Raw genomic sequence first — 285245 nt, forward strand, 5'->3', positions numbered from 1 at the left:
GCCTATCCAGACAGCTAGTATTATTTTCTTTCTAAATTTAAAGGTCAGATATTTATGTTGTAATAAACATGGCAACATAGCTTCACTTTAAGTTAGTGGAAATGCATGGAGGTTGCTGTCTTGCAGAGATGTGAATCATGAATTAACTAGCCCACAGATAATTCAATCTGCCAAATGCTCGTGATGGGCAAACCACAAAAAGTTCAAACGTTTGCTTCACACAAGCATTCAGAAGATTTGATATTTCTCCAAAGTTTATCCAAACATTTCTAAACCTCTATTCTGGAACTCGAGCTGACATACTTGTGAAACTTTCTAAATGGACAATAGTATTTCATTTCCTCTGAGGAGACGATGCAATATAGTATCTTTCACTGTATTATGGTACTTCCACATGAAACCAGAGCATGTACAAAATCTAAACCAGACCAAAAAACTTCTTCAACCTTTCCTTAAAACATCACAAATTGTTCTCATTGACTTCCAGACACAGATTGCTTAGATTGTAAGCTTTTTTGTTCTATATTTGTGCCTAGCACAGTCCTGCTCATGACACTGGGGTCCACAATAAAATAATTAATAGGTCAATTTATTTTAAACTCACCCCTAACTAGTGCCTCTATAATGCTGGGGAAGGGGAAAAGACATGGACAGAGAAGATAAAGACATGCTAACTGTAATGGTTTGGGGGAAATCTGTCCTTATACAACTAGTGAATATGGTTTGATATTATGTTTATGTCCTGTAGGTTGTCTTCACAGTAGTTTTGCGTCACATTTATTGTGCTGAGGAAAGGGGGACTGGCACCTGGGTGCCTGCTTCTGACGAGGATGGTTGTTAAGGACCATCAACAACTGATTAAACTTTGCCCTAGCAAAACAACAGGGTAGCTGAAACCTAGATTAAACCAGGTTTCAGAGTAGCAGCTGTGTTAGTCTGTATCCACAAAAAGAACAGGAGTACTTGTGGCACCTTAGAGACTAACAAATTTATTAGAGCATAAGCTTTCGTGGGCTACAGCCCACTTCTTCGGATGCATCCGAGGGCTGTAGCCCACGAAAGCTTATGCTCTAATAAATTTGTTAGTCTCTAAGGTGCCACAAGTACTCCTGTTCTTTTTGTGGATACAGACTAACACAGCTGCTACTCTGAAACCTGGTTTAATCTAGGTTTCAGCTACCCTGTTGTTTTGCTAGGGCAAAGTTTAATCAGTTGTTGATGGTCCTTAACAACCATCCTCGTCNAAACAGAAGCTAGGACACCATCCCTGCCCATCCTGGCTAATAGCTATTGATGGACCTATCCTCCATGAATGTATCTAGTTCTTTTTTGAACTTCCCTCTCCTCTAGAGAGCTGGTTTTACCTAGAAAGAACAGGAGTACTTGTGGCACCTTAGAGACTAACAAATTTATTAGAGCATAAGCTTTCGTGGGCTACAGCCCTCGGATGCATCCGAAGAAGTGGGCTGTAGCCCACGAAAGCTTATGCTCTAATAAATTTGTTAGTCTCTAAGGTGCCACAAGTACTCCTGTTCTTTCTAGGTAAAACCAGCTCTCTAGAGGAGAGGGAAGTTCAAAAAAGAACTAGATACATTCATGGAGGATAGGTCCATCAATAGCTATTAGCCAGGATGGGCAGGGATGGTGTCCTAGCTTCTGTTTGCCGGAAGCTGGGAATGAGCGACAGGGGATGGATCACTTGATGATTACCTGTTCTGTTCATTCCCTCTGGGGCGCTTGGCATTGGCCACTGTCGGAAGACAGGATACTGGGCTAGATGGACCTTTGCTATGATCCAATATGGCCGTTCTTATGTTTGTAAGTGGAAAAAATCCCCAAAAGGGGAAGGGAGCAGCAGAGTTGTTAGTGTAGGCCTTTAAAACCACAGATGCTGAGAAGTTCAGGGAGAGGAACAAAGGGGCATGCTTCCTGAGCAAGAGGGAACTGCTTGACTGCAGCAGCAGCAGCCAAAGCTAAAGGAGGGTGGCAGTAAGCATCAAAGAGAAGACTCCATGAGCCAGAAGAGTGAGGGCCAGGGAGAGGGTACCTGGAACCCTGAAAAGACACTGAAAAATCCTACCGAATGCTCAGGATTGGTGAGGAAACTGAGGCAGGAATTGTATACAGATGTTTCTGATTTTGCATGGGTCTGTGTATCTCTTGTGTTGTCTAAAGTAAATAGTGAATGGTTTAGAAATCCCTCTGCAATGTCTGTCTGATTTGCTTCATCTATGTCCCTGAAGGGACAAACTGTAAAATACAGAATACCCAATGCGGGTGGAGCTCTGGGAAGGATGTCCTTAAAGCACTTAAAAGACTTGTGGGGTTCAGCATAATCTTGGGGCCTTGGGTAGCTAGACTGTGTGATGCCCTTCCCTCAAAATGGCACCAGACAGAGTCCGTGCTTGGTAAGCGTGCCCAAGGTCCGGCCACAGACAATGACTGGAGCCTACTCAGTCCTTCGAGAGCCTAAAAGCACACGGATCCAAGCACAACAGCCTGGTGAGGCTTCGGCAGCAGAAATTGAACCAGAGCTGTGACATTAACCTCTTAAAAGTTCTTAATCCATTTTATACATTTTACTCTTGTAAGATGGCAAACACCTCACACACAAGCCTTCAAATAGCACATTTCTAATCTCTCTCAACCTCCAGATTGCTGCTGTTTCCAATAGCAGTTACATTTTTCTCCTGCATGGCAGGATGCTGTTTATATACTCTTCCCATTTTCCTCAGTGAGGCTTGAGATCCGCTATAGAGATATTGACATGAAGCACGTGTAGAATTGAATCAAAAGTTATATCATCTAAAAGTGGCCTGTCATGCAAGCTGCTGCTGAACGATTCAGACAAGTGGGTGAGGTGTTCTATTTATTCCTTACATTTAGGTGACATATTTGAAAATTGAATGATAGCCCGGCACTGACATCTCCTCACTTTCAAACAAAGGCAGTGACATGGGCCCAATCTGCCTATAACTCTGAAGAGGGAGGTACCTTTCTATAAATGTGATGTTACATCATGCTGGTGTGCTGTGACCACAGCCTGTCCTGGGAATCAGTATTGTCTCATTGTTTCTTTGTACTGTGTCTGTATCCATCTGTCCCTTGTCTCATGGTTAGCATGTAAGCTTTTTGGGGCAGGGACCATCTTTTTGTTCTGTATTTGTACAGCACCTAACACAATGGGGTCTTGGTCCACGACTGGGACTGGTAGGCATTACAATAATACAAATTAATAATACAATGTACACTTATGGGAGGTATTGGGTTTTTTTTACTTGTTCAACTTAGGCTAAAAATTTTTACTGTATGTGTTGCCTCTAATTTTTATATTAATTTAAAATAAATTCTGAATGTAACTCTGATGTATTAAATGCATTTTCATTTGCATGCCAATTTGAAAGTCGCATTTGCCCTAAAACTTATACTGTATGATAATGCACAAAGACTATTGTGAGAACAAGCTCAACTGTTAGTATGGTGATGTTTAAAGAATGAAAAACTCCTAAGGTCCCTTCTATAGGTGTCATTCAGTTTTAAAATCAAACAAGTTGCTCGCATTGATGTACATAGTGCAGGGTTCTGTATTCACAAGTTCTATACCATTCATATATGGTTATCTATCTTGTTAATAAGCACATTTTTTAAAAAGTGAGTAATTGTCAGGAAAGGAAATCTTCAGAGGTTATGAACTGTTTGACTTCCAGCTAACTAATCTGGCAGAGAAGTATATGGAATAATTTCTCTCCCTCAATGATCCCTCCAGAAGTTTAAAAATGAAAATTGTTTCAGAACTGCTTTTTCCCTTCCATTGCATGCACACACTGGTTTGTTATTCTGGGGTTGCTCATGACTGCTGAGCTGCTGGCACTGATGTTTCCGTAAAGAAATAGGAGAATTGAAACTATTCTTGAACAGAAAAATTAAAAAGAAATGCATTCAAAAATGTAATGGCTTTTGCCACAGAAGTAAGTAAAAGTATGTCAAATTTGGGGCCAATCCTTTTTGAAAATGTGCCTTTACTATATGATGCAACATTTATAGGATTTCCATAATATTTTCTAAAAATGTACTCGATTTGTTTAAAAAATCATTTGGTTATTTAGTTCATGATTATCAAACATAGGCATGTATAATTCCATATGCAAAGATTCTGAGTTTGCATGTGAGACTCCCACAAGTACACAAATGGCACGGCTAATTTGACATGTGAACCAAATATCCAATTTGCATGGAAGTTAGGCATGCTGTTGAAGCTAAATTAGGTCCCTCTTTCACAGCCCCCTCCTCACTCTTCTCCCTCTGCTAGTTACCCACTTCTCTTAACCAATCACTGGACAACAATCAGCAGAAGCTAAAAAAACCCGCATAACATGCATGGCAAGCAATTAATTCAATGGCATCAACTGGCTCTTATTTTCTTTTGCTACTTGCCTGAACACCCTACCCCCGCCCCAGATTTCCCTGACATCCATCTGGTATCTTTCAAGCACATGCCCCATCTCAGTGCTGACTGTACAGGAAGCAAACTATTTCCATATCCAGGAAGATCTCAAGTTCTCCGAGTCTGGGAAAGAGCCTGCCTCCTACACTGCTCTGCCCTAAGGACTCAGGAGGACAGTGGCGGGAATATTCCACGTGTAGAATCTCGTGCAGATTTTTACCTCCCCATCCCAAATATGTCTTTCCACAGGTTTTCTGCCAGAGCAGATGATGTAGCCACTAAACATTAGGTTACAATATGAAGATTGGGAAGATTTTTTTCCATTGCACAGCTGTTATTAAATATGTTTATTTCACGTTTAAAGAGAATTAAGTCAGATAGTCAAATAATATAATTAACTGTACTACTCACACAAGGCTTACGATGCTCTCTAGTTTATTTTGGGACTACACACCTCAGGATTCAGAACTAATATAAATGAGCTCTAGTTTCATTAGTGTCAATGTTTGACACTAACGGATGATATTGTGTCACACACATGTTTTGAGGTTCTCAACAACTAAATGACAAACAGATTAAGCACAGTAAACTAAGGTGTTCTGAACAGGTGACCTGAACAGAACAAATTCTTCTATCTAGAAGGCACCACCAGTAAAGGCCCAACAGAAATTCCCATTTGATTTTTGTTTTTCCTTTAGGAAACAATATCTATGTGTCATCGTGTTATTTATAGCATAGTATGTCTGGGGTCCATATAATGATACAGCTATATTACTGGCCCGTTTTACATTACAATAATTTCCCACTATAGATTTGTGAGATTTTGTTTCAGGAAACATACTGAGGGATTTCATATTTCTATAGTTCCTTGAGAAAAGAAAGCTGCAACAGAACAGCTGGGGTGAAAATTTCAAACACATCTAAGCCACACAGAAGCTTATATTGAAAATTTTTCAAGAGAACAGTTTTCCACTGGAAAACGCAGTTTCATCAGAGTCAAAACATTTCTCAGGAAATGTCAGTTACGATGAAATTTTTGATGGGAAAGTGTCAGAACAAAATGTTCCTGCTTTCTTGTTTCATTTTGATAGTGTCAAAACATTTTGTTTCAATAAGGTAAGAACAGTTTGTTTTGACTATCATTTCAGTTCATTTAGACTCTTAGATATAAATATTAAAATAGTAGGTATTATAAATCTCATTGACTTTTGAATTTAAATTTGTCACCTTCCATATGTGGAAAATTCTTATGTTGACTGTTTTCTAGCATTTCCCCCCTCCTCTCAGAAGGAAAAGTACATTTTGCTAAGGTGAATGTATGGGTCAGTGGCTCAGTTTGTTCTAAAAGCAGAGCTGGGTGAATGGTGCAGGTTGGTGGCTGTTAGGTGCACAGACAAGTTGTTATGCTGGACTAGTTGGACCACTGGCCTGATATTTGGTAGGAGAAATTCTGTGTTCTTGGACATGCTGAGATACCCACAGGAGGCAGTATCTTGGGGCTTTTTTGTGTTGCTGTTGGTTGATGTTGCTCTCTGTAGGCATTATGAAAGCATTTTGTGTATTTTAGAGACTGAAATGAGGATTTTGTATTATGCTACACTCTTTTTTTGATCCACATAGCTTGTGAGAACACAGAAGTCCAGCTGATGCCTGTGTCTGACGTGATAAATGCCCCTTCTATTCTGCTTGTGCTAGGAGGGACACTTCCATTTGTTTACTGCAGCTTTCTTTCCTCACTTTGGCTTGGTAAGTCTGCAGAAATGTGGTGATGGACACAGAGTTTCATCTGTGGTGAAAGCTTCCTGTTGGAAGCACACTGTTGATTGATTAGTGTGCCGGAAAGACTCCTGATTACACACCAACTGGCAAATCAAGGATCATGCTGCATTTAACCTTTAGGCTGCTGGCATTTTTTTATTTTACCGATAATTCAATCTGTGATGTAGGGAGGGAATACCCTTAGACATGAGTCTAAGTGTTTTAAGATTTCTTGCTCTCAGAGATATTATTTAAGAAGTCACTTCTGGTGTCTGACTCTTTTGACAGGATAAAGTTTCTGACTAATGTAACTCTCTTTATTTTCCTCATGTTCTTTGTTCTTTTAATTCTCTTTTCACTCATGCTTAAGGCCATTCTCAATGCCAACTAAATAGAAACGCACAGAAGGAAAAGGATATACTAAAACAATCCGCCTGATTCACCGCTGCCTTACCCTTGTGTAGTCAAACACTTGGGCTGGGCAAAATGGATGTAGAAAGCTGCTACTCTGATCTAAGTACATTTGACACCCATTTTGCCTGGCAGAAATTTAAGTGACTACACAAGGCACAAGGCAATGGCCAATCAGGCCCAGAGGCTTTTACAGAACAACCCTTAAAGTGCATTTTCCCCTCTATCCTGAATTTTTTTAGGTTGGTGAGAAAGGCAGGAGATGGGACCAGGGAAGGCAAAACAGGGATTCTATGGGAATCCATACCCCCCAAGTTTGGAATCACTGAAGAACAACTCTGAAGTGCTGACATTGGCCACAGGGTCACCCTCGGTGCTACACCTTAAAGAAGAATCACAGAGCACATCAGATTGACCAATTAGCGCTGCTCATGCATTCTGTATTCTGGCTTTCATTTTCCTCTGTGGATTTTACACCATGGTGTAGGGGGAACATGCCACTTAGTGAGGCTCTCACTTCAGCCCCACACCCTTTCCCCACCCAACCCAGGGGATATTTTGTGGATGTGATTTGAAGCAGCCCCATACAGGCAAGTGGGGGCAGAGAGGGGGAATCTGCAGAGCTGTTGTTCCCTCTATACAGGATCCCAGGACTTTACCTGCACCTTTGGGTCCCCTTTATACTGCAGCTGGGCGAACACATTATCTAATCTGATTTAAAAATTGGATGCCATCTGTTTTTTCAGACTTAGGAGGTAAGGGAGGCAATGGCAAGACCTACAGTTCTTTCACTAAGAGACACCTATATTGATCTAATTGATCACTCTACCCTGCTTACTACATCTGTTCCAGAAGCTTTTCATCTACCATCCTCAAATCTCCAAAAGCACCAAACGAAAACAACAACCCAAAGAAAAACTCAACAAAAACACCAACTTTGCATTAGTAAGTCGGCTTGGATCAGATCCAACTCTCCAAAGAGAGAGGCAATCTTGCTCTGCCTGTATGACAGCTCTACAGTTTTGTTGCCTCATTGCATTCCAGCTGGAAAAAGCATAATAAAAGGCACAACAGAACACTAGCCACACCTAGCACACCATTAAACATATTGTTATGATATGGTAGGTATCACCAGGCGGCACCGTTACTTATAGCCTTTCAAGTTCTATTTCTTGGGAAGAGATGTTGTGCGGTGTTCTTGGTTTATACATTGTTCTGTGAGGAGACAGTGGTCCTTTAGAGAAAGATGTGGGGGCAGGACAGTTTGATCTCTGCCTTAGTCTCTTCTTGGAGTCAATTAGTGCTGTCTAGGAACTAGACATTAGTGTTGAGCTCAGATTACTGAAAGAAGGGATTGCTCTGAATGCAGTTTGCCCATCTCTGTTCTAGGACTGGCAGTAGGGATGTTTGTGTAAATAAAACAAGTTACACTTAGACTTTGCCTAGGGTGTGTGCAGGAATAAAAACTGACTGCTTTCGGAGCGGCATGTTCTGGGTCTCTGCCAAGGCCCTGGGGCCAGAGGCGCTCAGGCTTCCTGCCATGGCCCGGAGGCCCCAGGAGCTCTATACCCCTGCCACAGCCCAGGGGGAGTTCTGTGCCCCCGTTGATTATTGGGAGGGCCCGTGCCCCTGCTTGCCCCCCTCCTTGTGCGTGCCCCTCACTAAAGCAGATTTGTCTAATTTATTTTTCCTCCATTGGAAAGCTGGCCTGAAAGGTCCCAAACAACGGCTAACACGCAGAGGTGAAATGCAAGTGTCATAATAGGACATGACTGTCAGAAGAAGGGGCAACAATATGATACAATCTAACAAACTAAACACTTTATTTGCTTGCCTAAGACAAGTACAAGAACCTCAGATAACCAGAGATAAACTGGTCCTAACACTTCCCTTACAGAACTGGTGTAAAAAACAACAAAATCCATCTCTTCTTAGGAATAGGGCACCAGTGTCAGCTTGTTTTTTCTATATTTAAATACACCAGAGGTAATAAGATAGTATGGCAATGAGGCTACATATACTAAGGAACAGAGATCCTTTGTTTGAGGCAACAACATTTCGGAATTTGCCATGGCAGGTATGTGATTATATGGGAAAATAATTGTATTCGAAAACCTCTGAGTATCTTTCTACAGGTTTTCCTAAGCATTAAGGACCCTTTACTCTAATACCAATGTGGTAGATTATAATTACTGCCACACAATGAGGAAGCTACTCATCAATTTGTATGAGTATCAGGTATTTTCCAGGCAGATGGAGCAGGAGATGAACTAGACTACCTTTCCTGTTTTAAGTTGTTCTCCTAGTTCAAATACCAGGTGTTGTGAATAGTGTTGCAAAAAAGTATATGTACATTCCCTTTTCATTTCTGTTTGTCTTGCATTTGTTTATTTTATACACCCCTCATGATTTTACTGTTATTGTTTCTGGTGTACTTAAATAGAGCTACAATAGGAACTATTCTATCAACAATTTGCTGATTCCATTTTAACATTTACTGTGGCAATAACATGCACCCTAAGGAATTACTGCAAAATAACGGAACTAACTTTCATGAGTCCTTAAGGTTGCAGTTCAATGATTTCCACAGTGTGCTTTATGTTGGCTGCAGCACTGGTAGTGATTTTCCATTGCGTTAACCTTATGATTCAGTGTGGCACATGTTACACAACCGATCCTTACGCTGCTAAATGAGGTGGCTTTGTATTTTCAAATGTTCTGCATAATGCTGCTGGATTAACTAGAGTAGCAGGTGTGGGTAGAGTGTGAATATCTGAGGGGAAGAAAAACAGTTAGGTCTTCATTAGCACAAAACTATTATTGCTTTCTGCTACCTGCTTCTCCATTACCACCTCACTTCCTTGTCTACAGCTAAAATAAAGGTACAGTTAAAAAGGGTCTTGGAATGAAATGATTTTTAAGAGGTTTCAGTTACAAAACATGGATTACAATACAGATAACAAAATATGCTTCACACCTTGTATAGTCATTTATACCTAAGCCAGGGATCCGCAACCTTTGGCCTGCGGCTCACCAGGGTAAGCCCCCTGGCGGGCCAGGCTGGTTTGTTTACCTGCTGCATCCGCAGGTTCGGCCGATCGTGGCTCCCACTGGGGGCAGTTCGCCACTCCAGGCCAATGGGGGCTGTGGGAAGCGGCGTGGGCTGAGGGCTTTTATCATTCAGGAAACTATTTTGCCTTACAATTTTTTTTAGGAGACAAATCCGAGGAACTGTTCCAGATTGGGGTGTCATTAGAGGAGATTTTGGAACAAATTGATAAAATAAACAGTAATAAGTGACCAGGACCAGATGTTATTCACTCAAAAGTTCTGAAGGAACTCAAATGTGAAATTGCAGGACTACTAACTGTTCTCTGTAACCTATCATTTAAATCAACTTCTGTACCAAATGATTGGAGAATAGCTAATGTGACGCCAATTTTTAAAAAGGGCTCCAGAGGTGATCCCAGCAATTACATGCTGGTAAGCCTGACTTCAGTACCGGACAAACTGGTTGAAACTATAGTAAAGAACAAAATTGTCAGACATATAGATGAACATGATTTGTTGGGGAAGAGTCAACATGCTTTTTGTAAAGGGAAATCATGCCTTGCAAGCTACAATAATTCTTTGAGGGGGTCAAAAAGCATGTGGACAAGGGGGATCCAGTGGATATAGTGTACTTAGATTTTCAGAAAGCCTTGGACAAGATCCCTCACGAAAGGCTCTTAAGCAAAACAAGCTGTCATGGGATAAGAGGGAAGGTCCTCTCATGGACTGATAACCGGTTAAAAGATAGGAAACAAAGGATAGGAATAAATGGTCAGTTTTCAGAATGGAGAGAGGTAAATAGTGGTGTCCCCCAGGGGTCTGTACTGGGACCAGTCCTATTCAACATATTCATACATGATCTGGAAAAAGGGGTAAATAATGAGGTGGCAAAATTTGCAGATGATACAAAACTATTCAAGATAGTTAAGTCCCAAGCAGACTGCGAAGAACTACAAAAGCATCTCTCAAAACTGGGTGACTGGGCAACAAAATGGAACAAAAGATTAACTTCAGTGTTGATAAATGCAAAGTAACGCACATTAGAAAACATAATCCCAACTATACATATAATATGATGGAGTCTAAATTAGCAGTTACCACTCAAGAAAAAGATCTTGGAGTCATTGTGGATAGTTCTCTGAAAACATCCACTCAATGTGCAGCGGCAGTAAAAAAAGTGAACAGAATGTTGGGAATCATTAAGAAAGGGATAGATAAGACAGAAAATATCATATTGCGGCTATATAAATCCATGGTACACCCACATCTTGAGTACTGCATGCAGATGTCGTCGCCACATCTCAAAAAAGATATATTGGAATTGGAAAAGGTTCAGAAAAGGGCAACAAAAATTATTAGGGGTATGGAATGGCTGCCATATAGGGAGAGATTAATAAAACTGGGAATTTTCAGCTTGGAAAAGAGACGACTAAGAGGGGATATGATAGAGGTCTATAAAATCATGATTGGTGTGGAGAAAGTAAATAAGGAAGTGTTATTTACTCTCTCATAACATAAGAACTAGAGGTCACCAAATGAAATTAATAGGCAGCAGGTTTAAAACAAACAAAAGGAAGTATTTTTTCACACAACACACAGTCAGTCTGTGGAAGTCCTTGCCAGAGGATGTTGTGAAGACCAAGACTATAACAGGGTTCAAAAAAGAGCTAGATAAGTTCATGGAAGATAGCCATTGATGAACCTATTAGCCAGTATGGTGTCTCTAGCTTCTGTTTGCCAGAAGCTGGGAATGGGCAAGAGAGGATGGATCACTTGGTGATTACTGTGACATTGTGCAGTCTATATGGTTTTATAAAATATGATAATAAGTGAATATAATGTAACTGGGATAGTTTTATAAAGATTTGATGATAAGTGAATATAATGAAACTGGGATATGCTTCGTGCAAAAAGGTCTCTTGTAAGGTATCATTACAAAGCTCATAATCTAGTGAGTGTGATCATTCTATTTGTAGAAATGTACCACTCTTGTATCTAAAACTAGAAATATAAAACATAACTCTTGAGGGCCTATTGTAATTATGTCAAGTGTGGGCCATTAATGATGGTTTGGAATCTTGATTACTCCCATTAACAAGGACCATTGTCTGCAGATGGCTGTATTTACTTGTTAGTCTTCCTGTATATATGTGTGCTGGCAAGTGGGCAATGAAGTCTTGCAGTGACATGTGATCATGTCACCTGAACTGGAATCCATCTTTAACCTGGTGCTTTTCCAGTGAGGGGGGGGTGGAAACCCAGAGGGACAAAGGGTTCCTGCCTTATGCAAAAAATATATAAAGGGGTGGAAGAGAACAAAGGGAGAGAGGAGCCATCATGAAGAATCCCCTAGCTATCACCTGAGCTGCAACAAGAGCTGTACCAGGGGAAAGAATTGTGCCCAGGCCTGGAAGGTGTCCAGTCTGAGAAAAAACTTACTGAAGCATCTCTGAGGGTGAGATTATCTGTATTCAGTTTGATTAGACATAGATTTGCACATTTTATTTTATTTTGCTTGGTGACTTACTTTGTTCTGTCTGTTACTACTTGGAACCACTTAAATCCTATTTTCTGTATTTAATAAAATCACTTTTTATTCATTAACTCAGAGTATGTATTAATACCTGGGGGAGCAAACAACTGTGCATATCTCTCTATCAGTGTTATAGAGGGCGAACAATTTATGAGTTTACCCTGTATAAGCTTTATACAGGGTAAAACGGATTTATTTGGGTTTAGACCCCATTGGGAGTTGGGCATTTGAGTGCTAAAAACAAGCACACTTTTGTGAGCTTTTTTCAGGTAAACTTGCAGCTTTGGCGCAAGTGATTCAGACCCTGGGTCTGTGTTGGAGCAGACGGGAGTGTCTGGCTCAGCAAGACAGGGTGCTGGAGTCCTGAGCTGGCAGGGAAAACAGAAGCAGGGGTAGTCTTGGTACTTCAGGTGGCAGCTCCCAAGGGGGTTTCTGTGATCTAACCCATCACAATTACTTGTTCTGTTCATTCCCTCTGGAGCACCTGGCATTGGCCACTGTCAGAAGACAGGATACTGGGCTAGATGGACCTTTGGTCTGACCCAGTATGGCCGTTCTATGTTCTCATGGCCATTATTGTTCAGTTTGCTTTAAAAGTGAGCTTTGAACTCCTCATCACCTCTCTTTTAGCTGAAGATGCTTTGCCTCCAGGCTCCAGGGGCATTTGGTGATGGCTTCTCATTTTTTACCTTCTCCTGCAAATGATGGGTAATGTTAGTCCCATAGCAAATTCATTGTCAAATTACAATTTGGAAGGTTTGCGTTGGCATTTTTGTTATGGCTAGGAAGTTATAAAATGCTCTATTGGAAAACACTCCTTATGTATAACTGGTATTCTAGGAACTGGCACATGAGGAGCAACAGTGTGGCCAAAGGCAGGTCCCAAAATGTTTTACGTTTCTTGCAAAAGAAATACAAAGTGAGACAACCGGGGGTAGGGGAGAGAATTGCCAAAGGGGGTGACAATGAAACCGTCAAGAAAAATTCAAATAGGACTCAAAGCTTATATTTTATGTTTGTTTTTTGTCATTTCAATTAGAGTTTTACAAAATAAAAGCAAAATCATTTTCAGTACTGTACATTTCATCTGTGTGAAGTTACTATGACTGCATACAAAAGCATAGCGAAATGGCCAGCTGTCTACATTATTGCCTATTTCCATGTAATCACGTGATTTGCATGTGAAATACCTGCAATTATTCACCCAAATTAGGCATGGAGTTGCATGCACAGACACGCACGTGCACACACCTTTAAATATTAGCTCCTTAATGGCAATTCAGAACAGACAGGACGTCAGTTTTTAGAGTCTCATCTGAAAGAACTCCATCTCTCACCCCCTACACACAGAATAAACAACAAGGAACTCCATTTATCTTCATGGAAAGATGAATGACTGAGTCAGCCTTGGATCTGAGTTGTAAGTTTAAGGTAGTCTAGTAACACCAAACCTGAAAAATAAAATTGAACGAGTTGTTTTAAAACACTTTGTACAGAAGAAGCGTACATACCCCCTGGTGGATAGTTTAACTAAGGGTGAGAAAATGTGAACATAAAAGAAATTGAAAGGAGGGAGACAAGTGTAGGGGACATAGTGAATATCTAAGAGTAATATGCACAAAAAACTGTTTACATTTTTCCCACCAGTTTAAAATCGCAGCAATTATTCCTTCAGTGGCAAGCGGTCTGTATTTCTGACTAGCTATAATCAAACAATATAATGTGTAGATGGAGACTAATTCCAACTCCTACTTTAAAAAAAAAAGTACAAAGAAGAGTCAAGAATTCTAATTCACGTAAAATTCCTATGATCTAGACTTTATAATACGACAGAACCTAAAGCAATGGTCTCAAAACATTGCACCTTACAATTATGTCCTCCCTTATGAAATCCAAATATTGTAGAATGCTGATTCACTGGAGATGTTATTATTGGTTCACTGGAGATGTTAAGATTGCATTCTGTTTTTTCTGAAAGTGCCAGCAATTCTGCATAAGTTTATGTGTTATTATACAGTATAGTCTTCTGAAAACAATTCTGGATATTCAACTTAATATCTATCCATATGTAATAATAACAATTAGATCTGGTAAAATAGGAAGTCAGTTATAACCTCTGAGACAAGTCTTTGACCACATACTGTATCATTTTCTTTACTTTTTTTAAACAGCTGTACTGAGTTAAAGTTTGAAAAACCCCAATCAAAGGCAAAGCTTATTCATTTTGGTATAACACCACTGTGATAAAGATTAAAGAAGAGACAAAGCGAAATCACTTTTCATGCACAGCAGAGGACCAGCAGGTGTTACCATGGAAACAAAATCAGTCCATATCTGCTTCATCACTGCGTGGGCTTCTAAAAGACAGCCTCTCGCCTCACACTTGACAACTTTTTGGGCAAATTGCTCTCATGGGTAAAGGAGCAACTCCTGCTAGGTTACATTGATCCATATCTGGGATGGCCTGGCCATTCCTGGCAGCTCTCAAGCCTCAGGCAACAGTGATACTGCAATTTTACCAGCTGAAAGGGAAAAAGTGAACAAAAGTGACAGGAGGGAGCGACTTCCCCATCAGACTTCTGAAAGGAATGACCTGGGGGTGAGTACTGCCTTTTGTTCAAGGCACACCTGCAGGATAGGTCAGAAAACACACATCAGTTTCTCTTACAACCATGGAACTGATTTAAACTTAATGGCAGTAGAAAGTATTTATGTGCCCTGCATACAGAGATTTGAAAGTCCCATTGCTGTGTTCATTGTTAAAGCTACTCAACTGTTTTTTTGTTGAGCCATCTGCTTCTGGTATCAAAAATAGATCAGAGGAAAAAAATCAAGTATTCTCATCCTCAGAACACAGTCTGATCCTGAGCTGCTCTCCCGCCCCCTCAAGCCACCACACGCACCCTCCTGTTTCAGAGTAGCTTTCAGCCGTGTATCTGACAGGAGCTAGGAGAGTACAATTGGTTTTAATGACATTTTAACACCATGAGATAGATGTACACTCTGGTGTTTGTCCAGGTACAGTAAGCCTGATCCATGCTGGTTCTGAGTTTGTTTGATGTGAATTTTACCCAGCAGTGTCTTAGTAAAGTCTCCGGGGCTGTCATGACCAATAAACAAATGGGAATGATACCACGTGAAATACAAAATGAAAGGGTTAGCTAAGAGGATGCAGCCTGAATACAAAACCATCCAAACACTTCTCTATGAGCTCTTTGGACATTGTTTTAAGTTCACCATCTTTCATTAGAGACCCTTTTCGGAATGTGTGAAGTGGGCACTCACCTCTTGAGTGCCTCCCAGTGTTTGGGTGTGCTGCAGTTCTTTTATCATCCTGGCGCCCCCTGCAGCCTGCTGCCTGACCTTTGTGGGTCTTCAGTGGTTTGGTCTTCTGGCCAAGTCACAAAGTCCAAATATACCCCTTCCAAGGTATTAAGGAGTCCAATAATTAACAGCCTCAGCTCTGGGCCCTTTAAGTTCGACTCTTTGTTCTGGCTCCCAGATAAAGCCTATCCCCTTCTTGGTGTTTATGCCATTTTACCTGTGGCTGTTAGGGGAACCCAGGCCTGCCCACCAGTCCAGGTTCCAACCCAGGAACCCTGCATTCAGCAAACATGCCTTCTGCCTGCAATCCATCACTGTGAGTTCCCTGGGCCTCTTAATACTGAGCCCGTTTTTCTCCACCCCTATCTCAGGTTCAAAGTCCTCAGGGTCTCCTCTCTCTGCAATCCCAGTTTAAATTCAGCCAGCCACAAACTCTGGCCACTTGTTGAGGTCCTTTGGCATAAAGGGAGCATACAGAAAATGTGTGGATTTCTTTAGAACATGTCTGACAGGAGGCTTTGCAATCCTACTGCATCCCGCCCCTGCCAGGAAGCACAGATATGACAGGGTAGGGGCAGCACAGGTGGGTCCTCCAGGCCTGCCTAAAGAGGTCTCACAGAAGCATCCAATGAGAGACCAGCAGCCTCAGATAAAAGGAGCTGCCTAGCACTAGCAAGGCAGTTCCTGGCTGGGAACAGAGGAGTGATGAAGGAGGTGTCAGCATCTATTTCTGTTGACGGTGAGCATTCCGCACCAACCACGCCCAAATAGGACTTATCAGCTTGCTGACTGGGGAGGCCCTGGCCCAGGCTTCCTTTCTCTTGGAGAAATCTAGCCTGCTCCTGGGCCAGTTTGAAAACTTTGTGCAAGCCATGGCGGTAACCTTTGACGAATTGAACTGTGCACTCACAGCAGAAGCTGTGCTCCAAGCATTGAGGTGGGGTGGCGATCGGTTGCCAAATTTGCCATGAGATTTCTACACCTGGTAGTGGCCACCGAGTGCAAGGAGCCTGCATGGCATTACCGCCTATGGCTCTGCCTCAATGAAATCAGAGATGAGCTGGCTCAAGTCGAGTCCTTGCCCGGACAATCTAATTGAATTCTGCATTAAGATCGATAACTGTGATGGAGCACTGCCAAGAGCGAAGCTCAGCCTCCTATGCCCCACAAAGGTCTGACCTGCGTCATGGATGGGAAACGTCAAGTCCCAACCCAATAGAGGGGTACAGGCTGGGTTGGTATTTGTCCTTGTGACTCTACACCCCATATTCTTCATTAAAATATTGTTATAATATGATTGTAGCATAACTAAGATGTATTTTATGCAAGATGGATCATGTGAGGTATCATGGGAAAGGTTATGATTTACTGAATATGATTATCCTATTTGTATGCATGTATCATTTCTGTATCTGAAGTTAGGAATACTGATTTTACATCTGTACTACAGAAGTGTTTGCACCTGGGGAATGCCCACCAGACAAAATGCAATCAGTCTGGCTCTTCAGCTGGGGACAAGTCAACAAACCATTAGGGAGAACAATAGGTCTTTGAAGATGCTACAAATGGCTTTTGACTCCTGGCTGCTTTGACGCTGCAGGGTCATGTGATCACGTCACGTGGTACTAGACTCCATGATAGAATACCAGTATTTTTCCACTGAGGGATGGGGGGAGACCACGCTGAAAAACAAAAGGTTCCCACCATATGTAAAACCTATTTAAGGCCGGGGAGTGACTTAATCAACGTTCGTTCTTCACTGAATCCCTGCCCAGGATGACTGCTGAAAACATCTAAGAAACAAAGACCAAGGGAGAGGTGTGGTGGGAAGAAGAGCTGAGCCCAGGCTAGGAAGGTCTCTGGCCTGTGAAACTCTGCAAGCTGCTTAAAACAACATTTAGGGTGAGATACTGACTTGTAACCAGTTTCTTTACTGGTTTCTTTAGTGTATTAAGCTTAGTTTGCATGTTTGTTTTATTTGCTCAGTAATCTGCATCTGATGAAGTGGGTTTTAGCCTATGAAAGCTTATGTCCAAATAAATGTGTTAGTCTCTAAGGTGCCACAAGTACTCCTCGTTCCTTTTGCTTTTATCTGTTTGCTATCCCTTGTAATCACTTAAAATCTATCATTTGTAGTTAATAAACCTTTTTTTTGTTTTCTCTAAAACCAGTTTGTGGAATTCAGAACTGGGGGCAAGAAGCTGTGCATATCTTCCCCCACATTGAGGGAGGGGGTGAATTTTATGAGCTTATACTGTACAGCGCTCTGTGCAGCACAAGACAATACAAATTTTGGGTTTACACTCCAGAGGGGGTGTTCACTTGTGAAGAGAAGTGTGAGGGGGGATTGGATAGCAGTCTTCAACTACCTGAAGGGGGGGTTCCAAAGAGGATAGAGCTAGGCTGTTCTCAGTGGTGGCAGATGACAGAACAAGAAGCAATGGTCTCAAGTTACAGTGCGGGAGGTCTAGGCTGGATATTAGGAAAAACGATTTTACTAGGAGGGTGGTGAAGCACTGGAATGGGTTACCTAGGGAGGTGGTGGAATCTCTATCCTTGGAGGTTTTTAAGGCCCAGCTTGACAAAGCCCTGGCTGGATGATTTAGTTGGGGTTGATCCTGCTTTGAGCAGGGGGTTGGACTAGATGACCTCCTGAGGTCTCTTCCAACCCTAATTCTTCTATGATTCTATACACTTGAGTGATGGGCAATTATTTAGCTAAAGCCTTCCCATGAAGAGCTGATTTCCATGTCTGTGTCTTTCTGCAGCTGGGTGTGTCCCTACCTGTGTGTGTGCTGGAGGAGGCTTGATGGCCTGGCTCAGCAGGACAGTGTAAGGGAGCCCAGGCTGGTGGAACAGGTGGGCTCAGTGGTACCCCAGTACATCAGGTGAATCCCCAAAGGGGGGGGGCAACCCACCACAGTCCCCTTCCTCCAGTACCCAATATCCATATTTGTCCGTATATCCCTCCTGAAACCTTACACAGAGAACCCAGGATGAGTATTTGGTTTAGCGAATTCTTGACTCCTGATGCATTAGGGGGAAACTCCAATATTTAGTACACTGGGAACCAGTGGAAAACATTCATGCCCTGAACCTGCTGCAGGAGTTTCATGAAATCTATCCCAGTCTAGAAGCCCCTCATAGGCACCTTTGGAGGAGGGAGTACTTGCAGGAGTAAGGATCTGCAGCTAGCCTGATTACCTGCCAAGTTAACCCCCAGGTAATCTAACAAGTGCAGCTGGGCCCTAACTGAGCTGCCCGATTGGCCAAAGGGGATCAGCAGACCAGCAGCAGGGTTCAGGCTGCTCAAAGCGTTTGCCAATGGCTTTGATCGCTCCTGTGCCTGCTTGTTCCCAGTCCAGCTCCCATCCTGTTCCAGCCCCACTCCTGCCTTGCATTACTCCTGGTAACCTGGTTCTGACTCTGGGCTCTCATTCCTGGCCTCCAACTCCAGCTCTGGGTGCTGTTTCCTGCTTCAACCACTAGGCATGATTGCCCATCACTGTCACTGACAGTGACTGACAGAAGGGGTGTCTGAATCAGACTTTCCCCTCATTAGTCCTCAGTCTTACTCAGTATTATAAAAATCATTTCCTCAGCCTCAGGATATAAACCCTGGAAAGAAAAAGTATGACTCAATCTAATGAGAAATTTGAAATGTAATATTTTCATTCACCTGTAATCCTAATTTGGAGTAACCCTGCCTTTAAAACTCAAAGTATGAAAGAATTGGCCTCAACAATTGTTTCTTATATTTGTCACCCTCCAAAAAATCTGACTTAGATTGCAGCAGAGGAAGTACTGTAGTGGCAATGGGTATGCTTCAGATTCAATTGGATAAGGAGTGAACTAAATGTATCAGAAGTCTGCCTTAATGACATTAGAAACCTAGACTCTTTCAAGGAGGAAGATACATTCTGGAGTCTATGGGCTTCATTCTCACTGCCTTGTATCTTCCATCTTTATTTACAGCTGTGCAAAGAGAGAGCAAAGTTGGTGTAAGCTATTAGTAAGTCAGGACAGTAGCATTGTACACCTACTTCGAACAGCTATGCATATCTTCTAAACTATAATCCCCACTTTATTCCTGCAAATCAGAAAAGTCAGAAGAACTTGCTGCATACAAAAATAAGTTCAATCACTGTATTAGTAAATCAAATACATTTCTCTTCACAAGTTCTTCTTGACACTCATTTCTAAAGCTTCTCATTCTGGTTTTTAAGCGCTGTACATGGATCATAGAAGTGAGTGAGTGCCGTCATGAATGGCAGTCCATTCTCTATCCTATTCATATTTTAAACCTGTTTTGCTTAATTTAAACCAGTTCCTGTATGCACACTAGTGACTATGCCCTGGTTCTTTGAGGAACAGTATGGGGAAGAGATGAATTACAGCACAATTTGGTGAGTGAAATGGTAAGTGCCTGAATGAAGTAGGAGCCTAATAGGATTCAGTCTCCTAAATCACATAGGTATTTTTGAAAGTTATACCAGTGACTCCTCTTGGTCTCGTTTGGGAGTTATTATGGAACCCTGCGCCTGCTGCTGGAAAGGTTCTTCCTCTAATTGAGTCAAAACCTGGGCTCTATTAAATGGATGCCACACACTCACAGCGCCTGGGATGGGTCCCAGAAGAGATTGCTTGGAGGCAATCTCTGAGACTCTGTGCAGCCTGTTCCATTAAGGGCCTAGTGAACCAGCACCTTGAAGCAATTCAGCTAATAAAAGGAGACCTGGTGCAGGTTATTGAACACTGTCATAATGTGGTTTCTATAGTTGCTTGCCCCACTTATGAGATGGGCTATCAAGGTGTGAACGTACTGTAGCTTCTTCACAAATTTCTTATTTTGGCCCAGCGTACCATACAATAAGCAACAGAACAGCAATTTTAGTGTCACTCATTATGGCAGTAGGTGTTTTGACAAGATTAGTCAAGTGTTAGATTTGGGGAGAGTGGTTTAGGTAAGTCATTTATTCATACTTAATGTTACTATCTCCTTTTTGTGAAGGCTTTGTGACTCTCAATATGTAGCTTGCTCTCTTCTGTTGCAGAACATAGCTCATCAGCTGTCAGCTTCTCTGTGTTAGAGACTGTCTCTGACTACCTAATTGGGAATTCCATGTTAAAATGCAGGGTTTTTCCTCCACAGGTAGGGGCCAAATCCTGCTCTCCAATATTCAGTGTGCTTCATCCATATCCAGGATAGAATTTCACCTTGGGGATATTACTTCAACATGTGCTTGTTTCATAATTCCATTAGGGAAGACAGTCTGGAAGTACTGACATGCTTTCTATCTTTCATGGGCTGATATTTCCTTTTGTCCTGCTTCTCTGGTTTATATGCTCATCATCAGTAGATTTGCAGTAACTATGCAGTTCAAAGGCAACTTTCTCTAATGTTCTAAAATGTTCACTATTTCTCATTAAACATGGAATTGGCAGTTCTTAGACCTAGGTACAACCACAATATAGATAGCTCTCCACTAAGAAGGTAGCTAGGAGCCCCTATCATTGATCAGGACATCATTGTACTAGGTCCCTGTCTCAGAGAACTTAGTTTTATAATCCCTCCCCATTTGTATCTGTCTCCTAACACTCAGACTCTGAAGGCTTTTAGTCTTTAATCTGTACACTTCTTTCAGGCTGTAACTCACAATTTTTACTGTACTTTTTTCTCTCTTTGGAAGCATATACATTACTTTAACCCAGAGTTTGTTACTTAAGACTTATTTGTAATTAGACAATTATTGCTGTTAGTTTTAATGGAAGGCCAGGAACATTGTCCCAAAGAAGAAAACTGATAATCATCCTTCCAGGGTAGCTTATTTTGTTTGTGAAACTCTCACAAGTGTCCTGATCTGACCCATGTGAGTAATGTTTTTCACACATAAAGCAATTTGCTTTCCATTTCACTCAGAAAGAGCTGATTCTTTATTAATAAATAAATTGAAGTCACATTAACCCATGTCTTTCACTATTTACTGCTGAAAAACTGATGACAAATGACTGGACTTCGCTGGAATAGAATCTCCTGAGGACTCACCATTTATACACACTTTGGGATCTGAGAAATATAAACTGCCAGGTTGCATGAATGTACACTTTTATTTATATGAGAGGACTAACTACGCTACAGAAAACAAAAATCATTGTGGAAAAGGGAATTAAACATCAACTTGAATAGGAAACCAGGGCAAAAATCTGTGCTAATATTTGTTAGTTGTCTGTCGACTTGAAATTAAGGCTAATTCAACAGAAAGTCATCTTTAAGTGAAATTTGAGGCCTGAGCAAAATGTGGGAAAAGAATAAACAAAAGGCATAGGCAGATGCCTTGCTGGAGGGGCAACTCTGAAGAATGCACTTTATCTCATATGTTTTAGGCATGCTGAAACTATTTTTAGATGAAGAATGAGTGCACTGAGGCCTATTTGTGTTTATTGTAAGGAATGTGGATACACTTGATTGTACAGAATATCCTACCAAGCACAGCCCTTTCTTATAGCTTTTTAAAATAATTAACTTGAAAACAAAAAAGGAATTTTCCTTCCTGGTTATGGGAACCCATATAGGAACCCAAGTGCACATACACCTAGTATGAGACATAGACTACCCCAAAGAACTTACTGTCAAACAAGACATACAGAGTGGGAGAAATGTACTACTATCCCCATTTTACAGATGGGAACTGAAGCGCATGGTGATTAAGTGACATGCCCGAAGTCACACAGGGAGTCTTTGGCAGAGTAAGGACTTTGACTCAAGTCTCTTGAGGCCTAGTCCAGTGTCTTAAGCCTCCAAATCATCCTCTCTCTCTAATTACTGTATAAATAACATAGGCCCAAGTCCATCAAATGACAGAAGCATATTGATAACTTTAAACCTGTGAATAGTCCTATTGAAATCAATAAGACTATTTAGGTGCTTGAAGTTATGCATGGGCTTAAATATCTTACAAGTTGGGGCTGCAATCTGTTGCACTCCCACAGCAATGTTACTTGTGCCCTTCCTCTTGGCTCTTGTCCATGGTCTTTAGGATTTTCCCATGTATAAGGAAACCCACAGCCTTGACATTAACCACATCTTGAAGGGATGGACTAATAGTTTCTGGCCAACCAGGATAGGCTCTGGGGTAGGAGCTATTTCAGTAGCCTTAGGCAACCAGAGGATCTCAGAACAGGAGAAGTCTTCCACTGGCTGGTTAGACTGCGTTTATGTCACTTTGCATCACTTGAGTAATGCGAAGTGGTCTTAACAGAGCCAGCGACTCTGATCCAGAGTCAGTGGCAAAGCTGCTAACAGAATAATTGCTAAACCCAATAGACTAAATAGCTTAAGGTGTTTGTGTTGTTGTAACTGAAATAAAATAATGTACAAGAAACAAGAAATAAAATAATGCAAGTCTAAAAATCAATGCCAACATACTGAGAAAAATGGAAACCAGTGTATTGAAACAACCGCAGGATTAAAGCTATTTCCTCATTGAAGATTCAATAGAATCAGTGGATTTTTTTCTGCACAATAATTCAGGCATGAGTACAGGAGGAAATATAAGTAGGAATTAAAGGGACCAAATTCTGCCTTTAGATATGCACAGGCAGTTCCCATTGAAGTCAGTGGGCCAAATTCTTCTTTCTGCTACACCACTGCAAACATTCAGTAGGGTTGGTATCATATAGTTGAAAAGAGAATTTGGCCCGATGAAAACTATTCATGCATATTGAGGGTAGAATTTGGTCTAAGATATCTACTGCAAGAATGGTACGGCAGGATTGGAAAGGAAATGCAGTAGATCTAATCTACCTGGATTTCAGTAAGGCATTTGATACCGTTCCACATGGGAAATTATTAGTTAAAATGGAGAAGATGGGGATTAATATGGGGATTGAAAGGTGGGTAAGGAACTGGTTAAAGGGGAGAATACAATGGGTCATTCTGAAAGGTGAACTGTCAGGCTGGAGGGAGGTTACTAATGGAGTTCCTCAGGTATCAGTCTTGGGACAAATCTTATTGAATATTTTTATTAATGACCTTAGCACAAATAGTGGGAGTGTGCTAATAAAATTTGCAGATGACACAAAGTTGGGAGGTATTGCCAATATGGAGTAGGACTGGAATAGCATACAAGATCTGGATGACCTAGAAAACTGGAGTAATAGAAATGGGATGAAATTTAATAGTGCGAAGTGCAAGGTCATGCATCTAGGGACTAACAACAAGAATCTTTGCTATAAACTGAGGACATATCAGTTGTAAGTGACAATGGATGAGAAAGACCTGGGTATATTGGTTGATCACAGGATGATTATGGGCTGCCAATGTGATGCGGCCGTGAAAAAAAGGCTAATGTAGTCCTAGGATGCATTAGGCAAGGTATTTCCAGTAGAGACAGGGAAGTGTTAGTACCATTATACAAGGCACTGGTAAGATCTCATCTGGAATACTGTGTGAAATTCTGGTCTCCTGTGTTTAAGAAAGATGAATTCAAACTGGAACAAGTGCAGAGAAGGGCTACTAGGATGATCTGAGGAATGGAAAACCTACCTTATGAGAAGAGACTCAAAGCTTGACTTATTCAGCCTAACCAAAAGAAGGCTGAGAGGAGATATGGTTGCTTCCTATAAATACATCAGAGGGATAAATACCAGGGAAGGAGAGAAGTTATTTAAGTTAAGCACCAACATGAACACAAGAACAAATGGCTATAAACTGGCGATCAACAAGCTTAGGCTCAAAATTAGATGAAGATTTCTAACCATTAGAGGAACAAAGTTCTGGAACAGCCTCCCAAAGGGAGCAGTAATGGAGAAAAACCTAACTAGCTTCAAGACTGAGATTGATAATGTTATGGAGGGGATGCTATGGTGAGACTGCTTACACAGGCATGTAGCCAATCTGCGATTGCAAGCAGCAAATATCTCCAGTGGCTGATGATGGGATACTAGATGGGGAATGTTCTGAGTTACTACAGAGAATTCTTTCCTGGGTGTCTGGCTCGTGGATCTTGCCCACCCACATGCTCAGGGTGTAGCTGATTGCCATATTTGGGGTCGGGAAGGAATTTTCTCCTGGTTCAGATTCACAGAGACCTTGGGGGGTTTTCACCTTCCTCTGCAGCAAGGGTCACTTGCACGTTTAAACTAGTGTAAAGGGTGGATTCTCTGTAACTTGAAGTCTTTAAATCATGATTTGAAGATGTCAGTAACTCAGCCAGAGGTTAGGGGTCTATTACAGGGGTGGATGGGTGAGGTTCTGTGGCCTGCAATGTGCAGGAGGTCAGACTGGATGATCATGATGGTCCCTTCTGACCTTAAAGTCTATGAGTCAATAATTGAGATACCACACTTTAAATCACACATTGTCTCTGGCTATGTGGGTTCATGTGGTAATCTCCTGCAAAAAAAGGGAGAAATTTAATTAATTAACTAAGTATCGTCTCAGGATAGCTGCTGGGAAGATGAAAGTGGACAGGAGACTTACTCTTAGTCAGCGAGGAGGACAGTGCCTAGTGTTTATATCTACCCTCATGCACTGATTCTGTAAATATATACACTGAAGTACAGCAACTATGCACTCTTTCCTACATTGCTCAAAAAATTGCAGGACCAAGGCCTGTTATCATTTAATTATGATTCAGCTAAAGTGCTTATGGAATATCCTCAAGACAACCTGTGCTGTAAAGATGCATCTCTTGCCTCCCATCCTCATTAGTTGGATAAACAAGGGAGTGTTTACAACCAAGAGCCATACAGTGTATTAAAAAGTCTTGTCCTCCAAGCCAAGCAATTAAAAACAGATGTGACCTGACTATCTACAGGAAAACTTTGCTATAATCAGTCTGATCAGACACTATGTTCAGGTATCTGTGATAGGGACTGCTAACAAAATAATCTAGCAAGTACTAATTTATTAGCACTATATCACATCACATTTTTCCACTTTGAATAAAAAGTTTTCATGGTGTAGAATTTGAGATATCCAAGATTAGCATTCAAGATAAAGATATTTTACCAATAGGTGATGCCAATAAGAAACAGTTAGACCATTACGCCCAGATTTTCTAAAATGTACATGCTCACTGGGCAACTGCATGCCTTTATCATTATTTCACATGACATCTCAGTAACTGAGCCCATAAATAAGCACTCCGATGCACACACTTCTAAAAATCTGACTTTTGACATATGACCAATCTAACAGCTGATGAATTGCTTTTTCATCTCCCAGAGATCCGCAAAAGTATTTTGAACACAGCATGTATAGTAGTCAGGCACTTAATACATCAATCAAAGCTTCTAAAGAAAGGTTGAAATACTATTTGTTGAGGACTTTGGGATGTTTAGAATTTGAAGTCTGCCACCATTTCTGAGGATTTCAACTCCAGTGAACGAAACCAGCAGTACCCAACCTTATTACACAGGAGGGCCACATAAACCAAAGCACAACCTTGGGTGGACCAAACAGATTCTATGTATTCTAATAAGATTTGAAGTTACCTATATTTTAAGTTCAGCTTGTTTCGTAGGTATTTAGATAGAAACAACCTATGTGCAGTATTGTCTATTTATAAACAAAGAAATCATAAAACATGCATCAGAATTATAGAAAACAGAGAGAAAAAACAGTAAAGAACACATAACCCCCTCCCTAATCACAAATAAAGAATGCACTTTCTGAGTTAGTGAGAAGTCTGAGGTTGTTTCTCAGCAACCAGTTTGTTGAAGTTTGGCTCAAAGTGAGAGATGCTCATCCGAAGTACAGCATGCAGCTGGTTGTCTGTTAGGGTGTCAGCTTAGACTTATTCAGCTTCATAAACGAGAAAATTTGTTTGCAGATGTATGTGCTGCCAAAAATTGTGGACATTCGACAAGCAAATTTGCACAGATTTTGAAACTGATCGTTGGGCAGCAGTGAGTAAAACTCCACCAGTTTCTTTTTATGAAACATGTCTGTTACATAAGAGTTAAATCAGTTCCATTTGCAGAGAGGCAGGGACATTTTCCACATCAGCAACAAAAGGGTTTTCAAACAGACAGACATCACTTGTTTGTTACTTGAAGTCAGAAAATCTGGCCTCAAAATTCTCATCGAAGAGGTCCAGTAATTTTACCATTCAGGCACACAGGACCTGAACACTGACCTTCTCATCCTGACTGAGTTCTTCAAAGGAAGGAAAGTGAGATGGTGTTCCCCTCTCTGAGTGTTGTCGCAAGAGTTTCAGTTTTGCTTGAAAAGTATTCACATCTGAGTATAACTGAGAAACAAGCCTTTCTTTATCTTGCAACTTCAAATTGAGATCATTCAAATAGCTTGTTAAATCTGTTAGAATTGCTAAATCCCACAATCACATAGGCTCTGAGAGTTCCAGTCCATTTTTAGAGTTTTCATTCATGAAAATATTGAATTCATTCCACCAGGCAAAGAAACGGTTGAGCACATTTCCATGACTAAGCTAACATCGCTCACTATAGTATATCGCACCCTCAAATTCTGAATCAATTTCCTCCAGGAATGCTTGAAATGAGCAATAATTCAACCCACATGCCCTGATCGAGTGTACAGTGGCCACCATGGTTTTCATTACATTTTCCAGGTTTAGAACTTTGCCACTCAGAGCATATTGGTGAATAATACAATGTAATGCCATTGGCCTTTCAGCATTGCACAAATCAAGCCCTTTATGCATCAGTCCAGTTTCGTGGCCTACCATGTTCTTAATACTGTCCAGCAAGCTGATTCTAAGACAGACAGAGTTCCCTAATAGTGTCGGCAAATCTCCAAAACAAGTCTTCACCTGTAGTTTTCCCATGAAGTGTCTGGAGCACCGCAAGTGATTTGAAATGTCTCATCTATTCCACGAATGAAAATTAGCAGCTGAGCACTGCCAGTAATGTCAGTGCTTTCAACCAAAGCCATTGAAAAAATCCAAAATTTTGAGATTTTTTCAATGGCTTTGGTTGAAAGCACTGACATTACTGGCAGTGCTCAGCTGCTAATTTTCATTCGTGGAATAGATGAGACATTTCAAATCACTTGCGATGCTCCAGACACTTCATGGGAAAACTACAGGTGAAGACTTGTTTTGGAGATTTGCCGACACTATTAGGGAACTCTGTCTGTCTTGGAATCAGCTTGCTGAACAGTGTTAAGAACATGGTAGGCCACGAAACTGGACTGATGCATAAAGGGCTTGATTTGTGCAATGCTGAAAGGCCAATGGCATTACATTGTATTATTCACCAATATGCTCTGAGTGGCAAAGTTCTAAACCTGGAAAATGTAATGANGACTACAGCCCGATTCTTAAGTGGGCTGTAGTCCACGAAAGCTTATGCTCTAATAAATTTGTTAGTCTCTAAGGTGCCACAAGTACTCCTGTTCTTTTTCCTTTATAACATGCTTCCATCTTGAAATGAAACTACTGCCCAAAACAGAGGGCCACACAGCAGACAAACTCCTTGAAAATGAAGAGTCAAGTATGTACTTGCTGCATTTTATCTTACACTACATTGTAAATTCTCCAGGGCATGGACTACTTTGTTAATTTGAACAATGGCTCGTACAAGGCATCCCCACTGAGGCAGTGGTGTGCTATGTGATCACAAAATAAGGATAATACCCACTGTAGAGGTAAATGAACTATAAACACACTTGTTGTCATACTGAAAGGCATTCCTCACTCTAGCTGTCTGACTGAAGGCTTGTCTCTACTTTACCGGGAGATCGACACGTGGCAATCGATCCACTGGGGGTCGATTTAGTGGGTCTTCACTAGACCCGCTAAATCAACCGCAGAGTGCTCTCCCATCGACTCTGGTACTCCACCAGAACGAGAAGCATAAGGTAAGTCGATAAAAGAGTTTCTCCTGTCAACCCAGCGTGGTGCAGACACAGCAATAAATTGATTTAAGGTACATCGACTCCAGGTACGTTATTCATGTAGCTGGAGCTGCGTAACTTAGGTAGACTTAGCCCCATAGTGTAGACCTGCCCTAAGAGTGTTCCAGAAGGTTCACCAGACCTTGTACTGTTTTAGACAGCTTCACATTCACACTGTACAGCAGCATGTACATGCTTATATCTATAAGGAGCCCTATGCCATTGACACTGAGCCTAGGATAAAAAAGGAAACATCTGTGGTAACTGAATGGCTTAAATACACTGTACAATATACCTCTTCTGCAGTTCCCCCTTGCTTACTAGATGGAGAACTACAAAATATTAAAATATGTTTTAGTGAAACAGTGTTCACTTGTAAGATGAACAATCCCAAGGGACTCTTTTGATAGTTAATTACAGAGGAACATACGCTTTTTGTCAGCTTTCATACAATATGAGGTAACCACAGTAACTCAACAAGAAGTTACCATAGTGACCCAGTATCTCTTCGGGAAATAAAGCTGCCTGCTATCATCCTTACAAGAAGATACTAGCAACAAAACACCCACAGTCTAACAAAGTCTTACAGTTTGTATATAATGCCTATCTCTTAGTTATGCTATGGAAAGTGACTAATACAATGTGTTTTTAACATATCCCATGATAAGGAATCTCTTTACAAAGTATGTATTTTGATGTTTCATTGTGGACATTATCGCCAAACAAGCATTGTTTCATAGACATATCAGTCACATATAGATCTTTGTGTACCTGAATGCTGTAGCAGCCCTGCCACTGCCTCAGTTTACCATCCATCCCACAAAACAATCTACCACATCAGCTGGTTTTGAATGACTGCTCCCTTTCTGGGTGTGGTCTGTTACCTCTTCTCCAGGCTCAGTTAGCCCCTTTCAGACAGTTTATAAGGAGTTTCAGTGTCCATGTAATGCTCTCTCAGTTAAGAAGCCTTCACAATCCTTTAGCAGGGCTTCATTGTAATCCTCCCTCCTGGCTCACAATCCTTTGCAGGCTTCCTAGCTGGAGCCTCCCTCCCACAGCAGGCTCCTGCTCCGTACAGGTCCCTCAGCTGGGGCTTAACTCTCAACTGTCTCCTGCTCTCTGCAGATACTATGTGTATCTTTCCATGTCTTTCTTCCTCATTTCTGTCTAGGCACCCTGGAGAGTTGTCACCTACCCTCTTCCTAAACATAGACTGCCTTTATGTCCCCAGAAGGCTTTGTTTCTAGTCACATGCTCCAATCACATGACCCAGCGGCGTATAAGCAAACAATGTCACTCAAGTTACTTTGAGACTGAGTTGACTAAAACATTTCACAAGGTAAAACTGTGAGGACAGTTATGGTTAAGGCCCCACTTAACTTGCAATATTGCGGAAATTGCAGGTTCCGCAATATTAGATTCCACCGCAATTTTGACAGCAGGAGCCCTGCCATGTGCAGGGCTAACAGTGGGAGCCCTGGCTGCCCCGGCCTAAGAGCGGGAGTTCCCGCTCTCAGCCTCGGGGAGCCGCTGTCAGCCCCGTGTTCCCGCTCTCATCCCTGAACGGCCGACAGCGGAAAATTGCAGATCAGTAATAATGGAGCTTATTACCGCAAATAATATGGTCAATTATTACTTTTCTGCAGTTTTCCATGGGTTGTCCGCAATTCAGCCGCAATTTTTTAACAATCATCCCTTAATTTAAGCAGGGCCTTAGTTCTGGCACATTTCACACACATACAAAGACATGGACATTAAAGTAACCTGAAGGCAGTTGTTACATTCTTTGGAGCATATCTAACTGATCAGCTTAAATCCTTACATGGAGGGAAGGACTGATGCCAACCTAGATGCCTTGGCATTACAATGATAAGTAATTGCAGTACTATGCTAATAAAGGGCAATTAGCTCAGGGACACCAGCCAAGTAGCTGCTATAAGACTCATTATGTTGTGACTACTGAAGTCTATGAACAGCTTATATTAACTGTAGCAATTTGGAAACTGTCTTGAGTCAAAGTTATTTGAACACAGATATGGTTAATGGCCCTTTTATTTCTTTCTGGTTTTGTCTAATGGCCTGGTTCTGCCCTTAGATATTTCAAACACTACAAACATTCAATTGGATTTGAAGACGACATGCAAGGCCTTAAAAAGAAATGTTGGATTTAATACATGGGTGAAATGCCATTTCTTCCAATGGGGTTACCTCTGATTTACATCAGTTTCAATGAGATCAGAATCCAGCCATTGTACTTAAAATTAGAGCCAGTAAGTAAACGAGTGAATACAGTGCAAGAATATTTTTCATTTGAGAATAAGGCTCCATATTAAATTGGACCATTGTAGTAACTATAGATACATCCGTGTGTAACCAGGCAACATCTCCCTGCTAAATTAATGTAACAGACTAAAACGAATAATCAGCAATAGACATAATTGGTCTTATCTGTCATTTTGCAGGGCTTCTTCTTGACTTTAATTAAAGTCTCCCCAGACTCATGAACTTGAAACTTTTTAATTCTTAAAAAAGTATGCTCTACAGATGACTTTTCCAAACATAGCTAAATCAAGATGCCACACAGCTGTAAATAAGGTAGCAGTTTAACAGTGTGTGTCAGGTACAGTGTCTACACTGTATATACATAGTAGAACCTCAAGTTACGGACATCTCGGGAACGGAGGTTGTTCGTAACTCTGAAATGTTCGAAACTCTGAACAAGCCATTATGGGATGCTCCTCAGGGCAGACTGCTTGGAACGGGGGCTCACAGCTCTGCAGTGGCTGCCTGGCAAGTGGGGGTAGGGTCGGGCAGCTGGTTCTAGCCCTCTGGCTACAAGGGTGCTGACGGAGGCACCCTGGGGCACTGCGGTGTCAGTGGGTGCGCAGTGCAGGCTGTGGCCCTTTAAAACTGAGCTGCTCCTCCAGAGCTCAGCATGCAGGCAGGAGCTCGGGCTCCAGCCCCAGCAGCTTACACTCCAGGCCTGGTTTCAGTAGCAGCACAGGAAGTTTCTTTCCCTGGCTCTGAGCTTCCAAGCTTGTCCCCATCTCAGCCCAAGGCAGGGAGAGGGGGAAATACCGTTCACCACCACCTACCTGTAAGTGGCTGCCCTGCACTGTGGTGAGTAGGGGTTGGGGGTGGGAACAGGCAGCCCAGATGTGCCTAACTTTAAGGTGCAATACGGGGACAGTACAGTACAGTATTTGCTGGCTTGTACAGTAGTGCAATCTCTTTATCATGAAAGTGCAACTTACAAATGTAGAATTATTTTTTTACATAACTGCACTCAAAAACAAAACAATGTAAAACTTTAGCGCTTACAACTCCACTCAGTCTTACTTCTCGTTCAGCCAATTGCTAAGACAAACAAGTTTGTTTACGGGAGATAATGTTGCCCAATTCTTGTTTACAATGTCACCTCAAAGTGAGAATAGGCATTTAGATAGCACAGTGGTAGCTGGCATTGCAAGATATTTACATGCCAGATATGCTAAATGTTTGTATGCCCCTTCATGCTTTGACTTGTAGGCCCCAAATCTTTTTCAGAGTCATTGCTTTCTAGGATAGAGTCCCCCCATTACATATGTATGGCCTATATTCTTTGTTCCTAGATTAATACATTTACATTTAGCCGTATTAAAACACATACACTTCTACCTCGATATAATGCTGTCCTCGGGAGCCCAAAAATCTTACCGCGTTATAAGTGAAACTGCGTTATACTGAACTTGCTTTGATCCACCAGAGTGCGCAGCCCCACCCCCCCCGGAGCACTGCTTTACCGCGTTATATTCGAATTCGTGTTATATAGGGTCATGTTATATCGAGGTAGCGGTGTATTGTTTGCTCACACCCCACTTAGCAAGTGATTTTGATCACTCTGAATCAATGACTTGTCATCTTCATTGTATAACTTTCAATGACTATTTTATATTTTCTTCAGGCCACTAATAAAAATGTTAAATATCATATCAAAAACTGATCTTTGTGGAACCCCAGTAGAAATGCAGCCAGTCAAATGACGATTCCGCATTTACATTTTGAGACCTATCATTTAGCCAGTTTTTAATTCATTTAATGTATGTGTGATGGGTTGGACCCTCCCATCCGGGATGCCACATGATGTGCTGGGGTCTCACTGAGCCTGCCTGTTCCACCAGCCTGGGCTTCCTCACCCTGTTTTATGCTGTGCCAGGCCCTCAAGCCTTAGCTAGCACACACATACACACACAGGTAAGGCCACACCCAGCTGCAGACACAGACTGAAGTCAGCTCTGTGATAGAGGGTTCAGCTCAGAGATTCACCCAGCACTCACATGCACACCCCCTTTGGGGAGTAAACCCAAAGTAATATTGTCTTGCCTTGTATTGAAAGATCTGCACAACGCAAGCTCATAAAATTCACCCTCTCCCTCAATGTGGAGAGAGAGATGCACAGATTCTCACCCCCCCCAGATATGAATTGCACAAACTGGGTTATGTTATAAACAAGAAATATGTTTATTAACCACAAAAGGTAAATTTTAAGTGATAAGGGATAGCAAACAGATCAAAGCAGTTTACCTTAGTAAATACACAAAAACTGCAAATCTGATCTTAACATACTAGATAGGTAAGATATAAATTAGCAAATTCTCATCCTGAGTGATAAACAGGCTGGCAGATTCTTAAGGCACAAGTTGCCTTGGCTTTCCCAGGTTTTCATACACAGGCTAAAAATCTGTCTAGCCTGGACCATCACTTCCCACAGTTTAATCTTTGTTCCTGAGGTGTTTCCAGGTGTGTTGTTGTAGGGAGCGTGAGGTCCCCCTATAATGTCATTTTTCCCCTTTTATATCTTCTCCCGACTTGCTGGAAAGCTCTTTTGCTGTGACCGGGGTCAAACAATTCCCATTGTGTAGTGCTATCTCTGAGAGGTTTCCATTGTACACAGTTCCAGGGGTAATCCTTGTGCTTGTGTGCATTTCCTCAGTAAGCCATTAACATTGTTTGGCCTTTTTACTGTCGTACCTGAAAGGCTGCTTGTGGATGTTTTCAACCTCAGGACATGTTTCATCAACACATACATAGTCAAACTTCATAACTTCACACACGATGATAGCACATACAATCCAATGAGATATTACTGTCTAGCAGTGCAAGATTTTTAGAATGACACCTCACAAGGCATACTTTGTATAAGACATATCCTAACTACATGACAGTGGTGAATAGTGGGGTGTCTGGGTGTAACAGTATGCCATCTTAATTTAGTTTCAGAGTAGCAGCTGTGTTAGTCTGTGTTCTTCATGTTAATTTAGTTTTTAAGCAAAATTTTTTAATGCAAATACCAAAGTAACAATAGACTCTAAGGGCCAGTACCCTTAAAGCACTTAAACAGATGTTTAACTTTAAGTGTGTGAGTAGTCTCATCGTATTGCTTAAACACTTTGCTGGACTGGGGCCAAATGGGCTGTTGTGAAGTCCACTGAAGTCAACAGCAATCTTTCCACTGACCATAGTGGGCTATGGATCAGACCCTGTGTGAAAATGAAAACCTACCCTAGTCTTGAGAGACCCTTCTGTTGGTTTGCAGTCCAAGGAAATAACTTGTCTAACCTCAGTGGAGAAACCTTGCATGAGGCATTTGTTGTAGTATTTTAGAAGAAAAATGTACTAATAATTCATGGTTCACAACACTGTGGTTTCAGCTACATCTAAAATATATATGTAAATAGGTATAGGTATTTAATATATTGTTGAGTAGTGCAGCTGCGTTGGCACAAAGCTATTAAAGAGAGATTTACAAAATATGCCAAATAGATGTGAAAATAAATCTAAATCAAATTCATCTGCTGTTAACAAAATTAGTTGTGGGAATCATTATATTAAGAGTAAGGTTGAGAGTCTAATATAATCTGCTTATTTGCTTTGAAAACTCAAGTTAAATAAAAGGTAAGATTATACCTTGCATGCAGAAATATCATATAGCATGTAAATCACAAGTCCACACAAGCAGGAGTGGTTTGGATACAATCTAGGAGTTTAGTACGTGGGTGTATGAAGAGATGTGTATATAATGAAGGGTTAGGAAGGCCATCGCTTTCTGGAAATGTCAGTCTGTTTGAAATTGCTACTTCTTGCTAAAATATACTGTACAGTATGTACCAAGAGTGACTTTATTCTTAGCACATAAGATATTTCTTATGTACAAATATGACATTTCAGTAAAATCTTTATTTTTTATTGTTTGTATTACCATAGTGCCTAGGAGTCTCAATCTTGGACCAGGACCCAATTGTGCTAGGTGCTGTACAAACACAGAGAGTCCCTATCCCCAAAGAGCCTATCTATCCAATGTCAACAGCATGCTTGGCACTTTGCAAGCCAGTAAAACATAGTCCTTAGCCCAAGGAGTTGACAGTCTAGTACAGATACAGACAAAACAGGTCAGACTCTAGTGGTACATGTTCTGTGAGCATGTTTTAGAAGGGTGTCAGAGTTAAGCATGTCAAGCTTTGAAGATGATGTGTGCATTTCAATGTAATTTGAAGGAGAAGGAGAAGTTTTTTTTGACACATGAAGAGAGGGAGGGCAAGGGGTGCATGAAAGAGTGAGAGGAGGATTCAAAGGGGCAGATGGAAGGAATGCTTAGAAGGAGGTGAGAAGGGAAGTGATAGCTGACAGGTATGCAAAGGGAGCAGCAGATCAGAGGCTTGATGGAGAGGGGAGGCACCTTGAATTTAAGCCAAAATTTTCACATGGGGTTGCCTTAAAATTCGGCACCTACGTTAGAAATCTTAAATAAGGAGCCTGATTTTCAGGGGGGCTGAGCACCTGCAGATACCATTGACTTAAAAAGGAGTTGTGGGTGCTAAGCACCTCTGAAACCTCAGACCACTTTTACTTTCGGTACCTAAACCCTTGTTTTTCTTTAGGCACCTAAGATGGAACATTTTGAACATAATGTGGAACAGAAGGGGAACAGAGTGAAAGTGATTACAAGGGAGGCAATGGTACCATGAAAAATGTCAGGACCGCATTGTCATGCTGTTTGGAGTGGCTCATGACCATGATTGCCTTCCTCAGGGCAGACTGTCAAAAGCAGAGCAAGCACCCCAAACTGGTGGTATGTTCTATAATTAGATTTCAGCAACCCAGTAACATGTGAACTCCCAAAGTACTATAATCATCTTATAATGAAGTCACAGAGATTCCCCTTAGACACTCCAGTCTATCTTGCCATTCAGGCAAGCTGGACTATGTGATAAATGGTCACTTACACCAAAAATCACAAATGTTCCAGGTCCCTCCCAGTCCCAAGAGACCACTCACTCACCCATATTGATTTGCAGCCAAGCTCTGACACCAAAGACAACTCTGGGAGCCAGTGTTATGGTAAGCTAACTAAAGGTTTATTAGCTAAGAAAAAGGAATGAGAGTTATTGAGACGTTAAAGCAGGTAAAATATATATGTACAGGTGAGTCACAGTCTCTAATTTCAAATGGTAGCAGAGATGTAGTAATCTGCCAGTTTCCCAAAAGTCTCTCAGGGCTACCCAAGAATAACTCAGGGGAACTCCATGTTCTCGTTCAGTTATTCTGCCCTCTTAGAATCTAAACAGTCCGGAGATGAAGGATCTTTCCCCTGGTGTCCATACTTATAGCTTCTTCTCACAAAAAACAAGCTAACAGTGTCATACCCACGTGGGCTCTTGCTTTGATTGGTGGAGAGAAAGGGGTGCATTTAGAGTCTTTGATCTCTGATCATCACACACAATGACCACTTGCCTTCAAATGGTTAAGAACTAGAACTTTCTTATTACAGTTTTTCATTTGCTTTACACAAGACTTCTGTCCCATTTGATGGGTTATTTAGTTACAGGGGTATATACAATGTAAATGTTTGCAGCTACATTATGACATGATATGGAGAAGTGAAAACAATGCATATAGCATCCCATTACTTTTCATGAAGTTTAAACACCAAATAAACACTTAGACATTTAACAATCACTTTGATCTATACTAATACACAAGTGAATTGGCCTGGCTTCCAGCTATGTATTTGTCAGTGTTCAGGGAGGCCTGGAGCTTTGGCATGAGCTGGCACCTGGCCTGCCAGCATCACACACGTAACACCACTATTTCACGTAGATGGAAGGGAAAGAAAGTGAGAGGCAGGGGAAACCAGAGAGAAGTAGACTGTAGCCCTTGAAACAGATAAGAATTTTACAGGTAAGGCAAGGACAGATTTTGTGGGAGGCAAAGCAGAGAGGGGAATGAAAAAAAGATACCGATGTTTAAGCCTGGACAGATGGGGATATTTTTTTAAGTGAGGGAGAAGAGACATGGCTAATTGGGACATGCACAGTACAAGTCCATAAGGGTTATATTCTGGAGTAACAAGCTGTGTGTTAGCTACATGGGTTAAATACCCTTAAAGCTTCCCTCTGCCTTGTGGTGTTTTAGCACACTCATCAGAGCAAAACCCCTTCACTCAGGCTATGATCTGATTTTTCCAGGATTTGGTTTCACTTTGAGAGGGTTTTAGACATCAGTCACTTATAGGTGCCTGGGTTTTTTAAAACATATCCTATAATGTTTAGCAGCAGAACGACTGGATATTTATGTCTCACTCCTGCAATGAGACTCCAGCACCAGTGTGGAAGCCCATTGAATTCAGTGGCACCACACAGGCACTGGGATACACCTGTATGTAGCTCACGGAAGGATCAGATCCTTTCAATGTACAGCAAACTAATCAAGTTCCAGGTATTTCTCTAGGTGGACATGAAAAGATACACAATAAATAACACACATAACATTGAACTTTGTCTCCAAGCATCTTTCAATAACTCCTTTAAAGAGTCAAGGCAGAACAAGTTCTAATTAAAAACAAGATTGAGTTAAAAAAAATAATCCCAACTAAGGGATAAGTCTTTAATGCCGTTGTGAATTTGGCAATGAAAACCTTACTCGTGGAGTACAAACAGAAGACAGTTCCAACACAGAGATACTAAAGGCCAGCCTAATTTTTAGACTAAAAGAACACCTAGGTCAGATCTGACCAACATTTGGGGTGTGTTTTTCTTTTTTGAGGAAGGGGTGCTATTTTTTGTGTTTTTTAAAAGGCTGTGCCAAAACCTAACACCTATAGACATGTCTCCACTTGAAACAGTTGTAACAAATAAACACACACACACACACACACACACACACACACACACACACGTTGTACTTGCAACATTGTGCTAGGACACAAGAAAGTGAAAATGAAGGCACTCATAGTTCCATATAGCCATGCTGCTGAGTAAACTCACCAGCCAGAGCATCCTGTCCTGGCCAGGCATGGCACAGTAGTGAATCCACCTCAGTTTCCCCCACCTGATAGCTCTTTGGCACTGTGATAGTCAGTCTTGCCTCATTACTCTAGCCCTCCATAATTATTACCCCAGAAGGGGTAAGAAAAGTCTCACAGGTCAAAGGTCCCATGGTCCTGTATCAGGAGGGTTCCCCACCCCCATTTCCTGGGGATGGTAGGGAAATCCAGGCCTGTCCTCTCCTTTGGGTTCCAGCCAGGGCACCCTGTGTTTAAGCAGCTAAGACCTGCTTCTTATAAGCCTTTCCTGCTTCCCTGAGCTGGTTCCTACCTCCACCTTTCCACAGATAACTTTCCTAGGACTACACCTTCCAGTCATCTCTCTCAGGAACTCTGACTCCTGGTGCAGGTGTTTGCCAGCCTCTCCTCGGTAGTTCCCAGACTCTCTGGCAGCTCCCTGGAACCTCTTCAACCCACTGCCCTCTACCTTCAGTCCCAGGGTATGAATTCCCTACTGTAACTCCCCTATTACCCTGCAGTCCTTCCTCTGTAGGACCTAGCCAGTCTGATTCTCCCCACTTGGGTCTAATCCTTAATTACCTAGCTCCCTGTGTCAGAACAAGCTAGTTGCACTCACCAGCTCCCCTTAGTCCTGTCACTGCCGGGGTAGGGTTTATACATCCCAACACATTATAGCTGAAGGAAAGTTGCAAAGAGAACTAGGAGGGCTGAGATAAAACATGGAGTCCTGGGTTTCTGCAGGTGTGGTTCAAACCATGATAGCTCAATTAGCTAAACCCTCTGCCTATTTCATAGAGCAGCAGACCTAACACTTACCCTTTCCTCCAAATATCAAAAAGATAGAAACAACTAATTAGGAATATATTAGAATCCAGAGTTTGCTTCACAGCAGTCTATGGTGTCATGGTACTCATGACTTGTGAGTGATCAGGAATTTGAGCAGAAACACCCGAAGTTGAATGAAAGATTATTCATCTGACAATTTAGACCAGAAAACTATCACTCATTATTCTCCTGCTTAGAAAGGCTTCAGCCATCCAGTTAGGGAGCAGAAACAATGTCGTGCAGCATAAAAGTAGAGAATAGCCAAAGCAAACAGTTCACAAATGCCCCTAAGTATGACAACTGTTCATCCAAATATTTGGGGAAAACATACAAGCAAGGACTCCATTAACAGAAATGAGGATTGCATCAGTAATGACTCAGGCCCAGATCCACAAAGGTACTTCAGTACCTAAGTCCATGTTTTAGGCACCACTGCATTCCCCCCAAATCCCCACTTGGCTACTGCCTAACCCTATAGGCACCTAAACTCAGTGCCTAAATTATCCCTGTGAAAGTTCCCTAGGCACCTACCTTTCTGCCTCCGGGCACATACACTGCTGTCTCACTACAGGCATCTGGATGCCTATCTCCCATCTAAGCTCAGTGCGGTCCATGAACCAGGGGAAGATAGGAGGAGGAACCCCTATCTCATCCATGGGGCTGGATCTGGTGGGCAGACACAGAAACCGAAATTAGGTCCCTTTCATGATCTGGCTAGAGGTTGAACTCACTCTATATGTTTTAGCCCAGGAGTTAGCACACTCCTTTGAGGAGGAGAAAGGATTTCAGCAGAGGCCTCCCACCCTCAGGAGAGCATGTTAACCCCTCAGCAATAGGATATTTTGACGAAGGGCTCCCTCAGTCTCTCCTGTTGAAGCAGCTCCACTTTGTATAAATACAACTATTCAGTGAGCCAGAAAAACTGACTCTATAGCCGCATGACTATGTCAAATCACACAGGAGACACGGACTTCACTCTCATGTGACATTGCCACCTGTCTGCCAGCTCTCCTAAAATAATTCCCAAAGACCATCTTCTACAGCTGCCTTTTTAGCAGCTTCTAACTATAGTGGTAGCTCCAGTTTCCACAGTGATTAGAGTGACCAAAATGCCCAGACAGACAAAGAGCTACTCACTCCCTGCTGTTTAGGAAGTGTAATTCAGATTCCAATGTTTAGTTAAGCATGAGTAAATATTATACATTGGGCATCTGTGTGATAAGGCAGAAATAAGTATTCACAAGCTTTCTTGGTGTCAGGGTTATTTTTAATTGGAGAAACAATGTCAATGATTTAATCTATAATGTCAAAAGTCTTCAGTGTCAATATGAAAAGTCTAGTAACAAACCTGTCACTGACAACCAACTGGCCATTTTCAGCTCTAGCCTACAGTGCAACTCAGAAAGGAAGAGAAATGGAAGTCACATTGGCACAAAAGGAGATATCATTTGTGAATTCACTGCATCAACCTGCCTGGCACTGGTGACTGGTATTTTGAGTTCAGACATAGAGCAGGTCTACACTTAAAACACTGCATCGGTGCAGCTATACCGATGCAGCTGTGTTGCTATAGCGCTTTAATGAAGACACTCTCCGCTGCTGAGAGAGAGCTCTCCTGTCGGCGTAGTTACTCCACCTCCGTGAGAGGTGGTAGCTATGTTGGCGGGAGAAGCTCTCCCATCAGCACAGCGCTGTCTACACCACCGCTTAGGTGGGTGTAACTATGTCACTCAGGGGTGTGGATTTTTCACACCGCAAGCAACATAATTCTGTAGTATAGGCCTGCCCATAGATGCCTACCTCCTGAATGAAGAACACAGACTTAATTTCATTAGTTCCCTTAATAGTAAGTGGCTGCTTTATATGCTTTAAAGTGATAACACTGATGAGTTTATTTCATAATAGGAAGGACAAAAAAGACTAATTCAAGAGCGCTTCTGGATCTAATTAGCTTGAATTTGCTGACAGAAATGTTGGCAGCTAATTGTCCCTTTCATTAGCTAAGCTCTAAACTACACTGTCTAATCTACCTCTGGCTGAGGCTGGCTGTTAGTTTAACAATTACTGTAGGCTTAATAGCAGTACTCCTCTAAAGCACTTAAACAGCAGTCGTAAATGTTTGGTAAAACATGACGAACCCTTGGCACAAAAAGGCATGAACAGCATTACAGCAGAAGCCACCAGTAAATTAGAGGATCCTTGTGATGTAAAGTTAGGCCTAGAAACCAGAAGACCATGGGTTCTATTCCTGGCTTTGCCACAGAGATTTCTCTGACATCTGAGTTTCCACCTCTGAGCAGGGAAAATGAAATTTACTGTTCGCATATGAAATTTGTGAGATTTAATTCTTTGAAAGCAATGGGAGTTCAATGCTTAAATAGCTTTGAGGATCTGGACCTTAGAGACTCTTTGTTGGAAGGCACTATAGAAATGCATGTTTTGTTATTATGAACAAGAAATGAATGAAACAAGGTCCCTACCATGAAAAAAAAGTGTAACAGTTTACAGAACATATCACATTTTTATTTTCTATTCTAAGTGTAAAGGAGGAAGTGTGGTAACTCTTAGCAAACCCTTATTTAATAAGAACCACTCTACTATTTAGAACGGTTACAGTCTGGCACATATGTAAAGTATACAGCGCTATGTGAATCAGACAGAACGTTTTCAAAGACATGTAAACCTCTTTTAGATAGAATTGTCTCATTATAGAAAATCAACCATTTAATGAATGTTGAGCATAAGCTCACATGAATAAAATGTAAATTAAATACATTTTTCTCAAAGTAACATCATTCAGAATAGTACTAGCTCAGAAGGGAACCATAGACAAATACAATACATGGCTTATTCTAATATCTCTTTAACTGCTGAGGCCGAACCTCATAGAATAAGGGCTTTTCTACACTATCACATAAGTCGATGTTACTTACATTGCTCTGGGATGTGAAAAAACCACCTCCCTGAGTGACGTAAGTTACATCAACTTAAGGCACTGTCTACACCGCGCTATGTTGGAGGGAGATGCTCTCCTGACAACATAGCTTCCACCTGTCATTGAGGTGGAGTAATTACGTCAATGGGAGTGCGCTCTCCCATCGACATAGTGTGTCCTCACTAGACGTGCTACATTGGCGCAGCTGCATCAGTGCAGCTGCGCCGATGTAGCGCAGTAGTGTAAACAAGCCCTTAAGTATGTTTTGTGTAAGCAATTCCTCTTTCCATTGAAAGAGGAAGTGCAAGGGCAGCTAGGCATTGCAACACTCAGTGTTATGATGTCTAACTTTTTAGACATCTAGAAAGTCACAGAAACAACACTGCAATCTGCAATGCCTAAGTTAGGTGCCTAGGCTGCCTGTGCAATGAATGGGTAGAGACAGGTTCCTTAGAATGCAATCTACAAAGCCAGAACATAGCCAATAGGAGATGCTGATGAGAGAGCTGTGTGCTAAGCCCCACCCCATCACAGAAATATGCACATAGGAACCAGGCTGCAGGGAAGCACCTATCGCTGCGTATGATCCATTAACTGGAAGACGATAGGTCTTCAGCTGCCTTAGTCATGTGAGAGGCATGATCTGATAGGTGTGCTCAGCGGCTGCTTAACTCCACAAAACGGCAGAGGGAGGGGTGGGTGGAGACAGCCCACCTCCCTTGGAACCTTTAGCCTAGTGGATAGGGAACTCACCCAGGATTTATGAGACCCCCCAGCCCCATTCAAGTCTCCCCTCCTCCTGATGGTAAGAAAGGATCTGCCACATTTGTGCTCTAACCCTGAGGCTATGGAATAGTCTGAAATGGGGCTTCCACATTCACGCTTACTGAAGTTGCTGCACTTTAATTGAATATTAATTAGGCCAGTGAAGGAGTTAGAATGACTCTATAGCCAAGTGGTTAGGGCACCCACATGAGAGGTGATAGATCTTCTTCTCCTCAGGAGGAGAGATATGAACCAGGGGTCTCCCACATTTTGGGTGAGTACCCTATGCACTAGGGTAAAGATTATGCAGGAGGAAGGCTTCCCTTGTGTGAACTCACCTGAGGGGCCCAATCTGTTAGGTGGTCTCTGGGCACACCTATTGGATTGCCCCCCCATGCAACTTAGGCAGACAGACATCTGTCTCCCCCAATTTATGAATTGCTATGGGGTTTAGGTAGAGATGGGGGCCTGGGCACCTAGAGTGAAGCTGAAGTGTGCATGCCCAGAGACAAAAAATTAGGTGCCAAGTGAGAATAGGTACCTGGAGTGTTAGGTGGCAGCCAAGCAGGAGTTTTGGGGATCATAGTGGTGCTTACAAATGGGACTTAGGTATCTAAGTACATTTGTGGATCCCACCCTTAGTGTCTGCATTAAGGAAAGAAGGGATAACAGCCTCTCTCTTCTGGTACCTTCCTCTTTGCAGGAATATAAGCAAATATTTTCTTCTGTTTCAACCCATGAGAGTTCTCACCCCAAATTTTCCTTTAACTTGGTAGTTGCTAAGTCAATCCCTTCAAGACTCATGTTTTCAGGTGGCTTCATGCCCAAAACATGAATTTCATATAGTATCAAGAGATAGATCCAACCCACAAAACCTGGCTCTCTAGCCAACTTTCAGCGATGTTCAACTGCAGAGTTCCAGTGTGGACCATTACCAAGAGAGAGAGAAGCCATCATCACAAAATTTGGATACAGATCTGAGTCTGGATTTTGAAACATCCCCCATAATTCAGGGGTGTTCAGTTTTAGGATCCTACTGCAAGCTGTAAATTGTCATAGCTTTACTCAGAAGCAGGCATGCAAAGGTGAGCAAACATTTGATGGATATGGTCTTAATGTTGGTTGGTAACAAAATCTCAATTCAGATTAATTTGTATTATCACTGCAAACATTTCACACAACTCCCGGGAGCTGATAATTCTACCTCTGAGCAAAGCTGTTCTGATCCCTGAAGCCCAGCTTTAATTCAGCCCTGATACATGCAGAAATTACTGTCAGCATCAAGAATTATTTTTAGTTCCCCTGGAATATAAAATTGCAATATGTTTCATTTCCCAATATGTAAGAGCTATAACATGCAACTGGAATGAAATATTTCTAAAAACCAACATTATTGGATTATAGTAGTTAATATTTGGAGCTCACCGTGACGATATTTACACACTAGATGGTGTTGGTGAGCTAGAACAATGCTTCTCCAGCTCTTTCATTATATGAGCCATTTTGTAAGAGAGAAATTCTCCCAAGGACTACCTCCTCTTTCAATTTCCCAATTCCTGAATGTTTAGTTCTCTGGACCACCTATAGTTCAGGGAGCCTGTGGAGGTGGTCCATAGACCACAGGGCAGAACCAATCAGCTAGAATGATTAAAGACAGGTGCTTTTGAAAATTCTAAGTGAAAGCCAATAGGATTTAGGCTCCTAACTTCCTAAGTCACTTTTGAAAATGGGATTTAGGATAAAATTTTCAAAAGCGCCTATGTCGTTAATTTAAGTATGCAATCAGAAAAGAGGCATTCAGCTCAGTGGAGAAATGAGTAGAATTAAAGCCTATGGTTTAACTAAAAGTTACCATAATAAAAACATCACTAAAACACAAATATAATGGTAAGATCAAAGGACAGTAAATTTGCTTGATACAAAGATATTAAAAAGAAATATAAATTAAGGAAAAGTAAAGTTTGATAAATGGATATACAAGCTGGCCCCAGATACTCTTAGGCACTCCCTGAAGATCTGTTCTCTTATCAGACAATTATTCTGACATTAGAGTGTTCCACTGGTTGCCCTATCCATCAGAGACCATCTTAACAAGATGGGCCTAGGTATTTTATTGTTCTTTGAAGAGGAGGCAGACACTATTTATGGACAGATTAGTGTAATTTGACAAAGAGCAAAAGGCATCTCTTCACAGAAGCTCAGACTGTCTGTCTGCGATCACCTTGGTGCTGCACACTTGAAACCAGTCAGGAGGGTTCTCTTCATTAATTGATACCTCATGTTTTATAGGACACTTACCATGATGGCAAACAAACCATTCTCCTATTTCAAAAAGTAGATTTCTACACCAGTGGCCACTTTGTAATCTCAATCACACTGGTGTAAATCTAGAGCAATGCCCATAAAAATCAGCATTATGATGATTTATTTTTGCCATCAGTGACATTACTCCAGATTTACACTGGCATCAGCAAGATCAAAATAGGGCTCAGTGTAACTATCTTGTATTTTGTTGGGATAGGTTTTTATTTCAAACTGTATTTCCCTCCCTCAATCTCTCTCTTGTGACAATTCCTCTGACACATTTTTACTAGCACGATAACTTTCATTACTCCGCTGTGTTTGGTCGGATCCTACAAGCACTCCACACATACACACACTCCCATGCAAAGACAAATATATATAAAAAATAAATAAGTGTGTGTGGAGCCTGGTGATGCAAGATTGTATGTATAATAAAAAGATAAAAAATACCTGCTGCTATTTAAAAAAAAAAACAGTTAGTCACTCTATTGCATTTGTAGACCACATTTGTTTTCTATTGAGACGTCTTACCGCTGGACACCTTTTTTCTAATAGTATCTACCCTGCTGTTTAGGTTGGCTCAGCAATTTGTGTGTGTTTTTCTGTAGTGTGCTGGTTGAGTGTTCAATTGTCTATTGTCCAATTTGGAAATATTGGGAATCTTCCTTTTACTCTTGAAACAAGGTTTTTTTTGTTCTATTTATTCCCCACCCCCTAGTTATTATTCCTCTATTAATGGGAGATGGCGCTTCTCTCCAATCTCCACTGTGGATCTCCGTTGCTATTCTGAACACATTCCATACGTGGAACTTTCACAGATACCACAGAGAGTTCTGTGCAGAAGTAGGCAGGTTGGGGTCAAGGAGGAGAATTTTGCCCATTGTGTTTTTGATTTATTTTTACTCTCCACACAATAAAATGTTTTGACTAGTTTCTAACTGAGAAACACAGGGAATCTCAACTCTCCTTCTCTGAAGTGCTCAGAGAAGATCAAAGGAAAGTTCAGAGTGCATCTTCGAGGAAGCGGTCCAAAACCTCACACACATCCATTGTAGAAAAATTCAGGATTTTTGGTTTCAGGTGGTTTATCAAAAGAATAAATCTTCCCATGGGCAAGATGCTTTATAATTTGAAGAATTATTGTGAAATTGGTGAAAGAGAAACCTGCAAGCCACAACCCATGTGAAAACTAGAGTTCTGTGGGAAATTCTAACTGGCATATCTTGTTTAATTGGATGGTGGTGTTTTGAAGACATAATTGTAACCCACACTAACGCAGTATGGCTCTGTCTCCCTGTGTTAGCTAGACCACTTGTAGAGGTTTGTGACTCTACTACCACTTTTTAGACAAGGAAGCTGGTCCTTTAGTTCACACAATAGAAGTTCACGCTTTAAACTCCAAATTCAATCCCAGCAGATGACCTATCCAAGGGTATCATTACGGTTGGACTTTATAGAGATTTGAACTATCATCAGTCTCTGAAGTTTAGGATGAGCTTTTCTGGCCAGTGACAGTATGTAGCCCAAACTGGCACAATGTAGATCTTTGTCCCCCTCTAGAAATTAGATCATGTATAGAGATCTATGAGTCTCTTACTGTTTCCAAGCTACTGGATTTGGTTCTTTAGCTTGGGCTCCCACTTAATTCCAGAGGTCCTCCTGGGTTCAGTCTCTGCAGAGGATCCAAGCAAGGTGTCACTGAAAGTCAGTAGGATGTAGTTGAGCTCCTCAAAGGTGTTGAGGCCTCTGACTCTCGTTGAAATCAATGGGAGTTAGGTGCCTAATTACCTTTGAGGTTCTGGGCTTAGCTGCCTAAGTCACTTTTGAAAATGGTACTTGTGCTCCTAAGGATACGTCTGCACAGCAAAGAAAAACCTGTGGCTAGCCCGTGCTAGCCTACTCAGGCTACAGGGCTGTTTCATTACTGCGTAGGCTTCCAGGCTTGAGCAGAGCTCCTGGAAGCCTACACAGCAATGAAACAGCCCTGCCGCATGAGCCCCGCAAGCCCAAGTCAGCTGGAGGGTAGTGAGGGCATGATACGTGTGACAGCAATGTGCTAGGGAAAGTAGTATCTACTTAATTTATTAGAAATGGTACATGACTCTAACTGCACTTTTATCTGGAAAAATCTGGTTATTCTCAGATGCTTAAACGTTATTAGTTTCATCTTTAAATGCAATTACTATTACTTTTTTCTAAATCACTTTTCAGAAGCAGAAGTAGCTTGTAAGAATTAAATGAAATAGAATCATAGAATCATAGAATATCAGGGTTGGAAGGGACCTCAAGAGGTCATCTAGTCCAACCCCCTGCTCAAAGCAGGACCAATTCCCAACTAAATCATCCCAGCCAGGGCTTTGTCAAGCCGGGCCTTAAAAATCTCCAAGGAAGGAGACTCCACCACCTCCCTAGGTAACACGTTCCAGTGCTTCACCACCCTCCTAGTGAAATAGTGTTTCCTAATATCCAACCTGGACCTCCCCCACTGCAACTTGAGACCATTGCTCCTTGTTCTGTCATCTGCCACCACTGAGAACAGCCGAGCTCCATCCTCTTTGGAACCCCCCTTCAACTACCTGAAGGGGGCTATCAAATCCCCCCTCATTCTTCTCTTCTGGAGACTAAACAATCCCAGTTCCCTCAGCCTCTCCTCATAAGTCATGTGCTCCAGACCCCTAATCATTTTTGTTGCCCTCCGCTGGACTCTTTCCAATTTTTCCACATCCTTCTTGTAGTGTGGGGACCAAAACTGGACACAGTATTCCAGATGAGGCCTCACCAATGTCGAATAAAGGGGAACGATCACGTTCCTCGATCTGCTGGCAATGCCCCTACTTATACAGCCCAAAATGCCGTTAGCCTTCTTGGCAACAAGAGCACACTGTTGACTCATATCCAGCTTCTCGTCCACTGTGACCCCTAGGTCCTTTTCAGCAGAACTGCTACCTAGCCATTCGGTCCCTAGTCTGTAGCAGTGCATGGGATTCTTCCGTCCTAAGTGCAGGACTCTGCACTTGTCCTTGTTGAACCTCATCAGGTTTTTTTTGGCACTCACTGAGTGAGTAAGTTCTCTGAACTCTTTGTTACATGCATTTTATCACTCAGAGCATGTGGAATCACTGGAAAAATTGGACATTTTCCCTAATGCCCATGAATGGCAGCTAGATCAGATTTAATTCAGGTCTAATACACCTTTACATATTGTGATACTTTGGCAATGATCTACTTAAAATCACCATAGGTATTCCTCACTAGCCAGATTATTCGACAAACAGGTAGGAAAATAGGAGAAAATGGCTCTCAAATGTCTCCTTAAATCACTTATAAAGCTGATTTGCAACATAGTAAATTTGAATTGTTTCCATGGGCAACATATTGTCCAAAACAACATCAGTCAATGCCATCCACTGTTGCAGCTCTGAAATCTAACGTACAAAGGGTGACTGTTAAGAGAAGTTAGCAGACATTGCACTCTGACTTTCTCAAGTGAGAATCCATATGAAAATTACTTTTTTATTACAGTACACATCATGGGACCTGTACTTTGCAGGGACATAGTGAGATGTTAGGTTTTCTTTAAAACCGGTGCTTTTAGTCTCCTACAAGATGTACACATGTGACTTCACACTTTGCTGCTTTTTCTCCTGTTGTACTAATAGTTAAATTTAGTCAATTTTCCTTTCTTGATAATACATGGAATCTATCACATAAGCCTGGTTTTAATGTACCAGCTGACCTTGTATGTTGGCCAGAAGACTGCAAATATAGTAGGATTGGCTATGATCAGATCATTTCATAGCTACAATCTTAAAAATATAGAATCATAGAATCATAGGACTGGAAGGGACCTCGAGAGGTCATCTAGTCCAGTCCCCTGCACTCATGGCAGGACTACGTATTATCTAGATCATCCCTGACAGGTGTCTGTCTAACCTGAAATGAAATGTTTAGAGTCTCTGTTTGTGTTTATGAGCAGAGTCCGTGACCCTGCAGTGTTGTAACATACCAGTACATCCTCAGCTAGAGTATCATTATACTAGAACAGCCGAGATCATGAACAGTTATCTTAATTCAGCACATTGCTGTTAATGCAAGTTTATGTTTAGATATCACTAAATATCACATCTCTCCCAGACACCTTGATACTATGTCTATGAACTGCTTGCCTGCAGCCTGCAGCCTGCTGCTCTAAGAGTCATCCACATTTTCAATATGCAACTGCGTTACTATCTCACTGGCTCACCTTGAAATAAGACAATAGTTTCACTATGGCTAGGTCTCTGTTTCAAACCTTGTCCTATCTGCCCAGCTCCTGGGGTAAGAACTACTCTATCTGAACACTACAGATTCTTTCTTAGGCAATGAGATACCCTAATAAAAGTCCTTCAGTATAATGTAGTCAATTAAAATGATAGTTTTGCTATTTATTAACATACACAGTATGGAATTGGTTTGGCATAAGAACCTATATAGAACAGAATAGGATATGTGTATCATGTAGCATCTAGAGGACCCAACCACAATTGGGGCCCCATTGTGCTGGTTATTGTAAAAAATGCAAACTTGGCCAAACTTGGGGAAAGCAAAAGGCACATCCCTGACCCAAAGGCCATGCCCCTGATGAATATCAAGTTCCTGCTCCAGAGCATGGGGGCACTAGAGCTTCTCAGTGAAATTTTTTTACGTGGGCAAACGTATTTTTCTCTAACCTCATTCTTAGGAACAGCAAAACAATTTTTGTGGAAACTTTCCAAAATATTCAGCCTGAAGCAGACACAAAGCATGGAAAATTTCAGGCTAAATGGTTAAAGTTTGACAAAGTTGTAAGCAACTGAAAGCAGGGTCCAATAAACCCTTCCTATAATGCCATCCTAATATTTTATTTGTGGGTTTTTTTCAGTCAGCAGTGCATATTTGTCAGATATTTTCACCAAGATGCTCACAATAATGCCTTGGGTTTTTTCCTGAATAGATACAATAGGTCAAATCCTCAGCTTGTGTAAATCTGTATAGTTCCACTGAACTGCATGAAGTTATACCAATTTATCCCAGCTAAGAACCTGACTCAGTGAATTTAGGATCCAGCATGATAGTGAAAATAATCCTTTGAATTTGTATTATCTTGCAATTGCCTATAGTGAATTTCATCTGTCATCATTCTGTCCGATCACTTTGTTAGGTATATCTGAAGTTGCTCAGGGCTTGACACCATCATCCTCTTTCTCAGATCATTAACAAATTAAGCTATGGCCTGGTACATAATCTGGAAGCATTCCACAGTTAACCTCTTTCCATGTTAAAAATTGGCCGCTTGTCCTTAATCTTTGTTTTCTGTCTCTTTACCACTGATCCATGACAGAAATTCACCTCTCTCCTCATGACTGATTGGAAGAGACTTGTCAAAGATTTTTGGAAAGTCTAAGTAAATTATGTAACCAGTTCCCCTTAGCCACAATTTTGTTGATGGTTTTATTTTGTTTGCTATTAGAATTCTTTGAGCTGAAAGCATTCTAATGGACCAGGGAAGCTTGTTTTTCCTTTATGGAAGCTGTACTGGTTTGTCCTTGTAGCCTGATCATGTAAGTATTTTATAGTTCTACTTTTCATTATAATTCCAACTTTTCAATTATTTCTGGTACTGAAATAAGGCTTACTGGTCTGTAATAGCCAAGATCCATCCTAGAGACTTTTAAAAATATCAACACATTTGCTGTCTTCCAGTTTGCTGTCTTATTTGTTTTTCTGTCTTCTGTTATTTTAATGGAGAATCCTATCACTTTAAATGCTACCAGTAGTCAGAAAAATCATAGAACATGAGAAACTATGGATTACACATACTAACTCCAAATCGAGAGGGCTACTGAATATGTATAAAACACAAATGTGGTAAACTGAAATACACTACTAATTCTCTACTGAAGGTGAATGAGAGTTCAAGTAATCTAAATCTCTGCAATGACTGTGCATTACCATAAATTATCTCCATTTCGGTTTCTGTAATAAGGGAATTAATGAAGATACTTGTGTCCCCAGTGAAGGTGAATATATTGGAATGACCTCCAGAACATAAGCCTTTGATTTTCAAAGAACTAGAGGTAATTCCTTGAGTTCCTCCTTTGTGTTCACATGTTCCTCCTTGTTCTTTATCACAGTCAGTGTGTAATCAGGATAAATTAAATGTGTGACCCTTGGTAAGAACATTCTTTCCTGCTATTCTGTTTTTCCATGCACAAAAAGCAACCAGATAAGCCTGAATGACTTATTTTAAATTAAAGGAAACCAGAAAAAAAAAGGGGCAAGTCTCTGTGAGAGCACAGTGTCAGACTTCTCCGTTGAGTCAGCACAGCTTCACAGAATGAGAACTGCCTGTGCAGACAACAGACCCCTATAAATGTAAAGGTGCAGTGCACAGAAAACAAGAGGCTAACAGTCACAGAACGACATAGGTCACACTTGCCAGCCAGGAGATTTTACTCCAAGAATGTATGGTACAAGTAGTAACTATATATTTTCTTTATAGAGTCATCTCCATCATTCTTATATATCTTTCCTCGAACAGCTTCTCTCCTCCAACAGGAGGTTTGCTGGTGGGATGTACTGTACGATGAAATTGACAATCTGCTCCCCACTACCGATGCAGCACAGTAGCCGCATTTATGATGCAATTTCATTTGTCAGTTAATGCTTCACTCAAAAGCAGTAACTCCAGAGCTGCACCATTGAAACGTCACAGGGCTGTGCTGCCATGGCTGTTGGGACATGGAGTAGAGAAAGGATCTTCCTCAAAGGCCTGAGATCAGTAGAGTCTCCACCCAGCGTTCCTGTGGCCATCAGCCCAGAACAAGTTTTGGAGGTCATGCCCCTTCCGGCCATAGGAGCACTCCATAGGAGCAGTAGGGTAGATGCAGTTAGTGGCCGGGGAAGATTGAAATGGGAGGGGAGCACTAGCACAGGGAGAGAAGGAACGGCAGAGGGATGCTGCTCACACCCAGGCCAGGGAGAGCGGGAGGTGCTTTCTCTCTGCGGGAGACAGGCTGACCTATAGCATTGGCCAGAGAGAGACGCAAACAGCCTCACTGGCAAGGAGCAAGTTAAAGGTTTACAATTCTCATTTAAAAAAGAATATTTTAAGGTGTTTGTAACCTCCTTCCCAGGGTGGCCCTCCAGGGCCAACCCACCCCCACTGTAGGTCTCTGCTGATAAGTCTCTGTCTCTATGAGTCCCAGCCTTGTGGTGCTCTAGCCCTCCAGCCAAAGTCCCCTTTGTACCACCCCTTTTGAGGCAGTGAGGTTCATAGGCAATCAGAACAAAACAAACAACTTAGAACAGAGTCATCCAATGAACTTTCTGTGGGGTCCAGCACTTCTGCTCAGGGCTGGTCTGCCAAACACTCTCTGCTTCCACTGACTCCCTGCCAGGTCTGGGTGGCCTTTCTGGAAGGGCAGGTCCAGCTGGCATGTGAGCTCCATCTCAGGGCTGCAACCTGGCTCTCACCCATCAAGAGAGGCAGAGCTCTGTCCTCCTTCCTAGGCCAATTCTCCTCCTTTTAGCTCCCCTCATCATGCTGGACATTGGCTGTAGGTGTAGCAGGGCAGGGCCCGCTGGGCCCATATGCTCTCCATAACCCTTTCATTGCCAGTCAAGAGCCTGTCAGCCTCCTTAACCCCCTCACTGCCAGTGTGAGGGTTCTCTGCTCCATCACAATGGCCAGACCCTCAAATAGTTTCATGGGGACTTAACAAAACCTTAAAGCAGCATCTGGGCATTCCCTGAACGTAGTGTAATCCTGAACTGCCCTCCTCTTTCCCACTCCTCTCCCCCTCAGTATATGGGGCAGGAGGGGGTGGGGTCAAATTACACTGAATTCTAATTCTGGCCATTGGAATAGCTCTTTGAGGGCCGTATCAACTAATAAAATTTAGAATAGTCTCAGGGCTGCCCTAATTTGCCCCAGGAGCCCATTTAACCACTGATAATGCCTACCAAAGGTGAGATAAGCCACCTATGCACTTTCTTTAGCAGATGAGCTGAGCACTGCTCTGTCACTTGGGCTTTTGCTGTGTGTTCAAAAACAAAGCCAGGTAGCTTAAGTCAAAGATAGCAGAAAAAGCCTATAAAATCTCAAGACCTGAATGAGCGATGACTGAACCATGCTGACTAGAGTACACACGTGGAAGACTTAAGACCTGCCTTGTATAAAGACTTAGGCACTACCAGTTTATGTCGGTATAACTCCATCACTCAGGGGTGTAGAAAATCAACATAGTTATACCGACATAAGTTGGTAGTGTAGACCAAGCCTAAGTCTTTAGATAAGGCAGGTCTTAAGTCTTCCACATTTGTATTCTAGTTAGCATGTACCTATGCTAAAGGACGAAGTTCTCCCATTGGCATATGTGGTGTCTTCACTAACGCTACGGCACCAGTGCAGCTGTGCCACTGCCGCGCTGTAAGTGGAGACAAGCTGTTAAGTCCTGTTCCTGCTCTCATGGAAGTCCATGACAAAACTCACATTGCATTAAATGAGGCTGTGATTAGACCCTTGGGGCCTTGATTCTCAGAAACTGTGACCAGAGTGAAGAACCACAGCTAGAGGAGTTTATGCAGGCCAGTTCTTCAGCCTTCCAAAAGTGTGTTCTATTCAGCATGGTTCAACCCTCGTTCATGCAACCTTTGAGATTTGGTCAGCTTTTTTTATTATCTTTTGATTAAACTTCCTACCTTTATTTCAGAACACATAGCAAACGTCCAGACTATTAAACTTGGGATTCCTCATTACAATAATGGCAGAGACAATTATGTATTTTACAAACCATTTTCTGCCAGCACAGTGCTCACTCCACATCCTCGTATCTCTGTACCACTGACTTCCAGAGTCCTTATTTTTAATAATGCAATTGCCAGCATAGGTCCTTTAGAGCAAGGTTGACAGGATTTTTTGAACTGTTAGCCAAAATACAATTTCCTGGTCCTTTTCATTTGACTTTTAAGACTGAAGTGCTAGAAAAATAAATTCTTTAATTATTTCCCCAAATTTCTTAAAGCCAAGTTCTTCTGTCAAATGATCATATACTCTTTTTAAAAAATCACTATTGTTTAATAGTGAATAGATAAGTAAATGCATCACCATGTTGCTTTCTCCTTTAACATCATCAGCAATAAACCTCATCTCACGCTAATAAACATAGATCTGAGAGAGTCTTCTCTGAAATAGGCACTTTTGGTATTTTATATTTCATGACACACATCTAAGCTTGATTTCTGGACTTGAGCAAGGAGCCTGTGGGTTGTGTTGTATAAAGCACTTAGTTGGCCGGCTCATTCAATTGGCTGAACAGTTCTGACAGTTAAAAAAAAAAGAAAAGAAAAAAAAGGAGAGATGGAGGGCCACATTCAGCAAGGGTGTAAGTGGCTGCAATTCTTGGGCACCTGGCACATGTCCTTAATTGCTTCAGTTGCAGTTTACGTTGAGAAAGTTACAGACATAATGGTATTTATGGGTTCTTCATTGTGAATGAAAAAGTATAGGAGGGTGCGATGAGCTTTCTAGCTGGAGACCTACAGATATAATGTTGGGTATGTGTTTACCTTGAGAATTAGTAGAAGATGCAAGCACATACTTCTCTATTGCTATTTTAATTGCCTTCAGCTGTGGATCCGCAGTATCTATAGCTATCTCCAGCTGAGCACCCCAACACTGAGTGGCCTAGAATGAGAGACCCCTTGAGATTGTCGCAGCTTAGCATGGCTCCTCCTACATCGAGGAGTTATACCCTTCTCTTTCCTATGCTCCACCACCATCCCTCATGGACCCAAGTCCAGGGGCTGCCATTGGTTACCAAAGTCCATAAAGTATAATGAAGGATAGTCCTGAGGACAGTAGGCCACTGTTGGGAAGCCCACACAGTAGGGGACTGTTCAGGTAACAGCAGTGCCTCAAAAGAGGCCTGAAAGATGGGTAGTTTGATACCCTGTTGCTTTTAACTGTTGAGTTTGAAGTTGTGCCTGAAGATAGCATTCTGGGAAGACAAGACTTCCCAAGTGATGTGATGGAGCTGTAAAGCCTGATTGGCCGGTGCTGCGAGAAGCATGAATTTCACCTCCCTTCCTCCGCACATGTCCCTTTGCCTTGTTCATCTGTAACCCAGACAACCACAAAGTCCAGCAGCCAAGAACATTTTAGATGAGATTCTTGGGCTATCTTCATTTTCTATGGCATTTGTCAGTAATGAGCCCGGCTTACAGAACAAACGCTGCGCTCTCCTTAGTGAGATTACCTGTGCACTGCTGAGCTTATTCAGCCTGAAGAATTGGAAACGTCAGCCATAGTCAACCTGTGCCAGCTGAACTCATTGTAACAATTAAACATTTTCTTAGTTAGAGCTTTTCCTAATTAAACCCTAAATATTTGGAGGTCTTAGACATTGATGTAAATATTAATCAGGCATATCTCATGAATGAACAGAATACAGAGAGGCAACTATGACTTTCCAAAGACTGTATGCAATATGTTCCATACAATACTGACAATGTGCTCATTTGCACATAACTCTTTGGTTCTGCAAAGTTATTTCTGCCAATAGTAACCCTTTAGAAGCTTAAATGACCTCCTGAGCTTGGTGGCTTACGTTATATAAATCTTTCACAATCAGGTTTAAATAATACCCTCCTTATTCTGCCTCACCTTAAGCCATTCCTTCAGTACCAGATTACTTTGCTATCTAAAGATTACTTTTCAAGACCTGCACAGTACAAAATGCAAAATCCTAGCATTCTCAAGAAAGGCCTTATGCAGAAAGGTGTGCTAATGCCAAAGATTTGCTAACTATGTGTACGGGACTAGAAGCATTTGATTTTAAAAATCATGAACGCTACTAAATTCATTCACATGTCAAGTTCGTAAGGCACATTAGGTCAGAATCTAGCCTAAGTAAATAAAAGCTCCTGTTTTTCGACTAGTTTAAGTAGCAGATGGATGAAAGTAAAATCTGTCACATGAGAAGCATAAAAGATTTATTGTGGATGAGAAAACCCATCTTCTCCTTGGACTAGCTCCTTTTGTTTTTCTAAGAATCAGGAAGAGGGTGCCAGGCAGATCGCAGTGAGATGCTGTTACCTTTTCTTGTTTGCATTCCCTGTTCCTCAGGGGATTTAAATGACTGAACAGCATAGGTGCCTTTTGCTGGTGATCCCATTTTCAGAGGTGCTGAATCCAGAGATAATGCTTTTTAGATCTTTTGTTGCTCACTCTGGCATTCTGTGCCATGGTATTAATCCCACAGATGCCATGCCAGAAGGGTAGTTCTCTCCATATCGATGGATGGGACCACATTTTCAGATGTGCAAGTGTAAGAGTGTGTGCTGGTGCATGTGGCCAACTTAGGTGAGCAAATATCCCATTACATGTATGATCATAGCTGCATATGGTCACCATTGGCCATTCTGGCAGATTTATGTGACTCTTTTGCAAGTATAGAATCACATCAGTCCCAACTTAGACTGGTTATGGTTATCCATTTCATATATGTTATTTTGTGAAAGTTTTTGTTCCACATTGGAATGAAAACAAATGTTGAAACCTCAACTTTTTCATGAAACAGAATAGTTGGTTTCCAGCCAGCCTTAGTAAAACAAGAGTTTTAAAACAACTTAATCTGTTGACACCCAACCTTTATCAACATGACAATGCTATAGTAGTAGGCATCCTTCAGTCTTGAGAGAACATGGGTATGCGCCCCTGAGAGGTAAAGAATTTACTCAGTTGGTTTTATGGCAGCTGCGAAAGTGACTGAAGAGACCCACTGGAGAGAGAGAATCCCTGCCTCACCTGTCACATTTAAAGGTGATGTTTTGACCCTTTGAGCTCTGCCTTCTGCGAGCTCTTTTCTCCTTTGCTAAGCTGGACAGCTCCCTCTTGGAACTCCAGAGACCTTTGTTAAGCTCTTGTTTCCAAAGGCTGCAGTCCTGAGTGTGATCTTCCCAGTTGTCCACATCCATGTCCATTTCTTTGAGGTCTCGCTTGCACATATCCCTGAAATGCAATTTTGGGCATTCTTTAGGTATTTTTCCAGATGTCAATTCTCCGTAGAAGATGTCCTTTGGGATGTGCCCATCATTCATTTGACACACATGCCCAAGCCAGTGGAGGCATCTCTGTTTGAGGAGAGTTTGCATGCTGGGTGTGCTGGCCCACTTAAGCACCTCAGTGTTGGTAACTCTGTCCCTCCAGGAGATTCCAAAGATTTGATGAAGGCAACGCATATGAAAGATGTCGAGCCTCTTTTCCTGATGAGAGTATAAGGTCCATGTCTCACTCCCGTACAAAAGTGTGCTGATAACACTTGCACAATACACACAGATCTTTGCTATAGCAGTCTAAACAAACACACACACACACACAAAATATGACAATGCTATTGAAGTCTATACACACACAGAAAAGCTGTCAAACTATACTAAAATGGAAAAGGGAACTAATCTAAAAATAACAGTGGCAGGGCGTATTCCCCATATTCTCAGCAAGCTGTAGGTAGAACAAACATAGTCAACTGGGCAGTACACAGCCTTTTTATAACCTCAGCTCTGAATGTTCAATACCAGAAGAGGAGTTCTTACATTCCCAACAGGTTTAGGTTTTGTAGAAGGTTCTTGAAACTTGAAGCTGCACTTCCCGTCCCACAAGCGTCAGGATGCTAAAGCCACCTTGCAGAACATGTTCCCCTCACCCCCCAGGTTTAAAATCCATCAGTCAATGTAAAAATCCTTTCAGTGTTCCCCAGAAGTCTTACACAAAATGAATTTGTTCCGGCACAGTTTTAGTTTAGTTTTGTTCCAGTTTAGTTTTAGGGGGAGGCTCTTTTTTGCTATACTTCATGCCTCAAAAAGAAGATTCATGGCCTCATCATTGCTGGATAAGTTAATGCAATGAGAAAATATTCCTTAAGGTTCCCACTAGCTTCAAATCAGCATCTTCTGTGGAAGTAGCTTGTTGGCTGTATTCGGCAGCTGTGTATAGTAACCTACCATTCCTTTCAGCAGCTGTGTATTCTGCTCTGCTATGCCCTCATTTAAACTAGATGTCATTGCAGTCAATGGATATGACTCCCAAGGATGTAAAAGGAAGCAGAAATGATTCAGCATAGCCAAAACCAACCAACCAACCAACAACCACAGGAAGCAGGTATACATTAAAAAGAACTATCCAGCTGTCATTGAACACAAGCCATTTTTAGTCAGGTTCTAAATCAAGGCAACATCTTCAGGCCAAAATCTGTCCAAGTGGCTATAACTTAGACCTACATGTTTTTGCAGTGAATGTAAAATAAATAAATAAATAAATAAATAGCTGGACTTTGTCTGAATAAACGAAGTTCTACTATATCAATGTGCATTCACATCGATAGTTGTAAATATGTACAAATATATTCAGTGCTGCTTTGGGAAATGGTGCTATATTAGAGCTCCCGCAAATACAGGGCTACCTTCCACATGTTTATTAAAATACACTGGCCAGATAATGAACACACATTACCACACTGGCTAGATTTTCTGCTGGGCACAATGTGCTGAGAGGGAGACATCAGGGAGCAGATTACAGCTTCCTGATTCTCATGCTCGTTTGACGTCGGCCGATTGTGGAGGTTAGAGCACTCACATGGCCATGTTACAGCCCTGCCCTCATGGTGAGGGCTGCAGATGGGAAAACACAAGGATCTGGCATAGAAGCCAGCTATGGCAGTTCTTCATCCACCTGGGACTCTCCCATGCTGGGGGAATCCCAAGCAGGGAAGATGTGGCTAGTTCCTCTCCTATTGCACCCTGGGAGCCCATTGTATTTAACATAGATAAAGCCTGACTAATAAGCCGTCCCTTTTATGGGAATTTATAAGTGGTGGCCGGGAGGACAGGATTTACAACGCTGCATTTGACTGGAGAGCATCTTTTTAACAGCAACAACTTAATTCAGAAATCAAGATGCTCAGAGATCAGGTGATGCCCCAAAGAAGCATGAGCAGGGCCCTTCCCCCTTCCAGGCCCCTGGCAACAGTTGCTTTGCAGGGCTGTGGAGAGGACACACTTCTCCTTTCAGTCTCAGGTGTACGGAGCACTATGCAGTATGCTCCTGCAGCAGTACCGTCTGCATCTGCCATGGTAGGCCGATTGCCTTAGAGCACCTCTATTCAGCCAGTAATTGGGCCACTGTAGCTCCTCAGCCCTCTATGCACAGCAGCCCCTTAGCACTCACATAGCACTTTGCAAACAGTCACTAGTTAATATTTTGAGATGAAATGGGTGGGGGGCACTAAATCATGTTTCATTGCATTTTTAGACTTGAAGTGCCTTTTGGCCAGCTGCTTTCACTAGGAGACTTGAGGACCTTAATCTAAGCCGAGAGAGATTGATTTCAGGATGTTTGCATCTTTATGGCCAGCCAATGTTCATTACTGAATTCCCATCAAGTAAATTAACAACCAAGTGAGGCTGTGTGTTGTGCTGACATTTTCATGAGTGAATTCCGGATAGCCAGCAGTACAGTATTTAAAGACCTCAAAGGTTAATGCGTCCTCAGATCTTAGAGTCTGATTTTCCCCTAAAACCTGAATACATAATCACCTCCTTAATCAATCACTTTAACCTTTCAGCATTTGACTGTAGACCTAATGCTATAATGAATGTGAGATTTAAAGGGTGAAATGTGTTTGAAGCCTTGCTGCAATCTCTCTCTTACAGAAGAGAACATGAAGTCACTTTAAAAAAATCACAGCTTTCATCATTGCACTGCTCTGCCACAATTTGGGTCTGGCTATTGTTCTACCTGGGATAGCAGAGGAGAACTGGCTGAGGCATTGGACAGGATCCAACACAGTTAACAAAGACAACAATGGACATGCCTCCTCTCCAGTGCAGGAAGCCAACTACCTTCCATCACCCCAGTGTGCAGAACTTAGCTGCCTATGATTGGGCCCTGGATTAGAGCCCTGTGGAGCGAGTGCGCCTTCAGCCCCCCTGAAGGGACAATAGGAGTTGATGCCTCTATGGAGAATCCAGCTGGGGAAGATCCTGAATACACAAGGGTCCAGATCCCAAGTCCCAGAGCTGAGAGAATCCCCAAAACCTTATGGGCACCAAAAGACATCTGTTATTGGACTTTTCTTTCTGTATAGCCCGAAAGGGATGGAGTAGAATGTTTGGAGACAGACCAGTGGCTACACCCATGCCTGACCATTAGGTGGTGCTGTTGCTGAGGGTAACCTTTCATGTGCTAGTTTAAAAAAAATCTTTGGGTGAAATCCTGGTTCCATTGAACAAAATGGGAGCTTTGTTATTAATTTCAGTGCGGGAAATGATTTCACCCTCTATTTATTTGACAATTGGCTTGATCTCAGTAGAGTTCCCCTAACATCATCAATTCATTTAGTTAACCTTACATGATCATCCAGTTTGAAGAGAAATAGGAGTAAAGGATACATAAAGATCAGACATGATGCTGGAAGCTAGAGTCATTGTAAAGAATCAGATGTTTAGAAACCATTTCTGAGAGAAAGGGGACTTTGAAATTTGAAAGCTGACAGGCAGAGTATGCATGTTTAATATGGTTTTCATACAAAAGTCATTTTGTTGATTTTTGCAACAAAGTAAAATAGAAGGACTACCAAATCAAAGTGTTTTTTTCTATGAAGAGTTCATGGGAAATTATTTGGTAGCTTTCCCCAACACCAACTGAAGATAAACAATATAGTACTTGAAGGAAGAGTGCAATCTGTGAAAAAAGTAATGAGAGTAATGTTATTTACTGGAACATCAATCATTCTGTTGTACCCTGGAGGTAAGTCCTCTTCTTGGAATTAATTTCAGTGTAAACTCTTCTTTCTTTCCAAGGACAGAAATAAATATATTTAATCAGTTTTTGTGCCATGAAAATACATAACCTAAATTAACATGAGGTTCAGTTAAACCACATCCACTTTTCCCCTTTCAGTGCAATCTGTACTCAAGAATCCTGCTGCTTGTCATTTTCTATCACAACGGTTCCTCACATGTTCCTCATTTTTCTTATTTCCTGCCAACCAGTGGCCATTTAGAGCAGATCAAATATCCTGTGTTTGATCAGTAGAGTATTGCTTGCTAAAAGGAAGTCAGATTTCCCCTTGTCCATCACAGTTTGCTTCTCAGTGAAGAGTGTATTTTCTTCTCCCTAAATTAAGATTATGGTTCATTGACTTTACCTTGAACTAGTAGAGTTGCTGTGGAAGAAAACATTGGAGATCAGACTTCCCCTTTTTTCACCCAATTTATAATGAGGAAGGGCATCATTATTATTTTTCTCCTTTTTCCAAGAAATTTAATAAGCTTCAGCAAAATGACTTGCATTTTATTATTTTACAAATACATGCCTTTAGAAAAATCTCCCGGTGCCTTTTAAAAAACATTGTGCTTCAAGTCCTCTAGTCCATGAATAGAGAGATCTGAGCATGCTCCTAATGTTCATTCTATGTTCTTCACTCTAGTCCCCACAGCTACCTCTCAAATGTTGCCACTGGCATTTCTTTGAAACTCTTCTTTGTTATTTAATTGATTATTGGATCAGAGCCCAGATACTTAATTCTTAATGTTCAAACACCCGACCATCCTTCTGAGGCCCCATCTACTTACACAGCAAGAGTGAAATTCAACCCCTCCTGCTCTCTGCACCCTACACAAAACCCAAATAAAATACATTTTGTATAGGAAACTACTAGGAGACTGGGAGATGCCAGAAACTACCACAAGTAACTGTTTCAGCCTCTGGGCTGGAATTGGGCAATGACCCCTCCTACTCACCAAGGGGATTGTGATCTGCATAACTGTGGACGCAGTGGTCATTACCATGATTCCAATGCCATTCCATGTCACTTGCTGGAGGCCTGGAACAGAGCCCAGCTCAGCCACTCATGTGCAGAGATGAAGGCATGCCCACTCCACAGTCACCACTCAAACAGCAGATCCTGTACATTTCCACTGTGTGGGGCGGCTTCCATGTCCCCATAACTGAAGGGTGTTAGCCCAAATACAGCTCTTACATGACATAAAATGTAATAGTTCTGACAGTGGAAAATCTCATCTGTGACAGATGCAACTGAAGATTGACCATAATTATAGTCTATGGCAATCTAGTCTTCTACATCTGTGAAACATTAGACAACAGTGCTTTAAAGAGGGACCCCTTTGCCTAGAATATTTATGTCAAATGCAAATCATAGAATCATAGAGTTAGAAGGGACTGCCAGGGTCATCTAGCCTAAATATCTAAATACAGACATCAATATATTACTCCATGTCACCTCTGATATAATGAAGGCAAGTCAAAGGCAGAGTACAAGCTCTACTCCTGGAGATGATGGAGAGCTGGCAATTGAATTAGGTACTGCTGCCACTTCAGTTAGAGGGCCTATGGCAGTCTCATGTTCTGCTCCTGACTTCTTCAGAGGAATAAACAATTCAGAGATCTCCTTCAGGTAAAACACCCAGTTATTTATTGACAAAGTTCATTCCCACCGCCTTTTCAGATTGTGCAGCAGCTTTAACAGTATCCTGGGGCGCCAAGGCTTCTGAGCCTAGTAGGGTAGAGACCTCCTTGGTCTTGGCTCTACCCGCCTAGAGCATTTTCAGTTTCTCTCTTCTCGCCTCTGCACTTCCTTCCTGTGCCTTTGTGCCTTCTAAGTTAATGACATAATTAGCTTTTAAAATTTTTCAAGCCTGTTCTTCAGTCTATCAACTTGGCACACTTCCCACATTCAGGTGCGCACGGGGCAGCTAATGCAAGTTGCGGTGATCAGAGTGCTGGATCAGCTGATGTTGCCCAGCACTCTGTCACAGGGCCTTTAGCAGCCACGTGCAGCCACTTGTATGCTTTGCACCATGGAAGCTGGTAGAACTAGGATTTGGCCCATGGTATTTTGCATGCTATGTTTAAAAAACATTGATTAGACAACCTGCTACTAAAAACAGTACCATCTGCAAAGATCTCTGTAGTGTGGCGTTTAAGTTCTTGTACAGTGCCTTGTGGAATTTGGAACAGTTTCTATAGAAGCCAAGATGGATCTCTTTCTAAAAGCTATGCTACAACTCAAGCAGAAGTTATAGGGTTGATGCAGGAATTAATGGGTGAGATTCTATGGCCTGTGTTATGCAGCAGGTCAACCTGGATCATCATATTGGTCCCTTCTGGCCTTGAAGTCTATTAGTCTATGAAGTATGAACATGTTTTTCTTAGCTTGGGATTCAAGTCCTAACACATTTTTCCTTTAATACATGTATGGACTTCAGAGGGTAAATTTTTCCAAAAGTCATACCTAGATTGTGCACACAAAATGTGCACTTCCACATTCAATGTGTATAATTGTAAGTGTAACTGTATATTGTGTGTATGTCTAACATAGGCAGAACATTTGAAAATGTATCCCCACAGCCTTTGCTGCATGTAGGATCTATAATTCACAGTACCATGCATGATACTCCTACTGAATCCCACCAAATACTGGTTCTGAGCTGATGATTTAGGAGATTAAAGTCTAGCAGCTGTAGTACTGGCAGCAGCAATGCATCCTTCTGCACGTTATCTCACCTGTGTTGCCTTATCTGTGACCTAGACAGAGCCTCCTCCTACCTCCCTCCCCGGCTTAGGCGTGGAGCAGGCAGTTCAGTTTCCAAACCCTTTTGGTTCTTAGCCTTTCTGCCAATACTGCCCACAAGAATGCCCGATTGGGCTAATTATGATCATCTGTGATGTTGACACCTGTCCACTTTAGACTGAAACCATCAATTTGTTCCAACCAAGCCACCAAATAGCTTTCAGATGGTGATGGTGTGGATTTTTTTTAAAAAGATGCCAGACTGACAACCTTAGAGGCTGAAGTATCCATAGACCAGAATTCTTCAGAATTTGGGGATCCTACGAAGTGGTCCACACCCCCACATGCCATGCAGCATATCTGTGCTGATCAACCACAAACAGCCATTCCCCCTGATCAGAAAGCTTCTTGCAATAGCAGCCATGAAGTTGCTCAAATGATGCTTCAGTCTGGGGGAACAGTTGCTCCCCCAAACCCTCACTCATTTCTTCAGTGCACAGCCTGGTTACTTAGAGTGTGTGCTGGGAACAGGATCCAGGCCACTGCAAATTTCATGGACATCTCTTGAATTTACTAAACACAGTGGGTTGTTGACTTGAGAAAGCCTAAAGTGTATTTGATAAGATATAGTATTCTATTTTACCAAAAGCCAAATCAGTTTCAGTTAATGCTAAAGAGATTAATTGAGTTTAATTATATTCTGAATTTCTTTCCTCCTTCAGGGAACATCAAATGAATTCAATTATGCTCCTGTTATATGCCAAATGTATGATACAGGGTAAATCTTGGCCCTGGAATTTTATTTAGGATTCATAAATTTTGGACAGAGATGGAAGGAGCAGGACACAACTAGTTGCTGTTGGAAGAACATTACAAGAGTGTGAAAGTATGACTGAAGTTCAGATCCTTATAAGAACATAAGAATGGCCATACTGGTTCAGACCAATGGTCCATGTAACCCGATATGCTATCTTCTGATAGTGCCCAGTGCCGGATGCTTCAGAGGGATTGAAAAGAACAGGGAAATCATTGAGTAATCCATCCCCTGTTATCCACTCCCAGCTTCTGTCAGTCAGAGACTTAGGGGCACCCAAAGCATGGGGTTGCATCCCTGACCATCATGGCTAATAGCCATTGATGGACCTACCCTCCATGAACTTATCTAATTCTTTTTTGAACCCTATTATACTTTTGGCCTTCACAACTTCCCATGGCAAGGAGTTCCAAAAGTTGAATGTATGTTGTGTGAAATAATACTTCTTTATGTTTGTTTTAAACCTCCTGCCTATTAATTTCATTGGGTAACCCCTGCTTCTTTTGTTACATGAAGGGGTGAATAAAACTTCCTTATTAACTTTCTCTAAACCAGTCATGATTTTATAGATCTCTATCATATCCCCACTTAGTTGTTTCTTTTTTCAGCTAAACAGTCCCAATCTTTTAAATCTCTCCTCATATGGAAGCTATTTCAGACTCCTAATCATTTTTGTTGCCCCTCTTGTATCTTTTCCAATTTTAATAAATCTTTTTTGAGATGGGGTAACCGAAACTGTGCACTATATTCAAGGTGTAGGCATACCAGAACTTTGTAGAGTGGCATTATGATATTTCCTGTCTGACCTCTCCCTCTCTTAATAGTTTCTAATGTTGTTAGCTTTTTTGATTGCACTGCACATTGAGCAGATGTTTTCAAAGAACTATCCACAATGACTTCAAGATCTCTTTCTGGAGCGGGAACAGCTAATTTAGACCCCATAATTTTATATGTGTACTTGGGATTATGTTTTCCAATGTGCATTACTTTGCATTTATCAATATTGAATTTAATCTTACATTTTCTTGCCCAGTCACTCAGTTTTGTGTGATCCCTTTGTAACTCTTCGCAGTCAGCCTTGGACTTAACTATCTTGAGTAATTTTGTATTGGCAAATTTTGCCACCTCACTGCTTATCTCTTTTTCCTGATCATTTATGAATTTATTGAACAACACTGGTCCCAGTACAGATCCTTGGCGAACCCCACTTATTAACTCTCTCCACTGTGAAAACTGACCTTTTATTCCTATCCTTTGTTTCCTGTCTTTTAACCAGTTACTGAACCATGAGAGGACTTTCCCTCTTATCCCATGACTATCTACTTTGCTTAAGAGCCTTTGGTGAGGGACCTTGCCTATGGGCTTTTTGGAAGAATGCTATATCAACTGGATCACTCTTGTCCACATGTTTGTTGATGCCCTCAAAGAATTCTAACAGATTGGTGAGGCACGATTTCCCTTTACAAAAGCCATGTTGACTCTTTCCCAATGTATTGTGTTCATCCATGTGTCTGACAATTCTGTTTTTTACTATAGTTTCAACCAATTTGCCTGTTACTGAAGGTAGGCTTACTAACCTGTAATTGCCAGGATCGGTTCTGGAGCCTTTTTTAAAAATCGGCGTTACATTAGCTATTTGCCAGTCATATGGCACAGAGGCTGATTTAAAGAATAGACTACATACCACAGTTAGTAGTTCTACTATTTCATATATGAGTTCCTTCAGAATTCTTGGCTGAATACCAGCTGGTCTTGGTGACTTATTACTGTTTAATTTATCAGTTTATTCCAAAACCTCCTCTACTGACAGTTCCTCAGATTTGCCTCAGATAAAAAGAATGGTTCAGGTATAGGAATCCACCTCACATCCTCAGCTGTGAAGACCAATGCAAGGAATTCATTTAGCCTCTCCACAATGGCTTTATCTTACTCGAGTGCTCCTTTAGCTCCTCAATTGTCCCGTGACCCCACTGATTGTTTGGCGCAGGCTTCCTGCTTCTGATGTACTTATTATTTTAATTTTTGTTGTTGTTGCTATACAAACCTTTAAGGGAATATATGTTCCTCCATTCTCCGAAACCTCGAGCAACAACAAGGTTTTAAAACAGGCTGCTGCCAATATTCACCCAATTGTCTGGCCCATGCTCACAATTCTTTTTCCCAAAATCAAACTCCCATCTCACCAGTCTGTGGGATTAATCCAGAGTGATTTGCAGTCAGATTATAATCTGGCCCTCAGTGTGTCATGGGTTAAGGAGGAAATTTAAGCCTTCCTCTATTTTTTCTTCTCTTGCTTCTTTTCAGGCTGTCTGTACTACTGAGCAAACTCCAGGCAAATGGTCAGTGCTGTATGCTGAGAACTGGCTGGGTGATAACTATCATTCAGATAGAGAAATGCTGCTAATTCCCTGTGCTGAAAATTTGCCCCCTGCCTAGTGTCCCTGTTAGGATTTGCCATTCCAAAGGCACATGGGGCCTGATGGCACATGGTGCTGAACACCCACAACTCCCATTCAGGAGCACACTTCCAGGAAGCCTGCAGCTCCTCACAGGACCAGGTCCTGAAAAAGTGAGCTTCCCAGAAGTCTGACTTCTCTTTCAGTGCAAATTTATCAGAGAAACCAAGAAAACTCAGCCATGTATAGCAGGAATCAATGCTGAAAGCCAGAGAGAAGAAGAAAAACAGCCGTGTCACTGCTGTGGATTTTCTCTCGGTTCCTGATCCAATAGATGTCTTTGGAGCCTGACGCTGCCTGAACGTTGCTGTTGAATTGCCGATATTGCTTTGACAGTTCTTGACCTTTTTTAATCCTTTACGTTTAACTTTATTTACACTTCATTTAAATGTAATACCTTTAGGCAACTGTGGGCACTCCTGCCTTATTCTCTTTAGACTATTTTGTTATGTGTGAGAACTCTGTCTCTGGTTGTCACCAGTCTCCCTGTTTCAAAGAGACTTCAAGAGTATCACTAGTTCTGACTTCAGTCAGAGCCGTTCAGATTAGCCATAGTCTGGAAAAACACAAAGTAGCTACAGCCAATGTAGCCTGCATAGACCTACGTGTATTTTTGCAACTTTTCTTTTTTAATACACTGCAAAGCTTGGCTAATCATCCTTCTCATTGACTAGATATGAATAAAACATCGTGACTGAACTCAGCTAGGTGAAGTACTCCCAGATGCATTCTGTGATCATTGACCTGTTTCATGTCTCTGGAAGATCAGATTTGTGGAGTCATCTTTAACTACTCAGGAGCAAGAATGATAAATAAGTGAATGTAGAGAGACTCCTGATGTGTGGGTTTTTTTGTGGGGGAGTTGCCCATAGGCACTGGAACTAGGGGTGCTGAAGTGGTTTCCATTATATACAGGGTTTACAGTTTGATTCAATGGCTCTCAGCACCCCCACTACACAAATTGTTCCAGGCACCCCTGCAGTTGCCTGAAAATAAAGAATATGTGTGTGTTTCGGGGGGTGGGGGAGGGGGAAACAATATTTAAAGCACCTGGTGGTGATAGCTTACGTGAAGTTGCCAATTCCCTCGTGGCAGTGCAACACATTGACACATGTTAGCAGAGTTAGAGTTTGAGTATGAACCGTTCTGGACTGGTAGGCCCAGGCAACCCTGAAGTATATGCAGCTTCTAGCTGGAGGAATGGAATGCCTCATGCTACTCATCAGTGATCTTCTCTGGCTCATGGAAGGAGAAGCAATACAGGGCTTTTGAGGATAGGATGGCATGTGGGGGAAATTTGGGCTTCTTCTTACCCTCCCACTGCCCAAAAGAGCCTCTATATAAATAGGAATTTCTACATTTCTCTTTCTTTATTATTTATCAACAAGAACATTTGCAGAACAAGAGAATTTTAGTTTTTAAAAATTAATTTGTTGCTACTTCCCACGACCCATCTGAAGTCCATAATCCTCAGACCCACTCCAGCCCCTTTATGCTGAGTAAAAGGGCTGGAGGGGCATAAAAACTCTAGAAAGCCCCAGATCTGGCCAGGGGAGGATTGCTGTGGTGCAGAAACTGCAGAAGACACCCAGAAAGCTGCCCTCTGAGGACTCCCTTGCAAGCCCTGGCATAGGGATCATGCAGGGGACAGAGCTGGAGGCAGGAGAGGCATACCAGGGACAGGGCCACGGCAGACTGAGGAATATGCTGTAATTTTGAGAGATCTCCTTGGGCTATCTAAATTGGGACAAGGGCTAGGGGGCATCCTGGGATCAGAGGATACAAAGGGGATTTAAAGCCCTCTTTCCCCTGTCCCCTGGGTTGCAAGTGCTGTGCTACATCTCTTAGCAGATAATTATGTCATAAATAAGGCATTATGACTACAGGTGAGGAATAAGCAAGGTGCGAGGGAGAGATGAATCCTTGAGAGACACAGAGACTATTTTAATGTAAAAGATTTTTCTAATTAGAATCCATTCAAGGATCATTTGCAAGAGCAGCTCTTTAGTATCCAGTGCACTGAGTTCTATGGACCAAATTAGTGGTTGTATAATAATTACAAATCTGAATATGAACCATGAATCCAAATAGTTTACACTACTGCATTCGCAGCAGCAGTTTGAACTTTGGCTATAATTAATGCTAATAAACATATATTTTATAAGCAATTTAATCACATTAATATTTAATCCCCTTGTAAGCAGAAAAGGTTCATTTCCACTTGTGTCAGTCTTTGACATAGAAATAGTAGGTGCCTGCCTTAGAGAAACTGCATAGGCTTGTGTATATCAACAAAAAATACTGTCTGATATTCAGTACTGCTATCCTCAGAACTACCACCAAACTTTGCCCTGGATCACACACTGAGGTCATCTGAGTTGCCTGGGGTGTAAATCAACACTGAATTTGGCCCTCCTATACATTCATAAATTCCTGGATTACAATTTCCACTTCTCTTTCCCATGCAGCAACACAAATTCATGTGACTCCAGTTAGAAAGCCCCATGCAGCAAAATGGTCTGTGGTGTTGCCTGCTTAACAGGTGTGGCTGACAGCACCGTTTTAAGTTGACCCTGTATGACATTCCAGGGTGCAATGCAGACCAGTGAGAGGTTGTGTCACCACCTGCCCTGCAACCTTGGGTGCCTCACAATGCTTTCCAGCTGTAGCTCCCACCTGGGCCACTCACAAGCAGCCTGCCAGCATGCAGGTCACACCCTGAGTGTCTGTGTATAGCCACAGCTCGCTCAGACCCAGCAGCCTGTCAGAAAACAACAGCTGCACGCTGGCTTCCAGCGGCCTTGGTTATACCTGCAGGGTGACCCCAACACACTCCCAGTCCCAAATTTCTCCCCCCAGAATATGTGTTCTGCCCTCTCCTGGACAGTACAGATATATTAGGTCCATTGCACCTCTACAGGGATCAACATACAACAGTTTGCAACTGTGACCAGGGTCCAGGGCGGGGACCACACTGAGATTGCTCAATCAGGGCAAACTGTAAAGAATGGGTCAGGTGATCCCCCAAACTGGTGGTTATTCTGATAATTAGATTCACCAAGCTGACAACAAAACAGCTTCTACAATACTTTACTGGTTACCCAGAAGCCAAAAACACACTTTCCTTAAAGTAATCCAGCACTGGGCTCCCATCCAGGCCACCAAGTCAAATATGATGAGGATTACTGAAAATCTTGTTAATCATATATAAAGTTCTGCCAATCCAAAAGGATCGGGCACATTACCCCCAGGTCACTGAATATTTCAGAACTTACCCACATACATGCTCACAGCCAATTCTTATTAACTAAACTAAAATATATTTTTTAAAAGAGAGAGAGACCTGTGGTTAAAAGATAATTATACATACAGACATGAATAAAGTTATTAGGTCAATTTCATAGCAGAGATGGTGAGCTTCAGAGTTGCAAAAAGTTCTTTCCAGAATCAGTTCATCTGGTTATTGTCCAAAATAGGCAGACCATGTCCAATATCAGTGTGATCCAGACTGGAACTGGAGACCTCAGTCTTGTGACTCAAACTCAAGCAGTTCTGAAATGAGAGGATCAGGGCCCCAGAGTTCTTTTATAGCTCTCTGGCAGGCTATTGACAGCCTCTTGCCAACAAGTATTCCTTGGGTGAACAATAGGTGACCATTGTGGCTCTGAAGTAAGACCTTCTATTTCCTAAGCACCATTGGTAATTAGCTGCATGGATTAGCATAAGGCAACTATCCCTCTCCCGCTATTTACAGGTAGTTTACTACATACTACAAAGAGAAATAAAGACAATGATATAACTGTTAACATATCCTTTTGATCTATGAATTAACAGAATACAGCGGCAGACAGAAACCATTTTGTTACATTGTCAACCTCTAACAATATATATGTAAACACACAAAAAATGCAATCATTATCTACTACTATGTCTCTAAAGGTTGAATCTGGGTTAGTTAGCCTGCTAGTGCCTAACCCCTTCTGCCTCCAGTTCACAGCAACCCTAAATGAGTTACCCACACAGTTAACAACACTGGATTAGTTTTCATTAAAGAATAAAACAAGTTTATTTAACTACAAGGAGATAGGGTTTAAGTAGGTACAAGTATAAGTCATTAAAGTCTGAAATGGTTAAAAGAAATATAAAGATAAATCATTCCCTAGTACTAAACTTAACAAAACTAGACTTGGTTCAAGGTGAATTCCCTTACCACATGTTCCCAGTAACATTGTTGACCAAATTCTGAGGCCAAGGTCTGCTCCCAAAGTCCATAAGCTGTTTCTTTTTCCTCCTTAGGTGAAAAAAAAGAGAGAGATGGATAGGGAGAGATACCTTGGGATGTTTTCCCCCACCACATTATAGTCCACTCCCCCTTTGAAATACATTTTCCTGAGGGTTAACCCTAGATAAAGTTCATTCCTGCCGTGAGGATGGAGACAAAGAAGCTGGTGGAGAAAGATTCCATGCTGTTGTTTGCTAAGGCTTGGTCCATACTGGGGTGGGGGATCGATCTAGGAAACGCAACTTCAGCTACGAGAATAACGTAGCTGAAGTCGACGTTTCCTAGATTGAATTAAGTTTACTTACTGCGGGTCCACGCGGCGCAGGCAAGCTCCCCCGTCGACAGCGCTTCCTTCTCTCGGCGAGCAGGAGTTCCACAGTCGACAGGGGAGCGCTTCTGGGATCGATTTATCGCGTCCAGATGAGACACGATAAATCGATCCCAGAAGATCCATCTCTACCCGCCGAATCAGGTGGGTAGTGTAGACCAAGCCTAAGATGCAGAACTGTTTGTTCCTGCCCCTCGTCCTCACTAAAGAATGGCCACTTGATAGGTGATTGCCCATCAGCTTTGATGACAACTGCGTAGAGCTCACAGCTTGTCCTTTGTCTTTGAGACATGCCTGGTAAACACATTTCAGGCCTAATTTCAGCTTGTGTTTATAACTTTACATGTAATGTTGCAACACACATTTCATCATGACATTACTGACCAGTGAGTTATTAGTTTTCAAATGATACGTCACAAGGCATATTTTGTACAAAGATTATTACAATGGTGTGCAGGGTGCAAATACAGAGTTCATTCGGTCACACCCTGTCAATATTAATCCACCACAGTTCCCTATGTCTCAGCAAACATCTGAACAGTAAAGGGGCTTGGGGCTGTAGCAGTTGGGGTGCACTGTGAGATGGCATTGAGGGAGGAGAGAGTAACCAGGTAGAAGCATAGAGTAACCGCTGCTTCACAGATGGCTGAGCCTCCAACAGATCTAGAGGTTTGAGGGTTTAACTACCTTAACATTTCTGCAGAAGGGCGAACCCTTCCAGTCCATCCACAATGAGCAGTCAGAAACGTCACATATCCAAACATATGAAGTTTCCTAGTCTCCTTCGTGGTATCCACATGAATTTTCTGTCTCCTAACTTACCTGGGAATATTTGACCATTAATATACTGCACATGTCTGACGAGTGTTTGACAATATAAATTATCCATACAAAACCCACTGTGTACCATTGACTCTTAATTGAAACTGAGGCTTTGTCTACACACCCTGAACGACAAAAGTTTTGCCGACAAAAAGGGCCGGTGTGAACAGTGCTTTGTCAGCAGGAGAGCTCTCCTGCCAACAAAGCTACGGCTGCTCGTTGGGGGTGGAAGTTTTTTGTCGGTGGGAGAGCTCTCTCCTTCAGACAAACAGCGGCTACACTGTGCGCCTTTTAGCGGCACGGCTGTAATGGCACGGCTGTGTCACTAAAAGGTGCGTAGTATAGACATAGCCTGAGTTAGGGACAAGGGCAGATGTTGCTTTTGCATTTTTTTCTCTGTTCCTTTTGTACCAACTTGACTTAATCTTGTCAAAGTTCTTTCCTCCTAGAATCCATAAAATCATGAGAAGCTGTTGTCTAAGGTTTTAGAATGACTTCTTTATTCATTCATGCCAACTTTTGTATGCTTAGGCTCCATCCTAATTTGATAGGAAGCCTAGCAATAAAGACCTCTTTGATCTTCAAGGATCTTGCTTTATGATGTGATCAAAGGTTTTCCAACCACAAGGAGAAGCAAGGCAGAATAATATCTGACTTGCATTATTGACTTTCTCTAACTCAGCATTAGTTGCCTACAGGACAACCTTGAATTTTGTCTCTCATCCTGATTGGAGACTATATAAATTAATAAATAGGTTATGTACTTTGTTGAGATTTGTTACACATTAATACATTCCAAAGCCTCAGAATCTGATATATGATTTAAAGAGCCGCCAAGCATAAAAATACTGGCTTATTATTGTTGTGTGTTAAACTGGACAATTCGATTAATATTGTTACTGTTATTTGGTAACCAGGTAATGTGTGTGGTGCTGTACTGGACACAAAGGGTGAAATTCTGGCTCCATTAATGTCATTGGAAGTTTTACTATTAACTTCAGTGGAGTCAAGACTTCAGCCTAAATGAATATGAGAGCTGCAGTGAACGGCTTACAGTGCAAGAGATGTGACACAGAGAAGACTAGATGCACTGAGAGAAACTGAGAAGGGAATTAACTTGGTGTCAAACAAAATTAAGTCCTGATGGAGCCTAATTGGACTACTATTGGGAGCAGATAATCCCCTTCCTCTGTTCCCATAGGAAAAGGATGAAAACCTATAGAAATAGCCTGGATTTGTATCAGAAAGGGGTTAAGTGGCATCATCCCCTTTCTTCTGATTCTGTGGAAACTTCTGCTTGTGGTCTCTGTGTATTTGGGCCTCTGGGTGAGAGGAATGGGAGAAAAGAAAGTGGGGAAGGGCTAATCTGGAAGGGTGCTCTGTGGAGTCATATTTCTTCACACCTAAGGAGAAATACCAGTGGAAATGAATGCTGACCTTATTAAACATGTAAACCTTGCCTATTTCAATGGCCTGCTTTCAGGGGCTAGTCCCACATGTGACTTCATTTTGGTGTGGGAGTACTCCAGAGACATATGTCTGCCCTCGGTGAATGCCTCGAGACTTCTGGAATTTTCCCCACAGATTTCCCTGGGCCCATTGTACAGTGCAAAGGGGACAAGTATGAAACTTTTTTAATGGGATGATTCCAAGTTAACTCTACATTTGAAACTCATGAAGTCTGCTGGCCTTTCCAAGTATTTTCTCCCAAATAGGTCAGGATCTTGCCCTGGATAGATAGATATATATACATACACACATATAAATACTCTTCCCTCCCCACATTTATATACATATCAGCTACTTTTTAAATATTCATGAAATAAATCAAGGGTTAAGTTACCAATGAATAGACAATATTGACATGTTTTCTCTTTCCTTTTGGCAGAATGCCTCACAAATTACATAGGATGCTTTTGACTAAGTACTTCAAGCATTTCTCAGACCTATGAAAAAGCTAAAGGAAAAAACTTGTTTTGATGCTTCCTTTGAAATTGCAAGTACCATAATAATTTGACTGTGCTCTTCTTGCAGAATAGCTGCATGTCAGTTCGTAGGTCTGGCTGGTACAACAGAGGAGCTCTTTTTTGCTTTTAACACAGCATCTAATTTTTCTGACAGTGTGTCCTTTGCTATTAAGCATATCCAGTATTTTTGGCTTTGTGTGAAAAGTGATCCAGTAGTTTAGATAAAAGGAGTCAAGTTTATCCCTAGTGTAGCCTTGTCTGTATTGTCTATTCAGTTCTGATTGGAAGCTCTTCAGGACAAGGACTTTCTCTTACATATGTGTGCAGTGCCTAGCACAATGAGGCTTTTAACTTCAGGGTCCTCTAAGTGCTACCATAATGTCAACAGGAAATGACCAATAGTATCTGGCTGCTGAGATACAGTAACAAACAAACAAGAAAAGCATCCATATTCTTCAGTACCACAGAAACCAGCTGTGAGGGAGCCAATGTCACAGCCTCACCTGTGTTGACCTCCCTCTGGAACAAGATATTGCAGGAGGAAGATTGGGTCTCAGCCCCATGCCTTGCTCCCAAAACAACACATAGAATGGGAGTGGTAAACCTGTCTTTCTAGCCAGGAGACAATGAGACAATGCCAGGTCAGCTTGCTGAGTCCACTGAGCAGTGCTTGATGGTGAGATGCTACTGGCACTGACTGTCTTGAGCCTCTTTCATTTGGGCAAGGTCACACACGTCAACATGGCCAATTGCCAGGTCTGAAGAAGCTGCTTTGAGAGACAGATCATAGCAATGGAGATGGCCTTTTACCCCAAACATACTGAATGTTCTGTTCTAGACTCAGTTGATTGGACCTTAAGAGCCTCCGCCATGAATAGGAATTTGAGACAGCTTCCCAGTTCTTGCAGGCTTAACTGGAGAAGGCAAGGTATATAGGTCACCTCTGGGTTGTGCCTTTTCCCTAGGCACTAGAGACACCAAACACAGACACTAGTCATTGATGTCACAGCCAAGACATTGTTGGGGCCAACTCATCACTGGGGTGAGAATCCATATGAATCTTCACCTTGAAGGAGAATGTCTTTCTTTGGTTCCTATTAGCTTTAGGAGTAAATCTGTTGAAGTCAATGGAATTACACTGATATAAAACCAGTGTAAGCAAATCAAGCACAGTGTGCAAAACCAGTGTATTATTTAGTAGCGAAGAAAGGTGGAGTGTGTTTCAGGAGTAATGGCTAACAAAAGCATGTAAAGTAAGGTAAAGCAAGCTTCTCTCCAAACATGGACTCGGGGTTCAACATTTTTTCTTTCTTGTCATTAATCCAGAAGGAGTTATAAGAATATTTATTTGCTGGTCCTTTAGGGCATTTGTACTGGTCTGCTGGAATGTTCCTCTGGCCTGGGAAGTTAGAAAGTCTGAAATAAAGATAATATTTCCTTACCATATTGGGGTTTCATTGCAGATTTTCTTTTCTAAAAATGAATGTTTCAATATATTTCTCAAATACGTGTTACCATTCAGGATGATCTGATCCATCCTCTATATTATTAGCATTGTATTTTTTACTCCCTTACTTTTCTTTTGCTTTTCTCTTCCTTAAATTATCCTTAAGACAAGGTGAGAAAGCAGACAGCTCCTTATTCAATAGACCAGTTTCATAGAATCATAGGATCATAGGTCTGGAAGGGACCTCAAGAGATTATCTAGTCCAGCCCACTGTACTCATGTCAGGAGTGAATATTAGACTATCCCTGACAGGTGTTTGTCTAACCTGCTCTTAAAAATCTCCAATGATAGTGATTTCACAACCTCCCTGGGCAATTTATTCCAGTGCTTAACCACCCTGACAGGAAATTTTTCCTAATGTCCAACCTAAACTGCCCTGGCTGCAATTTAAGCCTATTGCTTAGTGTCCTATCCCCAGAGGTTAATGTAGGAAGGAGAAGCTGTTTCTTTTGCCATGAGACTAACACACACTCATAATGTTCACATTTTCCCACTATATTTTCCACTGTATTTTTTCCACTGTATTTCACTCTGGACCCTATCCCTACCCTCCAGCGTAACTAACTCTCCCCCCAGCTAAGTGTCATCTGTGAACTTGACATTGAGCCATTGATCACTACCCGTTGAGCCCGACGATCTAGCCAGCTTTCTATCCACCTTATAGTTCATTCATCTAATCCATACGTTTTTAACTTGCTGGCAAGAATACTGTGGGAGACCATATCAAAAGTTTTCCTAAAGTCAAGGTATACCACATCCACCACTTTTCCCATAGCCACAGAGCCAGTTATTTCATCATAGAAGGCAATCAGGTTGGTCAGGCATGACTTGCCCTTGGTGAATCCATGTTGACTGTTCCTGATCACCTTCCTCTCCTCCAAGTGCTTCAAAATGGATTCCTTTAGGACCTGTTCCATGATTTTGCCAGGGACTGAGGTGAGGCTGACTGGTCTGTAGCTCCCTGAATTCTCCTTCTCCCCCTTTTTAAAGATGGGCACTATATTTGCCTTTTTCCAGTCATCTGGGACCTTCCTCAATTGCCACAAGTTTTCAAAGGTAATGGCCAATGGTTCTGCAATCACATCAGCCAACTCCCTATGGACTGTGCATGTCCAGCTTTTCCAAATAGTTCCTTCACCATTTAGGGCTGCTCACCTCCTCCCCATACTGTACTGCCCAGTGCAGCAGTCTGGGAGCTGACCTTGTCAGTGAAGATTGAGGCAAACAAAGCATTGAGTACTTCAGCTTTTTCCACATCATCTGTCACTAAGTTGCCTCCCCCATTCAGTAAAGGCCCCACACTTTCCCTTAGCTTCTTCTTGTTGCTAACATAACTCTACTCCCGATGAGAAGAGTAAGGGTACCTCGACCTAAGGTACGTCGACTCCAGCTACATTATTATTATTATTATTCATGTAGCTGGAGTTGCGTAGCATAGGTCAACTTACCGCGGTAGTGTTAGACATGGCCATATTCATAGCATAAGCAATAGAAGATGTAAATACAACAGCAGAGGATATAAAGGACAGCAGATAAGAAAGATCACTGGCATGAGCAGACTTCATTGAGGTCAATTTGCTATCTACATTATGATGCCAAATAATGTGGGTGATCCATGTGTTGATGAAGGTAGTGTCTGCTTCCTTGCTTCTTGAATATCATAATAATATCCTGGTATATTGCAAAGGTGTGATACGCAGCTCCTTTCATATAGTGTAAAACTGACCCTGAGCTGACTCCATAGTTAAAATCTGCATCCAAGTATAGTGTGAGCCAAATTACACTGAGCCCTCTCAGCAGCTGAGAGTTTTGCTGAATTTCAAGGAAGCAGATATGATTTGGACTCATGGAGTAGAGCTGGGGTATGAAATGTTTTTTCCATCCTGTGAAAATTTGAGACATTTTCACAAAAATTCTAGTTGTGCATTGAGGTTCAAAAATTTTCCAGAGAGAGAGATGCACTCCACACTAGTCTGGGGAGCAGGGCCAGGGCCAGGAGCAGCAGAAACCCCCTAAAAGTGCAGGGCCACAGGTTCCTGGACCGTGGCCCTGCCACCCAGTGCTGCCCCTTCCCCGTGAGCCCCTGACTCCCGTGCTGCCCCTTTCCTGAGGCCCCTCCCTTGCACTGCCTCTTCTCCCTGACCCCCACCCTCATGCCACTCCTTCTCCCCGAGGCCCTGCCCTCGAATCGCTCCTTTCACTGAGGCCCTGCCCCCGCTCCACCTCTTCCCCCCAATACCTCACCCCCACCCCCACCCCCGCTCGCTCCTCTCTACCTCCTTCCCCAGGCCCTCACTCTTATGGATGGTAAAAACTGGAAGAGCATAGCCTTCCCACTTTTAAAAGTGATGGGGCCATGGTCCCCTGACCCAACCTGTTCTGGTGCCCCTGGTAGGGCACTCATGTGGGAGGCCCTAGTTCAAGTTCCTATCCTGCCTGACTCAGAGCACAGATTGTCCTAGCCACGGGTTATTGGCTATTCTGGGGGCTCAATTTCATTTCACCAGCAATTCCATCCTGGATCTGAGAAATATTTTCCATAAAATTCTGGGGTCAATGTACCAGTATTTCCAACCAGCTCTATTGAGGAGTAGCTTCCTTGTTGGGGAAAAATGAAACAAGATACTATATTTAAGCTCCTAAGCATGCATAGTAATGACAAGAACAAATTGCTGCTTATGACTCTCAGATGTAGCTTCATTTTCCTATCTCTAGCAAAACAGCTGTTTTGCTAATCTTCATTCAAGACTCCTTAGTATCCTTTGTGTTAGTTCTTCCAAACAAATGTCACCCTCTGTTCCTTCAGCTCCTTGCATGCTGGAACTATGGGTGCTGGAGGTGCAGCAGCCCCCCCCCCCCATTTGAAATAATAATAGCAACCGAACAAATGGCTTCCATAATATACACTGTTTACAGTTTTGTTCAATGGCCTCCCCAATAAAAACTGTTCCAGTGCCCCATCTCCAGCCAGCCAGAGGGGATGTGTGACTTCAAAATCACCTCAGACTTTTGGACCAGATTTAGATCTCACACAGACATCAATCCGGTGTATCTTAATTTACTCCAGGTTACGCAGGGTAGCAATTTTTATCATACTTCTGCTTTTTGAGACAATGGGCCTAATTCTGATTTCATTTATGCTATCTTTTGCCCAATCTGATTCCATGGAGTTAACCAGTATGAAATCAGAATATGGCCTACTCGGCAAGTTGATGTGACAATAATCTGCTAAATTCCCCACTCTAGATCCTTAAGCAAAGAGTCATTAATGCAACTCATTCAGGCATTGGGAGTGTCTCCTGTAACAGTTGATTGTACTAACTCTTCTGTCAAAAGTCTCATCTCATAGTAACTTCAGAAAAGATTATTTAAATCAATGTCTTTACCACTTTTATTACAATCACTTTTTTATTCTGTTTGCTGAATAATCGTCAGTGGATGTACCTGCCTTATGCAAAGAACTATGGCGAAAACATGTATGTTGACATCTGTCTACAGACTAAAGCCTCTAATAGAATAAGTGAACAATGAAAAGGAAGGCATATTTGTCTAGTCAATCATGCCCCTGAACATATGACAAAATATTGTAACAAATCTGTGCTCACCTCAAACTTCATTTTTGTCACTATGCTTCACATGGTAGGCAGACAGGACTTCATGGCGGCAGCAGCAGACAATGAACTGGCATACTTCTGTTCCAAAAGCACAGGCTCCCACACTACTTGATCCAAAAGAGAATCTCCATTAGCTGCTAGGAATACAGGACTTTTGACACACAGTTGAGCAGTTCTAATTCTATCCAACAGAGGGCACTGTAAAGCAGTCTATGAGCCCTGGGCTTCAGTCAGGGCGGGGTAGCAAATAATCTAGGGGGCTCTGGCCTGCAAGCAGGACAGAGCAACAAAGTCTGGAAGTCCTAGGCCCTCAGGCAGGGTTGAGCACCAACACCATTTAGGGACTCAGGCAGGGGTGAGCACCAACACCGTCTGTGTCCTAGCTCTGTGGATGATAGACTAACACAGGCTTCCTGGCCTAAGGTGGGGAGGCTGCCATCCCGGGGGTGGAGAGGTAGGGGTAGGGGGCCAATCGGCCCACACAACTCCACTGCATCCCAGCCCAGAGCCCTTACAGTGGCAGAGTGGTCCGCCACTGGATCAGCGGGGATGTGCCCACAACATGCTGACCTTGTAACAGGCCAACACTCAACAGAATGTTGTCAAGTTTCTCTGGGCTACTTTCTAAATCCCCGGGGCTTAGTCCCTCTACATTGTAGTTGTCCTCCATTTCCCCAGGGCAGGTGGCCAGCAACAGCCCCAGCAGCTCGTCGGTGTCCCGGTTGGCCGGCAGCTCTGGCCAGTCCTCAGGGGGCAACCCCAGCAGCTCCTCAGCAGCTCCATCAGCCGGTGACCTGGGAGTGCTTGCCAGTCCTTGGTATGGCTGGGGTCCCCTTTGGGATCTAGAAGCAAGCAGGATGTGTCTATCTCCTTTGGTAGTTCCAGCCCAACTGAGCAGCAGGGCCAGCCTTTTATACTTCCTCTTCCTGTCCTGCCCTTCCAGTTCTGGCAGGCAGGGCGTGGCCTTCCTGGCTCTGCCCAGCAGGTGGCAGGTTGTGGTCCCTCCTGGTCAATCTCAAAGGGAGGCCACACCTCCTCACTACGGAGCTCAATCTGTTTAGCTGAACAAAGAGAAGGGTAAGGGGTGACTTGATCACAGTTTAAGTACCTATATGGGAAACAGAAATTTGATAATACAGAGCTCTTTAGTTTAGAGACAGTGGTATAATATGATTCAATGGCTGTAAATTGAATCTAGACAAATTTAGACTAGAAATAGAGTGCTTATTTTTAACAGTGTTGGTAATTAACCAATGGAACAAGTTAAGGGCCATGGTGGATTCTCTGATACTGGAAGTTTTTCTAAAAGATATGCTGTAGGTCAAACTGGAATTTATTCAGGGGAGCTCTATATCTTGTGTTATACTGGAGGCTAGATTAGATGATCACAATGGTCTCTTCTGGGTTTTATAATCTATGAATCTGTAAAAGATATGAGAGCCCAATTCTGGAAAGGAAGGTTATCTGTGTCACTATAGTGAAAAAAAAATCAATTTTGTCTTTATCTAGAAAGCCTCTCTAAAGGGACCAATATCTAACCATACGAATCCTTAGGTTTCTTTTCATATGGGTGTGCAACTGATGAGTTATGCTTTCAACCTAACTCAGCCAAAATCCTCCTGTTGGCAGATGAGAGATTTTGCAACCACAGCCCATTGAGGATGTTTCACAAAGCAGACACATTGCACTATAGCATCTAATCCATAGACACCAAGGCACTGTCCTGTCCCTCGCTGCTCACAGTATTCCAAGGCTAATGCATGGGGCTCATCCGTCTGAGCACCCTGAACTCCCATTAAGTCAGTGACATGTGCTCAGCATCTTGCAGAATCAGATCCCACGTTCACTGATGAAGATACAATTAAAGAGAAGTATATACCAATGTGATAGTGGGTAGCCGGATGAATACAGGTTCCCCCAAAAAAGGTTGTTTAATAAGTTATCTGGTATTTAATTAATAAATATAAATAAGATCAATGGATGAAGATTTAAAATCGCCTGCTGGACCCCATAAGAACTTTTGCTCCCATTGGACACTGATGCCTATTTATCACATGTATTCCTACACTAATGCTCCAAAGTTATTATTTCTATTTGATTTTAGGATTGTTCATTCACCATTCAACATCTGGCTATTACCTCTACACTCTGTTTCAAAGTCCTGTAACCCATCACACAAGAAGAGCTCACAAGAAAACCTGTAATTCAAAGGAGATAACCTCACAGAATGACATAATTTATAATAGAGACCCTATGAAATGGTAATACACTACTCTTTCCATCCAGACTGGTGGAAGAGCCTTAATTAATTTGGCAGAGTTCTCTGGTCCTCAATTCTGACATCTGTTGTGCTGTACAGTGATCCAAAACAGCCATCTGTCTGTCTACATGCAAAATGAATGGATGAGCAAAGATTTAATATTTTTTGACAGCACAAGATAGAAATGAGCACGATACTAAATCTAAAGATGTGCACTTCAGATAGTCAAGGTTAACTGTTGGAGTAATGCACAGATTCAAATATTGGATTGGTAATAGGTGTTTAGTGCCAGAATACTGATTGAGAACTACTAGCAGCAAATAAGTTATATTGAACCATGCAGGTTCATTATATTTAACTTGTAAATCATTTTATCTAGGCCAGCCGATCATCACTGATCCCAACTATATACCTGAAGCACTCACTTTTTGCCAAGAATATCTCTCATGCAAAATATAAATATATCACAACCATCTTAGAGTATAGCAGCCCTTTGCAGCTGTCACACTTTAAGGGTCTGATTTATGACCATCTCTCAGTGTGACCTTATTGTTGTGAATGCAGTTTTGTGCAGGCACCATGCATGTTATTGAGCTATTGAGGCCAGAACTATCAAGTGTGTCTACTAATTTGAGGTGCCCAAATTGAAACACCCAGGATCTGGTTTCCACAAATACCCCGTGAGTTCCCAGTGAGAGCTGGGGTTGCTTAACATATCTGAAAATAAGGCCTGTGTGTTCTAAGTAGAGCTGGTTGAAATATTTCACTTTAAAATTATTGACAAAAAATAACTTTCTAATCAAAATGAAGAGGCTCACACAAAATTTTGTGGTTAAAATTTTTCAGTTTTACCATTGAAAAACTGAAAAATTTGGAGTTTTTGCAATTATTCCTCCCACTTATTTTCTCCTTCTCCTGTCAAATGAAACAAAAACATTTCATTTTAGTCTAAGTTTTTTGCAGAAATATAAATTTTTTTGACCCACTGTATTCCCAAAGTTCTGTGTCAAAAAAGAAGGCATCCAGAATTCAAACACTTCTGAAGTTTTGTCATGATGACTTGATTTCATGTGTGCATCGAGTATGAAGAAATCAAAGTGGCAGCTGTGATCCCTGCATATAGTTTATGCCTGAAATATGTGAGGTCAGATTTAATCAGAAAAGAGAACATAAGAATGGCCATACTGGGTCAGACCAAAGGTCCGTCTAACCCAGTATCCTGTCTTCCGACAGCGGCCAATGTCAGGTGCCCCAGAGGGGATGAACAGAACAGGTAATCATCAAGTGATCCATCCCCTGTTGCCCATTCCCAGCTTCTGGCAAACAGAAGCTAGGGACACCATCCCTGCCCATCCTGCCTAATAGCCATTGATGGACCTATCCTCCATGAATGTATCTAGTTCTTTTTTGAACCCTGTTATAGTCTTGGCCATTAACATTAAGAGGTGCCATTAACAGATCATCCTTTATAAAATATGTAGGTCTAGCTTTCGAAGAAGAGTCATTTATTTCTTTGACAAAAGTTTTTTTTTTAAGTTTTCACAGAATACGGTAATATAATGGAAATGTCTATGTATATCAAACATTTAGATCATTAAATTATACAAAGCTCCAGACTTGGGGCTGGCAGTAGGCACAAAATGCAGCAGCCACCAGGTGAATGTGCACCTCCAAGTACCTGGGAAGGCCCATCGGAGTCAGATATACAAATACATATCAGCCCCAAAATATTCCAGAAGTGCAAGATTGGGCTCAGAGGTACAATGTGTGCAGAGGAAGCTTCTCCACATTGTGTCACAATGTAAGATAGAGGTTAGAGAATAGTATCATTTTCATGGCCATTCATTTATTCAACTTTCTCTGCTGATGTGGCCCCAAGAATTTCAGTGTTGGCTTTGGTAATGAATTTTGCGGCATGAGGCCTGTCTGCAGAATGTGAACTGAGACTATCAACTAGTTTCACAAAGTTTTAATTTCTCCTATCATACAGAACTTTAAACCTGCAAGCAGAATGCAGCTAAATTTACTATAGCTCTTTTAGTTCACTGGTCTGTTTCCCATGCACCATATTATTCTCCATGTTTCTTTTTCTCTATTCTTGTTTTGCTGTTGGATTCTTTCCCTGTTTTCCTCTCTGATTCTCTGAGTTTTGACTGTTTTGTTTTTTTTTAAATCTGCTTACAGGTTACTTTCAGCTATTGCAGCATAAATTCAGCGAGAAGACGGAGGTGTGGCAGCTTGCCAGGATGCATATGTTGAAAAAAAGCCTTCTCTCTCTCTCTTTCTATCTCCCTTCTGGGTGAATGTTGTCTTCAACATAGCAGTTCTAGCAACTGTTTACTGTTGGACAGAATAAAGAGTGAAGTGTTGATTGGCATAAACTGTACCTTCTTAATCACATTATGGATGTGATGCAATGACTACATTGGGCCCTAGGTTTGTAAAATACCACTATGTTACATATACAGAGATGCTAACTAACTGGATACAAATGAGGAGGAGGAATTGGGGGCCTTATTGTTAGTTAAAATGTTGCCTTACCATTTTGTGGCTGCTGGTGGGCACAGAAACAGCAAACACCAGAAGTGCAAATGAGAATAAGTTTACCTTATTTTCTCTCCCTGGCGCTTCCATAAAGCCCTGGTTTGCATAGACTTTTGTTTGAAAAAGGATTTTAGCATGCCAGCTGGCTTTTCCTGGATTTAATTTTTGTTTAGCCTTTACTTTCTTTGCTATTGCATCAAAGAAAAAAATAGATCTGTTCCTCAGAACCAGAAGGAAATGTGATAATGAAAGGAGAGGACAGATAAAAATAACCCACTTCTGACTGGCAAATATCTCCTTAGCACACCAACAGCTACCAGCTGTCAACAAGACTGATTGGCCATATTTCCTCAGCACTATTTTAGTATCACACATTTGTTATTGAAATTTAATTTTAGAAAGGGATGGAAGGAAACACTTGTTTTTAAGATAATACCATTGGGTCCAAGTCAGATTCCATTGAAATCAATAGAAAGACTCCCAATGACTTCATTGAGAGTTGGATCAGGTCGATTGCTCTGTTCACAAATATTAAAATAACCATTCTTCTCCCCACCAATCATTGGCACTTTATCATCAAGCTGCATTCATAAAAGAAGCTGGCATGTGCCTTAATGGCACAGCTGGCAAGTGTGGATGGCTTTCGTTAGAAAAGTTTTCCTGACAATCAACATGCCAAAGCCATGACACAAAAATAACTTATGCTCAATGTCAATTATACACTCTGCCAGTTCAAATACACATCCTTCCAGGGATGCTTTTTATCCATACCGACAGTTGGCATATAGAAAGCAAAGCCGCTATACTTAAAAAAAAGGAAGAAAGAAAGAAAGGTAGAAATACACGTGTAAAACACCACAAAGTGGCAAGACAGTGGGCAGATAAAACTACATGTCATTTGGGAGGAACACAAACACTGACACCAAGGAAAGACATTGCTCTCACAAAGAAGTAATAACTTTAGGCTCAATACTACCAAAAGAACAAAGAATTCCACATACAAAGAGGCTGGAGTTCAAATATAGAGCACTAATGCTAAACCAAATTCAGGGAAGGTCAGATGCAGATAAAATGTGTTGGTTTTGGATTGGGACAGATATTTACAAATCTGACCAAAAGATTTTCTCCCTCTAACTGTAAATCTGGTATTAGTTTGTTATTATTATTATTATTATTATTTATTATTTGTATTACCATGGCACCTTGAAGCCCTACTAATGGACCAGGACATCGTTGGGCTAGGAGCTGTATAAACATTGTATAAAAAGTCAGACCCTGCCCAAAGAGTTCATCTATTAAAGCCATACAGTTTAAAATTCAGGCAACTGAAATTCCAATGAAACCCCAGGCAAAACAACAAAATCCAGCCCCTTAGCTCACCTCCCATGTCTTCTCCACCTCCCAATGACCCTCTGATAAGCTTCTGTAACTTGACTGTCTTTGTGTCCTGTAAAAGTGTGTTGGATGTTTAGATCTGATCTTGTGTTCCTTTTGTACCCAAAACATGCACTAAAGTCAATGAAAATGTCAAGTGTGCAGAGGATGCAAGATTTGGTCCACTATTCCCAATCCATGAAGTAAAGGAAAAAGATAAGGTACATAATGCTTCATCAATGATTTAGATAATGGAATAGAGAGGACACTTACAAAGTTTGTGGACGATACCAAGCTGGGAGGGGCTGCAAGTGCTTTGGAGGATAGGATTAAAATTCAAAATGATCTGGACAAACTAGAGAAATTGTCTGAAGTAAATAAGATGAAAGTCAATAAGGACAAATGCAAAGTACTCCACTTAGGAAGGAACAATCAGTTGCAAACATACAAAATGGGAAATGACTGTCTAGGAAGGAGTACTGCGGAAAGGGATCTGGGGGTCACAGTGGATCACAAGCTAAATATGAGTCAATAGGGTAACACTGTTGCAAAAAAAAAAAGCAATCATCATTCCAGGATGTATTAGCAGGAGTGTTGTAAGCAAGACACAAGAAGTAATTCTTCTGCTCTACTCTGTGCTGATTAGACCTCAACTGGAGCATTGTGTTCCAGTTCTGGGAGCAACATTTCAGGAAAGATGTGGACAAATTGGAGAAAGTCCAGAGAAGAGCAATGAAAATGATTAAAGGTCTAGAAAACATGACCTATGAGGGAAGATTGAAAAAAATTGGGTTTGTTTAGTCTGGAGAAGAGAAGACTGAGAGGGGTCACAATAACAGTTTTCAAGTACATAAAAGGTTGTTACAAGGAGGACAGAGAAAAATTGTTCTTCTTAACCCCTGTGGATAGGACAAGAAGCAATGGGCTTAAATTGCAGCAGGGGTGGTTTAGGTTGGACATTAGGAAAAACTTCCTAACTGTCAGAGTAGTTAAGCACTGGAATAAATTGTCTAGGGAGGTTGTGGAATCTCCATCATTGGAGATTTTTAAGAGCAGGTTAGACAAACACCTGTCAGGGATGGTCTAGATAACACTTAGACCTGCCTTGAGTGCAGAGGACTGGACTAGATGACCTCTCGAGGTCCCTTCCAGTTCTATGATTCTATGATGATAAGAATCTACACAATCTGGTTAGAGGTATTATTTTGGCTAGAATTAGGTGAGCACAGGTGGTTGCATAGTACTTATGTGCAGGGCCGTCCCTAGGTATTCTGGGCCCTACACAGCTCTCCCACGGGGGGGAGGGGGCAGGCCTCCCTGGGGGAGCGGGGGCTGGTTTGGGGGCAGTGGGGAACCACCCCCCAGCACTCACCGGTGGCACGGTTGGGGCGGGGTCCCTGTACTTCCCGCCGCCAGTGAGCTCAGGCCCGGCCCTGCTGCAGTCCTCAGAGGTGGGAAGAGGCAGGGCTGGGGTGGAGCAGGGATGGGAAGGGGCGGGGCTGGGGTGGAGCAGGGGCGGGAAGAGGTGGAGCAGAAGCGGAGCAGGGCAGGGGCTTTGGGGAAGGGGTGGAGTGGGGGCGGGACTGGGATGGGGCAGGGGTAGGGAGAGGCGGTCCAGGGGGGGGGGGCCTGGGGAAGAGGCAGGGCAGAGGCTGGAGCAGCATGCAGTTGCGCAGGGCACCAGGAAATTTGGAGCCCCAAGTTTCCTGGTGCCTATGCAGCTGCATACTTTGAATATGGGTAAGGATGGCCCTGCTTATGTGCATGAATTATTTCAAGCCTAGTGAAGTGTGGGCATTAAGCAGAGGTTTGATTAAACACAGCAAATGGTAAACACCAAAATTAAAGAGATAAGTGCCAGGTTGGTTCATTTTCATACAAGGTGAGGCCCCAATAACTATTTGTGTTTCAGGTCCAAAGGCCTTTAAAATAAATAAAACACTGAATGGAATCCTACTGTCCAGCTGCACCCTTGCCTCTTTAATGACACTTGATCCCTGATCCCTCCAAAGTCCTCATAGCTACTGACTCCTTTCTGCTAAAAAAAAAAAAAAAATCTTACTTCACTAATCTGCAAAGACATCAAGACTCACCAAAAACCTAAACTACCAGTCTCACCCACCTTCCCAGCAATGATATAGTAATAGAGCACTGTGTGAGGTATTATATTACTAAGAATGCGTTATGTTTATAGGAAATCCTGCAGTCCTCACTCAGTTTTTTAGTTCAGTACTTATAGAAGTCAGTGGGAGTTCTACCTGAGGGGTTCCTAAGTATAAACTGAGTATGGACCTGAGAATTTGGCCTACAAAATATAGTTTACTATTTGGTAGTATACTATGAAGTACTGTACTGTATTGGATCTTCACAAGACTTTCTTGGTATGGCCATATTATTAGGATGAAAGACCAGTGAATTCTGAAGCATGTTTATCAAGGAATGCTGCTACACAGCCAGTGATCCTGTGGTTACCCAAAGCGTTGGTGGTGCATTAAGATCATCATTGATTGGCACCATCTGAATATCAACCCAAACCACTTTAAGGATCTAGCCAGAGACTGATCTGCAAGCAGGCCACATCCCTTTGAGATTTGCCATAATGGTAATTATACTGCTAAAAATAAATGAACACTCAGCCTCCTTCTGAGTTTAGGGAAGGGAGGACAAATGCTCCATGGGTGATTGTCAAGATAGAAGGGTGCAGCAGAAGTCCATTGTCTCCCATGCACCTGCGGGGATGGCTTATAAGACTTTCCCTTGCCGTAGGTGTCATCCTGTATCTGGGAACAACTTTCCCATTTCCCAACTTTTGGATTAGGACTGTGTTTTGGGGGCTTGCTGTGCGCACATACCAGTCACCTTTTGCAGGCTAGGAAGGAATTTTCCTGTTACTACCTGACTGGGCAGCAGCCCAGGCACCCAGGTTAGGTTGCAATGTGTTCATATTGCTGCAACTTGGCGGTGCTCAGTGCAGGTATTTGTTCAATATGGGGTTTGGTTCACTGATACACCAGAACTGGAATAAAGTTCAGGGAAGCCATCCCCTAAAAAAGGTGGGGAACAAGAGTGGAGCTTGGGATGTCTGCTACGAGAGGCCAATCTGTTTTCCACAAACCCTCAACCCTTATATAAGGGGAGGGCCATGGGGTCCCAGCAATGGTGCTGGGATCAGGTGAAAGGTGTGTATGGGAGAGAGGGGGGAGGCAATGGCACCCCTTCACCAGGTGGTATGGATTACAGAAGAAAGGATGAGCTGCACTTGATGACTTATTGCTGGATAGTTCCTAGATATGTGCAATTAATAAACTTGTGGCCTAGTTAATCCACATTCCTAGTGTCTTTTCTTCCCACAGTGTCCAGGACAAATGAATACTGAGTAACTAATGCTTACAATACAAAATGCAAACCACTTAATATTATACCCATGGATTAGTATATCACTTTTTATAAATATACTGATATAGGGGCTGTTTCTGGTTTTGAGGACCAGAAACACACTAAGGGAGTAGCATTTGAAGCAAATTGCATGGAAATGTGGTGTATTTATCTACACAACTGAAAGGAGAGGTCATTCTGTTGTGCATTGTACTTTCCAAGTGTAAAGGACTTTCACTGCCTGCTGCAAGGCAACTGCCATTTTGTACTTCAGTTCATATGCAGAATGTTACAGGGCAGATTACTTTCCCCTAAAGATAGGATTACCAACCCTCCATGATTGGCCTGGAGTCTCCAGGAATTAAAGATTAATCTTTAATTAAAGATTATGTCATGTGATTAAATTTCCAGGAATATGTCCAAGCAAAATTGGCAACCCTACCTAAGGCGCTTTGTGTTTGTTCTTTATTTACTGTTTCTTATTCTGAAATGAAAGCCACATAGACTGGAAGAGACGTGTTTTACTCTATGTGTGTGGAAACAAAAGGCATTCTACTTGCAGACAGTGGAGACAGAAAGAATTCCTGTAGGGGACAGTACTCACAGATGCAACACTTTCACCTCCTCTTTTATGGTACAGCGTGTGCACCTATAAAACTAGTCTCAGAGTGCTAGTGAATGTGAGTGGGAAGGGACAGTTCTCATAATTGTAAAAGCATTTTTTTTTTACCATACCAAGGGGGACCCAATGAGTCAGTAGGCTGGTAACAGGACAAAGCTCTTTTCACATATGCTGCAGGCTAGCTGTTCAAATCTAGCCCTGGCCTGCCATAGAATAGCACCATTTAAGGCCAGAAGGGACCACCAGATCATCTAGTCTGACCTCCTAGAAATCAGCAATCTGCTACTGTCCGAAGGACGTTTGGCTGCTGGTGCAAAATGACACCGGTGGCATGGGCAGCGGGTATCATAGGCTGGGGAAGGCTGTGCCTCCCCAAACAGCCTGGTGTGGCCCCGCCCATCCTCCGCCCCCAGTGCGCCTCCTGCTATTGTCTATACTGCAATCACAGAGTGTGATTGCAGCTCGTGTAGACATACCCAAGCTACCTTCAATCTAGCTAGGGTACCAGAGCAGTGAAGTCATTGTAGGACGGACATGCTTCAACATGGGTTAGCCCCACAAGTAATTACCCTGGGTTCAGGACGGGCTCTGCTGCAATATGTGCTGCCACAGCTTCACTGCTCCAAGACTTAGCTAGCGAGATCAAAGCTATCTCAGATAAGCTGTTCAAGCTGCAAATACACCCAAAGGCAAGACAGCATGGGGAAGCTTGCTCTGCTATTGCCAGTTCTAAAGCATTCTGGGCCTAAGAGCTCTCTGGAATGGTTAACCTGTCACCTTTCACAAGTGCTACATGCACTTCCAAAACGAATAAAAATAATAAAGTGTCATTATTACAGTGCAATGACATGAACATTGACAAAAGATCATTTGACTTCATTTGTTCAAACCTTAAATACAAGACACCTTTATCATAGGTGAGTTGTCTTGTAATTTAATGATTTTATATGGGGCTTCCATTTTCAAAAGTTTCCATTGACACATATCAGGTTCAGTAGTTCCCACCTTTATGTATTGTATATGTATATTAAAATTACATTGGATCTGCATAGTGCTTGGACATGAGATTCAATATTAATGGAATTTTTATGACTCACCTGGTGCCAGTGAAAGTATATAAAGATATTACAATCACAAGGCATAAAATACTTACAACATATTGCCAATGTACTAGAGCTGTGTGATCCATCAGGAAAGATCTGACAATTATTCTTTGAGTTTATGTAATATTTAATCCAGTGGTTCCCAAATTTTTCCTCTTACAACCCCCCCTTACCGATAATAGAATTTGTCCGCCTCCACCACCCCACCCCGCCAGAAGCAGAGTTGCAGACGGGGCCAGGAGCAGAACCATAACCAGGAGCAGGGGCAGGGGCAGGGAGCTGAAAGCAAGCGCCAAGAGCGGGGGCCGGCAGCTGTGAGTGGGTGCAAGCCGTGGCCATGAGCAGGGCTGTGGCCGGGGTCCCGGGGCCGGGAGCAGAGCCAGGGCCGCAGCTGCGGCCAGGGGTGGGGCCGGAGGGGAGCTGGAAGCAGAGCAGGGATGGCTGGCACTCCCTCCTGCCCACTTGTGGGGTCTGGCCCAGGCCCAGCCGCATCCCCCCCAGTGTTCATCCACACCCCTAGGGGACATGTCCCACAGTTTGGGAACCACTGATTAATCTCTCTTACAAGGATTTTAAGCAACAAGAATCGTGTCTGGGATCTGGCTCTACATGCCCAAATTATATGTTCATTGTTCGGATGGTTAAAGAAAGATCAACATTCAAATATTTAAACATGGATAATTAGTTGTAAATTCAGAGCTATGTAATCTGATGAAAGATACATCTTTTGAGTACTTGATATTAAAATGAAAATTAATGCTTGGCTATATTGTTGAGAAAAAATAAAGATAACTTACAATGTTGTGTCTTTCATAAAGTTTTCACTACTCTTCATCTGTCTTTAAACTTAGAATTGGACACAGTTGCTAGACGGTGTTCACATTGAGATCATAAAGGATTGCCCCAAGTATCGATTGAGAGAGTCTCTGTAATAAAAAGCTGCAGGTCAGAACACGGGCATTAGAGTGTGCAGTCATTGTCATTTACCATCCCTGTTGTTGGCCTTCTGAAAGCAGCTCCTAAAAATGATAACAGTTGTTGTAAAAGTCAGTGACACATCCCACAGGGAACTGTCTAAGAGAACTCTCCTTCTGATCCAGTAAAGATAAAATCAACCTGACAATCAATGTCAGAAATGACTGTCAGCCAAACACTGGCGTACGAAAAAAAAGAAAGGCTCCCAGGGAAAAGAAAGGTAGAGACAGAAAATTGAACTCAACTTGATACTGTGCCTAAGGACAATCCTCAGCAACTCTGAGGTCAAGTCATCTTCAATGGAAACCACTGGGAAATGCAGCTCATATAAGCAGTGTCAGATCCTGGTCTAGTTGTAGGCATTAAACGGGAGCTCACAGGTAGAACCAGAACTAATCAGGTCTGGTATCTGGCGTGGATCATGGTATTTGCATATACACAATATGTTATAAGAATGGTAACAGGAATATAAAATAACTAGGGCTGTCATTAATCGTGATTAATCGTTCTGTTAAACAATAATGGAATACCATTTATTTAAATATTTGTGGATGTTTTCTACATTTTCAAATATATTGATTTCAATTACGACACAGAATACAAAGTGTACAGTACTCACTTTATATTTATTTTTATTACAAATATTTGCACTGTAAAAAACAAAAGAAATAGTATTTTTTCAATTCCCCCAGTACAAGTACTGTAGTGCAATCTTTTTATCATGAAAGTTGAACTTTCAAATATAGAATTATGTACAAAAATAACTGCATTGAAAAACAAAACAATGGAAGCATCCACTAGAATGGTGGCCGAAGCATGAAGGGCATACAAATGTTTAGCATATCTGGCATTTGAATATCTTGCAATGCCGGCTACAAAAGTGCCATGTGAAATCCTGTTCTCACTTTCAGGTGACATGGTAAATTAGAAGCGGGCAGCATTATCTCACATAAATGTAAACAAACTTGTTTGTGTTAGCGATTGGCTGAACAAGAAATAGGACTGAGTGGACTTGTAGGCTTGTTTTACATTGTTTTGTTTTTGAGTGCAGTTATGTAACAAAAAAATCTATATTTGTAAGTTGCATGTTCATGATATTTAATATATTTCCATTGGTATTCTATTGTTTAACAGTGCAATTAAAGCTGCAATTAATCGCGATTAATTTTTTTAAATCACGATTAATTTTTTGAGTTAATCGCATGAGTTACCTGTGATTAATCGACAGCCCTAAAAATAACTAGTTTGTGCCACTTCTTTTTATTATGGTACTAGACCCCTTTGATACATTTTTCCATTAAACTTATCAACATAGTAACGGGTGAGCAAGTATTGTTAGTGGCAGGCCTGGGAAATTCTCAGGAATTTTTGTCACAACTGCATGAAGGGGACCTCTGCACTCTTCCCTAATTTAAGATGCTTCCTGAGTTGGATAAACATGGTGACTGTTTTCTAGGAGGCATGGATGGTGCTCTCTAGTTTCATCTATGCATGAAGGATTCCATACACTAACTGCAAGGTGCTACCTGAAAGTTTCTTGATCCTTAATGAGTAACACATTTGTCTTAAACAAGCTTTTCTTAATTTATTACCATTTTTATTGTTCAATTAATTGTGAGGGGAGATTGTGTGTGCCTGTAGCGGGGCACAATGTCAGGATCCAGACAAGGGCAGTCAGGACCAATGGTTAGAGCAGGGGCAAACCTGAGGCTAAGAGAAGCACAGGAGTTTGTAATCAAGTTCCAGGCTGCAATCAATACTAAGGATCACAGTCTGAGTCAGGTGGCTGGGTCTGGTGAGAGAAGAAATTATCAACATGTGGTTTTAGCAGGATACCTGGAACACCAGGTGGATTTTGAGGGATCTAGGTAACTGAAGCCTCATAGTCACTGGACTGAATATATGACTGATAGAATATGGCTTGAGGTATCAGTAATCTAGTTTATGACACAGCCTGTTGGTGTGGAGGTTTTGGGCTGAGCGCCACACTTCTTGGCTGATGACAAATGTTGAGCCTTCCTGGTGCTGGTGATCCTCATATTGGTTGTAATCTTCCTTGGCCTTGCCCAAATGTGCCTTGAGGTCTTCTTGGACCTCACCGATACAGTCAGCAGTCCCAGGATTGGTGGAGGTGACAGGTAAGGCTGGGTGGAGACATGCGTGGAAGCCAGAGTTTGCATAGAATGGACTCTGTCTGGTGGAGACATGATTAGTATTGTTTTAAGCCAGCTCGGAGACTCAATCAGTTGTTCTGGTGGAAATTTGTGAAACAGTGCAAGTATTGTTCTAACACTTGATTCACTCGCTCAGACTTGCTGTCTGTTTATGGGTGATAGGCAGTGGATGTGAAAGTATGGCCCCTGAGCAGACATAAGGCTTTGCACCAAAACTGTAACACAAACCACAGACCCTGATCAGTTGTGACTCACTCCGGGATGCCATGGTGACAAATGACGTGAGTCACCAGGAGTTGGGCCATTTCTTCTGTGGAGAGCAGGCACACATTGGGGATGAAGTGGGCCATTTTTGTCAATTGGTCAACCACAGTGAGGACTACAGTATGCCCATCAGTATACCCTCAACTATAAAGTCCAGGGTAATGGCATCCAGGTCTGGACTGGACTGGACCAGGTCAGAAGGCATTAGGGTGCTCAGGGGTTTTGAGTGTAATGTCTTGGTGTGGGTGCATATCTCACAGGAATCAATGTGTGAGTGGATTGTCTTGTGCATTTTGGGGCCACCAGAAAGTGCCACGAATAGTAGCAAAGGAGGAGGTGCTTGGGGATCACTTTGGAAGAGTATGGCCCCTGTTTTTGGAAGAGCATGGCACCTGTCGCCACACTGGACGTGTCACTCTCAATGGCAAAGAGTCAGGCAGAGCTAGGGCATTGGTAAACTTCATATTGAGCCAGTGGAATGGTCATTGCGCCTCTGGAGACCAGGTGACAGTAATGTTTTTTGTGGAGAAGTGTGGTCAGTGGGGCAATTTGACCTGAAAACCTGGGAGATGAAGCACCTATAAAAATTGCAAACCTCAGGAAGAATTGTAGCTCTTTGATGTTTCAGGGTATGCATAGGTCCCTACCATCTCCACCTTCTTGGGGTCTGTTTGGAGGCCTTTGGGAGACAGGATGTAGTCCAGGAGTTCCATGGAGTGCTTATTAAAACTGCACTTTTTCAGCTTCACATACAGGCCATGTGGGCAGAGCCAATCCAGGACTGACTGGATGTGCTGGGTGTATTGCTTGGATCCTTGGAGAAAATGAAGATATCATCTAGAAAGAGTACAATGTACTGGTCTAGGATGTCATGGAATACCTCGTTTGTGAAGTGCTAAAATGTTGCAGGGGCATTTGTGAGGCCAAATGGCATTACCAGATATTTCTAAAGGCCATACCAGGGTTGAAAAGTTGTCTTCCATTTGTCCCCTGCTCAGATTCAAATCACGTTATTGGTTCTCCACAAGTCAAGTTTTGTGAAAACCTGGGCCAATTGTACATTTCCCAGTAGTTCCAGCATGAGCTGAAGAGAGTACCGAGTCCTGATGGTTACCTGATTGAAGGCCCAGTAATCCACACATAGGCACAGGATTCCATCTTTCTTTTTAACAAAAAGAACTGGGGTCTCAGTAGGAGAGGTAGATGACTGGATGAAACCCTTGGCCAGATTCTCCTGGATAGGAACACGGGGCAGCCAGTTTGGGTTGCATATACAGGACAAAATGGCATGTTGGCCCCTGGATTCAGCTTGATCAGGAAGTCATAATCCTGGTGTGGTTCTTCTCAAAGACATCAATGTAGTTGTTGTACTTGGCAGGCAGTACCAAAGTCAAGTCTGGGGGTGGTCCCACCTGACCCAGAGTCAGGGTGCCAGGTGTGGGAAGAGTCTTGGTGCTAGGATTCATCAGGCAGTATGCATGGGCAGACTAGCTGTCAGAACTCAGAGCAGATGCCAATCTTGCACTCATGCTGAAGGATGTACAGATCATGAGCCACCAGCCACAAAATGCCAAAGATTATGGGGAAGTGTGACAAGATAATCCTCAGAAACTGAAGCACTTCCCAAGGTCCCAAATGGCACCTTCCAGAGGCACTGTCTCCTGGGTCACTGGCCCTGATGACAGGAATGAGCCATCTACAGTTTCCACTAGATTGGAGACTATCTTCAGCTGTTGTGGAATACCCACTTTGGAGGAATTCGGTATGGCCCCCCTGGGATACAGAAGCAGACTTGTACTTTGAGGTGGAGGATTTTTTGCCATGCCTGGGTTATATCTCGGTGAGGAGTGGGAGGGGCATTACTTTATGGCTCACCCAGGCTAATGCCCTCTACTGGGCCTGGGCAAGGTGGTTTCCTGAGCTGGGTCATGCCAGAGTTCCTGACAGGCATTTGGTGAGAGCATGGCTGGATCCTCCACAGTAGAAACACAGCCCATGGCAGTGACAGCACTCTTTTCCCTCTGGGGTCACATAGCAGTTGGAGGTATTCAATGGCATAGGTTTCGTGTCTGGGTTGGAGATGGGTATCAAGAGGTGCTGGTCAGGTGGTGGCCTGGTCCCCTTCCTTTCCTAACATTGCTTATGTATTGCATCATTTGGTACTATAAACATTGACATAATCTTTTGATAATAAACAATTTATCAAAGATTTCTTATGTAACCAGTGTACAAAAATTAATAGAGTCAGTGAGAGCTAGGACAGGGAATATTTCAAGCAACACATCACAAGTGGTAAAATGTTCAGAAAAAAAATTGTATAGTATTTTGGATCATGGAGATAATAAACAAAGGTAAGTGTTTGAGTCTTGGATCTTAAATGTCTCTGCTGCTGCCTAATGAGAGATCAGATTACAGTGGTCAGATTCATCCATCCCTAAATCTTCGGAGTATAGTACTGCCTTCCTTGTGGTGTGACTTCCAGTCATTTTAGTGGAAGTCGCACAGTTGAAACCCTGTTAAACAATTTGAAAACTGAGGGGATATTACCTGTTTAGTAAATATAATCTAATATGCACATATGCATTCCCAGCTGGAAGGGGTGGGGGTTATCTGACAGACACTATGATCTAATGCGGGGCTGGGGCAGCGGGTTGGGGTACATGAGGAGGTGAGGGCTCTGTCTGGGGGTGCAAGCTCTGGGGTGGGGCTGGAGATGAGAGGTTTGGGGTACAGGAGGGGGCTCCAGGCTGGGGCCAATGGGTTTGGAGTGCAGGAGCAGACTCAGGGCTGGGGCAGGGGGCTGGGGTGTGGGAAAAGGTTTGGGGTGCAGGCTCTGGGAGGGAGTATGAGTGTGGGAGGGGGCTCAGGGCTGGAACAGGGGTGCAGATGCAGGTTGGGGTGTGGGGTCTGGTGTCTGGGAGGGAGTTAGGTGAAGAAAGGGGTTCCAACTGGGGGCAGGGGGTTGAGGTGTGGGTGCAGGGTCTGGGAGGAGGCTCAGGGCTGGGGCAGGGGATTGGGATACAGGGTCTGGGAGGGAGTTAGGGTGCGGGAGGGAGTTCCGACCTAGGGTTGCAGGCTCTGGCTGGGCGGCACTTACCTCAGGCGGCTCCCAGTCAGCGTGCAGTGGGGCTAAGGCAGGCTTCCTGCCAGCCCTGGCTCCATGCTGCTCCTGGAAGCAGCCCCCTCTCTGACCCCTAGATGGAGAGGCCAGGGGGCTCTGCACAGTGCGTGCTGCCCATGCCCACAGGCCGCCCCCACAGCTCCCATTGGCCATGGGTGCCAGCCAATGGGAGCTGTGGAGCCAATGCTGGGGGCTGGGGGAATGTGCAGAGCTTCCCTGATCGACCCTGCTCCTAGGGGCCACAGGAACATGCTGGTCGCTTCTGGGAGCTGCACAAAGCCGACCAGACTTTTAACAGCCTGGCAACCCCAGCTTCCCCCCGCAGTTGGGTGAGCTGGCGCTCGTGGCTCCAGCCCCGTGGCAGGGGGGAGCACTGAGGCTTGGGGCTTCCTGATGAAATGAAGCAGTGGGGGCTGGATGGATGAAATTAAGCAGTGGGCTGGATCTGGCCCACAGGCCATAGGTTCCCAACCCCTCGTCTAATGAATAGGGTACTGGGCTGGGAATCAGGAAATTTTGGGGCAGATCCTCAAGTGGTATAAACTGTCATATCAGTCTATGTCTCTCTTGTATTTGGCTCAGATACTTGGGTTACCATTCCAGACCTGAAGAAGAGTTCTGTGTAAGCTCGAAATCTTGTCCCTTCCACCAACAAAAGTTGGTCCAATAAAAGATATCTCACCCACCTTGTCTCTCTCATATCCAACATGGCTACAACAACACTGCAAACAACTACTGGTATCTATGTTCACTCTCTATATTCTATGTCCAAATTCTTCCTTCAGTCACCACCAGTTAACTCTATTGACTTCATGAGAGTCACAGAGGGAAAGATTGGTCCCTTTTCACTACTACTTTGGATACGCTTGTCATTTTAAGGTGACTTTTTCTTTTAATTTTTAATTTCTTTTCCTTTTTTTCTCTCCTCACCAACCAGCAGCCCAGCTAAATGTTTAATGGCAGGTTCTGTCTACTATACTTCTATTATAAAAGCTAAATTAGAAGCCATTTAGCACTCCCTGGTCAGCTTTTGCTATACAAATTGAGTGTTAAATGTCGTCAAACCAGCCAAGAAGCAGTCTTGAAAGCAGCAGCTAATCCCTGCGGGGCCAATTTAAAACTGCCTCTCTGAGATGTGCACTCAGATGCCCTCGCCTTTCCCTGCTTTCAATGTTTCATGGGTGACTGAGACACTTCCTGGTCTGTCCCATAACCTTTCTGCAGCTGCCACTGTGCAGGTTGGTGCATTTTGGTTTGTTTACATTAATGGCAGAAACAAAGAATAAAATTCAGTCTTAATCCCAGTTCTGGCACCTCACTTATGACTCCCTTACTATAGCTCATAACTTCCCCAAAGAAGCTTTTGTCTGCATTATAAAAGCATTTTCCAGTCAGACACTCTCTGTAGCTCACTTGGACAACTGATTCGAACACAAAAAGACACTGCTGTGTTTCAGAAAAGAAGTTCTTGAATTGTCTGGTATTCTGATTCAGCACAAAAAAAAAAAATTCCAATTCAAATAGTTAATTCTCCATATTTCTCTGTAAATCCTCATTCCTTCTGTTGGAAATTAATTTGTACAATCAGTTTATCTAGTGAACGGTAATGGGATTGCAAACTGAAAACCAAAGTGATAAAAAAATTCATTTAATGGACACTAGTTTGACCTGAAAGTGTTCTAATCAAGTTTTCAGGAGGTAAAGGGAAAAACATAAAAAGCTCCAAGTATTTAAAAAAAAATTCCTAGCTTGACAATGCTCAACAGGATCAACTCCGACCACGCCACAGTTCAGAAGACAATATCTTCCAATGACTAACAAGAAATGCCTAATGGAAATAAATTGTAAGTGTCTCGATACCATTGACAAAATACCTTCCCAAAGGGAAAAAAAATCTCACTCTCCCCATTCCAAAATATAGTAAATAATCCAGTTGAACCATAATTTACAATTTTTATTTTGTAATCTTCATGTGTGAAATTAGTGGATTAATCTTTAATTCCGCCACCCCCAATTTAGACAGTGCTGATTCACCATATTGTTTTAAACCTTTCAATTTGAAACAGATAACAAGTGGAAAGACTAAGAAACCCCACACAAGGAGTTAGAACAGGCCATGTCTTACATTAGATTCTTTTTTAGCCTGGTGCAATCACCATGATCAAACATAAATGCAATTTTGGGGCAGACCTCTATTCTACTGCTGAGAAAAAGCATCATAAGGAGAAAAGTTACAATACCAATCTAAACTAGAGATAGAACGGAGACAAACATAGCCTGTCATTGTGAATTAGAGCTGGTTAAATTTCACCATTTTTTAAAAAACAATTTTTATTTGACAACCCCTCCTTGAATATTTTTGATGAAAGTGGTGGGGTTTTCAGCCAACTCCATTGAGAACAAAGCAACCTGATTGAGTTAAATTCCAGATTGGAGCAAAATACGGAAGACGTATCATTGCAAAATGTATCACAATATCTGGAAGGATGGCAGCTAAATGGAGCTATCCATGGCGCAGATGCAGAGAGCTGAAAAGAAGATAGAATATTAAGAAACAAAAAAGCTAAGACATCTCCATGTTAGTACACTAAGAACAAGAGGGCTTGTAGGGCATAACTTCTAGCTGTTGTGCTAAAAAGGAATAAACTTGTCACTCATTGGTAAAGCTGGTTGAGAATTTTCTAACAATTCTTTTTTTTCCTCTGGAGTACGAGGAAAAGGGCCAGACTTGCTCATCTGCCAGCACTCCATAGTCACGTGAGTGCAGGCTCACGTCTTAGAGGCATGCCATAACACCACGTGCATGCTGTGGAGTCAAGCAGCAGGTGCTACGGAGAAGCATGCCACACCATTTTGGAACAGAAGTAAGCCATGCTATGGAGCATGTTATCCTCAACCATCTTGCCTTGAACAAGTGAGATGGGCTCTGGGCATTCCACCCAGCTGCCACTGCTTCTCCTTGCCCTACCAAGCTGTGGGAGAGCTATGGCAGGATTTTAATCTGAATGCTTGAAACAGTAGCTAATTATTGAGCGGCACAATGTCTTTTAAACAGAAAAGCTAAGTAACCTGCCGTAAAAGCAGGCAAGTACATTCAGAAAGGCCTGAAAGTGATGTGCAAGTTAAAGTTCACTGTAGGTATCCATGGTTTGGTTGCTACTCAAGAAGAAGACATCCAACCATGTGTTCTTTATAAAGCTGTATTTATTTAGGGGTAGTGCTTAAGGCTCACCCTGTCATTACCAACAGCTGGGGACCCTTTCAAGGTATTGTCATGGACTTCATTACTCGCAACCTGACCCGTTCTCTTTCTCTTTGGCAGCAGGCCCAGAGGGGAAGGCAATTCACCACCTGATCATCCTCCCCAGTAGCTCAGGGAAAACCTAATCATGGAGCTGGCCCAGGGTTCTGGTAACTGTCACAAACCTTTTAAACTCCACTCCTATCACCTTTGGCAATAATCACTAAGTACACTCCTAAAGCTGTGTTTGGGGTTAAGACAAAGTAAAATGATGAATTCTCTCTTTTACTATATAGCAGGCAATTTGCCAGCTGGACTTTGAATCCTGGGAGTATTGGGTTCTGCCTGGCCATGTTTTCCCCTTTTGATAAGTTATTGCTCCCTCAGTTGCTGTCTAGCACTTTAAAATCTTAGTGTAGTGAGTCGGTGTGGCTCCCCTCCTGCCCAGAAGAGGGAGCCCACGTGCCGGCACNCTCCCCTCCTGTCCGGAAGGGTCGAGCCCCGGCTAGGACCTACTACACTTAGTCTCAGAGGGAAAGAACCTACTACAGGAGATGAGTTTATAACTATGTATCCAGCTGCTTTAATGGGTTGAAAACTGGGATCTTCTCTCTAAGAAAGTGGCTTCATGGTAGCCCTGATGTTTCTGAACCACTCAATGGTACAAAGTATCCATGCTCTGTGAACTTGCAGGGAAGGGAATGTTTCAAAGCACCTTCTCGAAAACATGTCAATTTCTCATCTGGACATTTTTTTTCCCATTTGGACTGTCTGTACCATACCTATAAAAGAAAGCAGCAAAACAAGACAGCATAAGGAAGAGAGAGGGCAGAGTGGCTTTCAGTCTACAAACGCACATTTTTAATATCAAATTTCTGCACTACTTTACCTGCAGTACCGAACATAGGAACACTTGTTTTTACACTTTTACTTAGTGCTTAGAGACTTCAGTGTCTGGATAAAGCTGTCATGTAACTATAGCCCAGCCAAATGCATTCAGGTAGTATGATGTGTATGATTTCATAAATATTGATGTCAAATTGAAAGAGAAGAGATCACAACCTTTACAGCCACGATATTGCCCTCTCAGTGTTTTGATTTGTATGTTATTTTGCCTACATGCTGTATTAAATTCAGATGAACTTGCATGATATTTCAGTTTGATGAATACCTAAATTATAAATGAATCTGTGCAGTTGGAGGTAAATCTTTTCATATAAATGTCATCTTCGGTTCCATCTAAATAAGGGAAGCTAGAGCCCATCACAAGCAAGACAAATTACTGAGCTAGGGAAGAAGTACCAAATAGACTATGAAATACATATTAATGTGAGAAATGTATTTGTTGCTGTAATAAGTTCCTACCTCAGCTGGTATTTGACCCTGCTGCTTTCCCCTTTTTGGGCTTCCCAATAATTGCAAGCAGGCTCTCATGTGAATTACACCACTTCTTGGATTTTGGCTTATTAACATAAAATAATATTTTAACTCAAAGGTAGAATCTTCTGGCCTTCATCACCAAGCCATTTTACCCTCATGGACGTCTAACCTTCTCTTAAGGATTTTGCTCTTGCCCCTTCACTATAAGTATCTCTAGCCAGATTTTTTCCTTCTGACTGGTGTGGAAAACTTCTTCTCTGGTGCCCCTGTGTGCCCTGCAGGTGATTTTCTGCAGATTTTCTCCTCTTTACCCTTGTATCAGGCTCCAGATCTCTCTCAGCTCACCAGATCTGTTTGAGAAAGGAAGCTCTGTGGGTCCACTACCAATTCTAGTTCACCCCTAGACCTCTCTCTGATGAAGCAGGCTCCATCTTATAAGAAATGATGCCTGGTCACCTAACCCAGCCTCTGGTCCCTGGCATTAGGGTCTCACTCTTGGTCTTCCAGATCATACTCAATGCACAGCATGCAGCAGTAGCTGTGGGAATATTTTTTCACTGAGATCGAGTCTTGTCATGAGATACCTCCACCTTCCTTCCATGCCCCACAGACACACTCCACCTTCATTTGGCCACTGCTCGGGAAATAGTTAACACTTTCCGTGCATCTGCCCACCTTACCAAGTATATGGCTTTATGTCACCCTGAATCATTAATGGCACAGAAATCCCCTCAATGTCAATTGGAGGGTCCAAGAAAAAAGTCCCTACTTTCAGCATTTTCAGAAGTCCAGTGTTTCTAAAAATCCAGGTGTCATGGACTTTTCCTGACCACCCAATACTTGTCAGTAAACCACCAAGGTCTACATAACCACTGAGATTACCTCTTTGGGTTTAAGTACTCACAGGCTAGGCATGATAGGGCACAGAGTTGGGACATGGTCCCACCTATCACTCCCGCACAGTTAGGGGAGCTCTGCTGAATGAATCCATTGCTATTTCCTGCATGCTACCTAGCCTGACTGCCCTGCACAGTAGGATGTGCTTTATCGCCTTGCATTCCTTAAGGATAATCACCCCCTCCATTAGTTTTTAATGCCAAACCCATAGCAATCTGGGGTGTGGGTTTCTCTACACACTCATTTCTCCACTGGCACGGCAGCTCTCAACTTGATTTTTCTGTGCTGCAGGGCAGGGGTGAGCTCAGCACACAATGTAGCCTTCCTCATCCAGAAGTTCTGGAACCACTTCTGGTTGTCCCTGGTTTGCATCACAAACTGGTCCCACTGCTCGGTGCCAGTTGGACGGGCCCAAACTACTGTCCCACCACGTGCAGTTGTTTTGTGAATAGCTGCAACAGCATAGCCTCTACATTCCCTGTCTAGTCATGCTTAACTGACTTTGTCTGCATGCTGTGTCTTTCCAAATGCAACACGATCATCTGCCCTCTCTGCCCAGTGGAGAAGAGTGAGTATTCCTCTGTGCTGTATCCATGTTTGCAGTGGATAGCTCATAAATGGAATGAGAGAGCAGTGTGCAGGTATCCCACAATGCACAGCAGCTGGGCCACAATACCCAGTGACTATTTCCCACAAGGCAGTGAACCTAAAGGCAGCATGGAGGACACTGGGATGCCTATCCATGGTGTAACACGCCATTTGCCAATACAACTTGATGCTATGTGGACACAAGCCACTGGCACAAGTAGCCAAGTGTGAACACACTTTGCCAAAACAGTTTTGTTGATGGCACTATGCTAGCAGGACTTTACAGCTTTTGCTACAACTGGTACAACTTCTAGTGTAGACAAGGCCTTACTAGCTGGTTTGTAAATGAAAGTTCGAAGTGAGCACAACACAAGTCTGCATTTGAAAAGCAAAGAGTCTTTAACACTTTCAGGCTGTTTTTCACCACAAACACTTGTTAATAGTCTCCGTTTAGGCTTTCAGTTTGCCCTTGAACAAAAGCAAGGGTTGGGCATTTATACTGATAATGAGAATACTTTCAGTTGCACTAGATAGCTTCATTTCCATATGTAAACCGGGGATAAAAATTGTCTTGTTTCCAGGCATAAACCAGCCACTGGGGATGCCAAGCTGTGGCCGGGAGCAGGGTCATGTTTCCGGGAGTGGGAGACCTGGATAGGGGTACGGGGGCTGAGGCTGGGACCAGCAGCTGGGACCCAGGTGCAGGGCTGGCAGCCGGGACCCCATGTAAAACCTGGGGATGCTGCAGCACCCCCCACGCTCCTAGTTCCCACGCCTATGAGTATGTCAGTCCACAACTGCCTACTGCAGGATTTCTTTAACCCTCTCCTGAAATGCCTAGTATTGGCTATTGTTGGGCACAGGATACTGGACTAGAAGGATCCCTGCTCTGATCCAGTCTGGCAATTGTCCCTATGACAAGTCACATAACCTTTTTGCACCTCATTTTTTCCATCTGTAAAATGGAAATAATACCTCCTTACCTGGCATGCATTGGGAGGATTTATTCATTATTTGTAAAGTGCTTTGGTGCCTTTTGAGGAGAAAGGTATACAAGTTTGCAGATGACACTAAACTAGGAGGCGTGGTAGATACACTAGAGGGTAGGGATCGGATACAGAGGGACCTAGACAAATTAGAGGATTGGGCAGAAAAAAACCTGATGAGGTTCAACAAGGACAAGTGCAGAGTCCTGCACTTAGGACGGAAGAATCCCATGCACTGCTACAGACTAGGGACCGAATGGCTAGGTAGCAGTTCTGCTGAAAAGGACCTAGGGGTCACAGTGGACGAGAAGCTGGATATGAGTCAACAGTGTGCTCTTGTTGCCAAGAAGGCTAACGGCATTTTGGGCTGTATAAGTAGGGGCATTGCCAGCAGATCAAGGAACGTGATTGTTCCCCTTTATTCGACATTGGTGAGGCCTCATCTGGAATACTGTGTCCAGTTTTGGGCCCCACACTACAAGAAGGATGTGGAAAAATTGGAAAGAGTCCAGCGGAGGGCAACAAAAATGATTAGGGGTCTGGAGCACATGACTTATGAGGAGAGGCTGAGAGAACTGGGATTGTTTAGTCTCCAGAAGAGAAGAATGAGGGGGGATTTGATAGCAGCCTTCAACTACCTGAAGGGGGGTTCCAAAGAGGATGGAGCTCGGCTGTTCTCAGTGGTGGCAGATGACAGAACAAGGAGCAATGGTCTCAAGTTGCAGTGGGGGAGGTCCAGGTTGGATATCAGGAAAAACTATTTCACTAGGAGGGTGGTGAAACACTGGAATGCGTTACCTAGGGAGGTGGTGGAGTCTCCTTCCTTGGAGGTTTTTAAGGCCCGGCTTGACAAAGCCCTGGCTGGGATGATTTAGCTGGGAATTGGTCCTGCTTTGAGCAGGGGGTTGGACTAGATGACCTCTTGAGGTCCCTTCCAACTCTGATATTCTATGAAGTGAAGAGTGTATTAGAGAACAAACTGATTAATTGCACACTTGGAATAAACATCTGAATTTCTTGTTTTGCACACAATATTGTGAGTGTCAAAATTCCAGAGGCATCCGTCTCCCACTTTCAAGAGCAACTAATTCTCAAAGGGAAAAAAAAACCTTTAAAAAAATTCCCAGAAAAACAAAAAGACAGACACTGCAACTGTCTCGAAGATAATAGATAATAAGACATGAAGTTTGGGTAAATATATACAGGAAGCTAAAAACAAAGAGATTTTAATTTTTACAGATTTACCCCGTTTCTGAGATTTCCTGTAGATGGGAGACAACTGGCAGACTTTAGAAATGATAACATTGGTTACCCCACCAACTTAGTGAATGCTGAACAAAAAGTCATCTCCAAGTAATCTCATGAAATGTCTGAGCTCTGGAACAAAACTAAGTAAAGCTACTAAAATCCCTCGAGCTCACCACTTGTAAAAAGGGTTTGGGAAATCTCTAAAGGCCTTAGAAGAATCTTTGAATGGGGATTGCTTCAAGCAGAATAATTAGCTGTTCTGTCTGAAAAGGGCATTGTTGAGAGCCACCCTACAGGTTGGGAGCTTACCAAATTAAAGGAAAATATCTTGCTGGTCACATTAAGGAACTCCCACAAAAACAGATAAGCAGGATACTGAGAATATGAACCAATCAAACAGTGTATGGTACATCTGCAGCTATGTACCGCTACCAGGACCAGCTCCAGGCTTTTTGCCGCCCCAAGCAAAAAAAAAAAAAAAAAAAATCCGGAGTGCCTTGAAAAGTGCTGCCCCCCAAAGAGCCAGAATGCCGCCCCTTGAAAAGGTCCGCCCTGACCGCTACAGTTATTTCTTAACATCCCACATGTAAAATAATGTCTATAAGGGGGGAATAGATCAAATCCTTTTCCTAATGGTTCAAACTGTCTACAGTTTAAAAGAACTACACTGAAACTAAATTTAGCATTTGTGTTCTCACCTGAAAAGGGAACAAGGATGCCAGTGTTCAATAAATCTCCTCTGGATAAGAGTTTGTGAATGTAAGAAGATTTGGGGTGTTTCCATACTGTATCTAAGGCACATATAGTCAGCTAGCTGTTCATTTGACTTCCTCATTGGACTGCCTTTTTGGCAGCATGATTTTAAAACATGGAAGAACTGTAGAGAAGTTGTAGAAGTAAGAATTGAGAACTATTTTCTCTCTCTCTCTCTCTTCAGTACGCTTTTCAGTGGAAGATGCTGGGATTCTAGAATGTCACTCACTCACTTTCCGTTAGTGAATGTGGAAAGGATGGGTTATAACTTATCATTAAAGAATGGAACAAAGACACGTCAGAGCTATTATCCTTTTTGGGACTACTACTGTGCCTCAGTTTCCCTCTGACTGGCTGGGGAGATTTTGGTCTATTTGGTGCTTTAGTCCTCTGGCCAAAGCAAAAGTCCTATCCTTTTGGGGGAAAATGAAAAACAGAAATCCAAATGAAACAGCTTTTTAACTACCAATGGCAAATTCTATAGGTTTTTTTTAACCTCCCCAGGCTGACGATTCTTTTCTCCTTGGCTCAGGGATTTCCATACTGCCTCCATAAATGGCATTATAGTGGAGCCCCAACCCTAGGATCCTAAATCAGGGGCAGCGGTATGCACGAAATTGCCCTGCTCTGCTGTTTTCCAGAGCCACTTTACACTTCGTCAGAATTCTCCTCAGCCACTTCATACATACTTCCTCCAAGCCCTTGCCCTTTCCCCTCTCTGCAGGAGAACCATCTCCAGAATCATTACATAGTTAGCTGCTATCCAACCTGAACCACACTACTCCTGGCCTGCTCCAGGATTCTCTAAAGCGCCTCTCTTCCGTATCCTCTTCCCTGAGCCACTATAAAGAAACTCTTCAGTTCATTCAACTCCCCCTGCATTTCTTTCTCTCAGCTGAGTCATAGGTCACCTTAAATAATCTTGCTGTCACATGACCTTGTACTTCCTACTCTCCTCATTAGAAGAAAACCCAGGCAAGGGTCATAGATGTTATTTGAACCATTTAGAGGCCCAGTTCTTCCTGTGATACTTGCACAATACATTATTTCAGCTAGTCTCAGGGGACAGAAGTTAAACATTCTTCACTGATTTTACAGACAATATTTGCTAGGATCTTTATTAATAATATCTCATTGGAGCCAAGGACAGACTGGGATTCTTGGATGGCAAAATCCCTTCAAAACACTCAGTGCCAAATTCTCTACCAGTTAAGAACATTGATTTAGTGGAGTTACATCAGCAGAGAATTTGGCCCAGTTATATGCATGTGAAATTTCAAGCTGAAGTTGTGGCTCCCTCCTGTTGTCTTTGGAAGTCCCATGTTTCCAGTACTTTGGAAGAGAACTCTGCAGAAACATGTCAGGAGCAGAGTTCACAGTTGGATCAACAACTTTACAATGTCCAACACATTGAGGGTCAGGGAAAAAAAGAGCAAAGACATTCAAGCAGAAAAGGTCAGAGTGGTAAAAATAGGTAAAGCGAATTGGGCATGAACCTTGTTATGCACCAAGAATGGATAGTTAAAATAAGCCATGCATAGGTGCTGGATGTAGGGGTGCTGAGGGTGCTGCCGCAGCCCCTGGCTTGAAGAGGTTTCCATTATATACAGGGTTTACAGTTCAGTTTGATTCAATGGCTCTCAGCACCCCCACTATACACATTTATTTCAGCACCCCTGAAGCCATGAAGCTGCTCCACTGTAACAGGGAGCAAAACTGTAGAATAGTAGTAAAATTCCACTGGAATCAGAGATAGAAAAAGTATTCAAGAGGATGTTTTGAGCATTGAGGTAGTTTGCTAGATTAAACAAAATATGTAAATTTAAAAAAATCAGGTTTCTGCACTTCTTGTATTAAGAAACTAAATTTATAAGATCACTAGAAAAGAATCGGGAGTGGGAATTTTTGAAAATAGTTCTAATATCTATTGCAATTTGCCAAGGATTATGGAAAGACAACGCTGAGCTATTTTAGCATGCTAAAGTATTACCTGAGGAGGTCTGCTGACAAATGTTGAGACCGTGTAGTCAGAACTTTCCAGAAGTTCAGATTTCAACTACAATGGCCATTTAACTGAGTTGCATATACTGTGGTCAATATTTTATGGTATGAATTAATAACAAATTGAATAATTCAATTCACACATAATATCATTGCCCCTTTTTGATCCAAGCTGCTAGTCAAAGTTCAGGGCCCTCAGGATGTTTCAGATGGAAATAGAAATTGATGGAGTATGGTATTTACTCTGATGCATTTTTGTTTATTTACAAGGGATGTAAGAAGTTCACCTCCAAATGCAGAAGGAACCAAGAACAAAAGGAGCAGTTTCTTAGTTTAAAGCCCCAAGCCTCTTTAGCCAAGAGACCCAAAAGTGCTCTCTCTAGCATTTTCCAGGGTCACAATATGTTCACAGGCTACTGCTTATCTTATTTGCCTTTTTTCCTCTGCCTCTCTCTGTTCTTGGCTTTTTCAGTCTTTTGCCTTTTCTGCCTTCCCTCCCACCCACCCAGCTATCCAAAACAATGTTCAGCAGAGAGCTCCTGGGTGGGTTCACACACTCCTTTTTGTCTTAGGTGGGGACTTATGCTTACAGTTACATTAGCTGAACAGTGAGTTCACACTTATCAATCTCAATGGGGTTTGAATACAGTCCATAACAAAGATTCACCTAGCTCTTAACAACATAACACAGTAATATTATAATATATACTAATAATAACAGGAACAGAATATATTAGGTATCTGTAACAAGACTTAATTAATGGAATAGAAGAAAAGGAAGAATATTTACCCTATAATAACTGGAGTTCCATGGGATCTGTGGGTAATCACTGTGGCTGCACATGTGCTCCCAACTGAGGGCATAAGGGCTGGTGTGGACCAACCACCTCTCCTGTTCCTGCTCTACTGCAAATAGAAGAGGATCCGTGGACTTGGAGAACTCCAGTTAGTATAAGGTAAGTAACCTTCCTTTCTTCTTTGAGTGCTGGTCCCTATGGGAATTCTCTGTGGTGACTCCCAAGCAGTGTCTATTGAGGGTGAGGGTGCAAGGAACTGCTTTGCACCATTATTCACAGTATCAGTGAACCAAAGGAAACATCCTGAGCCAAAGTTTGAACCAGGGCATAATGCCCAGTAAGCCCATGACCGGAGCTCCAGGTTGCTGCTCTACAGATGTCCAAGAGTGGAATTCGTTGCAGCAAAGTCACCAAAGCAGCTTGTGCTCTGGCTGAATGAGCCCTGACAGAGGAGGATGCAGCTGGAAATCAATCTGGAGAGTCTTTGGGAAGAGACTTCCCCTTTCATCCTCTCAATGATGGAGATGAATAACCTCAGAGAGCTGCCAAAAGAGCTTTGTCCTGCTCATATAGGTTAATTCTCTGTGTATGCTCAGGGAGTGGAGTTTCTTGTCCTCACTAGTGTTGTGAGGTTTTGGGTAGAATACAGGTAGCTGGACCATTCGGTTCAAGTGACTATCAGAAGAAACCATGGGGATAAACTTGGGGTGTAACCTCAGGCAGCCTTTGTCTCTGTAAAAGATCGTATAAGGTGGGTGCACCATGAGGGCCCTGAGCTCACCCACTCTCCTGGCTGAGGTAATAGCAGTTAGGAAGGCTACTTCACTGAAAAGGCCATGGGCTTGAAAGGTGGGAGATAAGTGATGCTGCTGCTATCACAGGGAGAACGTCTTCCATTTGTCTGCATAGCACCTCCTTGTAGAAGGCTTCCTGCTATTGAGAAGAGTGGATTGGACCTCCTCCAACCTGGAACTGGGGTCTGCATTCCCGTGGTAGTTTTTTAGAGAACTCCGACACATTGTTGTAATTAATAAAGTCAGATATTGGCCCGAATGCCTGGTAGTTCGCAATACTGAATAGTAGGCTGGCTGATGAAAAATTCTTTCTGCAAAAGAAATCTAGTCTCTTGGCGTCCTTGTCTGAGGGAGTGGACCTAGGATGGTGCAGCCTGATTTGCTCTGTGACCACATGGATAACAAGGGATTTCAGGTTAGCCTCGGAGAGACCAAATATTCTGACTCTTTGGAAGGCACAAAGTACTTTTCCTTAGCCTGCTTTCAGGACCAGGCACAGATGACTGGTGTGTGCCAAATAGCTTGGTAGGTTCCAGTATGGCCTCAGGGATAGGGGGCGGCACTTTGGAAGGAGCTGAAGAGTGGAGGATGTCCAGGAGTTTATGGGTGGGATCCTGAACCTCTTCCAATTTGTTAACCCCTGCATTGCAGTGCAGGGTTGATATACCCCATCTCAGGGCAGCTGAGGTTCCTGTCTTGGAGGTGATCTGAGTTGAAAGCAGTGTCCAAAGTCCTTGTAATCGGGGGCTTGAAAGTATGGATTCAAGAGCCCCAGTATGGCCAGAGGTTGGGATCATAAGGGTGAGGATGCAGGCCCCATTGGGGGTACCAGTCATCCCTAGTCCAATAGTACAGGTCATGGAGATGCAGAAGGCTCTGGAAGCCTTGCCTAGGCTGATGTCTTGTGCCTGGACTGCTGGGGGAACCGTCAGTACCACCTCCTGTATGTCTGAGGAGTAGGAGCTCTCCAATTAAATAGGCAGAGCCGACAGTGCCGTCTGTCATAAGGCAGCATGGCTGGAGGCATACACCAGCAAAATGTGCCCCCATACTGTCGGAACATCCACTGCACAGCTACTACATGGGACCAGCGAATGGCACATTGATGGAGTAGTGATATCTCTCAATAGAACTGGGTCTGACAGGCTCAGCAACAATTGCCAGGCCCTTGAGAAGGGCGTACTGAGGCCCAGCAGGAACAGAGCTTGCAGGAGTTTTATGCATTGGCTGGACCGCCACTGTGAACTCAGGCACAGTGGTCTTGGTGCGGTGCAATACCACCTGTGCAGAAGGTGAATGCTCCTTCCTATCCTTGCACAGTCCAAGAGTTGGTTCATCCTTCCTCCTTTATAGATGGTTTAAGAGCACTGGAAACTCCACGATCCCTGGACAGACACAATTGCTCTGGGGCACAGAGTCTCACCAATGGGAGAAGCAAGGCAATCCTTTTTTTAGCAGACTTATATGGTAATTTTTGTCTTTCTCTTTTTATGAGGGTGTTTCTCCATACCTTCCTCATGGCTTCATTTAGAGGAGTCCTTGGGTTTTCTGGAGGATTCCAAGCTGGAAAGCAGCAGCAGTGATGGGATACTACCCAGAGGTTCAGATCGAAGAGATAGAGAGGGGTTTGGTCCTGGGTCAGACAGAGATCTCATAAAGAGCTCTGGGAGATGCTTATTGAGTCTGAACTCCCAAGACTGTGTAGTAGGGGGCAGGGGAGAAAAGAGTGGCAGATGTCACACTTTGAGGGAATGTATAATTCCTCAAGGCAATACGGGCAACTCTCATGTGGGTCACTCACAGGGAAGATCCAAGGGCAGGCCAGGCAGGACTTGAAGCTTGGAATCCTGGGCATACTAAATGCTCTGAAGATGAGGGAGCAAAAACAATTGTGGGAGAAGCCCCTGATCTCCAAGCCATTTAAGACTTTACTAAGTGAACCATCTAATATAAAACAATGTAAAATTATTTACAGAGCTGACGTTGGAAAGGAATGCTAGAAGGCTATGAACACAGAAGGGTTCCATCCCAGACTGTGAACAGTAGAAGGGAACTGGAGAAGTGGTCAGTTCTTGCCACCCCTTATGCCTTCAGTTAGGAGTATGAGGCAGCAGGCAAGCATAAAGGAAACAATTTTTTTTATTTGCTTATACATGGCATGAATAAATACAGATTTACAGATCCTAAAGTGCACATTTATCATCTTATATGAGGGGGAAATCATGCATGTAAATTGTGCATCTAAGTCATGAAATGGGCTACAAATGCAATAAAAAATAAGGTATTGAAAAGTTTAACAAATGGAGGGGGGCCCCCGAAGACATTTCTCGCCTGGGTGCCATTTGTACTAGGGCCAGCCCTGTCTAACCAGAGCTGAGTTCAGAGGAAAAGGACTAGCTCTCAGTCCCCGGAACACTTCACTGCAGCTGCTCCTTCTGTGACTGTAGTCCTGATACAAAGACGTTACAGTAAGAAAACTGCAGGGAGCTGGTGACTTGCATTCTCCCCTTCTCACCATACTTCTGTGCAGGCTTGATGCTCTTATAAGATCCTTTGAAAAGTCTAAAGACATAAAGGATCTGATCTTAAGCCCTCTCAAGTCAATGAAAAGACTGCCATTGGCTTCAGTGGGTTTAGGAGCAGGCCCATAATGTTCGGGGAGTGGGGTGGGGAGGGAAGCGTCTTCATGTTTGAAAGAAAAAAGGAGGCCGTTAGCTGTAAAAGATTACATTTTCATTTCACTGGCACTTCACTTTGCACAGCACCTCTCAGAGAGAGAAAGCCAACTGTGAGCCTGAATTCTCAGTGACAGAGGGATTATAGAACAGCACTGTTTAATAAGCAGGCAAAGCCTCTTTAATTCCTTCTGTAAAGGGATTTTTAATCCCTTTCTCATGATACATCTTGATAACAAGAATACATGAAGGCGGCAATGGAGACAGAGTGTACAGAGCATCTTCTATTTTCTAAAGTTGCAGCTTGCTGCTGAAAGATTGCATCAGAAATCATTAAAGCTCGGGCTCCTGAGTTGGATGAAGTAGGGTAGCATCCTGAGAAATAATTTACTTGTGTAAATATTTGTTATCCAGAACATGGGGAAGTTCAAGGGCCGCATATTACCTTTGCTAGAGTTTGTTCAAAATGTCACCAGTGTTCATTACTCTATATCAAAATGCCCAGATCGCTTGGGAGCTAGGTGCTTACATTCCATGGACAATATTTGCAAAACTGGTCCCTGAGGTTTGGGTGCCCAATTTGAGACACTTTGGGCCTGATTTTCAGAAATGCTGAGAACCTTTCACTGTAATAGAAAGGAAGGCTGCTTCAATGGTTAAGGCCCTGGCCTGAGACCGGGGTTCAAATCTTTGTTCTGCCAGCCTTCCTGTGTGACGTGGGACAGGTCAATTAAACTCTGTGTGCCTCCTCTTGTAAAAGAGATACTAGCACTTCCCTACCTCACAGGAGAGTTGTGGGGATAAACACACCAAAAACTATGAGGTGCTCAGTTATGATGGGAAAAGGTTCCATACAGACCATCTTAGACAGATAAAGCCAAAGTCAATGGACACTGCAGGTTCTCAGCCCCTCTGAAAATCACAGCCAAAGTATCTAAAGGCTGGCACCAAAAAACAAAACAAAACAAAAACAAAAAAACCCCAACCAACCAAACACACAAATAACAGTCACTAAGATCAGTGGGCTACAGCTTAAAACTGTTACACCCAGGGCTTGTCAACATTAAAAAAAACTTGCACCAGTGTAAACTTGCACTACCATTGATTCAGGGTATGTCTGCACTGCAATCAGAGATGTGACTGAAACTCCAGTAGGCATACCAATGCAGGCTTTAATCTAGCTAGCACAGCTAAAGATAGCAGTGAAGGCACAGTGCAGGTTTCAGCACGGACTGTCCAAGCCCACCTGGAACCCTAAGTATGTACTTACATTACTAGTCTACATCACGGTCCATGCTGCTGCATCTTCACTGCTATTTTTAGCCATGCTAGCTAGCTTAAAGCTTGGGCAGGTATGCCCACCCAAGCTGCAATCACACCTCTGATTGCAGGGTTGACATACCCTTCGTTATGTTGTTTCAAGCAGCTAATGTAGACAGGTTACATTGGACACTGGGACAAATTTTGTTTTTGTAGACAAAGCCCCATTCAGTCACTCTGCTAAAAGAGAAAGCACCTGAGATGGCATCTGGTGCCTTAGGAAGGACCAGCCTGGACTTATGAGATGTTAAAGTGACAGTGCACTATATACTTCTGGGGAAAAGAAACACTGTTACAGCTTTTATGGAGAAGCAGAGCCCTGTTTTGGGTGAATGAAGCACTCCACAATGAATTGGAAATTGGTGTTCAGTTTTCATTTTGAATTCTGATAAAATTCAGAATGAGTCCACCCAATGTTTCAGTTCAAAACTAGGAATTGTCATTGTGTAGACACTTGGATTTCTTAATAGGATATGTCATATTTTGGGATATTTGGTGGGCATGCTTTTTGACAGACAGGGAAATAAAATTTGCATTGAAAAACGATATTTCGGCAAAAAGCTAAAAAGCACAACATGTTATAAATGTTACTGAAATTCAAACAGACTTTTGCTTTATTCAGATTTCCCATGTCACTGGTCACTAATTAGATACTGGGTAAAATGTTCAAAAGTGGCTAAGTAATTTAGGGTAAAACAGCACCTAAGTAACACAGGCCCCTAAAATCCATTTAAAGTCACACCCTACTTTGAAAAAAGAACAGGAGTACTTGTGGCACCTTAGAGACTAACAAATTTATTAGAGCATAAGCTTTTTAAATTTGTTAGTCTCTAAGGTGCCACAAGTACTCCTGTTCTTTTTGCGGATACAGACTAACACGGCTGCTACTCTGAACCCTACTTTGAATGGATCTTAGGGGCCTGCTTACCTAGGTGCTTTTTTACCCTAAATTACTTAGCCACTTTTGAACATTTTACTCTTCCCATCACACACTGCACAGTCCCACGCTGGCAAGGATAGAGAATCTCTTAAATTCACTAAGAGTGCCTCAACCACAATGAAAAAGTGTTAAAAGATACAAGTCATTGAAATGTCTGGGAAACCAAAAGAATTATTAAAAATTAAAAATAATTAAAATATACATTTGGAAGATACTGAGGAATGGTTCTGGTCTGTATTGTTTTAAGAGTGTGGTGTTATACTTGGATCTGGTATCACAGTATTCATGAATCACAGTATTGGGAAAATTCTGGGGTGAAGGGGGTGGCTGGAACTTGTGTACCAGTTCTATTGCTTGTGAATGTATTCAGTCTGCAAAAACAGTCAGTAACACCAAGTGAAAACATGACAATCTGCGGATTAGTCACAATGCATTCATTGTTAAATCCGATTTGAATTTAGAATGTGATAATATGAGTCACCTGGGTATTTTCTGGTGCCAGATTCTTGGGCAGGAACCATGCCTGTACAGTCGCTAGCACAAATGAGCTTTGATCCTGACTGGGGCCTCTATGTGCTACCAGAATACTAATTAAAAATAATAACAGCAGCAACACAGCTTGTTAAGTGACTCACGGACTTCTCTCCTAAATACTCAACCCTGAGCCTGTTATTCAGCATAGGGAAGTAGCTCAGGTCACAGCACTAATGGGTTGAATATATGCCATATGATTTCACATAAATGTATTCAGTTACATCATCAGACCACCAGCCAAACTTCTTGAATGCAGTGAAATCAAATAAAATATTATGTAAAAAGCAACAAAGAGTCCTGTGGCACCTTAAAGACTAACAGATGTATTGGAGCATAAGCTTTCATGGGTGAATACCCACTTCGTCAGACGCATGCGGGTGGGACTCTTTGTTGCTTTTTACAGATCCAGACTAACACGGCTACCCCTCTGATACATAAAATATTATGTAATATTCACAGTTTCCCCCCATTCTATGGTCACGTCACATATAGTACACTGTGCTGAATTGGAATCATCTCAACCAATGTGAGAATATGGAGACGCCCTAATGTTTCTGATGTATAATTGTACTATTAGCGGTAAATATGCCCAATGGCCTGTGATGAGATGTTAGATGAGATGGGATCTGAGTTACTACAGAGAATTCTTTCCTGGGTGCTGGCTGGTGAGTCTTGCCCACATGCTCAGGGTTTAGCTGATTGCCATATTTCCTCCAGGGCAGATTGGCAGAGGCCCTGGGGGTTTTTCACCTTCCTCTGCAGCGTGGGGCGCGGGTCACTTGCTGGAGGATTCTCTTCACCTCGAAGTCTTTAAACCACAAGTTGAGGACTTCAATAGCTCAGACATAGGTCAGGGGTTTGTTACAGAAGTGGGTGGGTGAGATTCTGTGGCCTGCGTTGTGCAGGAGGTCAGACTAGAAGATCATAATGGTCCCTTCTGACCTTAAAGTCTATAAGGTTTTCCAAACAATGCAATTCCCTGCACTCTCACTGGATGGACTGTAATTTGTTTGTTTATACTCAAAGACTCCCTTCCAATTCAGATGTTCAATATGAGGTAAAACTAAAATATAATGCAGTTATTTTGGGGAGAAAAGCTGACTTAAAGGTAAAGCAGTGGGAAGGAATTGGAGGAGGTAGGCTTGCCATTGATGGGAGAAGCAAAATAGTCTATCTTTAAAAAGATAGCAGTTTGGAGCTCATTCAGGTTGCTAGATTTTTGTTTGTTTGCTTTGTTTCATCGTATTGTTTCATTTTTTATTTTTAGGGGTTTCCTTCATTTACAAGTTGAACACATAATTAAAGCTACTTTCAGTGCAATAACAACCTGAGGGTGCTTCTTGTTAACTCCGTAAAAATCATCTGCACTGCTGTTAAAAACTTGGATCTCAGGGTATGTCTACACTACGAAATTAGTTCGAATTTATAGAAGCCGGTTTTATTGAAATCGGTTGTATACAGCCGATTGTGTGTGTCCACACAATACAATGCTCTAGGTGCTCTAGTCGGCGGACCGCGTCCACAGTACGAGGCTAGTGTCGACTTCCGGAGCATTGCACTATGGGTAGCTATCCCAGAGCTATCCCACAGTTCCCGCAGTCTCTGCCGCCCTTGGAATTCTGGGTTGAGATCCCAATGCCCGGATGATGCAAAACAGTGTCGCGGGCGGTTCTGGGTACGTGTCGTCAGGCCCCTCCCCCCTCGTCACAGCAACGGCAGACAATAGATTCGCGCCTTTTTACCTGGGTTACCTGTGCAGACAACATACCATGGCAAGCATGGAGCCCGCTCAGCTCAGCTGAGCTCACCGTCACCATATGTCCTCTGGGTGCCGGCAGACGTGGGACTGCATTGCTACACAGCAGCAGCTGCTAACTGCCTTTTGGCGGTAGACGGTGTAGCATGAGTGATAGCCGTGGGGCTGGCAGCCGTAGGGCTGCATTGCACCAGCCCCTTGCAGGCAATGGTATATTATGACTGGTACCCATCGTCGTCGTACTGGTATGGCTGTCAATCATGGCCACCTGGGCAGACATGCTACTGTTTCGATGATGACGGTTACCAGTCATAATATACTATTTTCTGCCAATTGCCCAATATTGTCCGCTAAGCACCCAGAAGAGGCCGAGGGCGATGCTGGGTGCTGGCGGACGTGGGGCTGGCAGACGTGGGGCTGCATTGCTACACAGCAGCAGCCCCTTGCCTTTTGGCAGATGATGGTATTTTATGATTGGTATCCGTCATCATCGTACTGGAGAGGCTATCACTCATGCTGCACCGTCGGCTGCCACCTTAAGATGTAAAAAATAGATTTGTTCTGTGTTCATTTGCTTCCCCTTCCTCCGTGAAATCAATGGCCTGCTAAGCCCAGGGTTTCCAGTTTAATCTTTGGGGGGACCATTCTGTGTGACAGTTGTTTGTGTTTCTCCCTGTTCCTGTACCTGTACGCCATGTCGTCACTCGGCCCTCCCTCCCTCCCGCCCTCCTTCTCCTGGTCCATCAGATACTACTTTCGCGCCTTTTTTCTGACCAGGCGCCATAGCTAGCACTGGGATCATGGAGCCCGCTCAGATCACCGCGGCAATTATGAGCACTATGAACACCACGCGCATTGTCCTGGAGTATATGCAGAGCCAGAACATGCCAAGGCGAAACCCGGACCAGGCGAGGAGGTGATTGCAGCACGGCGACGAGAGTGATGAGGAAATTGACATGGCCATAGACCTCTCACAAGGCACAGGCCCCAGCAATGTGGAAATCATGGTGTCACTGGGGCAGGTTGATACCGTGGAACGCCGATTCTGGGCCCGGGAAACAAGCACAGACTGGTGGGACCGCATCGTGCTGCAGGTCTGGGACGATTCCCAGTGGCTGCGAAACTTTCGCATGCGTAAGGGCACTTTCATGGAACTTTGTGACTTGCTTTCCCCTGCCCTGAAACGCCAGGATACCAAGATGAGAGCAGCCCTCACAGTTGAGAAGCGCGTGGCGATAGCCCTGTGGAAGCTTGCAACGCCAGACAGCTACCGGTCAGTCGGGAATCAATTTGGAGTGGGCAAATCTACGGTGGGGGCTGCTGTGATCCAATTTGCCAGGGCAATGAAAGACCTGGTGATAGCAAGGGTAGTGACTCTGGGCAACGTGCAGTCAATAGTGGATGGTTTTGCTGAAATGGGATTCCCAAACTGTGGCGGGGCCATAGACGGAACCCATATCCCTATCTTGTCACCGGAGCACCAAGCCACCGACTACGTAAACCGCAAGGGGTACTTTTCAATGGTGCTGCAAGCCCTGGTGGATCACAAGGGACGTTTCACCAACATCAACGTGGGATGGCCGGGAAAGGTACATGATGCTCGCGTCTTCAGGAACTCTGCTCTGTTTCGAAAGCTGGAGGAAGGGACTTTCTTCCCGGACCAGAAAGTGACCATTGGGGATGTTGAAATGCCTATCGTGATCCTTGGGGACCCAGCCTACCCCTTAATGCCATGGCTCATGAAGCCGTACACAGGCAGCCTGGACAGGAGTCAGGACCTGTTCAACTACAGGCTGAGCAAGTGCCGAATGGTGGTGGAATGTGCATTTGGACGTTTAAAAGCGCGCTGGCGCAGCTTACTGACTCGCTCAGACCTCAGCGAAAAGAATATCCCCATTGTTATTGCTGCTTGCTGTGTGCTCCACAATATCTGTGAGAGTAAGGGGGAGACCTTTATGGCGGGGTGGGAGGTTGAGGCAACTCGCCTGGCCGCTGATTACGCGCAGCCAGACACCAGGGCGGTTAGAGGAGCACAGCAGGGCGCAGTGCGCATCAGAGAAGCTTTGAAAACGAGTTTTGTGACTGGCCAGGCTACTGTGTGAAACTTCTGTTTGTTTCTCCTTGATGAACCCTCCAACCCCCCCCCCCCGACCCGGTTCACTCTACTTCCCTGTAAACCAACCACCCCACCCCACCCTCCCCTCCCCTCCTGCTTGCAGAGGCAATAAAGTCATTGTTTTTTCACATTCATGCATTCTTTATTAGTTCCTTACAGAGGTAGGGGGATAATTGCCAAGGTAGCTGGGATGGGTGGGGGAGGAGGGATGGAAAAGGACACACTGCATTTTAAAACTTTAACTCTTATTGAAGCCCAGCCTTCTGATGCTTGGGCGATCATCTGGGGTGGAGTGACTGGGTGGCCGGAGGCCCCCCCACCGTGTTCTTGGGCGTCTGGGTGAGGAAGCTATGGAACTTGGGGAGGAGGGCTGTTGGTTACACAGGGGCTGTAGCGGCGGTCTCTGCTCCTGCTGCCTTTCCTGCAGCTCAACCATACGCTCGAGCATATCACTTTGATGCTCCAGCAGACGGAGCATTGCCTCTTGCCGTCTGTCTGCAAGCTGACGCCACCTATCATCTTCAGCCCGCCACCTCTCCTCTCGTTCATGTTGGGCTTTTCTCATCTCCGACATTGACTGCCTCCACACATTCTGCTGTGCTCTATCAGCCTGGGCGGACATCTGCAGCTCCGTGAACATCTCGTCCCTCGTCTTACGTTTTCTCTTTCTAATGTTCACGAGCCTCTGCGAAGGAGAAACATTTGCAGCTGGTGGAGGAGAAGGGAGAGGTGGTTAAAAAAGACACATTTTAGGGAACAATGGGTACACTCTTTCATTACAAGGTCGCATATTTCGGCTTGCAGGCAGCCATCGTAGGCCACAGTGTTTTGGCTTTTTTAACCTTCTTAACATGTGGGAAAGGTTGCAAACAGCAGCGCATTTCCCATATCAAGGATGAATTGGGTTGTCCATTTAAAATGGGGTTTCAATGTGAAAGGAGGGGGCTGCGGTTTCCCGGTTAACATGCGGCACAAACACAAGTAAACCACCCCCCCACACACACACACGATTCTCTGGGATGATCACTTCACCCCTCCCCCCCACCGCGTGGTTAACAGCGGGGAACATTTCTGGTCAGAATAGCAGGAACGGGCGCCTCTGAATGTCCCCCTTAATAAAATCACCCCATTTCAACCAGGAGAGCTTTCTGGAGATGTCCCTGGAGGATTTCCGCTCCATCCCCATACACGTTAACAGACTTGCTTGCTTTTTTTTTGTAATGTTTACAAATATTTACAAAGTTACACTCACCAGAGGTCTCCTGTGTGCCCTGAGGGTCTTGGGTGAGTTCGGGGGTTACTGGTTCCAGGTCCAGGGTCACAAACATATCCTGGCTGTTGGGGAAACCGGTTTCTCCGCTTCCTTGCTGCTGTGAGCTACCTACAGTACCTCCATCGTCATCTTCCTCGTTCCCCGAACCGTCTTCCCTGTGTGTTTCTCCAGTGAGAGAGTCATAGCACACGGTTGGGGTAGTGGTGGCTGCACCCCCTAGGATCGCATGCAGCTCCGCGTAGTAGCGGCAAGTTTGCGGCTCTGCCCCGGACCTTCCGTTTGCTTCTCTGGCTTTGTGGTAGGCTTGCCGTAGCTCCTTAATTTTCACGCGGCACTGCTGTGTGTCCCTGTTATGGCCTCGGTCCTTCATGGCCTTGGAGATCTTTTCTAATACTTTTCCATTTCTTTTACTGCTACGGAGTTCAGCTATCACTGCTTCATCTCCCCATATGGCGAGCAGATCTCGTACCTCCCGTTCGGTCCATGCTGGAGCTCTTTTGCGATCCTGGGAGGACTCCATCACGGTTACCTGTGCTGATGAGCTCTGCGTGGTCACCTGTGCTCTCCACGCTGGGCAAACAGGAAATGAAATTCAAACCTTCGCGGGTCTTTTCCTGTCTACCTGGTCAGTGCATCTGAGTTGAGAGCGCTGTCCAGAGCGGTCACAATGAAGCACTGTGGGATAGCTCCCGGAGGCCAATAACATCGAATTCCGTCCACACTACCCCAATTCCGACCCGCAAAGGCCGGTTTTATCGCTAATCCCCTCGTCGGAGGTGGTGTAAAGAAACCGGTTTAAAGGGCCCTTTAAGTCGAAAGAAAGGACCTCGTTGTGTGGACGTGTCCAGGCTTAATTCGGTTTAACGCTGCTAAAGCCGACCTAAACCCGTAGTGTAGACCAGGCCTCAGAGTTTATTCAGCCTAAATCTCACATTAGCAGGCAGTGCGCTCAGATTATCACAGCAATACATGTTTACATGGTACCCTTCATACAGAATAGAACCTCAGGTCCAATCCTGCTGCAGTTCTGACTGACAAAATTCAATGGGAGTTTTGCCTGGGTGAGGCTAGAGCACCACAATCAAAGTGATTTGTACTTAATCACTTTGAAAACTATAGCAAACAGGAAGGATTTAAGGCAGAAAGTCCCTGGGGATAGATTTATATCAACCTTTCACTCAGAAGTCTGCAAGCACCCAGTAACACACCAGAAATGGATAGGGCTAGTGGGGGAGGGGTGTTCATCGAACATCCAAAGGGCTGATTCAGTACATACCTGGTGTAACCTCTATGGAGAGGCTTTTGGGGGGCTGCTAGCAAAACTTAAAACTGCCATTCCTCAGAAGCAAGCTCCCCATAAGGGTTGCTCTTAATAATGCAAGGAGGTACAAACTGCATTTGCAGACACCAGTGGGAGAGAGTCTTGTCTATGGAAAAAAACTACCAGATATATATGTACATACTGGGTATTAATATCATTGCCTCTTTGCCAAACAGTAACAGATGTCCAGGACCTTGCACATCAGCTTCCCATAGTAGGAAAAATCTGTGTCATGGAGTCTGGGTATATTTTTAATATAACATTGTTTATTTACACATATACACCAGTCCTGGAACAGAGGTGGTAAAACAGCATATAAGCAAGAGCATCTATTAGAAATTGCTTTTTGCTTTAATCTCTCTAGCTAGAGCAAGTTTTTGAGTCAGAAATGCTTACTGGGAATCCGGTATTAGTATTTTGGCAGCAATCTCCCTTGGTACTTGCCACAGCTCCACAGTAGAAACTGCATGTCAAAACTAACAATACAAGCATTCCTTAAAGACTGAACAGGGCTCAGACTCTAACAAAAAGAACTTGTTTGGCAATTTATAACAGTTGACTCCTGCCATAACAGTATTAACTATACAAGAAAACTAATGTATGTGTATATTAATCCATGTATTTGTGGAGGTATAACATTAACAGGGAAAGACAAAGAGGGCTGAAACTGAAAATCGGGATCATCAAGAGCAGGGAAAGGAGGTGCAGTCTTAAAGTGAAATGAACTTGGCGAGTCCAGCAAAATGGACAGATAAAATAAACAGCTCTTTAATGAAACTCAGCTCACAACTTGCCTGTGTTCTTCAGTCTTTTGAAATGAGACCAACAAACAATAAATGCTTTTGTATCCTGCCAAGTGGAACAACAGTTAAGGGGCAAATTGAGAGATGCTGCAGATGTGCCACCAATGGCCCAGTGATGCAGAACCTGGCACCAAGCATAGTGCTTACTATCATGAGCAGTCCTATTGAAGTAATTGTTTACAGGACTGGGTCTAGCAATGCTACAAACACCCATCCACCCTCCTCAATTTAGGGTTATTCTGCTATGTGGCAATCACTGCTTGCTCTCCTCAGAACAATGAATTGTTTCAGTGAGGATTTGTCAGCAGTTCACATACAATGCCAGTGTTAAATAATCATGTTCTTAATGGATCAGAAATTAAATTAGGATATGTATACATAAAAAAGCATAGCATTGCCTTTGGTAAAAGTCCACCACCCTACGAATAATGTAGCTGAAGTTGACGTACTTAGATCTACTTACCGCGGTGTCTTCACTGCGGTAGGTCGACTGCTGATGCTCCCCCGTCGACTCCACCTACGCTTCTCGCTCCAGTGGAGTACCGGAGTCGATGGGAGAGCGCTCAGTGGTCGATTTATCACGTCTTCATTAGACACGATAAATCGCCCCCTGCTGGATTGATCTCTCTGGAGGTAAGTGTAGACATGCCCTAAGATATTTGTATAGCCCCTCTCATGTAGTATTGGAGCACCTACCCTGTGAGGTAGCAGTGCTTTAATCCCTATTTTACAGATGGGGAACTCAGGCTCAGGAAGGTGTCTATGGCTCACAATCATCTAATCTCTTGTGGATTTAAATATTTTGGTTGTTGGATTTAGCGTGTAGGTGCTAGGTGGTGTTGGAGTCCTGTGATATACAGAAGTCAGACTAGCTTTAAGCTCTATGACCCCATGGCTTTCCCAAGGTCACACAGGACGTCTGTGGTGGAACAAGGACATATCCCCAGGTTTCCCAAGTCTTAGGCTAGTGGCCTAACCATGGAACCATCCTCTCTCCCTCCTGCAGGGCCATGTTCCTGATCCCGGTAAAGCCCCCAGCATTAGAAAGAGTAGCCCTGTGGTAAACCCACTGCAGACCACAGTATCTGTAAGATTATTCAATGTAAGGCACTATACAAGAGCAGAGTTTTATTGTGTTAACTATAAAAAATCACAACCTAAATTCTTTATCTATGGAAAATTGCCTTTACACCAGATTAACCATTTTCTTGAAATCAAGAATATTTTGGCTTGATGGTCTATTGCCACAACAGAATTTTTCCAACACAGTTTGCTCTAGCAGTTTTTCATGCAGTAGCTGCCAAAGCTTGCTACATGGTTTAAAAGAAATTTGAAATGGAAACCCCTATCATGGATGATTGCCTAGTTCAGGGATCGGCAACCTTTGGCACGCGGCTCACCAGGGTAAGTCCCCTGGCGGGCCGGGCCGGTTTGTTTACCTGCTGTGTCCACAGGTTCGGCCGATCGCGGCTCCCACTGGCAGCAGTTCACCGTTCCAGGCCAATGGGGGCTGCGGGAAGCAGCGGCCAGCACATCCCTTGGCCTGCGTCGCTTCCCGCAGCCCCCATTGGCCTGGAGCGGCGAACTGTGGCCAGTGGGAGCCGCGATCGGCCAAACCTGCAGACGCAGCAGGTAAATGAACTGGCCCAGCCTACCAGGGTGCACCCTGGCGAGCTGCGTGCCAAAGGTTGCCAATCCCTGGCCTAGTTCATCACCAGCCCAGAGTAGGATTGTTTTACTCTGTGGAAATCATTGGATGTTTTGTGCAGTGACTGGAATGCCTGTGAAACAGTAAGTTATGGGGCAAATTCCATAATATAGGAATATTAGAACCACAAGCTCAAACCAGATAGTTAATATGTTACTAAATGAAAATTACTATGCCTCTATCTTGAAAGTGAAGCAGGGCATATTTCAGAATGTATGACTATTAGCAACTAACATGGCCTCGCATGTAGCTGAAGCTATTTCTTATCAACAGCTGGCTCTCATTCATCATAATATCTCATCAAATGAAAAAGGTGCTTTTTATTTATGAGATCACGTTGCATTTCACATGATGTCACTGCTTCCTTATGGAAAAATAAAAAGATTTATGCAAAACTGAGAATTAGCAATGGTACCACGTTATTACGGAGCAGCAGCATCCGCTTCATTGTTAGGGTTTGACATTAGCTTCCCATTATAAGCCTGATTTTAACCCCACCTTATTTTCCCAAAAAAGAGATTGATCTCCCTTGGAATTTTGTATTTTACATCTCATCCATGCCTAGAGATTTGGTGAAGGCCAGAAAAAGATACGGTGCCTTGAAGCATCTTTGAGTATTTGGTGGTGTTAATTAATATATGAGGGCCCCTTTTTAAAGATATACAGAACAACATTTAAAATATAAATAACATACATCTTTATATTTATAGCTGATGTCCTGTTGAATCTAGGCTTTGCTGCAATATCTTCTGGCCTGATGCAGAGGTGGGTGTGTAAAGAGTGAGGTGGGGAGAAGGGAATGGATTGAGGGGTAGAAGACTGGAATAAAGTGCACAGGGGCAGGAGTCTAAGTAGCGGCTAGGAGACAGGGATGTAGGAGGGCCTGGAGAAGGGGAAAGAAAGGGACTAGTACTTACTGCTATGAGTAGCTCCACTGAATTTATAGTAATAGTTCCTACCTGATTGAATAAGCACTAGACCAGGGATTGGCAACCTTTGGCATGTGGCCCATCAGGGAAATCCGCTGGCGGGCTGGGACAGTTAGTTTACCTGCCACTTCCACAGGTTCAGCCGATCACAGCTCCCACTGGCAACGGTTCGCCGTTCCAGGCCCTCGGCCCGCGCCACTTCCCGCTGCCCCCATTGTCCTGGAACGGCAAACCGTGGCCAGTGGGAGCTGCAATCAGCCGAACCTACGGACGCTGCAGGTAAACAAACTGTCCTGGCCCACCAGCGGATTTCCCTGATGGGCTGCGTGCCAAAGGTTGCGGATCCCTGCATTAGACCTATTCATAAGTGTGTGCAGAACCAGGGCCTATGTTTGTAAAGCACCAAGTAAATATACAGTGATATAGAAATGATTTTTAAATCATGATTAATATACTGTGGGAGGAGAGAAGGGGGCATGCGAGTGGATGTGCCATACCCACATGTCTAGTTGAAAAAACAAAAAACAATTGTTAAAATAAAAGGTTGGGAGAATCACTCTTCCCCACTCCCCGTCCAGTTCAAACACAGCTGTGTTCACCACCTTACCATTTTTTAAAGATTTTTGTCATATCAGCCCCCTGATACAAACTTATAAGGTGGTCCAGGGAGTTCAAGAGGTAAAGGGCCCTGCTCTACTGTAATATCAGTCGTTAGATTACAACATTGCATCCTGCCATAATGTCATAATAGCTTTGAGATGCTGCATCATAGCACTGGGCTACTAATATGTTACTGGGTGATGAAGCAACATGAGCATGTGATGATAATGCTGTGACACTGCACCCCATATTCTTCACAGTGATATTATGATGTTATGATTATGATATAGTGATGTATTTTATGCAAGATAAGTCATGTGTGATGTCCTTGGAAAGGTTATGATTTGCAGAATATGATTATCTCATTTATATGCATTAATCATTTTTGTATCTGAGTTATGAATATTGAGTATGTATCTGTATTTCAAATGTGGTTACACCTGGGTAACGTCCACTAGACAAGATGCTTTCAGTCTAGATAGCTGGGTGGGGAAGAACCTAATCAAGGCAACGGGCCATTAGAAAAAAACAATAGGCCATAGGAGAAGCTTATCAGCCACCTGGGGAGCCTTCCTGAGAACACTATAGACAGCCTCCGAGTAATGGCTGCTATGACTCTACAAGGACATGTGATGTGACCATCTTGGATTTTCCACAGACTGTTTGGGAACCAAGCTTTGAAACAAAGGGTTCCCGCCATATACAAAAGCTATATAAGGCCGGTGGTGACATCATCTTGGGTTCCTTGCTCCCCACACAAGAAGACTCCTGGAAACACCTGAGGAACAAAGACTGAACTGGGGGAAGTGCTGGACCCAGGCTAAAGGGATTTTTAGCCTGTGAATGAATCACTTGGGGATTCCAAGCTGTAAAGCAAGTGCAGCTTGCCCCTTAAAAATCTTCAGCTTGCTTGTATCATCTCTAAGGGCAGTGGTGGGCAACCTGCTGCCCGTCAGGGTAATCTGCTGGCGGGCAGCAAGACAGTTTGTTTACATTGACCGTCCATAGGCACGGCCGCCCACAGCTCCCAGTCACAATGCAATGTTACAATGACGGAATGTTATCCTGTCCTGAGGCAATCCAGCTGCAGTTTAAAGCACAGTAAACCTATGTGAATTCTCTCTCTCTTTTCCCTATCTGAGACCCTGTAAATTTTTCCCTAAGCTTCTGGCTTAAATCTTGAATCCCTGCTTGTCTACATTAAACCCTCTTGTAATATTCTCACCTTATGAAACTGCTTCCATTTATTGTTCAAAATGTATAAGGTAAAGTGTATTTTCTATGGCAAACCAAAGTTGGTAAAATATATTATCAAGGATACTGTTCAAATTGCTACTTCAGCTGATTCCTTAAAGTTTTCTCAAAATCACAAGGCCTCTAATTAAATGGTTTTATTCGCCCCTTGTGGAGTATGTGTAATTTCCATTAGCCTTAATTGGAATCATGCTTGTGCTTCAAAGGGCAAATAACCCATAGTTCACAAGGTGAGCACTTTCTTTGCAAGGTTAGCACATAATTGTGTATTCTAAAATGTTCCTGAAAACTGAAAGGTTTTCCCCTGAGTTACTGGAAACATTGTATAGCAATCATGTATCCAGAGTGAGCTGGTGGTGCACATTACCTGAATATTGCAAAATAACTCAAGTAGAAAGTTCTGTAAGAGTCTTTGGTGAGTAAAATATGTCATAAAACATTAAAGGGTTTGTTTAATTGTGTATAATTACTTTCAGCTTCTCTCCAGTAGGCATTATATTGGGCAAATGTCTTTCTCCACAGGCTCTGGGAAAAGTGATATTTGAAAGTCTTTCCGTCCATTTGCATCCAAAAATGAGCTCATTTCAACCACTCAATTATCATGTGAGACTTGAACCCTGTCATGCTACATTTCAGAATTTTTCAGCACCACAGCAGTGATTCACTTGGCTAGAGATTGGAGGCAAATGATAAAACGTTGCTATATTATATGCATTCCACCAAGGTGGCCCATGTGCTATTTTGTCTTCTTCTGACTCATTTAAAAATGGGGTCTGAGGAGAGGACATGCTTGTGAAAATTACTGCTGCCATCTGTCACTTCCTCATGAACAAGAACAAAGTGTACACCACACAGCTGTCCAACCTTCTCCCAGCTTCATTTTGAACCCCAAGTTTATTATTTTGTTTTAATGTACAAGTAAATCTGCCTTGCCCAGATCATTAATAGACTGAGAGCTGTTTTGGCACACCATAAGCTTACATACAAAATTATCTTCACTCATTTCTTTTAAAGAAAAATGCAGCAGTTTTAAATCCAGTGGTTGGGGGCTAGCCTTTGCCTCAGGAAACCCAAGTTCAATTCCTGTTCTGCCATAGACTTGTGTGACCTTGCGCAAGACATGTAGGGCTTGTCTAGACAGCAAAGCAATGCGCACTATGGGAATGTGATTTCTAAAGCGCACCAATGTCTTGCCCACTAACTGGCCCATATAGACCCTGTTGTCACACACTTAAGTTCCCTGGAGTGCTTTAATATAGGATAGTTTGCAGTACTACATTAATGCACCCTAGGGAATTTCTAGTGTGTGCTAGCAGGGTCTACAAGTGCCAGTTAGTGCACAAGACATTGGTGCTCCGTAGAAATCACACTAACATAGTGCGCATTGCCATGACATTTAGACAGTCCTCTGTCTCTCTGGCACAGACCCTCAAAAATATGTAGGCTTCTAACTTCCATTGATTGATTTCAGTTCCCTCTCATACTTCCCTACCTCACAGGGTGTTGTTATGGTTAATAGAGCAAAAAATTGTGAGGCATTCAGATTCTGTGGTGATAGTGACCATATAAGTACCATAGGTAGAGCTGTGTGGGGATTTTGGCTGTCACCCCAGACTAAACAACTGGGACATCTGAGGTGATCCTGAGCCCATAACACTGGCTGGCTGTTAGTGTGTACTGAACACGCTTAGAGATTTCCCAGGACCCCCAGTTACCTCAAAAAAGGGAGGATCCTGGGAAAATCTGGACAGCAGGCAACCTTAGATTGGAAACCTGCATGAATGTCGGCCAGCCCCACATTGGCTCTGTTTAGGACTGTCATTTTCATGTACAGTAAAGAAAATTCTTAAAGACACTTGTATACTGGCTTCTTGCTAAAATAAATCTGAAACAAGTGTATTATTTAGATTTGATATAGTGCTTCACATTCTGAAGAGACTGCACAAACATGAACAAGTCCCATAACATCTATATACCTCTTGCACGCTCACGTTGGCTCTTCAACATGGAACTGAGTTTATCCACTAATTTTCAGTCCTTCAGCTTCTCTTGCACCAGACGTCCTCACTCCATGAACAAAATTAAATATGCCCCCATTCACAAGCCTTTCTATTCCTTCCCCAAATCCCTTCAGAGAATGGCAGATGCACCCCTCCAAAGAGGTGGAGAGTTTCATGTTATGTACTCACCTCACAGGACCACCGGCACTGCTTCCAATATGCAGACCCACTTTGAGCTCTGTGCTCGTTCTTTCAAGTTCTTAGCTGTGGCTGTGCACCCCTCTCCCTCCCATTACTGGTTCCCATCTGGAGATGTCAGGAACCTGTGGCAGGGAGAAGTAAGTCATGTAAGGAATATAAGGTAAGAGGAGCAGGGGGAGACGGGGCCAGTCACTCAAACCATGAGTCCGCACCCAATTCTACCTTTGAATGGTCATGACCTCCCATTCTGGAACATCCCACCTGGGGATTAAACTGGTTTCTTAAGGGTTACTTTCTGTTGTCTTGTTTTTAGGTTGAAAAGTTGCAGTCTGGCGTAAGTACATATGTCCTTGGTTTCTCTTAAAGAAAATTATTTAACCTCCAGTTTCTTTCTCTTTTCCTTCCAAAGTTTCCTCTCAGTAAGCAAATAATTCATGTGCCTTCTTTATTACAATATTAAAATAAACACACACTGCCTCTCTTTATAGAGTGCTTTGTGTCTTCTACACCTTGTACAATGGGTGTAAGCCTCCATACCTATTTGCACTCAAATAGCTCTTATTTAACACACTATTAGTTGCCGTGTCCAACTCCGCTGGTTCTTGGACCCTGATTCCTGCAATCTCAGCATTTCTCAAGCTAAAAAGTCACTCTCTTTAGACCTTTGGCCTCTCTCCATTGGAATATTTCGTTTTCTATCTGTCATGGCCTCACCGCATGTTTCTCAGCTGGCTTCTGAGGCTTGAAAATCTTGGAAATGATAGCTCTATACATCATCACGGATAGCGGAGAGTGGTGCTCAGAACAGTGTTCACCCACCCAAATTTACTGTCTGGCTCTAGCAGAATGTACACTGTGCCCCCTTTAGAACTGGGTTAACATCCACTGGAGACCAGAAAAGGAAACATCCAACTCCCAATCTAGATACCCAGAGGACTCTAGATTTGTATTTAATGGAAAGCCACAACACATAGGTGCAATTTACAGCTTGCTCTAAAGGTCTCCAGGCTTAGCCCCAACTTTATCCTGAGTAGGAACACTTTAAGTTTCCCAAGAGCCATTCAAGGTTAGTCCCAAGTAGAGCATGCTACTGAGTTTAATTCAGTTAAGGAAGTATGATACGCTTTGACCCTCTTTTGTGTGTACACTAAAGTATCACAGTCTCTCTCCTTTTTAGTAAACTTCAGGAAAAATGTCTATATTCAGAACCCATGAATTGCATCTGGAAAGGCTTTATGGGTGTATAGAGTCCAGAAAACAAGGATTTCAACCCAAATAATAAAAGCCAGTTGTGTTTCATGACAAAATCACAACCAGGAGCTAATGCTATTGAGTACAGATGCCTTGGAAATCAAATATTGAACAATGAATCCTGTGAGAAAGAGCAAAAACAGGATGATTTCACATAACTGCAAAAAAATGTGGAAGTCCCCTTACACATCACTATAAGCTGTCTCACGGCCTGCAGTCCACCCATGGCATCCTTTTCTCATTCCCTCCCTCCAGCCTTCTTGTTCCATTCAGCATTGTACCCTTAGAACAAACTTTCAATCAGTGCAGAGACATTTTTGACCACCTGAGGAGGGCTGGCTGAAAAATGAAAATATTTGTGTTTGAATATTTGACAAAGAAATGCCCAAAATCATCAGATAAATTATTCAAAACAAACAATTTAACCAGTCACCTCGGGAAGGGGGAGAATAAAAAAAGCCATTTTCTAACATATCGCTATTTTGCATGAGGACTTTTACTTCTGAGGATCTGAAACTGCATTACATCCTTCACATTGTTTGGGCTTGGGATAAAATTTTCAGAAGCACCCAAGTGACTTAAATCCCTTTTTCAGAAGTGAATAAGGCACTCTGGAACCTGTCTCACTGAAAGCCAATGGGACTTAGGCTTCTAAGTGTCTAAGTCATTTTTGAAAATGGGACTTTGAATGCGGGGAGGCAAGACATCACTCATTCCCCATCCACCTGAACTTAAGTCATTTGGGTGCTTTAGAAAACGTTACCCCTGGACTACACATATGCACAGGGAAGTAAGAGGGAATAAGACACTACCCTCTTGCATGCCTGTGCCATCTACCCCAACCTTGTGTCTAAGCATGCAGGAGTAAATGGGCGCTATGTGTTTTTTTTCTCCTGGAGCAGGTGGGTAGGGAATACCTGGTGTCTTGGCTTCATCCACCCAATACACTAGCTACTACAGCTGAACTGCCATGGGAGCGTTGTAATTTGCTGCTGGTATAGGCAGGGCCGGCTCCAGCTTTTTTGCCGCCCCAAGCGGCGAAGAAAAAAAAAAGAAAAGATAAAGCTGCGATTGGCGGCAGCTCTGCCGCGCCGCTTCATTCTTTGGCTGCAATTTGGCGGCCGGTCCTTTCCTCCGCCGCCGAATTGCCACCAAAAACCCAGACGTGCCGCCCCTTTCCATTGGCCGCCCCAAGCACCTGCTTCCTGCGCTGGTGCCTGGAGCCGGCCCTGGGTATAGGCTAGAAGTACTCTAAGTGGGTCTGCACTCTGATCACTGTAACCTCAATTAGTTCCCCCAGTGGTGGCTGATGGTACAATTAGCTAATCAAAAGGAGAGGTTGCGGGATATAAGGAACTAATTAGCCCTCAGTTGGCTAACCTGATGAAAGCCAGTAGGGAAGTGTTATGGAGGGGAGAGGAAGCTGAGACGGAAAGAGCTCTAGAGAGAGAGAGAGAGAGAGAGAGATCTTTTCCTCTTGGGCCCCAGTAAAGAGGGGCTGAAAGATATAGGCATTTAAAACCGTGATGTTGCATTGTACTGGTGTTAGTGGAAGGGTTTAGAATAAAATACAGATGGTGCATTCCTCTCCCACAGCCAATACACATCTGCCACAAGGAGAAAGCAAGATGGGTATCTCTGCTTGCTGGGGCTATTCCTGGGATGATCCAATTTATACACTGCTGTCAGACGCTACCGGTGTGGTGCTCTGCTCAGTTCAATGTTGATAACAGTTGGCTGCGTGCATGTGTTCCCTCTGTGTGCTGCCCCGGCTCTGCAGATCGCCGGCACAGCAGACCCCAAGAGAACCCCCAATGACCACAGACTCCAATAAGGTACGAAGGCACCCAGCCAGGTTTATTGTCAAATGAAGCACATTAATAGTTCCCTGCAGACTCTACAGGACACACTACGAATATGTGCCCCCTGACAATGGATGCAGCTCAGTCAGTGGTGGGACTCTCCACTGCCTCTTAGGCCAGACAAAGACGTCCACTCAGGGATGCATTCTTATACACAGGTACAAACAGGTTTCACATAATTGAACTCACTGAGGTACAGCTCCTCTATGCATTACGGTGTTGCCTTTCTCATGGTGCAGATTGGTTCGAACAAACAAGTCTATCCATCATATTGTTCTTTTATACTGTCTTTAGACTGGGTCTGCCTCTCCTTGTTATCTGTGTGGGTGCCATTCTGGCATATGTTCATCTTACTAGTACTTACATGTGTATACGCTCTTACCAACTTCTGTGAGCAGGGCCTGCCTCTGGCTCACAGCCTAACTTTGCTTTCCGGCGGGTAGTGTAGATTACCCCAAGGGTTTATCTCTCAGGGCCTCATCTTACTACACCAACCCTAGCCAAGGCTGTGCCTAAAATCACAATCTAGCCCATAGTAGATCTAGCACAGCTTTGCCATCTATACTGTGGACCTACAAGCATGGACCTTATACCTGCACAGCATCTCAGGAATGAGGATCCACATTTACAGATCCCCTTTGCAGAATCAGGTCCTTAGATCTGTAAAGTCTTCAAGGCAGGTACCACACCTTTCCATGCTGTGAACATTACTGAGCACCGCTGGCACGCTATCAGAAAAATAACAGATGGACATAAGTTTAAAGCAGATTTGTGAGAATAAGAATTTATATAGTCAATGGTTTTTGTGTATATGAACGTGCATAAAGAAACATTATGGTATGGGAATTACAGGTACACACTGATGCCAGAGGGTTAAGCATCAATCTGTATGTTCTAGTTGTACTAGATTAATGAGACATCTGTGGTGTTCGTACAGATTTGCTTTTCCTTTTGGCAATTTACCGATTGTGCCATGCTAGAAAAAGAAAGAAAAATTTAAATTCTGTTTGTGTTTCTTTTTCACACTACTTCTGTCATCTGTATTTATTTAAATGATGTTCCCCATGTCTGACGTTTTCCCTGAGGCTTGGAGAACAAGTGTTCAGAGCTGGCTCCAAGCTGTCAAAAATGAAACTGCTTGGAAGTGATTGTAGTGGAGCTGGGGGGCTGAGGAAACACATGGAGGTTATTTGAAAAATGAAACAACACACACGATTTGTTAGCATGCCTCATCATTTAATTATAAAATCTTAATTCAACCTTCTTCATGAAAGGATGGAGGATCTGGTTGTTGTGGGACTGGACTGAGATGGATAGGATCGGGACTCTGTTCCTGGCTCTGCTAGACTTCCTGTGTGACACTGGAAGTCCCTTGGGGCCTGAACCAAAGCCCAAAAATGCCAATGGGAGTCTTTCCTGCAACCACGCCTTCCCCTGGCCCTCAGCCTTATGGAGCTCTATCCCTGCAGAGCTAGCGGAGAAGCTGCTGTCATCCCTGACAGTGGGGAGAATGATGCTGTGCAGGATGCGCTCTCCAGGCTCCTTCTCAAGGAAACTTGCCCAGTGCTCACCCAAGATAAGGAAATGGCTGGAATCTTACTCCTTGGCTTCTCATGCAGAAGCTGCTGAATCACATGGCTACTTTATGGTACACAAAAGGACTAGGAAGAATCAACTAAATTTAACCTAGGATTTAAATGGAATACTCTAAAGGTAAGTACACTAACCTACTGAACTACCTATTCTTTCTAGCAAGACTTAGACACCATCTCCAGGATTCCAGCAAGGAGAAAACAATACCTATACACCCAACTATATATAAATAGTGAGTGTTTACATATACACACAGACACATGTGTATGGTCAGCAGAGATTCTTCTGAGCAAGACTCAGTCAGAGCTCAGAGAAAAGAGGCATTCTGAATCATGTTTTTGAAAAGACAGCTCAGGAATATCATCTTGCATCTGAAGAAGTGAGGTTCTTACCCACGAAAGCTTATGCTCCCAATACTTCTGTTAGTCTCAAAGGTGCCACAGAACCCTCTGTTGCTTTTTACAGGAATATCATTGATCCTTATTGAGTGCTGTCACAAAGTGGGAATTTTCTGTAATATTTTTATGAAGCCTAAATGTGCCTCAGTTTCCCTCCTTATTTTGCATTGCTACCCAGTGAGGGAAAAATGGGTTAAGTCTGCTCTTTGGACACTGCAGGAGACATGGTGCATGTGTGTCACCTCGCTGTCTAGGTGGAATGAATGGGCTGGTAGAGAACTGGTTCAAACTAACCCAAATCAACAGAGGGCCCAGAGAAAATGGATCAACAGAAGCCTCAATGATTAAACAATCAATACTCAACAGTGGAAAGCTCCAGCAGGCAGGGTATGTGAACTCCCCATGGCTCTGCTTGAAAACAAAAGACTGAGAGGTGACAGCAAGTGGATAAGGCTGGGCTTTTGGGAAGAGGATGGATATTTCTCACCTGAGACTGAGGCCACGTCTACACTGGAATTATGTTGACCTCACTTACATCAGCATACAGCCACCGCAGTTATAAAACTGCTTGTGTGTTAGTGATGGGCATTGTGGGACTGCTCCTGAAAGCCATTAATGGTTGACATAAGCAACACAGTGTCTACACCAACACTGTGTCAACCTCATTACATGAACTGGGACTGTATGCCACTTGGGAAGGTGGTGTTACTACACTGATGTAGAGAGGCACTTACCTTGGCAGGAGCCAAATTTAAGTGAAGACACTTCTACAGCTAGGTAAACGGAAGACAGTTTACATTGACCTAACCCTGTAATGTAGACCAGGCCTGAAAAAGGGACAGAAAGCCAGAGCCTCAAATGGAGTCCATGGCAGCTTGGCTGGCCAATGGCACTGGCTTGTCCAGTACGGACTCTGTATTAACCTTTATTTCCCTATGCTATCCTATGGACTTCCCGATGCTGTGTTCCAGCAACCCTACTCTGTTTTGAAAAGGCTGCTTGGTTGTCACTGCAAAGACTTGCTGAGGTGCAAAGAGTGTGCAAGTCTCTGAGCAGAGTTTATTTCAATGGAACTCACTGGGCAGAGTTCACAGGGTGAAGTAGGTGTGCTGGAGCCCAGCCTGAATATAGAGGCCACATGGCCTACCTTAAAGGAAGAGTGGGACCCTTTGGAGGTCTGCCACACTAAAGGAGTTCTTCCAAGGGCCTGTTTAAAATCTGGGGAATAACACAGATCCTGTTGATCCGGGACAACTATATCATGCCAAGGCTGAGTGATACCCCAGGGGCTAAAGAAAGAAGAATGAAATACAGTTTTTTTGACAATGTGATGTTGGCAGACCAGGTGCCAGCTCATGTCAAGGCCCCTAGGCCTCACTGAACACTGACAAATGCATAGCTGAAAACTAGTCTGGCTCACCCATGGGTTAGTATAGTTAAAATCAATATTAGAGTTCTAAGAATATGTTTAGACTTTATGGAATACTTGTAGGAAGCTGCATGTATTAATCCTACCTATAATATCTGTATCCCATGTTATAAGGTAATGTTTAAATGTTTGCTCTGTAAATACAAAAATGTTTGCTAAGACTGTAAATCCCCCTCCCCCGCCAAAGTCAGGGGAGTGTTACCAAATGCAAAATACCACTTCACCACAAGAGGTGTTACCTCCTGCCCATCAGGAAGAAGTATTGAATCCAAATGGGCCACTATGGAACAAAGACTTTGTTGATTGCTTCCCCCACTGCCCTGAAGAGGGTATGTGCTAAGGCCCTTGTCCCACCTCAGCTTGAATGCAGGGGGGAAGGTAATGAAAATGCCTGTTAAAAGATAACTGATTAGTTGTATGCTTCTTGGACTCTGAGGGGAGAGGCTTTCTAAGCATAAGCAAGGAGTCCCCAACTGTTTAACTTGGGTTAGCCTTAAAAGACACAAAGTTTGCTTATTATAGACGTTTCTATTATCATTTGGAATTTAAGACTAACTCATTTGTGTGTGTACATTGCCTACTTTAAACATTGTAAAGAACCTCATTTATTTCTCCTAGTTAATAAATTCATGTTAGTTTACTATAGGATTGGCTACAAACATTGTCGTTGGTGTGAGATCTGAAGTGCAAGTTGACCTGGGTAAGTGACTGGTCCTTTGGGACTGGTAGTAACCTGAATCAAAATGAAGGAACCTGATGGAGAATGTCTCACCAGCAGTTTCCTCTTGTTTATTCAACTAGAGGGCTCCTGCTCAAGCACCTCCCACTGAACTCAACAGTAGTTGAATGGTACAGAAAGGTGATCTCCCAGATAAATAGGCTCCAAAACATTTAGAGCTTTCTAGTTTATAACCAGCACTTTGAATTCTACCTAGAAATTTGCCAGGCAATGCAAATATCTGAGCACTGGTGTAAGACAGTGGTTACCAAATATTTTACTAAGGTACCCCACCAACTGTAAATTGTCTTCTTTGGGTTCCCACCACTACATATATAGTGCGTGTGTGTATGGTGCATATATAATGACTTTTTAAAATCCTGTAACTGTGCAACAATATTGGCTTTGTATTAATTCCAGACCCCTTCTTCTCCCTTCCTAGCCCCACCTGCTTTCCCTACCCCCAGCCCTCTGCTTCACTCCTTCGAACCCTGCCCCCTCCTGCATCCCCAGCTGGCCCCTCTCCATGACCAGGCTGTGATCGCTAAAAGGCTGCTGCCTGTACACTCACTGGCTTCAGCGCCTTCCTCTGCGCTGCTGTTGCCCAGATCTCACTCCCCATCCCACTGCCTGCTGCCCCATGGAAGTGATGAGAGCAGAGGGAGCGTACTTCGAGGGCATATGCAGAGCAGGGAGTGACTCCAAGGCAGAGGGGGAGCACTGACAAGAGGCTTGAGTTTGCAAAAAACAAAAACGTATTAATAAAAAAACATAAGAACTGCCACCTTAGGTCAGACGAATGGATCCATCTAGCTCAGTATGCCGTCTCCAAAACTGGCCTATATCAGAGCTTCCAGGGGAGTGTACAGAACAGGGCAGTTGGAGTGAACCATCCTTCTTTTTCCCCTCCTAGCTACTGGCAGTCAGAGATTTAGTGTCACCCCGAACAAGCGGATGCATCCTGACCATCTTGGCTAATAGTCATTGACGGACCTATCTTCCATGAACTTATCTAATTCTTTTTGATCCGTTATACTTTTGGCCATCACAACATCCCATGGCAATGAGTCCACTGGGTAATTGTGTATGGTATGAAAAAGAATTTCCTCTTTTTTTATTAAACCTGCTGCCTATTAACTTCATTGGATGACTCCTGGTTTTTGTATTGCAGGAAAGGGTAAATAACACTTCTCTCTTCACCTTTTCCACACCATTCCTGATTGTATAGACCTCTCTCATATTCCCCTTTTAATCTTTTCTAACCTGAACAGCACTAATCTTTTTAGTCTCACCTCTTATGGAAGTCATTCCATACCCTAGATCATCTGTTGCTCATCTCAGAACTTTCTCCACTTCCATTATATCCTTTCTGAGATGGGGCAACCAGAACAGGACACAGTATTCAAGGTGTGGGTGCACCACAGCTTTATAAAGTGACATTGTGATATTTTCAGTCTTATCATCTATCCCTTTCCTAATAGTTCATAACATTGTTAGCCTTTTTGACTGCTGCTGGACACTGAGCTGAAGTTTTCAGAGAATTATCCATGGTGACTCCAAAGTCTCTTTCTTGAGTGGTGACAGCTGATTTACAACCCCACATTATATATGTGTAATTGGGATTATTTTTTCCAATATGCTTTACTTTGCATTTATTGTTGAATTGCAGCTGCTATTTTGTTGCCCAGTCACCCAGTTTTGTGAGATCCCCCCTTTAATTCTTTGCTGCCAGCTTTGGACTTCATTACCTTAAATAATTTTGTGTCATCTACAAACTTTGCCACTTCCTTGTTCACTCCCTTTTCCAGATCATTAATGAATCTATTGAATAGAACAAGTCCCAGTACAGATTCCTGGGGCCCTTACTGTTTCCTTCTCTTCATTGTGAGAGAGGTAAATCCATCATAAGACATAAGTAAACAACAGATATTTGATTATGCAGTTGGAAAGTTATTGGAACATAATATACTAAAAATAAGATTGTCTGTAAAAAAGAGGAAATAATAATGAAATGGTAAACAGGTTGGTAAGAATGCCAACTTGTAAACCAATTGCAGAACTATACAATAGCACTAGCTGCAGTCTCACAGACTGTGGTAATTTATCTGTTATGCGCCAATTGACTAACTGTCTAATAAACTCAATCAAGCTGACTGATCTGAGGTCTCTCTAATTACTGAGTAAATTCAAACCTTACTAGAATTGATAACACTCCAGGGCCAGATCCTGCCCTGCACAACTCTGATAGCACAAAGCTAATCTAAAACGACCTTAATGCTTCCATTTTAGAATTCACTCAATTTAGGGGAATCCCCCACGTGGCACAGTGACATCATAACAACTCATCTGGCACACCCAACCAGCCACCAACAACAGCAATCAGACAGGCTAACTATGTATTACGCGATGATGACAAACCATTTGGAAGCTTTTATCAAAGTATAATCAGCGGTCTCCAAATGCTGCTCAACCTGGTCATACAAGTTGAGCAGGTTCTTGTGTCACAGTAGAATTGGGCTTTGAGGAGAGATTGGCAGGAGAGAGCAGTACCCTGGTCTGCTAGTTCTGAAAAGGTGTTTCACACAAGGGGCGGACTAGAAGAAGGCACAGAGATGTTTCTGGGAGAAAACGATACATGGGCACTAAAGGCAGGAATCATTGGCAGAGTGGAGTGGGTTGATGTAATAAGAGAACAGAGTAAGAGGAAAGAAGGGAAGGGGGGCAGGGGTTATGATGAGCCTTGTCTACTGTAGAGTTGCTAATCATCTCCAGTTCCAGACACGAGAGCAGAACCCATGGGGGTGGGGGACATTACAACACTACCCAGTACTGGATTAGCCACTGGGTCCCGGCCCAGGGGCCTTGGCTAACTAGAGCACCCCCATGCCCTAACCCCACTCCTTAGCAGGAGCACTGGGCAGGCAGGCGGAACAGGGCAAGCCGCTGTGCCCTGACCCTGCTCTCTGATAGGAGCACTGGGGGAGCAGTGGGGGGGGGGGGGAACTGCAGGTGGAAGGGGGGAGGGGCCCCCACTTGCTCTGGCCCAGAGCCCCACAACCCCCTAATCTGCCTCTGACAGTACCTTTTCTTGAAAGCCTCATTTATGGAAGATTATAGATCAATGGGGAAAGGAGGGACATACTATTCTGCTGTTCTCTTCCACTGAATACAATATTTTTTGGGGGTAGGAGTCTTAATTTTTGCCCCTTTTAACACATTCTTCACCCCAAATGCAATTTGTCTCATTTCATTTATTCAGAACAATTCTACCTATCATTCATGACTAAAGAGGTCTCTTGATCAGAAGGCATCAACCATACTGTGCAATGACACTGGTGAAATTATGGTCCTTCATCTGGTAAGAAAAGAATAGAAGAACTCTTCTTTTATATCTTGAATCCCTGCATGATTACCACTGAAGAGATCTGTGCTCCAATACATCATTAGGTTGCTACTACATAATGTACTGGTTTGTGTGCGCATGTACAATACTGCCCTCAACTAGCTGGCCCACAGAGAGTGCTACTTTTGTAAAAATAAGGGAGCTCGCCTTTAGTTCAAATGTGAGTGTTTATAGCTCAAGAAGTAGGATTCTCATCTTAGCTCCCCAAGTGTGAATATATATGATTCATTTAGTAACTATCACATTTTGCAGCACATGCATCCATTGCATTAGCTGTGATGAGGAAAAATAAGTAAAAACACAGACCCACTTTTCTCCACTTTGCTAATTTACTTAATACCAATTCATGGGTTTATGTTACCTAAAATGTGTTTTGGCTCAGAACTTTAGATATACATATGAACTTAGAAGAAAATGTTCAAAATGATCCTTCCCTCGTGTGTTATTTTAAACTAAACCACTCACTTCAAATGACCTAGCTTGATCATTGTGTGCTATATGACTCTACTCAGCTTCAAAAGTAGGAACTTCTACAAAAATGAACAGTTAAAAATAAATTGTGCTTCCCTAGGTAAATAAATCACAAGAGCTTAAAACACCTGAAAACACTAATATGTACAGTCTTTAGCTGAAACACAAAGTTAGTTTAACATGCTGTTTTAGGATTAAACATGCTTGAAGAGGTTACTCACTTTGCACTATAACTGAAGTTGCTCAAGATGTGTCCCCCCTTGGGTGCTCCACTTTAGGTGCACATGTGCCTGTAGGGCCCTTGATCAGAGATTTTCATCTAGCTGTGCCCATTCGGCACATGCATGTGACCTATGCCTCTTTGTGCCAGACAACAAGGCTCCATAGGGCTGTGCGGGTGAACCGCCCTCGGTTCTCTACCCAAACGTCTCCGAAAGAACAGTCCATAGCAGTGGAGAAAGAAGTGGGTAATGGAGCGCCCATAGGGACACACATCGTGACGGACCACGTATATGCACACAGTGTCATTTCTCCTTCTTCCATCCCTATCGGTACTCTGCTTCAGGTGACTTCCAAGCAGTATCCGTAGGAGGGGGGAAATTTGGAATGGAGTCCAGAACTGAAGATAATACTGCAGAACCAAGTGCTGCATCAGATCGGATGTCATGGATAAGGGCGTAATCTTTCATAAATGCATGTATTGAATCCCATATCTCAGAAATTGGTATACAGCCCTACATATCTCAGAAATTGGTATATTCTTCAGTAATGCCATAGATGTTGCCTGAGATCTGGTTGAACGTGCTATCACCTTAAGTGTGGGGTTAGCACCTGCAGACTCATAACAAGTGAAAATACAACCAGCTATCCATTTTGATGGTCTCTGAATAGAGAGAGAGAATCCCCTGGATCTATCCATAAAGAAGATAAAAAGCCTAGGTGATCTTCAAAATTGCCTAGCCAAAATAGAAGGCCAAAGCTCTTCTAACATCCATGGTATGGAAATAGGATTCCTGCTGAGAACTATGAAGTTTCGGAAAAAACACTGCTAGGTGGATGGATTGATTAAAGTGGCAGTCTAGTGGAATGTTTGGTAGGAATTTAGGCTGTGGGTTTAGGAGAACTTGTTTTTGAAGAACACTGTAAAAGTGGGGGGATCCACCAGTAAGGACCTGATTTTCCCAACACTACAGACCAACATGACGGCAACTAAGAAGACAGTCTTCAGAGATAAATGGAGCACAGAGCAATTTGCCATTGGTTCGAATGGAGGTCTCATTAGGTGATTGAGAACTAGGTTGAGGTCCCAGGTTGGGGTTGGCTATACAATGCAGAGGTACAGATAGCCCTATCTTTAATTAATCAAGGAATGCTGGGTGAGCAAAATATGGAGTCTCTCTCCACTGTGGGATGAAAGGCTGATATAGCAGCCAAATGTATCTTGGTCGAGCTCATGGATAATCCCGATTTCTTCAGATCCAACAGGTAATCCAGGATAAGTAGAAACGGAACTGAAAAGGCCAATGGGAGCAATGACCACACCAATAAGAGAGAGTATTTTTCATTTCTGAAGGTAAGTACTACAGGTTGATGTCTGCATGCTGTTTAGTAGCACTTCTTGTACTTCCACAGAGCAGGAAGCCTCTAACCACAGAACCATTGAGGAACCATGCCCTGAGATGCAGAACCACTAGGCTGGGATAAAGCACACACCCCGCATTCTGAGATAGGTGATGAGGAATGGCTGGAAGCTTGAATAGCAGTTAGACAGAGAGGTGAAGCAAGTATGAGTACCATGGCTGTCTTGGAGAGGTAGGCATTATAAGAGTGACTGAGGCTACGTCCTCACTGGAGGGGGGGCGTCGATTTAAGATACGCAAATTCAGCTATGCGAATAGCGTAGCTGAATTCGACGCATCGGAGCCGACTTACCCCGCTGGGAGGACAGCGGCAAATCGAGCTCTGCGGCTCCCCCGTTGACTGTGCTTACTCCTACCTCCCCTGGTGGAGTACAAGCATTGATTCGGGGATCGAATGTCACGTCCCGACGAGACGCGATAATTCGATCCCCGAGAGATCGATTTCTACCCACCAATTCAGGCGGGTAGTGTAGACGTAGCCTCTGGCTCCTATGTCTGATCTGGTTTATGACCTGTAGAATTAGGGGTGTATGGGGGAAAACATAAAACAAACCCTTCCTTCCACCATAGAAGGAAGGTGTCTCCTAAGAAGTGGTGAGGAGAAAAGAGGGCATTTCTTGTTTTCTGAGGAAGCAAAAAGGTCAACCTGTGGCAGTTCCTATCTTTGGAATATGCTGTAGAGAATCTGTGTCCAACTCCCATTCATAGTACTGTGAGAAGTGTCTGCTGAGGGCATTGGCTGTGGCATTCCAAATGCCTGTGAAGTGGACAACTGGAATACAGATCTGATGGGTTATGCACCAGTTCCATAATATCATTGCTTCCGTGCATGGGGCACCTTGTTCCTCCCTGCTTGTTGATGTAGAACACGCAGGATATGTTGTCCATCATGACTCTGATTGATTTGTTCTTGATGAGGGGTAGAAAATGACTGCAAGCATTCTGGACAGCCCTGAAATAGACTGATATGTAGATCGGTTTCCTGGATTGTCACCTGCTCTGAACTGTGATGGCATTGAGATGGGCTCCCCATCCTAACAGGGATACATTGGTTGTTAAAGTCTCTGATGGGTCAGGCAACAGAAAAGTATGCCCACACAGACACTGATTTGCACCAGCTTAGGGAGGGTTTAAAAAAAAAAAAAACTTGCAGGGGAACCATCACAGCCTGTCCAGGGTATCCCTGACTGGGGAGTAGGTTGATCAGAGCCAACATTGGAAGCATAAAAGAATGCAATCTTGTGTAATCCATCACAAAGGTGTAAGCTGCCAAGTCCTAAAGTGCCCAAACAAAGGAGGGTCCGGCTGTCAATGGAGTCTAAATATGCCCCATATAAACTGCATCTTTGTACAGATGTCAATGTGGATTTTTTCACATTCAGCTGCAGGCCCAATTCCTGGAACAGAACAAGGGCCATGTGGATGGATAACACTACTTTTGAGCAGCCAGTTGTTGAGGTACAGAAAGACCAGGATCACTTCCTGCTGAAGGTAAGCTGCCATTACTGCCAATACCTTTGAGAACACCCTTGGGGATGATGACAGGCCAAAGGGAAGCACCTGCTATTGGAAATGATCATGGCCTATGGTGAAGCGTAGGTATTTCCTGTGTGATGCGTGTATCGATATATGAAAATAGGCATCTTGTAGATAGAGGGCCGAAAACTAATCTCCTTCCTCCAGTAAGGGACTTACTGTTGCCATAGTCATCATCCTAGGCTTTTGAGGTTTCACGTCCTTGTTTAAGTATTTTAGATCTAAGATAGAAGGACAGAGGATGTAAGACTTTGACACCAGGAAACAGTTTGAGTAAAACCTCTTGCACCCACGTGAGGGGAAGGGACTGTTTCTATTGCTCCTAGCTGGAGGAGAGAGCGTCCAACTGTTGTCTTAACATAAGCTTTTGAAAAGGGTCCCTGAAGAGGGACAGGGAATGGAGGTGGAAGGGAAGGAGCAATGTAAAATGGATGGTATAGCCTGATGTTATGACCTCCATGATCCACTCGTCCCCAAGCTTGCTGGAAACAAAGGGTGGTCCACAAAGGGGGAGTTGGGTCAATGGGCACAACTATAACTCCAGAGGTCTGGGAGGATTCAAACTCTTGACCAACCTATCAAAACTGCTGCTTGGATGAGGCCTGGGTGGCCGAGCAGCTCTTTTTCTCTGGAATCTGTCTCTCTTTCTGGGGGGTTCAGAGGATCTATGGAATCCAGAAAACTGAGCAAAGACGTGACCTCTGGGCAGTCTGTGATCTATTAAAACTCTTCCTATTTGTAGGTGTATATATATACTCAGGAATCGTAAAGTTGCTCTCGAGTCCTTCAGTATGTGCAGGGACACTTCATGGTTTCCTAAAAGAGTTTATGACTGTCAAAGAGGAGGTCCCCCACAGTGTTCTGTGCCTCTTTCAGAAACCCTAAGAGCTGGAGTCATGATGCCCCATGCCTATCGTTGTGGAGATGGATCTGGCAGCAGTGTCCGCAGCATCTAAGGATGCTTGAAGAGCAGTTCTGGCTATTAATTGGCCCTCAGAGACCACAGACTGCAACTGCTGCAATTGACACTGCTGGAACTTGTGGCAATTGTTCAATAAAGGTCACAGGCCTGTTATAATTGGTGAGGTTGTATTTAGCCATGATTGCCTGCTAATTTGCAATAAAAAATTGCAGGGTTGCTGATGAATAGGACTTCCGCCCATAGGAGATCCAGCCTTTTCTAGTCCTTATGGTAAGGGATAAACCTAGAAAAATGCTGTCTACCCCATTCGCTTACTGCATGCACCACCAATGAGTTAGGTAGGAGATAGGAAAACAGAGTCAGAATCTTTAGGGGGGAACATTGTACTTTTTATTCACCCTTTTACGGGGGGAGAAGGGCAGAATAGTGGCAGGTGTTTGCCACACCATTTTAGCCTCACTGATAGGTAGCACCACTTTGGAGAGTGTTGCTGACTGCAAGATATCCAGCACTTTGTATTGTGGAACCTTGACCTTTTTGAAGGTATCTGAAGAATGGCAGCTATCCTAATGAGGTCTTGAAATTGTCTGAAGTTGTCAGCAATGGAAGGTGATGGAGGCATAACCGCCTCATCCGCCAACAAAGACGACTTGGAGTTTCATCCGCCTAGCCTCCTGCTCCTCAACTGTCTCCTGTGAGGAGGCTGGTTGGCGAGGTGAAGGTTGCATAAACCTGGTCTCCCTGTAAGACACTACCAGTGATTTGGTAAATTGCTGTCAATTTACAGCAAGTAGAGGTGGCATACAGCATTGGCTCCACCACCCTTGGTGACCAGTATAATGCTCCCTGTTGACAAGCTGAAAAGGTATTTCTGAAGGGATATGTTGGGGAACCCCACCATTTAGAAGTTTCCTTCTTCACATCATCCTATGGTGGGAGGGCACCCATTGAAAATGGTGCAGAGTCCTGCAGTGCCGGAGGATAGTAGCCTGGACACAGGGTCTCAGTACTGAAAGCCACATTGTAGCCATAAAAAAAAAAGCTAAGACTCCAGTTCATCCGATACCAAAAAGTCCTTAGAGTATAGGATTCATGCGGTATGAGAAAGGATCCAGCATTAACGTGGTAGCCGAGACCATGGTCACCGAAGTTGATGGTAAAGATGATGATGGCAACACCGCAGTTGAAGATGGGCATCGTCATTTGTTTGATGCCAAATGCACCAGTACGGGTGGCTGGATAGACTGCATCAATGTCAATGGCTGGGATAAGGGTTGCAACAGTGTGGAAGGCTGGTTCTATATCAATGGCTGGGACAAACAATAGTGCCCTATGACTACTGTTCTTACTGACAGAGCATACTGGGGCCTTATTGAAGGGATGTCTCTTTTCTTCAGAGCTCTGGGGCTTCACAGCCTAGCTCGTACCAGTGGAGGAGTCCTTGGTCTCAACAGTACCGTCAGAGACCATAGACTTGGCTGGGGACCTGAACTTTTTTGGAGCTGGTTCCCCGGAGTGAGTCCACACTCCTCTTTTTGAGAGTCTTCCCAGAAGCCTCCAAAATTTTCCCTTCCTTACAGGAAGCATGCCCCAAGGTAGGAGGGGCGCTGGATCTGTCTGGGGCCAGATGTAGTGTGTGTGTAGGGGAAAGGGTCTCCTGACCTGGTTCTGGTCACAGGGAGCATTTCATCGCGAACAGTCTTTAATTGATGTCCCTGTTCTTCCTTCCCCTAGAATTGAGGGCCAAGCAGAAGTTTCACTTCTGGGAGACGTGGGACTCCTCCAAGCAATGGACATGCTTAGAATGGCTGTCGCTTACAGGAATAGCCTCTTGGCAGGAGAGGCAGCGTTTGAAGCCTGGCAAGCCAGGCATGCTCTGCCATGAAAACGAGTCTCCCAGGTGGAAAAGGGAGAGGAGAACAAACTAATCCCTCAACACGTATAAAAACTAATTAACTATAACTACACAAAATATGACCAACTACTAGACTAAGTATTTTAACACTAGAGGAAAATTAGAAAGGCTGAGGCATGCTCAAGGCAGACACGCTAAGTTTCCATCTCCGGTTGAGACAGTTGAGATGGAAGTGATGGCAGATTACCCATGCACCCCTATATAGCCTTGGTGTCTGGCACGAGGAGGCATAGGGAATATGCACGGGCCAAACAGACACTTCTAGCTGAAAGTTTCCAATCAAGGCTCAAGAGGCACATGTGTGCCTGAAGTGGATCACCCATAGGGACACTACTCAAAGAAGAATTGTATGTTGCGTGATCATCGAAATGTAGGACACTAACGGACCTTCAGAGGTCCTCAAGTCCAGCCCCTTGCACTGAGGAAGTACCAAATAAACCTAGCCCCAAAAGTGAAATTATTCTGTGGTTCATTATGCTCTTTGGATTACATTTATATCTTCATATGCTATACGGTACTGAAATTCTAGTTAGGTTTAACAAGACTGTGTGCGTGGTGTGTGTACATTACAAACACACACACACACACACACACACACACACAGTAAACCTAGTACCCAGAGGCCATTGCTAGGTTGGTGTCCCATTGTGCTAGGAACTGTATCCTAAAAGGACAAACTCCTACCGCAAAACCCACAGATTTTTAACTCGACAATCAATTTTTTAAGACTCTGAACAGTAAATGCCACATTTCTTCCTTATATTTCACAAGTGCATTTATTCCTCTAAAACATATTAAAATAGAAAACATGTTCATCTGATCAATTATACAAAGTAAATACTAACATAGTATTAAAAATACTGAAAATATATGAAAGCACCAGAACATTAGAATATTTATATTGGCAAAGATTCTAAGAATATATTTCTTGCAATTTTACAATAAAGTGCTACTATATCCAGTCAAAATTAGTGATAAGCATTTTATAAACAGTTAGTAAAACTTGTCTCTAATTTACAAATTACTGTATGTTACCACAACTCTAGATTATTTTTCCAGAGGATGTTCCATTAAATGCTTTGTTGACAGTGAAATATTTGGAATGTGAAGTACAGGAAAATAATTTAAACAAAATGGCTAATGGTAACCTATGTTTGAATGTATTAAATATTATAGAAAATAAAAGAACAGCAGAAAGCAAGCTGAACAAAACCCAGAATAATGAAAAATGAAGAGAGCATTGTGATAAAATTACATGAAGTATGAGTTAATTCAGTATAGCTCACCAAGTACAAAGGTATTCCTGCAAAAGCTTTCTTTTTATATAGTAAATTTTCAGTAACCTTATTGGATTGATATTCTGCTTCATCAGAATTAGTCTATTAGTTCACTACCTACAATTTTGTAGAATAAAACACTGATCCAATTTTTTTAAACAATTTTCTTTTACTTTATGTCAATGATGTCACACCTATAATCATTAAAGAGACACTGACACCCAGTTTGTCCTGTTTTTCCCCCTTAAATTTGTTTTTTTTTGCGGGGGGAAGAGTACATTCAAAATATAACATGAACTCTGCAATAATCTTTTCTAATCAATTAAAAAAAATCAAAGTCATCGGCCCAGCACTAATGAAGAGACTTATCCGGACAAGCCAATTTGTGGTGAAAACAAGGACCAGATTTCAGTTTTAAGTTTCGAGCATTTATTATAAATGGTCAGTTAAAAAAAAGGGGGGGGGAAGAGGGCTTAAAAATTTATGAAAGATACCATGTCTCCTTTTAGGCTTTTAATTTTTAGATCATTTCAATATAAATATTTACAGAAATGAGTACAAAGAATATTTGCTAGAATAAATTCTCACTCATTTTATATAGCATTCCTAAAATGCTTTCAAAGAAGCAGCAGATACTGCATTTTTCATAGTCCATCTAACATACCCAATCTTTTCCTGATCTGGCTTGTTTCTTCCAAATATTCCATGCATGATTGAATGATCGCACCTCTGTCAGAAATGTTTCTTACATTGATTTTTAGCTTTTATATGAATCATGCAGTTGACTATTGCTGACCTACTTAACAGCATGTTGCTTTGGAGTTTGTATAAAGAGTTCCTTCCACAACAATGTGAAATTAGTAAACATTAAAGTAAGAAAATTTAATAAAACAAAATATCTATAATTAATTAGACAGCATCTCAACAAAAGTATTTTTATCAAATGTCTTCAGAATTATGGCAGGCATTTTTTCTGGGGAATACGGCTACAAACTGATGTACCGTGTATACTGTTTGGCATGAAATATTTATACAATAATTTTACATTCCAAAAAAAAACCAAAAAGACTTAACCATGATAAGGATGCTGTTCTTGAATTTCAAAAAGAACGACCATCTAATTACTGTGTACTATAGGTTCAGGTCTCCCTATTTTCATACACACTATGTACATACACACATCATGTAAGAAAAAGCTAACCTGTACTATGTAACAATTTTAATTCTATTAAAAAAAGAAAAAAAAAAGAAAAAAAAAGTTTTTTTAAAATAAATTTAAGCAGCCTGCTTGCACCTTTTAGTATACCCTGTATGCATGAGCATGAATGAAACTAAAAAGGTGACATTTAAAGTAGTTCAACCAAAAAGAGAAAAATAATGTATTCTATGTAGTTTTAAGTTACGGTATATTGTTACATTTACTCATCTTTTCTGTTTGGTAATATTCAATAACTTGTCCAGTGAACATAGCTCCTAGCTCTTAATATCCTCTTTTTCCTGTACTGTAAATGTCAAGACAGTTTCAGTAAATTTCTGAGCTTGTTGGTCTTTCGTTTCTTCTTTTAACAGCAAATAGTATGACTCAACGTTGTACTTCACAGTACAGACCTCTCTCATTTTTGGTAGTTTCAGGGTTTAATGGAGCAGCATTGGATTCTCTCTCTTTTCAAACTGATTAACACAGCTAGCACGTGTAGTGCAAAGCATTGCTGTTTAGCATCTCTGAGTGTACAACAGGAAGAAGCAAAAGGTAGCAATAGCAACTAAGAACAATGCTAATACAACTATTAGCTGCTGGAACCAGACACAGCGATCAATCTGCTCTTGAAGTCTTCTATTAACCTGTAATAATTGAGTTAGCTGAAAAGAAAAATAGGTTATATGATATTAAACAGCTTTTTAATGAATGAACTCTCCTATCTCTAGTGATTTTAGCTGTAGGTAATTCTGAGAAGCAGTTACAATACTAAATTAGCCAACAGTATATTTTATACGATACACACAAAAAATCTTCAAGAATTCCTCTATCACAGTGTGCTCCCATAATTTGGATCACATCTGTAGAAGATATTATTTCAGAGGTATAAGCAATTCTATCTCGATCTATAGACTGATAGATAGATATGTCTATGTATGTATATAAAAAAATGACACTTTTCTACTAATCGACAGATAGGGACACTTAGCAATTCTACTACTTGAGGTATGTAAGGGTATGTCTACACTACCCGCCGGATTGGCGGGTAGCAATAAATCGATCCCCAATCACTCTGCCGTCGACTCCGGAACTCCACCATGGTGAGAGGCAGATGCAAAGTCGACAGGGGAGCAGCGTCGATCCCGCGCCACGAGGATGTGAATTAAGTGATTCTAAGTCTATCTAAGATATGTCGACTTCAGCTACGTTATTCTCGTAGCTGAAGTTGCGTATCTTAGATTGATCTCCTCCCCCTAGTGTAGGCCAGGCCTAATACATATAAAAGGAATGAGAGTAGTATGTTGGAAGTGGAAAATGTAGCAGAGTTCATATCAAGAATAATTAAAATTATGCCACTGTATTTGGTTTACAGTTACTCTGAAGCATTCAATTCCTCCATTGAAAATATTTTCAGTTTGAACTTGTTTTGTACTATTTCATTAAATCTTCTACTGCCATTTATAACGGCAAACTATTAATCTATAATTCTGTTCAATGACCATTTTGTATGAAAGAATACTCTCTTACCTGTAAGTGTAAATCTTCATTGGTTTTTGTAGGAATATTAAATGAATTCTCTTTTAATGTCAGAGTAGAAGGCTTGCTACTTTCTACAACATGACATCTTAACCTGTGAAAAATTAAATGCAGTTTATCAATATTATTATAAAGTCTGTTGTTTTAACTAAAACAAAAAAACATTTAAAGGACAAAAATCCTAAAACACACTATTCGTAACATATTACAGTTCAATTATTTTATCACAGAATGGTTCAATACAACATTCTTATCATAGATATGATTCTGACCCCAATGAAGTAGACAGGAGATGGATCATGCCCAAAATACCATGGTTACATTGTGACAGCTTTTGAAGTATGAAGGCACAACAGGAACAGAATAATCTCTTACAACAGTATCAGAGGGGTAGCCGTGTTAGTCTGAATCTGTAAAAAGCAACAGAGGGTCCTGTGGACCAGACTCCAAAGAGAAACTGCTGAGCTCCAGTTCATTTGCAAATTTGACACCATCAGATCAGGATTAAACAAAGACTGTGAATGGCTTTCCAACTACAGAAGCAGTTTCTCCTCCCTTGGTGTTCACACCTCAACTACTAGCAGAGCACCTCACTCTCCCTGATTGAACTAACCTCGTTATCTCCATACTGATTTATACCTGCCTCTAGAGATTTCCATTACTTGCATCTGAAGAAGCGAGGTTCTTACCCACGAAAGCTTATGCTCCCAATACTTCTGTTAGTCTTAAAGGTGCCACAGGACCCTCTGTTGCTTCTTACAACAGTGGTTCTCAACCTATTTACCATTGTTGGGTTGGCCACATTTGCAACTCTTTATGTGTTGTGTGGCTGCAGCCACACAATAATATATATATGCACACTACAGGTGTGGCCCTGAGGCTGTCACATGGACAGCAGCTTTATGCTGATTGGGCCGCAAGTTGCCCACAGGCCACAGGTTGAGAACCACTGCCTCAGAATATATCACTTACCTTTATGCTTTTAATCTTACTGTAACATACACTATATGGCTGATTATAACCCAAGATTCAATACCAAAGAAATTTTGTTTCATTTATGTTAAGTATAAAATATTCAGAGAAAGCAGAAACAGAATTTCAAAGCATGCCTAAATATACTTAGTTACCAGCTTCAAGACATCGTTTACAATAACAAGATTAGAAAAAAGTTACTTGAGAAAAAATAACCAGTGCATGCATTTAATGTCACACATGATATTGAAAATTAAAGCATTTTATAAAAACACAGCAGGAACCAATTTGGAAACATTTAAGCCCATTAGAGAAGAGATGGATGCATTTATTTTCTTGGAAGGGTGAGGGGGGGAGATGAGCTTATCATGAGACTTTCAGTCTTCTTAAGTGAGAAGAATGGAAATACTAAAACTTTTGAGAGAAGAATAAAGCAGAATAAAAAGAACAGAATGCTTTGGAATAACTTGTTTTTGAAAAAACAAAATGCTAACTGGCTTCCTCTGGGAGAGGACTTAGCAAGATGGAGCTATTCATCTGGTCTATAAATATTCAAACAACAATGCATGACTTTAGGTGGGCAATAATGACATGCTCTACTGCACTTGATATAGGTTTCCTTTAAAACGAAAAGGTCAGCACTGTATAAATCTACATGCCACATTCCTGGATCAAGCACATTGCAGAACATCTTGCTTCCTGGTGCATTCATTTGTATTGGTTTATTAGTCAAGTATCCCTTGAAGGCAGTTGTGGCAGCTTTAATAAAGTCAAGCAATTTCTCACTATTGCTCAATGGCCTACCCTAACAAAATAACAGTGTCTAAACAAGAAAGCATTTATTTACATTTTACAAATTCGATGTGCAAATGCACACAGTTTACCTTTCCAGAATGTGTAAACAAAAATGATCTAAAAATTGTGTCATGTTTTCCTATATAGAACTTTATTATTTTCTTTGGGGATTCTGGAAGAATCTACCCTTACACGATTTGTATTTTGAAAAAAAGCAGCTAAAATGTGAGAAATAATCCCACAATTCCTTGAGATGTGACACTGCTTTTATACTTTCCAGAAAGAATAAGTTTATTGAATGACATAGCAACAGAAAAATTACCTAATGGTTGCATTTACGAACTGCTTAATTATCATAAGATATTCTCTTATGAGAATCTATGTATCATTTTGAATTACATGGTTAGGTTCAACATTCACATCTCAAACATATATGAGCTGGAAAAACAGATTTAATTAAACACAAAGAAGCAATTTAGTAAAACATGAATTTCAGTAAAGAGAGGGGAAACATATAATGGAGAGATCTTAGTTTGTAATGCCCTAACAAACTTGCCAGTTTTATTGAAGCCAAGTGCTTCCATCCTCCAGACTTTACTTTAATTGCTGTTAACTTTTTCCAACATTCACACTGTAGGATGAAATTTTCCGGCTCTGTTTTCTACTAGAGAATTAATGTTATGAGATATGCTTTTTGTTGTCCTGGTGAAAACTGATTTGGATTTAGCTAAATTCTTAAAGTTCTACGTGGAAGTGTATGTTATGTTACTCATAACATATTTTTTCAAAAATATGTAGAAGAGCAGTTGTTAGTAAAGGTAATTAAGGTGTGCATGAAATAAAGTGGAGTTCTGGAGAAGCTTTGCATCATGGATTAAGATATACGCTCAGTAAAGCGGGTCTGATGGCTCTGCAGGAGACATTTCTACCAGTGCATGTCTGATGGGGGAAAAGAGCATTCTAGCGTTGGCTAGAAAATTTCTATATTACCTAATTCTTCTAACTATTTGCTTTTTAGAAAACACCTAAGAAATTATACCACCCTGCCCTCCCTCAAAAAAAAAAAAAAACCCCAAAAGCAGTTCTAATCTAAAAAGAGATTTTATAAAAATAGCACTTTCTTACTCAGCATATCTACTCTGTCTATGCAGTAACATCTGTTCACTTTTGTTACAAAAATAATTTGTCCTACTGCTGCGTATTCATGTTAACACTTAACAGTGTGAGAGTTCAGTTCTATTACAGTTTATGCATCAATAACAAACTAAGTCCCAATCAATTTTACCTGTAAAACCCACTGCAGGCAATGGGGATGAACAGGAGTCACCAAGAGCATAATTCAACTTGTAGAATCTTTAATACTGGTGATAATGCACAAATACAAGAAATTAGAATACAAAACCCACATAAGAAAGCCTTTAAGCCAACTATATGCTTACCTATGTTCCATCACTTTGTTTCTAGGGACTTCTTTCCAAAACTGAGCTAATTCTGGTACGCCTGCTCCAGAAGCCTGGTCCATTTCTGCTGCCATTATCAGGAAACGGTCCTGCAGGGAAGCGGCAAAACCTACCCTCAACCAAAAAATCCAAAACAATAAGTTTAGCAGAGATTGTATGTATACACTAAAACACCACTTCTACCTCTCTAGGAAGGAAATTAAAAAGTAATGTTAGTTACTAAGGAAAATGTGAACTGTGCGGTTTAAGTAAATTTAACAGAACAGCACAAATTCTAGAAAGAGGAGGTTACTCACCTGTAACTGGAAGTTCTTTGAGATGTGTGGTTCCTGTGTGTATGTCACACATGAGTGTGCATGCTCGCCACGCACCTGAGTCCAGAAGTGTTTCTTAGCAGTGTCCATTGACCTGCATGTGCATAGGGAGTCTCCTAGTGGCTCCCAAGACGAGGGTATAATATGGAGTGCGGGTCGACGCCATTCCAGTTTCCCTTTTACCATTACAAAATCCAGTTCAAAGCAGAGGGGATGGAGGGAGGGCAGTGGACTACAGAGAGGGACCACACAACTCAAAGAACCTCTAGTTACAGATAAGTAACCTTCTCTTCTTTGAGTGATGGTCCTTAAGTGTATTCCACACGTGGGTGTCTTGCGAGCAATGATCAACACAGAGCTGGGTGTGAGGATACTAACGGCACTGCGGTCTGTAGTATGGCATTGCCCACGGTCGTGTCTATCACTGCCACTTGTGTTATGGTGTAGTGTGCCGTGAAAGTGTGGACAGAAACCTACCTCACAGCTCGAGAGATGTCTTGCCAGGACACATCTGCCAGTGAGGCTGAGAAGGCAACTTGCGCCCATGTAGAATGAACCACAACCCTGCCTGGAGGAGATAGCTGGAGTGTTTGTAGCATTTGAGGATGCGCTCCAAGACCCATTTGGAGATGGGCTGGGATGAGAGGGCTTGTGCCTTTGACCTTTTGGCAATGGCCACCAATAGTTTAAGTGATTTTTGAAATGGTCCAGTACTGTGGAGGGACACCAGTGTGCATCAGACATCAAGGGAGTGCGGGGCCTTGTCAGTGGGGAGGCGTGTGGCTTCGGGCAGAATACTGGCAAGTGGATGGACTGATTGAGGTGGAACTCAGATACCACTTTTAGAAGGAATTGGGGTGCAGCCGTAAGGACATCTTGTCCTTGTGGAATATCTTGTGTGTGTGTGGGGGGTGTCTGCTATCATGGCTGCAAGCTCATTGACTTGTCTGGTCAGGTTATGGCTACCAAGAATGCCACTTTCATTGAGAAGTGGGAGAAAGAGTATGTGGCTATTGGTTCAAAGGGTGGTCTTGTGAGGGCAAAGAGAATGAGATTAAGGGCACATGAGGGTGTGGGCTTCAACACTAGTGGAAAGGTGCTGAATAATCCTTTCATGAAGTGGACAGTGATACAGTGCATAAACACAGAGGGATGAGTGGTGTTGGCATGCCGGTGAGTGCTCCAGATGTTTAGGTGTCCGGGTGACCGTCGGTACCATTGGATCCCGTTGGTGCCTGGCCTTGCCTTGCATATGGGGTATCTTGGGTGCTGATCCAGCCGGATCTACACATGACATCTTCCCCGACTCGGCTTGAGTTGGAAACACTGAGCTTGGGAGCAGTCCTTTGCAGAGACCTGGTTCTTGTGCTTGTCAGAGCTTTTTGCCCTTATATCAGGATTTGTCCTTAGCCTATGGAGCTCTGAGGCAGGTACTGTGGCTGGTGGGGGCACTCACTGCCGATGGTAGCCGCTGTACCAGGTGTGTGCGCGTGTGGGGGCCTCCTGGGCCGGGATCTCAGTGAGCCTGGGGCTGCATGGCCTCCTCCATAAGATATTCATAAGGTTCAGAAAAGGGCAACTAAAATGATTAAGGGTTTAGAACAGGTCCCATATGAGGAGTGATTAAAGAGGCTAGGACTCTTCAGCTTGGAAAAGAGGAGACTAAGGGGGGATATGATAGAGGTATATAAAATCATGAGTGATGTGGAGAAAGTGGATTAGGAAAAGTTATTTACTTATTCTCATAATACAAGAACTAGGGGTCATCACATGAAATTAATAGGCAGCAGGTTTAAAACAAATAAAAGGAAGTTCTTCTTCACGCAGCGCACAGTCAACTTGTGGAACTCCTTACCTGAGGAGGTTGTGAAGGCTAGGACTATAACAGAGTTTAAAAGAGAACTGGATAAATTCATGGTGGTTAAGTCCATTAATGGCTATTAGCCAGGACAGGTAAGGAATGGTCCCCCTAGCCTCTGTCTGTCAGAGGGTGGAGATGGATGGCAGGAGAGAGATCACTTGATCATTGCCTGTTAGGTTCGCTCCCTCTGGGGCACCTGGCATTGGCCATTGTCTGCAGACAGGATACTGGGCTAGATGGACCTTTGGTCTGACCCGGTAGGGCCTTTTTTATGTTCTTATATTTGCGGAGGCGGAGCTTGTGGGCTTCCTGGTCCTGGGCAGGAAGGACTTACAGACAGCACAGCATGCTACGGTGTGTGCCTCATCCAGGCAGTAGAGACTCGACACTCACACAGATGGAGTGTGGGTAGGAGACACAGTTTTTGAAGCCTGGGATCCTGGGGATAGTCCCCAAGGCAGGGTGGAGGGGGATGCAGTTCCTAAACAGGGAAGAGAACTACTATATTAACTACACTACATAAGAACATAAGAATGGCCATACTGGGTCAGACTAAAGGTCCATCTAGCCCAGTATCCAGCCTTCCGACAGTGGCCAATGCCAGGTGCCCCACAGGGAATGAACAGAACAGGTAATCATCAAGTGATCCAATCTCGGTCACCTATTCCCAGCTTCTGGCAAACAGGCTAGGGACTCCATCCCTGCCCATCCTGGCTAATAACCATTGATGGACCTATCCTCCATGAATATATCTAGTTCTTTTTTGAACCCTGTTATAGCCTTGGCCTTCACAACACCCTCTGGCAAAGAGTTCTACAGGCTGACTGTATGTTGTGTGAAAAAATACTTCCTTTTGTTTGTTTTAAACCTGCTGCCTATTCATTTCATTTGGTGATCCCTAGTTCGTGTTATGAGAAGGAGTAAATAACACTTTATTTACTTTCTCCACACCTCTCTCTGATTTTATAAACCTCAATCATATCCCTTCCTTAGTCGCCTCTTTTCCAAGCTGAAAATTCCCAGTCTTATTAATGTCTCCTCATATGGAAGCCGTTCCACACCCCTAATAATTTTTTTTTGCCCTTTTCTGAATCTTTTCCAATTCTAATACATCTTTTGAGATGGGGCAACCACATCTGCACACAGTATTCAAGATGTATGCCCACAATGGATTTATAGAGCGGCAATATGATCTTTTCTGTCTTATTAACTATCCCTTTCTTAATGATTCCCAACATTCTGTTCGCTTTTTTGACTGCTGCTGCACATTGAGTGGATGTTTTCAGAGAACTATCCACAATGACTCCTAGATCTCTTTCTTGAGTGGTAACAGCTAATTCAGACCCCATTGTTTTATATGTATAGTTGGGATGTTTTCCAGTGTGCATTACTTTGCACTTATCAAGATTATATATGGAGATATACCTATCTCATAGAACTGGAAGGGACCTTGAAAGGTCGAGTCCAGTCCCCACTTCCTTCACTAGCAGGACCAAGTACCAGATCCCTAAATGGCCCCCTCAAGGATTGAATTATAACCCTGGGTTGAGCAGGCCAATGCTCAAACCACTGAGCTATTCCTCCCCCCCTGAACATTGAATTTTATCTGCTATTTTCTTGACCAGTCACCCAGTTTTGTGATACCTCTTTGCAGTCTCCTTGGGACTTAACTATCTTGAATAGTTTTGTATCATCTGCAAATTTTGCCACCTCACTGTTTACCCCTTTTCCCAGATCATTTATGAATATCTTGAACAGTACAGACCCCTGGGGGGACACCATTATTTACCTCTCTCCATTCTGAAAACTGACCATTTATTCCTATCCTTTGTTTCCTATCTTTTAACCAGTTACCAATCCATGAGAGGACCTTCCCTCTTTTCCCATGACAGCTTATTTTGCGTAAGAGCCTTTGGTGAGGCACCTTGTCTCAGGCTTTCTGAAAATCTAAGTACACTATATCCTCTGGATCCCCCTTGTCCACATGCTTGTTGACCCCCTCAAAGAATTCTAGTAGATTGGTGAGGCATGATTTCCCTTTACAAAAAACATGTTGACTCTTCCCCAACAAATCATGTTCATCTATATGTCTAACAATTTTGTTCTTCATGTCAGGCTTACCAGCTTGTAATTGCTGGGATCACCTCTGGAGCCCTTTTTAAAAATTGGTGTCACATTAGCTATCCTCCAGTCATTTGGTACAGAAGTTGATTCAAATGATATGTTACAAACTACAGTTAGTAATTGTGTAATTTCATATTTGAGTTCCTTCAGAACTCTTGGGTGAATATCATCTGGTCCTGGTGACTTAGTATTGTTTAGTTTATCAATTTGTTCCAAAACCTCCTCTAATGACACCTCAATCTGAGTCAGTTCCTCAGATTTTTCACCTAAAAAGAATGTCTTAGGTTTGGGAATCTCCCTCACATCCTTAGCCGTGAGGACCAATGCAAAGAAATCATTTAGTTTCTCCGCAATGGCCTTATCGTCCTTGAGTGCTCCTTTAGTATCTTGATTGTCCAGTGGCTCCAATGGTTGTTTAGCAGGTTTCCTACTTCTGATGTACTTAAAAAAAATTTTTGCTATCACTTTTTGAGTCTTTGGCTAGCTGTTCTTTTTTTGGCCTTCCTAATTATATTTTTACACTTCATTTGTCAGAGTTTATGCTCCTTTCTATTTTCCTCACTAGGATTTAAACTTCCATTTTTTAAAGGATGCCTTTTTGCCTCTCACTGCTTCTTTTACTTTGTTGTTTAGCCATGGTGGCACTTTTTTGGTTCTCTTACTATGTTTTTTAATTTGGGGGTACATATTTAAGTTGAGCCTCTATTATGGTTTCTTAAAAAAGTTTCCATGCAGCTTGCAGGGATTTCACTTTTGACGCTGTACCTTTTAATTTCTGTTTTACTAACTTGCTTATTATTGTGTAGTCCCCCTTTCTGAAATTAAATGCTACAGTGTTGGGCTGCTGTGTTGTTTTCCCCGCCACAGGGATGTTAAATTTAATTATATTATGGTCATTATTACCAAGCAGTCTAGCTATATTCACCTCTTGGACCAGATCCTGTGCTCCACTTAGGACTAAATCAAGAATTGCCTCGCCTCTTGTGGATTCCAGAACTAGCTTCTCCAAGAAGCAGTCACTTAAGGTGTGAAGAAACTTTATTTTTGCATCCCGTCCTGAGGGGACATATACCGAGTCAATATGGGGATAGTTGAAATTCCCCATTCCTGATACTTGTCCCCATTATTATTGTGTTTTTTATTTTTATAGCCTCTCTAATCTCCCTGAGTATTTCACAGTCACTATCACCATCCTGGTCAGGTCGGTAATAGGTCCCTACTGCTATATTCTTATTATTAGAGCATGGAATCACTATCCATAGAGGTTGTATGGTACAGTTTGGTTCATTTAAGATTTTTACTTCATTTGATTCTATGCTTTCTTTCACATAGTGCCACTCCGCTACCAGCATGACCTGTTCTGTCCTTCTGATATATTTTGTATCCTGGTATTACTGTGTCCCATTGATTATCCTCATTCCACCTGTGGTTTCTGTGATGCCTATTATACCAATATCTTCATTTAATATGAGGCACTCTGGTTCACCCATCTTATTATTTAGACTTCTTTAGCATTTGTATAAAAGCTCTTTAAAAACTTGTCACTTTTTAGCTGTCTGACATTACCTGATGTAATTGAATGGAACTCTTTTTCATATGACTGTTTCTCATCAGATCCTACCCGTATTTTATCATCTTCAATCCTCTACTCCTTACTAGGACATAGAGAATCTTCATTAATAGATACGCCCCTAAGGGATGTCTTCCTGAGTAGCCCCACCCCCGGTTAAGGGTTGTTGGGTGCTAAAGAGCTTGGAAATCAAAGCCTCATTAAGCAGCTCTCAGCCTTGCCTAGCACTACAAGTTAACTTATCTACCTATACTAATGAAATTATTTACATACTATATACAAAGTAAAATCACTCTCTTAGTAGACTAAGAGCGTGAAGGAACAGGGCTTCTGACTGAGGCCATGCAGAGGTGAGTGGGAACTGGAGTGGCATCAACCGACACTACTACTTATCCTCACCTGGGAGCCTCAAAGAGACTCACTATGCATGTGTAGGTCAACGGACACTGCTGAGAAACATTTCCGGACTCAGGCGCATGGCATGCATGCGTACCCACATGTGGAATACACATAGGGACTATCACTCGAAGAAGGTAGGTATACTGCAACTACAACAGGTATCAAAAAATGGTGAAGTCACACAGGAATAAAGAAGAAAACACATTAAACTGTAGGAATTAAAATTTTCCAAATGGAGACTATTTAGTTAAAATGCAACAACCAATCTGTGCTAATGAACAATCCAAAACTTATTTGTTGCTGTTGTTTCACAAAATGGACTTGTTGCATTTGGTAAAATTTGTAAAAAAGCAGCTGGATAGCAATAGAAGCATAAGACAACAAGCTAACAACCACTTTAGTGGATTTATGGTATAATTTGACAATTACCCTTAAAATTATTTCAACATGTGGACCCTTTGAGATTAAAAAGAAAATTAAACATAGTGATGCATTTTTAATTAGGAATATTTTAAATGAGAACTCATTTGGAGACATGTCTGGCAATATCTTATGGGAAATATAAAGAATGAATTTAGTATTCACTCATGCTAAACATTCCTCTCTAAAATTTGTTAAAAAATTCCATATTATTTCATTATAAAAGAGCTAACCAGGCAGAAAGATGCAACTGCTCTTTATAGAAATGTATTCCCCAAATTAATTACACTTTACTTCCATAACTCAACATTTGAATTTTTTCTTTTCCATCAAATATCAGTAAGCAGTACAATTTCAGTATAATTACAAATCACATGGACGAAATATTAGCATTGTTATCTGTACTGAATGAAATAAATTGTATGGGTTTGTTCAACTTCTCCAGAAGCCAACCTCATTTTCATTGTTTTACACTCAAAATCCTGGCACTTTGGTAAAAAGACAGGACTACTGTTAATTGCATTAGTGATTAACAGAACACTTCTCTACTGGATGAAGAAAATAATTCAAACCAAATCGCCTCAATATACATCTCTAAATATGATGCTTATTTTAAATCCTTCCCTAGGGACTACTGCAACAGTTTAAAACAGCTTTCTGCCATTCTTGCAGAACATGGGCTCACTCAATTTTAGCAGCAAAAAACTTGGATAATGAAGCAGTGTCAACTGTGATACTACAGCAGTACCAAGGAGAAAAAAAATGCCGTTTGAGTGCCTTGTTATGTTTAGCAAATCTCCATGGTTAGTCCACTGCTCTTCTAGCAGGCCCCAAAGCTCATGGTGCCAGGAGGTGTGTCCCACAATTGAGTATATATAGAGGCCAATTCAAAGAAGAGCTGTTAATTGTGCATGTACCTCCTGTAGACTTGTTTGAAAATTGTGTCCTATGAGTTTTTACTTACCACCATGGAGGGATACAACTATGTCTATTGATGTACCAGGTTCACAGCTACTATTACTTGGTTTAACTCTATACTTGTCAGGAGCAGTTGTTCTCACCTAAAAATAAAAACAAGCATATGGTGTATGTCAGAATTTAAACACATTCCGCCTACCAGTTCTGTTACTGCTAATTTACAAAAAAGGAAAAGAGACAGGGTTTGGTGTTCCTAAAATGTTATCAGACCTCTATTATTACCAAAAGATGGAATAATGAAGACAATAGATTTAAAAAACAAAATCACACTCCACACCCCTTTCTTTTTTGGGAGTAGTCTTAGAAAGGAGTGTGGGGTGTGTTTTTGTTCTTTAAATCTATTGTCTTCATTATTCCATCTTTTGGTAATAATATCAGTTTTGTCCTTCGCTATTTGGCAAAGACTGATTTCTTCTCTCTTTTTTTTATAAACAACACTAAAACAAACAAAAATACTGAACGTAATACTTGTGAAAGTTGCTAGTTTGACAACTTTGAAACCTGAATCATGTATATATGCAGAGAACATGTACAAAGTGGTGGTAAACCAAGTCTATGCACACCTAAATTCATTTAAAATTTCCTGCAGCCCTAAAAATATGGCTACTGAGTTGAACATGAAACAGAGACTGCACTTATTCCTCTGAAAGTGAGCTAATGGGGAATGGATTTTTCAGCAGCTTTGACATAGTTGATCACAAAGTGCTGATGACTTGTTCCTGGAATAAGGGGGAGAGAGGGGAGATCCAGCAATGGCTGGACACCCAAATATGTGTAAGGACTCCACCCTTTCATTATTTTTACTGTTAATTATCTCATTTGACCTTTATTCCATGAAAGATTTGGGACTTTGAACAAAATCAGCCACAACAAATTTATATTTCTGTACAAATGAAAAGAATGTGGACAGCAAAACAAAACAATGTATAGACACAAATAATATTTACCTTAAAGGCCACTACATTTTTAGTCACATTTGTGAGAACTATCAAGCATTTTTTCTCTCCAATTTCTTTGGATCCAAAAAACAGCTCTTCTGCCGGACTAATTGAAATGAAATTAAAAATTGGATTATACAATTTTCATTGAGCAATCCACTATTTTTAAACACAAATAATCTTTCTAAATCATTTATCATAACACAAATTTGAGTTTATTAAAAAAAGTGCTTTCTATCCACCAGTTAGAGTCACCATAAATTAAGTTATCCACAGGCAAGCTGCCACAATATTCTGCAGCATATTTAAATTTGATAGAATCCAGAGCTGGTAACAGTAAAAGGTGTAAGTGTTTTGTGTGTGCGCGTGCACTAGGAACTAAAGGTTTGTCTCTCCCCTTCCTTGATACTCTCATGTAATTGGAAAAAAGTTGGTTATGCCTCTTTCAAAATTATATGACATTGGTATCATCATTCTGAAATTTGACATTCTTCTTGAATAGAGAAAGCAGGGCAAATGCATGAGCCAAGTAAGAAAAAGATGAGTAATGGAAGGAAGAGAACTGGCACAAGAAAATATTAGTTTAAAAAAAAAAATCATTGAAAGGTGCATATAAAAGTGTTGTTGTATTCCTTTTCCTGACCATTTTTTTCTGAAAAGTGAGGGTCATGTTAAGTAATCATTGTCAGTTCCTTTCTTCCCTCCAATTTCTTAACAGTAATTTAGCTTGTTTTGACCTCTTCTCCCTCAAAGCTACTTTATCCCTCTACCCACCCCTCGTACCAGGGGTTGGCAACCTTTGGCACGCGGCCCATTAGGGTAATCTGCTGGCGGGCTGCGAGACATTTTGTTTACATTGACCATCCGCAGGCACAGTCCACCACAGCTCCCAGTGGCTGCAGTTCACCGTTCCTGGGCAATGGGAGTTGCAGGAAGCGGCGGCCAGCATGTCTGTTGTCTACATTAGAAAAGTTGCACCAGTTAACTAAATTGATCTAGTTTAATTGGTACAAAATCTTAACATAGACATACACTACTTTAACCCTTGTTTATATTTGGTTTTAACTTAAATCAGAAACTAAAATGGAATCAAATTAAATATGTTTTAAAAATCAACCTGGTTATCTTACTTAAGCTAGGCAATTTTAAGCAAGGGTTAAACTAGTTTAAGTTTATGGAGTTTACATTGGTCTAACTAGATCATTTAAAAATTAGTTAAACTGGTCACTTTGCTGATACAGTTAAGCCATTAGACTGTCAATTAGTGCCAGGCACAGACATGGCACTGAAAAAACAACCAAAAAATAACTTTTGATCTGTGTGGAAAAATTAAGGATCACTGAAGGTGTTCATCCACAGAGATAAATATAGTATGCTACAGATACTTAGAATTGTTGAATGGAAAACAAGTCTGAGAAGATTTCATATCAGACAAAGTAAGAATTTTTAGAAGACAAAAAATTAATTAAAGATTAGTCAAATCACTTAACTCTTGATTTCAGTTTTTGTGGTTTTAAACTGATTAAATTAATTTTAAGTGAGTGATATACAATGCAACAAAGCAAACAAAATTACTATTGAACACTATTACCTTATATGTAATAACGGTCCTTTAAAAATGGTTAACGCTTTCTTTGCATTTTTTGTTTTGGAATCTGTTTTGTCATTCTCGTCTGGTTTGGAAATTTGTTCTACAGAACATACCTGAGTAAAAATAAATGAGAATTATAAAGGAATAAAAAATATGAGTCACACACATTACAATCATGTCGATATTTCTGCATCAAACATAATGGCAAGATGCTCATTCCGCCAAATTTATATGTTATTGAATCTGAATCTTTGAATTCCTTGTAATTTCAATGAATGAACTGTGTATGATGGCTCTGAAATATATGCACACAATCAGGCTTCTAACAAATTACATATTTTATATGATGCCTCATAGCTTGGAGATTTCTTTAAAACTCTGGACATGTAGCTACCCTGAGTTGTTCTAATTTACAAACCACTGGCCTCACCCATCCCTCCAAAGCAGAGCAAAACATTAAAATAAATATCGCAATATAACAATGACTAAATATTATGTTGGACACATAAAATAAACTAGGATATTGTATTTAATTACATTTCACGGACTTTCTAAACTCATCTTTGAGCATTAGTGTTAAAAATATAAAGAAATCATGAGAATTTTAAAAACATGATTTGATTAATAAAACTGATGGAAGTATAATACTGATGTTGTGGAACACTGTAGGCATTGCCCTACAGGTTTTTTTTTTATTAATTATATTATATATAAAAAATAAGGTTTTTGTAAAGTATATTAAAAGTGAAAGAAATCCTAGCAATTATGGGGGTGAAAGGGTGTAAGCACCAAGTAATTTTATCTTAAAATTAGTAAAAGAAACACAAACCAAATTATCAAAATTGATACCGGGAAGAAATAAGAATTAAATAGATGGAATTACTACCTAATTGTTTCTCATGCAATTTATTCAGAAAAAAAAAACTTTCAAAAGATGAATAGCAATTAATAATTTCATTGTACTAAACTCAGAGGGTAGTCTGACTATTTACCACCAAGAGTTCTCTGGCATGAACTGGGGGATGCCATGTAAATCAATAACTAAACTTGATTTTGAAATAAAGAAAAATGTTTCAGAATTACGATGACAAAAAGAAAACCAAAAAATTAATCAGTCAAGAATGAATATGCAAATAAGTTACAACACATAAAAAGAAAAGTAAATAAATGAATGATACAAGGTATTAATGCTTGAAAAGCAACTTTAAGTATGACATTCTAAACCGAAAGAAAATCAAAATAAAATTCTATTAACTATGTCAAAGGAATAGTATCACAGAAGTGAGTATAAGATTCAAACAGCCACGAAAATCAACACTATTTAAATAAATTACTTCTTGGAACACTAAACCTATCAAATGTGTGTGTTTCCCATTGAGAGAGACTAATGGTTAAGAAACAGCAACAATTCAATAAACATACTTAAGAACATAGTACCTGAAAACCAAATGTAAATTTAATTAAAGTAAAACTAGGTTACAAAACTATGATTCAACTTAATATCAAGAGTCTCAAACTACTGGTAAATAAAAAATGATAAAATAGGATAATACACTTGAAAGTAATCCCAATTTAAACAAGGATAGTTAAACAACTAGTGATTCTTAATTGTGTTTTAATAAACTACAGTTGTACGACTAATCATAGATTTTAACAAGGGAAATACAAGGTCATGTGACAATTACAGCTCAACATTACATATTGTTATATACATATGCCTAGCTGAAGATTACAATGATATGCAAGGTTTCAGAGGGGTAGCCGTGTTAGTCTGTATCAGTAAAAACAATGAGGAGTCCTTGTGGCACCTTAGAGACTAACAAATTTATTTGGACATAAGCTTTTGTGGGATATAACACTTCATCAGATGCATGGAGTGGAAAATACAATAAGCAGGTATAAATATACAGCACATGAAAAGATGGGAGTTGCCTTAGCAAGTGGGGGGGTCAGTGCTAACGAGGCCAATTCCATTAGGTGGATGTAGCCCATTCCCAACAGTTGACAATAAGGGATCTTTAATCAGGCCTAATTTGGTGGTGTCAAGTTTGCAAATTAATTCCAGTTCTGCAGTTTCTCATTGAAGTCTGTTTTTGAAGTTTTTTTGTTGAAGAATGGCGACTTAAGTCTGTTAGTGAGCGTCCAGGAAAACTGAAGTGCTCTCCTACTGGTTTTTGAATGTTACAATTCTTGACTCGACAATTCTTAACACCATCAAATTAGGCCTGAATAGAGACTGGGAGTGGCTGAGTCACTACAAAAAGTAATTTCCCCTCTCTTAATACTCACACCTTCTCGTCAACTGCTGGGAATGGGCCACATTCACTTTGATTGAATTGGCCTCATTAGCACTGACCCACAAAAGCTTATGCCCAAATAAATCTGTGTGTCTCTAAGGTGCCACAAGGACTCCTAGTTGTTTTAACAATATGAAAGAAGTTGAGGTTCCAGTAACTTCATACATATAACATGATTGTTACAACAGCGCAAAGTGGATACTTTTGCCTATTAATGTCACAACCCAGAACTAAATGATTAATTTGGTGACAGGGGCTAAAGCATTTAGGAAGTATATAAGGTGAAAGCTAAAATTAGCAAAGCAAAAATTTGGTAAGCTTGAGTTAGGTGCAATGAGGTGCCTTTGTCATTCAGTTTATTTGCATGAGGGATTCTCTATATGAAGGTATATTTTGTCACAGACAAAACACACACAAAGGGTAAGCATGGACAAAACATGATAATTTGGGAATCCATCCAACTTTTGAATTTTTTGACATTATGGATTATGAAATGTTCTTATTAAAAATTGCTACATCATGAACGCTTCACTTTGAGGATCCGCCACTACTGAGGACAAAAGGAAGGTATTTAAGGCTAATGATAGGGCAAAAGTTATGCAAAAGAGAAACTGCATCCCAAGGGAAAAGCTACTCCCCTCCTCCATTTCAGGGGAGGGTTGTGGTGGTGTTTTTTTTTTTTTTTTTTTTTTTTTAAAAAAAAGTGGGCAGCTACCAGAACAAAGAAAGCAGCTGAGTAGGAGGGGTTTAAATAAGCAAAACACAAAAGAACAGAAGTCAGATTGGAAGAGGAAGCATTGGGCAGGAGGAGACAGCAAAGTCACAGAAAATGGGAAGGACTCCCTGAGGGAGAAGCCATCCAACATGTGACTGCCTGCATGAAGCAGCGAAACTGGACAGAGACGGCCCCAAGGAACTCTGACACAAGCCCAAAGAATGTTCTGGAGTGGTGAGGAAATTAAGGGAAAGGCACGTACAGAGTTTTGTTTTGTAGACGTGTACTCTCTTGCCCTTTATATGATTAAGAGCAGCTGCATTGGGCTATGGCTATGCTACAAGCTGGGGTGTGACTCACAGCTCACGCCCGCAGACTTATGCTAGCTAGTGTGAGTGTAAATAGTAGTGTATATAAATAGCCACAGTAGCATGGCAGTGACAGTAGCAATACAGCTTAGCCATGCCAAGCTGTACCTCCACTGCCCATGCTATCGTGGCTATGCTACTATCTATACTCACGCTAGTTCATGAGCGCTAGCCTGAGTATACATACACAAGCTGAGAACCCCACCCCTAGCTTGTAGCGTAGATGTAGCCTTAGATACTAGGCAAATTGCCAGTTTGTGCTGAATGCTTACAACTACTATGTTGCCTCTTAAGAGAGTTAAACTAAACCAGATCCGTCGTACCTTTGGGGTGGAGTTTTGGGAGAGGGTGTACTTAAGTATGGGAGAGGCAGTGACTTGCCCAGAGGAGGTAGGCAGCTGGGCAGTGGGTTCCAGCTCTCAGAAGGGGATGCTAGATGGAAGGTCTGTGCTCTGAGAGTGTGCCTAGGGACCCCAAAATTGGGGCAGTGGCTGGACTCCATTTAGGCTCTAGAAGATTGGAATCCAGGGACAGAGTCTTAAACTCCCTTCACTGTAGCCTGGTGGGTGGCCAGCAAAGGGGTGTCTGACCGGATCTACGGCAGAATGGTGGCAGTGCTTGGGATCAGAGTCGTAGTATAAGAAGCTTTTAAAAACACTTTTGCAAGGGACTTCACTTCTGCTGTTAGTCTGAAAGCCAGGAGCAGATCTTTTAATTGCCTTGGGTAAAAATAGTTGCCAAATATGAATTAGGAACAGCTCAGGAAAGAGCAGATTCTGAGCCTGTGTGCACAGTGAGGTCTGGCTTCTGCTGATCAGAAAAATTGGAATTGGTGGCCACACTCCATACATATATGATGGGATGGATAGGGCACCTACTCCAAGCCAGGGGCAAGACTAGATCCCTTTTTTCCCCTTCTAGAGGGTAGACAGGTAACCAAAGAGATGGTGCCACAGACAGTTGCCAAGATGGTCAATAAGATGTAATGGTGATGGTGAGAAGCCCAGAGCTGTGGAGGCTGGAGTGAAGACTGCTTGTGAAGGAGAGACAGATGGCATTGATGGCACTGCTGCACTCCCATGCCTGGAGGAAGGATGGACATGGACACACTCCAAACCAGGATCCCTTCTCCTACAGGGCATGCAGGTGACCAAGCAGACGGTGCCACAGATGATTCAGCAGACATAGTGGCAATGGTGATAGGTCCAGAGCTATGGAGGCTGAACTGGAAAAGGCTGCTTGTGAAGGAGAGAGAGATGGTGCTGGAGGCCTGGCATCAGAGTGAGCAGACAGAGCAAGAGGGTCAGAAGCTTGTTGACCAGGACAAATGCCACTAGTTCAAAACAGGAGAAGAGGGTCAAGTCACATTCATGGGACCCAGGAGGAGGAACATGAGGGCATACCTAATCAGGTGTTAGCAAGCAAATATATGTGGGTATGATGAACCACTTCACTGTGGGAGGTGGGGGTAGCACCAGGAGGTGTGAAGAAGGGGACTGTGTGTAGATTCCACCTTGTTAGGGGACAGGGACTGCTCTTCACAGCAATACGGTGGTGCCAAGACCCACTCTGCAGGGACCCAAAGCCTGTTGTGGCCACCCTAACCTATCAGCTGTGTTAGGGTGACTAGAATTAGATGAGGAGGCCCCAGGAACTCTCCCCCTTTGTTGATCCCTTTCCTGGCATAATGAGGGAGAAAATGTATATGATGTAGATAGGAACTGATCTATAAATTCACATGTAATTGTACTTTGGTGTGATCAGTGGAATTGTTTAATGAATGTATGAAGTTTGAATTAATAGTAATAATAGACACTCTAAAAATGGGGTGTCAGGGCACACCTAGAATGCTTGAGTACCCCTACTTTTATTTATTTATTTATTGACAAGTGAGAAATGTGACAATTTGTCTGTAGAACCTATCAATTTATCATAGCAACCAGGAGTTATTATAAAATGTTCCTCTTTAAAACTGCTCCATCACAAATGCCTCTCTGTATGTAGCTCCACCGTTGCCGGCAGGACATGCACCAGTAACACTACAGCCTGAGGTCAAATGGAAAGCACTTCAGGTGCAACACTTACGTGAAAAAGAGTAACTACATCCCCAAAAGAAAGCAGTCAGGTGACCAGGAGGGGTTTATATAAGGAAACACACAACCAAGAAAGCCAGATAGGAAGAGGAAGCACTGGATGGGAGAGAGCAAAGTTACAGATGATGGGAAAGGAGACTCCATTAGGGAGAAGTCCCCACAACACGTACTGGTCTGCATGAAGCAGGGAAACCCAACCTCTTTCCTGGAAAGAGTTGGTCCCAAAGACTTTACAGGTACTCTGAGCCCGCCCAAAGAAAGCTCTGGAGTGGTGAGGAAACTGAGCAAGGAAAGGTGTGTACAGTATTATTTTGGGGATCTGTACTCTTGTGTGCTTTATATAATTAAGCAAAAGAGCAGTTGTGTTAGACTGTGGGCAAAGTGTCAGTGTGTGTTGAACGCTCTACAACTACCATGTTGCTTCCAGAAAGTTAAACTGTAAGCCAGAAGCTTCAGACCTTTTGGGCGGAGTTCTTGGAGAAAGTGTGTTTATGTATGGGACTGTCTGACGGGTCAGCAATGTGCTCAAAGAGGCTAGGAACCTAAACAGCGGGTGCCAGTATTCAGAAGATGCCAGATAGAAGGTCTGTGCCTCAGTGTGCCTACAGACTTGGAGACTGGCTATATTCCCATTTGAGAGGCTTAAAACACCGAGAGATCCAGGGACACAGAGGTTTTGATTCCTTCACAGCAGTCCAGTGGGCGGCCAGCAAGGGGGTACCTGACCAGATTTGTGACACAAAGTTGATATGCAGAAAAGTAAAGAAATAATACCACAATGCTGTTTCTATTTGAAATAAAGGTAAACCAGTAATAAGTTACCACACAAAAATAGAAATGAGGTGAGTATGGAGCATGAGGTATTCACACATGCTATTAACTCTTTAGTGAGAAATACACAACACAATTAAGATCAGTATACAAAAGTATTCTAGATTTTATAGCACACAGAAATTAAGTAAAGTGAGGTTAGAAGGGTGCTTTTCTTGTATACACACACACAAATTGTCACAGAGGGAGAGATCTGAGGATTTCTTCAACGAGCAAGTAATCATACACACTTGCAGATGCATCACAGCTGCTGAGAGTGAGTGAAAGTCAGATACAGCGGAGGAAAACAAACAAACAAAAACAGTGATTTGAGTATATTAATCAGTTATTAGTGGTCCTTACACTTAGGGATTAATTTTAACTGGACAAAAAAGTTAACCAACAAACTCTCACGAAGATATGACACAGTATAGTTTCAGATATTAGGCAGCACACAGCAAGACAATTCTGAGTTCAAGATTAATTCTTTAAACAACAAAATAATGTTAGTAAGCTAGGTGATGATTAGATCAGCCTGAACATATAAAAATGCAAATATAATATCTTCCTACAATTACAGGACTATCTAGATGAAAAACAAACAATTGAATCAAACACTATAACAATTTAGTTACAAGGTGTTAGGTTTAATTCCTGTAACAGTCCAGTTATGGTTCTTAGAAGATTGCAAATGTTAAGGCTACTTCAGTGCTCTTTTCTTTCCTGTTCCTAGTGTAATCTTGCTTGATATTTATTTGGAATCAGGTACTTCAGTAGCATCCATGGAAGTTAAGTTTATTAATTTGGTATATTTCAATATTTAAATCCCATCAGCACAAAGGTCTGGATTTAAAGAAACAAAGGTCTGAACTTCAGAAGAGTTCAGTATTCTAGAAAGGCAATCAATACTTTTGTTCTCCAAGGCCAAATTCTGACTTCCTTCAAAGCACAGAAATTCCTCTGGTATCTCAGAGAGAAATATTAATTTTCAAATCATACCCTGCCATCTGTTATCAGAGGAGTATTTTGGTGTGGTGGTGATCTTTTCTTGGCATATTTGCTCTTTAGGAAAGCTCTCTCTTTCCCAAGGCTGCTTATAGTTATGACTTTGGACTTTCAGGTCCAAAACCCAAGTTCTTGTTCATAAAGGATTCTGGTTAAAGAAAATCACTCTCTTGGGAGAGTGGAATGAAAAATTGGGCATTTCTCATAGGAAGCAGGGAGACTTATCTGAATCAGGACTGAAGCGATGTGTTCAGGACTTTTGGACCTTTCAATGAAGACTCACCCTCAGGACTGCTTAGATAAAAGACAAAAAACTCCTGAACTGTACTTAGCATCTCTTTTCATACATTAATATTCCATTCAGCTGTAACGGTGGGCTAGTCCAGCTCTAAAAGGATTCAGTTTATTGATACTACCAGCGCAAATACAGTACAGAACTGTGTTAAACGTAAACTACTAAAAGAAATAAAGGAAAAGTTTAAAAAAAGATTTGACAAGGTAAGGAAACTGTTTGTGTTTATTTCATTTAAATTAAGATAGTTAAAAGCAGCATTTTTCTTGTGTGTAGTAAAGTTTAAAAGCTGTATTAAGTCAACATTTAGCTGTAAACTTTTGAAAGAACCACCACAACATTTTCCTATATTTTGTTGTAATTTGCTGACTTGAAGTTTTCCTTCCTTTTGAAATTTTAAAGTTTATTCTTTCTTCTTTCACTTAGCTGTAATTTGGGAAGAGTTTATCCCATCTTTCAAGGATAGGAAGGTATTCTCAATTTGATTCTAATTTTAAACAACTTCCAGGTTCATTATAAAATATCCTAATTTCCAACTATTAAAATATTTTAGCTATTCTAGGCACTGTACTGGATAACATTAGTTAAAAGAAACAAGAAATCTATTTCTAAAACTAATATTGTCTAATTCACAACTTCTATTCCCAAACTTTGCACAACATTCCTAGTGCTGAAATGTTTATTCACATACTTACAATCACTTATGCTAATAACTTGAGTATAATCCTAAAGGGATAAGAATATTTACTTACAAGTATAAGGATTATAACAAACTTAATTCTATACAAGTTGGTTTTATTATAAGAAAGGAATTCAAATTTATCACCTTGTAACTTAACATAAAGGCTTATTTGGTTTCAATAGTTCCATTCTCAGGATAGCGAACACATTTGTGTAGCAATTCTAATCTCAAAATCTGAGACTCTTTGGTGGAAAACATTTATGTTAAAAAAAATGTAAGGAAGTATAGCAGAAAGTATTTAATTTACAAAGATGGCCCCCAGGATGTCTGGTTGGTTCAGACATAAGGAATTTTTCCAGAAATAAATTTGGAAGATTCGTTTACGTTCAGATATCCTACAGTTTATGGTCTTATCCTTCCATGATAGCATCATGTTATTGCTTCTCCATAGCTAACAGGAGCAGTATTTACCTCAGTATGGAACTTAAATTACAGCCTTTTTGAGAGCTTGTATGCCACTTTTTAGGAGATGGATTAATATATTTATTTTAGGATTAAACCTAAACATCTGCTGGGCTACATCTTACTTTCCAATTTGATTAACATATTAGTTCAATATCACAGATTATCCAAAAGGGTCAGAATAAGAATTTAAGAAAAGGGCTGGGGGGGGGGGGGGGAGTAAGAAGGAGTGAATTAACCTTTCTTTAGACAATGGAATGCTGAAGGTATTAAATGAGGACCACGTGATGTCTTTCCTTACAACCATATGTTTCTCTTTGAAAGTAACTGAAAAAACTCAGTTACACAAAAAAGGAAGAAGATAATAAACCAAGTCTGTAACATCCACAATTCATCTGCAGGTAACTGTGGCCTGAAACTCAGGACAGGCCTCTGGTTTAGTTCAATGCATGATTCAAAAGTTAGCTATTCCGTTATACCATTACATTATAACTTTTAAGTACAAAAATATCAAAATTGCATATTCTGGGGTCAAATTGACCCTTTTCGTATAGCTCCATTACTAGACGATGATGGTGAAACTTAATGATGCACAAAAGACAGAAGTGTTCAAAATAAATTTCTGTTGTTTATTTGGAAAGAAACAGGATGATGTACTCCCATCATATGAGGATGATGAAGTAATTTCCAGTGCATTAGTAACCGAAGAGGATATTGACATCATCTACAAGGGATAAACATTTTAAAATCAGCAGGCCCGAATAACTTGCTCTGAAGAGTTCTAAAAGAGTTGGCAGAGAAGATCTCTGGCCTGCTGATGTTAATTTTCTATTAAACTTTGGAATACTGGGGAAATTCCAGAAGATTGAAGAAGTGGTGTATCTAGTGCCAATATTCAAACAAGGTCAGCAGAATGACCCAGGTAACTATCAGCAGGTTAGATTGACATAAATCCTTAGTAAAATAATAGAAAAGCTGATATGACATTGAATTGATAAAGGATATTAATATGATTAATGCCAGTCAACAGGATTTTATGGAAAACAGGTCCTGTCAAACAAACCAGATTTCATTCTTTGAGATTACAAGTTTGGTTGATAAAGGTAATATACATAGACTTTTGCAAGACATTTGATTTAGTACCATACAACATTCTAACTAAAAACCGAGCATTATAAAATATCAGTAGAGTATACATTAAATGGATTAAGAACTGGCTGTGGAAGTAGTGTCTGTTTTTAGTAGGGTTCTACAAAAACTAGTACTAGGTCTGATGCTAGTCAACAGTTTCACTAATGGTCTGGAAGTAAATAGAAAGGTATTGCTGATAAAATATGCAGATGACAAAGATTGGTGGAGTGGTAAATAATAAGGAGAAGTAGTCAGACAATCAACCAACCTGTATCAACTGGTAGACTCGGCCCATTTGAACAAAATGCATTTTAACACATCTGAATGTAAAGTTACAAATCTAGGAATAAAGAATGCAGGACATACCTACAGAATAGGGGACTGTGTCCTGGAAAGCAGTGACTCTGCAAAAAAGGATTTAGGGGTAACAGTGGACAAGCAAATATGACCTCCCAGTGCGTTGGCAAAATGGACTAACGTGATCCTTGGATACATAAACAACGGAACAGTGAGCAGGAGTAGGAAAGTAATTTTACGTCTGTATACTGCATTTGTGAGACCGACCCTTGAATACTGCATAGTTTCAGTGTCCATGTTTTAAAAAGGAGGTTGAAAAATTTGAGAGTGGGCAGAAAAGAGCCACAAAAATGATTAGAAGGCTGGAGAAAATGACAAAGCGAGAGACTTAAAGAGTGCAGCCTCATTTATCAAGAAGACGACAGATGACTTGATTACAATGGGGACAAAATGTCAGGTATTAAAGGATTCTAATCTAGTAGAGAAAGGCACAACAAGAATCAATGGCTGAAAGCTGACACCAGACAAATTCAAATTAGAAATTAGGCACATATTTTTTAACATGAGGGTAATTGACCACTGGAACACAATCTACCAAGGGAAGCGGTGGATTCTTCAACTCTCGCCATCTTCAAATCAAGACTGGATGTCTTTCTGGAAGATATGTTTTAAGCCAAACACAAGTTACTGGGCTCAACACAGGGATAACTGGACTACATTTAAGGGCCTGTGATAGAGAGGAAGTCAGAGTAGATGATCTAATGGTTCCTTCAGACCTTAAATTCTATGAATCTACCTTATTAATTTGGCTGGCCAACTTTTAAAAATACCTTAATTAAAAAAGAAATTGTTCCATATGTTTCAAAATCTGACAAAATATTAAAATACTAATTCAAACTGAAAATTTGTGTACTATAAAATTAAGAATATTAAACATACATGATACAAGAAATTAGTAAATTCATATTCTGATTCAGAAGTTATGGCAACAACAGTGAATTCCAGATTTTGGACTATAATGGCTACTTTTCAAGAACAATACTAATGGACAAAGTTTACATTTCCCATAGGCACCCACTATGTATTCCTTGCCCCCCGATACTGGAATGAATTCTGCACTGGTGTAAGGTTACAGCCACTTAGATCAGATTGCAGGATTCAGGGCTCTACTTTGTTTTGTGACCATATCAAGATTAACTGGATATCTAATAAGATAAATAAAAACATAATACTGCTCTAGACACTAGCTCTCAATAGCATGTTTTCAATTGTTTATTTAGTATTCCCTCTCCTCAGGAGCGGATTAAAACATCTATTGAGAAAACTAGATATCTGGTATTAAAAATCAATACAATGGTTGCCCCGAGGGAAGTATAAAAAACTGATTATAACTCTAGAGAAACCTAACTTTTTAGGGATAAAGTTAAAATATATTTTTTTTAATTTTCACATTGTACATTTAACGGAGCAATACCAGAATAAAACAGATACTAGATTTGTGTGTGTGTACTGAAATCCATCCATGATAGTGAAGCTAGTCTTTAGGGTTTTACTGGGTTTTCACTGTAAGTGGCAAAGACATCCAACTACAACAGACTGTAAAAAATCTGCCATAAAAAATAAACCATGTCCAACTTTTCATAACATCATTCCTTCTTAGCCTTTAGAGTTAATGGATACCTTTTTCACATTGAGAATTTGCTCTTCACTGGATTCTCCAGCCTCCTTGCTGTCTGCTTCCGCCTCCTCTTTACTTTCAGTTTCATCTTCAGTAGTAATAGGTCCATTTTCACATAATGGAGTTTGAAAATCATCATCAACCAATGGAGGGTAACTGTACTTAAAAGTATCCTAAAATACAAGGGTATTTAGTTCACGTGTGTATCAAAAGGAAGGAAAAGTGATTTCACTAGCATAATTAAAATACAGATCTTATCAGGATTTTTTTTTTAGTCCTTTTACAACTTGTACATATTTCATTTATACATTTTAAGTTCCATTCGACCCATGGGCAAAAAGTTGATGTTGGGTTTTGTCCTATATAATAATCAAATATGATAATCATCTAACACAGCCACTAATTTATAGCTAGTGGCAAGGTTTACATATTTCTAAAGAGATTGCAGAATTTGTTCTGAGTTGAAATTTGGTATTGAAAAAAATCTTAGGAGGGTTGCGGGGGAGAATTAAACCAGATTTTGTTTCTACATTACACGGAGGCAAAGTTAAAACAAAATAAGAAAAAACAGTGGCTCTTCAGATGTTTTTTGTACTTCTGTAACTTTATAACAGCTTTGGTTTTAAAGAAAATCATGTAGACAGTTAGTCCATGATTTGGATTTGTAAAAAATAAAACAGCCTATTTATTAATGTTTAAAGAACTAGCATTATACATGTGCATTACCTATTTTAATACAGGCTTTTAGTCCATATCACACACACTATACATGGATTATAGTTAAGGCTAATATTTTGTAATGGTTATTTTTAGTAAAAGTCAGGGACAGATCATGGGCAATAAACAAAAATTCACAGAAGTTGTGACCTGTCTGTGTCTTTTGCTGCTACATCTCTGTGGTTTAATATATGGAGATATACCTATCTCATAGAACTTGAAGGGACCCTGAAAAGTCATTGAATCCAGTCCCCTGCCTTCACTAGCAGGACCAAGTACTCATTTTTGCCCCAGATTTTTAAGTGGCCCCCTCAAGGATTGAACTCACAACCCTGGGTTTAGCAGGCCAATGCTCAAATCACTGAGCTATCCCTCCCCCGAGAGCTATCCCTCCCCCCCGCCACTGTGGTGGCCGGGAACTGTGGGGTTCCCCCTCTGCCTGCAGCAGCTGGAAGCTGCCACCCCTCCCCTTTCCCCCCGTCCTCAGCGGCTGGGAGCTGCAGGGTGACAATATTTCCCAAAGAGAAAACAGGGCACCCCCAGCGCTCGCCCAAGGCATCCCCCTCTCCCTGCACAAGGCTGTCACCCATCACTAGAACTCTGAGAAGGGCCCCCTCAGGAGTCTGTCATCTGTTGCTGGAACCTTGCCAGGGCCCTGCTGACTGCCAGCGCCAGAGTCCCACAACCCCTGGGGCTGAAGCAGAGAATGTCACCGAGGTCTCAGAAAGTCACAGATTCTGTGAATTCCCTGACCTCCGTGACAAACGTAGCCTTGATTATGGTGGATTATTTTTAAAAAGGGGAAAGGCGGCTGGGAAAGAGTACTAATCTAAGCACCATGTTGAACACATCTAGGCCATGTCTATGTTGAGGAAATTTATTAAGAAGTTCATACTGGTTCAAATGGAGCTAGAAAGGGCGGAAGGCCAGAGAAAGGACTGGAGGGTCTTCATTCAATCATGGTTTTGGAGGGATGTGAGAAACAGCAGTTGTATGCCCTCAAAAGCCCCTTTTCCCCTATTCACACTATTAAAATTCCCAAAATGAAGTCACTAAATTAGGGTTGCAGAATTACTTCCTACCTTACAAAAAGAGCTATGAAAACTTTTTTAAAACTAACATACAAAAATTTGAAAAGCATCAGTTGAGATTTTTAATAGAACTTAAATCATTAACAGTTAATTTGTAAGTTTATTAATATCAAATGGACACTCATACTTCTCTGAAAAATGCTAGCTGGCTCTACTACAGTGTGTAATCGTGCAATTTATATGCACTCAAAAATTGCATGAAGATATTAATCATTACAGGGTATTTTAAAATTCCAATATACTTACAATTCCACCCATGTAGGCAGGCAGATACTCTGCACTGATGTATTCCTGCACTTCATTCTTGTTTGCAAACTTCAACATGCTTATCGCATCTGGACCAAGCCAGCCCTTCACAATTTTAAAAGCAGCTAGACAAAAAAATAATACATAAACTGCCTGAAACAAATACTGCAGTTTTATCTGCCATTGATAGCATGTAAATAAATGCTCATAAAATATTAGGCTAAGTACGGAATTCAGTGAAATAGCTAGATGTCCAGGTAGGGTTTCTTTACCCGTTATAAAACGGCCCACGAAGCAAAGAGCACATGCATGTACCAGGATTTTGTGGTATATAAAAAAAAAAAAGAATATAAATACCCTGTGCGCCCGTCCCACCCCCACCCCACTTCCCAAAGCAGTACCCTCTACACCTAGAAACCTCATTTGGATGTGTGCTCCAAAACTGAGAAGAAGCTGGGTGAAGGCAATATATTTGGGCAACAAAAGTTATTGTTGGTAAGTATCAGGGGGTAGCCGTGTTAGTCTGTATCTACAAAAACAACAAGGAGTCTGGTGGCACCTTAAAGACTAACAGATTTATTTGGGCATAAGCTTTCGTGAGTAAAAACCTCACTTCTTCGGATGTTGGTAAGTAGTCAGTTTGTAACATTGTTTCCCCAGTGCCCCACTGCAGGAGACTAGCTCCTTGAACAGCAACTGAAGTACTGTCCACTGAAAATAAGCATCTAGTCTTGTCAAGGGCATAGTGACTTGTGAAGGGGTGTACTGAACTTCATGCAGCAGCTCTACCCTAGGTAAAGGCCAGGACCTCTGCTTGTGAAAGGGATCTCTCAAAAAGAAAGGAGGAATGGTATTTGGCATGGTTTCTTACTGGAAAAAGTAGCACAGTTCAAAAGTAGCATCAGGACATATGCTACACACGAAAAAAAAAATGCAACAAACAATCCCAAAGAAGTAGGGTAAAAAGAGGATCTTCATCCTCTATAGCTGGTTTGGAATTCTCCACTGTATCCTCAAATTTGCCTAAGTGCAACACTGGTTTTTGCAAAGGTGGCTGAAATAGGGGAAGAAGTGAGGCTTCTGGAGAATTCCGCAAGACTTTCAGTATCTGATGGTAATTTGCTCCTGAGGATTGCTGCAAATGTCCTCTATGAACCTAAAGCGAGCTGGCTCAAATTCCATGACCCAGACACCAACGTGATTACTTACATCCTTCCCTCATCAAGCTATGAACTGAAGCAGTGACAGATCAAAGACTAAATATTTAGCCCTCTTGAATATCAGGCCAGTAATTTATTTTGGAGAGGAAAGGGACGGTGGAGGGAGAAGTGGGTAAGTTCCCAATTTTGGGTGGGAGAAAAGTTGGGAGAATGAAGCATTTCTCGGGCAGGTTTGTTGTTCTAAATGGTAGCAGTTTTAACCTGCTTAATGTAAAACTAAAAGAGTCTTAATAGAGATGGACTGTGCACATGCAGCAAAAGGGTAATTTTTATAGCCATGTGCAACAGAAAGGAATAAAACATGTCTACCAAGTTTGTTGACTAGGCTGATTACTGGTGTACACGTACACCGCTATCTCGATATAATGCCACCCGATATAACACGAATTCAAATAGAACGCGGTAAAGCAGCGCTCCGGGGGGGCGGGGCTGCGTACTCTGGTGGATCAAAGCAAGTTCAATATAACGCGGTTTCACCTATAATGCGGTAAGATTTTTTGGCTCCCGAGGACAGTGTTATATCGAGGTAGAGGTGTATCAGCATAGATATATATGACAATTATCAATGTCATGCATATACCCTAACCAGCATAACGCACTATTTGGATTTGGCCACAGCAGAAAAACATTTACCAATTCTAGCAAGTCTGGACCTGGAGTGGATTGGGATTCAGGAAATCAAGATGATGGATGCTTCAAGAAGTAATCTGCATATTAAGGGCTTCCGAGATATGAATGTGGCGAGGTGGATGCAGGTCTTGATCTGCACTTTGAAGACGACTATTTATTTAATCTTTGAGTCACAGCACAACATGCCAGGAAGCTGCACACTAAAGCATTCAATGCCCTAACTGACAAATGTAAAGTACCATGTGCTTAACTAAAAGAAGAATTTGGCCTATGCATTAATTATATATTTCTATATATACACACACAACAACATTAAAAACATTTTATAACTCCCCCCCAAAAAAAAAAATCAGTTTATGTTTGAATTAATATATCAGAACAGGGCTTTTTAAACTTATTACAGAAAATTACAAATATTTTTAGTTTACTTTAACTTACCATTCATTATCCATGGCATTTCAAAGATCACTATCTTTGCTGCAAAGACAATAGGAAAAAGAGATAATTGCAATGAAAGATATTATTATATATTAACCAAAAAAAGGGGAGAAAGTGTTAATATTAGAGGATTATTAAAAGTGGAACATTCAGTTTCTATGCTTACTTTCTTTAGGAAAAAATTAGCTTTCCTCCATTTGTCAAATAATAATCAACATATACAAAACTATCCCTATGGTAAGATGAACAGAAGTATTAGGAAGCCCATTGGAAACTATAGCATGTATTGTTTTGGTATACAAAAAAAGGCAAAATTATCCCAAAAGAGTCAGAACAGTTACCCACATCCTGAATTCAAAGAATTCATTTAAATTAGTGTATTAAATAATATAATATATGGAGATATACCTATCTCATAGAACTGGAAGGGACCCTGAAAGGTCATCGAGTCCAGCCCCCTGCCTTCACTAGCAGGACCAAATACTGATTTTGCCCCAGATCCCTAAGTGTCCCCCTCAAGGATTGAACTCACAACCCTGGGTTTAGCAGGCCAATGCTCAAACCACTGAGCTACCCCTCCCTGCCATGGCAGATAAAAGATGCAAATAATATGCACCTTTATTATAACAACTTTATCATTGTGTGAAATTACTACACTAATTTTTAACAGTTCAAAATACTAGCAACTATAACAGAATGGTACCTTCTATTTTAAGAAATGAAATGCCACTCAAACAGCTAAACTTTAAAACGCTCATAGTTACATTTTCACTTGAAAAAAAAAATGAAAGTAGAAGTCATGGAAGAGAAAAATGGCAGTATTGGCTGAAGCTTTGTATCTATTCATAATGAAGATTAACATGGACAATGTGCAAGTTTTCCCCCATACAGCCCCACCAATATGCCTCAACTCTGTCATGGAGGGATCATCTCTGAGATAATGGGGAGAGTCCATTTCCACTCAATCTTTAGCCTCTTGGCTGTTATAGAGCGGCAACTGTCATTGCAGTATCTTCCAACTTTTGGCCAAACCCAGAAACTGAAGAGGAAAGGGACAGAAATGGACAAAGAAAGGAGGGCAACAACACAACTATAATATTGACTCTGAAAAAGAATTGGGGGTCATGGTGGACAATCAGCTGAACATGAACTCCCAGTGCAACGCTGTGGCCGAGAGGGCTAATGGCATTCTTGGATGCATAAACAGGGGAATATCAAGTTGGAGCTGAGAGGCTATTTTACCGCTGTATTTGGCACTGGTGTGACCACTGCTGGAACACTGTGCTCAGTTCTGGCGCCCACAGTTCAAGGAGGATGTTAAAAAATTGAGAGGGTTCAGAGAAGAGCACAGAAAGATTAAAACAGTGGTTCTCAAACTTTTACACTGGTGGCCCCTTTCACGCAGCAAGCCTCTGAGTATGACCCCCCCCCTTTATAAATATTAAAAGTGTTTTTAATTTAACACTATTACAAATGCTGGAAGTGAAGCGGGGTTTGGGGTGAAGGCTGACAGCTCACGACCCCCCATGTAATAACCTCATGACCCCCTGAGGGTCATGACTCCCAGTTTGAGAACCCCTGGATTAAAGGATTAGAAAACCTGCCTCATGATAGACTCAAGGAGCTAAATCTATTTAGCTATTTAACAAAGAAAAAGTTATGGGTGACTGAATCACATTCTGTAAATTCCTACATGGGGAAACAAATATTTAATAATGCACACTTCAGTCTAGCAGAGAAAGATATAATGCGATCCAATGGCTGGAAGTTAAAGCTAGCTAAGTCCAGACTGGAAATAAGGTGTCAATTTTTAAATGTGAGATTAATTAACCATTGGAACAATTTACCAATGATTGTGATGGGTTCTCCCATCACTGACAATTTTTAAACAAAGATTGGATGTTCTTCCAAAATATATGCTCTAGGTATTATTTGGGAGAAGTTCTATCATGTGATATGCAGGAGGGGCATGTCAAACACATTTCTTGACTTTATTTTGGTTTTACCTTTGCAGTCCACACATGCAAAAAGTAATATTTACAAACCTTTAAAAAAACAAACACACCCGTCTCTCCTTATAAGTTATAAATATTTATATAGTAAAATAACATATTGGATAATACAATGTCTATAAAATTGTATCCCCTTAGAAAGGATAATATACATTACTTACAGAGGTAATTAGGATAATAAATTTTAAAACAGTTGATGATGAACCGAATGAAGTCCAAGTCCTAAAATAAAGGCAAATAAATAATAAATGCAGTAGAAATTATAATTTAAAAACAAATTAATAAAAACTATGACTTTTGTAATAAAAGTTTTCTAAGAAGTTCACAATTAAAGAAAAACATAATAAATGTACACAGGGTATACACAGTATACTAAATTTCAAACACTGCCCCAACTTCCAATGCAATGCAAGGCCATGATCCTGCAAAGATTTATACACATGCTTAACTCTGTAAGCTGAAAGTAGTCCTAGTGACTTCACTAAGACTACTCGCAGTGCATAAAGTTAAGCACATGTATTAAGTCTTTGAAGAACTGGGGTCTCAGGAAAGGAACAGGAGATTTTCTAAGAACTACAGACTAATAGAAGAAATAAACCTCTGTCTCTAAATGGCAATGTGCTAAGCCTTTCTTACATAGTACAAGCAATGACTTGCACTGAAGTAAGACAAGCAAATTACATACGTTCTGTACATTGGAGGTAAAACGTTTAGGGGTAAGAAAATTTTGCCTTTTATCAGGGGTTTTTAGTTCTGTTTGTCTTGATTTCTAATGAAATCATAGTTCACTAATATTTTGAGACAAAAATTAACATTTAAAATTCTATGAACAATCATAGTTCTGCAAAAGATTAAGGAATTAACACTATCTGGTCACTGCTGAAAATTCACAACCACAACAGAACTCAGAATTTTTTTGTTAAAAGAGGTACATACTTGAGGCACATTGCAAGTAAGTAATCTGCATTTGTCTCTGCTTCATAAGCTATGAAGATTGATTTTATTTATTTATTCATTTTTTAGTTGCAACCAGAGTTCTTCAAGATGAACATTCACACTCATGAGATGCACTGGCTCTTTGCAGTGCCTGTTAGAACACTCCTGGTTCCTCCCCTCACCATTCCTGAGCATTCCAAGAGCAAGGTGCTTCCTGACACCTCAGTCCTTTCACAGCTTCTGCAGCGTTAATATCTTATTAGGACTCTGAAGAAAAGGGGAAGGTGGGTCAAGAGTGTGAATATGCAGAGTCCAACCCAAAGAATTCTGGTTAAAAATGTAAGCAACCTCCATTTCTTCTTCATATGTACTCTGCACATTGCCACGCATGGGATACTTTAGTAAGCAGTATGCCTGACCAGGTAGTAGGACTTGAGGGTCTAATTAAGTAAATACAGAAGTGCCCTACCGAATGGAGCATTTGACTCAGATGTCAAATCTAATTAATAGTGTTTTGTAAAGGTCTGAACAGAGCTCAACAATGGGAACATGTCCCTGTAGAGGTAGATATTGCTCTAGTTGAGTATGGCCTAACTCCAGCAGAAAGAGGAACTGATGATTTCTGATTATATGCCTGTTCTGTTCACTATCTCAGCCTCTAGATAACAACTGAGCAGAAATATCCTGACCTCTACGGCTTTTAGCACAAGATATAAAAAGTTTTAGGAGAGTGTCAAAATTTTCTTGTTCTATTTAGATAGTAAACTAAGGCACTTTTATAGCATTTAAATATGTAGTTTGGATTATGTTTTATGAGCACGAGGTCTCAGAAAGAGAACCAGCATACTGACCGATTGATTAATATGAAACTCAACAACCACTTTAGGAAGGAATCTAGGATGAGGTCCAAGTACAACTTTATTTTATTTTGTCTGTTAAAACAGCTTTTATGATAGCCGTTACATCAGCAAGATGGATTAGCAAGTTGTATGTCCCATGACAGACTCACCTTTTACTATGTTTCATAAAGATAAAGAGCAATCTGCTATTAGTTCCAAAGGAGGGCTCATGAGCTGTGTCAGGACCAAACTAAAACTGTGTCCTTTACTGGTCAATACATTTTTTTTAATTGTGTCACGTGCCAAGATTTTTTTTTTTTTAAATCTATAATTATGTGATAGGCTGCTACTGCAGCTAAATGCATTCAGAGAAGGTAGTTATAGGTCTAAAGACTTTGAATGCAGTAAATGTTCAAGGATACAATGAATTAGTGCCTGTACAGGATTTATATGTTTTTCAGCTACCCACTTCACGAATCTACATCACTTATGTTCATAACATTTGCTGCACGTCTAAAGTGCAAGATATTTCAACATCTGTTAAAGCCAATCGAGCTAGATGTAGCGAAAGAGCGTTCGGGTGATAAATCCTCCTGTCCTGTTGCAGAAGTATGCCTGGCATCACTGGCATAAGTACGTAGATCCCCTTGGAGAGTTGATGAAGGTCTGTATATTACTGTTGTCTCTCACATGAAGGAGCAACTGAGATTATCCTGGCCCACTCACATCTTATTTTTGTAAAACCCTGTGTATAAAAAAGTGTAAAAGAGGAGAAAACACATAACAGGCCCATCCACCAATTCAGAAGGAACATATCTGACATTGGGAGAATGTCTCTCCCCTCTCTCAAGTGGAAAAGAGGGCACTTCTTGTTCTGGCTGTGGCAAAGAGATTTATGTCCAGAAACCTCAAAAACATTCAATACATCCTACATTACCGAGTCCTTTAGAGACCATTAATGCACCTGCATCAGATCTCTGCTGAGTTGGCCAACTTTGTCACTTCCTTGCCTGCTAAGAGCAAGGCAATTGGGTAGATGTTGAAGTGGACACAGCAGTCCCATAACTTGATCATCTCCTTGTACAGTTGAAACAAGTGAGCTCCTCCCTGCTTCTTCAGTTAATATATTGCTGTCTTGTTGCCCATGATGACTTGTATTGCTTTGTTCTGGATGTGAGGTAGTAATGATTTGAGAGCTAAACAGATAGTTCTCAATTACTGTACCCTCATATGTAATATCTTTTCTTGGTAACTCCAATGGTCCTGAACTAAGAGATAGTCAAGTTGTGCCCCCTCAGTCTTTGAAGCTTCTAAAGTGATTTTCAATTAAGGAGTTGGGGGATTGAAACATGCCTCTTTCAGAACATTCTCTGGGTAGGTCCACTGTGACAAAGATGAAAGAATTTCTTTAGGGATAGAAATCCTCCTGAAAAATGTCATCTTTGGGTACGTCATAATTCTGTACCATCCCAATACTGAACAGGCCTCTTTCTGAATGTGGAATAAGTTGTGATGCATGTTGCAAGAGCATAAGACCCAACAGATGCAGAAAGAAAGTGATCTTTTGAGAAGGATTTTGATGTAATAGCCATTTGGAGGAGAGTAGTTTCAGAAAGCTCTCTATTGACAGGAATGCTCTGCCTACTTGTGAGTCAAGGACTGCTCCTATGAATGGACTCTTTGACTAGGAAAGAGAAGGGTTTTTTTTCATATCTATCAAGAGTCGTAACCTTCCAAAAGGGAAAATCTAATGTGCATGTCCCTTATAAGGCTCTCCTTTGATGAGGCTTTAAGAAACCAATTGTTTAAGTATCGGGAGACAAAAATACCCTAGTTTCAGAGTAGCAGCCGTGTTAGTCTGTATCCGCAAAAAGAACAGGAGTACTTGTGGCACCTTAGAGACTAACAAATTTATTAGAGCATAAGCTTTCGTGGGCTACAGCCCACTTCTTCGGATGCATATAGAGTGGAACATATATTGAGGAGATATATATAAACACATACAGAGAGCATGAATAGGTGGGAGTTGTCTTACCAACTCTGAGAGGCCAATTAAGTAAGAGAAAAAAACTTTTGAAGTGATAATCAAGATAGCCCAGTACAGACAGTTTAAATAAGAAGTGGGAGAATACTTACAAGGGGAGATAGCTTCAATGTTTGTAATGGCTCAGCCATTCCCAGTCCTTATTCAATCCTAAATTGATTGTGTCTAGTTTGCATATCAATTCCAGCTCAGCAGTCTCTCGTTGGAGTCTGTTTTTGAAGATAGCCACCTGCAGGTCTGACACTGAATGACCAGACAGGTTAAAATGTTCTCCCACTGGTTTTTGAGTATTATGATTCCTGATGTCAGATTTGTATCCATTAATTCTTTTGTGTAGATACCCTATTGTCTCAAGACAAGCTCCTACTACAAAGAGGAACTTTGTAAAATCCCTACAAGTGGTAGAAAGGCCAAAAGTTAAGACCTTGTATTGAAAATAGTCATGATCAATAGTAGAGATATTTGCAGTGATTTGATCTTCTAGAAATATGTATCCTTTAGATTGAGAGCTACAAACCAATCTAGGGCTGAAAGGGAAGGATAACATGAGGCTACAGTCAACATACAGAACCAGAACTTCCTGACTTAAGTGTGGAGCTTCCTCACATGTAATATCCTGTGAAACAGTGAGTAAAATCCATGATTTCTGAACTCCCTTGGAAACTCCTCTATTGCTCCTGCCTGAATCAGATACTGGATTTCTGATCTTAGCACACTGTTGAGGGAGAAATCCCTGAATATTGAAAAAAGGGGTAGGGGAGACAAAAGGAGGAGATCTTTTAAGGAGAATAGGTTTCAAACTTGGGCATAATCACTTTATTATCCTCAAAACCCATTTGTCCAAACTGATGAAACTGTATGAATCAAGGAATTAAGAAAGTCAGTTTTCCAAAGGGTAGGGAGGTGAGTATGTTATCAATTTGTTTGCAGCTTTTGATCCTCCTATCAAACTTCAGGCTTGACATTCAGCAGACGTTGGTGAAGGAAGCTTTGTGATGGCATGAGTGATGTCTCTGAGCCTAAAAGGACAAGGAGAATGGTGTATAAAGCTTTCAATTGTACCTGAACACAGGTCATGGAATTCTTCCTCCAAGACTGAAAAAAACACACTGATCTTGGTTGTAAGATTCTTATCCTTCATTCTCTCCAAATTTTTATCTTTCCTATTATTAAACAGGCCATCTCCTTCAAAACAGATTAACTATTTTAGATTTTGTCTCTGGCGGGACAATGGAAGATCATAACCATGTGATTGCTACTGCAATCGATCTTACAACCAAGTCAAAAACATCAAAGAATACTGTGTGTTATACTACCTTCCATCCATCTGTATTAATGTAATTACTATATTGCACTGGTCTTCAGAAAGTGTCTTTGCAGTACCACTTATGGGACAAAACGTTGATACCGCAACGTCACTGCCTAGTAATTTGCCACTCTCATCCTGAGGGTGAGGAAAGAAGAAATCATTTTCCTCCCCACCAACTCCAAATTCCTGCCTTCCTTGTCAGAGGCCGTAGAATGCAAAATGTCCACCTCTTGACCTGTTGGTCACTGCAACTACCACCAATAAATTATGAGTAGGAAGAATATGGAAGCAAGATAATCTTTCATATGGAATTTGATATAACTTATCAGCATTTTTGAGAGGCAGTTGACAAGAAGCACGATTAGATCAGATAGATTCTGCTGGTTGCCAGAGACCATCTAAAATTGGCACAGAGACTTTACTCAGAGTTAGAGCTGAGAATATCAAAGACTTGGTGAAAAGTCTCCTCTAAGGTAACTGACAAGAGCTTTAACGTAGTGACCATTCTATTTAGGAAAACCTGCAAGCTATACCGACATTCTCATCAGGAGAAGAATTAATCAAATTCTGGGTCTAGCTGCTGATATTCCATTTGTACCACAGGCGGCTTCCTCTTCAGATAAATATCCAGCCCTATAGCAGGATATTCTTCTGTATAGACAGTGAAGGAAGAGGGTGACTCACAGGAGTCTTCCTCTTCTTTCTCCACGTGCACTTGCTTCACAAGCGTGACCAAAGGACCCAGACAAACTGACAACAATGGTTCCAAAAGCTTCTTCAAATCCGATGGAACCCTCTGAAGCAAGGAATGGGCAAAAATTATCCTTAGAGCTTTTACTCATTACATGTGTATCTATTAGATTTGATCCTGCTCCAAGAGATGTGAAGAATCTCCAGCTTTGTCACATGCAATGGAGCCAGGGTATTCAGATCCGATGCGCTCACATGATTTGGCTCTTATGTACAAGGCCACCACCAGTGGAGGTAGTAAGTATGTAGATGTTGGATCTGCTGATTTTGGTATCAACAACATGATCGCTTTGGATCAGGAGTTTTGTTTCTTGTGCTGAACTGTTTTCTGCCTAGATCTGCAAGTATCTAGAGTTGACACTGGCCTCCTGTTCTTAGTCTCAGACCCTTCAGAAGAGTTTGAACAGACAGGAGTTGCAGCCAGAGCTGCTTGTAACAATAAGGCTTGTAGCCTATTCTGACATTTCTTTCTTGCTCATGGGGTAAAGGTGCTGCAGTTCGTACATCTTAAAGGAGAGTGAAGCTCACCCAGGCATGCTAGGAATTGAGTGCAAGCAATCCAATGCCACGAAGACCATTGCAAATGATGTATACATTTTAAAACCTGATCTTTTCAGATTTGGATCTGCATGCAACCAGTAGTTGGAATAGAAGATTTAAGTATAAAACAAAATTTATCCTAAACGAACAATCTAAACTCATAATAGATCTGAACCATACCTAATAGTAAAACTATCCCTAAAGGCACTAAATCTTTTTTAGTGGAAGGGAACTGTATCCGTTCACATCTGTCTGCTGCTGTGGTTGGAAGGAACTGAGGCAGCAAGGAGCAAAACGCCCCCTCGGAACGTTCAGGAATGCTGAGGGAAAGGGCAGGAGCAACACGTGAGCCCTCTAATGCATACTGCTACAAGAAGGTTCCGACTTCTAGGCTGCCCCCGCTGTCACACCCCATTGGTGGGAATATGCAGAGGATGCAAGAGAAGAAATATCATTTATAACTAGTCATTGTAGCTTTGCAAATTGAAATCCTGAAGATTGAGTTGGAAATACACATTATCGGAGAACAACCTTTTAAAATGAAAAAACTTCTAATGAAATTCATGATTTTCAGCTTGAAATAGATAGTCATTTCAGTATAATGCAAAAAACATTATGGACTTGAAGCTTTAGATCATGGCCATAAACAAATTACAGAACACCCAACATCTATACTTTGCCACATTTATATTCCTACTCTACAAATAGAGGCTCTACATTAAGTGTGTTTTAGCCCCCTCCTTTAGTAAATATAATTTTGTGAATTTGGGGCTCTTGAAAGTTACAGACTGATGTCAGTAACTAGAGGCAGGCTGTATGGGTCAAATTCACAACTGCTGTAAGTGGGTGCCATTTCATTGCAGGAAACAAAAATACTAACAATATGGAGATAAAAAAAATATATGGAGATATACCTATCTCATAGAGCTGGAAGGGACCCCGAGAGGTCATCGAGTCCAGCCCCCTGCCTTCACTAGCAGGACCAAGTACTGATTTTCCCCAGATCCCTAAGTGGCCCCCTCAAGGATTGAACTCACAACCCTGGGTTTAGCAGGCCAATGCTCAAACCACTGAGCTATCCCTCCCATACTAATTTGGCATTTTTGGATGCAGTGGCAGATAGTGAGTCAGGGTATAGTAGGGTAGACAGTTGCTGTTAAGTGCGACTGTGGTAACTCTTCCTCCGCCTAGTAAATGAAGTAACCTTTGCCTCACTTCAAAAGGGGAAGAGAAAATACATAACAAAAAGCCTTAGTTGCCACCAGGCTGCGTAAAAGCCACCTGCCAGGACTGCCTGGGAGAAGGGGGCAGTTATGAGATCAAGATTCTAGGACCTTTGCTGTATAATTTAGATTTAATGTGCTGCACAGGACCTGCTCGATTAAGCTATACAGTCTAAACAGAAATCAGAATTAAAATGCTTACTATGTGACTGACTCCAGTTTCAGCCATGTCAAACACCACTGTTAAAGGCTTCCCATGCTCTCTTCTGGCATAATGCTCTAACCAAAAGGCTACAAACTTCTTTTTTTCAAACTGTAGTTTAGGATCTTTTGTATGAAACTTCACCCTGAACCAGACTACAAAGAAAACATACATGTATATAAAAAACTTCAACAACTTATCAGAATACCAGAATCATATTAGTGGTAAGTGTTAAGTGACCTCTGACAAAATCCACCAACTCCTCGATACAGCTATGTACAGTTTCTATATTGTCAGCCATTTCACAGCTGTTCTTATAGAAACAGTGGTAAAATAATGATATTTTTGACTCTGGTGTTTTCATACAGAACACAAGGTATAGAAGAACAAAAGGGAAAATATAGGGTTTTTTTTATATATATTTGTTTAGTTGAATGCTAGCAGTAGTGAATAACAAATGCACACACATTCTCTCTCTCTCCCCCAAATGCTTCTACACAAAACCTGCATCTACCATGATCTGTTTCCTGAATAAAGTCTATAGTCATACAGACACTAAGAACTAATTTTACCAGATTCTGGATACAGTCACTATTGTTAAGGTTGCGAGGCATTCTCTATTCTTTCATTTTAGTGCAAGCATCAAAATTAGAACTCCCAAACTTGGCTCACGCCTCTGAAGCAAACTGCCAACAGTTCTTAAAATTTTCATCTTGGCATGAATAGAACCCTTCAGGGTGGATAAAAACCTATGATTTTTTTTGTATTTAAATTACACTAAGTTTTTCTTTCAAAAAATAAACCTCTTTAAAATGAAATCTGAATTTAACACAAAATATGTTAAAGCCTATACTTATAATATCTTAAAACATTTAAATAGAAGATTAATATACTGTTGTGTGTTTGTTTAAATTCCAGTTACAATCCTAACACAACTTGATACAAATCATGAGCAAAAAGGTAATTATCTAGCAAATAAGTAATATAATATGCATGATTTTCTAACATATGGAGAATGAACAATAAGAATCTGAAAATATTGAGCTATAAATTGCTTAAATAAATATACATAGTTATAGGGTACCTGCTAGGTAGCAAAAAGGTGCGCCAAATTTGGTGTAATGGCTTTATTTAATTGTGAATCAATATGTTACAACCAACCAATGAGAAGCATCTTTCTTTAGAAAATAACTGAAGTACAAATGGAAAAATTGATTAAAATGGATGATTTAAATCAATCCACCTTAGAACACTTACTAAGAACTAGTGTCTATATTTGATTTGGGGGGAAATAAAGCCTAACTAACTACAAAATATTTTCTGAGCATGCTCACTGGACACCTTTTCGGGAGGAAGTCGGAGATCTGTGGGATTCACAGAGTAATAAAATTCCATGTCCGTATGACAACAATGAACATTCTCACTGTCTGTTATCATTAGGTAACTGACAGGAACAGAAAGATGAAGTAGATTTTTAGAATTACATTTACATAGAGATACACACACTTCTGAAATAAACTGACCCTGCAAAAAGGCCCCCACACACGGGAGAGAGGAGACAAGAAAAGCTCATCTGCTATTTTCAATCAGGTCTCACTGCATTTTTTTGCTATATTCTACATTTTGAAAATTCTGTATTTTCATTTAAATGAAGTCTCTATCTTTTTCCACTGCAAAGATAGACATCCTAACCTAAATAAATAGAAAGTTGTTTCCAAACATACAACAATAGGAGCAAACAAAGGGACCTCACACATCACCTTTGTAATTTGACTTTTTTCAATGGGTAACTGGGATCATTTAAGTGCTATTATTAAGCACAAAAAATTGTTTCCTCCTCCCCGCCTGCCTCTTTTCTATTTTATTATTTTAAAACAAGTTGAGGAGGAGTGGTTCATACCTCTTCAAGTGCTGCTACGTTCAATGAGATTGGGGAGGGGGAGGCAGGAGGAGGTAGGCAAATCTGAGACCTGAGTGGATACTACAGTACTTTGAGCATTTTTGGGCCCGCATGCAGCTGGTAACCAAGGGATTTGCCATATGACAGCCAGTTCTCTGGGCTGTCAAAGGTAACCTGGAAAGATGATCAGGAGAACTGGAGGATTAAACAGGGAAAACTAATTACACCATTGCATCTGTAATGCCAGTGCTTGTTGCCTATACTGTTACTGCATAGGGGCAGTAAATAGCAATGGAGGGCCAAGGCCTTTCTCAGAACAAGTTCAATTCAAACAGTGATGTGAAAACTTGTGCACCAGTTCAAGTATGTGTAAGCATGGTGTGTTACAGCTGTACCAAGTGATTGCAATGACAATATGCTGTCCTGTAGATGGCTATATATTCGTAGCAAAAGAGATAAAAACATTGCATTTTAATGTAACACTTTATAACTGCACTACAAAACTGGGATGGGAGGTAAAGTTTATGAAGGAAAACTGAATGTAACCTTAACAACGAGCTTTCGGGGATCATGAACACTACAATGAGAAACCTGAATTTCAAGCTACAAAATATGAATACTAAAGATTTTTCCTCTCTAGTAAAAGACTCTTGGACTCAACGAGCATGGCTAAAGGTCTTAATAATACATGATGAAAAATGAAATGTTACCATTTGCCCATGATCTATGTCAGATATTCATTGAAAATTCACTTGATTTCCTCATTTATTTCCACAAAGGTAGTTCCTGATAAGTAATTACTTCCAACATGAACATGTAGAATTATATATATATATATATAAACACACTAATAGATAACTGAAAAAAGAAGAGTGCATGTAACTTACATAACTTGTAGCCCTCTTTATCATATCCATGCAGGTAAAGAGCGCCATTTTCAAATAACCATTTTGGAAGGGCAGCTTCAGACAAATCTGCAAAGCAAACAGGCATCCTTATTTTTGCTGTTTAAAAGTCACTACAAAATACCATTTAATCTTAAAACAGAATAAGAAACTTCATATTCAAAATAATCTTCATATGTGTGAGATAAATGAATTGTAAAATAGAGGGATAAACCTATTTGCAAACTAATTTTTTCCTCTTTTTTGTTTTAAACTAAGCTAGAAAAAGGTTAGCATCTGTGTGGGAAGAGAGAAGAAAACAAAGTAGATATAGATGGCTGGAGGAAAAAAGACCTACAAATATTTTGTTAGCATTGGCCTCCCTCCTACATCCCCACTCTGTTGCACCCACTTGTTGCAACTTTTCTTAATTTAGACTGTATGCTATTTGGGGCAGGCGCTGTCTTTGTGTGTGTTTATACAGCACAAAGCACAATGGGACCCTGTTTTGATTGGAGCCTCTGGACACTACAGTAATAACTGCAATTATCACATTTCACAAGTTTAATTAGTTTTACTAATCTGAAAAGATTCTGCTTTCCTCTCAGTAGTAGAGGAGCTAATGATCCCTGCAGGGCATGTGTCTTCCCAGCTATGGGCCACCTTCTCCTGAATAATTTTCAGACCAGAGGAGGAGAATTTTTATTCCCGTAGAAGTTTGCACCTGAGGAACACACAAAGAATTGAAGTCCAGCAAACTCCCCAACCCCTTCAAATTCCAAATTATCTTTGACCCAGTAGGCTATTGCATAACTCCACTGCTCACAACCCAGCCGCACCAAATTATAAAGCACAACTAGCGATTGATATGTCAACTTGACAAAGAAGAATTTATATAGCCATTTGCATTGGTACTTAATGAAACGGTATATAGAGCCTTCGGTATAATTCAGTGAGAAACTGACATACATCACCAACATATTAATTAGCAGTAAATGACATCTTACCGTTGACCATGTATTCTTTCCTCCACTGAAAGCTTTCATCAATCATCTTCAGTGTATCATCCACAACATCATGACGCCAAATTAAATAATTTTCAATCCAATTATCATCTTGCTGCAATCTTTCCACATCTCTGGAATCATATTTATCTGATTTATCTAGTGTAAAAAATGGAAATTTTTAGTGTTGTAAACATACAGCACTTGCTACAGAAATATTACAAAACTGAAACTAGGCAAGTTTTATAGCAGCAGTCTGCCTGGGAATACAAAGAGCTCAAGATTTCAGCACATTTAAGCAAGCATGGAATAACGTAAGTTATTGAAAATGTTTATCGACTACATTAAAAAATGGAATTTATTAAGAAACTGACAGAATATTTCATGGGGTTGGAAAGAAATACATTATGTAAGTATTTTTCTTTAAATAAAAATAAAAAATTGACAAAAATAATTGTATCTGCATGACAAGCAGATAATTTTCTTCCGATCTTTTTCCTCAAATACACAGAAACCAGTCAGCCTTTCTAACAGAATACTAAGTCTAGAAAGTCTGGAAGTCTCAAAAGTTTGCAAGTGCACGCACATATCAGTTCATGTCTGGATTTTCTAAATTAGTTTATTATAGGCATTTATGATCCCTCAAGAAATGGCATAATATATAAAAACTGACTACCATTCCCAGCTATGCTCTACGCCATCATATTAAACAAAATTAAATGATACATTTCAAAAAACATTTCACAGTGCCTATTGGTTATACATTTATCTTATTATTTTCCCCTTATATGTAATTTTTGGTTTAGATTACAAAGAATATCACAAGCCTTCCTACACAAGAAAGCACAAACTGGTAGACATTTTATTGTAATTATTTTAAGGTCAAAAGGGAGCTGGAGGGTTCCATACCTATGAAAATCAGATTATTGATTTAGGTGCCTAATTATGGGTTTTGGTGCTTAACTTTAGACAACTACCTTTGAAAATGACCTGGGGGTATTGTTGTTGACTTGTTCAGATGAGAAGGTTCAGTTTTTAGATTAATGTTGACTTCCATAAAAATAGTATAAAATGAAAGTAGTAAAGAAAATTTATTTTGTAACATGGAATTGCACCTCACAACAAAATTTAATTTTGTTTGATGGGTATCCAGATAATATGCTTTAACCTTATTGTCAACCACTGTTCAACAGAAGTAATTTTTTTAACTTCTTGTTGTGGTTTCTAGATTGCTCTCTCTTTGGATGCAGTGACTGTCTAATTTTATATGTATACACACATACATAGAGATACAGTGCTTAGAATAAGAGCAAAATGGAGAAAATATATTTCTGCAGGTTCTGAAAGATTTCTAAGCATCTCTCTTTATTGTGTACTGAAAAACTTTTTAATTTTTCTTTGCTGCTCATAGATTTTATGTTGACTTCCTACTGTGGTTTTGCTCTCTGAGCTACCGCTATATATGATTATACCTAAAAAACGTGTTTCCTTTCTCAAATACTTTTGTTAAACCTCAATTACTGGAGGAGGGAACGACTGCTCCCTATTTCCGCAGCAAGCAACTCAAACAGCCTACCATTAAGAGCACTAAAGGTGAAAAAAAGAGAAAATATATATTGAAAAATAGTAAAACTTATTAGATGATCCAGGATGACTTCTGTTACTACATAGACTCCACATATGGATTTGAAGACCTAATACATAGTGTTTAATTTTTACCAAATTGAGAGTTCAGAATTATGATATTTTACCATTATGTTGGCTGATGTTTTTATATGTAGATACTGATAAGGATATATAAATACATATAAAATATATCAATTATATATATAAATAAATTACAAACACTAGGTCAAAAGAACTTTATTAAGGTTGCAAAATCAAGCACTCAGAAGTTAGGAAATGCCAGAATTAAGGCTGCCTGTTCAACCTTAATTTGACTCCACTGTCTGTATTCATTATGATATAGCTTTTCATTACACGATCATATATTTTTATAATAGGAAGTGCTGGGCAACCTTAACAGTAGGCAGTTCCACCTGTAATGTAGTGTGGCATAAAGGTTTTATTTGCACATATTTCCATTTAACTCAGTGGTTACATACCCTAAAATAGAATTTGGCCCTAAGCCTATCAGAAAGTTATCCTAATTTTTATTGATTAGAATGCTAGAGTGAGGGGTGAAATAGAGGTAACAAGCACACAACAAAAGATGATTTGTTGAATACTGAAGTTATCTGCAAAATAATGAAACAAATAAATTGATTAATATTTGCTGAATGTCTCAAATAGCCATAAAATTTATGTCCACTCTGCTAATGCATAAGTAATTTTGTGGAATGGACAATAAATAGAAAAAGAGAAGGGTTAGCATGGTTTTTTAGCATAGTTATTTCTACAACTCACACACACTGTAAGTTCCTCTAAATTTTTGCTGAAGTGATAAGGAGAGATTTTCAGTCTTGTGACATTTACTTTTTAAGATCAAGTACACTACTGTTAATGTGAACATGCTCCTTTTAACTCAATTTTTCTACAGGTTAACCATTGATAATTACCATAAACTACACAGTTGTAAAATATTCTTGCTAGACAAGCTTTGTACCCTAGTTATATTTAGGCTTGGCAGAATTCAATATTTGTTTTTGTTATTTTAATGGATAATATCGATTTTTATTTATTTTAATTTTCTCAGTTGAATGAAATTATGGGGCTTTGTTTACTTTATTTTTATCTACTTGAATTTCAAAGTTGGGGGAAATCAAGGTGGTGGGGAGGGGTCAGACAATAATTCTTTAATGACATCCAGTCCCTGCAGGTGCAAGATGCAGAAAAAGCTGAGATCTTGGCTGGGCAGACCATAGCAGAGTAGCGACACCCCACCCCACCCCCCCAGGATTAAAAGGAGGGCAAGCCACAGCTACGGAGGAGGCCACCCTGTTGCAGTATGACTCCCACACTCCCAACCATGAGTGAGTGAGCAGCACTGGGACAGTGGGTACTGCAGGGGGTTCCCTGCAGGCAGTGACACCCAATTCCTACAGGCACAAAGTAAGATGGGAGAAGACCACAATCCTGGTGGAACAAAGCCAGGATCACCTGGCTGGGGGGGGGGGAGGGGGGGAGGAAAGACCACACTGCTGTCTTTGGTCCCAGGGCTGTGCAGGGAGCCCCCTGCAGCCCCACTGTCAATACCTGCTCACTCACTCATCAGCCAGGGAGGGGGGACATCCCCAAGCAGGAGCCATTTTGCAACAGGATCACCTCTCCCGAAAGCAGGGGCCCATCCTCCTCCTTTTCCTGCTCCTCACAGTCCTAGTCCAGATCTCTGCTCTACCTCACCAGAATCAGGACCTTCCCCACATCTTGGGCCTGCAGAGATTGGGATCCCTGAAGGCGCTAGGTCAGGGGTGGGCAAACTTTTTGGCCTGAGAGCCACATCAGGGTGCGAAACTGTATGGAGGGCTTGGTAGGGAGGGCTGTGCCCCCCAAACAGCCTGGCCCTGGCCCCCTATCCGCCCCCTCCCACTTTCCGCCCCAACTGCCCCCCTCAGAACCCCCCACTCATCCAACCCCCTACCCCTTGTCCCCTGACCGGCCACTCGCAGGACCCACGCCCCTAGCCACCCCCCAGGACTCTGCGCCCCATCTAACCCGCCCTGCTCCCTGTCCCCTGACTGCCCCACCCCCTATCCACACCCCCGCCCCCTGGCAGCCCATCTCCTACTCAATCCCCCCTGTTCCCCGTCCCCTGCTCCCACCCGAACCTCTGCCCCCTGACTGTCCTTGAAGACCCTCCGGCCCCCTTACCATGCGACTCAGAGCAGCATGTCTGGAGCCGCACCTCCTGGCTGAAGCCAGACACGCTGCCCTGCATGAGCACACAGCCCTGCTGCCCTGAGCTCTGCCCGCGTGGCAGCATGGCTGCGGGAGAAAGGGAACAGTGGGGGAGGGTCTGGGGGCTAGCTGCCCAGCAGGAGCTCAGGGGCCACGCAGAATGGTCCCGCGGGCCGCATGTGGCCCGCGGGCTGTAGTTTGCTCACCTCTGCGCTTGGTGCAGGGGAGGCTGTGTTGGCCAACAGCTAACCATGGATATCTGTGTCAAATGAAATCAAGATTTACTGACCAATGATTTAGATTGAATCCTGACAAGCCGAGTTATAGTTAAGGTGCAGCAGAGCACTTTATAATTTTTAAAACAAGGTATAATCACAATGCCTTGGCCCTGCAGTCAGCTCTAGTCCTAAAACTGGAATATCAGACTACTCCACTTTGCCTTTTGCAGGTCCTCTGCTCTCTTAAAATGCATTTCAGAGTACAATGGTCAAGAGAACGAGTGATTAGGAGCACTTGTTTGAGACAGGTAGAAGCTTACATAATGCATCTACTTCTATGGGATGTACCTTAATATAAAGCTGCACCCTACTTGCTATTAGGAATGTAAATATTGTTAAAAAAATTAACTGTTTAAACAATTAAAATATCATTTAAACGGTTAACTGATTAAAGGGAGAGGGGCTGTGGTTGCTCTGGCCAGCAAGGTGGGGGCTGGGGTCAGTCAGCCAGACATGGGACTGGGGTCAGCTGGCTGGCCGGTGGGACAAGGACAGGTGTGGCCGGGGAGCCAGTGGCTTGCCGGTGCCACATGACTGGAGGTTAACAGTTAAGGTCGTTTAACCGGTAAGCCTAATGCTTACTGGTTAACATTTTACATCCCTACCTGCTATTGTATTTCTGGGCCACTTATAACTGTCAATCATAAAACTGGAAGGGACCTCAAAAAGTCATCGAGTCCAGGCCCCTGAAGTCAAGGCAGGACTATGTAATAACTAGAACACTCTTGACAGGTGTTTGTCTAACCTGTTCTTAAAAATCTCCAGTGATGAAGATTCCACAGCCTCCCTAGGCGATTTATTCCAGTGCTCAACTACCCTGACAGTTAGGATGTTTTTCCTAATACCCAACCTAAACCTCCCTTGCTACATTTAAGCCCATTGCTTCTTGTCCTGTCCTCAAAGATTAATGAGAACAATTTGCCTCCCTTCTCCTTGTAACAACCTTTTATGTACTTGAAGATTATGTTCCCTCCCAGTCTTCTCCAGACTAAACAAACCCAATTTTTTTCAATCTTTCCTCATAGATCATGTTTTCTAGACCTTTAATCATTTTTGTTGCTCTCTTCTGGACTTTCTCCAATTTGTCCATGCCTTTCCTGTAGGGATGTAAAAATGTTAACCGGTTTACCTGCCTTAACCATTAACGGATACAGATCCAACGAATGAAGAATGGATTTTGAATCCTTCAGGGTTTCTTCTGGGTTTCACCGGCTCTCTCACTTTAAGTTCTGCCTTGTATGGGAACAGATCTACTTTTGTTCACACGCTCTGGGGGAACTTAGAGCATATCTTTTCTAACTGCATTTGCTACAAAATGTGCTGTTTTATCCAAAGACTCGGAAGCAACCTTTGGCCATATTCTGTGCCTCTGTACGATGGCGTTTTCTTCCTTTAGATCTAACGACAGGTGAGCCAAGGTCACACAACTTGTAACAAAGAATATAAGCCATACTTATGAGATGCGGGACTCTAAAGAGAACTTAGAAATCATGGATGACAACCAGATGAACATGAGCTGCCAGTGAGAAGCTCTAGCTAAAAGAGCTAATGCAATCCTTGGATGTATAAACAAGTAATATTGAGTAAGAAAAGGAGTTATATTACCTTTAACTACAATACCAATGAATCTTCTACTGGAATATTGTGCCTAGTTCCAGTGTCCATACTTTAAGGAGGATGTTGAAAAATTGTAGAGGGTTTAGAGAAGAAGAACCACAAGAATGATTTAAGAACTGGAAAACAGACCATACAGTGAGAGACTTGAGAAGCTCAATCTATTTAGGTTATCAAAGAAAAGATTAAGTGGTGATTTGATCACAAACCAAGTACAATAACTCCTCACTTAAAGTTGTAGTTATGTTCCTGAAAAATGCAACTTTAAGTGAAACAATGTTAAATTAATCCAATTTTCCCATAAGATTTAATGTAAATGCAGGGGATTAGGTTCCAAGGAAATTTTTGGGGGGCAGACAAAAGGCATTATATACTGTGGTGGGGAGATGCCCCTGGGGCTCAGGACTGGGGGTGCAGGGTCTGGGAGGGAGTTAGGGTGTGGGAGGGCGCTCAGAGTGGGGGTGTGGGAGGAGGCTCAGGGCTGGGGCAGGCAGGAAGTGCAGAGCACTTACCTTGGGCAGCTCCTGTTTGGTGCAGGGGATATGCAGGTGGCTCTGTGCAGCGCGACACCGCCTCCATGGCTGCGATTCTAGGAGCTGCGATTCTGAGAGTTGCCCCCCCCACCCAGCAGGGCCACCCAGAACACAGGGGCTGCTAAGGGGGCCCCGGAGCCCTGGCCTGCAGCTCTAAAGCCCCTTTCGGAATGCGGCCCTGCAAGCATGGGCCGGAGTACTCAGGAGGAGCAGGGCCAGCCACGCAGCCAGCGGCCGGAGAGAAGCGGCGCTTTGAAGGGGAAAGCGCCGCTTCTCTCTGGTGGTCTTTGAAGGGAGAAGTGCTGCTTCTCTCCGGCGGCTGGCTGCCCCTGCTCCTCCTGAGTCCTCTGGCCCGTGCTCGCAGGGCCGCATTCTGAAAGGGGCTTTAGACACAACAATCTGTCCCAGAGCAGCCAGCTCTGCCTGCCTGCCTATGGTTCTGTGATTCCCTCGGACTTCTCCCACAGCCTCCTCAGCTGCAGGGAGCAGCATCCTGAGTAGCTCTGTGAGCTCTCCCTGCTGAGGAATGTCAAAGCAGCACAGCAGTCCCTCCCCACCCCAACTCCCAGTCTGTATTCCTAGTGCAGGGCAGAACAAGAGCTTTTAACATTAATGATTTGCTCTTTGTTCCCTAAATGGAGCAGCACACTCACCTGTCAGATACTTCCTGGAGCTTTGAAAGGGGAGAGGTGCATGGCTACAGGGCAGCAGAGATCAAAGCAGTGAGCAAAGTGGTCAGGACAGGCATTGTGGGATACTAGTGGAAGCCAGTTATGTCAACAAAACGAACAGTAGTGTCTACCCTGCTGCTTTGTCACTTTAACTTTGCCACAAAAAGCTTTATGCTGCTCATTGAGGTTGTTTTGTTTTGCCACAAAAATCAGCGTTGTAGTGTGTACACCTCTCCTATTTAGTAGGCAAAACCCAGCTTTTGCTGACAAAACTTTGCAGTGTAGACAAGGCCTTATTCTTTCATTATCAGCACTGGTACAAATGTAAATATCTCATTTCTCAGCTTGTTGAGTCAGAGCCTGGAAAAACATGTTTTTCAGAACCTAAACAGATGTGAACAGGCAAGCAACACATCTGCCCTTAAGGAGTGTTGGGCTGTTTTTTTAAAAAAAACTAGTCACAGCACTAGCCTCTGTGAGCCCTTCCCATATATGTAAATCATGGTTCTCTCAGCACACAGAATTCAAAACATGGAGGGTCTGATCCTACTCATATTAAAGACAACTACAGATTTGCCATTGCCTTAAATGAGAACAGGAACAAACCTTACATTTGAAATGAGTTATGTGTACCAAGAGAACTACATATGGGAAAAATCTCAAAAACTAATGTTACAAAATTATATTTGAAAATGCACTGATGCATAAGGAAAAACATGAATTGATAATTCATATATAATTACATATATTTAATATGTTTTCTTCAATTCCCCTCCCTTATTACTAAAGACTTTGCATGGGAATGATTAAGCTATCATTAAAACAATTAGTATTATTCTTTCAGGATCACACTACTTGCATGAGGAAAGGAACACTAACAGTAGCAACGTAAGGCCAGTTGTAGAAATTTCCTAAGCAGTGAAAAGTATTAGCAAAGAAAAAAAAAAAAAAAAAAAGAGGAAAATGTAAGACTGATTGACAGAAGATATTGCTATTACCAGTCACTACTGGCAAATAATCTTGTTTTCATTGTTTCTGTCTCACTACCCCAACCACGTATGTCAATAGCTCTTTCAAAAAAAGATTATTTTCCCCCTCCGCACTGCCTGGGCCAAACTGCACTGCCACAATCTTGCACATCAGTACTGCTCAGATAGCAGCCACTAATCCTTCAAGCTGAGCAAAAGGAACTTTTAAAAGCATATTTACAATATTCAAATACAGAGCATTTTGATACTAGAAAATATGTTTTTGTTCATTGGCACAGGCTGTTTCCTTTAACTCAAAAAGAGAAGACAGAAGATATATCAATGTTGTATTTTTTTAAATGTAAGAAAAATTCAGATCATAGTGAACATGAAAACATATACGTTTTCCAGATCAGATACCTCACATTTGCCTAATCTTCCTTCCAGATTGCCTCTTTGTCCATGTCCCTTGAAGCATTCTCATGCAAGTACCCTTTTTTTGGGAAATGAGTGAAATTATCCTATATTTATATGATGCCTTAAGTTTTGTATTATTTCTCAAACTGTATCTGGTTATTAAACAGCTGATTACTTTAACCACATCGATGAATCAGCCTTATAAAAACTTTGAAAAACTTCTCAAATGGTGAATTTGATTCCTAACTCCTACACTGCAAATTATCAACACAGCAGTATACTCTGTCTGATTATTCTTTAGATCTAAGATGGTTCAAAAACTATGATGAAGGGCTAGTCTACACTAGAAACAATACATCGGCGTGGCTTCACCGATGCAGCTGTGCCGTGGTAGCACGTCTGGTGAAGACTCTCTATGCTGACGGGAGAGTGCTCTCCCGTCAGCATAATGAATCCACCTCCGTGAGAGGCAGTAATGATGTCGGTTGGCGCTCTACGGCCAACATAGCACTGTCCACATCGGCGCTTAGGTTGGTGTCACTTATATCACTCAGAGGGGTGGCTTTTTCACACCCCAGAGCCATGTTAGTTATACCGAAGTAAGTGGTAGTATAGACCTGGCCTTAGTCTTTGTAGTTAGATATACCAATTAATATAGATTACATTTCATATTCAATTTCTTTAAAGGTGAGCAGACAAGGAATATATATTTTTAAATTTACTCCTTTTTTTATGGAATGTGAAAAAAGCTCGAATGTCAGCCAATATAGGTTTAAGTGTTTTCACTAAACTAATATTTCAAAGGCTCTCCAACTTTTCATATCATAACAAATAAACAACACAACAACAATATAACATCACATTACAACAACAGTAATCATGTTCGTGACACTGACACCTCAATTTTAGTCTGCTTTCTCTGCTGAGAAAGCATAGAAATCGTGAATTCTGCATTATGGTATGGTACCTTTCTGTTGTGGGGCAAAAAATCCTCTCCCCAGTATAATCAAAGACACTGACTTCCTTGTGTAATTAAAGAAAGAAGCAAAACAGTGGAAGCTGCAGTTCTCTCATACTCAAATATGCTGAGAATTTCACAATATCACACAATGACTAGCTTTTACCTCTCCTAGCCCCTCTGTAAATGGGAAGTAGACCATTTTTTCCATTTTGTAACTATAATACTCCAGGCAAGTTTAGTGGACACTCTGAACACAGCAGCAGCCCACACCTCTCAAGCTACCTCCTGCAGTGCTGGTGCCCAAATTTAAGACAGGTTAACAGAAGTGGATATCAAGCAGTGTTTTCTTCCTTTACAACAGAGCAGTCCATGTTTGTTTCAGGTGTTCACCAGTGTATCTGACTCAGAGTTCCTCACATTTTCTCAGATAAGGGGAAGAGGAAAATTAAGTATAACATGTTCTATGTTCTTAACAGCTTGTCTGGTTCTGCTGTTGATTATTCCTCTCTGAAGCCAAAATCCTCATTTTTTCACACTGCAATTGATTACAGCATGAAGGATTATGATGCCACAAACAAAGAATTACAACCTCGGGGCAAATGAACTGAAGAAATCATAATCCTGCTTTCATTGGAAAAAATAGAACTAAAGAAAAAAAAAAAACTCTAGAACATGACTAGAAAAGGGGCTTATGGAGAAGGTATTTCTATAGGAATTCCAAGTACTGTAGTATAACAGCTATTTGTATTCCAGTAGCAATGGTATAAGCTTCTTCTTTAAGTGTTTTAGCCAGCCCAACACAGCTTTAGTGGCTAATAACCCATGGAAATTCCACAGACTTCTCTAGCTATGATCAGGGAGGCTGCTCCCTATTCCAAGAAAATACAACTTCTCAACAGAGATTGTGTAAGGACCAAAGCAGCATTAGATAACCACCCACGACCATCCTGACATGGCTATGGTCTCATGATAATATCACACTGATAAAGAGTAATCCTCCTTCCCCAATACTAATACGGGTTTCCTGTCTGAAAAGGACAATATTCAAGAGGCTTTATAATCCAACAAGAACCCCAATGTCTCACAGTTCTGTTACGGAACTGTCAAGATCATCTTTACTTACGTAGAGATTTCATATGATATAGTAAGTGCCTTCTGCTCAATGGTATATATTTTAATAATTCTATCAGTACTCAAGCAGTATATAACTCCTCTTTGACCAGAGAGAGGCAAACACATTTTTGAATATGAGATGAGTGGAACAAAAAAATTTGCTATTAAAGCAACAATGATGTTTGTTATTTATTTTTAAACAGTTCCACAGCTAAAAAGAGAGAGAACTGAAACCTAGAAATGAAGAGAGGTTTTATGATGAAATTCGGTTTTGTTTGATTGAGCTAGAAAGCTTTGTAAATATTGCATGCTGTGCTCATATAGTACATTCTACGTCATGTATTTTTTAAACAAATTCACAAAACTTGTAGCTAAGGAAGGCTGACTATGCACAGGTGCCTGGTTAAAATGGTTGTGCGGAGAAAAATATACTGAAGGTACATATACACAGAGGATTTACCAAATAAAATATAATCTATTAGTGAGAGCTGTTGGCTGAAAAGATATCATTAGAAATTAAAAAGTTCTGCTCTTTAATCAGGAATATTTTCAAGACGAAGTTCAATTTTTCATTACAAGTTTTGCAGCTGCTTGGGCGATTTACAAAAGAGATACATTTTGCCACTTTTTATAGTGGGAATCGTATATCCACCCTCCCTGAACTCAAAACTCACTGAGCTCAATGACAGCACCCCCTCTCCCACCCTCCCAAACTAGTAAAGAAAAATTCACCTTCAGGCAAAGCTTAAAACATTGCAGCCCCAAAAGATGAAAGTTACAATCTTTCATAATTACTGAAAACAGGGAGTTTGAATGCTGGCCATTATACAAACTTAACCATAGCTGTCCCTTCCACTTCTACTGTAAGAAAAAAAAAATCAAGATTAGAGTCCAATTATGCAGCATTAAAGGTTTTTTTTGTTTGTTTGTTTTAAAAACAGAACTGCACAGGAAGCACAATAAGCACTCACTATCAAGTCACAAGAATTCTTATTATGGCCCAAACCCCAAACACTTATTCACATGTTTAACTTCAATAGGACTACTCATGGGTGTAAAGTTAAAGCAAATGTGCATTTGAAGGTTTGAGGCCTATATTAAAAGGGTAGAGTCCAGGGTGTACAACTAACACAATTTACTGCATATATACACTGAAGAAAAGAGATACTGGAATCACTTGTAGGTAGTTCTCTGAAAACTTCAGCTCAACATGCAATAGCAGTCAAAAAGGCTAACAGAATGTTAGCAACTATTAGTGAAGGGATAGTAAAGAACACTGAAAATAGCATAATGCCACTATATAAATCCATGGTGTCCTTGAATACTTCTGGTTGCCCCATCTCAAAAAGGACAGAATGTAACCGGAACAGGTTCCAAGAAGGGCAACAAAGATGAAGGGTATGGAACAGCTTCCATAAAAGAAGAGACTACAAAGATTAGCGCGGTTCACCTTAGAGAAGATGCAACTAAAAAGGATATGATAGAGGTCTACGAAATCAAGAATGGTGTAGAAAAAGTGAACAGAGAAATATTATTTACTCTTTCCCACAAAACAAAAACCAGCTGCCACCCAGTGAAATTAATAGGCAGCAGGTTTAATACAAAGAAGAGGAAGTACTTTTTTGCACAATTAACTTCTAGAACTCATTGCTATGGGATGTTGTGATGGTCAAAGTATAACTGGGTTAAAAAAAAAAAAAACTAGATAAGTTCATGGAGGATAGATTCATCAATGGCTACTAGCTAAGATGGTTGAGAATGCAACCCCATGCTCGGGACAACCCTAAACCTCTACCAGAAGCTAGGGGGGAGTGGGAAGGGGAAGAAAGATGGATCATTCCGACTGCCCTATTCTATACACTAACCCTGTAGCTCTGGTTCTAGCCATTGTTGGAGACAGGATACTGGACTAGACAGACCATTGGTCTGACACAGTATCATAGTTCTTATGCTGCTGGGTTCTTCTATTCCTAAGAAGAAAGGGGAGAGATGTTATCTACACTGAATGCCAAATCAAGTTTGAGATCATGTTAGAACAGTGGTTCCCAACCCATGGACCACTTGTGGCCCAGTCAGCACACAGCTGAGGCCCATGTGGCATCCTCAGGGACATACAGTTAGTATATATATTGTGTGGATGCACCAGCCCACACAACACAGAGAGGTGCATATGAAGCCCACAATGGTAAATAGGTTGAGAAGCACTGTGTTAGAGTCTGTTTACACTGGCTGTGTTATAAAACATAACTAGCATGTTTTCTAATACCACAATGCTAAATACTAAATGGAGTTGTTTGATGTTGTGTTAACTAATGTGCTGTCACCCTATGTACTTCCCCAGTGTAAGACATAGGGAAAATCAACACAGACACAGAGAGACCTCTTTAAGACCATCTATTGTATCTGGTCTTATATTTAGAGTGTAAGCTCTTTGGGGGCAGGGTCTGTCTTTTTATACAGTGTATAACACAATGGGGTCTTAGTTCATGACTAGGGCTTTTAGGGCCTAGTGTAATATAAATAATAATAATAAAATATTAGGAGTCAAAGTGAATCAGCACTATGCCCATTTTATCCTTGGCCTCCTCTCTAACACTGCCAACTAGAAGCACACCAATTACAGTGATGATTTATGATGCAGTCACCTGGGTAGTAGAAAATGGAATAAACAGGAGCAACTCATTTCACAGAAACTACCAAGTGTGTACAGCATGAATGTGTGTTAGATCCCATGATCTGGGAAATGAAGGGCTCTGCATGTCAACTCACCTGAAGAAGGACAAGACATCAACTCACTTGGGTGCATGGGGAAAAGAGAATGGCAAAATGACAAGCATTACAAAATAATGAAGGGTTGTGCAAACCACGTGATGTGCAATCTATGTGAAGAAACACTTGTCCTAATACTACCCCAGCATTACAGCTGGGGATGGACAGCACATGAAACCCTAAAATAGATGGACATCACCACCAGCATGGTACCAACCTGGGACATATTCAGTCTCAAAGCGCCGTCTGGTTTCGCTAATTAAGGCAGCCTTGTCCTGCTGCTGAGAAACAAGAGGATAAACCCGGTATGAGACCCCCACACCCCTTTCCCAGGTATCCCCCTCTCCCCCAGTTCCCCCCACCCCACTCCTTAGTGTCTTCAGTCTTTAAGGTGCCACCAGACTCCTTGTTGTTTTTCCAACCCACACGCTCTCCAGTGGTCCCCCTCCACTGTCCCCGACCCTATGCCCTTCAGCAGTCCCCCTCCCCAGTCCTTCGTATCCCCAGCCCCCGCAAGTCGGACGCCCTCGTTTCCCCCGGGGTCAGCGGGCTCCGCAGCAGGGAGGGGGAGGGGACAGAGACCGCCTCGCTCTCGCGCAGCTACTCACGCCGGCCATGGTCCCGCGGAGGTTCCCCGGTCCCCGCAGCAGCTGGTGACAAGGCAGCAGGGCGGAAGAGGAGGGGAGCGCGTGACGAAGAGAGCAGCGGGTGGGGGGGAGGAGCAAGGGAGCGCCGACTAACGCCGCGCGCTTCCCGGAACTACCCAAACAAGTCAATCAGCCCGCCGCCGTCCGCCCCCGTTACGCCCGCCTGAGAGACAGCCTCGCCCCGCCCCTCCCAAAGCCCCGCCCAGCGCCTGTCCGTCATTTCTTGTCTGTCTCTCTCCCCCTCCCCCATGCCAGCCTTTCCGGGACAGTTTCCTTTCCCACAATGCTTTGCGTGGCGGGCCATTCGGAGCCGGCCCGGAGCAGCTGAGCTGGGAGCTGTCGGCGCGCGCGGCGCACAGGGCGGGTAAGGCCGCGCGCGGGTGGGGCAGAGGCCGCGCGCGGCCAGTTGCGGTCTGCGGCGGGGCCGGGGCGCAGTTAGCGAAACTGCGGGGTCGGGAGGTTCGTGCCTGTGTAACGGCCCCTGCGCCTGGCACGGCCCCCGCAGCGCCGGGCGCCTCTGGCTGCTGCCTAGGAAGTAGGAACAGATACCGAGCGCCTCGACCGCCCCCATCCACCCCCGTGTGTTCAGCCCAATCCTCGCCCCGAACAACGCTCACCCCTTGGGGGCACGTGTTGAGCTGCGAGGGGCCGGGGCAGGGCCGCCTCTCTGGGGTAGGCGGCTGGTCACTCTGCCTGGAAGTAAGGGATTGGCTGTGTGAAGAGCGATGACCTCAGGTGTGGGCTGAGCAGCCTGTAGGGAGGAACCCGCAGCACAGCGAAACTCGTGGCTGAGGTTTGGGCTGAGTTTTACTTTTATGGCATTTGTTGTCACAGTTTGTTACAGCTTTTACTGCTACTTGTAAGTATTCTGCTGTGTGTGCATTTCCTGATGTATCAATTGTTTCTGTAAGGAAGACATTCCCTTCTTCTTTTGTCTCACAAGCACATACAACAAGATCATTGTGGACATTGCTCCACTCATCGAGACTCAGGTTAACAATTTCACCCTCCAGACCTTTTGCACACTGCTCAATTTCTCTTTCATACACTTTTATCCAGCAATTTGCCTGCGACATCTACGCTGTTGGGTGGATTGTATCCTGGTCTTAGTGACTGAACCATATTAATGAAGTGTGGGTTCTCAATCATACAGAAAGGAGAGGTTGTTGCATAAACAAACTGGGCAATTTTTTCATCATTTACCTCTTTTTTTAAATCTGCTGGTTCTTATCACAAACTTATCTATTAAAAAAACAGGGTACTTGTGGCACCTTAGAGACTAACAAATTTATTTGAGCATAAGCTTTCGTGGGCTATAGCCCACTTCTTCGGATGCATAGAATGGAACATATATTGAGGATATATATACACACATACAGAGAGCATGAAAACGTGGGAGTTGTCTTACCAACTCTGAGAGGCCAATTAAGTAAGAGAAAAAAAACTTTTGAAGTGATAATCAAGATAGCCCAGTATAGACAGTTTGATAAGAAGTGTGAGAATACTTACAAGGGGAGATGGATTCAATGTTTGTAATGGTTCAGCCATTCCCAGTTCCTATTCAAGTCTAAGTTGATTGTATCTAGTTTGCATATCAATTCCAGCTCAGCAGTTTCTCGCTGGAGTCTGTTTTTGAAGCTTTTCTGTTGCAAAATCGTCACCCGCGGGTCTGTCATTGAATGACCAGACAGGTTAAAGTGTTCTCCTACTGGTTTTTGAGTGTTATGATTCCTGATGTCAGATTTGTATCCATTAATTCTTTTGCGTAGAGACTGTCCGGTTTGGCCAATGTACATGGCAGAGAGGCATTGCTGGCACATGATGGCATATATCACACTGGTAGATGTGCAGGTGAACGAGCCCCGATGGTATGGCTGATGTGATTATGTCCTATGATGATGTCACTTGAATAGATATGTGGACACAGTTGGCATCGGGCTTTGTTGCAAGGATAGGTTCCTGGGTCAGTGTTTTTGTTCAGTGATGTGTGGTTGCTGGTGAGTATTTGCTTCAGGTTGGGGGGTTGTCTGTAAGAAGACAGGTCTGTATCCCAAGATCTGTGAGAGTGAGGGATCATCTTTCAGGATAGGTTGTAGATCTTTGATGATGCGCTGGAGAGGTGTTAGTTGGGGGCTGAAGGTGACAGCTAGTGGTGTTATTTTCTTTGTTGGGCCTGTCTTGTAGGAGGTGACTTCTGGGTACTCGTCTGGCTCTGTCAATCTGTTTTTTCACTTCAGCAGGTGGGTATTGTAGTTTTAAGAATGCTTGATAGAAATCTTGTAGGTGCTTGTCTCTGAGGGATTGGAGCAAATGTGGTTAGAGCTTGGCTGTAGACAATTGATCGTGTGGTGTGTCCTGGATGGAAGCTGGAGGCATGTAGGTAAGTATAGCGGTCAGTAGGTTTCCGGTATAGGGTGGTATTTATGTGACCATCGCTTATTAGCACAGTACTGTCCAGGAAATGGACCACTTGTGTGGATTGATCCAGGCTGAGGTTGATGGTGGGATGGAAATTATTGAAATCATGGTGGAATTCCTCAAGGGCTTCTTTTCCATGGGTCAGATGATGCTCAAAGAAACTGCGAAACCACCTGATCAGCATCCCGTGTCCCGGGGGTGCTGCCCGCACTCTTCCCCACGCAGCCCGGGAGAAACGAGCCTGATCTCGAGCCTGTTCTTCTCTTCGGAGAGGCTCCTTGCTCTGCCTCCGCAGAGCGAACTCCAAAGAGAAGAACAGGCTCGAGATCAGGCTCGACTACTTTAAAAGCTCCTAACTGTCTCCAACAGCTGATCAGTTTTCCTTAAACCTGGTTCGCTTTTTAAGCTTCAATAAGAACTAATATGCTAAGTTTGAAGCGTCTTGCTTTGGATGTGTTTGTTATCCAAGAAAAAAACTTCTGAATGGAACTTATGGGGAAAATGTGTTGTTTTTTTCTCAGAAAAGCTCAACTAACTTGGCCCAGATTTGGATGAAAAAAATCACTTTCAAACCACATCAGTTGAAATGAGAAATATTACATGAAAAGCAATTTTGTTTGAGAAGCTTGTGAGCAGATTAATTATAGGGCTTAGTATGGAAGTAATTTAGTATTATTAAAATGGTTGCTACGTATTTTAAAACATATATTTTTCACAATGTGTAGTATTTTTTTTAAACGCAGCTAAGAATTCAATTTACTTTCCCAATATCTGCTTGTTTCCTTGCTAAAAATAAACTAGATATAAATCAAGCTGTTTTCAGTTGCTATTGATTTGTGGGACCAGCTAATGGAAATTAACCTTTGTTCTTCTCAGGAGCTTGCTAAGAATATGTAGCTGGGATATAAATTGTGACTTGTCACTTGGCTTAGGTTGCCTCCATTCTTTACATTTTGTCTAGAAAATTTTGTCCAGGCAACAATGATAATTGTATTCTTATTCTGAAAATAGTCTTTTAAAAAGACCTTTTTGTATAACTGTGCTCAAGAGTCCAGTAATGACTATTAGTCAGGATGGGTAAGGAATGGTGTCCCTAGCCTCTGTTGTCAGGGGGTGGAGATGGATGGCAGGAGAGAGATCACTTGATCTTTACCTGTTAGGTTCACTCCCTCTAGGGCACCTGGTATTGGCCTCTGTCGATAGACAGGATACCGGGCTGGATGGACCTTTGGTCTGACCGAGTATGGCCATTCTTATGTAATAAATTCTTTAAATGTAAATAGAATTATGCTTGAGTAAATAGTTTGGGAGTTCTTGGAGTTGCAATTTCCTGATCTGTTTAATTTCTTCCTAGAGCTATCTTCTTGAATTTTCATGATTCCATACATGTGAAACAACTTAATAGAATTTTTTATCAAATAGCTTAAATGAAATAAATTATTTTATGTTGTAGAATTGTTGACAGCCAGTAAATTAATAATTTTGGTAAATAACAATGTCAAAAACTAACTAAAATATATTTTGTCATATTAAGAGTAAAAATATTAAATCTCTAATCTCTACCACAAAATGTTACTGATTATCTATATTTGATTAAAAAGTTGCTAAGTTTGATTCTAGTCCTGCATTTATAACTGTGGCAAACATCACATTAAGGTCAGAACTTTATAGTAGGGACCATATGATTGGCTTGTAACCAATAGCTCAGTGGTTTGAGCATTGGCCTGCTAAACCCAGGGTTGTGAGTTCAATCCTTGAGGGGGCTATTTAGGGATCTGGGGCAAAAAACCTGTCTGGGGATTGGTCCTGCTTTGAGCAGGGGATTAGACTAGATGACCTCCTGAGGTCCCTTCCAACCCTGATATTCTATGATTCTATGTGCAATCCTTGTGACTTATATTCAGTTAATCTAAAAAGCTTTTATTTCGTTTTTACTTTTGTAGATTGAAAAAGATCGGTTGGATTACAAATTTTGTTCAAAGAAAAATTATCCTAATGAAAAATGGAGAGCCGTCCAGAATTCATTTAGTGGAATAACCATAAAGGGAAATGGTATCAGATGAACAAGAAAACATCTTATCTTACAATGGAGAAGTCCTCATTTTTCAGCTGTCAAAAGCAAAATGTGCGGCTGAAAAAACAACAAGATTACATGTCAACAGAATGGCATATGACAGTGGCACTAAGCTGTTTGTTCAAAAATCCTCAGGACTGTTCAGCATGCATGGTGGGAGCTTGAATATTGAAATTGTTCGTTGCAGCTGTACAGCAGACTTCAGAACAGGAATTAATCTCCCCTGTATTTTGATGAAAAAGAAAAAAAATAATAGTGTTTTCAAATACTTTTTATTGTTGCTTCACAGCTCCAACAAATTTGAACAGTGCTTAAATTTTAAATTGGACTATGAATTGAAAAATGATATAAGGTTGCTTAATGGTCCAACAGTATTATGGAGACATGCCAAAAAACTCTTTTATGTCTCTACCAAAACTTGCACAGTGCTAAGTGCTTCTGTTCAGTTTTCTTCCATTGAATGGGCGGATGAGATTGAGAATGAAGGCATCGTAGTATTAGGGACGAGAACTGCTTGTTTGCCAGAAGAAAAAGATGGGCAAACACTTTCGTTATCAGATGGAGCCATCTGGGGTAGTGAGTTTGTTGTATATGCAATTGAAAATCAGAAAGTATTAACTGGCACCCATTTTCTACCTCATGCCTATAGCAGCGTGATATCTTGTGTGCATGTCTGCAGGACTGCGATATCAAGAAGCCAATTCAGAACATCAGTTGTTGCCATCACCCACAAAAAACAGTTGATTTGGTTCCAAGATGGTCTTCCTAAAGGTATCTGCCAGCTTCCATATGAGGAGCCCTGTTCAATACAAGTAGCAACAACAAGCAGAAATGACGTGCTATATGTTGTGTCATTTGCTTCTGGAAATGTCTGTGCTGTGCAGAGAGACAGCTTTCAGGTATTGTGGTCTTATATAGCTAGAAACAATGGAAGTTTTTAAGGGTTCTGTTTCCTCTCCCCATCTACATTTGTAAGTCAGGTTCCCACAAGAGAGAGGTTAATGTTCACCCTCTGCTCCTCCTTATGTTGCTTCCATTAAAATGACCTAAGAACAGTAGGGTACATCTTTCCTAGTGTTGCTCTGTGATTTGTCTAAAAAAAACCAGTAAATGATTCAGTTGCTTAATTAAAAAATTGAGACTTGGCCAGTGTCCCTATTCCTATTTTAAAAGTTGTTTAGAATAAGAATTGCCCATATAGCAAGACTCTGTTATGAATTTTTTACATAATCCATTTTAAAGAACTGAACTGAATTGATATTGACCCCAAATTTAAATTTGCTGCTTGAATTTTACTAACTTTCCCTGACGTTTTGGCAACAAAGAAATGCAGCAGGTGAAGCCCATGGACGTTTTTTGGCTTTAGTTTTCCTAAATTCATGAGGCAGTGTGAATTATTAGTGTTTTCTTGATATGCAGAGCTTTGGCAGCATAATTTTGCTTTATTTGGAAACTCTTAGTTTGCCTTAAAAGTGTACAAAATACCCTTTTTGTTCAGTTTTCTGCATTTAATGGACCTAATTGACATAAACATTTAATTTGATATTTTTGTTTGTAATTTGAGCTTTGAGAGGGAATATGGAGGGCTCTAAATGCCTGAAGTTACCATCTCCTTAACTGTTCTGTGAATAAGCTAGTTTTCCATACATGGTGCAGAATTTAGCTCTACAACTATCTTGATATTGGTGGGAATCACATGACTAAATCACAGGTCTCAATAAATTCTGAAAATTCTTATTGTAAATTGTATTTAAGACTAAACACTCAAAAGTTGCAGTATTTGAAAGACATTATCTGGAAAAGTGGACTTTTCTTTTAAAAAAATTATATGCACTTTACAGATGGGGAAATTTGAGACAGAGAAGATAACTAATTTGTCCATGGTGACACAGCTAGTCAATGATAGAGCTAGGAACAGAATTTGAGACTTTAGCTCACAGTACCATGGGTCCAGCCCCTAGACCAGACGTGGGCAAACTACAGCCCATGGGCCTGTCCTGCCCGGCCCCTGAGCTCCTAGTCCCCGTCCCGTCCCACACAACCACGCTGGCAGCACTCTGGCCTGCCACTCCCACTGGGCAGCATGGGGAGCGCAGCTGGCTCTGGCCGGGTGTCGCGGCTGCGAGCTCCTGCTGCTGGTAAGGGGGTAGGGAGCGGGAAATCCTGGGGGGCAGACAGGGGTGGGGGGGTTGTCAGGGGATGGGGAACAGGGAGGGTTGGGAGTGGGAGTCCCGGGGGGCCTGTCAGGGGGCGGGAATGTGGATAGGGGTTGGGAGGGCAGTTAGGGGACAGGGAGCAGGGGGTGTTGGATGGGGGTTGCGATCCCGGGGGGGCAGTTAGGGGCGGGAGGGTCCTGGGAGGGGCTGGTTAGGGGATGAGGAGCAGAGGGCAGTTGCATAGGGGGTGGGAGCCCAGGGAGGGGGAGCTGTCAGGGGGCAGGGGTGTGGATAGGAGTTGGAACAGGGAGCAGGGGGGTAGGGGTGTCGGGAGGGGGCGGTCAGTGGACAAGGAGCAGGGGAGGTTGATGGTTTGGGGGTTCAGAGGGGGGCGGGAAGTGGGAGGGGGCGGATGGGGGTGGGGGCCAGGTTGTTTGGGGAGGCACAGCCTTCCCTACCCGGCCCTCCATACAGTTGCGCAACCCTGATGTGGCCCTTGGGCCAAAAAGTTTGCCCACCCCTGCCCTAGACTAAAAGTACCTGCTTGTGCAAATATAGTAATTGCTCTCTTATGTGCTCTTTTAAAAAGTGAATAATTGTAGGCAAACTGTAACAAAATTGAATCTCAAATACCTTAGAAAAAGGTGTATACATTTTTAATATTGCATTTAATTGCAGGTTGCTTCCAGATGGCAAGAAGTGACGTCTGTTCTGGTAGATGACTTTATTGGCACTGGGACTGAACAAATTTTATTGCTTTTTAAGAACGAATCCAATACAGATAGTTTAAGTACATTCATTATAACAGATTTGGGAGAAGTCAGCTATGAAGTAAGTTCAGTTTACCTTTTCTTACCCATTCAGTACATGCTAATGAAATTTCATTAACAGAACCTCAATATATTAATAGAAATATTTCTGCAAAGTGAAGCTGTACATATGCTATCAAATCCCCTTAAATTTGAATTTGAATACAATGCCTTATGATTTTAATAGTGAGGTTATAACAAACAAGAATCAATTGAAATAACTGTCTGACTTGACGTGACAGTCAATAATAGAAGATCTTTGGGGAAATTAAAATAATGCTGCCGAAGAGGCTTCATGTTGATACTTCATATAGCAACACTTGCTACACTGTTCATTTTCTGATCAACCAAAGACACTTAATTAAGAGCCTGGCGCTTGTTAATTAACCTCTCATAAATTGGTCTTTGCGATATTTATCATTAACTTCTAATTTCATTTGGTAGATAAGATTTTTTTTTTATTGCACATTATGGTCCTTGTGGTTTTGTAATTTCTCATCATAGGTTCTTCTATAATTATATGTCAATAAGCTGCACCTTGCTTTCAGCTGGTAGACTGATGTTTTGTTTTCTTTAGAGCAACATCAATTGTAAAGAGGATTTTCCTCCTACAGAAGAACTACAAGAGAATGGTTTTCTTACCATCCAAGCCCTCGAAGCAAGATTACAGGTTTGCATTCTGTAGCGCTCTCTGTATTTCCTAATATGTAAATTGCTGTTTTTTTTTTTTTTTAATTAGAAGTCAAATTCTACTGAGGAAAATAGAAAGGAGCATAAACTCTGGCATGTCAAGGGTAAAAGTGCAATTAGGCAGGCAAAAAAAAGATTTGGAGAGCAAATAGCAAAACACACCCACCCACCACCGCCACCAATAACAACAAATTTAAGTGCATCAGAAACAACCACCTGCCAAACAATCAATTGGGCTACTAGACAATCAACATGTTAATTGAGTACTCAAGGAAGACAAGGTCATTGTGGAGAGGATAAATGAATTTTTTGCATCAATATTCACTGCAGAGGATGTGAAGGAGATTCCCATACCCGAGCCATTCTTTTTATGTGAGAAATCTGAGGAACCATCACAGACTAGATGCGGTCAATAGAGGTGGTTTTGGAACAAATTGAGAAATGGTAATAAGTCACCAGTATTAGATAGTATTCATCCAAGAATTTCAAAGGAACTCAGATATGAAATTTCAGAACTACTAATATGGTATGTAATCGATTGCTTAAATCAGCCTCTGTCTCAGATGACTGGAGGATAATTAAAGTAATTCCATTTTTTTAAAAAAAGGCTCCAGAGCCGATCCTGACAATTATAGACTGGCAAGCCTAACTTCAGTACCAGGTAAATTGGTGGAAATTAGAGTAAAGAATAGAATTATCAGACACATAGATGAACACAATATGTTGGAAGAGTCAACATGTCTTTTGTAAACAGAAATCATGTCTCGTCAGTCTATTAGAATTCTTTGAAGGTGTCGTCAAGCCTGTGGACAAGGACGATCTGGTTGATATAGTGTACTTAGTCTTTCAGAAAGTCCTTGACGAGGTTCCTCACCAAAAGCTCTTAAGCAAAATAGGCAGTCGTGAGATAAGAGGGAAGGTCCTCTCATGGATCAGTAATTGGTTAAAAGATAGGAAACAAAGGGTAGGAATAAATCGTCAGTGTTCACAATTGAGAGAGGTAAATGGTGAAGTCCCCCAAGAATCTGTACTTAGACCTGTGCTATTTAACATATTCTAAATGATCTTGGAAAAAAGGGTGAACAGTGAGGTGGCAAAGTTTTTTGCAGACAATACAAAATTACTCAAGATAGTTAAGTCGAAAGCTGACTGTGAAGAGTTACAAAGGGATCGCACAAGACTGGGTGACAAAATTCCCGATGAAATTCAGTGTTGATAGGTGAAAACCATACAGAATGATAAGCTCTAAATTAGCCTGTACCACTCTCAGAAGAGATCTTGGAGTCATTGTGGATAAGTCTCTGAAATCATCTGCTCAATGTGCAGCAGCAGTCAAAAAAGCTAACAATTTTAGGAACTGCTAGGAAAGGGTTAGATAATGAAACAGTAAATATCATAATGCCACTTTGTAGATCCATGGTATGACTCCATCTTGAGTACTGCATGCAGTTCTGCTCATCCCATTTCAAAAAAGATATATTAGAATTGGAAGAAGTACGAGAAGGGCAACAAAAATGATTAGGGGTATGGCACAGTTTCTGTACGAGGAGAGATTAAAAAGATGAGGACGGTTCAGTTTAGAAAAGAGATGACTAAGGGGGGATATGAAAGAGGTCTATAAAACCATGAATGCTGTGGAGAAAGTAAATAAGAAAGTGTTATTTACCCCTTCTCATAACACAAGAACTAGGGGTCACCCAATGAAATTAATGGGCAGCAGGTTTAAAACAAATAAAAGAAAGTACTTCCTCACACAACACTTAGTCAGCATACCCCTTGCCAGGGGATGTTGTAAAGGCCGAAAGTATAACTGGGCTCAAAAAAGAATGAGATGAGTTCATGTAGCGTAGGTCCATCAAAGGCTATTAGCCAAGCTGGTCAGGGATGCAACCCCAAGCTCTTGGTAGGCCAAAGTCTCTGATTGCAAGAAGTTGGGACTAGATGACCAGGGATGAATCACTCAATAGTTACTCTGTTCTGTTAATTCCCTCTGAAGCATCTGGCATTAGCCACTGTCAGAAGACAGGATACTGGGCTAGATGGACTGTTGGTTTGACCCCGGTATGACCATTCTTACGTTGTATACCTGTTGTAGAACATAAGATGAAATTTATGCCAAAAAAAAGCAGAAAATAATTTCTGCTGTTAATTGTATCATATAGTATGGCGCAGGGAAAAATAAATATGAAATATTCTGGTTTTGCATCAGTGGTGGTCCATATTTCATTACTCTGTTAGCCAAGTAATCTTCATTGTCTTTCCTCACATACCTTACTACAGGTTGGATGTGTGTACCTGAGAGCAGAACTTGAACCTACTAAATTGCAAATGTTCTTGCATCAGAAACAAAACCAATGGTGTGGAAATATATAAAATTTCTGTGCAATGGGAAAAAAATCAAAATATTTTCAGAGAATTTACTTGTTTCCAATTTAAATCCAGAAAATAAAGGGATTTGGGGGTAATGTTGAAACTATATCAAAATACCTAAAACCATCACAATGGCCATTATATACACACTGTGTTTAAATACCAACTTAATATTTGAATGGTTACTCTTGTTGCTTGATATTCTCTTCTGGCAGGGCATTCGTAGGTCTTGGCTACACTTGCGAGTTACAGCACTGTAAAGGCTCCCCCAGCGCTGTAACTCACTCCCCGCCCACAGTGGCAAGGCATTTGCAGCACTGTATCTCCGTGGTTGCAGCGCTGCATGTACTCCACCTCTCTGAGAGGAATAGCGAGTATTGCGCTACGGCGCCAGTGTGGCTGCCCAATGCTCTGTGAATGGCCTCCAGAATTATTCGGCAGTATCCCACAATGCCTGTTCTAGCCACTCTGGTCATCAGTTCAACTCTACTGCCCTGGCCTCAGGTAACCAACCATGTGACCGACCCTTTACATTCCCTGGGAATTTTAAAAATCCCCTTCCTGTTTGCTCAGCCTAGAGTGGTGTGGAGTGCTATCAGCGAATCTTTCCAGGTGACCATGCCGCCATGTGCCAAGCAAGCCCCAGCATGGAGCAATGGCGTATTGCTGGACCTCATCAGTGTTTGGGGGGAGGAAGCTGTACAGTCCCAGCTGCGCTCCAGCCGTAGGAATTATGATACCTTCGGGAAGGTATCAAAGGACATGATGGAAAGGAGCCATGACCGGGACGCCCTGCAGTGCAGGATTAAAGTGAAGGAGCTGCGGAGTGCCTACCGCAAAGCCCGCGACGCAAACTGCCGCTCAGGTGCTCCCCCTGCGACCTGCCAATTCTACAAAGAGCTGGATGCGATACTTGGGGTTAACCCCACCTCCACTCGGAGCACCACCGTGGACACTTCAGAGCCAGTGTGGAGGGGGAGGAGGAGGAAAACGGGAGTGATGGTGGTGGGCCGGATGGAGACACCCCGGAATCCCTGGAGCCATGCAGCCAGGAGCTCTTCTCGAGCCAGGAGGAAGGTAGCCAGTCGCAGCGGCCAGTACTTGGTGGAGGACAAACCGAAGAGCAGGTTCCTGGTAAGCGTTTTTTTTTTCGGGAAGGAATTTTTTCGGTTCGGGCTCTTTGGGAGAGGAGGGTTAGGCATGCATGCCTAGATGCGGAATAGTGCATTGATGTGGTTTATCACATCGCGGTAATCAGCCTCGGTAATCTCCTCGAATGTCTCATCCAGAACGTGTGCAATGCTCTTGCGCAGGTTTATCGGGAGAGCCACTGTGGTCCTTGTCCCAGCTGAGCTAACGTGTCCGCGCCACTGTGCTGCGAGGGGCGGGGGGACCATTGCTGCACACAGGCAAGCTGCATATGGGCCAGGGCGGAAGCCACATTGCAGTAGAAGACCCTCCCTTGCTTCCCAGGTCACCCTCAGCAGCGAGATATCGTCCAGGACGAACTCCTGTGGAAAATGTTGGGACAGTGTTCAGTGTAGGTGCCCCCTGAAGCTGTTGGCTCTCCCCAAGGCACAGAAACCCAGAGGACAGTGCAGCCCTGAAACAATCAGTCCCCCTTACTCACCATTTTGAGGCTCCCGTGGGATGTGTGTGCTCTGTTTCGGACGGAAAAATTATGCTATTGTGTAGACCCTGTGTGTTTTCTACTCCTTAAGTGCGGGGGGAATCATTACTTTGTCTGGTATAAACAATGCTGCCTCTGTTAAATGTTGCATTTTTGCCTATACAGCTGCATCAACCTTGAGACCTCAGCCATCCCTCTTATTGCCTGCTCAGAGACTGCAAAGACTCAGGAAGAGACTGCGAAAAAGCAAAGAAGACATGCTGCAAGAAGTGATGTGGCAATCTATTAAAAAGAATGAGAAAGCACAGAACTGGAGGGAGAGAGAAAGCAGGATCCGCCAGGAAAACACAGCGCAGCGGCGGCAAAGCACTGATAGGCTCATAAGCATCCTGGAGCGCCAAGCAGATGCTATCCAGGAACTGGTAGCCATGCAGAAAGAGGAGCAGTACCGCAAACGCCACTCCTCTTCCCCCCCCCCGCCCTTGTCCCAAAACTCTTTCTGTTGTGCCCCACTGTCACATCCAACCCACTTTCCCCAACTTCCGTGTTCTTCACGCCACCCACTGCCTCCAACACCAGTATCTTCACCACCCAGCCCTGAAAACCACGAACCTTACCCTCTGCATTCAACCCCCATCACCATGCAGTATCGCTGTGCTGAAGTGCAGCACTCACTGCACACCAGACAGGACATACGCGAATCTGTGATTGTACTGTTCCCCACTCCACCCCCTTGTTTCTTTTCAATAAATGGATTCTTTGGCTTTGAAAACATTCTTTATTATTGCATAAAGTAAAAGACTCCTTAGCCCAGGAAATAAACAGGCACTGCAAGTCTGCTTGTCTGCTTAGCAGACACTGATTCCTAAAAATTGGAACTACTGCACTTCACTCCCGTGCAGGGCACCAGATATCACTGCTGGTTTTCAGCCTCAAATTGCTCCCTCAAGGCATCCTTAATCCTTGCAGCCCCATGCTGGGCCCCTGTAATAGCCCTGCTCTCTGGCTGTGCAAATTCAGCCTCCAGATGTTGAACCTCAGAGGTCCATACCTGAGTGAAGCTTTCACCCTTCCCTTCACAAATATTATGGAGAGCACAGCACACAGATATAATCGCGGGGATGCTGTTTTCGGCCAAGTCCAGCTTCCCATACAGAGATCGCCAGCGGGCCTTTAAACAGCCAAAGGCACACTCGACAGTCATTCGGCACCAGCTCAGCCTGAAGTTGAACCATTCCTTGCTGTTGTCAAGGCTCTCTGTGTAGGGTTTCATGAGCCACGGCATTAACGGTAAGCGGGATCTCCAAGGATCACAATGGGCATTTCAACTTCCCCTACCGTGATCTTCCACTCTGGGGAAAAAAGTCCCGGCCTGCATCTTCCTGTTCCGAAAGATGTGTGCGTCATGCACCTTTCCGGGCCAGCCTGTGTTAATGTCAATGAAACGCCCACGGTCATCCACAAGCGCCTGGAGAACCATAGAGAAATACCCCTTCCAATTAACTTACTCAGATCCTAGGTGGGGTGGTGCCAGAATAGGAATGTGCGTCCCATCTATCGCCCCTCCACAGTTAGGGAACCCCATTTGTGCAAAGCCATCCACTATTTCCTGCACTTTACCTAGAGTCACGGTTCTTCTGAGTAGGATGCGATTAATGGCCTTGCAAACTTGCATCAACACGATTCCAACGGTCGATTTTCCCACTCCATACTGGTTTGCAACCGACCGGTAGCTGTCTGGAGTTGCCAGCTTCCAGATTGCAATAGCCACCCGCTTCTCCACTGGCAGGGCAGCTCTCAATCTCGTGTCCTTGTGCCGCAGGGTGGGGGCAAGCTCCTCACACAGTCCCATGAAAGTGGCTTTTCTCATCCAAAAGTTCTGCAGCCACTGCTCGTCATCCCAGACTTCCATGATTATGTGATCCCACCACTCGGTGCTTGTTTCCCGAGCCCAAAAGCGGCGTTCCACGGTGCTGAGCATGTCCATGAATGCCACAAGCAATTTCGTGTCATACACGTTACGCGGCTCGATAGCATCGTTGGACTCCTCACCCTCGCTCTCACTGTCTCTTTGGATCTTAAGGAATAGTTCGACAGCCAAATGTGACGTGCTGGCAAGAATAGTCAGCATACGCCTCAGCAGTTCGGACTCCATTTCCCGCAGACAGATCGCGCTGCACAGAAAACGTTGAAAGATGGCGCCAAAGGTGGATGGAAACAAAGGGATTTTTGGAATGCGAAGCGATGCATCACGGGGCATTGGGACAGGACCCAGAATCCCCTGAACCCACGCCCCCTTCCCACAACCCACGGCGCCAGAATGGGAAAAGGTGCTCTGTGGGATAGCTGCCCATAATGCTCTGCTCCCAATAGCACTGCAATTGCCGCAAATGTGGCCACGACAGTGCGCTGGGCAGCTGTCAGTGTGGACAGACTGCAGCGCTTTCCCTACTCAGCTGCACAAAGTCAGGTTTAACTCACAGCGCTGTACATCTGCAAGTGTAGCCAAGGCCATAGGCTCTCTAAAGAGTGATGGTTTGCCTTGAGAGAAAGGAGGGCACAGTGGTCTCGTAGGTTTTGCACACGCCTAGCAGTCAAGTGATTTGGGTCCTCATTCTGTTTTTCATTCTGACTTGGTCTCTGACCATGGACGAGACACTTAACCTCTTGGTGATATTTTCCCATGTGTCAGGAGCTGATTTGTGGGGTTAGGCTTGCGAAACAAGTAAGCAAAAGTAATCCTAAACAGGATTGACTAAGAAAAATAATGCAAGCATGAAGGGTAATTTTCCAAAGTCCAGAACACATCCAGTTTCTTCAGTTTTATCTCCTCAGGTTTCTGTTGAAACCTTATAGCCACCATCTTATTCCTCTTTCATAAGCTCCAGTAATGTTATGGTGAAGAAAATTTGGTGTGCCTGGAGTCCTCAGACTTTCTTGATTATCCCCTTCCCCCCAATTCTTTCAGTGTGGCTCTGTGATAGATATGGCTCAGAATCTGTAGAATTATTTGATGATCTCATTATAACATAAGACTACCTTACTGTTCTTGGTTATTATATGACCCCATCACTGTGGTATGAGTACTTATATCCATGCTTAATTTATGAGAATTATCACAAGTATTTGTTCTACCTGTTAACTTTTCAAGCTAAGATACACTCCTGGAGTGGTTCTGTAATCTTCTGAGATTGTAAGGAGTATTTTTAGGTAATTGTTTGCTCATCTGCCCCCAAAGGATCAATTATGTTGTGTTCTGTAGTTTTCTGCTAATATAAGCCCTGCTCAACATATATGAAGCCATTGGTAGGGATAATGAAGCAGTCTGCGCTGTGATTTATTTCTTTTGTTGTATGTGTAGTAGTACTTAGATGCTCAGGACCACATTGTACTCATAATGTGATATAAGCAGTATGTAGATGCAACATATGCTTCATCAACCTTTGATGATGCAGGGCTTTATTTTCCCCATTTCTAGTCTAGGTAGTGGTTTGGGTGAGAGCTGACTACAGGAAAAAAATGCTTATAGAAAAATATATTCAAAGGGTAATCTTTGCATAAGCCCCAAAAGTAGCCTGGACCCTTGAAGCTTTATAGGTCAGTACCTTCCTGTCCGACCACTGAAGTTTTATAGGTGCCTCTTTCCTGTCTCTCCTACTTTCTCGAAGGCAATAATCTTTGCTTTGGGCCTCATGGACCCGTTGACTCCTCCCATGTAAGATTCTTTATACTGGAAAATTTTCCTTTTGAGTGCTTTTTGATCTTCATAGATCTGCAATCTAGATAGAGAACCCTGGGTTTGTAAAATTTCCATCCTCCTGCTGATTATTATTTTATATAACTTAATTGGCAACTTTATCTCTTGCTCAAGTGTAGATTTCATTGACTGTCGTGAAATGCAACATTTTTTCCAGAAAAGTCCCAGGGCTTCATTTACGCTAGAGGGAAATGACCTATGTGAAACAGGCAAGACTAATTCCTATTAAAAAAAAAAAAGCATCTCTGCAATTGTCTATAGATCAAATTACAGTAAAAGCTTTGTTATCCGGCATGTTTGGGGTATGGGGCGAGGAGGGGCATGCCGGTTAGTAAAAATTCCAGTTAATTATACTTACCAATGGAATACCAATTTTCAAATAATTATGAAAATGAATAAGGTATAAAATAGTGTACAGGTACTCACCAATCCAGTAGCAGTACAGCACTGCAGAGTAGTTGGTTTCTTGAAGCACTTAGGTGAATACAGGTAAAGTTTTCTATACAGTAGGGTTATCTTATGACACTACATATCACTATGGACAGCGCATGGCGTACACCCAGATCACAAAAAATGTTTAACACTAAAACGATTCTGAACATAATTTAATCTTTCTTTGATGATTCAGAAGGCACTTCAGGATCTTGCAGTGCCTCAGGGTCATCATGATCAACATCAATTATCATTGTAGATGTAGAAGGTGTAGGAGATTGGGCTGAATCTGTAATGATCCTATGACACACCCTGGAAACTGCTTTTTTGAATAAATCCCTGATACCAGCTTGCTCACTTGTCTTCTGCCTCTTTTGCATAAAAACAGAGTGCAGAATGTGCAATTGCATAACCTCCTGGGCAGTATACTAGTCCCAGTTACTAGATTGAAAATCTGTATTGGGAGATATCAGAAATGCCAGTTAATAGAGCTTTCTGGCTGATAAAGTGCCGGATAACACAGCTTTTACTGTAATTGGTTGATAGCACCAATTAGGGATATGTTTGCTGGAAAGTTACTATCTCACCTCTGCCCATTGTCCCAAAACAGTTTGACATGTTGATATCCTAAATGACATATCTCCCAGATAGAAAAAGGAGAAATAATGGTGGGCGAAAAGAAGTGCCCACAGGGACCCTAGCAAGAGGGAAAAATGGGGGGTGAACCCTGGTATGGAGTGGAAGGGGGAAATGGAGGGAAACTGGGGAATGCAGGTGCACACAGCACCTAGAATGGAGGAGTCAGAGAGTCTTTGGGGGAATGAGAAATGGACACATGGAGCCCTTGGCATGAGGATGGTGAAGGGTTTGCAGTGAGTTCCTGAAATAGAAAGGGATGTGAGGGTTCCAAACAGGGAGCTTAGGAGCAAGAGCGGGGCGGTGTGCATGGAGTTTGGCCTGCAGAAACAACTGAGTGAATGAACCCCTACTTTTATATTGTCACACCTTATCCTTTTGAAAAGATAGCTGTGTCCTGAACCTTTTCTAAAATTCTCTTGATGTTCTTCTAGAAAGCAAGACCGAGGTGAAGACCCAGCAAAAAGTTTATTAAACAAATACTTGAATAGTGCTGCTTTGTCGTGAGGCAGAGCACATTCCAGACTTCTGTGCCAAGATTTCTGGAGAAAAAACATAGAAGATGCAAATTAGGGTTCAATAATTTATCATCCTTACAGTTTAAATTAGATTACCGGAGGATCACACTCTTTATTGCTTCTTCAGACTGAGCTCCTGCATAGACCATACATTCCATGCATTCCTCCATTGACTCTCCCGCCTCTGTGTGCTCCATGACCCTTTATTCTTCCTCCGTTCTTACTCATTTTATTCCTGTCCCGGAGATAAGTGCATTCAGGATGTCCTCAAACTCTAATGGGACGATGGGCAGAGCTGAGATTCAGCCAGAAGACTGAATAGCTGCCATCAACTTTTTTTTGGACTCATAGACGATTAAAGAGGTGGTTGAAACAGCTAAGTCTACTAACTAGATGCAAGGGACTTAATGGGTCCTTTGGTTCCCCTTCTCTTCTCTCCTCCCTTTCTAGTTTTCACCAAAATAATAGATGTCTGCCAATTTCTGCCTAGAACACTCCAGGCAATTTTGAAATTGATCAGATGGGGCATTCAGAAGTTAGCATTTCTCTGTATTTAACATGATATCAAGTTAAGTGTAAGGTCTTTGTTCAGCCAATAATCCCTACCAACATAGGTAAAAAGAACTTTCTATTTAGATAGGAAAAGTGAATCCAGAAAAGATGACTATTTGTGTGGGTCTGTGATTTTTTTTTTTTTTTTTGAGGATCCAGAAGACTATCTTAAAGCCAAGATACTTTAAAAAAAAGTGCGTAATGTTAGGCACTTAAGTTTCTTTTGTCAACAAAGTGGCCTGATTTTCAAAACATGAATTTCAGTGCCTAACTTCAGGCACCCTATTTTTTAAAATCTTGACTTAAATGTCTAGAGTGGAATGTAAAGCTGAAAGGCCCTAAGACACTTCCACTTATACTTTGCTGACTTAAGTCTAATCGCCATCCTTTTTATACCCCACAGGCTGGTTACACTTCTGTTCGGGAACTACAGCAGCATTTACGGCTCAAGGAGAAGGTTCTTTTTGAATCTTGCTGCGCATTAATAGATCTTGTCCAAGAGCGAGAGCATATCTTACCAACTGCAGAAGAGGTAAAATAGATTGTGTTGTTATGGTTTCTATATTTTTTGTCAACATGAAATATGATCTATTTTAACTGGAGATGGGTATATAGTAGAAAACTGACTTTTCAGTTGTGGTTTGAAAAGGTGACAGACTTAAGGAAACTGACTCTTTAATATATTGCCCTAGTTATGCGGCATATTGAATTAACTTGTACTGGAGCATCTCTATTTTAGGGCATCTCAAGACTCACTTTTCAGTCAATGTCTAGCTAATTAATAGTTTTAGGTACCAAAAGCTATTAAGAGGGCAATAGTGCAAGACAACTTTTGATCACATAACCCTGTTCAAGCCAGTTATGGGACTGTCCAGGGTTGTTGTAATATATAATCAGTTTCACAATGGAAGGATGAATTTTGAGTTTCTTAATGCATATGAGGAGTTCATGGCAAAGCAGGGGTAGATAAACACATCTTACATTTATTGTAGAGGATAGAATTAGTTTCTGTAGATTTCCATTAATACTTCAGGTATAACACATTCCAGGTAAGTTTCTGTTTTGTCCTCATGACCAGGTGAATACTTTTTGGTAATCTGGAAAGTAAAAACACTTAAGTACTGCAGTAAAGAATTATACTGTATGCACTTCAGTTATTTAAACAGATATATTTTTCTGTAAGGAAGGTCTTGTTTCGCTCTGGGATGATACAGAAAATCTTCATCCTCTTGATAAAAAGGAAACATTGACATCTGAGGTCCCAGAATATCTCATAGAGAAATTATGGCAACGTGTGGTGGATGACAGTTTGGTAATTGGAGTAAAAATAACAGAATCACCTAACTTGTAAGTAAATACATTCTAATATCTTAGTCTATAAGTTGGATCCTGCAGTTACAAAGTTGAAGGTGACTTAAAGTTAAGTTAAGTTAAAAATTTGACTAGTAACTTTCTGTGCTTTAGAAATCTATATTTTATGTTATAAACCAGGGGTGGCCAGGGGTTACTTGTTCTTTAGGCCGCATATGACAATTTTCAGAAGTTCTAGAGCCGGGACGCGCCTGCTGGGGTTCAAAGCTTCAGTCCTGCAGGGTGGGAGGGTCTCGGAACTTCAGCCCTGCAGGGAGGGCGATCTTGGGGCTTCAACTGTGCGGGAGACGTTTGCCCAGACTCAGGATTTCAGCCCCGTTCCTGCTGAAGCCCCCTAGCCCTGGCAGGCATGCCCCGTGGGGCTGAAGCCCCAAGACCCTCCTCCCCATTGGGCAGAAGCCAAAGGTGATACATTGAAGGAGACACGTAGGGTCCCCCGATTTTTGCCAGAGTTTGCTGGCCCTGCTCAGTCACATGGTGGCGCCAGGCCCACTCCCTGCACGGCAGTTGCTGGAGCTGGCAAGCTGGGAGCTATAGACATAGGGCGAGGCAGTGGCAAAGAGCTGGGAGCTGCAGGGAGAGCCACTGCTTTTGCTGCTGCCTCTCCCTGAAGAGCTAACATCTGGAAGCTGCAGGGAGGGGCCGCTGAGAGTAAGGGGGGAAGCATGTCTGAGGGGTGTGAGTCAAGCTGTTGGGTGGGGAAGGGGGAACGAACCTTTAGATTGTGCCCCTCCACTAGAAGGCCCCAGTTGTCTCTGGCAGAACCTCTAGTCCCACCACCCTGCCGCAGGGCAGAAGCCCTGATCTACCCCCGAGTAGATGGAGAATAGGGAGGGGAGGAGGGGACGTAGGGAGCTCCACAAGCCGCACTTTAACTGTAAAAGAGCCATTATAAACTTAAAGAAATTTTAAACTACACAGGAAGCAAGAAAACTGAACGTAATACACTACCTATGTGCAATGTGGCTACATCAGTGCTAAAAGTTCCTTAACTTTTGCATTTCTGGATTTATTTTTCACTGTACCCTTACTGCTGCCTTAGCATAGTTCCTTCAATAAATCTAAAAATGTTTTTCTATTTCCATTCTTGGCAAGAGTCCATGTCATCTTAAGAGAAAAGTACAGTAGAAAACATTGCAGACTTTGTGTTGACCCTAACATTTGTAACATCTGGCCATGTGACATGCATCCAGATACTCCAGTGTTAGTCTTTTAAATTGAATTATGTTAGTTTGGTGTGAAGTCAAATAAAAATTTGGCAATCCCACATGATTTAAATCCGGTATAAATAAATTTGTAGCGCTTCCTGTGTGTATGTATAAATAAATTAAATAAAACTAACTTTCTTTAAAATGGCTAGTTTATTCTGTTATGTATCTTGATTTTCATAGTTAGTTGAACATTTTCCATCCCTAGAGGGTGTTCACTAATATCACTTACACTCTAGAAAAATATAATTAGCAAATACAGGCGAGTCTCATCTTACACGGGGGTGCCGTTCCACGGTTAGCGCGTAAAGTGAAAACCGCGTATAGTCAAAATTACATTGAGTTGAATGGCGGGCGTAATCGCCTGCACTACAGGTACAGTATTAAAATTGTTATTTTTCTCTTTTGCCGACCGCGTAAAGCTGAAATTGCGTATGTTAAATGCACGTAAGATGCGACAGACCTGTATTTAATTTGAAAATTTGGTTTAAAGTAAATACTTGAAACCCATGAACTTGACACAGGAACATATATTGCTTGTTAGAGGCAGCGCTCTCACCTTTTGACCTATGTATATTCCCACAAGCAATGTAGTAGAAGTTGGAAAAGTTACGCTTTAGGAGGGTGCCATTGAAAATCTGTCCCATGACTGTGAGCGAACTGACTCGCTAAGCCCTTTAGCCACTGTGCCTGAGCTATAGGTATGGTCTCTCTCAACTGCCAGATTGCTATAGCTTTATAAATAAAAACTTGACTTCATCTCTAAGAGCCACTGGGGGAAGAGGTTATCTTCACTTTTAAGTTTTAATTTTTAGCTCTGATGGTAGTAATTCTGTATTTAACATAGTAATTGTTTTTAATGGGACCACAGAATATTTAACTAGTGATACCTATGCCTAAAAACATTTCCCCTTCTTTTGAGCAAAATTGCAATGTTGTATTGTAGCATAAGATCTTACCTCACTGCAAAGAAAACTGTGAAACATGAGTCTTTTAAACCTGACTCATAGCTTGAAGCTTAGTTGATTGACAAAATGAAATTAACAAAAACATTGTTTCAAATCATTTAAGGGCCCTTGTGAGAGAACAGTACATAATAATATTAAAGTGAATAGAGCGTTTCACAAATTTCACACAGCACTGTATTATATCTATTAAGTCAAATAGTGTAGTAATTTAGAATCTTAATTTGAAATTCACACACTATTTGAACAGAACTGCATAGAAGTTTCTAAAATTAAGTATGGAGTAGCAGAAGGGCCCTATCCTTCACTTGAAGAATTAACATCACATTTCAAACAGATTTTAAAGAAGGAAAGAATGTTGCTGTTCTGTATGTTAGGTATCTTTGTACTACATTATAAGTAAATATACTTTTTAAAACAACATTTAAAAATAAACTTAAAACTTGAATCATTTATCTACACAAACTTGTGACTGGGATATTCAGTGACATCTAAGAGAATTAAGCACAGAGATCCTATTAACTTCCAATGGGAATTTGACACCTAGTTCCTGTAGGCTCCTCTGAAAATCTCAGCCTGTGTTTTTGAAATCTAACACCATGCATACTGTGTTGGGTAAAGTATATGCTAATATATACCTTCAAAGTTCTAACCAGGCACCTTTGCACTATCACATGAATTAGTCTGAAAGTATGTTAAAGATTTTTGATCAATTCATCTGTTCTTTGGTAATTCGGCTGACAGCATAAAATCTTGAATCTCCAAGATGTTAAAGCATTAAATGTCAGTACACATCTTTGCAAAGCTTTGATTATATTTGTCTGACTATAAAATGTGAACTTGAAGTACAATAATGTTGTATGGGTTTTACAGGTCACTGAATGATGTCAGCTTATCCCTGGTAATGGAGCATGACTTCACTTCAGATTCTCCAGTTATTGAGTGTCAGAGTAAAATAGTTAAACTGAATAAGACTTTCTCAGCATTGTCTATCTCCTCATGCCAAATGGAACCACAACCAAAAAGGATAAAATTGGACTTCCATAGTGAGAATGATCTGAAAAAAGAGTACCCTCGAAGACCTTCTAAAATTCCGTCAGATGGAGCAAAGACATTTGTTGCTGTTACCCGCCTTTCACCGCTGCTGGCTTTCCGAGATATATGTTGTATTATACTACTGCATGCTAAGAGGAGAAAATATCAAGATGGCAACCTGCAGGAAAGCAGACAGCTGACTTTACTATGTGGGAAAATTTCATTATGCCTGGAAGATATTTCAAGTGGAAAATATTCCGTAAACTTGCTAAGAAATAATAGTCATTGTACAGGTAAATATGTAATGCATTGCCTTGTTCACATTAGTCAGAAGAGCTGGTTAATTTAATATCCTCATTTTTGTTTTCAAGCCATAATCTCATTTTTTCATGTTGTGATCATTTTTACCAAAATATGTATAATTTCATTACAAAGTCTGTCATGAATTAGAAACCTACTGAGACAGAAAACAGTAGGAAAAATGTGTTCTCAATGTGGAAAAATGTTAAGTGAGTTGCTCCCAGGTTCTGTACTAGGTTTAGTGTTTAAATATATTTATTGATCTTAAAAAGGTGGAGAGCAGTGCACAATTTGGAGGTAACATAAAATTTAGATTCTTTATTTAGAAAAGACTGAGAGGAACTTTAAAGGGACCTAACAAAACTAAGTCAGTTGGCACTCTGATGGCAGATGATGAATGGAAGGTAATGTATCCTGGAAAGAATAATTTGAACTTCATATAACTAGAGCTGGTTGAGGGATTTCTGGTTTGAGAAATTTTGACACTTTGAAATTTGGTTGTGTTCCATATTGGAACACAACAAAATTTTTCAAAACTTCTTGTGACCTGAAAATTCTGAAAAAATGTCATTTCAGAAATGCTGACGTGTGGTGTTTTCAAAATAAAACGTGCTCTCCCATCCAACTGCTGTTGCGTGAAATTGAGATTGTTGTCAGTTTCACTCAGCAGCTGCCTGGCTCCCAGACCTGCTCAGGGTGTACTGTTCTGGGGCAGCCCTGCCATGGAAAGTGCCCCAAAGCTGCAAACCCTGGGAGCTAATTCCAGGCTCCCAGCTCCATGACAGAGAACATTGGAAGTCCTGAGAGCCCTGGCTTCAGCCAAGATTCTCCAGTCTGCCAGGTTCCCTGCCATTTCACCGGGAGCAGAGCCCCAATTAATCCCTCCACAGCAGGGAGCCTGGAAACCCTGAGAAGTCCCCAGGGCTTTCAGGCTACCGGCAGGAATCCTGGGAACCCTGACATAATGGGGCTGCTTTAGAGCCACGGACCCTGGGATTCATGATTTGCATGGCACAGCTCCCCAGAAGCTAGCCAGGTGAGCAGGCAGGGAACCAGGCAACTATCTGTGATTTGGCAAATACTCATAAAAAGATTGTTGAACTTGACTCACTTTCGCAAGAAATTTCAGGTTTGGCAAACCAGTGTATACAGTTTTATCTGAAATTTTCTTACCAGCTCTGCTTAAACTTTGCAGGGATCAAAATAACCGTAATCCGCTTTTCTGTTCAATGCACATGGGTGATCAAAAAGCAAACAATGTTTAGGATATCCGTTTTACATATAATGGGGTTATCCCATTATAAATCAATGCCTTCTCCCTGAACAATGCATTCAATTCTGGTCATTTTCTCACAAAAAAAGATGTAGCAGAAATAGAAGATGCCCAGAGACAAGTGACATCTCTAGAGGCATGGAAAGACTTCTACATGAGTAGAAATTGAAAAGGCTGAGATGTTTTTTAATTCAGAGGAATTAAATAAGAGGATGATGGGATAGGAAAGAGGTATTCAAAGAGAGAATGATATAGAGAAGGTAATTTGGGATCTCCAGTTTATTCTTGTTTAATAGAGGAACAAGGGGCACCAATTTTAAAATTCGTTCTTCAAGAGGAGCTGACAAACAAGTTTATATGGCAAATCTTGGAGCTTGCTCTGAGAAGGAGAGGGGGAGCAAAATATCTTTAAAGGTACAGTCTTTGCTGCTTATCTCCTCTAAATATGAGATATTTAACTTTCATATAAACAATTGTATAAAAATATATTTTTCCTGAGATAACTAGCTAAAAATTTTGAGATTACCTCATACAGATGACACTGAAACAATTGAAAAAACTCCTGTTCAGAAATGCAGCCATACATAAAACTATTTTAGAATCAGACCTCCCTCTCTAGTGATACAGTTATTTCTCCTCCCTCTCTCAATCAGCTGCAGGGAATCCGGAATTCTCTGTCCTCTCTGAAGGCAAAGCCAGGGAAGAGGAGACTGTTTAGGAGCTGCTCTATCAATGGCCAAGGTCCACCAATCAGATTAATATCACAGTAGGCTATTGATAAGTCTCTTGGCAAACCGATGTTTTTCCCTACAACTCTCTAATATCCAGGAGGCCCGTTGTCAACTGACCTGGATGCTTGCTAAGAACCCCAGTAAGAAGGTGGTGGGAAGGGAATTCCCTCGGGAGGGCTGGATGCTTTGGTAGACTTCTGTGGTGAAGTAGAATCCAAGAGTGACAGTTGTGATGTAAGATCAAGCAAGAGGGACATACCATTGCTAGGTAAGCAAGGTAGATATCATTCGTGACCATGGAAACATTGAAACTTCCCAGTTCCAGCTTTCTTGAAATAGCAGTAAAAAGGAGATGATGAAATCTGAAAGAAAAACACATTTTGATCAGTATTTGTTAACTAGTAAAATATTTAAATACTTAGATTTAATACCCTTTCATATTTTTTCTCTTACAGGCATCATGGAAGATATATTTGCTATTCTTGCAATATCTCTCAAATTCTCCTTTCAGATAGTCTCATCTGACTGCACACTGACTCCAGTGAACATGTGGCTACTGTCACAAATGGAGTGTATGCCAATCAAGGAATGCCCCGAAAATATGTTTTGTCATAAATTGGGAAGTCTGCATGGCACTATCTTTAACTGGAATCTACAAACTCCATTTGAAGGAACTTTAACATTGTTTTGCAGGTAATAGTAGTTGGAAAGCTTAGGGAATACCAAGACCTATGTGATGGGTTCCCTCTGGGGTGCCACCTGGAACTGGGGTACCACTGAGCCCCCTGATCCACCAGCCTGGGCTCCCTCACTGTACTGTTGTGACAAGCTGCAAAGCCCTCCAGCCTGCACTTTCAGCAGCATTCATACAGCTGCAGTTACACACAGGCTCTCTAACCACCAGATTCCCAGCCTGGGACACCAGAGCAGTACCATCCTGCCCTGGTCAAATCTGGCCAGTATAAGGGTTTAATACCCGGTCCTCCTCTCACTCCGTGTGACGAGAACAATGCACACTTGTAGTAACTAAGCGAAAGATTTTTCCCCAAGCACTCCAGTCAAAGCTCACTGATATAGATTAAAACAAAACAAGTTAATAAACTACAAAAGATAGATTTTAAGTGATTTATAAGGGATAGCAAACAGATCAAAGCAGACTACCTACCAAAGAAACAAAAAACACAAACTAAGCTTAATATACTAGCTAGATTGGATATGAATTAGCAGATTCTCACCATAAAAGATGATACAAGCAGGCTACAGATTCTTAAGGGGCAAGTTGCACTTGCTTCACAGCTTGGAATGCCCAGGTGTTTCATTCGCAGGCTAGAAATCCTTTTAGCCTGGGTCCAGTACTTCCTCCAGTTCAGTCTTTGTTCCTCAGGTGTTTCTAGGTGTAGTCTTGTGTGGGGACTGAAGAAGACCAGATGATGTCACTCCCTGCCTTATATAGCTTTTGCATATGGGGGGAACCGTTTGTTCCAAAACTTGGTTCCCAGCCCAGTCTGTGGAAAAATACTGACATTCCAAGATGGAGTCCAGCATCGTGGGGCCTGGTCACGTGTCCTTATAGAGTCATAGCAGCCATCACTCATAGGCTGTCTAACGTTCTCAGGACAGCTCACCAGGTGGGAGATAAGCTTCTCCTAAGGCCTATTGTTTTCCCTAATGGCTCATTGCTCTGAATAGGCCCTTCCCAACCAGCTATCTAGACTGAAAGCATCTTGTCTAGTGGGCGTTACCCAGGTGTAAGTACATTTGAAATACAAATACATAGTATTTATAACTTCAGATACAAAAATGATACATGCATACATACAATGATACATATGATTTTAAGAAATCATATTCAGCAAATCATAAGTTTTCCAATGGCACCTCAAATGGCTTATCTTGCATAAAATACATCAGAATTATGCTATGATCATATAGCAATATCACTATGAAGAATATGGGGTGCAACGTCCCATCCTCCATAACTTGAGTTTGAGGCAGAATATCATTTTTTCATTGTAATTATTTTGTCATAGTGTAATAAGCATAGTATAGCAGTGACAGCCATTTAGAACTGTTTTTAAATTACCATCCTATGCCTATTAGTAGATCTGATTGGATTGCCTTTTGCAATCAGTTGTGCTCTGCCCAGACACCTGGACATAAAATCAAAGTATATACAGGACTAATGCTATTTAATATGTCAAAATATACAGTTCCATGAACGTGCAATTATGTATGTTCAGCAACTTTAAGGGTTGTCTTTGCTTACTACCCTTGGAAAATAACACACGTCTCTGAGTTAGATCTCTGGCTATATTCCCTTGGCACTAGGAGTTGGAATCTTCTCACTGCTAACCATAGATCTTCAGCGAATGGATGAAGCTTAGCCGTTTGCAAGCCTTCCTGGAGGCTTTCTTATATGCAAACTTCATGAGGCAGTTTGGAGAGTGAAAATATCTGCAACTCTCATGAGTTCCCTACTTTTTTCAGCTTATAGCAGTTCATTTTGAATTGCAAGATTGTCAATTCAGGAAAATCCTGAATTTCACTAAAAGGTAGTAATATAACTTTTATGTAAATAAACTAAATTTGCCCTTATCCTTAACACTGTGATTAAAAATAAGAAATCTACAAATGCTGATCTGATCATTAACCATTTTTTCACTTAACACCTCAAAGTGACTTTTAATTCAATATTCTGTATGCCGTGCTGATTAATTCCTGTCCTCAAATTCTAAAATGATAGTATAACTCTTTGTCTGAATAGTCACGATTGCCCCTTCGTTATTTTTTTTTCAGTGTGGATCAGTTGAACTAGCATGTATCCATGTTTGGATCTTACCTGTTTGAGAAATGGGTAGGCCACAGAACTTCTTTCATCAGGCCCAGTACTATGTTAATAATAGCAGTATTATTTGGCTTAGTAGCCTACGCAGTATGCTACATGCTTCTCAAACATGAAATATGGTACATTCCCTGCCCTGAAGAATTCAGTCTAAAAGGCAGAATAAAGAGAGGGTATTACTGATGTGCCTTTATAACTATAGTGGGCTCAGTTTTTGCTCAAAATAGGGATTAGCCTCTGTTTCATATGAAGAATACAGTGTATCATCACCAAATTTAAAGAACATTATTTGAGTAAAAATTTCCTCATCTGAGGAACTCTGAATAAATCCGCTAGTGAAAACTGATTCAATATCAGTCTTTTTAAGAAACTGTGTGTCTCACCATTGTTTTATCGATTTGGCTAACAAACCACTGGCTAGTTATCCTTCAAACTTCCCATGTAATTAATTCATTGAAAACTAGTGCCAAGTGTACATTTGAGGAATTCTGGTTATATCTCTAATCAGAGTTATTAACTTCACTGTATCACTTTGCCCTTATACTTATAATTAACTCTCATTCTAATACCCATTCAACTCTTTACTATACTTTAATGTCCACACAAAACACATTGTAACTTCCTTGTGGCTCAGCATATAAGGAAACACACTAACTCAACACATTAATCTCCTTCACATTATGGGCACCCCCTAAATTACAGTCCAGTACTTCTCCCAGAAACAGATGATACACAGCACTCTTAACTGTGGGTATATATTTCAGCACTGAATATTTGCTGATGTTGCACAAGTCTGCTTAGCATTAATTCTTCAGCTATACAGTAGTTGGCATAAGCTCCAAAGGGAAGATTTTGCTTGTCTTTCCACCTGCAGGAAATATAACTTAAAAGATTTACACAATAAGATGTCTAGGTAATTTCCCCAGTCAGCTTAAAGTAGCTTCATTGTACAGTTCCACTAACCAATTTTGAAATAATTGTATCCTTGTGTTGATGATTGTTTTATTTTACAGAAATCAAACTGTCTTGTTCCAGTGCCTTCATAGCCTCCTTGGAGTTCTCCCACCAACCTGCAAAGTAAAACCCCTGAGGTTAGGAAGCAAGGACATCCTTACTGACCAGTTTGCACTAGCTTTGGAAAAGGAAATGGTCACCCTTCGGAGTTCTTTCTCCTCTGCAGTAAGTGAAGTTGAAAACAACTTGACATTGAGCTGTGAAGCAGACAAGAAAATGAGCAGGTTTACAGTGTCATCTTTGGCTGACAAAAAGGAAGCAGTGCGGCAGCTCAGAGAGGAGCTTCAAAACGAACAGAAGCAAAGTGCATTGGGTATGAACCGAACAGTGAGCGGTGCCCTTTACAGACAAATTAGTTTGGAAATTATTGAGGCTCAACTGTGTTCTGATACGATTGCATGGAGACTGAACATTTCATAATGACTCCTCTGAAAATTTATTTTGAATACAATTTTATTTAAATGACACTATCAAGCACTATTTATATTTTGTTTTTACTTTCTATATGTAACTCCTTTTTAGAAGATGTAGAATAAAACTTTTTTCTACCGGTGTTGTCACTACTGTTTGATGCACATTTTCCTTTTTTGAAAGTACTTAGTATTAATATAGCTTTTCACTTTGTAAATCATAAATTGCTATAAATAAATACCTATATTTTGGCTGATAAAGCATAGCCAGTTTGACACTAATGGAACATTAAAGATGGACCTCTAGGACAGCTAGATAGCAAGTACTTTTTACAGTTTTAAATAAAGCCTGTAAAATGTCTGTTGTAGACATTGACAATACTTAGATTTGTATTGATTTAAAACTGAATCTTAAGGTTGGGATTTACAAGAATCTAAAGAAGTTAAGCACCCAGTTTCCATTGAATTTCAATAGGGCTTGGGCACCTAATTCCCTTAGACTTGTAAAATAAATTGTATAGACTTCCTCTTTGGAGAGGTGAATCAAAAGTGGTACCCATAATTTCAGGTGACCACACTCTGCTAAAATAAACCACCTCAATTTGAGTCTCCTTATGGTGAGGAATTGGTAGCTTTGTTCTATTTCCTTAAGATAAGAAATGTACTTCTACATGTATAACATTGACTTCCAGATATTAATGGGCAATTTAGAAATATGTTTGAGATGCAAAAATAAGGAACATCACAACCAAATCTAGAGCACATTTGAACATTAGTGGCTGACTATAAATGCAAAATTAGGTTATCATCAAATAAATAATAACGCTGATACTGGGAAAAATAATCAAACTACAGAACATGTCAAACAAACTTGTCGGGTTTTGGTTACATTAATGGGGAAAGAGAAACAAGAAATCAGACGGTCAACTGAGGCAAAATGCAATTAAGATAGTTGTAAGTATTCATTAGATTTTACCTAAATAGTGAATTTAAGTTGTCTGGGCTAAAGAGCTTATCCTTTATAAGGAAGGACTATGGAAATACAGTAACTGTTACACTGCATGCATGCCCTCACAGTATTTAGATTGTAAGCACCTTCAGGAGGGAATCTTGTCTTGTCAGTATAAAGCCGGGATTGGCAACCTTTGGCATGCGGCTCGCCAGGGTAAGCATCCTGGCGGGCCGGGCCGGTTTGTTTACCTGCTGCGTCTGCAGGTTGGGCCGATCGCGGCTCCCACTGGCCGCGGTTTGCTGTCCCAGGCCAATGGGGGCTGCGGGAAGCAGCAGCCAGCCCTTACCCTGGCGAGCCGCATGCCAAAGGTTGCCGATCCCTGGTCTAAAGTGAACTGTATAAGAAATAATAACCCAAACTATACCAGTCTGCCTGATATTTAACACTTATCTATAAAATAAGATTCTAGGATTTTCACCTGTCTGCATGTCACTCTGAAGACTAGAATGTCTTGAGTCAACGCAAAGTGATGGAAACAGCTACAAGCAGAACTTTTTGTTCAGGATATCACCAGGTTGAATCATCACAGGGTTTTGTGGTCTGTTGCTGTTGAATTTTAAGTTCCCAGCCATTTTGACTTTACAAATTACACGTGTGTGACAGAAGGCATGTATCTATGCCATGCCAAGAGACCTAGACTATTGTGCTATTAGAGGTAACTCAGCTAATCACCCAAGATTGCTCTTCAGTTAATTTGCATGCAACAATTTCATTGGTTGTATAAGGGAGACTGTACAGATGGCCCAACAGCCCGTACCTGTGACAGCATGGATTTTCCGCTACTAACGTATAATACATTATTTAACAGTTTAAACCACGGTAAATTTTTTCTAGAAAGTTTGAACAATTGTACAATATTATTTTTGGCAAGGTTAAAAAAATCAGACCTTTCGCATGGGGAGCATTTTTAAAAATTGCAATATATCAAATGTCTTGGCCTAGAAACTCCCAAATTTGCCTTCAGCTGTTTGCCTTCACTGGGATGGGGGATGAGTGTGATGATTAGTTTAAATATTAGTTGATACATATATGAACCCCACTGCAATCCAAATCTACATAGTCATATGCTTTAGGAAATCCAACAACCAGAGGGGCAAACTTGCTGAAGTACATGAACAAAACCAGGAATTTTTACTAGGTATGTTCTATTGAAATGACTTTGATTTATCATACTGTAATTCTAATATTGGGAGAGAACCCAGATAAAACTGATTGAAGTGTCATTTTTAGTTGAGTGTTGGAGAAACTGCTTAGAGTAAGTTGTTCAAAGTTGTCTTATATCAAATATATCACTGGCTTTCTAGATCTCAATTTCTCCCCCTTTCTGAGTTGTTTGGCCCATGCCTTGCCTTCTGCAAATACTGGAGGGAATTCAAATTTATCGATCAGGCTCTAGGATGTAGCCACTTTCCTTCCCTTGCAGCAGATGCTATGGCAGTGCAGAGTAGGTATTAGCCTTTGTATTTCATCAGTTGCAATCCTAGCTTTTAATGCTTATTTATTTATTTGGATCCAGCAGCATGCAAAATACTTCCCTCCTCCCTACCTTTATTTTTGCCCTGAGGGACTAAAAATTCATGGGCTTTACTCCCTGAATGGGCCAGGCACTAAATTCTTTCCATGTGTCTGTTCCTCCTTATCTGTCATAATGGAGCAGGCCAAACAGAGCAAGTCAAAGGTAAAGAAATTATCCATCTACAAGCCACCCTCTCAGGAGAGGAGAAGAGGAGCTTTGTCGTGAATGCTTCCAGGCCAGAGGGTCTTGTTGCGTCAGGGGAAGGAACTCAGGGTCTACACTCTCTCTTCCACATGGATATGGTGTCTACAGAGCAACATTCTATAGATACAGTTGAAAGTCCATAAGCCATTTCAAGATCTTCTCTATGACGTGGATATCATCCATTTCACCTTGGAATCCTTATTTGGGGCACTGCATTAACGACGTGTGATGGTTTGGATGTTCACTGCAGTTGCACAAAGGGTAGTCTTTGATTTTCCATTTGTGCATCAAGTAGCTGCATCTGCCATGGTTTGTTTGCGTGCAGTTCAGTGTGGTCCAAAGTCTGCATGATAGATTGAAACTGGAAGGGTGGCTTGTTGGGTCAGTGATAACGTGCTTGTTTGGAAAGATGGATGAGCTCCAGGCACTTTGCCATTCCCTGGACAGATCCAAAGACATGAAGTGGTCACATGTCAGGTCCATAGTGCTTTTCATGATTTCAGCTGTTGTTGCTGTATGTTGTCCATAACCTACCTGATGGGAATTTCTGGGTAGTCTTTGGCACGTTTAAGTTCTCGTGCTGTGGCTATATAACTAAATGGAGGATCAATATTTGTTAATGCAGAAAGCCACGGTAAAGGCGTTGGTTTTAAAGTTCCTGTAATGATTCGCATGCTCAGATTCAGCCTGCATATCCACAATTTGGATATGGCAGCTTTTTGTTCACACTGGTGTATGATGCTCTGAACTGAGTACACCAGGGCCAAAGCTGATGTTCATAGAACTGGGACAGTTGATCCCCAGCTTGTTCCCGCTAACTTCTGGATAATGTTGATGCTATCTTTACTATCTGGTTTCTAAAATGAGTGATTTAGTAACTGGGCCAGAAAGGTGCTAAGGTTTCTACTTCATCTTTATAATAAGAAAAAGATCAGGAGGAGTCCATGCCATCTTAAATTTTAGGAGGCTGACTGGTCAATGAAGATGAAAGTCAGGATGAAAACTAACTAACTTCTACTCTCACTACAATCTCTCCAATGCGGACCTGGAAGGCGCTTATCTGCATATTCCAGTCAAACCCTGTCACTGATACAATTTCGAAATAAGTTAATTATTAATACAATTGCCCTTTGGGCTATTGTCCACTACAGAGTGTTTGTGAAGATCTTGATAGTGATGATAACCAGATGAGGAATCTACAGTCTCCTCTAAATGCATTCTAAGATGACCTATTCATCAGGGTATGTGATGCTCTGACCGCTAGATCAGGACTGGGAGACAGGAACTCATGAGTTTTGATGCCCGTGGCTTACTGCATGATTTTGGGCAAATCACCTAACCTATTTCCTCATCAGTAAAATGGGAATGAAACCTATCAACTTGATAGCACTGTGAGGATTAATGTTTGTACAGTATTTTGAAGACGCAAAGCCCTGTAAATGCTAAGTAGAAATTACTTATGCTGAGTTTAAAAAAAAAAAAATCTTCTTAGCAGTAGCAGTACAAAAAAATTATGCATGAATCTTTCCAGAAGCCAAACAGCACAGTTTTCTGAACGGATAAGTCTAATAATGTAAATTTATATAAACAGCTCAGATTAAATAATTTTCCCAAGGGCCAGGTTTTGCCATCCTTACTCTCAGTTGCATAGATCCTTGCTGAGTAATAATAATAATATTGCAACTGGGATAACTGTGGAATAAAATGTTGCTCAACATAAGAGTGGCAGACTGTACCCCAAAATGAACTATCTGTATTATAATGAGTGGTAACTGTTAGTGTCTTCCACCCATCACTACCCTAATTCTTTATCTAGGCTTGTAATTTTTCTCCATTAAATTAATTTCCTTTATTACTGAAACACAATATCTTAGATGATATGTTGGCATTTGTTTCAGCAAAATAAATGTACGTTTATTTGTATTAAGATAGTGGCTGGGGACCAAGACTTCATTCTGCTAGGGCGTGTACAAACACAAAAGGACAGTCTGTAGAAAAAGGCCTACAAATATCTAAGGAATAAAAACATTTTGCATGTTGGCTTATAAATGGCATACTAATTGCATGTGGCTACTAATACATACCTAAATATATTAAAATCCTGTTTTATGCCAATAATAGTGGTTTTCCATTTCACATAAATTTTTTTTTTTTTGGACTTGAAATGTTGTGTAGCTTGCTTTTACAAATAAGAAAATCTTTGTGCACTTTTAGTAATGATATAGTGATTAATATTTATTTGAAACTCTCAATAGATGTTTTACCCCAAAAATTATATAAAGACATTATTCTTATTTTCTCCAGCTATTTTGTGGATCATCTAACTCTTGAGTTTTGAGTTTGCTTTATATTTGTCTCTAGCTTATGTGGATACTAGAACCTTGACTCTAATCACAAAAATTTCATAAGAACAATAAGGTTAAAGATTTTTTCCCATAACCCTGGCAGTAAAGAAAAAATATTCTGTTAATTAGCTGTATCAAAATTACTTTAGGAATCATTTACCAGTCTGAACAGACTTGTGGCTTCTGCTCACTCTCTGTTGGTCAGTATCTGTCGTCATGCCTATAGCCTGATTTGGGGTGTGTTAGTAATGTTGATGTAATGTATCCACTTAATTTAATTAATTGGTTTTAATTAATATTAATAATACTTATGGATATTAATTAGTATGGGTTTAGACTTGCCAATTTGTTTGATCAGAAGATAAAGTTCGTCCTGAATCAGGCTTCACAGAGTTTATAAAAGGACCTTCGGGGGTAAGCCATGAAGCTTACACTGAGACAGATATAGTCATAAAGACCTTTTATTAAAATCAATGAAATAGTAAGCAAATGGTAAAACAGAATTACAGAGTTACAATTGTATTACTGTTATTCAAGAGATACATATGATGATACAATATTACGTGCTGCAAACTTTGGTTAATACTCACACTCTGTTTTAATAACCCGGTGTTGGAAGATAAGGGACCATGCCTGTGGCGGTTCCGTTTTCACACCTCTTAGCAGAGGAATCTAATGCAGAGCTGTTAAAGCTGTTTACTCTTTAACTTAATAAGACTTAAACTGAAATAAAGCATAGGGAAACCAAGCTTAGCCTAGTCCCCTTAAAACTTAAAGTTTGAAAATAAATAAAGTACGGCTTATTAATAGTTAATAGCCATCGTAGATGGGTAGCATCGATACATTGTTGAAGGTGGAAACAATGAAGAGTAGACAGGAGTGGGTAGATTCATCTCGCCATTTGGGAGGCAATCGCCTTTTTATAGGGCATTGGTCGGAAATCCTTCCTCTTATGCCCAGATTTCATCCTTCTCCCACAGAAATGATAGGGTACACTTACCTCATAGGCTAATATGTATGTGTGTATGGATGACAGGTATGTACGTACTTGTGGTGTACTTGTTAGATCTGTGGATACCACTTTGAAAAATCCCCTTTGCCATCCTTCATTCTTTATTGGTTTAGGCAAAAGGTCTCTAGAAATCTGTGTGGGTGTTTTATCTATTTTTATTTTTCTGGGTAAGGGTCCCAAAATGTGCTAACTTTGCCTTAGCTTAACATACAGGGTTTTGGCCTGTAGGTCTCTTGCATTACAGCCAAACTTATTTTTACTATAAATCTATAAGTCTATTACATCAAATACTCAAATTTATAAGAAAAGATATATTTATACAAACAAGCAGATTAATCCTTAGGGCTACATGTCTAACTACATATCCATGAGGTTGTTTTAAAAAATGAACTGTCTAGACATTGCAAGTCAGTTTTGCAGAAGTTAGTTTTGTTTGATGCTATTCATTAGGATGGCTAACTCCCTATTCAGTAAAAATAGCTGCCAAAATAAATCTGCTGAACATTTACACCACAAGACTTCAGCACAGTAGGAGATCATTTGATTTCCTTGATGTAATTATTGGATTTTGAATTTGGCCAGAGCACCAGGCTTAACTTTTTTCCCCTAAAGTAAACAAACTCTTAAATGACCACAATTGGACTGGACATTTAGTTTGGCATCTCATTTAAAAGAGGATACCTTCAGTAGAGCTGTTTGCCCCTCACATCATTCTTGCTAAGATCAGAAGTTCACTAATAGAGTAGGATGCCATAGAGGAAGTTCCCAAAGAGTTCTGGAGAAATGGATTTTATTCCAGGTATTTCCTGGTTCAAAGAAAGATGGAACTTTCCAACCCATTCTAGACCTTCAGATGTTCATTTCTGATCAGGAAGTTCAAATTCCACATGCTTACCCTATAGCAGTAATCGAAATACTGCAGGAGAGCTCATGTCTCAGTGTTCTTCCTCAAACTAATGGATCTTATGGTTTCAGCAACATACGTAACTTGGTATGCACATCTAAATATGAACCCTCTACAGCACTGGCAAGCACACATCATTCCAAATACAGAGAGCATATTTATGAAATTTGACACTAGCCAGGAATGTGTTCCTATCCATCATGTTGTAAACTCAACAGTGTAATGCTGTCTAAGGAGTTGCATTCAACTGCCCAATTCAGTCAGCCAGTCACCTCTGACTTCTCCGATCTGGTTGGGGGGCTAATTGCAAGAATTTGACAAATAACTGTCACTGGGGTTTCTAGGAGAAAATACTCCACATCAGCATTCTAAAGTTGAAAGCCCAATTTGTTGCTCTTAAGTCTTTTCCTCATCACCTACATGGGAAAGTCATCCAAGTAGTTCCCGAGAACACTACAATGATATTTTATGGGAACAAGCAGTGGGGACACATTCCAGCATGGTCAAAAAGGCCATCACTCTTCTGAAGCTGTAAGTGGTGCACCACATTTCTCCTTTAGTTCTCTGCTTTTCAGAGGAGTACTGCTTGCCAGACCCCCAAGAGCAGAAATGTCATAGACCACTTGAAGGAGAAATAAAGGCTACTGCCTGTAACTGGATTTCTTCAAGATAGACTTCAGACACTCACACTCCCTGCCTACCTTCCCTTCTTCCTCAGAGTATTTGTTGCAGCTTTGGATCTGAGGAGATGGTGAAAGAAACTAAAGCAGTTGGTGTGCCGTTCCCCCTTTTTATAATATTGCCCTTTGAATGTCCATAGCTGCAAGAGGGCTCCAATAGCCACTGATGTTAGAAGATTCCACCAGTCCAGACTGCACCGTCCATGCATCCCAAGAGTGTGAATGTGTGGAGAATATCTCAAAGAGCTCCAGTTACAGCTGAGTAACCTTCATTTTTTAAAAATGTTTTACAAAATAGGTATGGTTTTTAGTGCTGCTGTATATAAAATTACACACACACTATGTTAAAAGAACATTAAGGTTGCAAAGTCAAGCACTTAAAAGGTAGGCAACTTTAAATATGGCATTTCCTATCTCTAGCAAGTGTGAACTGCGATTTTTTCAAAGGTTTGGCCAATTTTGGACATATTTTCACGAGGATGGTGAGAGGAACAACCCTCCTCCCCAAAGTGTAGAGGCACTAAATAGAGCTTGGATAGAAACAATTTTGTGAGGGGGTCTGCTTAAAATATTCTCCTAGGGTTTTATATAAATTTACATTAATTTCTGTAAACTTTTGTATAAAGTCAGAACAGTAGTAATCTTGCAATGGAGAGGGTCAGGATCTCAAATTTTAAGTCACTAAGAGGTAGCACAAGAGTATCATGAGATTATCAGAATAGATTGTTTTTTACGTTTGTCTGAATTGTGATTTTTCAAGCTTTTAGTATATGTGAAAGCTTATATAAAAAAGCAAATCTACCCTATGGATAGATACAATTGATCTGTGGGCAGGTCAGTTTCTAGCTTGTGTAAAGTGCACACACACACCTCTCACTCCACCCCAAAATGGCCACCTCCCTTACTTCATGTAGAATCCCATATTGGGTCCTGCCGTTGCCATCTCCCATTTCCCCGCCAGTTAATTTGAACTGGGCTTAATTCTTAAATCTGCCCCTGAGAAATCCATACATGTAATGTCAGCATTTTAAATGTGTTCTCTAACAGTTGGAACATATGTGAAAATAAGTATTTTAAGTTCCACATAGATGTTTTCTAATGCTTGGAATACAGCTCTACCCTGATATAATGCTGTCCTCGGGAGCCAAAAAATCTTACTGTGTTATAGGTGAAACCGCATTATATCGAACTTGCTTTTGCTTTCCAAATGGAAAGGTGCAAAATCTGCAGGGCTTTTTGGCCAAGAACCAAAAAGGAGCATGATTTCTGCCTAAAACAACTGTTAATGGAATCCACTCTCTGCCCACAGCCAGCTGTGGACCACCAGGATCTGGGACCAGGAGCATCCGTATGCAACACGGTGCCAAGGAAGGACTCTAGCACAAGAGACTCTCAGCACTGGCGCTCTCTGGCACCGCATCCAGGGATAGAAGCCCGGCACCTCTCGACTTCCCCGGTGATGCACAAGAGACACAAGAGGGCCGAAAAAGGGAATTCATCGGCCCCGACACCCGTGGGACCGTCAGGGGATGCACAGGTGCTCCTCAGAAAGGACCTGACGCCAAGTCAGCACGAGTCAGTGCCGTTGACTTGGGTGCCCCAGAGAGGACCGTTGAGTCCAGCACATAGCGACTCTCCAGCAGGGCAGTGCCAGGTGGAGGTGCTAGAGCCACCCTCCACCCCAGACACTTTTGAAGCCACCAGAGACCTCATCGAGATGACGGCTGCACAGCCCCCGGTTCTCAGGGTCAAGCCTCTGGTGCCGATAAGACCGGTACTGTTGAGAGGCAAGCCCGCTATGATGTGGCTCTCACAGTCCCGGGCTTGGCACCATACCCGGAACTGCTCTCGGTCGCCTTCGTCACGGCATCGCTCCCCAGCACCGAGCCCCACGACAGCACCTCTGGCACTGGCGACGTGACACTTCCCCTCCCTGGCACCGAGGCCAGACCAGCACCGAGCCCTAACACCAACAGAGGACCAGCACTGACCCATGGCGCTGGGCCTTTGTCCTCGATTGCCAGCACCGGATACCCACTACCAGTCACCATCGCTGGATCCCAGGCACTGGTCCCCAGCGAGATCATCCCAGCACCAGTTCCCCACCTCATTGTGGCACCAGTTGTCGGTGCATGGCGCCTCGGCTCCACCGTGCTCCTCGCGATCGGGATCCGCCTCCTCTGAGTCTGATGCCGACTCATACTACTCAAGGCGCAGTTGACATAGGTCCGAGAGGTGACGAAGGAAACCTCCACCAGCCTGGCAGCCACGGTGGCCCTTTTGGACCGCCCTGGGCTTATCAGGCCCAGGATACCTTTTAAAGGGGGTCGAGATCAGTAGCCTCAGAACACTGGCGACCCCACTCTCCCAGGGACAGGCCTACATCTCGGGGATCCGAGGCCACTCTGTCCCAACCGCCCCTTCAGGCTTCGGTCACAGCAGAGGCGACTCCAACAGGGGACCAGCCACAGAGTCAGGCTACAGCCCCTCAGGAAGTAACTGCTGCAGGGGCATGCACTGACCAAGAGGAGGTCAGGGAGCCAGAGGGGTAGGGGGACCCAGTGCCCCCTCTGGCCACCTCATCCTCTTCCCCTGATGAAGCTGTGCCGGGGCGTCAGCATTAGACCCTCCTCCGATTGACCATAGGGCACATCAGGACCTCCTTAGGCAGATTGCCTGCAACATGGGGTTGCAAGCGGAGGAGGTGGTCAAGGCCGAGGACCCCATGGTGAATATTCTCACTCCCGAAGGTCCATCATAGGTAGCTCTGCCTTTGATCAAAACTGTTCAAAATAACATGAAGACCCTAAGGCAGACCCTGGCCTAGATTCCACCGACCACCAGGAGTATGGAGAGCAAATACTTTGTCCCTTCCAAGGGCTATGAATAGTTATTCTCGCACCTGCAGCCACACTCTCTGGTCATATCGGTGGTTAACGAGAAAGAGCGTCAGGGACAGCAAGGACCAGCCCCCAAATCTAAGGAGGCAAAAAGGGTGGACTTATTTGATAGAAAGCTCTATGCCACTGGGGACCTCCAGTTGAGGATAGCTAACCAGCAAGCTATCCTCAGTAGGTATAACTTCAATTCATGGACCTCCGTGTTGAAGTTCAAAGAGCTGATCCCTGTGGACTCTAGGGCCGAATTCTCTGCCATCATAGAGGAAGGGAAGACAGCCGCCCGTACCCTCTCCTCAGGCATAGCCATGAGAAGAACATCATGCTTCAAGCATACGGGCTAACCCCAGAAATGCAGCAAATTCTGCAGGACCTTCCCTTTGAGGGCGTGGGGCTCTTCTCGGGGCAGACAGACTCCAAGCTGCATAGCTTGAAAGACTCCAGGGTGACCAGGAAGTCATTGGGAATGCATACACCGGCAACCCAAGGGAAACACTTTAAGCCCCAACAACAACAATATATCTTCCTCGGCCGAGGCAGGATTTTTGTAGATGAAGGGGCAGGAACGGCTGGCAAAAACCTTCCAACCCTCCTTCAGGGCAAGGTCATGGCCAATCCAAACCTTCATTAGGCTCTAAACGGCCTTTTGAAGATGCGCCTGAGGATGACGCACCCGCCACACCACCGGATCCTTACCTATGTTTTCTGAATCGTCTATCCCACTTCTACCGTGCTTGGTCCCAAAGAACATCTCATCGCTGGGTTCTTCGTACGGTAGAAGTGGGATATTATTCTCTCCAATTCTGCTCCTCCCCTACCTCCTATCCCTCTTCCCAATCCCTCTTCAGGGACCCTCTCACGAACAGTTCCTTATCCAGGAGGTGAAATTGCTCCCCACTATAGGGTCAGTGGAGGAGGTTCCTCAGGAGCTAAGGGGACAGGGTTTCTACTCCCATTATTTCCTAATCTCCAAGGCAAAGAGAGGGTGGGTCTAAGACCCATTTTAGACCTGTGAGAACTCAACCAGTTTATGGTGAAGTTGAAGTTCCGCATAGTCTCCCTGAGAACTATTATCCCTATTAGCCCTCAACATGAAAGATGCATACTTTCACTTAGCCATTCGGCCTGAGCATAGATATTTTCTCCGGTTTGTGCTCAACCACAAACACTATCAAGTTCATGGTCCTCCCATTTGGTCTGTCGACAGCACCCCTGAGTATTTACCAAATGCATGTCGGTCGTAGCAGCCTTCCTCCAGAGGAGGCAAGTGCAGGTATACCCATACCTAGATGACTGGCTGCTCAGGGGCCATACCGGGGGCAGGTAGAGTCTCATGTATGATTGGTCAGGTCCACTTTTGAGAGATTGGGACTCCTCCTCAACGTGAAAAAGTCAACCTTATCACCAACCCAAAGAATAGAATTCATTGGAATTGGACTCAGTGGACTCGGTACAGTCAAGGGCATTCCTGCCAGAGACCCATTTCCAGGCCATGACACATATTATTCAAAGCCTCAGGCAGAATCCAACCACTACTGCAAGGAGATGCCTGAGTCTCCTTGGACACATGGTGGACTGCATGTACGTAGTCAGGCATGCCAGAATGAGGCTCAGACCCCTTCAAGCATGGCTCACCCAGATATACCACCCGGGGCATGACAGTCTGGACTCGGTAGTAACAGTACCAGGACACATGCTTGAGTCCCTACATTGGTGGCTCAACCCTCAGATGGTATGAGAAGGTGTCCCCTTCAACAGTCCACTGCCCTCCTTGTCCCTAGTAACGGACACGTCAGATCTGGGTTGGGGGGCACATCTGGGAGATCTCCGAACACAGGGCCTGAGATCGCAGGATGAGCTCTCCCTTATATCAATATCAGGGAGCTCAGAGCAGTGCAACTGGCATGCCAAACTTTCCAGTCCTGGCTGCAAGCCAAAGCATGGCAGTGATGATGGACAAAACCACTGCCATGTTTTACATCAACAAACACAGAGGAGCCCGTTCCCCCCCCCCCCTCCAACTATGGGAGTTCTGCATAGACTACTCCATTTACGTGGAGGCGTCCTATTTCCCAGTAGCGCAGAATGAGCTAGCGGATCACCTCAGCAGATTGTTCTGTAATCACAAATGGTCCGTCCATCCAGATGTTCTTCATCCCATCTTTCAAAGGTGGGGATTTCCCCTGGTCAATCTATTCGCCACCCTGAGCAACAGGAAGTGCCCAATGTTCTGCTCCTTCCAGAAACACAACCCGTGTTCAATTGTGGACTTTTCTGCTGCCCTGGGGAGACCACCTCATGTATGCCTTCCCCCTGGTCCCACTTGTACACAAGGGGCTGCTCAAAATTCTGCTAGCTGCAGGATGGCCCCATCAACACTGGTACACCACACTTCTGGAGCTGTTAGTGGACACCCCGATTGTGCTACCACTCTGCCCCGATCTGATCACTCAGGACCACTGTTGCCTCCACCATCTAGACCTCCAGTCCCTCCACCTCACAGCCTGGGATTAACATCAGTTAAACCCTATGGCGTTCCTATGTTTGAAGCCAGTAAGGGAGGGTCTACTTGGCAGCAGGAAACCATCCACCAGGACTACTTCTCTAGCCAAGTGGAAGAGATTCATTTGCTGGTGTGCGCAGCAACACATCTCCACTCCAGGTATCTATACCACTCATCATGGAGTAAATTCTGCGTCTCAAACAGCAGGACCTAGCAGCAGCATCTGTCGAGGTGCACCTCGCTGCTATCTCAGCCTTCCACCTGGGAATGTCTGGATGTTCCGTATTTGCCAACCCCATGGTAGGACGTTTCCTCAAGGGCTTGGAATGCCTATATTCACAGCTTAGGCAACCAGTTCCCGCATGGGACCTTAACCTGCTCCTCTCCAGGCTCATGGGGGTCCCCCTTTGAACCACTGGCAACTTGCTCCCTGCTCTATTTGTCATGGAAGGTGGCCTTCCTGGTATCCATCACATCAACCAGCTGGGTGTCTGAATTAAAGGCTCTGACCTCCAGTCCACCCTACACAGTCTTTCACAAGGACAAGGTGCAGCTCAGGCCTCATCCAGCCTTCCTTCCCAAAACAGTGTCACAATTCCACACTGGTCTTGACATTTTTCTACCTGTTTTCTATCCTAAGCCTCACACCAGTACCCAAGAGCAGAAGCTGCATCCACTGGATGTTCGGAGAGCGCTAGAATTCTACGTCGAACACACGAAGCCGTTCAGGAAGTCGAACCAACTGTTCATGGCGGTAGCAGACCGGATGTAAGGACTCCCGGTCTCATCTCAAAGAATATCTTCCTGGATCACATCCTGCATCCACATATGTTATGAGTTAGCCAAGGTCCTAGTCCCAACTCTTATGGCACATTCCACAAGGGCATAAGCCTCGTTATCTGGGTTCGTGGCCCAAGTCCCGATACAAGAGATCTGCAGGGCAGCAACTTGGGCAATGGTGCATGCGTTTACCTCTCACTATACTATCACCCAACACGCCAGAGTTGATGAAGCATTCGGCAGGGCGGTGCTCCAATCAGTGATTCCTTAACTCCGACCCCACCTCCGGGGTACAGCTTGGGAGTCACCTGATTGGAATTGATGTGAACAAGCACTCGAAGAAAAAAACATTACTCACCTTCTTGTAACTGTTGTTCTTTGAGATGTGGTGTTCATGTCCATTCCAATACCCACCCTCCTTCCCCTCTGTCAAAGTAGCCAGCAAAAAAAAAACTGAAGGGGAGTCGGCAGGGTCATATATTGAGTGCCATGAAGTCACCACTCCAGGGGGCTCCACAGCTGACCCAACAGGAGCTGCTAAGGGAAAACTTTCTGACAACCCTGCATGTGGCGCGCACACACCTGATTGGAATGGATGTGAATGACACATCTCGAAGAACAACAGTTATGAGAAGGTGAGTAACTGTTTTTAATTCAGAATTGGATGGGCAAGCCTCTACTCACTAGGAAAGGTTCTCTCATGCTACTGGTGAAGGGGTGTATGAATTTGTCAAGCTCAGGTTGACCATTTGGGTTTTCGCCATACTCTGTCTATCAGGAATCGAATCAACCTGTCAGCAGCTTACCTTCCCAGGAACTCAGTGTGTTGGCAGATACTTTCAGTAGGCATTTTACCATTAATCATGAATGGGAGATGCATGATACGGTAGTGAACTATCTTTGCTCAGTGGGGAACCCCTACTTGGGATCTGTTTGCCTCCAAAATAAACAGGAAATTCAACGTCTACTGTTCCAAGGAAGCTCTAAGTCAATGCTCAGGGCAATGCTCTGCTCCCTGGTCAGGATATCTGAGCTATGCCTTTCCTCCCTTACCACTCCTACCTTGAGTACTACGGAATGTTCGACAGAACAGGGCATGAGTCATCTTCATCGCACCCAGTTGGCCTAGACAGTTTTGGGTCTCATATCTCCTCCTAATGTAATCTCATCCTCTGATTAGCATCCATTCCTTTCCCAGTCTCTTGACCCAGGAAAAGAGCAGGATCAAGCTTCCCAGCCCCAAAGCACTTTTACTTAAACTCATGGGTTGATTTTTTTGGATGGGCATCAATCCTAGAATGTTCATTCTGTGGAGCCATAAAACCATCCTTAGTTACAGCAGGAAAGATTCCATTAGGAAATGCTATTCAGCCAAGTGGAAGTGTTTTTCCATTTGCGCAAGTATCTCCTGTGTCAGGAGGGGGGAGGGATAGCTCAGTGGTTTGAGCATTGGCCTGCTAAACCCAGGGTTGAGAGTTCAATCCTTGAGGGGGCCATTTAGGGATCCAGGGCAAAAATCTGTCAGGGACAATACTTGGTCCTGCTGTGAAGGCAGAGAACTGGACTCAATGACCTTTCAAGGTCCCTTCCAGTTCTATGAGATAGGTATATCTCCATATAATAGCAGATATTCCTCTTATTTTGGACTACCATCTTTCTCTCAAAATGACTGGGCTCTCCCACACTTCTGAGTCCATCTGGCAGCAATCCGTGCGTACCATCCACCATCAGATGGTTCCTTAATTTTCACTCATCTGTTGACTGACAAATTCTTGAAAGGCCTAATCAGAACCTTCCCACCAATAAGGAAGCCTACCCCTCACTGGAAGTTAACCTTGTACTTTGACACTCACTAAGCGTCCCTTCGAACCACTGTCGCATATTCCATGTGTCATCTATCAGTGGTTGCATTCCTTGTGATCAACACTTCATCCAGAAAGATAGGTGAGCTTGGAGCCCTAGAGGCAGATCCACTGTACACTATATTCCACAGGGACAAAATCTCATTACAACTACACCCAAAGTTCACCCACAAGGTACTTTCAGAGTTCCACCTCAACCATCTCCTTGCCTGTGGTTTTTCTGAAACCTCATGCATCTCAGGAGAAGAGGTGACTTCATTGCCTGACATGTGAGTCTTGACTTTTTACCTACAAAGGACAAAAACAATCAAAAAATCACTTAGACTGTTTCTCACCAGTCAAGCAATATGTTCCCAGAGGGTCTCTAAATAGACCTTGGGCTGCATCCTACTCTGCTAATAGCTGTCACATCTTCCTCCCTCTTATGGGGTAAGGGCTCATTCTACAAGAGCACAAGCAACGTCAGTTGCAATGCTTCAGGAAGTTTCCTACTTGACATTTGCAATTCCACTACATGGAGATCCATCCACACATATTTGAGATGTTCTAGTACAGGACTCCTCTACTGATGCTTCCTTTGGGACAGCGGTTCTTTAAGCTACTCTGCTGCCTGCATTCTCGCATCCTCCTCTTACCTGATTACTTTTTGTCTGGCATTGGAATATGTATAAGGACCAGCACTAGAAGAAAAAGTTACTTACCTTATAGTAACTGGAGGTTCTTTGAGAAGTGTGGCCTATCTATATTCCACTACCTGCCTGTGAGGGATCGTAGGCTGGGAACTCAGGCTCCCAGGTCATGCTCAGACCATGGCTGCCACCGAGGAGCTCGCCCAAACCAGTGGAGAAGGGGTTAGAAAAGCTCTAGCTCATTGGACCCTGCCCATTAAGCTCCTGATTGGAAGAGATGTCCAGCCCCACCGATTGCATGGACAAAATTCCTGAGTTTTTCTGATTTAAATCCTGCAACTAGGTGAATCCCTGGCTGGCTGTTACTACAGGACCTTGTCTACTTGCCTGACTCCTGAGCCCTGCCTTCCCTGTTCTTGGTTCCTGCCCTCCTTATCCCAGTTTCCACCTCTGTTCCAATTTCTGCTTTCCTGCCTCACTGTAGGTCCCTGCTCATATGCCCTACCCCTGACGCTTGGATCCTGGCTTGGCACCTGACTATGGCTCCCACTCCGGTTGTTCCAAGTTCCTGACTCTAACCATTAGACCTGACAACCCATTCCTTGGTCCCTATGCCACCCTCCTTCCCTTCTGCTTCAGATCATTCCTGGTAGAAAAAGTAACTGAAGAGATAATCGGTCCACTCTTCCCTTTATACACTTGGTTTGCGGCACAAGGAGACCAAGGGTGCATGCATAGACCAATGGACACTGCTTGCAAGAATTCTCCTACTCTGAGCACGTGGCGCATATGAACACTGACAGTGGAATACAGATAGAGGGACCACTCATCTCGAAGTACTATAAGGTAATAAACTTTGTCGTGTCACTTAATGAAATAGATAAAAAGGATCAGTATATGTTCCTCACCATGTCTTTTACATTTAAACAGTTTTTGTTTTTCCCCTTCAGAGAGAAGTCTTCTCTTCATTGCAGGAACTGTGCATTGATTTACTGGTATTTCACTGCTAGAATCCCATATCAATCTAACAAAAACTGGAGTAAATCCCATCTATATAAACTATGCTGGTCTTGTCCATTTGTAATTTACTGGAATAGCAAAGTCCATTACAAATGAATATTTCACTTGGGAAGAAAAAACTAGACAAGAATTCACTCTCCTGCATTCTTGAAGAAGACCATACTCTCAAAAAGGAGTTGTATAGTTCACATAGTGTCTGGTCTCATTAAAATAAAAGCAAAAAAAAAGCCCCAAAAGAAATATCTAATCTGACTTCAATAAATTAATTGAGTTCTAGAATGCCCACAAAAAAAGCCCCTTATGGAATTATCATAAAAATTGTCTTGAAACCTCACTGTGCATTTTATGTGAGTTCAGATTGCTACAAATATACTGTTGATGAATCTATTAAAGCTCCAGTCACTAAAATCGCACTTGTCTGAAATGGACCTCCAACAGTGCTTAAACTAGAAATAAGGATAATTACAGGTGTTATAAGTGGTGCCGTGTGTATGAGTGTGAACACTGGATAGTGTAGTACTCTTGTACAGTATTGTTGCCTTGAGATTGTGGGAGAAATACCTTTGATTGTGATATGGATATTGGAATGGTCAAGTAAAACTCATGGCTTCCTCTTTCAGGAAAACAGTCCTATACAGACAAAACTCCAGTAAACACACTTACATTTTAACTGTAGTTATTTGTGTGTATACTTTGTCATCTAGAGGATTTAGTAAGTGTGTGGGGCCAACTTGCAGTTTATTTTAACCAAGTTGTAAGATAATGCCCAAAGCAGCTTCTGTCTGATCACTCCTGAATGTTTCTACTCCTGTTCCCTGTGGGTGTGCTTCCCTGCCTTGGGCTTCTGTGAATCTTCTAATTTCACCATGCCTGTGTCCTTGCATGCAGGTTGTCTTCCTACCATAGGCCTTTGGGATATCTCTGTCTCAGTCCCTGTAACTTATGGTAGGTGAACAGTGTAACCGTTCAAACATCTCCAGTGAATATTAATGTGAGATGCCCCTTGAGGAACCCTTCCATTCTCTCTCATCAGATCAGGTCACACACTCTGCAGAAAACTCGCTCGCTCATTGACACTTCTTGCCTTTCCAATCTCTCACCCCAGTCCCTGATGAATGTGTCCTCAAACGGGTTTTTTTTAGTGATACAGGGCATGCAGTATCTCCGCATCCTTCAAAGTTATTCCCAAGTCAAGTACAGAGCTGGCGTTTCTAAAGAGAGACTTTCCTACTCTGCATATTAATTTACAAATATCCTCTGCTCTGTTTCTCAAAGGGGATCATGTGGTGCATGTGTGGTGACTTATTACTTTCTTTGATATGAACACTGCTGAACACACTCCCTTTCGAGGGGCTATGTTCCTTTCTCTCACCCTCCTTGTCCCCCACCTTCTCCAAGGATCTACAAAGGTAAATGGAGAGTTTTTCATTGTTAGTGTTCCCTGGTGCTTACCAATTGGTTTTCTTGAATTTACCCATTAGTACACATTATTAGCATGATCTGAATCCAAATACTAACCAATAAAACTATTTCTGAGCTGAATATTAGGGAGGAATAAGTAGGCTATTGTTCCTGCAGCCATAACACACATTTCTGTAATCCTGCCACTTTTCTTAATCAAGCAGTGTTGCCTATTTGGCTAGATTTCACTGGAACACTGGGATGATTTGACAGGTGACATTCTTCCCTCTGAGTTCATATTGAAATACTGCTCCATCATAATGTTGAGGAATCGTATGTTGCTGGAGATGACCTGTTTCTGATAAGATATAAAGCCAAGAACCACAAAGACTTTTAGTCATTTAAGATTCTATAGCACCTTTCACAAAAGTGTTGAGTCTGGTATTCTGGCCAAATTCAAATTTCAGTAATTACATTCTGCCTAACTAGAATGGTTGGTGTAGTTATAAATGCAATCCCTCTCCTAAACTATTGAGAATTACTGCTGCATGCAATTAAATAGCTGCTACCTCTCATTCCACTAGTGGCTGTATTTCAGTTGAAAATGAAGTAATCCCTATGTGCAGCCTATATATTCATTAAGTTTCAGATCCTGAAACTGACTCCTCTGTCATCCAGGGGACCATCTGCTCAGAGTCACTTACAGGATTGGGGCCTAATAAGTCTGTAAATCTCTTGGGGGTCCTTTGAATACATTTCCCAGCTTATAAAGGCATCCTGTCTGGGGGTAGTAATAGCTGAAGTCAAGGACTGAAATCCTGGCCCCAATGAAGGCCAGGATTTTATTGAAGGGTTTTTTTGGTTGGTTGGTTGGTTGGTTTTTTTGTTTACTATAAACCCCCATTTTCAGCTGCTTTTAGCTTTTCCAAATTTTTCATCTTTCAGGCTGAAATTTTCTATTCTTGGTCTTTGCATGAGCATGAATAACTTTGTGAAAGTTTGGGCCAAAATACAGTGGCCCAGTTTGATTGAGGAAATTGGGTTTTTCTCCCCCACCCCACTCCCCTGGCCTTTTATTCATTCTGGATGTCAATGGGTGTGTGTGTAAACATTTGGCAGGGTCTTTGCAGAGAAATATCTGCCCTGGCAGAAACTGGATTTGATTTAACAAAATTATTTGCATTTGAAAACAACTTTGCACACCATGAGGTTGGTAGGATGATTGTTTAGCATTTTTTAGCTATGTTCAAAGCAAAGGTAGTCTATGCATCTTATAAATGTGCATTAGGGAATACATCCTCTTTATAAAGTGTATATCAGTCTAATGCATGAAAGCCTGCATGACACAATGCAAACTTTATGTACCTTGAAAGAGGTTGAGCTCCGTGGGAGCATTTTTGAAATGGGCTGTGATAGAGTGAGTAGCCTAAGGCTGACTCATCAGTCTGTGTGCTTTGTAAGCATCCCCACATGGGCCAATTTGATGAGATAATTGATTAAGCACAAGCTGATTAACCCATTACCGAGGTGATTCAGCTTGTCAGCTGAGTACACTTCAGACAGACAGGAAGGGCCAAGGAAGTCTAGGATCTCTGGGAAGTTAGCTCTCCTCCTCCTCCTTTTCCCTATGTGTAGGGGGAAAGCCTTATCTTGTAGAGGGACGAGGGCTTGTATAGCATATCGTAAATAAAGCACACAGTGGTGAATCCACATAAGAGTGTGAGGACTGTTTGCAGCAAGGAATCCAGGGTGAGTAAATCCTGCCCTGTGACATGGATATAGTGTCTTTAAAATGAAATTTCTGTGTGGTGCACATTGCCTTATTCACTGCATACCTTGTAATAGGTTCAGACAATAAAGCAAGACTATACAGAAGTCCATGCCTCATTCAGTGTGTACTGTGTTAAGGTTAGCAATGTAACCTTGCTCAGTCTGGGTGAAATCCACCCCTGTCCAGAGGCCTATGCCTAGGGCCCTACCAATTTCAGTGCTGTGAAAACCATGTCCTGGACCTGAAATCTGATCTCTCCTGCTGCTGGGAGCCTGGCCACACCGGGGATGGGGAAAATTGTCCTTCCCCTGCACAGCCGTGCTTGGTGGCGAGATCAGACCTACCATCAGAGGCAGCGCAGGAATGAGGGTGGTACTCTCTGTTCTGCTCTGCAGCAACCCAGGAGCTGGGCTCCAGGCTTCCTTTTCCCCACCGCAGCTCCTGCCACAGCTCTAGGTCCAGGCCTCATGACTATCTCCCACAGTGGCTTCTGCTGGGCTGGAGGATTTCGCTCCTGGCAGCTGCAGCGGGGGCAGCCTGGGTGCTGGGCTTCTGCGCCCCTCCCCCCTCGCAGCTCCTGCTGCGGCTCCAGTGCCAAGCTTGGGGCTTCTGCCCCCTGCCACTCCAGCTGGGGCTCAGGGCAGCCCGGGCTCTGGGCTTCTGCCTCCCTCCCCCCCGTCCCGGCTTCTGCTGCGGCTCCAGGCACTGAGCTTGGGGCTTCCTCCCCCTGCCGCTCCAGCAGGGTTTGGGTTGAACCAGTAAGGGCTTCTGCCCTGGGGCTTCTTCCAGGGCTGGGGCACCCATTTTTCCTGGGGGGCGGGAGCAAATTGGCTGGGGGGCCCTGCCTTAATCTGTCCCTGGCATGGGCTAGCAGTCAGGAGTCACCGGCTGGGGCGCGCCCAGCAGCGTGGGAGAGATCCCACTTACCTGCAGGAAGCTGGGAGGGTGCTGCTTTCAGAGCTCAGCACTGCAGTGAGGTTGGCAATCTTGGGACCCCCTTACAACAACTTTGTAGCGCCCCCCCATCCCATTTTGAGTCAGGACCCCCACAGTTACAACACAGTGAAATCTGAAATCATGAAATTGACCAATTTAAAACCCTCTGGCCATGAAATTGATCAGAATGGAGTGTGAATTTGGTAGGGCCCTACCTATGCCCCACTTAAGTCCCATTTCATTAGACTGATCTTATAGTCTAACAGAAATGCTGCTTCTGAAGTGTATACTCCCAGGCAGGGTTTAAATTCTCATAGATTATTTCCCGGAGCCCCTCAGGCCCTCAACAACATGCTATAAAAACTCCAGGGCCCAGCGGGGGGAAGGGAGGAATGGGGGGGTTGGAGCTTGGGGCTTCTGCCTTGCAGGGCACCAGGACTCAGGGCTTTAGCCCTGCAGGGGCTGCGGGGACGTATCAGGATTCCTTGTGGGCTTGAAAATATTTACCAGCGCTCCGCTCCGGACAGCTCCAGCTGAATTTAAGCCCTGCTCTCAAGGATATTTTGGCTCAAGGATGCTGCACTGTCCCTGAGATCACAAATCCCACTTTCTGAGGGCATATGTGCTGTTATTGCTGCAGTGGTCTGTTATCCCTTTTGACCCAAATAGCTATTCAAACTTTAGAGTCATCCGGGTTGCCTCCATTAGAAGGAGAAACTGATGATGGAATTGGGTATCTCTGAAGCAATTCTATTTGTTTGCTAAGGGTGTACAAAGTCCTGTTCCCCTGAACATGGGAGGGATCAAACAAAAGAGAGAGTTTCTTTGTTCACAGCTCCAAGCCCCCTTTCAGCCAGCACCCAGCCCAAGAGCTTTCTGTCTATGTTGTGTCTAGGACTACACATGCACTCCTTATTCAGGCTGTGTCTGGTGCTTCCTTGCAGCCTTCTCTCTCTCACTTCTCTGCTGTTTCTCTCTCTCACACCCACCCACCCTGCCCCGGTCCTAAAAACAATAACCAGCCAAGCACCTCTCCCACACAGTTCAAATTCCTGAGCAGTCCATATGTACCTCTGTGTGGGGCGGTGACGTGTGCCTGTGTTTGGGATAGAGGCTACTACTATTTCATAAAGGAACCATCTTAAATGAAGGGCAGCAGTTGCATCTACCAGCTTCAATGCCATTTCACCCAAATCACAATAGGACTGGAAAGGAGTGAACTTTAATCTGCCCACACCCTAAGGCCACAAAGCAATAGTCCACCTCTCAGAAGGGATGGAGGTAAAAGGGTTGGCCAATGGATCTAATTGCCTTTGATGAGGGGAAAGCAGTGGATGTGTTATTCCTTGACTTTAGCAAAGCTTTTGATATGGTCTCCCACAGAATTCTTGCTGGCAAATTAAAGAAGTATGGGCTGGATGAATGGACTATAAGGTGGATAGAAAGCTGGCCAAATCGTCGGGCTCAACGGGTAGTGATCAATGGCTCCATGTCTAGTTGGCAGCCGGTATCAAGCGGAGTGCCCCAAGGGTCGGTCTTGGGGCTGGTTTTGTTCAATAGCTTCATTAATGATCTGGAGGATGGCGTGGACTGCACTCTCAGCAAGTCTGCAGATGACACTAAACTGGGAGGAGTGGTAGATACACTGGAGGGTAGGGATAGGATACAGAGGGACCTAGACAAATTAGAGCAGTGGGCCAAAAGAAACCTGATGAGGTTCAACAAGGATAAGTGCAGAGTCCTGCACTTCAGACGGAAGAATCCCATTCACTGTTACAGACTAGGGACCGAATGGCCAGGAAGCAGTTCTGCAGAAAAGGACCTCGGGGTTACAGTGGACGAGAAGCTGGAAATGAGTCGACAGTGTGCCCTTGTTGCCAAGAAGGCTAACGGCATTTTGGGCTGTATAAGTAGGGGCATTGCCAGCAGATTGAGGGACGTGATCATTACCCTCTATTCAACATTGGTGAGGCCTCATCTGGAGTACTGTGTCCAGTTTTGGGCCCCACACTACAAAAAGGATGTGGAAAAATTGGAAAGATTCTAGCGGAGGACAACAAAAATTATTAGGGGGCTGGAGCACATGACTTATGAGGAGAGGCTGAGGGAACTGGGATTGTTTAGTCTGCAGAAGAGAAGAATGAGGGGGGATTTGATAGCTGCTTTCAACTACCTGAAAGGGGGTTCCAAAGAGGATGGATCTAGACTATTCTCAGTGGTAGCAGATGACAGAACAAGGAGTAATGGTCTCAAGTTGCAGTGAGGGAGGTTTAGGTTGGATATTAGGAACAACTTTTTCACAAGGAGGGTGATGAAGCACTGGAATGGGTTACCTAGGGAGGCGGTGGAATCTCCTTCCTTAGAGGTTTTTAAGGTCAGGCTTGACATCCCTGGTTGGGATGATTTAGTTGGGAATTGGTCCTGCTTTGAGCAGGGGGTTGAACTAGATGACCTCCTGAGGTCCCTTCCAACCCTGATATTCTATGATTCTATGATCTTTTTAGCTGCAACTCCACTGTCCACAATTGTCCCTTACTACTCTTCCTCCTCCCCAGTAGCTTAGAAAGCCTTGGTGGAGCTGTTCTCAGTGATACACAGGACATTCAGATGCACACAGATTGTCTGCCCCTCATACCATGCAGCAGGTTCAACTTGTTCAACTGGGCTGCACTTGTTCAACTGGGCTGTGGGTCTTTCCTACCCCTAGTCCCCATGGACATCATTTACCGCTTGGTCAAGGGTCTTTGTCATACTCAAATATACTGCTTTGAAACAAACAGTGGTATAAATAGCTCTCCCACTCATATAACTAGCTCTTCATACTGTTAAATGTCAGCTAATTTAGAGCTCTGAAAGTTTGGTGGGCTTAGTAGCAGTGTGTCAGATGTGTTTTGTGAATTAGTTTGATTTTTCTCTCCCCCTCAAACTAATTCATCAATCTTTCTAAAGCTCCTGATTTCTTGTTAACAGTGAACATGGGCCTAATTCATTTGTAAAGTTCCTAGAGATACTTCCAAAACGTGAGTTTGACAAATTATGGCAATGTCCTGTAATATCCTGGACAAACTACATTGAATTAAACCATTGAATTAAGTTGAACATCTCTGGAGTTTGATGTATTAAAAATGATGGGATTGTATGGAACTTTTTTTTTTTTTTTTTTTTTTTAGCAGAAAGGCAGCATTAATGCAGTCTCTGGGAGATATGTACTTCAAAGTACTCTTCTGGACAATACATATGAAGTGGATTTCCTAGGAAATATTTGAAAGTGAGGGAATGCAAATGACCCATTTCAAAGCCATCCTTTTGAAGCTATGCCCTGGAGAAAGAAACCAATTGTCTACTGATTACCTACTCCTGAAAACTCCAGTTCAGAGACTGTCATGCCATATAAAGGAGGGACTAAATTTTCACAAGGGTACTAGTTCTGAGCTGAGGGTGTTATGAGCTTGCAACCAAAGGAAAACTCTTGATTGGGGTTTTTGAAGAACTTCTGTCAGAGCCCATGTTGGAGGGTGTGAACTCTGGCAAGCTTATTAGCATGCATGTAGGTTCTTTTATTGTTTTTAATGTTTTCTGTGTAGTGCTTTTACCTTAAGAATAAAATACGCATGCTTCAGAAGAGCTGTGTGATAACTTGTAACCGTGGGCAATGACACCGTGTGCCATCTCTGAGGGGAGAAGCAAACAGGCCTGTTTAGGCAGACTGTCTTTTGCTGCGAATAACACAGTGCAGGCAGGAAACTGTTCAGCCTGGAAATACCCCAATCATCAGTGCAGAGAAACAGGGTCTGCATCGAAGGAAGGCAATGACTGGGGAACTGGAAGCCTGCAAATTGCTGTCCTTGGTGGACTACTGATGGGAGTTATAGGGGAAGTGGTCCTGAACTGTGACAGTGAGTACTTTGCATGGTACCCACAGACAAAGTCAGAGCCACCCGCTTGCTCACAGGGTCTTACAGCCACAATCTGGGATGCCCTAACATGGTCTTTCTCCTCCACTTTGCAGCCACAATAGGGCTAGTAAAAAGACTTGTGACTATCTTGGCTAGATTGTTTGGGTGATTTAGACTTGAAGACCAAACAGTACTTATTAAACTAACGATTAGATGCTACCTTTGAGTGGAGTGGTACAAAATAGACATCTATATTTTCCCTAGGGCTATGGTCCAGATTTCAGTCTCTGGCACTTGATTGCTTGTTCTATTTCCAAGAGGATCCATTTAGTAATTGGTGGATACAAAATGTTGGCATTTAAAGCATGTGACAATTTTTTATCATTCTGAATTGAGATTGACAGTGTACGATAATTGGGATTGAGATGGGGGGAAATTTGCTGTGGGTAGTTTAATGGATTATGCAGTTATCTCACCTTTATATGAACCTTATGCTTCGCCTCTCTCTCTCTCTGAAAGAGATTTCCGAAAAGCTAGAATTCAACCTACAGGTACAATAGTGGAAAGTAGCAAATTACTGTAATTCAGTGACTACGTTATTTCAGTAATTAGTTTTACTAGTCCCAATTGAATATTTATGGGCCTTCCTTAAGAGATTGTAGAATGTAATAGGGAGCAAGCAATGCAAATAGAGTCCGTGTGGTATGTTTCTGAGAAATTGCCTCTTTATCTAAAATAAAATGTTTCTTTACAGCATTTGTATTGTGAAGATAATCTTTCTGATGTAAATCACTGTAACACCACTCTCTTAAGGCATGCTAGCAAACTCCACAATGTGTGCAGGTGAATAGATATGGTGTGACTTACTTTGCCCAAACTTATAGAAGTTCACACTCCATGACCACATAATTGCTTGAGGTTTTTTGCAAGGCAGTAACATTTTACAATAAATCCAACACACAAGAATAACAATCTATCTTACATCTGAATTATAACCTGGGGTCTCAGTGAGTCTCTCAAATTATTGCACAGATCCAGTTGATTAAAACTGGCTCCTACACTCCAATTGAAGCTGAGCCTGCATTACTTTATTAAATAAACACTGAAGGAGCAAATTCTTCTTGCCTTAAGCAAGCAAGCATCATTGGCCAGATTTTTCAAAAGAGAATTGGGTGGGAGCTCAGTTTTTAGATCCCCAACTTGACACCTTAAAAAGACCTAATTTTCAGAAAGTGCTGAGCAATCAACCCTAACATTGAGGCCCTTCAGGTCACTAGTCACTCTCACAAATATTGTTCATAAATGTTGACTTTAGAGGGACTGCTCATTTAAATAAGATGAACAAGAATTGACCCAGATCAGACACTAAGGGAAACAACAATTTTTTTTGAGAATATGGAGGAACAGCTTGTTGGGAACAATTTCTGAGAAAATACTTGATCTTGAACTGAGTTATGGCTCAAACAAGATCTGAGCCTTGATTCTCCTAAATTCCACCAAGAGGAACACATCTTCTCTCCATGTAGCATCTACCTAACTAACTAGATTACTCATGAAGTGCTATGTGTGATACTATGCAAAAGAAGTTAAGCAATTCCATAAGGCTTATACATATGTGAAAAATTCTGCTCCTTTAGAACCTGTCCATGGGAGTCTTGGCTTTAAATGGGAGTTTGATCAGACCATCATTCTTGGACAAAGTTGTATTTAAATTGAAGAGAGTTAGATATATAAATTAGACCTGGGAAATATTCAGAGACTAGCTAGTATGGAGCTTGAGCTCAGGATTTCATTTTTATTAATCTTTCCATTTAGCAGATAATCATAAGGCTTTAACATACTACTACGTAACGACTGGAGGATGGACTTAAGAATTCAGTCTTCTTTATTTTTTTGCACAAGCTGCATGTTTCCCAATGCAACAGATAAGGCAGTATGAAGCTTTGGGGATCACCATGTCTGTCCGTCTAATTATATTTCTTTGACATTATGGAACATTGTTTTTATTTAACACATTTACTAAGTAAAAATGGCATTCATGGTGGTCATCTGTTTTCTCTGGTATGGTGAAGAACTTAGTGTATGCCCACTATACAATGCTACATATTTAAAAGAAATAACCTCTCACAACCCCAGAGCAGAGTTTAATCTTGGCACAATGATTTTGGTGGAACTACAGCTGGTCAGATGGAGCCCCTGGCTGTGGTTAGAGCTACTGAAGTCTGAACTGCAAGTGAAAAGAGAAATATTTGTGTTTGTTCCTATTCTGCTCCTTTAGGAAATATGGAGAGAGCTTGTTTTTCCTTTCCATTTGTTTCCTGCTTGATTTTACATTACAAATTGCAAATAAAATATTGTTCTCTTTTTCTGGATATTGTGTAGAAGATCTGGAAGGCAACAGTGTGGAGGGAGCTTGAAATCTGAGATGTCGCACATTAAGAAAAAGGCTATGCTCTGCCCCTTTCTTTCCTGCTGGTCTCTCTGGGGCCTGACACAATGGGAATTATTATGCTCAGGCCATGCAAGGACACCACAGGACAGGAGTCATGTCACTGTTGGCAAGGGGCAAGGAGGAGATGAGGCCATGGGCCTTCTGTTCTCCTACTGGCCTGCTCATGAAGGGGAGTGCATGCTGCTTGCCTTTTACTGTCATGGCAGTGCAGCAGCTGTACTCACAATCAGTTCCAGAATGCATTTCAGTGTTCCCACTCAAGGAGCACTGTGGCTTTAATGCCACAATTCCACCCTAAGGATTAGCATTTCCCCATCCCCTCAATGGTGGGATGAGTTGCACTTTTGACCTTGTCTAGACTAGGAATTAAAGGGGCGATGTTAGCATGTGTACAATAGGCTGTCCAGTAGGCTTTACTGACTCCCTTAGCAGGTGTTAAAGACAGTCTGTTTTATCTATATTAGACTTTTAAAAGGTGTGTGTTAGCAGCCTGTTAGCTAACACCTCTGTGGTGTCAAACTCCATTTCTATAAAGAGTGCCAGAGTCTTTCAAGAAATAATTGTTGGGGGGTGGGCGGTGGGGCAAGCTTTTAATATCTACAATTTACTCTTCAGGTCCACTTTTACACATAATAAAATCTGGAATGAATTGAAGGACTATTTCCCCATGCACACCTCCAGCCTTCTTGTTATAAAAGAGATTTCTATGTACTGTATATAATACCAAAATTATGAAATATGTTAATATTTAACTGTATAGGTTGTAAGTGCTTCAGGGTGCTTCTTTGTGCCTAACACAGTGTGGGCGCTATCAGAACCAAATAATAGATTATAATATCCTTGACAGATTCTCTAACTTTGATTATTTTATAAAATCTTTTGAATATTTGTTTCTAGCTGAATCCATATTAATCAAACAGCATCCTTGTGTAGCAGGGTTGCCACCTGTCCGGTTTTCACCTGAACAGTCTGGGTTTCAGCTTGTGTGTCCGGGTGCCATTTGACAAGCCATAATCTCCATTTTTTTTAATCTGGGGGTGGGGAAAGAGGTGCAGCGGGGTTGGGTCTTGGGGGGGAGGAGACTGGGCAGGGCCTTGGGGGAAAGAGGCGGAGCAGGGGGAAGGGCCTCAGGAGTGCAGTTACCAGCCATTAGAAAGGTGGCAACCCTATTGTATAGCCACACCTCCTGGGGCTAAATCCCACTCATTCTACTCACACAAATGACTCCCCCTGAAGTCTAAAACTTGGTTTTCTCATTTTACACCATTTTCACCCTGGTGTAATTTCACTGACTTCAGCTGAGTTATTCCTGATTTACACTCATGTGAAAGGGGAATCAGGTGCTAAAGTCCCTGCTCCAAAGTCTGCCTCTAGTCAGCAAAGCACTTAAGCGCATGCTTAATTTCAGGCATATGCTTAAGCCCCACAATTTGATTTAAGCACATATCTAAAGTTAAGCGAGCATGTACTTAAGTGCTTTGCTGAATAGGATGGATGTGAGCATGAGCATAAATGGTTTTTTGAACTGGGCTTTAATGTTTAATTCCTTGAATATTGGTACTTGAATTTTTATGTGGCTGGTGTAGTTTAGTATGGAAATCTGTATGTTAAATGCATGTATTTGAATTCCTGGATTGAGGTGAGTGAGATCCAACTGATAGACCAGCAAAATTTATATCAATGGCATTAAAAGAAATTCTTTACACTTTTTTGCAATACTATTGTTTTTTCCACTGCATAGCACTTAGCTTTTACAATACACAATCTCATGCCACCTACTGACCGGATCTAGAATTGCAATTTGTAATTTATTAAGAATTGGCTGTGTAGCCAATTGCTACACCAAATCTTGCTCCCATCCTTTTTATGGCAGCTAATTAAACATTGTGATTTGACTAATCTGTTATAAAAAACTTCTTAGTCTATTTAATTATTTGTAAAGTACTTTGAAATCCTCTGATTAAAAACACTGCCGTTACAAAATATCTTTTTATTTTAGTCATAGTAATGTAGCTGGTCATGATTTATGATAAATCCTAAATAAATCACAGTAGTTTTGCAGTTTTTCACACAACGCACAATCAACCTGTGGAACCTTTGCCAGAGGCTGTTGTGAAGGACAACACTATAACAGGATTCAAAAAAGAACTAGATAAATTCAAGTATCAGAGGGGTAGCGGTGTTAGTCTGAATCTGTAAAGAGCAACAGAGGGTCCTGTGGCACCTTTAAGACTAACAGATGTATTGGAGCATAAGCTTTCGTGGGTGAATACCCACTTAGTCAGATGCATGTAATGGAAATTTCCAGAGGCAGGTATAAATATGCAGGCAAGATAAATTCAATGGTTATTAGCCAGGATGGGCAGGGATGGTGTCCCTAGTCTCTGTTTGCCAGAAGCTGGGAATGGACAATAGGGGATGGATCACTTGATGATTACCTGTTCTGTTCACTCTCTCTGGGGCACCTGGCATTGGCCACTGTCGGAAGACAGGATACTGGGCTAGATGGACCTTTGGTCTGACCCAGTATGACCATTCTTATGTTCTTAGTAGTCTCATCTCTATTTTGCTAAAATTTGTGAATTTATGTTCATATAAATATTGTGTGAGGTACCTCTGGTATGTAATAGACAGGATAAAGGATTGGATGTCAGGTATGTCTGTTCCTATGTCCTTAAGTTAGGTGATATTTAGCCATACCTGCCTCTGAGTACAGCATCATTTTCCTCCAAAATGATTATTTACCTTGCCAAACTCACAAGTAGAAACTATGTAATCATTTTTGAAGTAAAAACAGTGTCGGGGAAGGAGATAGAGTTGGTTCTTAAGAATTGTAAGTTTCCTGTTTACAGAATATGCCTTTTTAATTAAAAGTTCATTTCAAAACAGACAACTGCTTTATTTTTCTGGAAACCTCTGGAAAGCATTGTTTTGTTTTGCTGGTGAAAATATTTCTCACAAGCCTTTTGGTACTGTTGTGTGCTGGCCATTTCACTCAAATGTCCTGCTTTTGACTAGCCACACCTCTCCAAACGTCCATTTTATGGCTCTTTTCCTGGTTGTATCCTGCTAAGCTGGTGTAAGTATTGCTGTGGGGGAGTGGGATGGTGGGCCTGCTCCATCATCTCTGATTGGTGCTCTGTTCTCCAATCTGTGCATCGAAATTTCAAGGAAGACAACATACCTGGCTCCACGTGGGATTCCTAATATAGCTGAGGAAGGAGCAACTTGAGTCAGAGCAATGATGTGCACACATGTGACAGGATAAATTCCTTGGATAGGCATTTGCACTGTACTGCTTTTACAAAGATGCATTTCAGTGTTTACAAGTGTAATTTCAGAGTCTAAACATTACAGTTCCTTTACTCGATGGCCTACTTTTCTTGTCTGTTTTTGAGCAGCAGATGTCAATATGTCGGTGACAATTGAGGAGGAGAGCTGGTAGTATTGCACTCTGAGAACATCTTTAACTCCTTGCTTTACTTGGAGCTTAATCCTGGAGCTGTACCATATATGAAGTAGACACAGATTGAGCAGGGGTCTTCTCCTACAGGTGTGTGAGAAAGGGTTTAACATAGACTGATGCATAATCCTCCAAATCTCATTCAGAGAGGGTTTGTCTTGATTAGAATTTGCATCCTGTTTCCATTTGATTTTAATTGATTATCAATTAACACAAGTTAACTCCCCTGCTTGTAAATGCTAGTCTAGGCACTTCATAAGACTTTATTCCAGGATACAAATTTTTGTGGTTAACCCAGGCTGAGCTGTGTCCTGTGGCAAAACTTTGTACAGTGTCTAGCTAGCATTTACAGTTGTTACCTAACTTGAATGAATTGGCAATCAATAAACTCTGCTTAAAACAGGACCCAAAACTATACCCGCGACAAACTCAGTGTTTTATAAAACTTAGGCCAGATGCTCAGGTAGCTCCAATGGAGCTATGCAACTTTATACCAGCTACCCGAGCATTTTTGACCTCTGGCTCTTGTTATACAGTTAGAGAGAGGTGGAAGTTATCTAGTCACACGGAGCAAAGTGTTCAGAGAGAACCAGGGAGACTGAATACACTGGTGATATAAATGGTGGGGGAAGTTGTTATGCATCTATCAGATGTAACTGTGATTTGAGTAGAGACTTAAGGAGAAAAGCTGCACAAAATGAGCATGTCAAGGTGAAAAGTAAGCAGGCTGAAAACAGTCCGAACACATGGGCCACAGGACATGTGATATTGTGTCAGAAGCAAACTCATGGGTAAAGAGAACCGGTGATTTTTGTCTTTCATTGTTGTTCTCTGATGACTATAGCCAGGACTATTATGCTTAGCGATGGTTAAAGCTGGTTAAGTACCAGAAAAATATATTAGCTCAAAAATCATTCAGTGAAAAATGGCAGCGTTTCCAAATGTTATATTTGACCTAAAGTATTATATACGTCCTAGAGAAGATATAGGGAGAAACTTGTTTGGGAGATGGCTATCATGATGGGTTTATCAACTGTACAATCTATATCTTTATCATTTTTCTAACTTTGTACTTTAATGGGTGACATTTTTGAGCTTGTGTGGTGTGAAGAACTGATGTTGATCAGATAGGCCTCTTCTGGAGAATAAAACAATGTTGAACATTACTGAAAAGCTTTTGTTCACCTTATATTTTAATAACATTTCCATATTATGTGTAGACAGACTTCTGAGAGTCAGGATCAGCATAGAGTCAATGTGGTCCCCTGCCTTAGGGGGGTTCTGAGTGCCAATCTAGTGTAGGAGCTGTTCTGATGAAATTACATCACCACAACCCTTCCTTCGGAACTGGTATGCGTTTTGCTATTCTGCTGCCTTCAGTAGGTGTAAGGGTGTGTGTGTGTGTGTGTGTGTGTGTGTGTGTGTGTGTGTGTTTCCTAAATGGGGTGACCATACATCCCAGACCCCTTTTTAAACCCTGTCCCGGACATCAGGCCTTCTTTTGCAAAACTGTGTATTTGTCCCGTTTGCTCTTGCCCTAACATTCAGGCAAGAGCAAACAGGACAAATGCCCAGTTCTGTCAAAAAAAAAAAAAAAAAAAAAGGCTTGATGTCAGCTCAGGCCAGCTGGGCGGGGCCCCGGGTGGGTAGCAAGGTGTGGTGGGGCCCAGGGTCAGAAGGTAACGCTTGACGGGGTCCGGTGTCCCATTTTCAGTTTAGAAAAATATAGTCATCCTAGGCCTAAACCTTCGTCCCATCAGTGGGAGAGTGAATGCTTTGCCATGGAAAAAGGATATTACATTGGATGTTTCAGCCTGTGCTCACTCCAAGGGCAACTTGTGAGCAGTAAATAAAGGGAGCATACTTCCTCTGCTCTGTGAGGAATTCTGTGGATGGTATCTGGCTTTATCACCACAGGATAACTGAATGTCATTCATCTTGCACTGCTTAGAGGACAGTCTTGTGGTGGGTATAACTTAAGCATTGCTTTTTCATTGTGCTTGCTTCCACTGGTACAGTAGATAATGATATGAATAATGTAATTTTGCTCTTTTACTATGACACATCACTTTATGTAAATGCTTCCACTGGTCGGTATCTGTATCCTGTCCAATCCTGCTGTGGGTTACAAAGTTCTGTGCATGTTCAGTGACACTACTGTGCAGCTGTCCATTACAGTACACACTCCTCCAGCCAACCACCCACTCCACACCTTTACATATGTCTCTTTGCCATGAACTGCACCTGATGTAACATGAAGCCTCACCTCATCTCTGTTGTTCAACCCAGCGTGTAGTATAATTTGCCCTCTGGCATAATTTCTGCCACTCTGTATCAGATTTTTTTACTATGGCCCATAGAGAGAGATTCAGTGCGTACACACTCTCTCTTTCCCCAGGCCTCGTCTTCTTTCTTGACGCTTTCCTATTTGCAGTCAGCGACTTTTATAGCCTTCTTCCAAAACTCGTGATTGTATGCCTTGGTGTCAGACAAATTGGTCTCTCTCTAAGGTCTACTGATATCCGAGTTTTTGGCATCCCATTGGTCGTCTTCCGTCCACAATCATTGCAAGGGCCATCCTACCATTATAACTCTCAGGTCCCTGTTGGTCACATTCATACCAATGCAGCCTAGCCTCTCTCAACTTGTCTTCAACTGGGGCAATTGGCATTAGGCACTCACAACCTCATTTTTGTTTTCTGTCACAGAGTGTCCAACCATTTGACCATCTCAACATCTTCATTTCCATGGTAGAGAACATGAAAATTTCCTTTCTTGTGGCTGGTCAAATCTTTATGTGCATTAGGATGGGCTGAATTACAGTTTTATACACTCTACCTTTTAATTTTGACATCTTTTTATCACAGAGAACTGGGATCAGCTGCCACCATTTGCACCAAATATCAGAGGGGTAGCCGTGTTAGTCTGAATCAGTAAAACGCAACAGAGGGTCCTGTGGCACCTTTAAGACAAACAGAAGTATTGGAGCATAAGCTTTTGTGGGTGAATGTCCACTTCATCAGTCGCATTTGCACCAAGTAGCTTTGGTATAATGCCAGGCATCACTCAAGAGGGCAGCATTGTTAGCAACCATAGATCCTAGGTATTTAAATTCTGTCACTCTTCTAAGCTCTCTGCCTGTGATATCCTTTACGGTGAATCCTCCTCCCTCAGTTATCAAACCCTCAGTCTTACAGATGTTCACTCTAAGTCCTGCCTGCTCAAAACTGTGTTGGCACTGTTCAAAGTTGGTTTTTGCAGAGTCTCATGATCTTCCACACATAACTAAGTCATCAGTGAACCACATATTCCAATGTGGCTCCCTTTGTATATTCTCACTTGTCACATCCAAGATGATCACAAATAAAAAAAGATTCAATACTGACCCCTAGCACAGGCCAACATTTACTGGAAACATTTACTGGAAATTCTCTGCTGTAGCCCCATTTGATTTTGACTATGGTGGTTACTCCATATGCTTCCGGCATACCTCTCCCTTGCAAACTCCATCCAACTAATTGTCTTGCTACATGATTGTCTGCCACCTTTACGTCCAAAAGACCATGACCAGTTGCCATGTCTTTTCTGCATGAGGATTCATAGAGAATATATGTCATCAATTTTACTCCTGAGCATAATCCATACTGACCTTTCTAATGTTCAACTGTTCCACACGGACACTTTTTTCAATAATTTTCCCCCATATTTTCACAGCATGTGACATCCACTTGATTGGGCAGTAGTTAGCACACAGTGTAATATCTCCTTTATGTTTAAAAATGGGCACCACAAGATTTTTTCTACCATTATCCAGTATATTCTCTTTCTTAAGAATATCATTGAATAGACTTGACTCCTTCCCTTCCCAATGAATTCAGCGCCTGCACCAGTACATCATCTGGCCCAGTTGCTTCTATTTTTTCATTTTCCTAAGTGTCACTATAGCCTCTTCCTCCTATATGCAGTCTATTGTGCCTAGGGTGACCAGATGTCCCGGTTTTATAGGGACAGTCCCGATTTTGGGGTGTTTTTATTATATGGGCTCCTATTACCCCTCACCCCCGTCCCGATTTTTCATATTTGCTGTCTGGTCACCCTAATTGTGCCCTGGTTCAGCTTACATGTTCTTGGGTTCCTCCCTTGGGTTCTCCTTATTCATCACTTTTTCAAAATAATCACTCCAGACTTTGTCACTATTTGTTTGCAATTTGCCATGTTCATTTCTAATATAAATAAATTTGTTCATAGATTCAAGGACTGGAAGGGACCTCGAGAGGTCATCGAGTCCAATCCCCTGCCCACATGGCAGGACCAAATACTGTCTAGACCATCCCTGATAGGCATGTATCTAACCTACTCTTAAATATCTCCAGAGATGGAGATTCCACAACCTCCCTAGGCAATTTATTCCAGTGTTTAACCACCCTGACAGTTAGGAACTTTTTCCTAATGTCCAACCTAGACCATCCTTGCTGCAGTTTAAGCCCATTGCTTCTTGTTCTATCCTTAGAGGCTAAGGTGAACAAGTTTTCTCCCTCCTCCTTATGACACCCTTTTAGATACCTGAAAACTGCTATCATGTCCCCTCTCAGTCTTCTTCCAAACTAAACAAACCCAATTCTTTCAGCCTTCCTTCATAAGTCATGTTCTCAAGACCTTTAATCATTCTTGTTGCTTTTCTCTGGACCCTTTCCAATTTCTCCACATCTTTCTTGAAATGCAGTGCCCAGAACTGGACACAATACTCCAGCTGAGGCCTAACCAGAGCAGAGTAGAGCGGAAGAATGACTTCGCGTGTCTTGCTCACAGCACACCTGTTAATACATCCCAGAATCATGTTTGCTTTTTTTTGCAACAGCATCACACTGTTGACTCGTATTTAGCTTGTGGTCCACTATAACCCCTAGATCCCTTTCTGCCGTACTCCTTCCTAGACAGTCACTTCCCATTCTGTATGTGTGAAACTGTTTGTTCCTTCCTAAGTGGAGAACTTTGCATTTGTCTTTGTTAAACTTCATCCTGTTTACCTCAGACCATTTCTCCAATTTGTCCAGATCATTTTGAATTATGACCCTGTCCTCCAAAGCAGTTGCAATCCCTCCCAGTTTGGTATCATCCGCAAACTTAATAAGTGTACTTTCTATGCCAATATCTAAGTCGTTGATGAAGATATTGAACAGAGCCGGTCCCAAAACAGACCCCTGCAGAACCCCACTCATTATGCCTTTCCAGCAGGATTGGGAACCATTAATAACAACCCTCTGAGTACGGTTATGCAGCCAGTTATGCACCCACCTTATAGTACCCCCATCTAAATTGTATTTGCCTAGTTTATCGATAAGAATATTATGCGAGACCGTATCAAATGCCTTACTAAAGTCTAGATATACCACATCCACAGCTTCTCCCTTATCCACAAGACTCGTTATCCTATCGAAGAAAGCTATCAGATTGGTTTGACATGATTTGTTCTTTACAAATACATGCTGGCTATTCCCTATCACCTTACCACCTTCCAAGTGTTTGCAGATGATTTCCTTAATTACTTGCTCCATTATCTTCCCTGGCCCAGAAGTTAAACTAACTGGTCTGTAGTTTCCTGGGTTGTTTTTATTTCCCTTTTTATAGATGGGCACTATATTTGCCCTTTTCCAGTCTTTTGGAATTTCTCCCGTCTCCCATGATTTTCCAAAGATAATAGCTAGAGGCTCAGATACCTCCTCTATTAGTTCCTTGAGTATTCTAGGATGCATTTCATCAGGCCCTGGTGACTTGCAGGCATCTAACTTTTCTAAGTGATTTTTAACTTGTTCTTTTTTAATTTTATTTGCTAAACCTACCCCCTTCCCATTAGCACCCACTATGTTAGGCATTCCTTCAGACTTCTCGGTGAAGACCGAAACAAAGAAGTCATTAAGCATCTCTGCCATTTCCAAGTTTCCTGTTACTGTTTCTCCCTCCTCACTGAGCAGTGGGCCTACCCTGTCCTTGGTCTTCCTTTTGCTTCTAATGTATTGATAAAAAGTCTTCTTGTTTCCCTTTATTCCTGTAGCTAGTTTGAGCTCATTTTGTGCTTTTGCCTTTCTAATCTTGCCCCTGCATTCCTGTGTTGTTTGCCTATATTCATCCTTTGTAATCTGTCCTAGTTTCCATTTTTTATATGACTCCTTTTTATTTTTTAGATCATGCAAGATCTTGTGGTTAAGCCAAGGTGGTCTTTTCCCACATTTTCTATCTTTCCTAACCAGCAGAATAGCTTGCTTTTGGGCCCTTAATAGTGTCCCTTTGAAAAACTGCCAACTCTCCTCAGTTGTTTTTCCCCTCAGTCTCGATTCCCATGGGACCTTACCTATCAGCTCTCTGAGCTTACCAAAATCCACCTTCCTGAAATCCATTGTCTCTATTTTGCTGTTCTCCCTTCTACCCTTCCTTAGAATTGCAAACTCTATGATTTCATGATCACTTTCACCCAAGCTGCCTTCTACTTTCAAATTCTCAACGAGTTCCTCCCTATTTGTTAAAATCAAGTCTAGAACAGCTTCCCTCCTAGTAGCTTTTTCAACCTTCTGAAATAAAAAGTTGTCTACAATGCAGTTCAAGAATTTGTTGGATAGTCTGTGCCCCGCTGTGTTATTTTCCCAACATATATCCGGATAGTTGGAGTCCCCCATCACCACCAAATCTTGGGCTTTGGATGATTTTGTTAGTTGTTTAAAAAAAGCCTCATCCACCTCTTCCATCTGGTTAGGTGGCCTGTAGTAGACTCCTAGCATGACATCTCCCTTGTTTTTTGCCCCTTTTAGCCTAACCCAGAGACTCTCAACACTTCCATCTCCTATGTCCATCTCTACCTCAGTCCAAGTGTGTACATTTTTAATATATAAGGCAACACCTCCTCCCTTTTTCCCCTGTCTATCCTTTCTGAGCAAGCTGTACCCATCCACACCAACATTCCAATCATGTATATTATCCCACCAAGTTTCAGTGATGCCAACAATGTCATAGTTGTATTTATTTATTAGCACTTCCAGTTCTTCCTGCTTATTCCCCATACTTCTCGCATTTGTATATAGGCATCTAAGATACTGGTTTGATCTTTCCTCCCAGTTTTGTCCTGACCCTCCTTTCTCTCTGCCAATATAGCCCACACTCACTCTCGTTTCTGACCCATCTCCCAGGTCTCTATGTTCCCCACTTACCTGTGGGCTTTGCTCACCTGTCCCCATTGAACCTAGTTTAAAGCCCTCCTCACTAGGTTAGCCAGTCTGTGTCCAAATAGGGTCTTTCCCCGCCTTGAAAGGTGAACGCCATCTCTGCCTAGCAGTCCTTCTTCGCATAGCATCCTGTGGTCTAGGTAGCCAAAGCCCTCCTGGCGACACCATCTTCGCAGCCAGGCATTCACCTCCATGATGCATCTGTCTCTGCCCAGGCCCCTACCTTTGACAGGAAGAATCGAAGAAAATACCACCTGCGCTCCAAACTCCTTCACCTGTACTCCCAGAGCCCTGTAGTCACTCTTGATCCGCTCAGTGTCACACCGCGCAGTATCATTTGTGCCCACATGGATTAGTAGCATGGGGTAGTAGTCAGCGGGCTAGATAATCCTTGACAATGCCTCTGTAACATTTCGGATACAGGCTCCCAGCAGGCAGCATACCTCCCGAAATGAAATGTCAGGGCGACATGGGCGCCTCCGTCCCGCTCAGCAGAGAGTCTCCGACCACCACTACCCTACGTTTCCTATTCGCAGTGGTGGCAGCAGACCTCCCAGGTACAAGGCTTCTCCTCCTTTACTGTAGGGGGTGATTCCTTCTTTCCTGTATCAAGAAGAGCATAATGTTACCTATTACCACGACAGGAGGGTTCGGAGCAGGGGTGGAGCACTGCCTGCTGTCAGAAGTAACCAGCTGCCAGCTTCATATCCCGTTTCATTTCCTCTCTCCTCTTAGTGAGTTTGCAGATGGTCTTTCCTCCCTCATAGCTTCCTAGTCAGCTATATAGCTCATCACAACCCAAATTTTTAGCCGTCTCAACATTTCCTTTGGCCTTATTTTTTCACCTCCACATACACCATCTTATCACTGCTCAAGTCACTGGCCTGCCATTTTTTTAAAGGTTACCTTTTTCTTCTCAATGAATTCTTTAACTTGAGGATTCCACAACCAGTCTCCTTTATTATCCTTCTTGGCACTGGTTTCACCAGTCCTAGGACTTTGTGTGCCGTTTCCAGCAATTATAACTTTAGTTTGTACCAGCTATCCTCCATCCATCCCTGTGTGTAGTCTGGAAGCTTGCACATTACTACTTTAAATATTTTTTTATTCCGATATTTAAGTTTCTACCTCTTGGATCTCTCTGAGTCTAGGGGTTCAGATGTTTCCAAGGTCTCTGCATTTTGAAGTCCGTAAGAAGAAGTCTGTGCTGGTTCACAATGTACTTGCTGGGTATTACCTTACAGCTGATTATGCGTGATCTATCACTTCTTCTTGTTTAAATTGGGACTTGTGTCCTACCCTGGCATAATTGAGGTGGCTTTCTCTCTTCTGAAAGTGTGAATTTACAATCATCCCGTTCAGTGCCGGAAAAGTCTATAGGACCACTTCTCCCTCAGAGTTTCAGGTTCCAATGCCATGCCCTCCATGGATTGTTTGTATCCAACCTTCAGAGTCCCAATGTGCATTTAGGTCTTTTCCAGTCATTATCTTCTCATTGGGTGGTATGTTTCCAATAAGGCACAACAACTACTCAATGGAAAAACTCTTTTACCTTCTGACCCTCTCCTAACTGTGTTGCATACCCACTTACTATATGGATAGTTACTTCTTCCCAACACAGTTTAACACTCATCAGTCAGTTCGATCATCTGGTAACTTCTAACACTATTTCAGAGACAGTAAAGGCGGAGAGATAATGGAGTCACCATATGCGGAAGCATGTTTTGCCGAGGCCTCATACACCCTCCCGGACTGGACTCCAGAGTCAGTGCCCCTGTGAAAAGGGGCTAACGAGCAGCAAGGGCAGCTTCAGGCCCTGCTTGTTGCAGGCACTCCAGACCCAACAGAGACAGTGGGAGACACAGGAGTGCTTGTGAGCCTACATGTCCCAGCTAGCTAAGCCACAACTCTATATACTTAAAGTGCTGTGGGAGGGGGTCAATAGAGGCTGCAGCAAGCGAAAGGGGAAGCAACACATCAGGGCCAGGAGGCCAGTGGTGGGATCAAGTGAATGTTCTATCTGTAGGCATCAAGGACACAGGAAGGGAGACTGCCCCTACCGGGATGAGGGACAGAAGCCTCTCCCAGAGAGTGGGAAGAAGCAAGAGCCCAAGAGAGACCCACTTGTGAGGAGAACAGGGAGGGGATGAGCGTGTTGGACCTGTGGGCAGCAAGGGCACCTATAGAGGAAGTGTCTGGACCATAGGTGCAGGGTCAAAGCTAGCCCAGGGGAAGGGGCTGAGCAAGGGAAAGACAATGGGAGGCCAATGGCCAAGAGGAGGCAAAGAAGTTGCTTTCAGTGCCACAAGGTGGGCCATATGAATAGACATTGCCCCCTTAGGAGGAGGCAGGGTAGAAAAGGGGTGCCCAGAGGCCAAGCTGGGTCAGAGACTGCCAAGATGGATGTGGCAGTGATGACTATGGACCTGGTGGGGAGCCATCTCCCAAACCCAGCAGGGGGTAGTAGGGAGGTGGTGAATAACATGACTGGGACAGAGAGGACTCAGACAGACAAGGGAACCCACACAGGAGCTGGACAGACTGTGATATAGGGACTCACTCTGGAGGAAGGAGGCAGATTGCTGGTCCTAGTGGAGAACCTGAAGCAGGAAATGGACATTCTGTGTGGCACAGCTGTGTGGGAAGCAGGGAAGGTTTTATCACCATTGCCAGGGCAGTTGGTCTTGAGGGGGAGGGTGTATGATGGGGTGTCTGCCCCACACTGGCTGGGTTATTAGAGCCCTAGGAGGCTGCGCAGGAGGCAGCCAATTAGAGGCGGGCTGTGAGGAGCAGCCATTCAGGGCCTGGCAGGCCCATATAATTAGGGCTGCAGAGCAGAGCAGAGCAGCTTCAGTTGCTCCCTGGAGCTCGAGGAGGGAGGACTGGCTGCCTTTCAGGAGGAAGAATGCTAGCATCTTAGACAGAGCAGTGCTGGGCAGAATCAGGGGAGTGAGAGCGAGCTCCTGGCTGACTGCTAAGACTTGTATGTTGAGGCCTGGAGTTAAGGGTGGAGAAGGTGCTGGGTCCACTGGGAAGTGGCCCAGGGAAGTAGACAGAGGTTGGAGGGGATGCAGCACATGGCTGCCATCTACAGCGGCCCTGGACCAGGACCTGGAGTAGTGGGTGGGCCCATATTCTCTCCCATGCGCACACACACACTCGCCACTGAGGAAGTGGCTGGACAGTTGGACTGTGGTACGTTCCCCTGGAAGGGGGGAGCACAGATTGTGGCACAGCCAGAGGACTGTGTCATGAAGAGGACACCGCAGTCCTTGGAGGGACACGGTCCAGGAGCAGAAGTGACAGCAGGCAAGATACCACTGGGAGTTGGCGGACTGACCTGTGGATCTGATCCACAAGATGACCAGAAGGAGGCGCTAGCATGGTGAGTTGCACCCCCATCACAACCTCCAACACCATTTTGGGAAGATGAACTCCCTGAATAATAGATTTTTGTAAGTAGCATTTTAACTGTAAAACCTTTCCATTTAGTCTCTTCTCCTCTTTAACACCATACATAACTGAAGCTTCTTCCAGTCAACACTCCTACATTCCAACTTGCCTATCTCCGCTTACCCTTCTTACTCCCTGGCACATGTTTTAGCAGCTCTTGACTAGTTACAATAGTCAGGCAAGGTTCAAGGTGAATAACTCACTTGAATGAATTTGCTGTATCCTCACCTCTTTTATGAGAGTCTTTCTCTCTGTGTCATATACATATTAAAGTGAAAGTTTATATTAAGGGGCAGACATCAAGATCAAGTTATAGTTGAGAATGAGGATAGCTATGGGTCTATTTCAGAAAATATTGTAGAGAGAGCAGACATGAAATAGATTTGTATGAAACTATATAGTTCAACAGTCATATCTGAGTCTTATAGTCTTTGCTTATCACTTTACTTTAGATCCCCAGCATTAGGTTTATATAGGGTATGGAGAGGCTGTATTAAGTTTGTAGAAATACATCCAAGAAGAAGCAGCGTTAAACCTAAATGAATAATGCATAATAAATAAGTGCATATATCAATTTGTCTTTTTCTCTTCACAAATTGTCTGTAAGCAGGTTACAGTTTTCTTACATTTTAACATTATTCACCAAATTTATCTGAACAACTCATAATCTGGGTATGGTTACGAAGCAGTTTGTTTAAATGATTTAAAATTTTTAAAATTGATGTCAACTGTTTTTTTTTTTATTGGATGCACTGGTCACATGGTCTTGCATCTGTTCCCTGCCTGGATGAATACAATTCTTAAAGTTTTTGGTGCAAAAATTCATATTTACAAAGTTCGAAATTTGCTTTTCAGTAATAATCTGTGGTGTTCACTCAAAAATTGCTGGGTCTATGAACATTCCTGCAATTTGTTCTCTAGAGTATTCGCAGAAATGAACAAACATAAAAAAGTGTGAAGATACAGCCAATTAGTTGTTAATCAGCTCGACTATTCACCCACTTTTATATGAAATTGAGCTCTGAATGATACAAGCAGGAAGTATGAATGGCAACTTCTCTTATTATTTTTAGCTAGATTGAGACAGCACCTAGATTGGACTATTTGCTTTTAAAACATGGAGGAAGACAGTTAATGCCCCAAAGGAAACCGTGACAGACCTCTTAATGGAGAAGCACATGCATCCTTCAGCTGAATAAAAATCTTTTTGCTGATTCAGATTACAGAGGAGAACAGGATGGAAAATAAATAAATAAATTAATGGAGCTATCCTATCTCCTAGAACTGGACGGGACCTTGAAAGGTCATCGAGTCCAGCCCCCTGCCTTCACTAGCAGTACCAAGTACTGATTTTTGCCCCTGATCCCTAAGTGGCCCCCCTCAAGGATTGAACTAGCAACCCTGGGTTTAGCAGGCTAATGTTCAAACCACTGAGCTATCCCTCCCTGCTAAGGCTGCACCAGGGTTGAATTAGAATGTTTGGGCCAAATTCTTTCCTCCTGCAATTTCTCTGATGTTAGTGGAGTTACACTAGGGAAGAATGTGGTCCTTTATGTGACTACTCTGTGTGCACCAGAGCAGAAACGCTATCAGAATGTGTTGAAGTTGACCCTCATAGTGCCCATTTACATAATTTTACTGCCTACACTTATGAGTACATCTATCATACAAGACGAAAGCCCTATTATGGTTAAATTAAAGTATCTGAATTGCTGGTTTACTCTTCAATGATGCATTAAAAAGTCTCACTAGGAATTTCATTCTACAGGAACTGAGTAGCTTGCTTTTAAATAACTATCTCTTCCAAAAGATTAGAAAGTTGATATGATAATTAGCCAAAAACAGTAAAAGTTCATAATTTGGTAACTAAGTGCTCAAAATCTATTTCCTGAATAAAATCTGTCAAAGAGGATCTCTGTTTGGCGCATCATCTATATGTATATATATTTGCCATACTTACTAAAGATGGCACTGGACGCTTCAAAGTATAACAAAGTTTGACATTTGATTAAGCCCAGAGATACTGATGACAGAGAAGAGTGATGTCTGTTCTAAATAAGGTCTTCTGTTTCCTAAAGCACTGAAGGAATGACAGATCGGAATTATATATTCCCTATTGTGAATTCCAGGCGAGGGAAGGAAACAGGGCTTCATTCCTGCTTTTATAAGCAAACCACCACATAAAACACCAGAATTACATATGCATTATTAAACACCATTACTGTAGCAGTGGAGGAAATGGTGGGAAAGAGCTACTTAAACAGGATGAAATGGGGTCACAGAGCATCTGTAATATCCGTCTTCCCTATGGCACAAAGACTGGCATACATACTGCTAGATGTTGTTTGTTGCAATTTGTATGTTTCACCCCTAGTTGAAAGGTCTGCACAGTACTCTTTCCTCAAAGGAAGATTATAAGTGATAGCTTCAGCAGCATTCCGCTCCATTCACCCAATCACGGACGGCTATCTTGTACAACAAAAAAAGTCAGTTCTTAGAAGGCTGTTACAGCATGCTAGGCATCCAGATGGGGAGGTGTTTCAGAGGCAATAGGCTGCTATATATCTAAAACCTAAGTGGCTGGAAATAAAAGACAGGAAAAAAGAGAACCATGTTTTCTCTCTTTCAAACACAGAAAGGGTGAGATTCTGCCACCCTCTACTACGCTGAGTAGTATCTTATCCAGCAGCCCCATTGCAATCTGGCCCAAAGTGATTGGAAGGCAAATAAAAGCAATGCAAGATTAAAACACCCCTCCTCCACACACACTGCTCCCCCCTCAAAAACGGGGGGTGGGGGAGAGGGGAGGATCTTTCAGTCTTCAAATGGCCCCTTGCATGCTGGGTGTAACTCTTGACCATCATGACACTATACAGTAAAATATTATGTGAAGACAGTTCAACAGCTCTGTGGCGATCCCCACTGCAAACACAAAGAGCAGCCTGTTATGAATGAAGCACTTGCCAGTGCCCTCAAGTTCCTTATCGATATGAGGAGCTTGGTGAGGTCTTGCTCCTGGGATGTGGTAGCCTGTCTCAGTGAGGCTTACTTAGCCTTGCTCTGCCTGTGTCAGACTGATTCCTTCCTCTGCACCCCCCTAAAACATACCTCAAAGGAGGCAGGGGCTAGCATTCTAGGGCTGGGTGAAAAGGGGCTCCTGCCCTACCTTTAATCCTTTGTATTGCTCTTGAGGGCTCCATGGGGTAAGCACCTTGATCTTCCTCTTCTGCTTCCCTCCTTCTCCCAGACAGCCAGACTCTGGAAGGAAGAGTGCATTCTCCAGCAGAGCTGGTTAGAAACTGGAATTCCCATACTATGGTAAATTCCAAAATTAAAAAAGAAATTCCAAAATAGAATGAAAAATTAAATTTTGAAATTTTCCATAAAATGGGAATTCCAGTATTTTTATTTTGAAAAAGTCAGAACATTTTGTATACATTTTTTAACTGCTTCTGTGGCTTTCAGAGTTGCCCTGAGCTCCTGCAGCCCACCAGCTGCAGAGTTTGGTAAGGCTAGGAGCCTGGGGCACCTTGTGCTGCTGAGGAGCTGTGTTATGTTCACAGCACATATACACACACAAGTTTAGATAAAAACATGAAATACTCTTTCTGGAAGGTTGCAACATAACACTGCTTTATGTTTTAAAATCCAGAACTTTAACACACAAGAACCAAAAACCAAGAGAGAGAAAGCAGGTGCCTCCCTAAGGCAGGGAGGCACAACTGGCTCCACCCTATTCTAGCCTGACTTTTCCCAGTCCAGTCTGATTCTAATTGCAAGCTTTCCTACAATGCCCTCTAGCCTGCAAACAGGACCAGGAAACACCTTGCAAATTAAAGTGACAGCCTACAATTCCAATGCTGTTTTCAAATACACCACACTCTGGAAACCAAGCAGTTATGGGAGCCCTGGCTTCTGGACAGTCTGCCTAGCAGGCTGCCCTGGGGCAGGTGACCCTGGAAGTCCTGGCTTCCGGACAGTCCACGTGGCAGACTGCCTCAGTGATGGGGCAATATGTCTGGTAGAAGCCAGTACTCACTAGCTAGGTGGCCAAGGAGGAGGCAGGTGGGCAAGCTTGCAGGAAACTAGGCAAGATTCAGATGGAAACCTGCCTGGCAGGCAAGGACCCATTGGAAACCTGTGTGGCTTCCACTGGAATTTCATCTAAATTGATACACGCACGTGGAATGTTTCAATTTTGAAGAATCATCACTTTCTGGTATAAACCCTGATTTCTGAACATATTTCTGCCTTGGCTACATTATACAAGAAACTTTGTATTCCCTAGTGCACCATGCACCAATAGGGTTGCCAACCCTCCAGGATTGTCCTGGGGTTTCCAGAAATTAAAGATTAATCTTTAATTAAAGATTGTCATGTGATGAAATATCCAGGAGTATGCCCAACCAAAATTGGAAACCCTATGCACCAAACACCTTAAATGCTCAGCTTTTGTTAACAGCACATGGGTGACAAATCCCTTCCCGTGCAACCCTCTACTAAATGTGATAGATCAGGTACAACTCCGATCAGTCCCTCCCCATGGCACATTCCTTTTCTTCTGCATGATAAGGTCCTGAACCCACAAGTGACTTGGCTGTGTTTGGAAGCAGCAGCCACATGGAAAGCAGGGAGCTGCAAAGAAGCCAGATGCAGAGAGGAATCCCAGGTGCTGAATGAAGAGCCACCTGTGGAACAGGCTGTGAGTGCCAGATGTTACAGCTGAGTGCAGGGCTATGTGGGACTTATGGGGCAGAGCAGCAGCTGGGCAGGGAAGCTAGTGCAGAGGGGTGCCAATGTGAGAGAGACTAACTGAGCCTGACTGGGAAACCCGCAAGTGCCTATTTGTTTGACTAGAGATTGAACTGCCAACGGTCCCCTAGGCACTAGGCCTGAGGAGCCCTGACTCTCCACCCGACAGGGGTTCAAACAAGATCTGCTATGGCTCAATTTGCACTGGAAGCAGGGGCGTGCGCAGGAATTTAAATTTGATCGCTGTTGGACAGACATGTTAAACACACACATACTGTACACATTAAACCCTATCACACATGCACATACATCATATGCATAGAAATAAACAGCAGTACATGCACCATTTCAACATGCTATGGAGCCATCTGAATAAGTGTATCCACAAGTATTTAGCATTGGCAGGGCCACAGAGCTCTGTGCCCTGGCGCCGGGCTGTGGGTCGGAGGAGCTCTGTGACCCCGCCGCAGCCCTGGGGCCAGAGGAGTGCTGTGCTTTCACCAATTATGGGGGGGTGCCCCAGCTTGCTCCCTGTTGTACGTGCCCCTGACTAGAACTCTTTAAACCTTGGTACCTGGGATATCGGCAACCTTTCCCTTTCCTGCCAGCCCAAATAAAACACCCTTTCATTGAGCCATATATGTGAGTGGTTGGTGGAATCCACTAGGGCTACCGCCTCTAAAGGTAGCTACTGAAGCACCTACAGTGTTTGCCTCTGAGTTGCTGTACACCTGGCATGCTACTGGCTCCTGGGGGGTTTAGATGTACTCCAGTCCTGAGCAATCCAAATAATTGCACAAGAAAATGTTAACAGCTTTGTGAAATTCTCTTAAGACTCCCCTAGCACACAAACATAGTAGAACCATGGGGGGGAGGGGAGAGATATAAAAACAATGTGTCATTAAAAATCAGTTTAATCAGTTTAATCTAAGGTATAGTTATAAGCACCATATTGTTAGAGTCCAACAGTTCAGTCTATAAGAATTGATTAACCATTTATTAACCCTTTATAAGTTATTTAGAAATATAACCTTAAAATAAAGTGGGACCTAAAACGATGGGATAGATTTTTTTTTTTATAGTCTAGTGTTTATTTAGTTCAAGATAATTGTGGCCAATGCCACATTAAGTGTAAAATATTCCCTTCTCAAGCCTACAGTTCCAGCAAATATCTGAGGCATGTATGATTGCTCTTTTATTGATACTGGTAGTTTGGTGGTTTGAGCTAAGTTTAATGTGTGATGTCTTAATATTAAATTCTGGAGGTGTCAGTAGCAACTCCATAGCTAAGGTTGTGTTGAGTTTTGCATAAAAAGCAGGGATTTATCCTCTTCTTATGTATGAAAAATACTGTATTGCCTTTCCAAATTACAGTGTTACTCTGAGTCAAAATGAATTATCTGAGAAATTTACGAATTAAAATTAAAATAAATGAGGACTTTAAGAAATTTTCACCTAATGTAACTTTTTTATGAGTCCTTAATAATCTCAGTAGTAAAATGACTATGATGTCTTTTGCTCATTACATAATAATAATACGAAGAAACCTGCCAGGCACAGTTGCATTCATAATAACTGTATTTACTAACTATACACTAACATGAAAGGCCTAGCCACAAATACACAACAGCTACCCTGGCTTCTAAAATATAGAAAAGAGTGGGCTCTGCTGGATAGCTCACAAACTATTTAAAGGGATAGTACCCTATGCCTCTGCACTGCACACAGATTCTTCATACAGTATTTCTTAAATAGTTAAAGCTCACGGAAATCTTGTGTGTATACTACTTCAGATTTTTTTAAAAATCAAGGGTAATTTCCCCCATTATTCTTTATAACTAAACATTTATTCTTCAGCGAAGGCTAAAGGATACTATGGTTTATGTGTGCGACACAGAAATTCCATGAAGAACTGCCCTCTTCCAAAATGGCTCCTATCTTCCATTGTTCTCAGTAAGATTGATGCCACAGATGCCCTTAGTTGGTGGCCATTTTGAAAAGGCCTTTGTTTTCAATGAAACTTCGCCTTTCCACCTCCTCACAGCAGAGGAGGGCCAGAGGATTGCTGTGGCTTCAGTATTATTGAGAATAATGGGAGATAGTTCTTCATAAAAGATAAACTTCCAGATGAATACAATGGCAAAAAATAACTGTTAATCATAGAAGTGTAGGACTGGAAGGGACCTCGAGGGATCATCTAGCCCAGTACCCTGCACTCATGGCAGGACTACGTATTATCTAGGGTTACCATACGTCCTCTTTTTCCTGGACATGTCCG

At 42.2% G+C, this 285245-nt stretch overlaps 2 protein-coding genes across 11 annotated transcripts; one reads left to right on the top strand and one right to left on the bottom strand.

Annotated features, from left to right (window-relative positions):
• Positions 1 to 69507: 69507 nt before the first annotated feature.
• Positions 69508 to 207138, bottom strand: MOSPD2 (motile sperm domain containing 2). 7 transcript variants are annotated; one of them, XR_004643832.1, is made up of 19 exons: positions 207036 to 207138; positions 206645 to 206708; positions 193270 to 193425; positions 192266 to 192352; positions 189479 to 189633; positions 181797 to 181857; positions 179624 to 179662; positions 177336 to 177460; positions 175284 to 175454; positions 163452 to 163564; positions 161870 to 161966; positions 160909 to 161005; positions 153236 to 153365; positions 150021 to 150123; positions 128869 to 129002; positions 91029 to 91157; positions 78945 to 80014; positions 70644 to 70724; positions 69508 to 70202 (listed from the first exon to the last, which is right to left on the bottom strand). XR_004643832.1 is itself a non-coding variant. In XM_034756593.1 (15 exons), exons 1-15 carry the CDS (start codon positions 207042 to 207044, stop codon positions 149009 to 149011), a joined length of 1554 nt encoding a protein of 517 aa, XP_034612484.1. In that variant the 5' UTR covers positions 207045 to 207138; the 3' UTR covers positions 146976 to 149008. The 7 variants fall into 7 exon arrangements, 3 of the variants coding, with proteins under 3 accessions (XP_034612484.1, XP_034612493.1, XP_034612514.1); XR_004643833.1 differs by lacking the exon at positions 70644 to 70724; XR_004643830.1 differs by having other exon boundaries at positions 69508 to 70724.
• A 162-nt stretch (positions 207139 to 207300) lies between these two features.
• On the top strand, positions 207301 to 236408 carry FANCB (FA complementation group B). Of its 4 annotated transcripts, none has more exons than XM_034756559.1 (9): positions 207301 to 207438; positions 211436 to 212465; positions 214401 to 214553; positions 215109 to 215201; positions 225520 to 225648; positions 226300 to 226463; positions 229534 to 229988; positions 232455 to 232692; positions 235855 to 236408. In XM_034756559.1, the coding sequence occupies exons 2-9, from the start codon at positions 211542 to 211544 to the stop codon at positions 236273 to 236275; spliced, it is 2577 nt and encodes an 858-aa protein (XP_034612450.1). In that variant the 5' UTR covers positions 207301 to 207438; positions 211436 to 211541; the 3' UTR covers positions 236276 to 236408. The 4 variants fall into 4 exon arrangements, with proteins under 4 accessions (XP_034612450.1, XP_034612474.1, XP_034612457.1 ...); XM_034756566.1 differs by lacking the exon at positions 207301 to 207438 and adding an exon at positions 207501 to 207867; XM_034756574.1 differs by lacking the exon at positions 207301 to 207438 and adding an exon at positions 209404 to 209454.
• Positions 236409 to 285245: the final 48837 nt, after the last annotated feature.

This window comes from Trachemys scripta, chromosome 1 (assembly GCF_013100865.1).
Source record: "Trachemys scripta elegans isolate TJP31775 chromosome 1, CAS_Tse_1.0, whole genome shotgun sequence".
In the NCBI taxonomy this organism is placed as follows: Eukaryota; Metazoa; Chordata; order Testudines; family Emydidae; genus Trachemys; species Trachemys scripta.

What these genes read in the sequence shown, in the direction of transcription:
- MOSPD2 (XM_034756593.1), bottom strand. An exon ending in AAACTGGAGTCAGTCACATA is followed by an intron (nt 181,858 to 189,478) that starts GTAAGCATTTTA and finishes CCTTTATTTTAG; the next exon opens with GACTTGGACTTCATTCGGTT. An exon ending in ATGAAGATTTACACTTACAG is followed by an intron (nt 149,156 to 150,020) that starts GTAAGAGAGTAT and finishes TTTTCTTTTCAG; the next exon opens with CTAACTCAATTATTACAGGT.
- FANCB (XM_034756559.1), top strand. Translation starts at nt 211,542, where the DNA reads ATGGTATCAGATGAACAAGAAAACATCTTATCTTACAATGGAGAAGTC. An exon ending in TGGGAGAAGTCAGCTATGAA is followed by an intron (nt 214,554 to 215,108) that starts GTAAGTTCAGTT and finishes TGTTTTCTTTAG; the next exon opens with AGCAACATCAATTGTAAAGA. An exon ending in ACTTTAACATTGTTTTGCAG is followed by an intron (nt 232,693 to 235,854) that starts GTAATAGTAGTT and finishes TTTATTTTACAG; the next exon opens with AAATCAAACTGTCTTGTTCC.